Raw genomic sequence first — 288,358 nt, forward strand, 5'->3', positions numbered from 1 at the left:
GTGGAATTTTGTAAGACATAATGTGATATGAGTTTTACAGTTGCCTAGCTAGACATCCACTGGTGGTATAAATGAGATTCTGCAATAAGATATTCATAAATAATCTATGAAATGAAATCTTGAATATTGAAAGATTCTGATGATTTGCATGTGCTTTATAAATATATCAAATATTATGATTCAAGAAATTGGAATGAGGCTTCAGTAATGTGTCTTATTCAGCTTTTGCTCTTCATCCAAATTCCTTATCAAGTCTCTACTGACACCTTTTTAAGCAACACACTGAGGTGCAGGCTTGGGCTTTCTCATTGCCTGAATTACTATTTAGTTGGGCATAAAACTTGATCTTTATACAGTCTGTCTTGACATATCATTATCTTGCAAATGGCCAAGACATCACACCCCTGTCCACTTTGCCAATCATAGATTTTTAAATAGAATCCAAGTGTGAAATCTCATTATTGCTTTGAGTGGCAAGAGAGGAAAGAGTATGTGCAGGGGTGAAAAAAAGTCAGGTGGTTATCACTGATATAGTTTTGATTGGTAATGTAGCTTCAGACAATTTATCCCATGAGCTGTTTTCATAACATGAATAAAAACAAACAAACAAAAATTGGTTGTTTGAAACATCAGTCAATTCCTTCTCTTCCCCCCAGTGCCCCGCCCACAAAAAAAAAACCAGTTTCAGCTTTTGTACTTAGGTTTATCATTGTTGATATATAAAGTAATGGTTCAATTTTTAAAGAAAGAAGAGGTCATAAGTTCTTGCGAGTTTATGTAAGGTCCAAGGATTGGGAGCTCAAAAGGAACCCCAAGTTTCCTTTCTTTGCTTCTGTAGGCAGGCTTGTGAGTGGAAAGAAGTCATTTGTTCCCAGAAATCTAAAACTTTTGGACAACAACAGCAATGTTAGTTAACACATGTCAGATTATTAATACATACCAGATATTACATTGTAAGCTGGTTATATCATTACATTTAATTTTCGAAGCTGTTCTATGATGTTAGTGAGAGTTCCCTCTGCTTTGCAGAAGTTCTGACCCATCATCATCTCATACCACTGACATCAGCAGTGGGACTAAGACTCCAAAGGTGTACTTGTCTGATGAGAGTCAGTGGTCTTAGTGCCATGGGTGCTGCCACAAGTCCATGGGTGCTGCCTTAAGTCACACGCCACCAATTTGCAGAGGTTGTTATCTATCAGGATTTGGGGATAGTGAATCCTCTACAAAATAATTTGGCTATTTTCTTAGATGCTACCAGGATGCAGTTAGTAAAGAGATGCTTGATAAAGTGAGTATAGTGTTTTTTCCTCCATTAGCCTCCCAGGGTCACCATGTCTGCACTTTCTTAGGAAGAATTCCTACTCCTATTTTATTGAAACAACAGTTCCAAGGGTTGACTTTCCTTGTTGGTATGAAAACTACATGTCTCCGGCATGCCTTATAATCAATTGTTTTTTTTTTCAATTCTATAAATAGTCTGATTCTGAGTTCTAACTATAACTAAAACTCTAGTAGTCATTATCAACAGCCTAATGAAGGGTATTGAGTCATCTCTGAGGTGGAAGTATTCCCCTGCAAGAAATCTAACCTCTGAGGGAGCAATGATAGATTCTAAGACAATCTACAAAGTTCTGCTGGCTCAGTATAATTCAGATATTTCAGATTTTTGTTGACAGTTTCCTAATTTGTTCAATTTTGCTTAAATATACATATATAGAGATAGATAGATCAGTAGATAGATAGATAGATGATAGATAGATAGATAGATAGATAGATAGATAGATAGATAGATGATAGACAAACAGATAGACAGTCACCACTTATGACCTGCCTTGGCCTCTTTTAGGTGATGGATTCAAAATCTTAGACTATAGATAAACTCAGGTATTAGTGTGGTAGGAATCTTGTTCAAGATCATGTGGACTTGAAAATGGTGACTTTTCTTATATGCTCTTTCAAATGATTTATCCCTGACTTCTCATGTCAGATACTACACTGAACTACCTAAACCACTCACTTATTGGGAATAATTCTCTACTTTTGCCTGAAAGGAACACTACAAGAAGAACCTCTGTCTATGAGCACTCTTATAGGATTATATCTACTTAAGTAAATAAAATCTTTCAGTCCAGAATCATCCTTCCTTCCAGGCAACCCAAACCTATCTGCTGTCAGATTAATGTTCACTTTTGTTTTTCTCTGCCCTGGGAAGGTACAGTTACAATGAATTCACAGGGCTGTATCACATCATAACTTCTTTCTCTATTCAACCCTACTTCCTATTCTGGCCTCTGCTTCCCAGAATACTCAACCTGTAACACCTATATAGCAGAATTTCTTTAGTCATCTGTGTTCTCTCATATTTTCATGCAAATAGAGTATGAACATTTATGGGGAAGGGACAGGAGTGGCCAGGGACATATATATAGACAGCCTATCAATTAGCAAGTAAACACTGACACTCTTTTGGGTATTACCTTTATAAAAGCCTAAGTGGTCTGGAAAGATGGCTCACTGGTTAAGAGAACTGACTGTTCTTCCAGAGGACACAGATTCATTTCCTAGCAAAAACTGGGTAGCTCACAAACTTGAACTCCAGTCCCAGGGAATCTGACATGATCTTCTGGCCTCCAAGGGCATTGCACACATATGGCATATAGACATGCATTGGGGTAAACATTCATACACACAAATAAAATAAAATAAATTGCATTCACAGATACACCAGCAAAAAGAATTTAACTTATTACTAAACTGCACCTGACATTCTTTGAGCCATACCAGATGAAGCAGCATCTCTAAGTAAAGTCATTGTTTGTGGGAGCAGAGGAGACTGGGAAGGTAAAACATGTTCTTCCTGTTGATGCTGAGTGACTGAAGCCTCCTCCCTCTAAAATTCCCTACCTCCACCCTGAGTCTCAACCTGATTTTTGGTCTCCAGGGATAGGCAGCTAGCAGCTGATTGGCTGGAAAGTGGAGTGTCACTTAGGGCTCCAGCCAAGTAATCTAGAGTCTTCTTATTCTTAATATGTACCTGATTTCTCCTCAGGAGCCAGGTATCAAGCAGTCCTAGGTACCTATCATTCTAAGTAGGTGAACTGAATGTATCATTCCTTTTATGTGGCTCAATTCTCAATCATGGAATGCCCTGTTCCCTGGAATGGTTTAACCATGTTCCCTGCCATCCTGAAACAGCTGGCCTGATAGAAAGGTGGAATGCCCCTTTGAAGACACAGTTACAGCACCAATTAGGTAGCAGTAGCCTGAAGGACTGGGTAGGATTATCCAGAAGGCAGTATATGATTTGAATCAGTGTCCAGTTTCTGGTACAGTTTTTCCCATAGCTGGGATCCATGTATCCAGGAATCAAGGAGTGGAAAGAGAAGTAGTTTCACTCACCATTACCCCTAGTGACTACCTAAGAAAATTTGCTACCTGTTCCCATGATCTTAAGTTCTGTTGGCCTAGAGTTTTTGGTTCCAGATAAGAGAGCACTCCTGCTAGGGGACACAACATACATCCATTGAACTGGAAGCTCAGAATTCCCCCTGGGCACTTTGGGCTTCTGATATCTTTAAGCAAACAGGCTAAGAAAAGAATAATGGTGTTAGGAAGGGTGATTGATTGAGGTTACCAAAGGAAAATTGGATTGCTTCTCCACAATGGAGGTCAGAAAGATTATGTCTGGAGTGAGGGAGATCCTTTAGGGCTCTTGGAGCTACCATCCCCTATGATTAAAGTCAGTGGGAACTATAACAACCTAATCCAGCCAAGATGACAAAGGGCAACAGACTCTTCAGGAATGAACATATGGGTTAGTTCCCCAGGAAAACAACCAAAACCTGTTGAGGTGCTTGCTGAGGGTGGAGGAAATACAGAATGGGTAGTAGAGGAAAGTAGTTATAAATACCAGCTAAATCCACATGGCTAACTACAGAAATAAGAATTATAATTGGAATGAGTTTTTCTATCATATTTTGCTAAAAATGTTTTTGTATCTTTACCAGGTAATATAACATCAATTAAGAGAATATCACTGGTTATCATTTTAAGTTTGAGGTACTAACAGAATGTTTCTCAAGGGACATTGTCACCTACTCTAAATTTATAATATGTTTACAGTTGTATGAGGGATAGTTGCATCATGTTAAGTATAATTATGACCTGTTATTGTTTTCATTTGGAAATTAAGCATGACATAAGGAGAGATCATTGTGTGTCATGTTGACATGGAGTGGACTTGTGATGGCTAATTGTGGTTAAGCAGCTTGGTGAGGGTTATTTTCTTAAATCATTTGAAGTGAAAAGAGCCACTTTTAATCTGGATCTTCTGAGGTGAGAAGATACACCTTTAATCAAGACCTTTGAGGTGGGAAAACCCACTTTTAATCTAATCTGGGCCACACTTTCTGGTGGCAGCCTGTATAAGAGACATGGATGATGGAAGCCCTTGCTCTTTGCCTGCTTGCTCTAACTCTCCCTGGCAAGTCCATTCCTTCACTGGCAGTAGAGCCTACTTCTTCAGTATTCCGGCATGTACTCAAGACCAGCTGAGACATCCAGCCTTGTGGACTGAACAACTACTGGATTCTTGGACCTTCCGTTGGTAGACAGTCATTGTTGAACTAGCTGGACCACAGCCTGAAAGCCATTCTAATAAATTCCCTTTCCATATGTGTACAGATTTATTCTATGAATTCTGCTCCTCTAGAGAACCCTTACAAATACAAGTACATTTGCAAAAACTCTAGTTTCTACTCTTGTTGATGACCTGGGAAAACAGCTTTGCTATTTTATGCAAGTTAACTAGAGGGTTTCATCTCAGTTAAATCTCAATAGTTGCACCATGGTACATAACAGGATCCCGTGAAAGACTGAAGCAGAAATGACAGAGATTCTACACGTTAATTAAGGGAGAAAAGTGTTAATAGCTCTTGGAAACCTTTGGAAAAGAGGGACGATAGAGCTGATTAATATTCAGCAAACAAAAGTCTTGGGCTTTTACAAATCAAGAAGTCAGTATATCTGTCCTAGACTCAACCTTTCTGGGGAGTACTATATTTATTAAATAATTATTAAATAATTCAAGATGTTTCTAAGAAATATAGGAAATGATTTGATTTCCCCAGTTTTATATATGCATATATTATTAGTCAATTAATTTCATTAATTATTTTTTCCAGTCCAATCACAGTTTCCCTTTCCTCCTTTCCTCCCAACCTGACCCTTTAACCCCATGCCCCAATCCACTTCCTCTCCCTTCCCTTCAGAAAAGTACAGGCCTCCCATATGTATCTGCCAGCCATGACATATAGTTACAGCAAGACCCCAGCTTTTTAAGTGTGACTTTGAATAAATTTTCTAAAAATGGGGAAACTCAAGTAAAGCCATTCTCTTATTTCAATCAGGCAAGTTCCATTTGGGTGGAAGAAACTTATTACAGATCTTTGGTTGGTATCGGCCGTTTACTCTACCCAGCAATGGCATCAGACAGCAGAATGCAGAAGAATTACATGTCACTTATCCAGCCACTAGAGTTTGGATTCAGTAGGTCTGGACAAGGATTGAACTCCATGTTTCTCACAAGTCCTATGAGCTACTGATGCTTCTATTTTGAGGACAAAACTGAAAAATCACACCTCTACAGAAGAGAGTCTCTTTTCAGAATAGGTAAAGATAGGGCAGAACACGGGGCAAGGCTAATAGATGATTCATTTTCCGTAAAAATTCCTGACAAGAAATCAAAGAGCTGAGTGGGTGACAAAAGAGCCTATTACCCTCCCCTGGTTAAAATTCCTTCCATGAGATAGCGTTAACCTGACCAGTGAGGCCCGATGCATAGCCTTCCCTCAATAAACAAGACAAGACGGAAAAGCAGCCAGCTACTGTGGGCCCTTCCACAAAGAGGTTTTTGTACGTTTTATTTAGATTGTGTAATAAAAGGAATAATAGGAAAATGTGATTTCTCCCCGAAAAGAAGGTGCGGTGCAGGGGCAGAGACAAACATACAAGGGGAAACAACAAATAAAAGAAGCTGGGTGAGTCAAATAACAGAGAATCAGAGGAAGACTAACCTCTCCCCTCCCTGCTCTCTAGCTACAAATGGAAATGGGGAGAGAGAGCTAACAATAAACGCTAGGGAGTCATTTAGCTGCTTTGCAAAGTTCTTTAAGTTTTAATAACAGGAGCGAGAGCCCTTTTTAAAATATGAATTTCATCTCGCCCATGTGCCTTTAAGGGAACATAACTTATTTATACTTCTCTCTCCCTCTAATTTACCGACTCCTTCCATCTCTAGCACTGTCTTTCAACTAGAACAATGGGGTTTAAAGACGGATGTGTAGAAACAGCCACATCTTCAGTTCTCTCTATGACTCCTCATTATAAGGTTATTTCCTTGTGTTTTGAAATAGAAACGCTACCTTTGAAGCCACCGTTAAAAATTTTTCTTCCTCTCTTCTTTCTAAAGAAAGTGCCCCCTACTTATTACTTTCCCTTGTCACCTTGGCACAATGTGGTAAATAGCATTCTAAATAAATATTTTCTAAGATGCCTTCAAATACAGCTCTCCTTTTTGAGTGCAAATAGGATAATTGGACTGAGAAGAAGAAAGCAGCATTGAGCATACTGTTTTAAGGGGAGAAGAGGGTGAATTTCCCTGTGCTGTCCTCAGTGAAGGGCTCATCAGCAATTTCCAAGAGAGCTTGCTGAATCCATGAGCACCATTTTAGTGAGCGCACTGGCTGCATTTGAATCTCAGCAGGGGCAAAGATTGGAGTCTCTCTTCTGACTGAAAAAAAAAAAAAAGAGAAAGAAATAGAGTTATTCTCTTGGTAAGGAGTATCCTTCCTGGCTGTTTTTGTAGCCTTTTTCACTCCTGACCTTTTCCCATTGGTCTCTTTCATCCGAGGTGGCACTTCTTCAAATTTCAGCTACTCTCTCCCCTTCTGTCTCCCTCCTTCCTCTGTGTGTCCCCTTCCTGGTTAGTCCCTCCATCTCTCGGTTTCCTCTGCCTTTCTCTCTTGGGTTTGCACTGACATATGGATCTGCTCCACTTGCTACAAGGGAGCTGCTTTTGGCCTCCTGACAACACAAGGTGCCACCTTCCTGACAGGCAGAAAAAGGCAGGCAGCCAGCCACGTGCTAATGGAGGGGAGATGGAGGAGTGAGGGAGCTAGCTTGCCAGTTTCAGGCGTAAGTTACCTAATTAAAAGCCAGAGTCTCTTAGCTGTGGTTGTCACTTTCCTACTTTAAGAGCAAAGCTGTCCCTTTGGTGTCCTCACGCCTAAACAGCACCTGTCTGGGTTTCTTTCAGCTCCGTGAAGTGGAGTCTAGTCTTTCCAGCTGACAGGTAACAGACAGAAGAGCAAAAATATGAAAGAGAAAGCAGGAAGCTGGAAATAGTAAAACAACTGTTTGCATATCATCATGGAACCGCCAACCAGAGGCCAAGATATGGACTCCATACCTAGCCTCCAGACAATGACTCAGTGGCTCTCAGCTCTAAGCACTGACCCTTTCACTGAAGCAATAACATGCAGTCTCTGTCCTCACTGTCCTTAGTTGTATTCGAGGAGACAGAAGCATAAACACCCTTGCCCACAAAAGCACACAGCACTAACCTATTCCACTCCCCAATCTGGCTCAAGCCTAACTCACATGGTCCTCAGCTATTACACTATTTACCCTCCCTCAAGCCTAGGTGTGTTTTGTTTTCTCTCCACTTCATCCCCTTCGGGTTCTTTAAATCAAACTTTCTTCCTCTGCACATCTTCCAACACATCCCTGTTTTCTCTGGCTCTTCCTAGTATTACCACAGGGAGTCCTGGATTCTAAAGAAAGACCACTGTTCTGGGTAAGTCAGGATGGTGACTGACCCCAGTCAAACCCCTTTATGATGGTTTTGCTGTTTTTGTTTTTTTTTTAGTGCGTAGCTTTTATTTTAAAGTTCATTTATTGTTAAAATTTATTTTTATTCATTTTAGTTATGGTAGGACAGCATATGTACATATGTGTGAGTGTCCACAGAAGCTGAGGCAATGGATAATGATGAAGTTCGACTTAATGAATGTTTGGAGCCATGTGACATGGGTACCAGGAGCTGAACTCTGGTCCTCTGGAAGACATGCTTTTTATCACTGAGCAATCTCTACAGTTCCTTTAAATTTACTATTATTTACATGAATGCACATTTGCGTGTGTGTGTGTGTGTGTGTGTGTGTGTGTGTGTGTGTGTGTGTGTATGTGTGTGTGTGTGTGTGTGTATGAATATATGCCATGACTGTTCGTGGAAGCCGGAAGAAGCCATTGGATTCCTTGGAGATGGAACTAGAAATGGTTGTGAGCTGCCTATTTTGCATTCTGGGAACCAAACTCTGATTCTCTGGAAGAGCAGCAGGAGCACTTAACAGCCAGGCTATCTCTCTAGCTCCATCAGCACAGCTTTATTACGATTTAATTAACAAAACATAAAATGCATCTTTAGAGCTAGGTCAATAGTTCAGTCAGTAAAGTACTTGCCTTATGAGTGTGAGGAAATGAGTTCTATCCTCAGAACCAAAGAGAAAACCCAAAAGACAAACTGTATTGGTTTAGAAAAATGACAGTTGGAAGTTCTCCTCTTGGGCCTATGATGTCTCCTGCCGTGGTAGATGGTGAGGTTTGCAGCACCAAACATGAATTGCCTCCTGTTGAGTGGGCTTTAATCTAATTAGATAGCTATTGGTTGCCTCCTAGATAAAAGCACCACTATTGTGCAATCATGGATATCTGCCAGTCCAGTCATTGCTGTGCTTCACATGTTTTACAGCTTGGTAGAACTACTGATTGCTTATTTCCCTTGTCAGTTGGAACATTATCTTCTAATACCATGAGAGTCAGCCCTCAGGGAAGTGGTGTCTAGGATAATTCCAGATTTATTCCTTGAAGTCCTATATCCAAAGTATGTAGTATCTTCAGCAACAGGATTTGAATAGTTAGAGCCACAGATAAGTACAGCTCTCCCCCCTTATCAAAGAAGCTTCTTTTTGCAAAAGATGGACATGATTACAGAGGTCCACAGCTAGTCAAAATGATAATAAGTGGTTCTGGAGTGACCAGACCTAAATGGTACATCTCCAAGGCAACCCCAACAGCTACAGCTCAGAGAGAGTTAAGGAAGAGAGGTCAGAAAGCTTGCAAGATCAGAATACCAGGACATCTGTGGTGAGATGGTATCTTCTACATATTTGGGGAAGCTATACCCATGAACTCTCAACAATATGTTGTCCGAACAAGTTCAGCATAATAACGCAAGTTGACATGCCAATGTGGACAAAGAAAATTCCACAAGGTCCCATCTCTAGATAAAGAGCTACAGGTGGTCAAGGCATGCTCAGAAAGAGATAATCAGTCTCTTCTTCCCACAGAGACTGTCCAATTTTAAGTGGTCAGGCCTGGACAAATGTACATATGAACAAAGATAATGGACTCAGTAGGTGATATATGCATGTGTGACTATGCATATACACATGTATATGTAACCATAATTAATAATGAAAAGATCGAGAATTTGCAAGGAGGTACATGGGAGGCTAAGCAGCCTAGCCCACTTGGGAAGCAGGCTAGTGAGATACCCTGTCCTCTTCAAAGTGATGGACAGAGATAAGATCTCATCAACACAAATGTCCACTGAGCTCCATATACTCATTAGTTCTTCCCTTAAACTTCTGAACAACCCATCTAAAGCTTTGTCCTTGTTTTTGTTATTGCTGCATGCTATGTAATGGGAACCTATGGACTGTCTAGTCTTTTCAGATGAACTTTTCAACTGCTAATATTAGAGAGGCTCCTTGATGTATTTAATGTCATGATAAGATTTTTTTTGTTGGGGGCTATGAATAACACACTAGAGTTTTATCATTTGCCTACAGAAGAATGCCATGATTGCGCTAAACTTCAGGAATTATAAAGATAGCTAATGGAGACACTCACATGCAGGATTCTTGGTAGGTGTGCTGTCCTTCCACATCTTAGAGCATTTGATGGTGTTGGCACCTTGGTTTTGACCATTTGAACAAGTGTTTTAGAGTAACTAATTTTAACTTGAATTGTCTTAATGATGCATTATTTTAATCATTTTTGTATAAATTATCTGGTGAAGTATTTATTCAGGTTTTTGATGAAATTTAATACATCTTATTTTGATTTCTTAAATTTTTATTTCTGAGGATTGAACCCAGAACCTCACACATTAGATCAACGACCTACCTCTGAGCAATAGCCCTAACCCTTTTATTTTATTTTTGATTAGCATATCATCATTATACATTTCAATAAGATATATGTGATATGTTAACACTCATATTCAACATATACTAATTGAATTAGGATAATTAGCATTTCTCTCTCCTTATTAATTACTTATGCTGGAGCCTTCAGACTTACCTCCTCTAAATCTTTACAAATATAAAGGTTATTATAAACTATTCTTATCCTGCCATGTTATGAGAATCCCACCATGTTCTTGATAATTATTTTGACAGAAGTGTTGAGGCCCGATTTTATACCCCTTGCCCTTTGCCTTCCAAGCCTCTAGCAATCTCTATTCTACAACCCATTTCCACATGAGAGAGAGAACATGTGGCCTTCATCTTCCTACTTACAGTTTCTTCCACTTGGTGTGATGTCCAGCAGTTGCAGGACCCAAAAACAAACACGTAAAAGCTCAATAGCATTTTATAATCAGTAAATTAATGTGACAATAAATAAGCCATTATGAAATCATTCAAATTCTAAGTAGCTACAAAAAGTTAAATAATAGTCGGTATAAATTCAACCCATCAGTGAAGGACCTCTACAATGTACATGGCAAAACACGGATGGCAGAAATTGGAAGGGATTCAAAAAAAAGACAAGAATGAACAAATGAACCTTCTAACATCATGGGTTGGAAGAATTAATATTGTCAAAATGCCAATAGCAATTTATAGACTCCATGCAGTACCCATCAAAGTCCTAATCACATTCTTCACAGATGAGAGGAATCTTAAAATTCATATGGAGACAAAGCAAAAAGAACAAAACCAGAGCTATCCTAATCCTGGAAATTTGCCTGTTCTTAACAGGTTGTCCAAACTCTTCACATCAAACTTTAAAACTTTTCTGTATATTTTGCGTGACAGTTCTTTGTCAGCTGTGTCTTCCCCACACCTGTCTCCTGCAAACAGTTTCTTCACTCTGTGCCTTTTGATTCTCCTGGTGGTGTCTTAAAAGAGCATAAGTGTTTAGTTTTAATGAAGTTCATCTTATCAATTATTTCTTTTCTGGATCACACCTTTGATGTTATATATATAAAAAGTCATTGCCATACCCAAGGTCAGCCAAATGCTCTCCTATGTTATCTTCTAGGAATTTCATAGCTTTGCATCTTACATTTGGACCTCTGATCCATTTAGTCTATATCAGACATCTAATCAGAAACAGAACAGATAGGAGATTTGATAGATATAAGTACAGATGGTACCGATTACAGTACACTTGATGTTTTACTGTAAGAACTGACCTCTAATCATTGAGGCTGACAAGGTTTATGATCTGTTATCTGCAATGTGCTTAGCAAAGAAGCCAGTGGCCCATTTCAGAGCTCAAGAACCCTAGATTGGTACATGGGATGAAATTATGAAACTTCCAGTTCAAGTTTGAAGTCCTGGGAAGTGAGAATGCCAGGGACAGGGCAGGAGAAGATGGGCAGTCCTTCTCAAACAGAGAGCAAGTTCCCCCTTCCTGCATGCCTTTAGTCTGCCTTGACTCTCAAAAGCTTGGAGGTTCTCTTGAGCATAGGTAAGTAATGTTTACTCCAGCTATTGTTTCAATGCTAATGTATTCTGGAAAGATTCTCAATAGCCACACCCAGAAGCAATGCTTTGCTGTGTCTCTAAACATCACTTAGCTCAGTCATGTCCACACAAAATTCACCTTCACATTGTTAATTTTTATAACAGGAACAAGTTCTGTGTCTAGGATTGTTTTTCATGTGGCTGGGGTTTTTTGATTGTTTGTTTGTTTTGTTTTGTCTTTTTCCCATTGAATTGCCTTTGTAGCTTCATCCAACATCAGTGGCCTCTATTTATGTGGGTTAGTTTCTATGAATTCTATTGATATATTTGTCTATTAACAAAGACATCTTTAAAGTGCCTTGCTAAACCTCTTTCACAACCATGAATCATTGTTAGTTTTCTATATAATGTAATATGTATTTATATTTTGCCTTTCTATAATCTAAAATTGCAATGATCAGATCTATCTACTTTGGGGACCATGATACCCCTGTTCTATGTGTTGTATCTGACACACAGCAGGAACTCAATAATATTTGCTGATGAAATGAATAAATGAAAATTCTCAGGAGAACACAGAAAGTGGAATTGACGAAAGAAATACTAGAAACAGAGCATAGTTAGGACCTACCTGTTTCTGTGATGAAATAAATTTGATAAAAAGAGATTCAGTGGAATTTGCCAAACAATTGAAAATGTCAGCAAAAGGCCTGCAGGACCTCTTCTTTCTAGAATTTTCTTGACTTCTGCAGGTAGCCCTCTGTCACCAACGTTCCACAGAAGCTGCCTTACAGCATCCAAAAGTGGTGACAGTCGCTAATTTACCTAAGTTTGTCAGTTTGCGGTATGACCACCTTTGTTATTTTTCCCCAGGTGCAGGGATCATAAAGGCAATCACACATTATAATCAGCTGAGAAAGGTGTGAATTGAGTAGCAACACTGTAGCTGGGCCAAAACGACTTAGAAGCGTCTAATTTAAGGGGCTAGAGTTGGGAGTTGGTTAATGCTTGGGCATGGACTAACAAAGAAATGCAGGCTCTGGAGGAAACTTCAGGTGGTGTCTGCCCCACAGCAGGTGGCTCCTCAGAGGAAGGTGGACCCAGACTGGGGAGACATGATATCTCATCTTCATTCTAGTTTAAGCGAAATGCACAAATGCATCACACATACACACACACATACACACACACACACACACACACACACACACACACACACACACACACACATTTTGCAACAAGTTAGTGTGGAGAGTAAATATTTTTTTTCCAGGTAGGGTTTCATGTATTATTTCTAAAGATAAAAAAAAGAAAAAAAAAACTATTGTGTGTTAAGCTTTATGAGAAGTCAAAGGATGATTTGTCATGGTATAAATCTTAATGGGCATATGGAGAGGGGAGTGCAGAAATTAACATGTTCATGAATTCTAAAAATACATGTAGGGATCACTTCTTCCACTAGGTCAAATAAAAGCAAGTTCAGATGGTTTCAGAAGCACCTCATCCAACAGTGTTCCTCCAGAAGAGGCAGAGAAAAAGCTAGATGCTTAGTATTTTCCCCACAAACAAGCTCTTTATAATAGCCAAGGGCAATGTTATTAAATACAATTCTGATGCCCTTTGCTTCGGAGTAAGCAGTAGGTGATGCTCAAACCAGGACTGGGTGCTGACATTTTACACCACTCTGTGCTGTTCTTTTAAAAACATGACCATCACTATAGTAATGTTGGTCATATGACAGTGCCAGCCTTGGTTTTACTAGTTTTCTGCACAGAAAGTTTATTGGATTTAAAGGAACTGATTTATTTCTTACTTTCAAACTGTTTTGTGCACTGTTTAGATCTACTTTAATTATATGTGCTTAACTATGACTTACAAGGATATGCTTTTCCACTTGATTTCATCATTTGCCTTTAATTATGTCTAAAGTAGGATGAGGTTATATTTGATGACTCTAACCCAAAGGATGAGAAAATAAAAGGCAGACAGTCTTCACAGCTTCAAGTTAGTACACTAAAGGGTACCAGTAAATACTTTTTTATTCAAATTATTTCTGAAAATGTTTATGATCTGTAAGAAATATATTCCCTTTAAATGAGAGCCCATATCAATATCTCTTTGGAGTGAGACAAATAATAATCTGCTATAGGGTAATTATTAGCTGGTCTCAACTTTGATTTTCAGAGCTTGTTGGGAAGGAGGATGAGTGATATGGTTGCCAAGGGAAACGCTTCTCTGATTGGAAGAGAGGTCACACAGGTTTTTACAAAAGAAGAGGAGGGATGGCTTTATTTCCTAAGATATGCCATCCCCCTCCCCCCATTCTTACATTGTTAGAAAAAAGAAGCAGAAACAAGAATTGCCTCTTTGGCTCCTTATTCAATCTGCACATTCACAAGTCTCTGAGTAATGAGCCTGCAAAGCATTCCACCTCGCAGAACCACTTCCCCTAGCATTGTCCAAATTGTTATTTGAAGGTGGTGTTGTTTACCTCTTTGTTGGTTCTGACCAATTAGAATACAGATTGCTTATCATTAAGGGCTACATTTAATCATTGTTGTGTTACCCAAGTGCCCTATGGTAAAGGACTCGGAGAGCTATTTTCCATTTTATTATATTGTGATGTATTGTAACTTTTAATGTGGAATGAATGAGTTTGGATGGAAATAGAAGATATTCTTACGTCTCTCCATTGGCTGTTTAGAAAGATTAATATGAGTTGAGTCTTTATACTGGTAAATTGTCTCTCCTGGAATGCAGGGTCTCTGAGGGCCGGGTCTGTGCTTGCCTTTTTCACCTGTATCCTCAGCTCTGAAAACTATGTCTGGTATACATAAATAAATTACTGTTTAATGAAGGAACCCCTCTGTTCCAGATTATAACTGGTGAGAGTGCAAATGCATGGTCAGAGAAAATAATAATCTTCTCTCTTTATGCAGCCCTAAAAATAAAAATTAAGTTAAAAAGGGATAAATCCCAAAGCTCTTTTCAAACTTCAAAGCACTGTGGAGGTGACTCAGAAGCAAGCAGAGAGTATTAGGATATCAACCAAAACGTGTATGCAAAATAATGTGCAACTCCGTAGCATCTGGGTATGTAGAATAAGAGGCTAGGAAAGAACCCTGAAAGGAGAAGCCTCATGTTGAGGATTCCATATTTGTAGTCTTTCTTAAAGGCTTGTCTTCAGGTTTCAGGCAAGTGATCCTTTTTCTCTCAACTTACTGCTTTTAGGAGAATCTTGTTGATTTTTTTTTTTTTTTTTTTTTTACTTCCCATATGTTCCTTTCCCTTGAAGATAATGCCTTAGCCAAGGGGACACCTTACTGGAATCCAGCTGTTCGGTTTCCAGGCACAGAATGAGCAGTATGTGGATGAAGTTATTGAAGAGAATTTATCCCAAGTATGGACAATCCAATTGCTCATCCAAGTCCCATCTCGGAGCGCAGCCTGGAATATAAGCAGCCTGGATGGAGGCTAACGGCAGCCGTCATCACTCACTGAAAATGTCCTGGCCTCAGACACTGTGTGAAGTGTTTCCTTTTCCTTCCCTCTTTGCTTCCTTCCTTTGTTTTCTTGTTAGGGAAACCAGAATTGAACCTGGAAAAAGGCACAGGACTTGGAAGTCCACCTCCATTCTTACAGTGAATGGCAGGAACTGGAAGGTTGATGTTCCCAGTGACTCATTTCTCAGGGGAACCCAGGATCTTTAACTCAAGATACCTCTTGTCAATAGCTCATTGATGAGCCCATTAATAGAATGTATTCTTTCTACCTAGGAACACTTGGTGAAGAAAGTGTTTGTAGGGAAATTATGAGGTTGACCGCTGTTATTTTAAGATCAATCACTGCCATGGAGAGATGTGGAAACAAAATATCTAAGATTACATCGGAAATCAGACTTGAGAAACAAGTGCATCCTGACATTTCACATATATATTCTATTTATATCTCCCTAACTAGGACACCAACCATTCTTAAGATTATGATAATGACTGAGTAATTGCAGAGGTCAGGCAGGGTGTACAGATACCCTCTATTCACTGAAGTGAGTTGGTGTTGAGTTTGTTGATTATGTGGGAGGGGTGTTTCCAACATTTATGAAGATTGACTAGGTAACCACATTTTTATTTTTAAACAAGTGGACTTGATACAGCCTGATCCATGCATTATTTCATCAAGACACTTAAGAACTATGTTTACAAAGAAAGAAGGAAGAGAACCTGAGAGAAGTACCTGGTGTCTGCTTAGAGAAGGAGAAGCACACATACCAAAGGTCCATGCTAAAGCTGTTGGAACTGCACAGAGTGCACAAGGCAGCATGACATCAAGAAGAGGAGCTTAAATGGTGGACCAAAGAGAATCAGATGTTTTCCTTCCTTTTGATAAATTGATTGTATTCTTAGCAGGAGAAGAGAATGGTGCTCGTGTTGAAGACTTTCTACATATCTGAAATAATCTCACAGCTTTACATCCATTAACACATTTTATCTTTTTGACAGTCTGCTAAAATGCATGGTCTAGGAGGTCACCGAGCTCTGTTCCATGAACCCAGATGTTATTCTATTATATAATGGTATGTGAGCTAGGAATATGCTTTGGATTTTTAAATATTTACTTAAATAATTATATAACATCTTCCATGTCACCTCTTGGCCTACAAACCCTAAAGTCCTTATGAGGTGGTCATTTAAAACACAGGCTTTCCAATTAGTGACTTCGTTACCCCCTTTCTAATCCCCCCATATTAGAAATGAAAATGCTGAGACAGTTGCTTCTTCTCATCTCTTCATAACTAGGACAAAGATTTGAAACCAGGTCTGTTGTATAATGTGTGTTCTCAATCTACTACTGGAGTATGAAGAAAAGCTGTCCCTGATGGTGGCTATTAGTGAAATGTCAAGTTAGAAATAACATCCAGCACCCAAATGACCCCTTCATAAGGAAATGGAGTTTCAGGTGCCAGCTTAGTTCTAGATAGTGGGAAGAAGCAGAACTTTGAAACAGGGAAGAACTAGTTTGAACTAATAGTCAAATGCACACCCTTATGAAACTAAGAAAAAGAGACTGTGGTGATATATTGTATACCCTAATAAAGTTTGCCTGAAGATCAGAGAACAGAACAAGCCACTAGATTAAACATAGAGGCCAGACAGTGGTGGCACACAGCTTTAATCCTAGCATTCAGGAGGCAAAGATTTGTCTGGATCTCTGAGAGTGCAAAGCCACCCTAGATTACATGAGATTGACTCAATCTAGGAGAGAAAACAGAGCCAAGCAGTGGTGGCACACACCTCTAATCTCAATACTTGGGAGTCACACACCTTTAATTCCAGCACTAGGAAGGAAGTGGTGGCAGGGCAGAGAAAGGTTTATAAGGCATGAGGAGACAGGAACTAAGCCTTTTTCAGCTGAAGTTCTTTTCAGCTGGATCCTTTTTGGCTGAGGACTCAGAGACACTCAGTCAGAAGATACATGGAATTGGTAAGGTGAGATGTGGCAGTGACTTGTTCCTTTGTCTCTCTGATCTTTCAGCATTTACCCTAATATCTGGCTCTGGGGTTTTGTTAAGACCAATTAGAATTCATGCAACATCTGGCGTCCAACTTTTGGGACATGGATTCACGAAAAGCCGCTTGCCTGCCACCCACTGGCACAGGCCGGAGTTTCATGTGGCCGGAATCCAACTTCTTGGGATTTTGTTTTGGACACCAAGCGTGAATTGGCAGTGCCAGCCATGGTGGCCCAGACTAAAGGCAGAAGAGGGCAGGCCCGAAGACCAGGATTGGCCGTCTAGATACCCAACCCACAATGAGTGAGCTTTGCATCATACCATTTAAGCATCTAATCCAACCTCCCAGCTAGATAACCCTAGCGATCCCCCACCTCATCCCCCATCTCTGTCAGTTCAGGTTTGCCTAGCCCCTGGTCCGCCTGCCACAGCCGTGGTGGAAGCCCTAGCATCTATCTCCTTCGATTCTTAGGATTTGAAGATGGCTGCACAGTCAGTGCAGAGAGGTGTGCTAAAATGCACCACCAAGATGTCTCTAAATGAGTGCTTTACTAATATGCTGAAGAACAAACAGCCGATGCCAGTGAATATTTGGGCTTCGATGCGGCAGCAGCAGCAGCAGCTAGCCAGTGCCAGAAACAGAAGCCTGGCCCAGCAGATGGAGAAGAGACCCTCTGTCCAGGCAGCATTAAAACATAAGCAGAGCTTAAAGCAGCACCTGGGCAACAGTAACATCCATGCACGTTTAGGCTGACCCATATGTTCCCTGGCCAGGGGAGCAATTGGAGGAAGAGGCCTACCTATAATCCAGAGAGACTTGCCCTGAGGTGGACTATGTGGGGAATGTGCCACCAGAACCCTGCTTAGGGGCGGGATGTCACTCCAAGGTCAGGGTAGGATAGGTTGGGGAAGAGGGTGTTTTGGAGGCCAAGGCAGAGGTCGTGGCCAAGGGAGAGGTGCCCTCACTCACCCTGTATTGACCAAGGAGCAGCTGGATAACCAATTAGATGCATACTTGTTGAAAACTAAAGGATGCTGAGTTGGATGCCTACATGGCACAGGCACATCCTGAAACCAATGGTTGAAGCCTGCCTGCCTGCCTGCTTATTAGACTATTGTTAAAGTCACCACCACATCTATAAAAAATAAATAAATAAATAAATAAATAAATAAATAACCTTGAGAATACATGAACCGAAACCCGATTGATGTTGGATTGATGTTGGAAGGCCCTATCACAGTAGGCTGTGTTACATATAGTCTGTTCCACCTACTTTTGGATATAGTGTAAGGAGAACATTTTTCCAGCCTCTGCCTCACCTGTCATATATTCTGACATTTTAATGTTTCCTTTGTTCATCTTTATGATCCCAGAAAGGGTTCCCAGGAGGGAACCAGGTTCTCACCAATGTGTGGTCTTTAAGATAGAGTTCTTCTACATCTTCCTTAAAAGCTTCCTGTTAATAGCTAAACCTAAAGGTGTGTCTGCTTATGTTGATGGTGAAGGTAATAAATTGGAAATGTTGGTATTGCTTGATACCAAATTCAGAAGCTAAACAAATAATAATTGAATCTCTTGCTTTTGAAAATGCTAATGTACAATGCAAAAGGATAATTAGGCCATTAAAGGCAAGAACAGCACCATTGGAGGAATGGATCCAAGATATAATCAATATTGTAGCTCATGATCATGATGATGCTTGGATAGGTGAGGTGATTTCCAGAGGTTTGAAGAAAAATCAAAATGTGAAATGTTTCAATTTTGGTAAACAAGGTCACCTAAAAAGGGACTATAAACAGGATATTCTTAGAAACAATGTTTTTTTTCTAAGAATAATCCCAACAGAACACCCCTCCCTTCTGGATTATGCATAAGGTTTGCAAAGGCACACATTGAAATAACGAATATAGATCAATAAGAACAGACAAGGTAATCCTTTGCCACAGGAAATGCTCTGAGGGGCCTCTCGCAGGCCCCCATGTCAAATTTGGTTCATTCATTTCTTGCCATCATAGAAGAAACTCCTTCCCAAGAGCAATTAAAGAACCTAATGTCTATTGTAAAAAGCACACTGCTCTGGATGATAGAAATCTGTAGAAAAGAGAACAAATAATTCAGGAGAAAACAAAAATCCCAAAGTGATAAAGATTAAATTTGGATCCTTCCCAAAGTTAGGGTTGGGGCAGGTTTTTGTTTTTGTCTTTGCAGGGAAATAAAAAACAACCATCTTGAAGACTTTAAAGACCTTTGGACAAATAATCATCCAAAGAAGAAAGGAGAACTACCCTGAAAAAATTACCAAGAAAAGAAATTATCTGAACTAATTCGATCTCTGAAGTCTCCAAAAAGATGATGGAATCCCCAATGATGATTTCACATAGACTATGATAATGCCATTAAGCTGACAAACACCACCCAAAGATCAATTTGGACTACCAACTGCTTAGGATAATTTCAAAATGGCTAGCAGAGATGATCCAGCCTCACAGACTACTCTAGCCAGGACTTGATACAAGCCCTGTACTTTTCCATTACACAGAGACTGATTATGCAGAGACTGGACAACAAATGATACAGCTGCCTCTCCTAGGACTTGACAATTAACCCAAAATTTTTCTTTTCAGGATCCCCTAAACATACCATCACCCCCAGACAGCAGGAAGTAATTTTAAGAACACAATGCCCACATTCCCAAGATGTAGAGTGGGTGGTTTTTGTCTTCCAGTGAGTTATATAGAAATCTGTCATTGTTTTGTGGTTGATTACAAGTTGTTATTGGTAATAATCTGAAAAAAAAAAAGCTAAATATAGGAGATTATATTTAGGGTTCTTATTTGAAAAAAAAGAAAAGAAGAGGATATAGATATAAGATAAAATGTAGATTATTGAATCTACTCTGAAAAGAAAAAAGGGAATTTTTGAATATGATAAGATAAAAAAGGTAGATTATTGAATCTACTTTTAAAAAGCAACTACTAGCTTTAAATATTTTACACTGGATTGGAGTTTTGTATATTATATACAAATTGCATATATTGATACAAAGATGAGATTATTTTCATTGGAACACACTGTACATAGCTTTCTACTCTTGTTCAAGGTCTTGTACCTATACAGCTCATTTAACAATGTAAAGCAAATTGCTAGTCCTTGAAAGTTATTATTACCAACTACTTAAGATAATAAAGAAATATAGATTAGTTGTTAGTCATTCATTACAATGGAACTTGTCAAGTTAAGTATTTTTCAAGATCAAACAGATATATTTTAGATAAACAGGTCATCTTCAAACACTTCAGAGATCTGCAGAATATGGCATTTAAGATGTTTTAATAACATAAATTCTTTTTTTTTATATAACAATGAGACATGTCTGCTCCTGGCAGCACCTTCAGAATACTTCAGAGAATATGATGGATGTCAAAGAAACTCCTTATGGAGTTTACTTTCTTTGTGGCAAAGATTAGTCACTGGGCAAGAAAGTACCCTTACCTCAATTATTGACAGTATGCTGTCCAAATGGGCAAGCAAGACACAAAAGAAAAGCCTGCCGAATCTTGCCAAGACAACATAAGGCCCTTTAGAAAATCCTGCCTCACAGATGAGTCTGTCGATATGCTGAGCCTGTAGAGCAAAGATGGATGCCCCAACATTGCAGAGGAACCTTGGGTGACTGTCCAGGCAGCCAGCTGTTTCTGTCATTTCTCATACTTTTTTGGTAGTCATTTGTCTGCACTTCTGTTTACTTAGGAAATATTATTTTTTTTCTCAGGTCTCTGAAGGAGTTGAAGATCAGATAGTTAAAATTTTCCCTGTTACCAAATTCAGAAAAGAAAATCACTAAAGATGTACAAAGTTTATAAGTTTGAAAGACATCAAAAGATAGTTTGGGGTTGGTAATACAAGGAAGGATAGAAAGTGAATTAGGTACAACATTTTGGACTCACCAAAATAGGATAAATAATGGAGTATTTTCTCTGAATTTGTCAAATGTTTATGGACCGGACATTGTTAATACAATTCTTGACTGTATATATTGTATATACTCATTGTACTTATTATATATAGTTTTTCTTATATTAGTCATAACCTTCTTTTATTATTTTAGACAAAAAGGGGGAAATGCGGTGATATATTGTGTACCCTAATAAAATTTGCCTGAAGGTCAGAGAACAGAACAAGCCACTAGATTAAACATAGAGGCCTGGCCATGGTGGCACACAGCTTTAATCCTAGCATTTGGGAGGCAGAGATTCTTCTGGATCTCTGTGAGTGCAAAGCCACCCTCGGTTACATGAGATTGATTCAGTCTAGGAGAGAAAACAGAGCCAAGCAGTAGTGGCACACACCTTTAATCCCAATACTTGGAAGTCACACGCCTTTAATTCCAGGACTAGGAAGGAAGCAATATTGCTGGGCAAAGAAAGATATAAGGCATGAGGAGACAGGAACTAAACCTTTTTGCTGGATCCCTTTTTGGCTGAAGCTTTTTCCAGCTGAGGACTCAGAGACATTCAGTCAGAGGATTCGTGAAATTGACGAGGTGAGACGTGACAGTGGCTTGTTCCTTTGTCTCTCTGATCTTTCAGCATTTACCCCAATAACTGGCTCTGGGTTTTTTATTAATAAGACCAATTTAGATTTCATGCAACAAGAGACAGGTGACGAGAATGAGAGTTGGATTCCATAGGATGCTCTAGACTAGACTGGGGATTAAGGAGGCAATAGGCAGTTACAGGATGGGCTGGAGTCCCAAAATTCTTAAGGAGATTGAAGAAATATCATTCCTATTTCCAGGATGAGAAAAAAAAGTAGTGAAGATGGCTAGCATGGAAATAGGCCCAAGAAGCATGTGTAAGTTTTCCACCACCCCTCACACCAGTGCCATTGATAGACCAGATCATTTAATACAGCCATAGATTAACTACATTTGACTTTCAGACCAGTTCTAACTCTTGCTTCCTTTTAACCTGTACCCTTGATATGAAAACATCTTTCTCTTCCTGTGTTTTACTTTATTTTTTAGAACTTTTTCTCTTGAAATCGAGTCTCACTTAGTTTCTCAGGTTTACTTTGAACTCGATCTGTAGCCCAGGAAGGTGTGGACCTGTGATCTTCTCGCCTTAGCCCCATGAGCAGCTGTGTCACCAGGCCTGTTACCTGTTTCTCTTAACTTCTTTCGAACATGTTGCTATAATCCTGAAATACCTACTGCCCTTGTGAAATGGAAGAAATTAGTCCCACAATATTTCTAACAGAAAGACAGACCCCATGAAGCTCTACAGTGGTCAAACAGCCACTTTGGGAATAGCAAACAACTGCATCAGGCTGAGGAAAACATCAGAGCAGGGATCTGGGACTCCCTGCCAATGGGGCAGGCCTGCTGGCTCTGCTTCCCGCTAGGGAAACATGGTACCTAGGGTTCCAGGCAGTGTGTCTTGTCTGCCTAGCGCTGAAGCAGGCCTAATGAGCACTTCTGATGTAGAGCAGATACCGAAGCAGAGAAGACAGAAATAGGAAAAGGAGAGAACCATCCATGCTCTCCTTTTGGTTCCTAACTTTTTTTTTGTTTTGGTTTTTCAAGACAGCGTTTCTCTGTGTAGCTTTGTGCCTTTCCTGGACCTCACTCTGTAGCCTAGGCTGGCCGCGAACTCACAGAGATCCGCCTGCCTCTGCCTCCCGAGTGCTGGGATTAAAGGCGTGTGCCACCACCACCCGGCTCCTAACTTTTTTTTGAACTAAAAGTTTAATGTTATAAAGATGCTTTCAATATTCTGAAAACAATTTAAGTGCACATTGTACAGGTGTCATATTCTTACTGCTCAAGTCTGGTATCCTTCCTTTAGCTATTCTGCTTGACTATTGTCTGCCTTCCTTCCCAGAATGTAAACTCCACAGGAAATCCACGTTTTGTTCAAGGATGTGCTGATGTATACAAAGAATCCACAACAGTGTTTTTGAAACAGGGGATCCTCAGTTAAGAATCGTTGAACATTTTCTTTTAAATGTAACAAAAAGTGGTAAAACAACTGTTTCCTTGGCCTAATGAGCATGGTGGTCACCACCTCAAGGTTTTTCTATGTTCATGAAAGATAAACTGTATGTACACTTTTTGTGGGTGTGTGGGCACAGAGCTGAGTGGGCAGTAAGTCCATTACTACAAACTTCCCTGAAAAATTCTGCCCTCAAATATCTTCAAGGATGGTTAGAGGATCCCTATTAATAAGCCATTAATTGTAACCCCATCTCTTCAAGAAGCCCTGGTGTACATTGGAACATTAAATGGTACAGACACTAGGAAAGAGTCCAAGCTGGCATTCCCATCTCTCACTCAGAGTGTTCTGAAGTTAACAAAGTGCTGGCTGGCCTCCTCTGTAATGAAAGCCGGTTTCTTTGGACCAGACAGCCAGGTGCCAGCTTTCACCAACAAGGCAAGGACAGGCTTTGATTCACACTACCACTAACTGCTTGGCAGGAGAGTTTTTGTTTGAACTATACTTTAGAAAGGAAAGAGGCACAGTAAAGAAAAATCACGGCTTTTCCCTTTTAACCTATTTCCTACGTTTTTCTCCTCTTTGGACAAATAAAAATTAAAAAAGAAGAAAGATCAATAAAATGCTGTAAGCACAAAATTATTGATTCCTCTCCAACTCTTCATTTGTCTTCAAAAGAAATTTATGACTGAGAGTTAAAAAATAAAATAATAAAATAGAACAAGAAGAGAAGAAATTCAAAATGCATATGGAGCATTAAATTATGGTTTGTTTTCTTGTTCTTTTTGTTTTGTTTTGTTTTCATAGAAAACCCTCAGATTCTAGATAAAGAAGTTTCCACTTTATTTTTCTTTGGTACACTTGAGCTTGACTCAAAGAACTTAGCACAGTCTGTAGAGGCCTTTGAACCTCTAAAATTTGAGCCTTGACCCTCTGAATCACCTGTTTCCATTGTAACCAAGAAGATTCATCCTGGATCAACACAGAGCATAGCACAGTAACACTGTGTGTGTGATAAACTCTCTAGCAAATTATTTCCTGGATGAAAACGACCTTCAAGGGCCAGTTTTCTGCATGCTTGATCTTTGCTCCTCACTCTCTTAATTAAAGCAATTTGCAACAGAAAAGGAGTATTATGTCAGCATAAAACGCACCAGTTAGTAGTACCAGCATGACTCCAAAAGAAATAAATGGAAACCTCCTTTACATTTTTTTTTCTAAGTGTTTTTTTCCTGGGTGCCAGCACCAAGTTCCATGCTTCCCTTTGGAGTGCTCACAACACCTTTCTGTCTCCCCTTCTCAGAACCTTCTCTGTGACTGTTCCAGAAGTGTGACACACTCACCACAAGAAACTGCCCCTGAAATGCAATTGCCACCTCTTTTATTTTGTTTTGATCCTTCACTCTGTTTTTATCGTGGTTGCCTCAATAATAATTGTTCCTTTTAAGGCCATTTGAGTGGCTTATTTTGCTAATTTCTACAGCAACCCTGAAATGCATTGTCTCAGGGACTGGTAAGAATAGTGGTGGACACATGTGTTCACCCATCCATGTAGAAACTAAAAATGTTGATCTGGTAGAAGTACAAGGTAGAAAAATGGCCACGAGAGGCTGGGCAGGGTGGTAAGGGAGATGGACAGTGGGTAGTTAGTGGGCATATGGGTTCAGTTGGATAGGAATAGGTCAATAATTCCCTGTGTACTTCACAAAATCCAGTATTGGTTTCCAGTTTTCTATCACAAAGAAATGATATTACACCAATTACCCTGACCTAATCTGTCCATGCTATATACACATACTGAAATATTGCCTTTATACCATAAATACATCAATACAAGTCTATTAAAGTTAAAAACAAAGCAAGAGGCAATGAATCCTGGGACTTCTGGCTAAAGAGCAGGAATCCTGCTACATATGTTGTGGAGCAGTTTGCCATATCCTGTCTATCTATCTGTCTATCTGTCTGTCTCTCTGTGTGTGTTTATCTATCTATCTATCTATCTATCTATCTATCTATCTATCTATCTATCATCTGTTTGCACAACAAACAAAAGTAGAAGACTTTTTTTGTTGTTGTTCTAAATCATACATCAGTTTTTCAAAGGAAGAAACTGGAACCTGTAGCTGTCATGTCTCCCCCCTGCTTTTTCCTTTACCATGCACTGCCTTGGACTTTCCCATACAGGGCCCATAGGTTCAACTTTACACATCCATACATGCTTTCTGGGTACAGCATCTTGCCTTCTGTAGACCTAGAAAAGCTGCTCTTTGGTTGTCACAGCAGAGCCCGTTGGCAGATGGCAAATGAGCCTCGGGCTCAGCATCAGCCTTTACTTAAAAAGAGCTCCCCTGGTGCCTCTCCATCGTGCTCTCTGGAGGATGCCTGTCAGGCTAGTCCCATCTGCTGCCGTTTTCCAGGAACTGTATCTGGGTTTCACACCGGCTGCCATGTGCCTGGAAGCATTTCTCCTGCCTACATCACTTCTGCTCACTTCCTTGGCTCTCTTCAGAGCAAACATTTCAGGCTCTCCTTTGCTTAAGTATTGAATAAGAAAGAAGAGAAAGAACAAGTGCTCCTACCACGTGATCCATGAACCTACCTTCCAGCTGCCCCTGGTCTCCACCCTCCTTCCTGTCACAGTGACTCTATGTTCTCTGCTGTCAACAAAAGCCAAATCCCAGGAGGACACTGCACCCTGAAGTGCTTCGGTATTGTTTCTGCAACCATCCACTCTTTCCTCCCTGTCTTCAAGTTCACCATTCTCCTGGGTGCTGGGTGCCTTCCCAGTAGCACACTACTTTACAGGGTGGTGCATTTCATAGGAGAAAACACCCTCTCCAGCTCTTACACCCTTGCTACCTGGAAATCTCAGTCCCCTAAGAGCAAACTCCAAGAGTGGTTCCTATAATCTTGTAGTTCCTAATCTCAAATGTCTCTCTTAACCAATTACACTTTATTTTCCACCATTTTGCTGATATCCCTCGAGGTTAATTTGTCAAAATGACCTGCTGCATCTGGATGACCAAGCTCAATGATATGCTTGCAGTACTTTGCATCTCAGCAGCCCTGGATAACACAAATCTCCCTTCTTAAAATGCAAATTTCACCTCACATAATAATTACTTTTTTATGTTGCTGTGATAAAAGTATGATCAAAAACAACTAATGGAAGAAACAGTATTTTTTGACTTGCAATTCCAAAGGGAAAATCTCTAATGTCAGGGACGTATGACAGCAGAGTGCTGGGGCAGGAAACCAAGAGATCACATCTCAGCTGTGAACAGGAAGCAGAGAATAGAAGAACAGGAAGGGAAGCAGAAGCAGAGAGGGAGAACCCGAACAGGGGCCAGACTACAAACACTCCACCCCCAGTGATACTTTCTCCAGCAATACTGCACCTCTTAAATGTTCCATGGCCTCCCCAAACAGCATCATCATCAACTGGGGACCTAGCCTTTAAAGACATGGCTTCTTGTGGCATTTCTCAGTTAAATCACAAGCCCTGGCTTCTGGACCTTTATGTAAGGGATGGCCTTATAACATTGGTCACTCTTTCTGTGTCTTCCTTTTGGTTTGGTCCCTCTAGAACTGACTTCTGAAGATGCTGACTTTTCTTGATTGTGCCTTAATTCCTTTTTCTCCAGTTAGTTCTCTGAATAATTTCATATGGGTTTGCATCTTTAGTCACTCCCAGATGAGAGTCTCTACCACCAGTTTCTCCCTAGAGCTCTGGATATACGACTACCTCCTCACGTGAGACTTAATTTTTCAGCACGGTCCTCTCTTTAATACTCTCTTTCTTTCTTTCTTTCTTTCTTTCTTTCTTTCTTTCTTTCTTTCTTTCTTTCTTTCTTTTTTTGTGTGTGTTGTGTGTGTGTGTGTGCATATGCATTTAAGAGTGTTGGCATACACATGCCACAGCATGCATGTGATGGCCAGAAGACAGCTTGTAAAAGTCAGTTCTCTCCTTCTACCATGTGGGTTCAGGCTTGGTGATGGGTGTTCCTACTGACTACACCACCTCACCAGCTCTAGAACAATCCTCCAAGTCAGGTCCCATCTCTAGCTTTCCTGTATTTCAGTAAATAGTTTTACCATTCACCTAGTAGCTAGGTTGAAAATCCACAGAATTTTATTCATTCAGGTTTCCCATCCCATTCCCTAAGAAAGTCTTGCTGGTTCCACTTGAAGTTTCTGAAATACGACTGGAATACTCTTTTCTTCTAAGGAAGGTACCCTGCTGTAGTCCATCATTTTCCTCACCTGGATTACAACATGGGTTTCCTCATTTCTATCTTTTCTCCTCCACACAGGCAACAAGACCAGAAGGGGTCCTCATACACTAGAAAACAGCAACAAACCCTTCATATTTTTGCCATATTTAGACTATAAACCAGTTCTCTAAAATGAGTCTCATGTGATATCCTCTTCTTTTGCACATTCCTCTTTGTGTGGTGAGGACTCTTTCCCCTAAGTCTTCCCAGGTCCTGCCCTTCACCTACTGCACTTCTCAAATTGTGACTATTCACAGGGGACTTCAACAGATCCCTATTCAAAACAGTCCTCTTATGCACATTTTAATGCAGTATTTTTCGTTAAACGTGTGCTTCTTAAATTGTATTTTAATGCGTTTATATCAGTAGTTTATTGTTTATTAATTTTTAATGGGAAATATTACCTCAGGAAAGGCACTCTTCTGTCTCTTTATTACCACCAAATCCCAGAGGTCAAAATACTACTTAGCATATAACAGTTCCTTACTAAGAACTCATTGGGATATAAATGAATAAATGGATGAATTCAAACTACTTGCTGTGAGCCATGTGATGGTTTATTTACTGTGAAGTGCATAGGCTGAGTGACTTGTCAATCAAGTTATTGTTATGGATAGGGGAATTGTTGTTGTGAAATTTCATAGAATATGTTCATTCAATAGTCTCCTCCTGAATGAGTGAGCTAAGTAGGTTAATAAACACCATCTTTGCACATTGATCTATGTTAATTTCTTCCAAAATGCAACGTTTTTCATAACTTTTATTTCATGGGGCTTTGTCCATACTATTCAGCATGACAGGCCAAATTCATTTCCAAACAGCCTTTGCTTGCCTGTCTATAGCTGTTTCTCTTCTCTACATGATCCAGCTTTCATAGGAATATTCATCTGCTCCAACTGTGCCCTCTAAGTACCATTCTCAATCCAACCCCTTGAGACTTTGACAACTCATCTCCTCCCTACCCTGGCTCCTAATATTACATCCATACCAAGGGCCACTCTTCCACAGTTGAAGAGTTGATACAGAAACATCCCTGTCCTTGTGAATCATGTAATACTTTCAGTAGAACATATTTCGTAATGTATTCCACTTAAGATATTAACATCCTTAAAACCATATTCTTCATTCTTCTTTAATTTAATTTTTGAGAAGTACAGACATGAGCTTTTTATTGATATCACTGCATCCCACTCCTCCTCTGTCCAACTCCTCCCATTTCCCCACAACTCTCTCTCAAACGCATAACCTATTCTTTAATATTGTGACATATACATGAATATCTAATAATAATGTATGTATGTATGTATGTCTGTATATATAAATACGACCTGTTGGATCCATTTAGTGTTCTCTGTGTACATGTATAAGGTCTTACCCCTCAGGACAGGTAACCTATCAGTGAGCTTGTCCTAAAGAAGATTGATTCTCCTTTCAGCAGCCAATAACTGCCTGTAGCTCTTCATCTCAGGGTAGTTTTCTTTCCTTTCTTCCTTCCTTCCTTCCTTCCTTCCTTCCTTCCTTCCTTCCTTCCTTCATTCCTTTCTTCCTTCTTCCTTCCTCCCTCCCTCCCTCCCTCCCTCCTTTCTTCCTTTCTTTGTTTCTTTCTTTATTTATTCATTTATTTTTCTTTGTTGTGTCTTTACCTGGGTTTTATGGTGATATTTTATTTGTACTGAAATGTGATTTTATTTGTTTGTTAATAAATAAAGTTGCCTGGGGGGGGGGTCAGAACTAATAGCAAGCCATAGCAGAAGACGGGCGTTGGTGGCTCACACCTTTAATCACAATCACATGACAGGCAGACCTCTGTGTGTTCAAGGATACAGATAGCATGGAGACACATGCCTTTAATCTCAATACCAACCATAGAGACCTAGAGGTCTGTATAGACAGGCAGTGACAAGGAGGTCATGTGGTTGGGTTTACAACCAATAAGAAGGCAGAACAGAAAGTCAATAAAAAGACAGACACACAGGAAGTAGGCCTCTTTCTGAGGGGAAGGACAGCAGTGGCAGGAAGGGTAAGTTGGAGATTTTAAGTCTCAGCTCTTAGCTACTACTCTGACCGCTTGGCTTTTAACTCTGCATTTGGCTCTGTGTTTCTTATTTAATAAGACTGTTGCATCTACAGAATTTGGTATTTTGGTAAGATTGGCTTCATAGAAGGGGTTTGGAATTGCTTCTTCTGTTTCCATTTCTTTGAATAATTTAATAAATTTTGGTTGTAGAACTTGTTTGAAAGTCTGGTAGAATTCTGCTGTGAATCCATCTGGGCCTGGGCTTAATTTTAGTCAGAAGACATTTTGTTGCTGGTTTGAGCTCCTTATTTGTTATGAATCTGTTGAAATTGTTTATCTATTCTTTTCTCCACTTTGGTGTTCTGGATAAACCTAGGAATTCTTTTATTTCTTTCAGGTTTTCTAACTTAATGACGTTAAGGTAGAATACTTTTTGAAAGTATTCCTTTATAGAATTTTGAATTTCTTCATTATCTCTTGAAATGTATCCCTGTTCATTTCTGATTCACTTAATTTCACTTCTTTCTTTCTTTTTTCTTTCATTTTCTTTTGGTTTCTTTTATTGAGCAAAGGGTCTATTGATCTTGTTAATTAGTTTTTAATAAACCATCTCTTAGATTTGTTGATTCTTTGTATAGATTTTGTTTGTATATTATTATTACTACTATTATTATTATTTTAGCTTTTCAAGACAGGGTTTCTCTGTGTAGCCCTGGCTCTCCTGGAACTTGCTCTGTAGACCAGGCTGCCCTCAAACTCACAGAGATCCACCTGCCTCTGCCTTCCAAGTGCTGGGATGAAAGGCATGCACCACCACCTGGTTTGTTGGTTTGTTTCTATTTTATTAACTTCTCTGATTTCTAGGTTTTTCTTTTTCATCTAATGGATTTGGAGTTTGATTTGGTCTTGTTTTCCCAAAGTCTTGAGTTATATCTGTAAGTCATTTGCTTGTGTATGTGTGTGTGTTTTGTTGTTGTTATGTTTTTTTTCCTAATTTTTAAATGTAGGTGTTTAGAGCTGTAAAATTCCCTCTTATGATTGGTTTTAATGAGTCCCACCAGTTTTATTGTGATGTGTTTTCATTTTCATTTAATTCCAGGAAGGTTATTATTATTATTATTATTTCTTTGATTTCTTCTTTGAGCTCTTCATTGTGTACCAGTATGTTATTCAATCTCCATGAGTTTGAGTAATTAGAAGAGAGTTATTTCCTTTTGATTTTAAGTTTTACTGGATTGTTTTAAGATCGAATTGTCAGTTATTTCATTTCTTATGAATTTGTTAGAACTTGTTTTATGTTCCAGGATGTATAGTATTCGCTGAACTACAGAGAAGCTCCAAGGACTTTTGAGTAGAATGTATATTCTTTGTGTTTAGGTAGATTATGTAGGTATCTGTTAGCTCTATTTGTTGCATGATATCACACTTAATCTGATTGATATTTCTGTAATTATTTTTTGTTCAGATGCCCTGACTATTGGAAGAGGTAGGGTATGGAAATCACCTGCTGTTACTGAGTTGAAGCTAATCTTTCCTTAATTCTGGTAGTGTATATGCTTTTTATGAAGTTGGGTGCACGACAGTTTGGTGCATGTTTGTTTAAGATTACAATGTCTTCTCGGTTGACTGTTCCCCTGATTGGAATGAGGTGTCCTTGTTTATTGCTCCTGATTAATTTTAGTTCAAAATCTACTTTGAAATTTATTAGGATAGCAACACATGCTTTCTTCCTGGTCCCATCAGCCTAGAATCTTGTTGTATTTTCTTTCACTTTAAGGCAGTATTTATCTTTAAAGGTAAGATTAGTTTCTTGTAGACAACAGAAAGATGAATTTTATTTCTTAACCCAGTCAACGAACCAGTGTCTTTTGACTGGGGAGTTGAGGCTACCAATATTTAAAGTTATTATAGAAAGGTATGTGCATGTTTTTTGATATTTGTGTTCTTACTCCTATTTCATATCACAAGAAGCTTAGTATTGTGGTGGTTTGAATAAGAATCATCCCCTCCAACAGGCCCATGTCTTTGAATATGATTCCCAGTGGCGGGACTGTTTGGGAAGGATTAAGAAGTATGGCCTTATTGGAAGAGATGTGTCAGTGGGTGGTATTTGAGTTTTCCAAGGACTCCCACTATTCTCAGTGTGCTGCTCTCTCTGCCTCCTACTTGTGGATCAGGATGTGAATTCTCACCTATTTCTGCCACCATGCACCACCATCTTGGACTCTAACCCTCTGAAACTATAAGCCCAATTAAATGTTGTTTTTTTTTTTTTTTTTTAATATGTTACCTTGGTTGTGGTGTTTTGTGAAAGCAATGGAAACTCTAGTGAACACAAGCTTCATTTGTTGTATTTCTATAGTCTATTGCCTATCCTTTCTTATCTTGTTAGTCCAAAGTATTGCTTCAGTATGCTCTGTAGGGCTGATTTGGTGGATGTGAATTCTTTTAGCCTGTTTAAATGTCTTTTTCTTCTTCAACTATGGAGAGAGTTTTGCTAGGTGAAGTAGTTTAGATTGGCCATCAGGATCTCTTAGAATTGGAATGTATTGGTTCAGGCTCTTCCTTTGTTTAAAGTTCCCATCGATGAATCAGATGTTACTCTGACAGGTTTTATTTTATTTGTAACTTGTGATTTTTCTCATGCAGCTTCCAGTAACCTCTCATTGTTCTGTGTATTTAGTGTTTTCACTGTAACATGCTTTAGTAACTTCTTCTCTTGTCCTGTCTATGTTCTGTACACTTCTTGTATGTGTCTTTCCATAACTTGGAGAATGTGCTGGCTAGAATTTATGTCAACTTAACACAAGTTAGAGTAATTTTGAAAGGCGAAATTTCAATTGAGACAATGTCCCCACCAGACTGGCCAGTTCATTTCCTTGATTAAGCATTGATATAGGAAATCCCAGCTCACTATGGGCAGTGCCACCCCTGGACTTGTGGTTCTGGTTACTATAATATGAAAGCAAATGGAGCAACTCATAAGGAGCAAGACAGTAAGCAGTACTCCTCAGTGGCCTCTGCATTAGTTCTTGCCTCCAGGTTCCTGTCTTGAGTTTCTACCCTGACTTCCTTCAATCATGGACTGGGATATAGAAGTATAAGAAAAATAAACCCTGCTTCCCCAAGTTGCTTATGGTCATGGTCTTTATCACAGCAACAAATACTATAACTGAGACAGAAATTGATAATACGAGCATGGGATATTGACGGGACTGACCTGACCATGTTTTGTAGAGGGTTGTGGAAGGATTTTGAAACTTGAGACCAGAAGAGCTATTCAGTGTTCGAAGCTTCAGCTGCTCTGTGGTAGCCTGAAAAAGTACAGATGATGAGGCTCAGTTTGTGAAAGTTCAGAAGGAAGTTAAGACTCCATTAGGATCATTTAGGATGTTTTGAACCATCCTATATGTGATTCTGGTCATCTGCAGCTGAGGAATCAGCTATGATTAACAAGAGACCAGAGCCACTAAAGTAAAACCTTTGCTTTGCTAGGACAACCAATGCTGGTCAGCTGGAGCTGAGAACTTAGCAGTGATTAAGACACCAGCTTCAGTGAAGTGAATCTTCTGGAGTATGACCTAAGTAAGGGGCAGCATACAGAAGCTGTGGTTCTGAGAGGGCAGAAGCTGCATGCATCTCATGCTTGCAATGTAACTTGGAATGAAAGAGTCATTGAGGAGAGATTAGTTCTGAAGGCATGAAAGCGTAATGGAGACCAGCTCCAGCTTGGCACTCTGTGGACAGGTTGAAGTCCCTGAAGAGAAGTCAAGAGACGTCATTAGTGAAGGTGCATCCTTACTTGCAGTAGAGACCCCAGCATTTTGGCAATGCCAGCACTATGGGATCACAAAGGACAGCAGCAACTGTAGAGTGGAGCCAGCCTCAGGGTAGGAGAGGAGCTGCATGTGCTACAGATGGCAGAGCTGGAGAATCAGAGACCTTTGGAACCTAGAATATCATGAGTCCCAGATGTTAAGCACTAAATTTTTATACTGTTGAGTTTTGTTTTTTGTTTTGAATTGATTGGGAATGTGTCCTGGTGCCTCCTTCATGGAGTAAGAAAGTATGTAACTTACATTTTATTTTACAGGGGCCTACGGTTATTAGAGTCTTTGAATATTTTAAAAATTGTTTCTTTTATATTTTTGAGATTATAATATAGTTAGATCATTTCCCTCTTCCCTTTTCTCCCTCCAAACCCCCTCCTATACTCACCTCTACCTCTTTCAATGTAATGGACTCATTTTTTTTATTAATCATTGTTATGTACACATATAACTATGCATACAGATATATATATGTATATGTATTCATATACATACATATGAATATATATAAGCCTGTGAACTTGTAAAAGTTGGAATAGTTTATATTATTATATTAATATTAGATCTTGGAGATAAGGAAGAAAGAAAAGGTTATAGTTTAAAAGTAATGCCGGGCGGTGGTGGCGCACACCTTTAATCCCAGCACTCGGGAGGCAGAGGCAGGCAGATCTCTGTGAGTTCGAGGCCAGCCTGGTCTACAGCGTGAGATCCAGGAAAGGTGCAAAGCTACACAGAGAAACCCTGTCTCGAAAAACCAAAAAAAAAAAAAAAAAAAAAGTAATATGTTTGTGTGTCCAGGTGAAAAGGGGTTGCAGTCTGATTGTTCTTTGCTTTATATCTAGAATCCACTTATGAGTGAGTACATGCCGTGTTTGTCCTTCTGGGTTTGGGTTACCTCATATATAGCATGGGGGACCCTAGGATGACTGTGGCTTATAATAAGTTTTGGTTTTACTCAATTACTGAGCAAGCCTCAATGAAACATTTCACTATTAAGATAAGAATTTTTACTGTATCAAGCTGATAATAGAAAAATAAATAAATTAATTAATTTTAAAAAATAAAAATAAAAAATAAAAGAAAAATTTGAACTATTAAAAAAAACCAAACAAACATATTTTGCTAAAGTAAAAAGGGGGAACTAGGGGCTCATCATTCCTCTCCACATTCTATTCTTTCCCTTGTTTTATATATTTTAAATTTTTTATTGGTGGATTCTGCTGGAGTATCCACTGCAGATAATCACTGGAGGGCTCCTGTTACAAATCACCCTCTGAAGCAATGGAAGGATCTTTCTACTGGCACTTGGAAGGGACCCGATCTGGTGTTGGCGCGGGCCTGGGGTTCTGTTTATGTCTTTCCTCAGGACAATGAGGTTCCTCTTTGGGTTCCTGAGTACTGTGTGCACCCTGTGGCTGCTGCTGAAGCCCAACATGGCAGAGACCTATTGGGCCTTCGTGAAAAACTCTCCCCTTCTGATGCCAGTGGGGATTGAGAGCCCAATAAGGCCAGCTTTGGCAAATATTAACATAAGCCTAGGAACTGTAGCCATGCGGTTGGATTCTCCAGAAGTTAATGTATGGTAACTGCTTTTTCAAGTATGTTTGAGAAAGTGTCACCCAGACACCTTGGAGATTAAGGATAACTTTGAAGGTTACTGACCTCCATTTGTTAACAGTAGCATGCCAACTAAGCCTTTTCATTTTCACAATACTCTTCAAGCTGGTATAGTACCTACTTTTCAGAAGTGGCTCTGTGCAACATTTATTGGCCTCCTGAAATTCATTTAGCCCCCTTTGAAGATACCTTAAAATTTGTGAGCCTGAATGTAGTCATTATGAGACCATTAGTTCTGCTCCTTGTGAGCTGCCTGTTTTTTCTTTATGGTTCTTAGTTGTTCTTTTACAGAGCTGCCAGCTTAAGTCATGCTGGGATCAAGAAAAATGGGCTTTGGTGATTAGTGTTCCTGGAGTTGTGTCCATGCTAGTGGATGCTCACATGCTCCAGAAGAGAATTTGACATCACTGGTGCCTTTGTTGCTGTTATAGCAGTGGTGGCCACCACTGCTACTGTTTCTGGGATTTCCATTTCATAATTGGTTACTACAGCTAGCACAGTGGAGACCCTGGCAGCAAAAGTAGATACCACAGTTAGTTAATCTTTCATTCTATTGGGCATGATAAATTTAATTCAATAGTTATATATATTTTGATTGGCTTTGAAAGTTATAAATTTATAAACTCAAGGTCCATTTGCTTTTGGGATACCATCTTACAAGGACTCCAATTTGTAGTAAGTCTTGTTAAGGAAGGGAATGGCTCAGTTACCTTTAGCCTACTGGCTATGGGTGGGTTAAGACTTCTTTGGTCTTTTCTGTGTTGAACACACAGATTGCAAGCCCAGTGCCACTTTGAGATCTTTGGCAGCAGTTAACTCTGTAGCTCACACACAATTGAACCTGTATGATAATGAGTATTCAGAGACGGGTAATATCTGGGAGAAGCTCAACAACCTAAGACAGAGCACCTGTGTGGCCTGGACAGGTGTCTCCATGATGGGTAAGGTGACCTGCTGACGACCCATGCAACCTATATCAGAAGCTCATTTTTTAGTGAAAGGGGGGACCTGTAGGGTCCTGGCCCCCATTTTGGGCAACTGTTGCCTTGCTTGCTGACCTTGACCTTGATATCCTCCCTATGCCAATTCCCTGCTGGGTTTCACCCTCCTGAATGCTTAGGAGAAGTTCCTTGTCTGTGTATCCTGCATATTCGGCATTAACAGCTTAGATGCAAGATTGTAAAACATTGGTAATGGACTTCTGCCCTCTGGGGTTCTCCCATTGTGCTCTAAGCCTGTATTTAAGACCTCCTCCCTCCTTCAATAAACAGCATTCAGCATAAAAAAAAAGCCAAGTTACAATGCAGTAACCAGACTTCATGGGAGAATCCATGACAGCCAGCCAGACCTCCTCCAAGAATATAGAAAGCATTCAACATTATGTAAAACCCTGTAACAATGCAGGATTTCTTTCTTTTGTTCTTTCTCTGTTGTAGAATATTATTTTAAGGTATGTTACTTATGTTTATATTGCATTTGTTTAACTCTGTGAAGCTGTGATACTGTGTCTGTCTAAAACTCCTGATGGTCTAATAAAGCATTTTGATTGGCTTTGAAAGTTATAAATTTATAAACTCAAGGTCCATTTGCTTTTGGGATACCATCTTACAAGGACTCCAATTTGCAGTAAGTCTTGTTAAGGAAGGGAATAGCTCAGTTACCTTTAGCCTACTGGCTACGGGTGGGTTAGGACTTCTGTTGGTCTTTTCTGTGTTGAACACACAGATGGCTCTAATAACTGAATGGCCAATAAAAAAAAAGAAAGAAAAGGGGTCAATTGTATTGGCTAATTTTTATGTCAAATTAACAAAGGCTAGAGTCATTTTGAAAAGGGAACTTCAATGGAGAAAACACCCCCACCAGATGGGTCAGTGGACAAGTCTGTGGTGGATTTTCCTGACTGATGAATGATGTGGAATAGCCTAGGTCACAGTGCCATCCCTGGGCTAGTGGTCCTGGGTGCTGTAAGAAAGCAATCTGAGCAAACCATGAGGTGCAAGTCAGTAAATTGCACTCCATCATGGTCTCTGCTTTTGTTCCCATGCTTGGGTTCCTGTCCTGCATGAATTCTTACCCTGATTTACTCAGTGACAGAGTATGTGAATTGTTATCTGAAATAAATCCTTTCTTCCCCAAGTAGTTTTGGTCATGGTGTTTTATCACAACAATAGAATTCCCAAGACAGACATTTTCTTCTATGATTCCGCTGAAGATCTGGTCTACACTATCTACTGGCCTGGGATTCTTATGTAATTAGTTTTTTTTTTTTTTATTAAAAGTCTACAGTTCCTGTTTATTCTTTTCTGAGTTTTCAGAGCTTTTTTATATTCTTTGCTTGAGTAGTCCAGTTTCTCGGTTATTTAAATTCCTTAAATTCTTGGATGAATTTTATGGTTATTCTTTAAATTCTGTGTCCTGGAGATCACCTTGGTAATTGTCATTGGAGGCTAATTGTCTGTAGGACTAATGGGTTTGGGAGATGGGCATACTTCCTTTGCAATTCATATCATTCATGCTTCTGAAATGTGGCCTGGGCATGTGGATTTCTTTCATTTGTTGTCTGCTGTGAGATTTAGCCTGCCTTAGGCTAGACCCATATAGGATCTGCGTGGTTGGAGCTAGGCCTGGGAATGTAGGGATAGCACTGGTGGGCTTGGTTCTTCACTGCCTCCCAGAGAAAGTTGATACAGGAGCTTTGTTACTGGGGATGGAGCTGGTGACTCAAGTTCTGTGGAGGTCAACAGGCAAAGAAGTTCTTACCAGAGCTGCTTGTCTGGAAGCAGGCCTGGAAGTGTGAAGATGGTGCTGGCAGGCTTGCTTCCTATGTTATTCTTCTTAAAGGCAACATAGAGGGAGGCACATGTACTAGCATTAGGTCTGAGATTCATTAGACATGTGATGCAACATTATTTAGGAATAGATGATGAATCAATAAATAAATTAAAAACATGGAATAAAATTACAATCCACATGAGATGGTAAAAAAGAATAGAAGCCTGAGTTTGCATTAAGTCTGGAGTAGGAGTTTTTAGGTTTGTGGATATGGTGTGATGTAAGACAAATTGCTAAATGGTCTTATTAATAAAAAACCTGGAGCCAGATATTGGGGTGAAAAATGGAGAGATCAGAGGAACAGGACAAGCCACAGCCAACCTCACTTCACCAACTTCTCACCTTCCAAAGAGACCTACTTCCTGTGTATCCATGCCTATATGCTTTTATGTCCCAGCCATCTCACTTACTCTCTCCACTCAGCTATACCACTTCCTCTTTCTGCCCTCTGTCACTTCCTGTCTGTTTGTAGAGACTTCCAGATCTTTATGGTTAACAAGTGTTGGAATTTAAGGCATGTGCCACCATGCCTGGCTCGGTTCCCAGTGTGGCCTTAAACTCACAGAGATCTGGATGGATCTCTGCCTCCTGAATGCTAGGATAAAAGGCATGTGCTACCATTGCCTGACTTCTATGTTTAATATAGTGGCTGATGCTCAGATAAGCTTTATTAGGGTGCATGGTATATTGGGGGACACAATATATCACCACAGTGCTCATCACCAAGCAACTAAGAGTTCACAGACATTTCAATGGTGGCCTCCTCTCCTCAGGAGTGTGTGTGTGTTCATGTCATGACAAAAATGAGGAGTCCTTCACCTAATAATTTTCTTCCTCATTCTTGGTCTGAGAAAGAAATTCTGCAGGTTGTTTCTTGAAAATATCTCTGTTTTCTGGGACATTGATAAGCAATCTGAAAAGACATCTCCTCTATTCATGGCTCTACTCCAGTAAGTTGCTCCATTTATGAATGGAGTGCTGATCAGTCTCCACCATGATTAGCACTAATATCAATGTTATTGTCCTCCTAGAAGAGCTAATCATATGCCCTCTGACCTGCACACCACACACGGGAGAGAAGCTGTGGAGTCTCACGGTCCACACACAATATTATTGTTGGAGGAGCTGTATTGGTTCCAGTGTCTGAACACTTTTCTAAAAACTCAACAAACGAAGTGACACATCTTAAAGAACAAAAGATACAAAACAGTTATCTTCTGTACACTATGGTTTTTAGACAGAGCTCTCACAACTTGGAAACACTCAAAGACCGCCAGCCAAACATGCTCACAACCATGACTGTCACAAAGTACACTGCATAGGGCATCTCATCACTATAGTTTGTTGTGTAAATTTATAACATTTTTCAATTTGACAACTTCAAAGCAATGTTGGCTGCTACAGACAATCACAGTTAGAAATGATATAAATATTTAAAATTTCTATACCCCATAGCTTAATATAGGAAAACAAGTAGATGGACATTTACCAGCAATTTTTTTAAATAATCTCACACACAGTGAAACCTATGGTATTCCTGTTTCACACACTCCCTGTTGAAAGTAGGTGCCAAGAAAAGCTGGTAGGCTCTCACTTTTGCTTGGAAAATGAAGGTGCAAACTCTGAACTGGAAAAGAGGCTCCAATTTACAAGATGAAATGACCCTGAACAGGAGAGTCAGCTAACTAGTCCCTATGGAAATTGTTGTCCTTGAAAAGGGAAGCACTGGGCTGGTCTGAGCTCCAGAGCAGTAGATGAAGGGATCCTCCTGCCCTATCCCTGGGGACCATCACCATTTTCATCATCGCAGCATTTACAAGTGAATGAGAATTAAAAAAAAAAAAAAGCACCACTATTGAACTATGGGCAGCAAAATCCCTACACTTCTTAAGGATTAATAGCAAAGCTTTAACAAAGTGTTTTAGATTCCTATTCATCTGAGAACATAAGTACCATATCCCACATGGCAATCCTCAACATCTACTGCATGATATTTCATTTGTTCATGAACAGACCTTCTTGTGTTGAAAGAAGCAGGCTTTGAAAGCAACTCTTCTTGCCATGGACAAATGAACTACAGATCCTTCTCCCATGGACAGACAGTAGACTGTGTTCTGAGGCATCTGAGTTTCTACCTCTGACTGTAAAGTGATAAGGGACATGTTCCTAGAGTGCTTGTTTTAAACACTCTATTGTTAATAGGAGGGGCTGCTGCAGTGTACCACCCGTCTGAGGAGTTTTGTAATGGGCTTTGCTGAACAGCACTGAAGGCTGTCATTGTTTAATGGGTTTGTGAATGCAAGGCTGACCCAAAAGTGCCTACCAAATGCCCTCAAGCCTAGTGCCTGTCTTCCGAGAAAGTGCATTGCATTGTCGTGTGGTCCCTGGGGCATTGTGTAACTATACAGCTGAGCACTGATGACAGAGAAGGAGGTTTGCAAAAATCCAGGCTGATCTGGAGAAACATGACACTTTCTCTTAAATGTGCTTAGTATTTTGGTGTATGCTTGCATCTCTGGGTATGTTTTATAGATTAAGTCCCTTTTGCTCCACACCTCTCAGAAGCCATTATGAAATCAGTGCTGCTTTTTAGAATTAATTGTGTCTCAAAATCTGGGAAATGTATTATGCTACATTTAGGGATCAACATTTTATGACAGGTATAGCAAAATAAATGCAATGTAAAGAAGATTATATATAAAAAACATTAGTGCAAACTGGTTTGCTAAACCAAAACATTAAAATGGATGTTCATATAACTTTTGAAATTATCCTAAAGTGCCTTGTAAATGCCCCCTCGTGTGTGTGTGTGTGTGTGTGTGTGTGTGTGTGTGTGTGTGTGTGCACGTGCACGCATGCATGTGCATTAGCTACTCTAATTTTCAGTATAGCTACTGCACGGGAGGTTTCTGTCTGGCTTGTTCCTACATTTCAGGGTTGGGTTCTTTCCATTTCCTTGTTTATCTGACCTTCGCCATGTTCATATCTGCCCCAGTATCTCAGGCCTTTGTGCTCACAGTTCCACATGAGGTTTCCCTCTGTGATCTGATGAGAAAAACAGGTCTGTCTCCTGTTTCCTTTCATGGTTAAACCCCAAGGCAGTTCTTTCTCCTCACTGTAGGAGTAGTTTGCTTATATAGCCTTAAGGAAAACTTATTAAGTATTATTGTCTTCAGTATCCTCTCTGTCTCTCTGTCTCTCTGTCTGTCTCTGTCTCTGTCTCTCTGTCTCTGTCTCTCTCTCAGATCTGACCAATCCCTTGGGAAGAGCACTATCGGTACTAGGGGAATATTAGCTCCCATGAAGAAGACAGATTCCAGTGTCTATCACAAATACATTAAACAATTAGACTTTCAAATACAGTAACTTTTCCAGATATTTGAGCTTTTTAAAACTTGATTACAGTGGTGGAAAACAGAATTTCAAAACCTCCCTTCATGATGAAGTGCCTACATCAACAAGCCAAGGAAAATTTGAAAGAATTGATTTTAAAACCACAAATCCATACTTTACATTTGCAAATCCACTCTAGACATAGACTCTACATACCTTTCTGTACAGCAAGTGTGAATTAATAGACAAAAAAATTTAAAACACGTGGTCTTTCCATCCTTCCTGTTAGCACACCCATGTTACCATGTTGAAGGCCAATCAACCCAAACTGGCTGTAACCAGTTACAGACTAACTGCTCCTGTGAGCTATACAGGAGCAAATCTAGTTGACAACTGTCTGTCTTAAAGTTCTGGGAGCTGAAGCGGGGGCAGAGGAAAGGTTACCCCTCCCTCTTAAGCCATATTACTGAATATATTGCTACCTTCTCTGGTACTTTCAGAGCCTGGTGCATGGGGACATCTCCCACAGAAAGAAGTTCAGGAAACCGACTTTTAATAAAATCCTTGGAACATTAGTAAGCACATTAATTTTAGTCACACTACTTTGTTCCAGTTTCTAAACTTCTTTTATGAATGTTTTTCTTTACTGCATCTTTCCATCTTTCACTTGTTCAAAGATTATTCTCTGGCTTAGTTCACCAAAAAATTTACAGGTTGTCACCAAAGGCTTTTCTTCTTTCCTCATTCCTTCTTTTGACTATGGAGGGAGATGTCATTGTCATTTTCAACACAAATGATGTCAGCATGGTGGCTTCAATGTCATAAGCACTGACATATCATAGGCATGATGACCAGGATGCCCAGTGTGCTACCCAGCACCACTCCAGCTAAGCAGGAGTGCATTGAAGGAATCCAGGGATGCTTCGCTGAAGCCAACTTTAAACATGCACATCGGACTTGTATAGTCCTTATTGATTTTATTCTTCAGAACCAGTACATTCATCTTTGGAATGATGTGTCTGTGTATAGATGCACATGATTATGGGGGAATCTTTCCATAGGTACACAGCATTGGAGAAGTGAATACTGATGACAGTCATATTAGGAAAGATTTGTTTTCTAAGCTGTAAACAGCATGTTTGTGTAAGAGCAATGCTAATTACTGTTATTGACACCTACTAGTTATAATTTGCCTAATTGCTATGTAGAGCGATGTTTATGACTATCACAGTTGCACATTGCTTTATTTTCATTATTTTCTTTATTTCTTAAGGGCAAACATGAAAGTCCTCCATATTTCTGCTTCCTCCATACTTAAATATTTTGTGTTTTCAGTAAAGCATTTAATGAATTATTAGTATTTAAGTTTTACTCATGTTACAGTTGAGTCTGTGTGGTGACATGAGTGATCCTGGAAATCATTTAGCCCTGTCACCAGCACAGACATTCCTGTTGGAAGCAGAGGGTAGGAAGAGATCTTTAGAGGCTACTAGGAGGAGGAAAAAGAGAATGAAGAGGAACAGGAATTAGCAGAAGAGAAGGAGGGGGAGCAGAGGAAAGGTGATGTATGCTACATTTCTATAACTACTTAATTGCTTAACTAATTATGACTAATTAACTATTCATTAAGCATATAGTTAGTTGCTCAATTCTACCCCAAGTATGTAGAGTAACCATGGCTTTATATCTCTTCCCAAATTAGAATAGGAGATTGTGTGTGCTTGTTTATCTGTTAAGGCCACATTGATGAAGATTCTTGCTAAATCCCTGCAAATACTAAGCTTTAAACCACTTCAGGTGGGACACTGGATTTGTAAAAGGCATGCCAGAATCCATGCCACCTATCACAAACACCAATGAGCACAGATCGGAGCTGTGCATTTAAGCTGAATTATATTAAGAGAGCAGGCAATCAGTGAAGTCAGAGGACTAATACCATCAAAGACTCTCTTCCCCGTCCCGTCCCCAGCCAGCATTTTTTACAAGGAATCTGAACAAAGGTAGACAGCCATTCCAAAGCTTAGTTTCGTCCATTTGGTGGGATAGTTAGACTTATGTCTGAGATTCATGATGTTGGTATTCCTTCCATGTATGTGTGTGTGTGTGTGTGTGTGTGTGTGTGTGTGTGTGTGTGTGTGTGTTGTGAGTGTGTGTGTGTATGCGTGCATGCACACAGCATAACAGGAGTTCACAAATTCCCGATGACACTGAATTCCACATTTCACCCAGAGCACTATCTATGTCAAAAGTTAACTCAGAACACATGAACCATTAGCAGTGTGTATATATAAACTTTCTATAATGTCTATTGCAGGTTGTTTTTACAATATAAAGTGTAAATTAATGTGCCCTCATAATATAGAATTTTGTCCTATCCATGTTTTCTCCTCCACTGCCAGATGTATCTTTGAGGTGTGTACTCTATTTTTCCTTTCCATTAGTGTTCATAAATTTTAAGGATCAAATATAGAAGAAGAACAATAAGTTTAAACAGAAAGAGGAATGGGAGAAAAGAACCAAATTATCCACAGACAAAGTATACATACATACATACATACACACAGCACACATAAACATGCATGCACACAGGCATGCACACATATACAACAGTGCAAACATGTACACACAAATGCATACAGACATGCATATAAATATACGCAGACACACACACACACACACACACACACACACACACACACACATAAATACACATATACACACATGCCCACCTCAACATACACACATACAAACACACAGTCACACATACATACATACACATACACACACATATACACACATACTTTTCTAACACAAAGATCAAATGAAATTCTTAAAAGCTTGAAAAATTTTTGATCCACCCAAGAAAGGAAGAGGCAGCATTTCAGATCTCTGACTGTGAACTCAGATGTGTACATTTCAGACATTCAAATCATGTTGCCATTAGCTGTCCACTTCACTGTAGATCTGTGGCTATTATTGGAGGTTGTCATTGTCATTTTGTCCTTAATCACAAATGACAACTTCACTGGATATCTTCTTATTGCTGTGACAAAACACCGAGCAAAAGCAACTTGAGGAAATATGTGTTTTGGCTCACGGTTCAAGGATACACCCGTTACGGTGTGTAAGCAATGGCGGCAAGACAATGAGCAGGTGGTCACATAGCATCCACAGATAATAACATAGATAATAAAGAATAGTTGTGATCAGATCACTTTCTCCCTTTTTATCCAGTTCTGGCCCATAGTCCACAGAATGGTGCTGACCACATTTAGTGTGGGTCTACCTCCCTCAATTAATTTAATCCTTCACTAGCATGTCCAAAAATTTGTTTCCATGGTGATTCTAAATCTCATCAAATTGACAATCAAGATTAACATCATACCCACTGACTCCCTAATATACTTTTAATTTTACAGCTGAGAGCCATTGTTTCCACCCCTTCGATCTTTAATTTCAAACAACAATACATTTCTTTATCTTAGCACCTCCCTCGAGGCATGACCCTTGGACTTGTGTTGTCATGAGTAGAGGATCATGTTTATAGATGTATAGACAATAGAAATATTGTCCTTATAGAATAGTTTTTACTGCAATGAATATATAAATAAACAGTAAATGAAATAGAAATCATGGCATTTTCCCAATCAGGGAACATGCACTGCAGTTACCTTACCAACCAACCAGAATGTCAATCTCTCCAAAAGAAATCCCTTTAGATTTCCTATAGAGGATACTTTTATAAATGCATCCATTCCATGCTCTATTTAACTTTTAAATTTTATTAAAAAAAAACAAACCTCCTGTAAGTGTGAATATTTTCTTAAAGACAAATTTGTTTTTTCTTATGAATGTTTCATATTTATTTATAGTGTACATTATAATTCTGAAGTACAATTTTATGCTTACAGACATCAAAAGATCACGGTCTTTACAGAGAACCGAATATGTAGCTTACATTATATTAAAAGATAATTATATATTTGTATGCCTTTAATTAACTAATAGATACAAATACAGATGGTGATATGGATAGATTTAAAAGCAAAGACTGTCTGTATCAGTGATGTAGTGAAGGGTTTAGAATGTAAATTGCCTAAAAGTAAGCAAGTTCTTGACTCAGATATAATCTGTGGAGAAAATTGAATAAAAATGGGATAAGCATTCTATTTAGAAGACACCACAGATAGAAGCACACTCTTGCATGGTTTTGCATGCTGATTTTATATCGATATGAAACAGAATGCTTTGCTATTTTATATTGATTTTATATTGATATTAATTAGAATGCCCAACACTAATACATTATGTCAACAGAATCTTGTCATTATTTTGTCATTTTACTCTCTCGTTCACTTTCATCATTACTAGTACTGTATGAGACATTAAGATGACAGGTTTCTTATTGTTCTGTCTTAGAATAGAGTTGTGAAACAGATTTTCTGGGTTTGCAAATATAATATTTAAAACATTGTCACAATATTGGTACACTGGCACATGAGGACATTGTCCACATTCTTTTCCTGAATATTTTAATAACTTGTTCATCTTTAAAGGCATGTGTTTAAAACATGGAAAACTCACCTACAGCGGATATAGTTATGTATTTGTTTTTTTAACTTAATAGTTAAGAGGATATTTGATTGTAAGGGATCTGCTTTGATGATTATTCAATGTCTACCATTTGAGTTTTAGATATTGTCAATCCTAATTCTGTAATCAAATGCCACATTGGTATAGTATAATTAATTAAAATCAATTATGACAAAGCATGCTCATTTCTAGATAACTGTTTTTATTGTTTTGGTTAGGAATATGTTATCTTATTCACAATTTTGAATTTGTTTTTCAAATTTTATGATTTGCTTATGTGTATGTGTTGTTCTCCTTGGTTTCCCTGTGATTTGCATGTTACACATTCTCAGCACAAGCTCTTCATTGCCTATGTACATTTAAAATGTACTGTAGACTGTGGCTTGGATTTTATTTATTTGTTTAAGGTATCTTTCCTGTATGGGCATTTTAAAGTTTCATATATGTACATTATTCAATATTTTATTAAGAAATGTTTTCTTCATCTTAGGAAATTCTCCCCTACTTTAAAGGAAGAGAGTTATTGGTCTACAATTTCTTCTAGATTGTCTGGATTTTCTTTTCTGATACATAGGTCATTAATCCATCAGAAATATGTTTTCAGGTAGGTACATGACAGAGGTCTAACTGATGTTTTCAGATATATAATTCTTTAGCCCAGCCTTACGTATATTTTATATTCTCCATAATTAATGTTACACCTTTTTCTATCAAGTTTTTGTGAATAAATATGTATGTTTCTACTGTGAATTTCTTCTGTTTGTTGATACCTATTCCAATCAAACACTGCTTTGATTAAAAATTATCCAAAGTATTGCTTTATGATAGGGAAAGACCTAATTTTACTGATTTGCATTGTATCTTGACTAACTTTGGTCTTACCTCTTCTACATATGTTTTTCAATTAATTTTTCAAGACCAATAAAAACAGACCTAAAGGTATTTGAACTGTGCGATGAATCAAATTGATTGGCTCTTATTGGAAAATTGGCATCTAATGCTCTCAGATTATCTTTGCTTCTTGAACATGGTTTGTGTCTCAAGTCGCTTTTCTATAGTTCAAAACTAGTTTGAAATTTTCACCATTAAAAAAAATCATATGCACTCTTTGCTTTGCCCATGTATTTTACTAGACTGTTATTTGTGTTGCTATGATTATGGGATGGTCTTCCTTTAACTTTCATAATTGTTCATCATAAGGATGCAAAGTGGCTGTTGGACCTCCATAACAATCTCATACCTAGCAACCCATTTGTATTTGTGGGACTATATGTAGAGTTCTTTACAACTTTTGTACTTATGCAATGCTTTCTTAAGTATAATTCTTGATTCATTTTATCCTTGGCATTGGCTTTTAATCTCCAGAATTATACTTAAACGTGTATTTTCTTTATTCTTACCTTAAGAAACAATGTTAATATTTAAGATTAACAGATGAGAGTAAAACAGGAGAGGAACAGTGCTTGAAGGAACAGACAAGCAAAATACCCCTGGAAGACCCACTGGACCTGTCCTTGGCCCTGAGGATTCAAACATTAACATTAACAACGTTCTAACTTTCAGCTAATCTGAAATGTTAAATGGAACTTGGGTTAAGTGAGCAGAATAAAACACCCAGGGATAAATCAAAATTCAGAAATAGAATCAGAAGCATGACTCGAATCAGATTGGACAAAGAGAGAAAAAAAATCTCGATTTTGATAAACTATTTGTGTATGAGCAGTTCCAGATTTATAATCATATAAGGTTTTCATCTTTCATTAGATGTTTTCTATAAAACTTTATCATTCACATAAAAGATCTAACTTAGAAACATAGTTCACTATTTGATGGTGTATAGAACTGTGCACTTATGTGCATTATGTGCATTTCACTAGAATGATATTAACTAAAAATAATGAAATATCTATGAGACCAATCAATGCAATAATCATGAGTCTCTTTTATACACAGTTGCCTGATTGATTAAAAATATTATCAATACTTATATTTTTATGAACTCCTCCCTATGCGTGTTTGGGTCATTTGTTGTCATTGTTTTGTAGTTAGTATTTTTTCTCTTTGAAAATATGACCTTCATGCAAAGCCACTACATGGCTTGTGCTTCATAGGCTGTACAAAAACATTTCACCTCACAGCTGATTGTCATTATGATTAGTTTTTTGGTATTTTTGCTAAACAAAAAAATCTTTGACTTTTGTTACAAAATCATTTTTAGCATGTATTTCCTTCCCATCTTTGGAGTGAGCACATTCAAGTTTATGAAATAACGTTTGATGACACATCCCCAAATGCTAGGAAGCATCCTCAGGTGCTTATAAAGTTCTCTCATTCAAACTTACAGCACAAATCAGTTGAATTCTAAGTTGCTGACTGAATTTATAACCATGTTTACTTTATACCTCTATTAAAAATAGAATACATATAACTTTGTATTTAATCTAGTAAATGTATAGAAGAGGTATTCACATTAAAATTTTTTATTAAATAAATATTACTCATTTGAGGGGCTAATTCATTTTTTTAAAAATCCTATAACATCTGAGCATGCTTGCCTACTCCCTTTGCATAAAAAGAGAAGATTTTTGACATATAATCCCCAGATTCTCAGACTCTGTTTTTAAAATCTTTAGAGATTGATAAACATCTTGTTGAATCCTAGCAACAGAATAAGCCTCATGTGTGTTCTGTTTTCTTTAAAATTTTGTTGCATTTTTCCATGTATCATTCTGAATTTTTATTATCAAAACTGTCAGAGACAAGAAAATTCTAAGAAGGAACTCCTTTTTATAAACCTATGACAATTCCTTCCTAATTGAAATGACTTTACTCCTTCATGTTGAGAATTATTTTTCATCCTTCATTATTACTTTTTCCCCCTAATTTGGGGATTGAAAAACTACCTAATCTTCAAATGGCATCTCTTCTCCCTTCCACATTTAGAAACCGACATCCTTGTGTGTCTTTGGCCACTTACTCTACATTTTAGAGGGAATCAGCAGTTTGCCTCTGAGCTCCACGGCACTTGGCATTAAGTACACCCATTCTCGTTTTTCATTTCTTTTTCAGGTTCTTATTTCATCAGTTCCTCTGAACTTCTGATTTCATCTTAGCATATTGTCTGCTATACTTCCCCTTCACATCCCACAAAGGTCAAAATGCATTTTTCAATAGACTTCAAGTGGCCATCTTATCTCTCTATTGATATCATTTCTTTCAGAAACCATTTTTCTAAGACATGCTCTTCTTTTAGATGTTTGGAGTCATGCCCTGTTTTTTTCTTACACTATAATATACTTTTCTAAATCCTCACTATTTCTGCTTTTTCTCTTTTAGTTATATAAAAATGAAATTTCTAACCAAACTTTGCATTTTCCAGAACAGGGAAAGGTGAGGTGAGGGAAATTAGCGTCCTTACTTTCTTTCAAGGGCCCTTAAATTTGAAGCCTTAGCCACCATCAGATCAAGAAGAGGAAGACTCAAACAGTCCATCAATAAGTGTTAATACTTATTCCATTTTATCTGGAGTAAGTTCCTTTACTGGTACGGTCATCTCTTCTAAGTCAGACAACCTGATGCTTGTTGTAATCTTATGACATCACCTGTAAAAGCTCACTGCTTAGCATGCATATCTTAGAGCAGGTTCTCAGCATGGCCTGCTTTGACTCCCTTTAGTGTAAATGACTAAAGGAGTCCAAGATTCAAGTGCACTGCTTCCTCTTATCAAACCACATCTCTTGTCACATTGAACATTGAGAGTTCTAGTCTCAAGACACACAAGACCCTACACTGACTTTCTGCCCGTCTTGGCCACAGTGTGCATCTTATGGCTGCAGTCTGGTGGTAATTTGCCCAACAGTGCAGTCTGTGCATCCAGGCCCACTAGCACAAAGATGGATGAGTTGCATGAGTCTTCCTTCTTCTCGGACTCTCTCTGGGCTGTGTTAGATCAGAACATGATCCAGTTGCATATTGTAGGACAATAGCGCATATATCAATCCTTAACAAAAGATAGCAAATTGAAATTGTCTAAGGGTTGACCCATAATCTGTCTTAACTTTTACTTGCAATTTTGTTGTCATCAAAATAATTCCATGAAGGTTCCTGAAACACTTTCCTAAAATTTTCAAAGCTGTATATTAGGCATAAGTGATATTAACCTGTAAATTTAAAATGCAGGCTATGAACACAAATTCTTAAAATAAATCATTGTGGGGTCAGGAAAGATGGTTCATACAGGGAAGTGCTTGCAGCACAATGACCTGATTTCAGATCCTCAGCACCCAGATAAAAACGTTGTTCATGGTGCCATGTGTCTGTAACCCTGAACACAGATGGGTCCCTGGAGCTCACTGGCCAGCAACCTGACAAAATCAACCAGCTCCAGGTTCAGTGAGATACACTGTCTCAAAAGATAAGATATAAGGCTAGGCAGTGGACTTTCGTCCCAGCACTTGGGAGGCAGAAGCAGACAGATCTCTGTGAATTCGAGGACAGACTAGTCTACAAAAAGCTCAAGTTCCAGGACAGTCAAAGCTACACGGAGAAACTCTGTCTCAAAAAACCAAAAGAAGAAGAAATGAAGAGATCAATGGAGATAACCTACCTATGTACTACACATACACACACACACACACACACACACACACATATATATATATATATATATATATATATATGCACATACACACAACCTTCCATGTGCACAAATCCACATGCACATATACATACCCCATTATTAGTTCATGCAGTATTTTCAAAAATTGAAAATTCTATCGAAAATAAATTGCCAATATGTTTTGTTAGTAACATGTCATTTAACAAAAGCCATTTCAGTATGTGAACTTCAGTAAAGAGTAAACACTATATCCTGAGTCCATTTAAGAAAATATTTTTCTAAGTATGGCCTGGCCATCCCTGGAAGGTTGTGAGTATCATCTAGGAAGAGTTTTGTCCCTGTCTGCAATGATTGTGTGAATTAATGCACGTGTTATTGAAAGCTGCACTGCAGCTCCTATTTATGTTGATGTCACACCTCTTGATGTAATAAAGGAGAACATGTAGGTTAAAGGTTCTTTGAAATTCCAATTTGGAAGTTCCTCATTTTTAAGGAGCATAATGGATAGTATAAACTGTGTATCAATGAGGAACATTTAGAAATGACACTTGTTAGATGCATAAAATTATGCAGTGTGGGCAGGGCGATGGAAATAGCAGTCAGAAGTGTTGAACAGTCAGCTGTTTCTTGTCTTTTCAGCTGTAGCAACACAGAGATTAAATAAGCTTCTCTGTTGTAGCAGAGACATCATCTACTTTATGATAGGCATTCTAAAAGGACTCAGTTCAAGGATAAAGGAAGTCCAGCATGGCAAGATCCAAACGCCTTCGAACTGGCTTCAGAATGACATAAACTGGACCAGAGCCTTATTGGTCAAAGGGAACAAACAATGTGGTCAAAAATAAGGGTGAAGCAATAGCTCCAGACAGTGGAAATGGTATCACCTTATCTAACGTACAAAATACATGTCAATGACTGAGATAGAAAACCTAGAGACATTTCGAAGTCCATTCTTAAGAGGCTGGCTGAATGGTGTTCAGTTTTTTTGTTTGTTTGTCTGTTTGTTTGTTGTTGTTCAACAGACTGCTAGAAACAGGGTGGTGAACAATAACAGCTCAGGCACCAACATGGGTTAGTGAAGCTAGAGGAAGTTGAGTTTAAAATAAAATAGAAGAGCACATCTTTGGCTATCAGCCTCCTTTATGCAGCCCATTTGCAAACGTTCCTTCAGACTACTTTCTGCTTAGCAATAAATATACAGCAAGTACACACTCACAAAGACATGTATAAAAGCAAGTAATAACACTAAATTTTGTGAAAATAGGTATCCCTACAGGAAGAGGGAGAGGATAGAGAGCAGGTATAGGGGGATTTAAAAGATGTTGGTGTTATTTCATATATTTGAGAGCAGCAGTGCCTTGGTATTGCTTCTGTGGTGTGCTTTGCTCTGTGCATAGATATTTAACAATCCTTATGTACATATTGAAAATATAGCAAGCCAAAAAGATCCTTACCATTAATTACTCCATACAAATGAGCTTTACCACTTTAAGGGAAAAAAATAACATATCCATTGTGGGTCCTACCTTGAATTATAATGAATATTTTATTTGATAAAACTTTTTTGAAATATCCAGAAAGTCAGCATGAAGGTTCAAGAGCACTCTTAAAACATTTTCTTTTAAAACTGGAAATAAAGAAGTGAAGTAAAAAACGCTCAGGGGTCAAAGACAGCAAAGGCTGTATGGCCGGGAACACCAAAGCCCTTGATTGTATTGAATGATCGTGCCTTTGGCCATAGAAGAGATTTTGCCCTTCCATCTAATGGACAAAGCAAATGTAAATGTGTTCTCCATCACAGCACATTCAGTATTAAATTTAGTAAGAGAAAATTGTACTAAGAGCTGAATTTTAGGCTTAACTCTCTGATACTCTCTTTTTTTCCCTGGATTCGATCAGCTCAAACTGAGAGCTCATGACTGGGGAAACGACACAGTCTGCTGTTGCCTTGTTTCACATTTTAATGGTGCCAGGGACCACTCTGACACTAATCTCACAGTCACCCACCGTTGTTTCTGATTGTCTGGTAGAAACCAGCATTCTTCTCTTGCTTCCCTGTGAGCAAGGCAGCTGTTCGGCAGAGTCTGTTCAGTATTACTCATCATACATTTCCAGCTAGCCCCATGCATATGAAGTAGACCGTCCTCAGAATGAAGAAAAGTGATTATTTGGGAAAATATGAAAATGTAGAACATTATCATCTTCAGTAGATGCTTTTCCTAATATTATATGTCTTTCTCCCTCTTCCTCTTGCTCCTTCTCCTCTCTCCCCCTCCTCTTTCTCTTTTTCTTCCTCCTCCTCCTCTTTTTCACCATGGAAATAGAATTATAAGGATAACCCTAATGATATTTTTCATGATTCTTACAAAATATTTCAATATCACAGTGAGCTTGAAAGAGTGTATCTGAAATTGTTCCCTGAATAGTCATCAAGTTTGTGATATCTATATATCTATATCTAAATATAGATATATATCTATATATAGATATAGATATATAGATATAGATATATAGATATAGATATAGTTAACTGTGCTCTGATAGACTTAGACTTCTGGTGGCTACAGAAAACAACTATGATAATCTAAGGTGGGAATGATCTCCATCAGGATGCTGATCAGGCAAAGACTCCAGCTCCCCTCCAGGAAGGACAGGAATCGGACATGCATTCAGGATCACCACTTTTAGAGCTGTCTCCCAAAGAACAGACTTTTGCCATTTTGGTCTTAAAGCGCAGATATCTTTCGCAGGCTAGATCTGTGGAGGCTACAGAGAACAAACACGGAAATTTAAACTCAAGACAGCTCTTTTTTCAGCTCCCCACAAAACCAGGGGGTGGGGGTACTATAAAGAAAAACAAAAACAAACAAACAAACAAACAAAAACCCAAGACACATGAACAGCAGCTCCCAGAGGAGAGAAAGTTTGAGTCATAGACATTCTGATTTTTCTAGTGAATGTTTCCAGGACTGGCATCTGTCTCACCTCAGAATAAAGATGGCTCTGGATGTCATGTCATGGTGTTTCCAGGGTCCTCTATTACAAAAGTGATTAGACTATCATAGACTATCAAAAGGCCCACACAACCTTCTGCTAGCTGATGTGTAAGGGTCTCCCACACAATACCAAGTCATGACCGGTGGAAGACACTTTAGTTTTGTTTTCCAAATGAATAACTATCAACACAGAATCAAGATAAAGAAGGAAGGAAACATGATTCAAACAAAGGAGGAAAAAAAAAACACCTCCAGAAATCAATACCCATGACGTGAAAGTGTTTTACTTACCTGCTGAGATTTTTCAAAATACCCTGTATAAAAATACAGAAGAAGCCTAGAGAACCAATGTCTTTCTGCTGTAAGGATTTCATTCAGAGGAAAATCTTAAGAGGAGCCCCAGGAATTTTACTATAGTGACGTATGTGCAGTAAATGGAATAGCTAAAAAGAAGTCTAGTAGAATGCTCTTTCAAAGAGAAGAAACAATCCATTCACTTGGAGACTGGTCATTTGAAATGATCTTGTCAGTTTAGCTGGGAGCAAGAAACAATAAAGGATGATGCTAACTTTGGCATGTGTGGGCACTATCAAGTAGGCCAATGTACACCCCACACACCATGGAAATTCCAGAAAGAAGCAAGAAAAAGAAAGCATGAAACCATTATCCCAATAAATAATAGTGGAAAGCTTCCCCCAAATATGGGGAAGAAAATGGGCATTCAGACAGAGAGAATCCCCCCATCTCCACCCCCAAAACCTTCAAATCAGATGAACCCAAAGCTATCATCATCAAAACGTGGTAAATATCATACACAATAGAATACTAGTCAGCCATAGGAAAGACAGGCATCCCAATCCAGTCATTTATATCATTGTAAATGAAAACAAGATCACTGAGTTCATTCAAATGAGCCAGGCACAGAAAGGCAAGTACAGTATGATCTCATGTGGATGTCTAGAATAGAAGGCACAAACAGCCTGAAGAGCAGTGGGATGGTTGAGCATGCCTCACTGTTCATCTAATGAGTAGGAGTAGGGTCACTGTCACAAAGGAAGCTCTGGAGTAGGATTGCACAGTAGGTGACTAAATTATTCACCCTGTGCTACATATTTCTAAAAACAGGAAGAAAGGATGTTTCTATGTGAATAAATGATTGTTCCTTAAGGCTACATCTGTTTTTAATATGTAAAAAGATTGTTACTAGTGTTTGCCTTGAACACACAAGGCTCTGGGTTCAATTCCCTGTGCTAACAAAACAAAGGTGCTCTGAAGAGTATTTTACCTATCTCCCTCTGACCCACACAGACGCCATGTCTAACTGTAACGCCAGTGTTGGGAAGTTGTAGCATCTTGCGCCTCTTCAGGGTGTCCTTCACAGACTGAAGTAGTCACAGTGCTCCAAATTATTAGACTGAATAGCTGACTTGAACTGGGGCTCTGATGGTTGTAAGCATTAAATGAGAGACGAGCCAAGAGACTATTTGTGTAAATCACATATGCTAAAATGTCTCTTTATCAGAAGTCTCTGCTCCTGGAAATTGACTGATTGGATATTCCTGTTACTTTCCTGTGATACCCTTCAGTTCTTAAGGAACGTTTAACTCTCTCATACATCTGTCAGTGTGTGGGGGAATATGTGTGTGTGTGTGTGTGTGTGTGTGTGTGTGTGTGTGTGTGTGTGTAAGAATTTTTTTTTAATGAGTGCTCACTATTCCTTTTTGAGAAGCTGTTAATCTCCACAGATGTAAGAAGGAGGTTTCCTATAGCTATGTGTAGTTGAGTGGAGCTCATCACTAGATCTCAAGGGTTACTTTAATATTTAACTCCAAGCAACATTTTCAATGCCATTGACAGATTTAGTGTCTAGAATATAAAAGCCTGTGTGGAGAGCTTTGAAATTTATCCTGTTGGTGTATTTGATAAAGATTACATAAAAGAGGATGTAAATTCAGCCTTCACTGCAGACTTGTCTGTAACAATGCACTAAGAGTCTCATGGTACCATGGACTTTTTACAACATGTCCATGCTCACCAGTCACCAGACATTTCAACATCCCCTTGTGACAGAAAAGAAGTTATTTTTCCTCTTAACTAAATGAGAAAGTAGAGGAATGTAGTTATTAATTAACTTATCTTGTACTATCTGTCAAATATTTACCAAGCATATTCTAAGACAAGTCTATCAGTTCAATGTTTTTGGTTAAATAGGATCTCAAGAAATAGTGAGATGAATGGCTTTGAATGTAAACCTCTTGCAAGAGACAAGGTGATCCTCACAAATGCAGTGGCCTCACCAGAACCTTCCTGGGAGAACCTTCAGGAATGTAATACTGATAAATGATGTGGAATCCAATCTTCTTGAAGTTCTGAAGCCTGTCAGTTTTTGTTCTAACCCCTCCTTACCCCTGTTAGTTTACTCATCCCAGCTATGAACTTGCCTATTGGGTTAAGAGCAGTGTGATTCAAAAGGGATGTAGAGTTTCAAACACTTCCAGGGGTTTAAATAAAACACTCAATTCTCTTAATTTTTACTTTGCAGTCTAAAAATAAAAAGTGTAGATACTTTTCCTTCTTGGTATTTTTTAATTAAAGTCATATTGACAGTTTTATGAAATCAAAAAGAAAGAAAGGAAGAAAGAAAGAAAGAAAAGAAAGAGAGAGAGAAAGAAAGAAAGAAAGAAAGAAAGAAAGAAAGAAAGAAAGAAAGAAAGAAAGAAAGAAAAAAAGAAAGAAAGAAAGAAAAGAAACAGTGAGATGAGAGATGTAGAAAATATTATACCAAGTGAGGGAATGCAGACCCAGAAGGACAAACTTCACATGATCACTCACACCCCTTCAAACATCACCTCTTAGTTCTGGGACCCTATCTGGACCAGACTCATGCAGGCCCTGTGCATTTTGACTCAGTATCAGTTGAATTCATATGTATGTCAGACCTGCTCCTACTGTGTTCAGAAGACTGTATTTGCTTTGTGTCCCCCATCCTTGATGACCCTTACAACCATTCTACCTCCTCTTCTTCAGGATCCCCTGACCCCTGAGGGGATGGATTTGATGGAGACATCCCATTTAGGACTGAGTATTCCAAGGTCTCTCACTCTCTGCACATTGTCCAGCTATAGCTCTCGGTATGTGTTCCCATCCACTGCAGGAGGAAGCTTCTCTGATGAAGACACTGATCAATAAGTACAGCAGAAGATTATCAGTAGTCATTTGTTTGCTACATTCCTTTAGCAGAACAGTAGTATTTGATTTTCCCCTAGGTTCATGGCCTATTGAGTCTTAGGTCTCGGCTATCTGAGCAGTGTCTGAGATAGGTTTTATCTCATAGAGTGGGCCATAAATGTAATCAGATACTGGTTGGTCACTCCCCCACACTTTATGCCACCATTGCACTAGTGTATCTTGCATGTAAGTCATCATTGTAGATCAAAGAGTTTATAGCTGGGTTGGTGTTTGCCTTTCTCCTTTGGTAGCATGCTATGCAGAGTACCTTCCAATAGCATAAACACTAGTCAGAAGGGATGAAGGCTCTAGGTAGACATCAGCTCAACTTCTCTGTGGTTAATGAGTTGTATAGGTGTTGTCTTCCATAATAGGGCCTTACCATCAGTTTCTAGAAAGTAACCAATAGCCTTGGCAAAGTCTAGATTGTTTGAGTGGCATGTTTGGCCAACAACTTGGTTAGATAAAACCCATTTCTATAATTGGATGCTTCATTTGGTGATAAAAGTGACCTACCCATTATATGGCAATGTTGTTTAGATTATCTTCATGTATGTATGTATTGTAGGAAGTCTAAACAAGGCCAGCATAATGACAGTAGCAGTTGACAGTCTAACAATAATGGGGGAAAGAAATTTCACAAGGCCTCACCCTGGATGAAGAGCTACATGTGGTCACTGGCTGCTGAGAGCAGAGTACTCAGTTTTCTCAAGTATGAGCCCTACAATAGTTCATCCAATCCCAAGTGATCAGCACTAAACACATGCACATGTGAGCAACACTAAATGGATTCAGTAGGTTGTATAGACATAACAAAGACATTCAAAATTATTGGAGGCCTGAACAAGGATGGCACCAACCGGCATGGAAGAGAGAAAGCCTCAATCCTAAACAAAAACTACAGGCAACTAAGAAGTACTGAGACTGGGGAAATAGTCTTCCCCAAGGAAAAGCTCACCAGTTTGTTACCTAATACCAAATGGTTAGTCCTGAAAAATGAGTGCATACAAGTAATATCATAGGATAAAATAGGTTGTATTTATATTTTAATATGAACATATGTAAACCCACACACACACACATGCATGCATGCACATATGTAACAACAGTTAAAAATAGTTCATACATTTGAAAGAGAGCAGGAAGGGAATGTATAGGAGAGCTTGGAGAGAGAAAGGAGAAGGGAAAAGGATATTATTAAAATAAAATAAAAAAATGAAACTAATTTTAAAAAACTCATTGGAGAGGAGAGTGAAGGGTGGAAATAATTTACAGTATTTGTATATGAAGTTTTCAAAAAATCATTTAAAAATTAAATTAAAAAAATGAGATGTGGCTGAGGAAGGAGATGAATCAATAAGTAAAGAAAACTCTTGCATTGAAAGTGTTAAGAAATGATATGACCCCTGCATGGTAGTCCTCAGTTGTGATCCTAGTGTCCCCACAGTGAGATGAGAGACAGGGGAGTTCCTGTAGTGGGTGAGCCAGAGAGTGTGACATACACAATGGCAAGTACTAAAGAGACCTTGTCTCAAAAAAGATAGATAGAAGGCAAGGACTGAAACCTGTGGTGGTCCTCCATGTGGGTGCCTGCACTCACACACACCACAGACAAGAGCCTACTGTACATCAGAGCTCAACACATCACAGACAAGAACCTATCATACACCAGAGCTCAACACACCACAGACAAGAGCCTACTATACATCAGAGCTCAACACACCACAGACAAGAACCTACTATACATCAGAGCTCAACACACCATAGACAAGAGCCTACTATACATCAGACCATAAGCTTTGGGTTGTAAAACTGCCTTGGGAAGAATTTTTATATCTGAGCCTCAATTTCTCTGTCTGTAAAATGGAACTGCAATGGGATGTCAGTAAGGCAGTCTGCAGAATTTACATGTTTTTGTTTTCACTCTGCCAATCCCACTTGTGGTCTCAATAATCTTGACCTTGTAACTGAACCTTCCTTTGGATTTCTTCCTCAGCAAAAAGGCACAGTGGTGCCATCTCATAGCTATCGAGTGGGTTTTAGTGAAATAAGGCTGCACCATTTTCATTGCCTGCGATACAAGGGAGCATTACTTGCCATCATTATTGTAACTATTAATAGCATATTTGGAAACACAAAAAGAGGTCTGACTGACAAGATGACACTGAGTAGGTTTGAACAGTGAGTTGGATTTTGATTGGCAGAGAGTGAGAACAAGGCACAACTTGAAATGAAAGACACTCTTGAGCAATAAGCTACCACTGCAGGGACTCGGAGGCTGTCAGCAGGGAAACTGAGCAGTATTTAATTGCAATAATATCCAGGACCTTTGAATAGTCGATTAGGAAAATATAGTTAATATGGCAGATATCCAGTAACCTCTGGCACATTCTCACCAACAATTACTGTTGTCAGACTTCTAAAGGTTTGTCAATTTGATTTATGTAAAATTATACTCAGGGTTTTAATTTTTTCTCAATTTCCAATGAAATTAGGAATGTTTTTATATATGTATTGCTAGTATTCCTATAACCCATCATAGTTGTTTGTATATGTTAGGGCCTAGTAAGCATTTACTAATTCAATGAGTAAATAGATATGTCCCTCATCCACAAACATCAAAAGCATTTCTAGTTGTCATGTACAGATATAATGAATGACCATACTGCTTTAAGCCAATGTTCCACTAGCAAATGTTCTGGTTTGTCACAAACATCTACCACAGGGTATAGTAGATAGAGTCTCAGACCTAATGTTATAACAAGGGACTATGGGTGAAACTATGGTCCCAAGAATTCAGGCCTGCATGCCGAAGTCATGATGAGTCATCCAACAGAGTTCCCACTGGAGTTGTAGCAATCAGTCCTCTCTCACGGTGATGTCAAGGGATGCTCACAATGTGGTGATATTTTATTTGTACTGAAATGTGGTGATATTTTATTTGTGTGTTAATAAATAAAGCTTGCCTGGAGATCAGGGGGAAAAGACCAGCCATTTTTAGTAAATAAGAAGTCAGGCAGCACACGTCCTTCATCTCTTAGCAGGCAGGATCTCTGTGTGTTCAAGGCCACACTAGGGAACAGAGCCAAGCATGGTGACACACGCCTTTAATCCCAGTACCAACTATAGAGACCTGGAGGTCTGTACAGACAGATAGAAAGTGACAGAGCTGCATAGGAAGAGGAAGTAAGGTAGCTGGGTTAAGAGAGACAATGAGAGGGCAGAAAAGCAAGACATATAAAGCCTGAGTAGACAGGAACTTGGCACATTTGGAAGCTGCAGGGTTGGTGAGGTAAGGTTGGCTGGTGGTTTCCCTATTTCCCTGATCTCTCTAAGGCTTTCACCCCTATATTTGGCTGTGTTTTTTATTTAATAAGACCATTTTAGAAATTCATCTACATCACACTGATGGAGTTTTGAACCTAGTGACCTAGAGTCTCAGAGGATCCATGACTCAGCATTCTAACCAATTTCATGTTTAGAAAAACCTTAAAACTTGTAGGCAAAACAAAGTTTGGCTAGATGCTGAACAACCATTTTGAGGTGTAAGCTGACATTGGTTAATTGCCAGGGTTTAGGAAAAGGAGGAACATTCCTCCTACCCATCCCAGATGGAATGATCCAAGGCAGGTAACCTGAAGCTCAGCACTCACATAGCACTCTGCCCCAACGGAGAGCTTCAAACAGCCCCACATTCCCATCAAGTACGCATTCAAGATTTCAAATGATATTCAAGACTTAATATACAGCTAATGCTTCTCTAAACATTTTACATAATGATCTACTTGTCTCTCGCCTCTCTCCTTCTACTTCTCCTCTGCTACAAGTTTAATTAACTGACTGGGGAGAGCACAGTGATTTAGAGGAAGCTTTAAGTGATTGGGTGTGTATGGGAATTTTTCTGCCTATATAAAACCTCCCCCAAAGGAAATTTCATAATGTAATGTATTATAATGATTTTTAAATTATTTTGAGGACATTTTCAAAGCTAGTCATTGTATTTTATATTGAATTATTATTTTAAAATTTAAGTTATCTTTATTTATATGTATGTATGTTCATCTGTGCTTATATATACTCTGTGTGTGTGTGTGTGTGTGTGTGTGTGTGTTCCTGCAGAGGCCGGAAGAGGGTTGTGGATCTACTGGAGGTAGAATTAAAGTGAACTGAGCCTTATGTAAATGCTGAGAATCAAGCTCTGGTCCTCTGCAGGAACAGCAAGTGTTCTTAACCACTCAATCATCTATACAACCTCTGCTTTATTTTTTTTTAAGAATTAATTTTATACAACACAAATTTTTCTTGCTCTACATGTGAACATAGGTTAATAAGAGCATGTTATTTCATTCTAATTCACTTTTTGCCATAGCAAAAACAGCATTATTTGGGGGATGACTGCCTATAGTCTAGAGGACCTCAAGCATTTCCATTCTGCATTGCTGTCTCCTGCTCAGCTTCCGAGGGAAAGGATTGTTTCTTAATCACCATTCCTTTGCCTCAAAATTGGCAGTTGGTGTACATTATATATGATTGTCTACTACCTCCACCTATCACTTTAATGGTCTATACTGCCTAGCACAATGTCTGATACAGAGTAGGTGATCAATAAATATTTAATAAATGCCAAATAGCCACAATCTCAATCTCATCTGGAAGATTTAAAGGCCAAAGGAAGGGGTAAGAGTGAGCAAAGTTTAGACATGCAGGATGTAGAAGTCTACTCTATCGGTTACGTCACGGAGTGTCATCACTGCTTGTTCCCTGGCAGTCACACCTCCACACTCCAGACCAGGTGGCCAGAAAGAGATGTAGTGAGGTGGAATGTGGCATGTGGGGTTAATGAGATACTCGACAAGTAAGAATGCTTACTGCACAAGCCTAATGACCTGAGTTCAATCCCTGGAACACACAGTGAAGGAGAGAATTCTTAACTGTTGTCCTCTCTGAATTCCACATGCATTCCATGTCATGCAGGTACCTATACACACACACACACACACACACACACACACACACACACACACACACACACACACAAATAATAATAATAATAATAATAATAATAATAATAATAATAATAATAATAATGAAATAAAAATCATAAGAAAAAAACAAGAGATATGTCTGGATGTTGGAAGTGATTATCAGCATGTTGACGACATGCTGAGAAGACAGACCTCATGTTGGGGAGTACCTAAAATTTTTATGGAGATTCATCTGAAAGGACTACCTTTATGATTTGGGGGGAATTTAATTGAAGAAAATATTAATCTTCTATGAACAGATTGACTTTTTTCTTCATGTTGCCATCATGGAGGCCTGTGTGGAGTAATTTCCTCCTAGCTGAAACATTCCATTAGGAGGGAATTTCATTAAGACACGGAAAGTAAACAACTCAGAAGACACAGGAAGTCCTTGAAACCTACAATATTCACATGACTCCCCCCACTTCCAAGGTTCTATGAGCAGTAAGTATTGCTGAGAAGAGGAAATTCTCCAGCTTGAGGAACTGCCTCTAAGTCATGTAGAGTTCCAGCATTCCAGATTTCATATTCATTGATGGGACTAACTTGAATTTATCCCTCCTCCTATAAGCAACCCCTCGCTTACACACCTGTAAGTAATCTCAATAAACTCATCAGTTGATCAAATTGTCTTTCCTGTTATTATTACTCTGGTTTGTTGTTGTTAGTTCCCTATCTGGAGTGAGTAGACATTGGTTTATACCCCTTCAGGAATATCATCATACAACAAGACCATGGAAATTAGGCCAGCAAGGTCTCACTTAATCCCCAAAAGATCAATCTACACATGAACCAAATTATACAGGAACTACTCCCATCATAGTGCCCTACAATCTCCTCCTAGTTTTCATTCTTTGACACATCATAATCACATGTCATGATTTGAGGGAAATACATTCAGGCAAAATATGATACTTCATTTTGAACTCAGAGTTGTTTATATTCAAATTCTCTAACCTGTCATCCCCAGATGGCTCATAGCATCTGTGACCTTAGAACCATAAATTCTGCTACAGCTGGTATATCTCTTCAGAATATTTCATTTCACTGTTGATATGGTTTGGGCCACCACTAGATAATCAATAATAGAGTACACATATAACACTTATGTATTACCAATAATCAGAAGCTCATGAAGAATGGCATTAACTAAGAAAATATTATTCTGATTTGCTTTTGTTGATTTGATTAAAAATTATTCTTAGATGATACTTTCAAATAATGGCAATAGGCTATTTTTAATTCTATATACCATCTTCGAATTAAGATTTCTGTATTAGACTCTAGGCAATGTCCCAGAGATTCTATAACCAGATGAAATTAAGACAACAAAGATAGTTGAAAGACCCTTGATAGTAAAAGCAAAAAAAGAAAATTCAAGAAAACAAAAACAACTTTCTAAAAGAACAAGAGGCAGTGCGGAGAGGAACCAAACAGAAAGAAGTTGCCAGAGATAGAAAATGGCTGAAGTAGGGAGGGACATGTACCTTGCTGCTCTTTGCAGTGACTTTCCTTCCAGCTCTCTCTGAAGGAGACTGCCACAGCCAGGCCAGCATCCAGTCATTGTCATTGCTTGATGGAGTGAGTGCAGGGTGACAGTGTTGCAAACCAAAAGGACGACAGCCCCTTACTTCCATGTTCAACTCTTAAATAAGCCAGAGCTTTGGAAGTTTTCTTACCTGGAGAGCTACTTGTCATGGCTGATATTCTTACAGACATAGCTGATACATGTGGAGCAGTGCAAAGCTCCACATAACTCTGTTTCTCATCAAACATATTTGCACCTGAATATGCATAAAATGAGCTGGAAGATATAAAAATAAATGCATTACTTCTATACAGGCTATGCCATTTAAACTTACAGACACTATACAAAACAGGTATTTTAATCATTTTATATGAGAGAAGCAGAGTTCCCAGAATGCTGGATGATTTCCAGAACACTGAAGAAGCCATCACTGATGTCAATCACACCCAGGCTGCGTATTCTATTCCATTAAAAGGAAGAAGAGTGGGTAAACTTCATTGAAACACAAAGACATACATTGTCCCCATCAGCCCCACCCCCAAAGCATTGGTTGTGTAGGAAATGATACCCATAAACAGTTGGGGAGCATCCTTATGCCTGAGTGGGTAATAGGCTTATCTTTGTACAGCAAACCATGTCATGGAAATTGTCACCCAAAGACCTGTGTGTTAAATTCTTGGCTCTTGCCTCCTGACTGTTCAGAAATAGTAGAAACTTTAAGAGGCAGGGCTTAGTGGAAGGGAAATTGGTCTTTGTGGGAAAGGCAGAATGCACTCAAAGTAAACTCTGAGACTGGTCTCTTTATACACCTTCGCCTAATCTTCCTGCCTTCCACAGGAAGCATCTTGTTCTAGAATGTGCTCCTCCCAAACCCACAATGTGCTGCCTCACCAAAGGCCCAAAAGCAATAGGACCAAGTGACAAGTGATTCAAACATCTAACACTACAAGCCAAGATGTGCCTTTCCTCTTCGTTAGAGAAAGACGCTCCCATCTTTATGTGTGAAATCAAGTCACTTAACCTCAGTCAGAATTATCAGCAGAAATCACAATGCCCATATAATTAAGTAATGGTGGGACTATTATGTAGAAGGATTCATCCAATCATACAGAATATGGAATACACACAACCTACTACAGTACTTCACACATAGTCATTAATATCTGACTGCTATTCTCTTTATGACTGTTGATATTATGTGAAGGGTGGATCATATACCAGGAACAAGGGGAATGTATGAGGTACTGCAGGATGAAAGGAAAAAAAAATGTCTTTTTAACTTGTAGATTAAATGAAGATGTCATGGGAGAAAGGTGGACACTAATTCTTACTAAGTTCCATGAGGCCACGAAGACAACACACTGTGATTTGTGTGATAAGAATAGACTCCACTCCAGATAGAAAAGTGGTACAGCTTAAAAAATAGAGTCTGCCTTAAAAGAGAGAGAGAGAGAGAGAAAAAGAGTGAGGCAGCGCAGAGGATCTAAGAGACGAGAGAAATTGACACATTTGTGGATGCTCTGTGACACAGCCTGTATTTAGCCCCTCTGCTGCCTTGTGCCAGTTGATTAAGGCTGGGAACATTTTCTCAAGTTGTGTGAGAGAAGTACAGCTGTCGCGTTCAGGAACTTGAGCGAGGAACGTATGCTTCCTGCCAAGCTTTCACTGGGTACAAGCTCAAGGCTTCACAAAAACAGAATGGTTTAAAAAAATGATTGGAAAGATTCATTCTCACTGACAGATGGAAAGTATCAGAGATTAGGAAAGTGTGTCTGTGTATGCATGCACATATGTGTAAATGTGTGTGAGTTCACCCACACTCCCACACATGCATTTGCAAAGGGAGCTGTCAATAAAACTAAATTTTATTAAGCATGTTGAGGTCCTCTGTTACCAATGCTGTGTTTTCTCACAAACAAATTTTCTCTAATGAATAATAATTACGACTATTTCTTTACCATCTTAAATGTTTGAGGACAAGGATTTCCCTCTGTTTTGGCAAACATATAATGTAGAAGTTTGTAAAACCTGTGTCAAATGCTTTTCAGATTTACTTTTATGCGTGTGTGTATGTGTCCCTGTGTGTATACTCGCACACACACACACACACACACACACACACACACACACACACACACGCCACATGTGTATGGATGTCCATGGAGACCAAAAGAGTGATGAATACTTTGTAACAGGAGCTAGAGCTGCCCTACATTGGTACTAGAAACTAAACTCATGCCTTCTGTAAGAGCAACGAGTACTGGTAACTTCTGAGCCAGGTCTTGTTTTTAATATTACACACAGATGCGCACACACACACACACACACACACACACACACATACACTCACATACACACACAGGCATGTATGCACACACGTGCTTGTGCATGCATGCTCACACAAACATACATGCACATATATACATACTCATGCACACGCCAGTTTGCCATACTCCCATTATAAACTCATAAAATGCCACACATTAAAACAAAGAAGGTGGAACTTGTCAGTTTAAAAAGATACTTATGCATTTCCCATTTAAAATGAAATAATTAGCCAGGCATTTGTGGTGCACGCCTTTAATCCCAGCACTCAGGAGGCAGAGCCAGGCAGATCTCTGTGAGTTCAAGGCCAGCCTGGTCTACAGAGAGAGATCCAGGACAGGCACTAAAACTACACAGAGAAATCCTGTCTCGAAAAAAAAAATGAACTAAATAGAGGATTTCCCCCACCCACTCCTTGGTTTGCTATTCTTTGGATATTTTAACCTCACTTCTCATGGTGAGATGATTGGAATAATCAAGGTAGCTATAGCCACAGTCAGAGCTGTATGCTGCCTGAATGCTGACCAGTAGCTGGATATACCACTGCCCCCTTTCCTGTTTGTACTGGAAGAAGCAGTAGATGAAGAATTCACAGGTCTGACATGACTACTATGATTAAGGACCCTTCGGAGGGAGAGTTTTCACTTTATTGAAAATTTAGAACTAAGTCAGAGAGCAGCATATTAGTGCTCCTGAAGTCAGAAACTACAAATACACATGTGATCTCATCATCTGTCATCCTTTGAATAATTTTTCTGGCAACCTGTTAGAGGTCAGAGCATCGGAGACTACATGGCAACGACAAGATGCAGCTCCTATTATCAGTCTCACAGAAGTGCTAAAGGCTGCAATTGGGTGTGTCGATGTTTACAAGAACCATCCTTTTGCATAGGAAGTAATGCATACCACCTCATAAGTGAGGTTAGAACTGTCACTTTGGCTTTTCAAAAGCTAATGAGAGGAAGAGGAAATTTACATGGCCTGTGAAGAAGACATATTTCAGATTCTAAAACTTGGACTTAATCCCACAACCCTAGGGCAAAGATATGGATAGGGAAATCATAGTGATTTATTGCTGTCAATGGTAGGTACATTCCTCTATCTCTCTTACCTCTGCAGCTGAAAGCTCCAGAGATTAGAAACAGCCAAACTCAAGTAGACTGAGAGTTGCCAAAACTCAAGGCAGTCTGTCAGTCTTCCATAGATTAAGATGCAGTAGGCTTCACTTGTGATACCTCAAAAACACAGTTGTTTAAACAGGACCTGAAAAGTACACCACTGATAGGCATGTTAACATAAAGGGGGTAATCTCATGGATCTCCACCCCTAGACACAAAACTATAGTCACCCATGAAAAAAATTATTAACAGCAGTTTAAAAAAAATCCTAAGATGTAAAAAAAAAAAAAAAAAAAACACAATAAATAAATAAATGGCTGAGATAGGGAGAAATGGTCTTACTCAGGAATGAATCCCACAACTGATTTTCCAATACCAAGTGGTCAGCTCTGAAATCATATACCTGTATGTAACTCTAAACAGATTCAGCAGGAAATAGCACCCAAATAAAAACTAGACACAGCTTTCCATGCCTTCAATCCAGTGTTGGGGGCAGAGATGGGCAGATCCCAAGAGCTCACAGAGCAGCTGGCCTAGCTGAAACAGCAAGCTTCCTGTTTAGTGAGAGATCCTGTCTTGAGTCAATAAGGTGGAACAAGATAAAGGACACTTTCATAAAGGACTTACATGGATGAACCACACAACACAAATACCATACATACACACAGCACACACAAAATATACATATTATAGAAGCCAAGATTAAAAGTGAAATTACCAGGTTAAATATGCAGCTCTGTGGTAGAGTACTTGCCTAGCATACACAAGGCTCTGCTTTCAGTCCTTAGCCTCGAACAACAAAACAATACACTGAGATATGAAGATAATGAAAATCAAAAGTTAATAAATGAGATTAAAAAATAGAATGGTCTTATCAGTGACCCAGATGTTATCAGTTAGCAGAAAAGCCATTCTTGTTTCTTTAAATAGTTTAAGAATACAGACAAATAGTGGAATGCATAGATGAATAAAAAAATGGAGCTCATCAAAACATAACAAAAAATTAAAACCTTTGTAAAGACTAAAACTAACAGCAATGCTGTAAGTCAAGAAAGTACTATGCTTATTTTGTTTTGTTTTTGGGTGATAGGGCAAGGAAGGGAGAAGGAAAGACGATGTATCCCACAAACAAGGTGGAGTGCAAACTGTGGAAATCACTGAGATTTACATATATGATAAAATTACAATGAAGAATAACTAGGTATTATGAACTATAGTACAAGTATATAAATAAAGTGACATGGAATAGGTGACATTTGCTAAATGGTTGACAGCCACCACCACTCAGGAAAATCACTGATACCAGTATGATCATTGTTCTCAAGGGATTGTGTGTCTAGAGCATGACTGTGTATAGAAAACTTGCTATTGCTGGATCAGTACATAGAATTTGTCACTGTTATATGATCAGCTGACTCATCTCAACTAGAAAAGTAAAAATCAAAGTACCTTTTCAAGACATCATAGAAGATAGAAAACAAGGAAGAAAATCAAGGATGTTAACATCCTTTCAACATTCCTTGCTCTCTCTCTCAAATTCATGACTTCCTTTTCTTTAATTGTAACACACAAAGATGCACATACACACACGACACACACACACACACACACACACACACACACACACACACACACACACATACACACACACCCATTTCTAAATAGATGAATGCTACCTATTCAGTTCTTATAATGTTATATGATCTCAGGGCTGACCACTTAGTATTAGATAACCAATTGGGGGTCCTTCTGTGGACAAGACCTCCTCCCAATCTCAGCATTTCCCAGTTGCCCATAGTTCTTTGCCTAGGGTTGAGGTCCTCCAAGTTTTTCTGCTCCTGTGTTAGCATGTCCAACACCATCATTGTTCAGGCCTTTCTTAGGCCACTGTGTTCATGAGAATTCATGGAGGTAGCCTTTCTGATATTTCTGGGAGATGCAGTCTCATAGCAAACTTCCTGTTCCTCTGGCTCTTATACTCTTTCTGTTTCTCTTCCGAAAATGATTTCTGAGCCCAGGTGCGGGATTTGTGTTATAGATATTTCAATTGAGAATACACAGCACATGTTATCTGTGTGGCTGCATTTTGATTGGTTGTGGTTTTCTGCAACCATCAGTCTCTTTCTGCTGCAAAGATGAGGGTGGGAACTACATTTCTCTATGGGATAGGGATAAATATTTAGAATGCAGTTAGGAATTATACTGGTTTAGTAAAGTGGTGGTTATAGATTCCACCTCCATTGTGTGTGTAACAAATAGTTAACAAGCTGGACTCCACTGACTAAAGATTTCTGCTTCACAAAATATGCCAAGATAGAAGACAAGTTTTAGACCAGGGGGAACATTTATCCACACCCTACCTCACAGAGGACAGCTTCCAAAGTGTACAGTGAACTTTTAACACTCAACAATAAGACCAAACAACTTAATTTACAAATGGACACAAGATCTGCATAGGAACAGACACAGCATCAGATAATACAATCATATGATAAATAAGCAATTAAAGTTGCTTAACACCATGTCATAAAGAAATTGTAAATGTAAAAAACTGTCATATAGCCATTTCTTTTTTTTTTTTTCCTGTCTCAGTATTTTAATGTTCACCTCTCTGAAAGCAACAAGGTTTTTGGTAAAGATAGATTCATTCTAATTTAACATGATTATTTTGAACAGGAAATTTGGCTGAGCACATCGATCCCCAACATCAACTGTGACTGTAAAGCAACAGAATATCAGATCAGGAAATCTATTGCACTTGGTGAAAAAAAAGGAAATCCCTCCTTTGTCTCCCAGCTCCAGAAGGCAATGTGTCTCACTGGCTGTGCAAGCTCTTCTCACTCAAGCCCAAGTCTCTATGTTCAGACAGTACATCCATCACTGTGTCCTTCCAGGCGTTGGAAGTCTGACGAAACACCATTCCAGTAGCTGCGTCTCCAGGTTTCGAGTCTAGAAATGAATTTAAGGTGTGATCTAATCACAGTCAACAACTTGATCGTACTGACTTCCACACGTCATGAATATGTTCATCACAAAAGAGCAGGATGAGGTCTCTGACCAGCACTAACACTGTGATCAGTCAGGAATTACAGGGATGCACATTCTAGGTGACAGAAGTATACAGACATGATGGAAACGAACACCAATCTTATTGCACATGGTGTCTGGGCGAGCAATAAAAACACTGTGATACAGGATGAAAACTCTTTACGTCTTGCTTCCTCTCAGCCCTTTTTTCTGAAGTCTGATGTAGCAGCGGTATCAGTCGACATACATGGGAGAGCTGGGAGTAGCTGGCATCTGATCCAGGATTTTACAAACATAGCATGCGACCTCGACAGTACGTTCTTCATACATCAAAATAAAGGGATGTTTCAGAAGCTCTTTATACTTTGACCTTTTGGATTCGTCCTTTGTAAGGCACAAGTTGACAAAGTTGATGAAACTGGGGGAGAACTCCCTTTCTTCGGAATTACTTAGTTGTGGAGGGTCTCCTTTTACCACTTGTGTTAGCTGATCAAATACACTATTCCACTTTGGATAGGGAAATCAGCCTGTGGCCAACCCGTACAATGTGATTCCCAAACTCCAGACATCAGAGCGGACATCATATCCTTGTCGTGACGCACTTGGGTCTATTCTTTCAGGTGCCATATATGGCCTACACCCAGCATCTCTTGTCTTGGCAATGGAGTCCACAAGTTGTCCACTGATGCCGAAATCACAGAGCTTAATATTTCCACTTCTGTCCAGAAGAATATTGGAAGGTTTGATATCTCTGTGAATAATTTTCAAGTTTTCTTTTAAGTGGTTTAGTGCTTTCACAGTTGCTAAAGTGATTTTGCCTAAGATCTCTTCCGGAATAACGTCATCTAACACACTATATACATATTTGTAAAACTGAGCTCCATACAGATCCAACAGTCGCCCTCTCTGAAGAGTGCACCATAGAACTGAACAATGTATGGGCAATCACTACTCCGCATTACTACATCCAAATCCATGAGAAGTTGTTTTTGTTCTTTTTCATCCACAGTTGACCGTATTCTTTTAACTGCCATTATCTGCCCACTTGGTTTGTGGACCATTTTGTTGACAGAACCATAAGCTCCTCGTCCAATTTCTCCAAGGTCTTTCAAGTCCTCTGCAGTGAAATCCCAGTGTTGTTCAGGGGAGATCTTCAGTTTTCCTGATGACTCAATGCTGTGTGTTCTCAGTCTCTCTATGTGTGGGTTCTGGACTCCTGTAGTGTCAGGATGGAGAGTAAACCGTGCTGTCGATTTGACAGGTGGATTGGCAAAGTTCAACTTCAATGCTTTGCGTTTACCCTGCATGCTGCTGACGGCCGGGTGGCCGGGGGGCGGGAGGCCCGATGGGGCCCGGGGTGCCGCCACCGCCCCCGGAGCCGCCGCCGCCGCCGCCGCCGCAGCTCGGGGTCGGAGCCGCCATTGTTGGAAGTGAGGAGCCGAGCGGCGCCGCGGCGGCTGCCATATAGCCATTTCTTTAGAACTGAAACATTTCCCCCATAGGAGTGAGAGAGGCTCCTACAATGTACCAGGCCGAGAAAAGTCAGAATGTTGAAAGATTTACATGACTCCTCTTCAATATTACATATGCAGCAACAGTTGAATGGGAGAAAAGGTTCTCCAGCCAGCTGACCAGTCTGTAAGTTGCACATGGAGTTCCAGGATTGCTGCTTCCATGATCCCATAGGAAAGGGTGGGCTTCCAAATGATGTGGCTCCCTGGTTTATCATGCTTCTGCAAGTACAATAAACACACTGGTTCACTAGGCTAGATTTGATAAAATTGTTTCTTTGGTCTGTTATTGATATGCTATTTATTTATGCATCACACAACAGTGAGACAATACTATAAACCTTTTAAAAGAGCCAAATCCCAGACACTAACCATAGCAAGAATGTGAAATAAATTCTATTGCATTACTGTCATGAACACCAAATGATACAGCCACTTTGCAATTTCTCATAAAACTAAACATGTTCTTACTGCATTCTCTAGAATCTATTCAGATGAATTAAGACCATGTCTATACAAAAACCTGTACCTCAATGTTTACAACTATCTTGTTCATGATTGCTGAAACTATGATGCTACTAAAGTGATCTTCTATAAAAGAATAGATAAATAATGTGGGAATCCAGACCGTGGGCTATCATCCAGTGCTATAAAGAAATGAACTGTCAATCATAAAAAAATGGAGGAAACTTGACCTGTCACCTAGCAAAACAAGCCCATCTAAAATGTTCACATACTGTATGTTTTCAACTTTATGGCATTGTACAAAATAGTGGTAGAAAGATGATTGGCTGTCAAATGTTAGCATGGATGGCTGGATGGCTAATTAGGAGGGATGACTAAGGGAAGCACAGAGGATTCTTGGGGCAGTGAAACTATTAGAATTATAGTGGTAGGTTTATGCCATTATTCCATAGGATATGCAGGACCAAGAGTGTTCCTTAACGCAGACTCTAGGCTTTGATGATGTTAGCACTTAGGTGTAGATTAGTTAATTATTACAAATAGACCACTACAACACATGAGGCTGATGATGGGAAAGCCTATGGATGGGAATAATGGAGGAATATGTGGAAATCTCTGTTTTTCTGAACAATTTGTTTCTGAAAATTTGCATTTAAAACAATTAAAGGAGCCTTGCTTAAATATGAGACAAATTCTCTTCAACAAACACATAATAGAAGTGACTGAGATAAAGGAGAGAATGAAAAGCCCAGAAAAACATTTGAGGAAATATTGGTTAAAACTATGGACTTGATGAAAAACATTAACCTACATGTCCAAGAAGATAAAAATTCTCCCACAGGATAACTGCAAAGAGATTCACACCCACTCACACAAAAGGAAGAGAGCCAAGGGTAAAAAGAACATCTTGAAGACTGTAAGAGAAAAATGACTCATTATACACAAGTGACTCCAACAAGATTAACAGCTAACTTCTCATCAAAAAAAAAGAAAGAAAAAAAGAAAAGAAAAACAGAGGCCAGAAGGTACTGAGCTGACATATACAACAATGAAAAGATAAACTTTCAACAAAGAACTTTATATTTGGTAAAACTATCTTCCTTGAAAAGAAAACACAGTTAGTAGAGTCATTGTGGAAAACAGTATGGGAGCTCAAAAATTAAAAATGAAACTAACATATGATTAGCCCCAAATCACCACTAGATACACACCCAAAGGAAGTGCCATCTGTGTGAAGATACATTTGTGTGCCTATGTTTATGGCGGTGGTCTTCACAAGAGCTGAGAAATGGAAACAGCCAATCTATCCACAAGTAGATGACTGGATAGAGAATGGCTGGTATCTGTGTACAAAGGACTACTACACATCTACTAAAACAACAAAGTCCTGTCACTTGAAATACTGTAACTAGGTCAGGAAATCACTTTAATTAATGAACTAAGTCAAGCACAGGAAGGCAACACCATGTGATCGCCTTTTACATGGAACTGAAATAAATGGGTGGTAGAACCATGGTGGTGTGAGATAAGGAGCTGTCCAGATGAGAGAGGCTGGTCAGCACATGATAAGCTATAGACTGAAGAGAGATTACTACTGTTCTTGTGTGGAGTGACTACAGAAAAGGAAGGGTGTGTGTGTGTGTGTGTGTGTGTGTGTGTGTGTGTGTGTGTGTGTGTGTGTGTGTGTGACTGGAAATTGAAATTATATTGAAGTCTTGTGCATCCAAACAAAGTCTCTATGACTGAGCTATGGTGATATTTTGTTTGTGCTCTAACAAATAAAGCTTGCCTGGAGATCAGAGTGCGGAACTAACCACTAGAGGCCAGGCAGTGGTGGCATACACCTTTAATCCCAGCACTTGAGAGCTCATGCCTTTGAACCCAGTACTTGGGAGGAAGAAACAGGATATGGCTGGGCGGAGAGTGTAAATGAGAAGCTGTGATGGAGACAGGAGCTCAGCCCCTTTTCAGTCTGAGGATTCCTAGAGATAAGTCTCTCTGGTGGCTGGCTCCTTTACTTCTCTGATCTTTCAGCATTTACTCCTGTATCTGACTCTGGGTTTTTATTATGAAGATCAATTAGAATTCACTCTCCACTGAGGTATGCCCAGTCAAATGAGGATACTGACTGTTTCTGCCTTAAAGATGTGATGAATGTTTGAGACTGCAGCTCTGTTTGCCCTCACATGAGCATCATGTATATGAATTGAAGCATCATTAAGTACACACATATGTATGATTGTCATGGACTGGTTGAAAGTTTAAAAATAAACACAGTCTCAGATAGACTAAAAGATAAGTCACCGATGAGGGACTATCTTACAAAAAATATGGAAGGAAGCTCTTAAACATCAGAATAAAGTGATGCGTGATTATAATCAAATGCACAGGATAAATCAGCAGGCCTGGTGAGTGTAACTGTGCAGAGAATTAGTAATAACAATAGAACTTCCTATTTTTTTCTTTTAAACCTTGAATGATTTTAGAAATAGTATATTGTATTGTTCTGTGTTGTTTGTCTTCCATAGACATGTGAGGTGCTTAGTAACATATTCTGAAAGAAGCAAGGGAGAGCAAAGTTGTCAAAGGTGTAAATATTTATGGGAGGAAATGAAGACAGTCGGAGAGGATGGAAGGCTCATATCATAAGCTTTATGATGCTGGAGTTGTTCTTTTTTTTTACAGTTGTTTCTTAAAAGACTTATGACATGATAAATTTGACAACAATAGTATAATAAGTGGGAGAGGGCAATATAAAAAAGTATTATTTTTGTATATCACTGGGACTAAATATAAAACTGAAACCAACCATCACCCTTTAAGATGCATTCTGCATACATGGAGGAATCAATAGGAAAAATAACTCTGAAATGTCAGTAGAATGATTAAAGGAGTTAATGTGCTATATAAAAAATACCAGAGGTACTGTATCAGACGAAAGGAGTGAAAAGGATAGAAAGCCGGAAGTACAGAGGCAGATGTAAATCAAGAGCAGAATTCAACAACTGAGTCAAACGATGAAGACTGTCAGAGTGTAGCTTTAAAAACAAGCACCAACACGATGCAGCAGGCATATTGGAACTCAAAGATACAGAGAGAAAATAAAAGGACAGGGAAAGCAAATGTAAACAATAATTAGAGATGAAAGGACTAACAGACGCGGTGGCTAACATCATACAAATTAAATTATAAAATAAAATATTTTCAACATAAAGTAGAAAATTTCAAGATAATAGAGTCAATTCATCAGTATTATTAATATTTACAAAGTTTTAAAAAATCATTTCAAATGAAGGCAACGTAAGGATATCAGTAATAATATATGGAATCAGAAACTACATTAATAATAGAAGAATTAATACCCCAGTTACAATAATGGATAGAGAAACTAGCCACAACATGAATAAATAAAAAGATAAAGTGAACATTATAAAAAAAATCATCCAGACACCTGTGCCCCGTTCCACTTAATAGTAGCAGCACACACTTTGCTTTACAGTGCACATGGAACAGGGTCTGCTTAGACCATATGCTAGGCAAGAAAAAAATCAAGCCTTACTAAATTTAAAAAGCTTGAAATCACAGAAAGCATATTTTCTGATTGCAATTTAATTTAATGGATGAAATTAAAAAGCAGTAGCTCATATCTGTGAAACAATACAAGCGTGTAGAAATTAAATGCCATAACCAATGGACTAAAAAAGATAAAACAAAATTTAAAAATAGCTGGAGATGAAAAGAAAACACATCAACAGATCAAACAAACAAACAAATGTGTGCTCACTTGCTGATGGGGTGGAGTACACTCTTAATCACAGCACCAGAAAAACAGAAGCAAGCAGATCTTTGTGAATTCAAGGTCAATCTAGTCTACATTGTGATTTCTAGGTCAGCCAGGGCTGCACAGTGAAACCTTGACACCCCCACCACCACCACTACACTACCACAAAGAAAAAAAAAGACACCAGAAAATTTGTTTTTATAAAATCCTCTCTTAAGAAAGAAAAGTTGGAGGGCTTGGATATAGCTCAATTGGTATAGAGCATATGCCTAACATGCACAGAGCATGGGTTTAGTACTCAGCATCATATCAAACCTGGCATGAAGACACACACCTGTAGTCCCAGAAATATGCAAGCAAAAGCAGAAGATCAGAAGTTCAAGGTCATCTTCAGCTACGAAATGAGTTTGAAGATACTGTTTAAAAAAAGTATTCAAACATCAATAATCTAACTAGGAAGACCAACAAAAACCCAAAACATAGGCAGGAAAAAATGACTTGGGTGAAAATCAATATAAAAAGACAATGAAATTCAAAGTTTTATTCTCTAAAGGACTAAAAAGCAAATTGATAAACTTCATCCAAAATGATGAAAGAAAAGAGAAACAATGTATTGTGTACATAACTATAATGCATAGAAATACAGTATGGTCAGTAGCCATAGAAGTTGAGTGGAAACAAAGCTACATTAAAGAGGTGAAATAATCACATACAAACCAAAAAAGAAAGTTAGTACTTTCTTTGTATATGTATAAAATTTGTATATGTATAAAATATTTATAAAATTATAAAATGTATAAATTTGAAGTTGTTCTATTTTCTTATAGCTTTCATTTTAAAGTATGTGAGATTTTTTATAAAGTTATTAAATTCAAGAATTAAAGAGAAAATATGACTAACAAATAGAATTATACATACACACACACACACACACACACACACACACGAATACACACACACACACACACACACACACACACACACACAGTGAAAGAGAGCCACAGTTATGCTGTGAATAGAGCAACCAGTCACAAATTGGTTAACACATAAAATGGACCAGTCTGAAAGATAATTCCTAAAACTTATTTTAGTGAATTCAGAAATCTTAATCAACCTATAATATGTAAAAATATCAAATTAATAATTTCAAACTTCCTAGAAAGGAAGAAACAAATGGTTATATGAGTTTAGTTGTAGATGCTAACGTTGTTAAAAAATTACTGAATCTTGAAAACCTGTTCCCAAACAGAACAGTAAGGAACATTTTCAAAATTGTTTAGAGAGGATGTACTAACCTTATATTGCAATTACAGAAAGATTTCACTCCAAATTACAAATGCTAGCCCCCAGAAGCATAGACAATAAAGTATTTTTTAATTAGTAAACATGCTCATCAACATTTAGAAAGGATTATAGATGTTATAAAATTTAAGATACAAAGATAGTATTCTATTTAATTAAAACAGTGTTTTCCAGACATGGGAAGGGCCATTGCACTTATCAACTCACAGTGGCTATGACTGCATGCATATGACCTCCATGAGACCAGGCCAGCATGGACTGGTGCTGGGGTATCTCAAAAAGTCCCACTCTTAGCCAAGAAGCCATAATGGCATTTAATGGCTGCCATCCAAAAGAGAGAATCAATTTTCTTCAGAGGCACAGCCCTTGAGAGGCTACCTATGTCATGCTTCGGTACATGGTCCCTCACCTATAGAGATACTAAGAACACTAAGTGGGCTCAGTGAGTTTTTAAAAAAACAAATGTTGGCACTAGAGAGATGGGTCAGAAATGGATCAAGGGTTAAGAGTAAGTACTGCTCTTGCAGAGGATCTGAGTTCAATTCTTGTAGCTGAAGTTTTCCTGTGTCCCACCTGGTCCGTGGTCAGGACAAATCTCTCTCATCCACCAGTCCTGCAGTCGCTTGGACCCAAGTAAACATACAGAGATTTATATTAATTAAAACTGCTTGGCCATTAGCTCAGACCTACTACTGAGTAGCTCTTACAAATTCTTATCACTCATGTCTGGTAGCTCATAACCACCTATAACCCTACTTCAGGAAGATCCAACACCTCTAGCCTCAATGGTCATCTGCATTCAAGTGCACACATCATATACACAAACAGACACATGATTAAAATAAAATAAAATCACTTCAAAACTAAAAAAAAAAAACACACTGAGTTGGGAGGGAAAAGTAATGGTGGTGGATGAAATAAATGGAGGAAATGGAATTGAAGATAGTTTCTGTTCAAAACACATTTATAGGCATGTATTTAATTTTCAAACAGTAAATCTTAAATAAGTTCTGACCCAGAAAGGCAAGGTTGGTATGACCTTTAAAAAAGTCAGTTAATGCTCTATAATAATGTATTAATGAACAAAAGTTATGTGATCATCTTATTAGGTAACAGATAAAAATGTTTGACTCATGATTAAATTGTTCAACTACTAAGAATGTAAAAGAATATTTTCAGATTGCCTTAGGACATTGGAGAAAAAGAAATGCAAGGAAACTATGATATTTACTGTTAAAAGAATTAATGTGAGGGTTGGGGATTCAGCTCAGTGGTAGAGCGCTTGGCCCTGGGTTTGGTCCTCAGCTCCGGAAAAAGAACAAAAAGAATTAATGTGGTGATTCTTCCCCCACTTTCTACTTCAAAATAGCATATTAATTAGAATAAGTCAGTTACACATAGACAAATTAAAAGTGATTGTCATCTGTATTCAATAACATCCTGGAGGTTGGAGGTTCTAAATGGGCAAATTAGACAAGAAAAATAAATAAACATGATCTGTTATGGAAAGTTAAAAATAAATTATCCATTTCCAACGACATAACTACAAATGGAAATCCTTAGAAAGCCATTGAAAAATCTATTAGAACTAAAAAACTTGCTCTTCATCTTGATTTTATAATCAAAATCAATATAAAAGATCAATGGCATTGCTTTAAACTAGAAATGAAGTCACAAATAAATTTAAGAAAATAATCTATTTAGATATTTTAAAATACCTAAGAATAACAAATGAAGCAAAAGACTTAAACACCAAAACCAAAAAGACATGGTTGATATTTTTAAGGAAGATAGAAATAAATGAAAATATATCTCATGTTCATGGATCATATATAAACATAGACTTAATACTGTTAAAATGACAATAATCCCCAACCTAATCAATAGGTTCTATGTAATCTCCATTGAATTCCATTAAGTTTGGAGTGGAAATTGATAAGCTGAACTTAAGAATTACTTGGAAGTGCAAGAGCCTGCTAATACTCAAAACTATGATGTAAACCAGGGGTGCTGAAAGACTCACATTTATCAGTTCAAGAATTCATCATAAATCTCAGCAATCAGCAGTGTAGCTGATACTTAAGGATAGACATGCAGATCAGCAAAACAGTATTGAGAATCTAACAGTAAAGCATTATACACATGGTTAATGAATTGCCTATGCTGATAAAAGTAGAACTCATTGGGGCAATATTTTCGTCAATAAATAGAGATGGAGAAACTGGACAATCACATGCAAATAATAGGTACAAACCCTATGAACAATATATGCAAAAGTTAATTCAAATTGGAGGAAAGGATTAATTTAAAAGATAAAACTAATCCTTACAACCCTAGTGATGATTTCTTAGATACACTACCAACAGCACAAGCTACAAAAATGCACATAAATTGGGGACCACAGCAATTTAAAAATGTATTCTGCAAATAACATAGTAAATGGACACCCAATCCATAGAATTAAAGTAAATATATGATAAAAGACTTATTACAAGAATATGTAAAGAATTTTTTAAAATTCAACAATATGAAATCCCAATGAACCACCTTTAAAATAAATATGTTTGCATAGATGGTATCCCAATAAGATGAATAAATCATCAAAAAGTATAGGAAATAATGCTCAAATTTTTGTTGTGAGAAAATGCAGATCAAAAGCTCAGTGAGATAACACTTGACCTATTTTAGGATGGCCGTAACTAGGAAGACAGGCCAAAACAAATGACTGGAAGGATGTGGAATGATTAGTCTTCTTATATTTCTGTTCAAGGTATAAGGTGGCACAGTTATATTAGAGTAGATGATGGGTTCCTAGGACTGGGACAAGGTGATGCCACATGTGTATTCAGCACCACTAGCACAAGGGGACTTATTTCAAAGGAGCTGAAAACATATTGTGAATAGATCTCAAGCTCTACTTTGAAAATGTACTAAGACAATACACAATTGAACTAATATACTTTAAAGCAATGAGCTGTACAGTAAGTTACACCTCAATTAAGAACAAGAGAAAGTGGCAATACTTTCTGGCCTAATTATGGAAGTTAATTTCCATCAAGTTTACTTTATTCTATTGGTTGCAAGTAGGTCAGATGATCCCGCCCACATTGAAGGGCAGAAGAATTCACCAAGGCCCGAATGTCCCAAAGCAAAGATCACTGTGACTGTTATTCAAAGTTCACTTCCTACAAAAAAAAAAAAAAACCCTGTTGATCAGGAAAGCATTGATAGTAGTCACTACCACCATTTCTATTGAATATTTTATTGGAGGAATTTCCAATCACAAATATTTTTAATTATTTACAAGAAGATGTGCAAAAAATATTTATTAAGCAGAAACTCATTTTATTTCTACTTAAAGAAGAGTTTTAATATGAAGTTTAAGCACATTTTAAGCAAGTAAAAGTAGTGTAATGTAGTTAAGAATCCACATAGATGAAATTACATGAAAAATACTGTGGACAAAATCTTTATTAAATTTTTATTAAGAAGTTTTGAGGTAGGCCTAAATAAAGGAGCATTCTTTGTGCATATATTAACAACATTTAAAGACTCCAAGTTCCACAGTCTTTGGTCATCAATCCTTTATCTACCCTTTTTCAATATATAGGTCTACCCTTTCCAAAATACAGATTACATAGATAAGTCTATTAGGTATCAAGGTTTATTTTAATGCGATAGTAATTGAGAAAATGTTAGTGCAAAAGTAGACTCCAGAACCAATGCACAGAAAAGAGTGTTAGAAAGTGACCCAGGGGTATAAAGTTAACTATTTACAGCAGAGTGGCTATTTTTAGATCAGTAGGAAAGGGTTCTAATCAATCTTTCTGAAAGAAATGCATAGCCTCAGTGAAGGAGTTAAAGGAGAGAAGAAAGGAAGGGAGAAGGGGATGGAGTGAAGGGCAAAGGAAGAGAAGAAAGGAGGGGAGGGAAGAATTACAAGGATATTAAATAATAAATTTGAAAGAAAATCTCCATGCTTTCAAAACGAGTTAACAGTTTATTGATTTTAAAAGAAACAGTTTCATTAAGAAAATACACTGAAAAAGAAAAGAAATTTTTTTTAAATAAAAAATATAAAAAATAAATAAATAAAAATTACAAAAGAAAATACATTAAATCAAAAGATACAAGAATATGGAAAGGGTGGCTGGATAGATGGCTCAGCAATTAAGAGCATGTACTACTCCTATAGAGAACCTGAGTTTGGTTCTCAATATCTATGTCATGTAGGGTGATTCACAACTGCTTGTTAATCTATAGACAGAACATCCAGCACCCTCTCTTCTGGCTTTGTGGGCAACTACACTTGACTGCACCCCACCCCCCAGACATGCATGTATAAACAGCTAAAAATATCAAAGTCTTCAAAAATGAGAAAGTGTGAAAAACACCAGCAACACACCAAACAGAATTATCTGCAGTCTGTACAGCGGACAAAGCATTCATCAAAACAAGGGGAAAAAGGAGAAAATGCCATGTTCAGAAAATAAAAAGTGTAGTCCAGCATTTCTCAAAAATTGAAAAAAGTGCTCACTCCATTAGTGGTGGGGTGATGCAAATTGAAACCCAAATAAAACCCCATTAAACCACAGGGACATGGCCACCAAAGTGCCACAAATTAGAATATAATTGTTTTCCTGGAGGGTCACAATGGGAAAGGTCCTGGAAATGTTCTGTTTATTGGTTTTTCTGTTTAAGAAATAAACACAGATATTGGTTTTATAATTACATGTTAAGCTATGCATAAGCTTTATTTTTCTGCACTTTTATTATACTAGAAAAGTAAAAGTGCTTAGATGCAAAATTTATCTCTTTGTAGGGAGACTAGTGATCGCAAAGTTATTCCCAACTTAATCAGCTATTAGTTACACATTTGCTCATTTTAATATTCTGTTATGACTTTCATTTGTTAAGTTTTATATATAGAGATTGTTTTATCATTAATCTTTAAAGACCCTAACCTAGAAAAGTCAAGTATACAGCATAATCCGTGGTGGAATACAAGAGTCACCAGGGAAGGTTTAACTGTTATAATGAACTAGATGTTCAAAATGATTTGACTCTGTGAGGAAGGGTCAGCAAATCACAGCTTGAAGGCCAATTCTGGCCAGCCACCTGCTAAGTGAACAGCAGTTTGCTATGAATGGGTTGGGGAAGATCTGGGGGTGTAGCTAAAGGGTGCAGTGTTTGCCTAGCATGAGTGAGCCCTGGGCTCTGAATACCAGCACTAAAATAATTACTTTATTTATTTTCTAATTAAATTTATAAGATAATGTTATGTTATATAAAAGTTACATGGAGTTCAAACTTCAAAGACTACAAAATTTTATTGTAACTCAGACAGAGTTTCACCCATCAGGGCCATTTAGAAGAAAAACAGTTTCAAACTAAGGTGTGAAATAACCCTGAAGAATGCATGGCATTAAATGTTTATTTGTATTAAAATACTTGACAATTAGGACAAAACAGAGCTTATTTCTCGATAAATTTTATTTTATTTGGTAATTAGGCTGCATTGCAGAGCTTCTTGTACACTGCCTGTCTCTGCTATCTAAAGCAGCAAATGACCGTGGTTGGGTGACATCAGAGCACAGCTGCTTGGTCTTTTCCCAGGCTGCCCTCTGCACTGAGAAGCCAGCCTGCTTTGGGCAGCTTGCACAGTGCAGGCCATGGGCCTTCATCATCCCAAAGGAGTGTAATAAATAAGCCCCACAACCATCATTTGTCTGCTCCCTTCCCTTGCAGCAGCAGCAGCAGCAGCAGCAGCAGCAGCAGCAGCAGAGCTTGCAGAGGCCCGGACATCCCTCTGAGAATTCCAGGAGCTTTGATTGGTGTTGATATTAAAAAATGTGGGCCTTGTTGGATTTTGAGAGAGGGGCAGTATGTCTAAGTTTGAATTCTGTTGCTTATCAGCTATTCAGTGGTAGGGATTTATATTGGTTCTTTGTCCACAGAATAGGACTGCTAAAGCCAACTTGGGAGTATTTTATGGAGTATTAGGAATTCTATACATAAAATTTCTGCAAATAATAGTCATTTCACTACAATAATCAGTATTCATAATAATTTATTGCTTTGGGATCAAAGCTAAGGGAATAAATTGTAGATAGCATCTTTAGTATTATTAGACTTCTTATCTAAGTCCATGAGATCTTGGGAATGAAGACATGATACAGAAGCATAATTAATTAATCCAGAAAGACAGAATGGAGAAGTTCTTGATCTGCTCTTCCATTTCTCTAGGGATTTATCAGCCCCCTTGTTCCAGCTCTGCTCTGAATTCAGTTTTATACTACTTAGTTACCTCCTATGTAGATAACTCAACTCACTCCACAATTCCATAAAGTCTAGAACACAAGGTTAAGAGCCGAGGACTCAGCAAATCACCAAGAAAATATAAAGCTATTAAAAAACCTCTGTGCAGGGCTTCCTCGGGCAAGGGTTCACCCATCAGGGAAACTTAAGAAGAAAATCAGTTTCCAACCAAAGTGTGAAAGAATGTCGAAAAGTGAGTTCCTGGCATTAACTGTTTATTCATATGAAAATACTCGATAATTAGGATAAAACATGACTATCTGAGGGTGAGAATGACTGTAATTAAGGTGAAATTGAATTGAGTTAAGCTTTCAATTTAACTAGGTATAAAATTAGACTACTAATGTATTGAAACATGACACAGCAAATTATGCCTGTTGCTGATCCTCGGTACAGCATTTTAGGGATCTTGTTTAAAAAGAGTAGAGAGGTAAGTGAGAAAATTATTTAAACATTATTTTCAACAAAGAAGGGCATCATGCAGAGAAAAATGAAGTCTTTATTCCTGTGGAGGTAATGAGGAAGAAGGAGGGGAGTTGCCCCATCTGGAAGGGCTGTCTGAACTGGGTCATTCCCACAGGGCCAAGGTTCTACTCTGTCCACTAACCCCTGGAGCCTGAGCCTGGGCACGGAGTCTATGGAGATACTTCGAAATCTGCTCTGCCTTGTAGAAGCTAAGAGAGAAATTCAGATACCCGCGTGAACTTCTAATTGACTTAAAGATCAAAGAAGAGTTGGTAACCTGTAAAGAGCTCTCAAAAGTCAAAGACAGTGAAGACAAAGAGAGCATTCAGCAGTTTCTGGAGATTCCTACTGTCTGGGCACAGAATAGTTTTCATTTAAAGCAACACATGGGCTCCTCCTGGTCATCTTTAAGGAAACTGGGACTTAGTGAAATGAAGTGCCCTCAGGTCCCACAATCAGAAAGTGACAGCAAATTTAAAAGTCTGTCTCCAAAGTTCAAGCCCTAGGTCTGTACACCAGTTTGTGTTAGAATAGTCCTCACTCACCTCCCTGGGACACATTCACCCTCTCCCTAAACATGGTAGTTTTGTTACAAAACTGTATTTTCAATGCACAACTGAAAACTTTCAATTCATGTTTTCTTGTTTGTTTGTTTGTTTTTTAATCTTCTTTTGTTTCTCTGAATCTGCATCTGTAAGTGTTCGCTAGCTAGGCTATTGATTTCTGAGTTCCTGGAGAACATGGCTGGTGTTTAAGGAGTTTTCCTTCTGTACTATTTAGCTTAGTGTCACAGGCTGAGAAATAATCAGAGTATGTTCTAGCCAGAAGGGTGTGTCTTTGGTCTACTCAATACTCCACACCACACTGCTAGAAGAAGAGGTGAAGACTAGTGAATTTGCACATTGCCCAAGTGACATCTGATGTCTGCCTCTTCTGTGGATGTCCCACAAGCAAGTAAAATGGCTCTGTTGGGACTTGAAGCTAAAAAAAAGCCTCCAAAGGGTGCTGTGTTAAAGACTTGGGTGGTAGAATGTGGGTTTTAGAGAGGTGATTGGATCATGAGTATCTATCTCATTTGGTGGGGCCTGGCTGGAAGAAGTAGGTCATCAGCTTCTTTGAGCAGGACTCCCTCTCTGCCTCCTGTTTGCCATGCAGTCATCAGCTTTACTCCACCACATCCCTCTGACGTGGTGCTCTGCCTTACCACAGACCCAGGAGCAAAGGGAAAAATGATCACAAAATGAATCCTTCCAGACTACAACCAGATCTTTCCTGCCGCAATTTATTTTCCTGGTGTTTTGTCATGGTGATAAAAAAGCTAGTTGAAATAAGCTTTTACTCCACAATGGAGATCTTCAGTGTCTGTGAAATCCAGCCAAGGTACCAAAATAGACCAAATCTACGTTTGGGTTGGAATTTCACCACTTACTACATATATAACATACTCCACACAGCTGCAGCTTTCTTATTTGGAAAACTGGGTCCCACTGGGGATTTTATGGTTTTGTTTTGTTTTCTTGCTCAGATTCAGTTGGGTCTATTAGACCACTGCTGCTGATCATGACCCCTATCCTCTTGTTACTGAAGCCATTGTTGAGGTTTAGGTCAAACCCCTGTAATGAGGAAGTGATGAGTATGTCCCTTAGCTGGCCTCATAAACTCCACACGAGGCCTCAATGTTCTGCAATCAGCCACCTCTGCTACCCTTAGAGAATATTAGGTTGCATGCCAGGCCACTGTTCAGTCCTGGGAGATACCCAGGAAGGGGCACTCAAGTCTTGTCTCTTGGTAGGCTACATTTCCACACACTCTTGCTGAGCTGATTCTCTGACATGATACAGTGGCCCTCTACAAGACTGTAGACCCATGAGAAGGCTAGAGACTCCTAGAAATAAGAGGACAAACTAAGACACTTAACCATCAATTCCAAGCTCTTACCATCAGAAAAAGAATTCATGGAAAAAAGCAAGGAAAGGAATTGGGAAGGAGTTTCATTGGTGGGTGATATTGTTCTGTATGCTGTGAAAATGTGTTGCTCTGATTGATTGATAAATAAAGCTGTTTGACCAATGGTGAGGTAGAATAAGGTTAGGCAGGACATTCTAACTGGACTGGTAAGAGAGGAGAAAAGAGACCAGAGAGACACTGCTAGCCGCAGCCAGGAGAAGCAAGATGTAAAGGTACTGGTAAGCCACAAGCCATGTGGCAAAGTATAGATTTATAGAAATGGGTTAATTTAAGATATAAGAGCTAGCTAGCAAGAAACCTGCCATGGCCACGGTTTAAAAATAATATAAGCCTTCCCAGGAAAGGCGCAAAGCTACACAGAGAAACCCTGTCTCGAAAAACGAAAAAAAAAAAATAATAATATAAGCCTCTGTGTGTTTATTTGGAGCTGCCGAACCATGGGGCCACGGGAGCCGGGCAGGACCAGAAAAACTTCAGCTACATTACATTATAGATTAAAGGTTCATATTCAAAAGATGAGTTAAGATTGCTTTGTCCAGTCACTTCATCCAGGATTTTGGATAACATCTTGTGAACCAACTTTAATAAAGGGGAGATCATTGAAGAATTAAGGAAATGAAAGATTACAGAAATAGATGAAGATTGTTCAGTAATTAGAATTTCTTTCCCCCCTGTGTATTTATAAGGTTTGCTAATATACTGTGGCATTAAAAGCATGATGGGAGCAGACAATGCTGAAAGTCTAATTCTATGTAGTATTATAATGAAGCTATGTTGTTGGCTATGTTGGTCCCAGACAACTTTGGGTGGTCTGACATTTTTTGTTAGAAGAGTCACAAATATGCTATAATGTAGTTCTATGGTTACATCAGCCTCTAGCCACTGTGAAATTTGCCTCTTTTATTTTTCCTATATCTATCAATGTTACTCCAAATCCTCCCAATTCTATTACCTCAAAGATTTTCTCTACAGTAGGTGGTCTGATGACTGACCCATTATGTCCTATATCCCTGTCCCCACCACCTTTTATAATCTCTCTTGATGCTGGAAAGTCATTCTTCCCCCAGTCCTTGATAGAATGATCTCTGCTAGGCCATGCCTTCTTCATTAATAGGAAGTTCTTTCCTCACTGTTCCCAAGGATCAGTGACAGAGAAAGAGCTGAGAAACAACTAGAAAGGAATGGGGTAATACCAGCAAAACTAAGATTTCCAAAATATCATTCTTACTCTGGACATGTTCTTTTAATGATTATGGCAACCTTGTTTCACAAAGAAACTGAGATTATAAACCCAATACTCTGGAAAATGAGATTGGATGATTTCTCTCTCTCTCTCTCTCTCTCTCTCTCTCTCTCTCTCTCTCTCTCTCTCTCTCTCTCTCTCTCTCTCTCACACACACACACACACACACACACACACACACACACACACACACACACACACGCACACACAGGAGTGGGAGGTGAGGCCCAGGAAGACTAACTCTCTTGTCTGCATCATACAGTGATTGGTCTCTGTTTTTCTAATTGCAGAGGCCTAGCTTCTTCCACTTCACAAATCCATCTTACATAGCTGGAGACGTTGAAGCAGAGAGGCCTTATACACCATCACGCTTCATGTGGTTTTTGCTCCGATGATTAAACCATTAGCTCGGAATTTTAACTCTGTGACATGAGCGCTTTCTGGGCTAAAATTCAATGGCTGTGTATTTCTGCCTGATGTTATGTGTGTTTCAAGATCCCAGTGACTCTTTTTCCTTTCCCATCCTCCCTTCAAAGAGTGTCTGAAAAAGCTGAAATAAGTGAATTGGGCCCCCTTTAAAACTCTCTGAAGGACCCTCCAATTGCATCAGAGTAGCTACATAATAGTCCTGAGAGGAGGTTTTCTCCATAATTCACTCAGTGCGCAGGAGCTGGACAAGAGATACATAATTTATACAGGCAATTATACATCAATTGGTTATTAAAAGTGCCCTCATTGAGATGTACTATATTGAGGACACAGAGATAAATCTGGTTCCCCAGGTAACCAGCTACAGCTCACAGATAGAAGGCAAATTTTCTGATTTTTTAGATTGGCGTTACTTCTCTTGACCCTGCTATTCTTTCTGCCTGCCGTGTGGCACTCTGCCTGTGCGTGGGTAGCTGAAGACAGGGAGCAGTTGTGAGAAAGCCACAGGATGAATGTTAGCTCCATACTTTTCTTGGAGTTCTTCCCTCCTGGGAAAAAATAATTATTTTCCTAATTAATTACACATTCACCCAGGATTTCACTCATTCAGCAGCCCATCCACTTAAATAATAAGAATGGATACTGACAATGTGATGCTGGAGAAGAAATAGGACCTGAAATGATGTCATCTCTCACTTTGACTTGTGACTGTTTAGTGAGGACAAACATGGGCAAACAAATAATTACAAATATTTTGAAGGGTGAAAAAAAATGAAAAGAGATACAACTGAAAATGTGGATCAGATCACTGGCTCTCCCCAGGACAACTTGAAAGGGCCTCACTCAAGAGGTTAAAGATAGCACGGCTGTGGTGGCGTACATCTTTAATCCCAGCACTTGGGAGGCAGAGGCATGCAGATCTCTGTGAGTTCAAGGCCAACCTAGTCTATGGATAGAGTTCCAGGACAGCCAGAACTACACAGATAGACCCTGTCTCGAAAAACAAGCACCAAAAAAGAGGATAAAGATAAGCAGAGACTGATGAAAATAAATAAGGATTCACAGATAGAGGGGAAAGGCATCTACAAAGAGGGACATGGATGTGCAAAGCCACACAGATTTTCCTCTAATTAAGATATCCTTGTGTCTGGAAGAAATAACTATGAGATACTCTGGTCCATGTCTACCTCTAGTTAATAATGGGTGGGGAATAAAGTTATTCTGTTACTAGAGGGCTAGACCAAAATCTCCTGCAGGGAAAGCTTAGCTATTCATATTGTTAGAGTTTTCTCTTACTTTTTAAGTTTTACTTTGTTTTTAATTGTCACAGAATAAATGTACAATTTAGTCAGATAAATCTTTTTTTTTTTAACATGGGAATACATGGCATGATGCATTGCCTCAAACATTTACCATTTCTCTTTGAAACTGTTTTACTTAAATTCAGAAACTTCATGCAGCAAAACTAGAGCTGGACCCAGAAATCAGTCTGTTAAAAGCCCTCTAGGTGAGTCTTTGGAAAATGGGGCTCAGACAACACTCAAGAAAAACTGGGTTAGTGTCTATGCTGTTCTGGGCTCTTGTTCTCTTTTCCTAATGCCTGTGCTGGACCCCTGAGGCCTCCTTTAGTCATCCCAAGCAGTTTGCTGAATGTCCTCTAGTCAGTGTTATCCCCAGAAGAGTCCCTGCTTTTCCAGTTGTGTTTAAAAGTTGGGAAAATGCCCAGATACACTGACAGTCCTTTGGCACCAGCTCCCCGCTCAGTTCCTTAGAAATGTACAGTAGCGGATCCAGAGACCAGGTACTGCAGACGCACAGGAGAACAAGCATTTGTGTCTCCACTATGTGACTGAACCCTGAAACTCTCCTGAGGGTAGAGGGAAGGCCAATGAAGTAAATGGGTAATGGAGTAGGGCTTTGATTTGTAAGGTTTGACAAAAATGGTTCAGGTCACTCATTAAAAACAACTTAGGAGCCAAAAATATCGAACACTCTGATTAACACATAAATGAAGCACTTTGGAAAATACAGGTAGTTTTGATCATCTAGGTGAAAGTGCAGATACTATCTATACATGCAGATAATTTCTATAGTAGGTGCATAATAAAATAATTTCAGTTGGCCCTGATAAAGTAAGTTAATGACCTGAAAAGCATTTATAAGTGACACTGTCACTTGTTTAAGTACTCAGGAAACTATCAAAAATTCACAAAGGAAATAATATTTATTCTCTAGGAGTTATTGCTATGAGAATGCATTTTTTATATCTTGTTCACCACTTGATTTTATTGCTCATCAAAGAAGACAATTAACATTTGATGGTGCTTTCTATGAAATGAACAAGTAAAGTATTTGTTGCCTGTATTATTTCATTTTAGTTTCTCCAAGACCTAAGTGGGGAAGTGTTATCATGATTCATTAGTGATTTAAAAAAAACTTTCAAGGGATATACACACCTTATCCATGGATCCAGTGAGAGATGGAACTACCCATCAACTCTTTCCCTGACATTCTGCCATCTATACTGGTGGCAGATTTGGATAGTATCATCACTATAGTTCAACCTTCCTAATGCTGTGACCCTTTAATACAGTTCCTTGTGTGGTAACCTCCAAGCATAAAATTATTTTCATTGCTCCTTTATAGGAATATAATTTTGCTACTGTTATGAATCATAATGTAAATATTTTTGTCGATAGAGGGCTGGCAAAGGGCTCAAGGCCCATGGGTGGAGCACTGCTGCTATAGTTGATTAGATAAATATGTGGCTTTGAAGATTCTTGGGTCTGTGTATTCATTCTGTGATGAGATAAGGCAGTGGGTAGAGTAGACACCTACCCTAAATTGGTGGCCTAAATTGAACTGCTTTGTGATAAATGCCCATTCACTCACTGCTTTTCAGGGATGTGGGCTACTGGAATGAACGAAATGTTTGCCAATGGTCTGTGCTCATGGCGTTTCTAATCTGAAGTTTGGAGTCTAATAGAGTCCTCACTTTATAAATCCATACTATAATATTTTAGAATAGAAAAATGTCACAGAGAAAGGAACAGCAGTAACACCAACCAAATCACAGCTACTGCCCAGCTTCAGGTGACCAGGTTGGCACTGGGCCAGTTTAATTACAAGGAGCAGGAAAGACACAGACATGTGCACTCACCTGGCACCTTCTTTCCAAAATTAATCATTCCATGTTTTAGTGGTAAAGACTGTTCGTAGACCTTTCTACGAATCCTCGGGTTGAGGATCATTTGCTTATTGGTATTTTTTTTTTCTCTACCTCCCATAATTGTCAAAACTTCAAGAGAACCCTATATAGAAACATGGAAAAACAGCAGCGGGGGTGGGGGAGAGGCAAGAATGTGAAAGGAATGCCAAATGTGTGTCCAAGACAAGCCTGGCTCTTCACTAAACCTTCATTCTACTTCCTTGACCAGGAATATAAAATGACTAAGATGGTATGCTATGTGCAAAGATAGCAGAGGATTCCTCTGTCAAGATACTCGCTATGACAGCGCACTCACTGGGGACAGGAGACACGCAGCTGACTGCCAAAGATGTTTCTTTTCCAGAAAGAGTTACCCCAAAGCCTCTGGAGCAACGAAATCTTCAATCTGGAAAATAGAGTTAGCGCTAGTCACTTGGTTTTCACCCAAGTGCAAGGGCAGACCAAGAAGTCCCCTGCCATAAATTGTGTACTGTGATTCTTTGTAGAGGCTCAAAGAAGCAGATGTGTTCTTGCAGAGAGACATTCAGAAAGAGGATCAAGACAAGAAAATTAATCTGATGAACCCCTGTGTCGAGAGCTTTCCCATAAAGGCAGAAAACACAAGAGTTTTCTTCTCAGTCAGGGGAAGATTGGGTCCCTTCCTCCCCAGCACCTGGAGGACTCTCAGCCTAGTCAGTCCCAGAAACTGATCCTTTCTCCAGAGAATTCCTTTTAGGATACTTAGAAGAATATAGAATAAGATCTCAAAAACTTGACTCAATATGAAAGGAAAGAAATAAAGTGAATTTCTCCCCCTGAAAATCTCCTGTGGCTGTGAAGGGACCCAATTAGCATGAGAAGATAAATCAGAATGATTTAGTCTTCATCCCCTTTCCCTGTGGCCGTCCTCCGAGGACTGTGTCACCTGGCATTTTGGAAGAGCAGGTCCCCCTTGGATTCAGATCACTTTCATCCTTCCCCATGCTAAGCGAGGTATGCTAAACATGATGGGCTGATGACAGACAGGCATCTCATCATGGGACTGGCAAAGGAGGGGCAGGGCCAGATGGCAGCCTCGCAGTGGCCTGTGTCTGCTAACTTCTTTCTTCCTGCCTGGTATCTTCTCACTTCTGTAATGTTAATAGGGCTGAACACAGCCATGTTAAAAATGAAAATAAAAAGAGCTTTTCTTCATCTTGAATGAATAACTACTTTTCTTTCCTCTCCTCAAAGTCTCCTCTGCCCTCCTGACCCTGGCTCTTCTTATGTTACTCTTTAAATCCTCTACCATACTCACTAGGATTTACATTTCTGCATCACACTTTCTGAAAGTTTTTTTTTTCCTCATTTGGGGGTGTTGAGGATTGAACCCAGGCCCTTGCACATGTCATGCTCTATCTGAGCTACTCTCCGGTTTTGTTTTGTTTGTATTTCCATATCAAGGTATTAACCGTGTTTGGCGATGTCTCCATGCTCTCTGGCCTGCTGGTGCAAAGACTTTTTAACAAACAGAAGCACGACCCCATCATTCCAAGACAGTCTTGTGTGGTTTACAGCCACATCTGTTCCTGTACCTGTGCCTGTGCTGAGACACCTGGCCATGCCACAGGGCCCAAGAGGCAGGCCCCAGATCCTCAGCATCCTTTCTGTCCTCTGGAGCTCCACATACCAAACCCCCTTAGCAGCTTGTCCTCCCTCTGTTCTATGAGAACCCATTGAGGTAGGAACAGGACAAAGAAAGAAGTGATGGAAAGTATTCACTGGAGTGAGTTCACCTCCATCCTTTACTGTCAAAGGCTACCCTCTAACTCCAACTACGCTTGGATAAATAAAAGCCATAGGCAGAGGTTTTGCTTTTCTGACCTTCATGGCTGAACACCTACCAGAAAAAACTGCTATTAAATGCTGCCCTTAAATCACTGCAAATGTGGCCTTGTGCTGGAGCCCTTGCCTCGAAGTATAATCATTCCTTGTGTCTCACACATCCCTCTGACCATCACCATCTCCTCTTACTCCTTCCCCCTCGAGAGCTGTGCTTCTTAGAAGAGAAAGAAGCCCCAAATTTGGGGGTATAGCCGTTCTGAATAATATAACATAGATTTACCTCTGGGCTGACAGCACATTAAACAAAACAATAAAACAGCTCCATAAATTTCCAAGGAGACTACATGGAAGATGTTGCTGTGTAAGATCTACTGAGGCTCAGGAAGGCTAATAATTTCACCTTATGTTTTTATAACATTTTATTGTGCATAAGCCCCTTCCCCATTACCTCTGCTTAATTATTATTTCATCTAATACAGTCTCCATAACCATTTACTCCCAGGGAAAGAAAGCAGGCTCTGAGAGGCTGGGCAATATGTTTGAGAGTGCATACCAGCTGATGGGACTGGAGGCATGATTGCAGGGTTTGCCTGCAAGTTGAAAACTCAACTTATGGCTTCTTATTTAAAAAAACAAACAAACAATAACAAAATAAAAGCCAAACAAAGAATTGCAAGATATCAACTGCAGAGCATTACAGCAAATGTGTCTCGAACATGGAACCCGGTGACATTCAGGAAGCAGATACTGCTGTTAACTGCAAGTAAAGCCAGGACTCCCATGAAACCCCTCCAAGTTCAAGTCTATCTTCCCTATTACTCTCCAGCCGGGTCAGAATTCCATTACAAGAACTTCCTCTAATGTTGCCGTGCACTGTTTAATCTGCATATATCGTGGCTTCACTACTGTAAACCATGACAGAACAAACAAGGACTGCCGTCTGCTCCTGGCTCTCCAAAGTGTTATAATCTATTCCTTCCTCTATCCCCGGGTGCTGCCAAACAACTTTGTCTACAATGCTTCTGAAAATAAAGGCATAAAACATCTCATAGATGAATTTCTTTGTATTTTTCATTCATCAGTGTAGGGTCCATTCTTTCAAAATCTTCTCTCACGTATCAAGCTCACCTTCTTGCCCACATATAAGATGGAAAGAAGGGAGAGAGGGAAGGAAAAAAGGAAGGATAAGAAAGAGGGATGGGGAGAGAGCTAGCTACAAAGCTCTGGCTTTGCAGATGGCTACAAGATCTCCTCTTCTGTTCTGTCAGCAGCAGACTTCACTCCAGGGCTGATGCACTCGGCAATTTGTTCAGCAAAGACACATTTGTGAAACCAAACTGGTTATTATCGTGGAGGCTCCTGCCTCAAGCAACCACTGGAAAGTTTTTCTCCCTGAAATCTGAACATATTCATCAAACTGTGCTGTGTTTTTGGACTTGTAATTAATCACAGCTCATTTCAAGCTTTATTAATTAATACTCAGGCCAGAGATCCAGTGGAGGCCCCTTAATTTCATCTGCAGTATTTTTAAATTATTGTTGTCTTCTGGAGGAAGAGACGTTAGAATTAAATGAATTGTGTTTAAATTCCAACAGTGCATTGCTGAGAATTAAAGGAAAGATGAAGATTGCCCCATGAAGGAACCTTGGAAAAGCGTCTTCCTGCTGTGGTGAGGCAACATCTGGCCAGCAGAGGGAGCAGGATGGGAGCAGGATTTTAGGCTAAGAAGACTTACTAACTAAAAGATGGAGAGAGAGGCAACTGGAGCCCATCAGGCCGCTTTACTAGTGACAAAACCAATGTATGAGAGACACAAGATCCCAGGTAGTCAGCTCTGGTGGATCTGAGCTGGGCATTATTTGATGTCTTTATTGCTCACTTTAAGGGTCTTAATGTTAAGAATTCTGCTATGATTTCAATCAGGGAAAGGAGAGAGCATTGACAACACAGTGATTCCCAAGGTGTGAGGGAATCATCCATCCACAGTTACCCTCAGTGGCTAGTGGTTGATGCCACTGGACTGAGATTATTACTGTCTTCCATGCTTTCTTTTCTGAGTTTTGTTCCCTAAACTGGACCAGGCAGGCACATCTCTGTGTCTGGTGAATAATAATAATTATTATTATTACTATTATTGCAACTTTAACACTTACAGCATCATTGCTCAATCATAATTTGTATATGTACTGTCTCCTGCCAGTGCCTCACCTGTTAGATCAACTGTTGGAAACTTTTGAATTGGAAATGAACCACAGGAGGGAAACTGGTCTTGAGTTATTAATAGAACAACATCAAAATATGGAATACTTTGTGCACAAAGCAGTACTTATGATCATAAAAGCATAGAAGGGGTGATTTTCTAAAATATCATTCCCGGCACTTTGAAGTTACAGGCAGGTGGATATCTGTAAGTGTGATGTCATCCTGGTCTACATAGTGAGTTCCAGGTCAGCCAGGGCCACATAAAAAGACTCTATCAAAAACAAGCAAACAAGAAACGCCTAAAAATCTACATATTAAAAGGATAAAATATCAGAGTGTATAAAGCTCTATAAATCCTCTTAATGAGACCAGCAGCCCTCTTTTCTTACACTACGTTCCCCAAATTGACCATCTCCATCACTGCACACCTTCACTTGTGTGCCTCTGAATCTCCACTCGATACACTACTCCAATGGTTCTCAACCTGTGGGTCTCAACCCCTACAGAGGTTGCATATCGGATAGTCAAATCATGATTCATAACAGTAGCAAAATTGCACTTATGAAGTAGCAGTGAAATTAAATAGCTTTATGGTTGGGGTCATCATACCTGAGGAACTGTATTAAAGTAATTAATAAATTAATTATCAAACACATTTGGCACACACCAAGCCATGGATCACTCATTTCCTTGGGTAGACAGCCTCAGACAAATATCTGTTCTCCAGAGTTGCTCAGTCTGCTCTGAGCCACATAGTTACAAGTCAGACAGCATTAGGAAGGTTGAAAACTGCTACACTCCTCTCTTAGAAATCCCATCACGATTCTTTTCTTTCTTCAAGACCCTCACAAGACAGCATTGTTCTGAAGCCTTTTTTGAATCTTAGAAGTGTTCTCATGCAATGATTTATTATATTCTGGCACACATTGACGTATCACAGGGCTTTCTAAATATTGTATATATATTTCGTTATTATATGTGTGTGGCTACTTTATCCTTACATTTCACTAAGCGAATAGAACAAGTTCTGAACTATTAGGCAAATTACCATTGTCTTAACAAAAGAGTGGATTTATGCACACCTAAGTGTTACAGGTGACTCACTTGCTGTCACCTCTTGATGAAATCATGAGGTGACGAAAATACTAGACAGATGTGGCTGCTGACAGTGTAAGGTATTCTGTTTCACAGTAAAATAGTAAGGAATGTATGTTAAAGTGAAGCAAAAAAATAAGGACATATGTTAAAGTAATGATAGAAAAACATAGCACAGTAAACTCAGAAGCCAGAAATCTAGCTATTATTTTTACTGTAAGGATTGTGCACCATGCATAATGACTTGTTGAACTTCTGTTGCACTAGTAGTTCAGAAGACATGTCCACCCCAGCATCACCATGAATATACATGTACACAGTACCTCATGTTGACATTGTATGATGACTACAGAGGTGTCCTTAGGAGACAGAAATGTTTTGGCTCCATTGTGATCTTATGGGAACACTGTTGTATGTAGCTGGAGAGTTTTCTCTCCGAGTCCAGCCAAACCCCAGCTGTGGGACAGGCCACTTATAAAATAAACACACAGAAGCTTATATTATTTAAACTGTTTGGCCTAATGGCTCAGGCTTCTAGCTATCTAGTTCTTACATCTTAAATTAATCTATTTCTATAAATCTATACCTTGCCACATGGCTTGTGGCTTACCGATGTCTTCACATGCTGCTTGTCATGGTGGCAGCTGGCAGTGTCTTCCTCACTCAGCCTTCTACTTCCCAGAATTCTCCTCTCTCCTTGTCCTGCCTACTTCCTGCCTGGCCACTGGCCAATCAGTGTTTTATTTATTGACCAATCAGAGCAATTTGACATACAGACCATCCTACAGCAGTTGTATATACAATTCATCACTGAGCAAAATGCATTACATGCACATGATTGCAAATAAGTGTAATAGATAATAAACAGATAAATGGATACAAACATATAAGGCTCTTCTTCCAGACTTTAAAATGCCCAGGGGCAGTGCCACTGTCTTTTCTGTCATTTCCATACTCAATTCCTAGGGCAGTGTCTGTGACACTCTACGTACTCGATACTTATTACATGAGTGAATCACTTGAATGAATAAGTAGAGGTCATGCTGGGTCGAGTCTTATTTTATAAAAGGAAACTGAAGCACTCACAGAGCAAATTACTTGTCTAAAGTCACACAATTAATTATCAAACACATTTGGCATGGCGCCAAGCCACGGAGCGCTCGTTTCCTTGGGTAGACAGCCTCAGACAAATTTCTGTTCTCCAGAGTTGCTCAGTCTGCACTCAGCCACAGAGTTACGAGTCAGTCAGACAGACAGGACAGCAGTGGAAGGAATAAAGACTCGGCCAGAGGAATAGGCAGAACCTCCAAAGATGCCCAAAGTTGAACACTTTGGAGAGGGGTGCAGCCCACAGTGTGAGAGCTGCTGGGGAACTCACATAAGTGGGAAGTAGCAGATCAGAGGGGTAAGGAGTCTGGCCCTTGCACTCCCACTTCCATTTCTGAGATTTAAGGTGAGCAATTTAGAGATTTCAGTGAAGAAAAAAAATACAAAGTAAGGTATTAAAGAGATGTATTATCAAGGTATTATTTCCACAAACATGACCACAGATATTAGCCTGATGGGGAGATGGGCCAGGGGATTTATCCTATGGCTTTGCACTGTCCAAATCATGAAAGCACCATTTACTGGAGTGGAAGGATGGTGGTGGGGAGAATGGCTCTGAGGACCTAGAAGGGAACATAAAAGAGACGAGCTGGGCAGGAGTGCAGAGTGTAAAGAAGCATGATTCCAATGGTAGTTGGCATCTAGCCTCGCCTCAATGTCAAATATGCATTGAGGACTTAGGGAAGCAGGAGGGCCCAGGAGGGCTGTCAGGTCCCAAGGGAGCATCATGGGATGATGTGATTCGATGTTGTCACATTTTTATATTACACAGAAGAAGCTAAACACTCGGGAATATATGTATCTTCTTTTGCTTATTTAAAAAATAGTCAGTGACTATTACTGTGTATGGACCTAACTCAAGAAGAAATATGACTGCAGGCTGTGACTAACAGAAGTGTGAGCCCTAACTTAAATCCACACATCCTAGTGGATTTCGTGTTGCCACTGGAAGCTGAGGAAGAAAATCATGTGTTCCGGCAATGTTTTCATCAGTAGCAGATGCTTGGGGGATGAGTGGAATATAGGTGTATTTTTTTCTTGAGTAGTTTAAGAATCCATGAATTTCTTCATTTTCTGTTCCCATCATTGATTTCAAGGCAACAGACCAAATCATTAACACCAAGTTTCATTTTTTTAGTAGACTTACTCTCTTTTATTTAAGTCAAGTAATTGACCTTATTTGGGACTCTCAGACATCAGGGCATTGCATGATAGAGGCTTCCCACATGGTGTTCATGGCAAAGGATGGAGCCAAATTTCATATTGGTGGGGTGTGGCTGGGAGAGATGCTAATGACTGGCAAGGGAAGGTTCCCACTGTCCCCCAGAAGGCTAAAAGGCAGCAGTGGCCCTCAGTGGGAGCAGGGCTGAACAGATCTCTCTGCACAGGTTGCTTGTCTGTCAAGGTGTCTTCACATAGTAACTCAATTTCTAGGCAGGCTTTGGGCATTCAATCAATGTGGCCTTCAGCTCAGCACTGATCCGTGGTCTCCCCTGTACTCTCCCATTCTTTATGTTGAGATAGTCTGCCCACCCACTAACCCCAGTACATGAGGGAGATACAGAAGGCACCCATTTGATCTCTTAAAGGGCTCCATGCATTTCCTTCAGAGATACTCAGTCCTGATGGTACTTATGCTTCCCAAACACCAATATAATCTGCTTCATGGTTTGGGCATTTGGAGTCACTGAAATTCACAGGCTTGTTCCCTGTCAAAACCTCCCCCAGGCATGGCCACACTTGATTATCTCTTTGAGGATATATGCTTCCATGGAGCAAGGGGTGGGGGGAGGGGGGGCAGGAAAGGGAAGGAGAATAGTCTGCAGAAAATAAAAGGCTATATCACTGTATTTTCAAAATATCATCCTGTTGCACATCTTAAGAAAAAAAAAGAGATGTTAAACCTCAGTTTCCTACTTGGTATAAAATAGATATATAATAGTGGAGCTTCATCAGCTGGCCCATAGATTCCATACTAACCCTGTAGCTTACCTGTAAATCCCTAGAATTATGTGTGGGCTCCAGGCTGTCTTTTCTCTCAGACACAGACAAACATCACACCCATCACAGAGATAAAGCAGGTCTCCAGGTTTTCAGAATCCACCCTTGCAAGTCTACAAATAAGGTTTGATTGAGTCTGTTTCTGAACAGCCAAGAAGAAGGCTTGTTCACAGCAAGCAGGTAGAGGGAGGTGTGCCGGGAGGGAAGCAGGACAAAGGCTGCTCTGAGCCAGGCCTAGGCAAAGCTGAGGAAGGCCACTGTTTTCTCATCCTAACTGGCTCCCTTCTGATGTAAAGGCCATGGACAGCTCTTACTTTCTTTTCTAAGCCCCTTTGTTCCTGGTGCCTCATGCAGTGTCAGGAAAAAAAGCAACCACTGTGTCAAGAAAGCAAGGGAGCCAGAGGAAAAGGAGGACAGAGCAGCCAGCTTTGAGCACATATTAAAGACTTGAGCAGGCTTGGCATCACCTTTCCAGCCCTTCTCAGCTCTTCCCCTCCCCAACCAAATGAAAGAAGTGAGTCCAGTGAAGCTGCCGAGGGCTCTGAGTGTACATCTCAACCTCGGTGTGACAGATAAATGAGGGCTCCCGCTCACCAGTGAGGACAAGTGTCACAAGGGCTTTGCTCGGGGATGAAGGATGCTTCTTAGTGATCTCTGTTGGAATGAAACATACACCTCTGCAGTACAAGTGCAGTCACCCTGAGGTTCCTCCAGACACCTGTATGTATACTCAATATATGTAATTACAAAATATGTAATACATGTATATATAGACACATATATAATGTTCTAAGATATGAATAACAAATGGGAGACAGACATTGCTTTCCTTCTTCTCCTTCTTCTCCTCCTTCTTCTTCTTCTGGAAATTTAAAATCTTCAACAGCAAGCACATTTTTATAACTTTATGTGTTTGTGTACATACAGAGTGGATATTATACTGTAGGACTTCCTAATATGGTCAAATGAGATCTAGATTTAGAATCAGAAATCTTAAGTGTGAGTTTCAGTTCTGTAACATGTTATTTAATAGCTGTCAAATGCACATCCCTCACTCAGTCTCCCTGAAACTCCTGGAAGAGTCTCTGACAGACAACGGACACTTAATGAATTTTAGTTATTTCTTTGGTTTAGTATTATCACTATTTTAAAATTGAAAATAGATTATTTTCTTTTCTCATACAATATATCCTGCTTGTAATTCCTCCCCTCTCCTCCCAGTTCTTCCCCTCCATCTCTTCCCTCCAGACCCGCTCACTCCCTTTCTGTCTCTCATTAGAAAAGAATAGGCTTCTCAGAGACAACAACCAAATGCAGAAAAAAAATAAGATATAAGATGAAGCAAGAACTTTCCTATTGGACTTGTGCATGGTAAACCAAGAGGAGGAAGATTTGCAAGAGAAGGCGAAAGAGTCAGAGACCCACCTGTTCTCCTAGTCAGGAGTCTCATAAAAATACTAAACTAATAGCTATAATATGTATGCTGAGGACCTGGTGTAGATCCATGCAGGCCCTGTGCTTGCTGTTTCTGTTTCTGAGAGCTCATATGTGCCTTGCTTAGTTGATTCAGAGGGCCTTGTTCTCCTGGTACCCTCTATGCCCTCCAACTCATAAATTTTCCTGCCTCCTCTCCTGAAGGATTCCCTGTGCTATGAGGGGAGGGGTTTGATGGAGACCTGCAATTTAAATTCTCTCTCCATATAATGTCTGACTGTGAGTCTCTGTGTCTATTCCCATCTGCTGCAAGAGGAAGCCTCTCTGATGATGACTGGATCAAGCATCGATCTATGAGTATAGTGGAATATCATTAGGAATTATTTTATTGATTTTTGACCAGTAGTGTTTTATCTTACCCTAGGTCTCTGGGCTGTCTAGTCTCTAGTTCTTGGTTATCCAAGAAGTGATGGGTATGGCTTTCTTCTCATGGAGTGGGCCTTAAATCCAATCAGACATTGGTTGATTACTCCAACAAGTTCTGTGCCCTGTTGCAGACATGACAGATTGTAAGTTAAATTTGCTGTGGCTGGGTTGGTGTCCATGTTTTTCTTTTGGTAGCCTGCAGAGCACCTTTCTTTACTAATGAGACTAGAATGTATGGGTGAAGGATTCATATAGGCACCAGTGCAACTTCTCCATGTTCAACGAGTTGTGTGTATGTTTGCTGAGAACAACTGTTTGTCTTAACATCATGCTGGGTTGTTTGGGGATATCTGTGGGGCCCCTTTGGCTAACAATTTAATTGAATGCAACCCAGTCCCTCCAATGGAAGCCTTGTCTGTCCCTTGTGTTATTAATCTTAGCCATTCTGACAGGTGTAAGATGGAATCTCAAAGTAATTTTGATTTGCATTTCCCTGATGGATAAGGATGTAAATATTTCTTTAAATGTTTCTCAGCCATTTGAGATTCCTCTATTGAGAATTTCCTGCTTAGATCTGTTCCCCATTTTAACCAGATTATTTGGTTTTTGATATCTAGTTTCATGTGTTCTTTATAAATTTTGGATATTAGTCTTCTACCAGATGTAAAGTTGGTAGAAATCTTTTCCTAATCTGTAGGCTGCAGATTATCAGATTGACAATGTCTGTTTTACAGAAGCTTTTCAGTTTCATGAGGTCCCATTTATTGATGGTTATTCTTCGTGTCTACACTGTATTCTGTTCAGAAAGTTTTCTCTTATGCCAATGAGTTCAAGGTTGTTCTCCACTTTCTCTTCTATGAAGTTCAATTCATCTGGTTTTATGTCAAGGTCTTTAATCCATTTAGATTTGAGTTTTGTGCAGGATGATAAATATGAATCTATCTATTTGCATTCTTCTACATGCAAAAATCCAGTTTGACCAGTGCCATTTGTTGAAGATGCTATCTTTTTTCCAGGGTGTATCTCTTGTTTATCAAAACTCATATGTGTTTGAATTTATATCTCCATCTTCATTTCTATTCCATTGATCTATATGTCTTTTTTTCTGTCAATATCACATGGGCTTTTATTACTATAGCTCTACAGTACACCTTGAACTCAGGCATTATGATACCTCCAGCAGTTCTTTAATTATACAGGATTGCTTTAGTTATCCTGGTTTTATTGTTTTTCTATATGAAGTTGAGAATTATCCTTTGAAGGTCTGTAAAGAATTGTGTTGGAATTTTGATGGGGACTGTATTGAATCTGTAGATTAGATTGCTTTTGATAGGATGGATATTTTTGCTATGTTAATCCTACTGATCCATGAGCATGGAAGATATTTCTATCTTCTGATATCTATTTCAGTTTCTTCAGAGACTTGTTTTTAGATATAAGTTTTTTACTTGCCTGATTAGTGTAATCCCAAGATATTTTATATTAATTTAAGCTATTTTGAAAGGTATTGTTTCCCTGATTTCTTTCTCAGTCCCTTTGCCATTTGTGTATAGGAGGGCAATGGGCTACTGATTTTTTTTCTTCATTTGTTTTAGTTAATCTTGCATCCTGTCACTTCGAGGAAAGTGTTGATCAGCTGTAGAGTTTCCTGGCAGAATTTTTAGGGTCACTTATGTATACTATCATTGAAAGAAAATGGCCCCCAAAAGGAGTGATGCTATTAATAGGTACTGCCTTGTTGGAGGAAGTGAATCACGGTTTGGGTGGGCTTTGAGGTCTTTGTGACAAACAATCAACTTCCTGTTGCCTTCTGGTTAAGATGTAGCCAGCACCACACCTGGCTGCAAGCTGCCATGTTCCCCATCATGATGATAATGGCCTGAACCTCTGAAACTGTAAGACATCACCTCAATTTAAATATTTTCTATGTTTTAAAATGTGGAATGTGAAGAAGTGTGTCAATGTGGCTTTATCTACTGAGAATCCCCCTCAGATTCATTCTACAAGGGTAGTTCTGATATAAGGGATGGCTGATAGGAGGTTGGTAATTACAGTGGCTCCTCAGAATGATATTTGTCCTCATGGAAGTATGTATCCTCTAAATGCTGTGGCTATAATGTTAAATAATAGAACGATTCCAATGTTTTATGTTTCTACAAAGGTATATGAGCCATAGTAGATCCCTCATCCTATATGAAGGAATAGGTAGATAAAGAATATGGAGGCTCCATTTGTGTGTATGTAGTGGATTAGTCATCCATAGTTTATGTCTCGGCAGATATGTGTTACTGATGAGAATTCTGTAGATGTGTCTGATGTATAATGTATAGCTAGGAATAAGCCTGTGAGGATTTGAAACACAAAGCAGACACCAAGTAAGGGTTTGAAGTTTCATTGTGATAAAATGTGAGTTGGGGCTGGGAGATCAACAGATGTTTGATAATTTTAAGTAGTGTGTGTTATTTTGAGTGTTTATCATTAAGTGTTTCTTTGTAAGAGTTGCTGTGGTTGATCAGTGACTACCCTGTCATCATAGAGCCTTTCTCTGGTAACTGATGGAAGCAGATTTAAAGATCCATAGGCAAACACCAGACTGAGCTCCAGGTGTTCAGTCCAAAAGAGAGGGATTCTATGAACAATGGCATCAAGATCATGATGGGGAAACCTACAGAGACAACCAAACCAAACTAATGGGAACTCATGAAATTTGAATCAATAGCTGTGGATCCTGCATGGGACTGGACTAGGCCTTCTGCATAGCAAAACAGTTGTGTAGCTTGTTCTGCTTAAGGGGCCCCCTGGCAGTAGGATTAGGATTCATCCATGGTACATGAGCAGGATTTTTGGAGCCCACTACCTATGATGGGACACCTCACACAGCCTTCAGGCAGGGGGAAGGGCTTGGACCTGCCTCTACTAAATGTACCTCCCATGGGAGGTCTTACCTTCTTGTAGGAGGGAATGGGGGGGTTGAAAGGGGGAGGCTAGAGGGGTGAGGGGAAGGAAGAGGGTGATCTTTCATTGGTATGTAAAGTGAATAAAAAAAATTTCTGAACATAAAAAAAGAGTTGCTATGGTCATGGTGTTTCTTCACAGCAATAAAAAACCTAACTAAGACAGTATCATATCATCTGCAAATAATAATACTTTGTATACTTTGACTTCTTCCTTTCCAATTTGTATCCCCTTGATTTCTTTTTGTTGTCTTACTGTTCTAGCTTCAACTTCAGGTACTATACTGAATAGGTATGGAGAGAGTGGACAGCATTGTCTTGTTCCTGATTTTGTGGAACTGCTTTGAGTTTCTCTCCATTTAATTTGATGTTGGCTAAAAGATTTCTATAAATTGCATTTATTATGTTTAGATATGGCCCTTGTATCCTTAATCTCTTCAGGACATTTACCATGAAGAGATGAAGGGATGTTGGATTTTGTCAAAGACCTTTTCTGCATCTAATGAGATAATTGTATTTTTTTCTTTTAGTTTATTTATGTAGTGGATTACCTTTATTGATTTTTCTATATTGAACCATCCCTGTATCTCTGAGATTAAGCCTATTTGATGATGGGTGGATTATTATTTTTTAATTTGTTCTTTGATTCAATTTACAAGTATTTTATTGAATATTTTTACATCTATGTTCATAAGGGAAATTGGTCTGTAATTCTCTTCCTTTTTCAAGTCTTTATGTAGTTTGGATATCAGGGTAACTATGGCCTCATAAAAATGAATTGGGCAGTGTTCTTCTGTTTCTATTTTGTGGAGTAATTTGAGGAGTATTGGTGTTAAATCTTCTTGGAAAGTCTGCTAGAATTCTGTGCTAAAACTTTCTGGTCTTGGTCTTTTTCAGTTGGGAGACTTTTAATGACTTCTTCTATTTCACTAGGGGATATAGGTCTATTTAAATTGTTTTTCTCATCTTGATTTAACTTTGGTAAATGGTACCTATTGAGAAAATTATCCATTTCTTTCAGATTTTCCAATTTGGTAGAGTACATTTTTAAATACATCCTTAAGATTCTCTGGATTTTCTTGGTGTCTGATTTTTATGTCACTTTTTATGTTCCCAATTGACTCTAGTTTGTGTCAAGTTGACAAAACTAACCTGCATACTTATGGGTGGATTCCTCACTGGATTCTATATCTCTGGGCTATTTACTTTCATCTGTTGCAGTATTTCCAAGCTGAAAGCTGCCAACTCACCTCACATTTAAAACATAAATTCTAAGCTTCATGGTGGGCTCTTAACTAAAATGTTGTATAATCTATAAATAGGAATTTTAAAAAGACAGAATCTATGTAAGTTTATGTTTATAGCTTTAAAATTTCGAGTTTTTGTTATTATTAATATGATATTGAGGGAAACAATGGTTAAATGAGCCCAAGACACTTTCATTTATTTGTTTGACATTTTGTATCTGTTTATATTGGTGGGCATATATGTGCCAGTGCACTTGTGTCTCTGTGCATATATGTGTGTGTATGTCCTTGCTTATGTGTGTGTATAGGTGTGGATGTAGATGTATGCATTTGTGTGTGAAGAACAAAGGTCAGCTTCAGGTGGCTTCCTCAATCAATGTGCACCTTAATTTTTTGAGACAGGGTCAGTAACAGAACTTGGAGCTTCCTGATTTGCAAGATCTGTCCAGCAAGCCCCACGGATCCTCCTGCCTCTACCTCCCTAATGCTGGAATTACAGGAATTACATACCTTCGCATCTGACATTTTACATGAGTGTTGAAGACTGAACCCAAGTCATTTTGCTTGCAATGTAAGCACTGTATATATTGAACCATCTCTCAACCCCCTGATGCTGTGTATGCCAGAGATTGAACAAAAGTGACCAGAGATGCCATTTCATGGAACTTACATTCTTCTAGAAAAGACATAAACAAAAATGTGGATAGACAAGACAGTCACGAATGTTCACAAACTCGGAGCTGAGGGCTCTATACCCTTTGGAAGGAAGGCAGTGCCAATGGATCCAGGCATTGATCCAAGTGGACATACGTGGTGAGATGTATTTGTCATGTTTTGCCATGTTTTTTTCTCTCTACAGTGTCAATAACAAGATGCCTAAGCCAGATTTGAGTTCCTGAAATACAGTTGCGTGTGTGTGTGTGTGTGTGTGTGTGTGTGTGTGTGTGTGTGTGTGTGTGTGTGTCTATGGTGATAGAAACACATTTCTGAAAATGGGAACTGTAGCTAAATTGGTCCTGCCTGGGTCCATAAGGCAGAGTCTTATAGAGATAGTGTTTCTCCCAGTTTCTAAACTAGGAAAATCACTCCCCTTTTCCCTTTAAATTCCCCAAAGCGTCTGCCTCCAGTCATAGTTTCTTAAAGCTCTCCTACATTTACCTTAGTCTTTTCAGGCCTCAAAAATGCCTACCCTGATGACAGACTCCCAACAACTCCTCCTATAAGTCAAGTTGCAGGCATGCACTGCACAGGACCTGGGTTCTACACCCAATCCATCACAAAATCATGGTACCTGGTAAAACCCAAGTAGCCTCTTTTGCCTATTTACAAATATCCCCCTGGAGCTTTCCTCCAGCCCCACTGCATAGTCATGAATCTGCATTGTTGAACTGTAATCACTGACTTCTGAGCCTTGGTACCTTCCTGACATCTGACCAGATGAGCAAATGTGAAGATACCTGCATTTTCCTGGACAACATCATCCCTAAGACAGACAGACTTAGTGTTGCCTTTTCTTTCTCTCCATGGACTGAAGGATGCCCATGAGCAAATCAAGCAACAGCAATCAAATTGAGTTAGGTACCAAGGTACCAGCTGGAACCTCAAAGCTGTTTCTTGTCTCACCTGACTGAAATATTTATTTTGCTAGACATACACACAGATTATCGATAATAGTTTCAAAATATCTTGACAAGGTATTAATTGCTCCCACTTTATAGATGCAGCATTGAGGTTTGCATCTATTAATTCTCCCAAAGCATCATGGCTGGCAGTATTGGAAAGACTGGAATTTAAAAAACGTACTGATACGGGGGAATTACCATGCCAGGGCTTTTATTACTGTAGATGGCACCATGAAGTGACAGGTGGCAGGCTCTTCTTCCTACCTAGCTTCCACAGTTGTGCTCAAGGCTTAGATCCCTTCTCCACTCTCCAGTTACATAAACTGTGGGCTCGGGTAGCAGCAGTGAAGGAATCAGTAATAAGTCTAATGGTGAACTGATTACTCTTCTGAGCACTTTGGCAAAATACCTGACAGAAAGCAGCTTAAGGACATAAGGATTTCCTCTGGCTTGCCATTTGATGCAAAGCCCCACACAGTGGGGAAAGCATGGCTTTTGGGGAAAGCATGGCCACAAGAGCATGAGGTGACTGGTCACATACATTGTGTACACAATCAGGAATCAAAATTTAGGCTGGTGCTCAATTCATTTTCTCCTTTTTATTCAGTGTGGGGTCTCAGCCTGTAAAATGGTACTGTTGACACTTGGGATGAGTCTTCCCACCCGAATTAACCTATTCTAGAAACTCACCCAGACATGCCGAAAGGTGTGTCTCCTATGTCATTCTATAGAGACAGCAATGGCTGCTTCAGAGTGGATCATCTGAGATCACAGCAAAGCCAACAGTGCTGACAACATGCTAGGGATTGAACGTGACCTACACTAGGTATTAGTAATATCTTTCTTATGGCTAATTTTCTTTCCAAGTTGCAGACCTATATTTTACACCTACAACTGAATGCTGATCCATGTAAAATTGCTTCTCAGGAAGCACCCTGGGTTTCTGAGGCCCCAGCATGTTTTGCTTTGTAGCAATCCCAGATCTAAACCAGCCATGCAAATCACTTGCTGGACTTTGCATATATCCTCATCTAGTCCAGACTGACCTTTGTCCTAAATGCCTCAGCTTTCTTCAGCATTGCAGTCACAGTTATCTCCCTAGAGCAGATCATACCTCAAAAGTTCCTTCTTCACAAATTAAAAATTCTTCACCGCCCAAATATTTTTAAAAGCATCACAAATTTTCACATCCCGTTATTTGATTTTTCAAAAACTGTTTTAAAACCATCTGATTTCTTAATCTTTTTCTTTACATTTTTAAAATCTCTTTTGTGGGGAAGAAGCACGGCATGGTGCACTTATGGAGGTCAGAGGACAACTTGTGGGAGTCAGTTCTTTGCTTTCCCATGTGGGATCAAACTCAGATTTTCAGGCTTGGCCACAAGCACTTTCTTTCACTGAGTCATCTTGCCCGCTCTCAATTCACCCACTTCTTATCTGACTTTATATGCACATGCCCATGCTAAGCCTCCATCATTGTGCACGTGTTGGGAACTTTTCTCCCATGCAGCCCTTATCTTATTCTAAGCACCCTTACCTCTCTCCTGAATCCAAGTAGGTCCACATCTTAATCCCAAGGTTTCCATATATGTTGATTTTCTTTCCAAAATCTATCTAGTCCTCTTCTCTATAAACCCTATATAGTGGAGATAATGTTAAAAGAACATGTGTAGCGCAGAGGGCTTCAGCTGAGCCTGAGGCAAACATGGGGAGTATATTAATTCCACCAGCGATGTCACTTGTGCTATACAGAGTTGGTAACCAGTACGTACTTACCTTTTTGTTTTCCCACCTCTCCTAGGTTTTTCCAGAGGTGTAAGGTATATAATGAGAGAGACTTATAAAATGCAAAAGTAGAAGGGAGGAACACTTCAGAAGAACATTTGATGAGATGTTCCATCTTATAATAGAAGGATGTACATCAGACAATAATAACCATTTAGATTAAAAGGAAATGTCTCAGACATGCTTCATTCATTGGCAGCTGGTATATCTAGAAAGTTAGTTCTAGTATGTGATTCTGCCCAGCATAATTCTGAAAGCGACATTCATGATGTTGTAACCTAAATTTGTCTCGTACAAAATGTCACTACAATGGTGTTTGTATGTTTTGCAGCACGTGTATAGAGTTCCCCATAATCTTCTTTTATTGCAGGCATTTTTGCCCATGCCTGATAGTTCCTATTTAATTTTAAGCGTCTGGAAGCCAGAACTCATGCCTTACTTATATTTACCAAATATCACAGGAATCACTCAGAAGTACTACACAAATTAGCTATATAGGTCATGAGTTTTTAACAACTGCTGAAAGTTAATGGCTGCATCGTGTACTTCTGAGTCAGCATGTTTTAGACGTGGTTTGACTATTAATTATCCCTGTGGGTAATCATCCGCAGCTAAACAATCCCCCCTGTATAGAACCATTGTGAAGATAAATAGAAGGAGTTGTGAAGAAAAAAAAAACAATTCAGGAGTACACATAATAGGTGGAGCATTATAATAGATGTTTTCTTTTAATTTTTGTAACAGAATAAAATGCTAACATACCACTGACATTCCCCACCAGTACTCTCCAAAGAGAAGCAGAGATGTCACCACCCTCTTAATTTCTTTCTTTCTTTCTTTCTTTCTTTCTTTCTTTCTTTCTTTCTTTCTTTCTTTCTTTCTTTCTTTCTTTTTTTTTAATCTGTATTTTTACTTTGCAATACAATTCAGTTCTACATATCAGCCACGGATTCCCTTGTTCTCCCCCCTCCCGCCCCCCTCACCTTCCCCCCAGCCCACCCCCCATTCCCACCTTTCTACTCTGAATCTTCTGAGTAGAGTTATGCTTTGTCAGAATCATCCTTCGAAATCTTAGTGAGTAGCAGAAGAAAAGGGGAGATGGGGGTAATGTAAACAGCGTCTAATCTGAGATGGGGGACATCTAAATGTAGCCATGGGAATCAATGAAAGCTGATGGAAAGAAAGCACAAATTGGGAATTATTTCTGTGTCCCTAAGTTTGATCACAGGAACATATATTACCTTATAAAGGGCTTCGGTTATTTTAAAGGTAATCTTTGGAGGGCTTATGTCTGGAAACCTGTAGGTCACAAATTTATAAACCTCAATATTATAATCAACTGATGAAGCCTCAATATTATAATCAATCTTCAAGCTCCATAATCTGATCCACAGTGTACTCTTAAAAAAACAAATAAAGCAACACTTACTCTTAGAAATGAACATTTCTCCACAGGCATGCACATCCACAGAATGATGAATGATAGATAGCTCTACCCACTACTGGGGCTGATCTGTGGTCTTGATGTTTGATAGACATTTTAGAAATATCCTTGATATCACAACATGTTGTAAGACTTCTTAGTTGGTCAGATTTCATCTGTGTTTTGGCTTTGATATTTTGGATCTTTAAAAGTGAAGCCTGGAGGATGGAGAGATGGTTCAGTGATTAAGAGTGTATACTTCATTACTATCTCTATAGAATTACCTAGAAGGCAAACCTCTGAGCATGTCTAGGTGGGTTTCTACATTGGGTTAATTGAGTTGGGAAGATTCACCCTGAGTGTCAGTGACACAGTTTTTCAGAGGACCTGAGTTTGATTCCCAATACCCACATAGAGTGTCTCACAACCATCTGTAACTCCCATTCCAGGGGACTCACATTGGACTATTGAGCACCTACACAGTTGTGACATACACTCCATAGACACACAGATGGACATGTAAATAAGAATATAATAAATCTTAAGAAATAGAAGTAAATCCTAAACTCTGACTTCTAAAGTTTTTACTGGGGTCTTTAGAAAAGGCAGGACATTAGAAAGTATACTGAGTATTCTGATAATTTTAGGTGTTTTATTTTCTTATTTTCTTCTTAATTTCCAACATTAATAGTTGTATAGACATTCTGGGAGCCTATAAGATAACTGTGTCTCTGCTCACTGATTCAACAAATATTTAATACAATTTTACTTTTAACAGTTGCTAAACTAATTGCTGTGGGTACCTTGTTACACTGAATTCTCCATTCTCTGGAGCTATAAGGTAGACCACACACATACCATTCTTTTTTTTTTTCTTTCTTTCTTTTTATTAAGAATTTTTTTCATTCATTTTACACACCAATCAAATATCCCCCTCTTCCCTCCTTCCGTCCCCCTCAGCCTTACCTGCCAACCCATCCCCCACTCCCCTACACAAGAAGGCAAGGCACATTCAGTAGAGACAAGTCCAATCCCTTCCCCCTGCCTCAAGACTGCACGAGGTGTCCCAACATAGGTAGTGGGCTCCACAAAGCTAGCTCGTGCACCAGAGATGGATTCTAATCCTACCACCAGGGGGCCTCCCAAGCAGATCAAGCTACACAACTGTCTTGCTATGCAGAGGGCCTAGCCCAGTCTCATGTAGGCTCCACAGCAATTGATCCATCTTTCATGAGTTCCCTCTAATTTGGTTTGGTAGTCCCTACATGTTTCCCCATCATGATCCTGACACACTTGCTCATAGAATCCCTCTTCGCTTTCTTTGACTGGACACCTGAAGCTCTGTCTAATGATTAGCTGTGGATCTCTGCATCTGCTTCCATCAGTCATTGGAAAAAAGTTCTGTGATGATAGTTAAAGCCCAGGACCAGATGGTTTCAATGCAGATTTCTACCAGACTTTTGAAGAAGAGTTGATATCAATACTCTTTAAATTGTTCCACACAATGGAAACAGAAGGAATGTTACCAAACTCCTTTTATGAGGCTACAATTACTCTGATTCCCAAGCCACACAAAGATGCAACAAAGAAAGAGAATTATAGATCAATCTCCCTCATAAAAAATGATGCAAAAATGCTCAATAAAATATTGGCAAACTGACTGCAAGAACACATCAAAAACATTATCCACCATGATCAAGTAGGCTTTATCCCAGAGATGCAAGGATGGTTCAACATACGAAAGTCTGTCAATGTAATACACCATATAACAAACTGAAAACAAACAAACAAACACATGAACATTTCATTAGATGCTGAAAAGGCCTTTGACAAAATGCAACACCCCTTCATGATAAAGGTCTTGGAGAGATCAGGAATACAGAGAACATACCTAAACATAATAAATGCAATTTACAGCAAGCCAACAGCCAACATCAAATTAAATGGAGAGAAACTCAAAGCAATTCCACTAAAATCAGGAATAAGACAAGGCGATCTACTCTCCCCATATTTATTCAATATAGTACTTGAAGTTCTATCTAGAGCAATAAGACACCAAAAGGAGATTAAGGGAATACAAATTGGAAAAAAAGAAGTCAGACTTTCACTATTTGCAGATGATATGATAGTGTATATAAGTGACCCCAAAAATTTTACCAGGGAACTCCTACAGCTGATAAACATCTTCAGTAATGTGACAGGATACAAGGTTAACTCAAAAAAATCAATAGCCCCCTCATACCATTCTTAAGATCAAGAAACTGAAGCTCACAAAGAAGCAAAAACTCACCTAAGTCAACCAACATGTAAGTAATTAGGGAGTATACATGTAGATTGCATGTTGTCTGCCATGCTGTGGTAAGCAGCCCCTTAGTGGGATCACCATGATGTTAGGGAAGATGCATGGGATTCCTTATAGGACTGGATGCTTGATTTGCAAGATCCTGAACCCAATGAAAATGTGAGGACATTCTTCATGAATAATGTATTTAATAATAGAAAGGGTAGAGTGTCAGATAGAGCAGGCTCTACCAAGTGTGAGTACCCTTAAGTGACTATAGTGGTCACTATAGTGGTCACATGTGCAGGAAGCCAATGGAGATTTTCTGATTCAGTCATTCATGAATTAGCCCATGGACTTGACAAACTCAAGGACTACAGTCCTCCCAGAGTTTAGAAAAGTGCCCTACTTCTGATGAAAGAAAGGCCCATGTGGTGAAGTCTCAGGTCCAGCTTGCTGATACTGGGAAGTGGTGAGAACCTGAGGAGCAGACCCATGGTCTTTAATGTCTTCTCTATCCTCTGCTTTTTGCTCATAGCTAGGGCCTGAGTTGTCTGGCTTTAGCACCATGACATGCTTCCTCACTACACCACCAAAAGTGATGGGGAAATTGATCATGGATTAGAGTCTATGAACCAAAATAGACCTTTCTCCTTTCAAAGATGATTGTTCCCGGCATTTGTTATAGTGACAGATGGCTGACTGGCACAACTCCTGGTTATGGAGGAAGAATTCATTGAATATTAAATCTTCTTAATTTGTAGTGGTTTCATTTTCATCCTTGAGTTGGAGAAAGCAGGGTTTACCCAAATATTAAGCAGAAAATTTGGACCTGGACCTATAAAAGAGAGGAAGCTAGGCTCTTGGAGTCAAGCAATTACTTGAGCTATGGTTGCTTAAACAAGCTACCATTTAAGAGCAAAAAAAAAAAAGTATAAAAGAAGAAAAATAAAAACAAAAAAGAAAATGGAAGAAAACTCTTCTCTGAAGAGGAATACTAGCCACTCTAAGCTCTACAAAACGCTGTTGGTTGCCTAGGCTGGCAGGTGTCCTGGACAGCAAACTTGGGTGGCAATCTTGCAGCACACCCTCCCTGCCTCTGACAGCCACTGAGGTTGCTCTGCGTTATCACATGAGCAATATATTTGATGTACAATGGCGTGATGCTCCGAGCTGAGCCATCCAGCTGATAAGAAGATTGTGCCAGTATTACACACTTGTCTCTATTGTGTTTATTCATTTATTTTCCAGGATGCATTTCCTGAGTGCCTCTTGCTATGGCAGCTGGAAGCTCTTACAAAATTTAAAGGACACATATATTATCTATAGCTGCCTGCAACTATTGGCATTAAAACTCTAGTTACTGCCACACTACAGGACATTCTCCTGCTGGGTTATTGGAAGCCAGGTTAGTTATTCAATCATTTCCTCCTGGCCTCTGCTTCTCCAAAGCATTCCAGATGCTGAGAGTCTGGCCAGCCAAGAAGTCCACAGGAGCCCTTAGGGCATAAATCTTAGTCCAGAAAGCATCATGACAATCAATATGATTTGGCAGATCCTGTAATATATCAAAGAATGTAGAAAGCAGGAAAGACGTAGCCGTCACCCTCAGTGACTTTACACCATAGTTCACTCACTTGTCACTCAAGGTAGTCTCCAGTCAGGAAATGTTCTTGCCTCATTCCTAGAGTGACTATATATTATGGGTTTTCCAGAATAGTCTTGATTTCAAATATTCTGTCTTGTTGTCCCCATAAGTGTACTTGGACTTGTCAGAATTGTATCTTGATTTGGGAGTTGGGAAAATGCATTCCTTTTGATTTTTTTTCTCATCGTTGCCATAGTGAAATTGAGCTGTATATCCTTGCATGGAGTGTGAAATCTACTTGGGCCTCAAATTATTTTATGTTGAAAATACGAGAAAGGCAGGAGAGTGGACAACTGAGTCTATTATCTTTTTAGTTTTCCTTTAGCAACAGAGCACATTCTTAGGCTTTAATGTCTTACTTTTAGTATTATTTTTGATTGGAAAGCTGTAATTTTATTCAATGGTATATGATAGATGTAAACAAGAGTCACAATTAAGCTATTAGCTAACCTATCAGTTTTTATATACAGAACCTTAATATTGATCCTCAATATTTTGAAATATGCATTATTATTGACTGTGGTCACACATCTCTGATCTTAAAACCTGTTTCTTCTGTGTATTTTTTTGGTGACTATTTCCCCATTCTCTCCCTTTCTACCTCAATCCTCATTCTCAGCCTCTAGTAACCATCCTTTGACTCTCTATTCCTGTGACTTCAATATTATTAGAATCCATGTACCTATGTCCTTATGTGCTATTTCTCTTCCTATGCAAACTTTATTTCAAGCAGCATAACACCCTCCATATTGACCAGCATTCTCAAAAATGACAATTCTTCTCCCTTTTAGTGGCTGCATTTTTTCCATTGTTCATATGGTATATGACCTATTATCTTGTCACCCTCTGATGACCATTTAGGCTTTTGGTATTTTGCTGTGTGAATTATATTTCAGTGAACATGAGAATAAAGGTGTCTCTTCCATATATTGATTTCAGTTCCTTTGTCTATATTCCCAGAAATAAGTTTCCTGGATCATATGGTAGTTCTATTCTTAGTGTTTTTTTTCTCTTGAGAGATTTACATATCATTTTACATAATGACATTACTCATTACTTTCTAACCAATGATCACCATTTTATCTGCATCTTCTCTTCCTGTCTTTCATCTTTTGATAAAAGATTATTCTAAAACGTTTCAAAATAGTGTGTTATATGTAACCTCAATTTGTAATAGCAATTAAAGTAGGTATGTTCTAGTTAAATTGTGCAACTGCAACTCACCCATGGGAGCACCAGAGATATGGATCTTCGAAAGCCTTACCATTGAAAGCTCATCTCTTAAAGCACTCAGTTTAAAAGTATTTACATTGAAGATTTCTAAATCCCCTTCTAACACTAACCAATGCTGTGAGACTCTGGAAGGGGTGATGAGGGCCTATCAGGGATGGAGTGGCCAGAGGAAAACATGAAGTAAGTCTCAAATGGATCTTGTGTACATCTACTCTTCATGATCCACTTTTCAGTGCACTAAATCACCAGAGAAATGACGTGTAGTTTTCTTGGAAATGAAAGCATCAGTGAGCATTAATGAGAATTTTTTTAAGAAGATCTGAGTTCAAGGCTTGATTATGTACTGACTGTCTTGGCAAGTCATCTAATCTGTCTGGATATCCATTTGAGCTACAGAATTGTTCACCTGTCATACATAATGAGAGGTCTCAATTACCCCCAGCAAGCTGGAGGATTACATATCCAGAGATGGAGACCATTGGGAGTTTATCTCTGTTTCTAAACCTTTGGATTTGGAAGACACACATGCATTTGTTCGTTTGTTTGTTTGCTCATTTTTACCACCCCACAACTTAGCTCTGTTCTATTACTTCCTACATTCTGATTATCTCTGCCTGATCTATACACAGTAGTTTCACAGCGGGAAGAAAAATAGAGTTCCCTCATACTTGGCAGAAACACCATGAAGAAAGAGCACAGTGTACAGAGTCAGATACACCAGGCTCACAAGCACCTGTCATGAAGACTACATCCTAAGAGTATGGATACTCTCCAAGGATCATTGCTCACTTTTAATCATGTTTAAAATGCTCAAATCTAAAGAGAAAGATATGGTGTGATACAAAGGCAGATCCAAGAACATTACACCATTTGCATATCATTTGCAAAGACCTGTGTGTGTGTGTGTGTGTGTGTGTGCGCGTGCGTGTGTGTGTGTGTGTGTGTGTGTGTGTGTGTGTGTGTGTGTGTGACAATGTCAATTGTGCTATAGTCAGTGAAAACAAACTGCATCTTCTGGAGTATCCAAGATCAAATCACAAGCTAGAGCACTACAGTGCAGTGATTTCAGTTTCTGTGCCTTCATTTACCCATTTTCAACCAAGGTATAAAACTACACATGGAAAATTCTCACAATAAGTATTTCATAAAACATTAAATAACCTTTATTACAAGACATTGACATCATGATTTTGTTTTATTAGTAGTTATTATTTATATCTTACTTATAATTAATGTAAATAACCTAATTTATAAAGTAAAACTTTTCGTTGGTGTGAATATGTGTACATCTGTATGTATATGTATAGAAAAAATTTTTATAGCAAAAAATCATATTTACATGTAAGTCTCAGTGCTATCTGTAATTTCAGCCATCCACTTGAAATCTTGGGAATGTATTCGCAGTAGATATTGGGTTTCCTGGCTTTATTTAGACAGAACTCAGCTTCTCCCTCCCTCCTGACCAGCACTAAGTAAACATAACCCGGACAATGTTCTTAAAAAACAGATGCTGATGTTGTCCACACTCATCCCTCAGACAATCTGTGTTTCTACTAATAAATAACTAATAAGTAACTCAGAAATAAATACAAAAGCTCACAACTGAGTATAAACTCGAGGACAATGTGCTCCATAGTCACCTACTAACCGGACATGCTCTAGGTAACTGGTGATATTCCTTACAGCCAAGTGTGGCATTTTATACATAAGAAACAGAGTCTGTGTGTGTACAGAGGTAAAAGGTTTATTCCAACTTTGAAAAGCAGTGTCTTTTAAAATTCAATCTTCTACTCTCTCCTTCCTCACTTCCTCCTGTTTGTCACCTTTCTACCCTTAGACAGTTACACTCGTGTCGAAACAAGGTCCATGAATAAAGTTGTATGAGGAACTTTCTGAGACCTTGTGAGAAAACTCCAAAGAAACAAGACAAGAGTCTTGTAATCTCTATTCCTCCATTACATGGGTTGTTCCTGGAACGTGCTTTCATGCCCCTTCCAGGTATAGCGTATAGGAGTGAGTTTACTTCAGATTATTCATTAGAGCTGGCTATTGTTATTTGTTTATATGCCTCTGGGAAAGCATGTTTTTGCTATGTGCAGCTTGTCCTTGTGATTGTAAACTTTATTCATGTGATTCTTCTTAACCCTCAGAGTACAAATTGTCTGATGCTCTAAATAAAGTTGGATATTGCATGAGACTTTAGTCCACTTCATTTTAGGCCCCGCTCTCCCAGGTTCATGCCACCAACTAGAGCAATAAATGCAGCTGGACTTTCATGTCACATATACATACATAATTTGTTGTGTCTATACAAAATTAAGGAAACACAAATGAGAGAAAAGATAATATGCATCTTTCTGAGACTGGCTAAATTTCTCTAATATTATTACTTCCACTTACATCCATTTTGCTGCAAATGATGTAGCTTCATTCTTCATGGCTGGAAAACAAAACAAAAACCCAACTGTCTCTGTGCACCATGCTTTCTCTACCCACCCCTCTGTTGTTGGACACCTAGGCTGGTTCTGTAAGTTAGCATTTTTTAATAATAATGCTGAGATAAATATTTATGTGCCAGTAACTCTATATCAATTAGAGGTGAAGTCCTTTATGCAAATATCCTAGGTCATGTGGTAGATCTATGTTTTTAGTTTGTTTTTAGAAATATCCATATGGATTTTCAAAGATGGTGACTAGTGTATATTCATAGTAGCAGTATTTTAGCATTCCCTTTTATCTACACACTTGCCAGAATTCATTGTTAGTTGTTTTGTTAATGACTGTAATTCTGACTAGAGTGAGATGGACATCTAGAACATACAAAGAATTTAACAAACTAAACAATAAGAAAGCAAATGATCCAATCAAGACATGAGCTTGATGGGGGTGGTGGTGGCATATGCCTTTAACCCCAGAACTTGGGAGGCAGAGGCAGGCTGATCTCTGTGAGTTCAAGGCCAGCCTGGGCTACAGAGTGAGTCCCAGGAAAGGTGCAAAGCTACACAGAGAAACCCTGTCTCGAAAAACCAAAAAAAAAAAAAAAAAAAAAAAAAAAGAGAGAAAGAAAGAAAAATAAAAGAAATTGAGCTAAGAAACTAATCAATTTTCAAAAAAAGTAAAATACAAATGGCCAACAATGGAATCTGAATGGAGTAACCACGTAATGCAGAGAGAATGCCCCAACTAGATACTGTATGATACCAAGTAAAATCTCCAGTGCCAGAAATGGTTATGTCTTGTTGAATCATTGGCCAGAGGGGTCCCATGGATCCTCCAAACATCACAGGCTATTGCCAAGGCTGCTTGTTGCTCTCCACATCCTGATGGTAAGACCTCATCGCTGAGGACAGAATTATATATGTCATTAAACACAGAGAAGTTGAGCTGGTGCCCAACATAAAAGCTTCACTCCTATTGACTAGTGTTGATGGTACTGAAAGTATTCTGAAAGCTCCTGGACGAGAAAAGCAACCACCAGCACCACTCGACTACAGACCTTGAAAACTACAACAGTGACCTGCATGCAAGATACTGGTGCAATAATGACACAAATAATATTGGAGTAACCAACCATTCCTTCATTGACTTTAAGGCACACTCCATGGGATGAAATTCATACTGGATACTGCTTATGTGGTAAAGAATCTAAGACTAGATGGATCATAGGCCCTAGGGGAAACCACTACTGTTATTCTGCCAAAGGAACATAGCAATAAAATGACTCCTAATGACATATTGCTGTACCAATAGGTCACTACATTGCTCAATGGTCATGAAATGTTACTTTTTTCAGTAGATGAAATTTATAACAGCATTCCACAGCTGGACAATGTACACAGAGTGGGGGACTTTGAAGCACTCAATCTTTTATGTGTGTCATTATCAAATACCCCCTTGCAAGGCTCATGGATCTGAGTATAAGACGACTTGGAAAGATTGTAAGAGCCAGAGACAATGGATAATGACTTCAAAGAAACAGCATCTCCCGGGTACAACAGGACTAATGCATATGTGAATTCAGAGAGACTATGGCAGTACACACTAGACCTGCACAGGTGAAAGCCAGACAGGGTCCTAGCACTGAGTGGGGGAAACGGACATGGATCCTACTCCTCCTAACCAAGAAGCTACTTACAGTTGATACCACTAGCAAAGGGAAAAGTCAGTTTTCTCCAATGGAGTGACTGTATATAACAACCATATTCTAGGGCAGACTCAATGCCTAAGAGCAGTCAACACAAAAAGAACACCCTGATTTTTTTGTGGGGTCTCCGTTAGGTTTTATTTTATTTTGGAATTTTTTGTCCGTTTTGATTTACTTTTGTTGTGGTGGTGGTGGGGATTTTTGAAAGAGAGAGAAAGAAAGAACAAAGTTGTGAGGGTAGGGTGATGGGGAGGATCTGAGAGGAGTTGAGGGAGGGGAAAATAGTAAACAAATAAATAGCATTAAAAATTAAATAGAAATCAATAAAGATGAAGCCAAAAGGGAAAAAAAAGCAAATGGCCAATCAACATATGAAAAAATATTCAACATTGTTAGTCACCAGAGAAACCTAATTAAAGTTCTATTTTTTTAATTTTAATTTTTTTAACTTGTGAATTTTTCCTTACATTTTTAATTTTATAATTCATTTAATTTTACATATCAGCCATGGATTCCCCTGTCCTCCCTCCTCCCAACACCCCCCCCCCCACCCTCTCCCCAACCTACCCCCATTCCCACCTCCTCCAGGGCAAGGACTCCCCTGGGGATTGACTCAGCCTGGTAGATTCAGTGGAGCCAGGTCCAGTCCCCTCCTCCCTTCACCCAGGCTGAGCAAAGTGTCCCAGCATAGGCCCCAGGCTCCAAAAAGCCAGCTCATGCACTAAAGACAGATCCCGGTTCCACTGCCTGGGGCCTCCCAAACAGTTCAAGCTAATGGACTGTCTCACTTATCCAGAAGGCCTGATTCAGTTCCATGAAGGCTCCTCAGTTATTGGTTCATAGTTCATGTGTTTCTACTAGTTTGGCTATTTGTCCCTGTGCTTTTTCCAATCAAGGTCTCAACATGTCTCGCTCATACAATCCCTCCTCTTTCTCACTGATTGGACTCCCAGAGCTCCACCTGGGGCCTGGCTGTGGATCTCTGCATCTGTTTCCATCAGTCATTGGATGAGAGTTCTATCAGAACAGTTAGGGTGTTCGGCCCACCGATCACCACAGTAGGTCAGTTCGGGCTGTCTGTTGACCATTGCCAGTAGCCTATTGTGGAGGTATCTTTGTGGATTTCTGGGGACATCTCTAGCACTTTGCTTCTTCCTATTCCCATGGGGTCTTCATTTATCATGGTATCTCTTTCCTTGTTCTCCCTCTCTGTTCTTGATACAGCTGGGATCTCCCGCTCCCCTAAGCTCTCTTTCTCCCGACCCTTGCTCTTCATTACCCCCCCTCACATCCAGTTTGCTCATGTAGATCTCATCTATTTCTCTGTCATTGGGTGATCCCTGTGTCTTTCTTAGGGTCCTCTTTGCTAGGTAGCCTCCCTGGAGTTGTGAGTAGCAGTCTAGTCATCCTTTGCTTTACATCTAGTATCCACCTATGAGTGAGTACATACCATGTTTGTCTTTCCGAGTCTGGGTTACCTCACTCAGGATGATTTTTTCTAGATCCATCCATTTGCCTGCAAACCACATGATGTCATTGTTTTTCACTGCTGAGTAGTACTCCATTGTGTATATGTACCACATTTTATTTATCCATTCTTCAGTTGAAGGGCATCTAGGTTATTTCCAGGTTCTGACTATTACAAACAATGCTGCTATGAACATAGCTGAGCATGTGCCCATGTGGTATGATTGAGCATTCCTTGGGTATATGCCCAAGAGTGGTATAGCTGGGTCTTAGGGGACATTGATTGTCAATTTTCTAAGAAAGCACCATATTGATTTCCAAAGTGGCTGTACAAGCTTGCATTACCACCAACAGTGGAGGAGAGTTCCCCTTGCTCCACATCCTCTCCAGCAAAAGCTGTCTTCAGTGTTTTTGATCTTAGCCATTCTGACAGGTGTAAGATGGTATCTCAATTTTTTTTTGATTTTTCAAGACAGGGTTTCTCTGTAGTTTTGGTGCCTGTCCTGGATCTCACTCTGTTGAGAATTTTCTGTTTAGCTCTATAGCTCATTTCTTAATTGGACTGTTGGGCATTTTGATGTCTAATTTCTTGAGTTCTTTGTATATTCTGGATATCAGCCCTCTGTCAGATGTGGGGTTGGTGAAGATCTTTTCCCATTCTGTAGGCTGTCATTTTATCTTGTTGACCATGTCCTTTGCTCTACAAAAGCTTCTGAGTTTCATGAGGTCCCATTGATTGTTTCTCTCAGTGTCTGTGCTACTGGTGTTATATTTAGGAAGTGATCTCCTGTGCCAATGCGTTCAAGACTACTTCCTACTTTTTCTTCTATCAGGTTCAGAGTAACTGGATTTATGTTGAGGTCTTTGATCCACTTGGACTTAAGTTTTGTGCACGGTGACAGATATGGACCTATTTGCAGCCCTCTACATGTTGACATCCACTTATGCCAGCACCATTTGTTGAAGATGCTTTCTTTTTTCCATTGTACAGTTTTGTCTTCTTTGTCAAAAATTATATGTTCATAGATGTGCAGATTAATGTCAGGGTATTCAATTTGATTCCATTGGTCCACATGTTGGTTTTTATGACAGTACCAAGCTGCTTTTATTACTGTAGCTCTATAGTAGAGCTTGAAGTCAGAGATCATAATGCCTCCAGAGGTTGTTTTATTGTACAGGATTCTTTTGGCTATCCTGGATTTTTTGTTTTTCCATATGAAGCTGAGTATTGTTCTTTCCAGGTTTGTGAAGAATTGTGTTGGTATATTAATGGGGATTGCATTGAATCTGTAGATTGCTTTTGGTAAGATTGCCATTTTTACTATGTTAATTGGGCCTATCCATGAGCATGGGAGATCTTTCCATTTTCTGACATCTTCTTCAATTTCTTTTTTCAGGGACTTAAAGTTCTTGTCATACAGGTCCTTCATTTGCTTAGTTAGAGTTACCCCAAGGTATTTTATATCATTTGTGGCTATTGTAAAGGGTGATGTATCTCTGATTTCCTTCTCAGCCTGATTGTCAATTGTATATAGGAGGACTACTGAATTTTTTGAGTTAATCTTGTATCCTGCTACATTGCTGAAGGTGTTTATAAGTTGTATGAGTTCCTTGGTTGAATTTTTGGGGTCACTCATATATACTATCACGTCATCTGCAAATAGCAAAAGCTTGACTTCTTCCTTTCAAATTTGTATCCTCTTGATCTCCTTATGTTGTCTTATTGCTCTGGCTAGAACTTCAAGTACTATATTGAATAAGTATGGGGAGAGTAGACTGCCTTGCCTTGTTCCTGATTTTAGTGGAATTGCTTTGAGTTTCTCTCCATTTACTTTGATGTTGGCTGTTGGCTTGCTGTAAATTGCCTTTATTATGTTTAGGTATGTTCCCTGTATTCCTGATCTCTCTAAGACCTTTATCATGAAGGGGTGTTGGATTTTGTCAAATGCCTTTTCAGCATCTAGTGAGATGATCATGTGGTTTTTTTCTTTGAGTTTGTTTATATGGTGTATTCATTGACAGACTTCCGCATGTTGAACCACCATTGCATCCCTGGGATGAAGCCTACTTGATCATGGTGGATAATGTTTTTGATGTGTTCTTGGAGTCTGTTTGCCAGTATTTTATTGAGTATTTTTGCATCATTGTTCATGAGGGAGATTGCTCTGTAATTCTCTTTCTTTGTTGCATCTTTGTTTGGCTTAGGAATCCGGGTAATTATAGCCTCATAGAAGGAGTTTGGTAATGTTCCTTCTGTTTCCATTGTATGGAACAATTTAAAGAGTATTGGTATTAACTCTTCTTTGAAGATCTGGTAGAATTCTGCACTGAAACCATCTGGTCTTGGGATTTTTTTTTTTGGTTGGGAGACTTTTAATGACTGATTCTATTTTCTTAGGGGTTATTGGACCATTTAAATAGTTTTTCTGGTATTGATTTAACTTACGTATGTGGTACCTATCCAGAAAATTATCCATTTCTTTTAGATGTCCAGTTTTGTGGAGTAGAGGTTTTTGAAGTATGACCTGATGATTTTCTGGATTTCCACTGTCACCATTGAACAGATCTGCCAAATCAAAACTTAACAGAGAAATAAAGGACTTAACTCATGTTATGACTCAAATGGACTTAATCGATATCTACAGAACATTCCATCTTAACAAAAAAGAATATACCTTCATCTCAGCACCCCATGGAACCTTCTCTAAAATCGACCACATACTTGGCCAGAAAGCAAAACTCAACTGATACAAAACAATTGGAATAACCTCCTGTGTTCTATTAGACCACCATGGTTTAAAGTTAGATTTTAACAACAACAAAAACTATGGAAAGCCTACAATCTCATGGAAACTGAATAATGCTCAACTGAATCACCAATGGGTTAAGGAAGAAATAATGAAAGAAATTAAAGACTTCCTAGAGATCAATGAAAATGAATATACCATATACCCAAACTTATGGGACACCATGAAAGCAGTGCTAAGAGGGAAATTCTTAGCACTAAATGCCCACATAAAGAAGTTGGAGAAATCTCATTTAAATCTCAGGTGACTTAACAGCACACCTGAAAGCTCTAGAACAAGAAGAAGCAAAGTCACCCAGGAGGAATAGATGCCAGGAAATAATCAGATTGAGAGCTGAAATCAATAAAATAGAAACAAAGAGAACAATACAAAGAATTAATGAAACAAAGAGTTGGTTCTTTGAGAAAATCAACAAGATAGACAAGCCCTTATCCAAACTAACCAAAAGGCAGATAAAGAACATCCAAATTAGCAAAATCAGAAATGAAAAGGGAGACATAACAACTAACACTGAGGAAATCCAGAAAATCATCATGTCATACTTAAAGTTCTTTATAATTTCCTCCAGTCACATTTGAGCCTTCCGACTTCTTTGGGTGACAGTGAGGTTGTGGAAGTAGAGCAGTATCTCTCAAGCATGATGTACATGGTGATCATGTGTGGGACCTGACATAATGATGATCATTGCTTGATAGGTCTGAGGAGCAAATAAGTCACTGCATTTGTGGCAAACTTTGAGGTCTCTGAGTATTAATAGTTATTATTCCAGGAATAGACTATTTTTAAGCCTACACTGAAATAGAGGAAGGTGGTATGAAGGGGTTTGGAAACCATGGTTGAAGAACGCATTCTTATCCATGCTGCTTTATATGAGAAATGATTTAAGCAGCTGGTTGTTAATTGCTTTTCTCAAGTATCCATATCCATAACAGCTGGCATGAATATAAATAAATAAATACAGAGCAGAAAACAGCCAGGCATGTGTGCCTGCCAAAAGCGGATATACCCTAGGTAAAGATTAAACTGTTAATATTGCTGACTGAATAATCTTAAAGTCATATGATACCCATTAACCTGTTAACTGATTGCATTTAACAATTCTCCCTTCTTTGGGTTCCAGTCAGGGTTAGGATTCGAGGTGTAATTTGGTTTCAGGATAAACTGAAAAGCAGACAATTGCATGTGGTTTGTATTCTAGTGACTTAATTTTGTTGTTGTTGTTGTTAGGATCATATGATAAATGCTATCATGATTCCACTACATACTTAATTGCAAAGGACCCCTATGGGGTGAAATCCTAAGCAAACCATCCAAAGGCATCTGAAACACACAGCACCTGGGGAGCAAGAAGGTGGGTGGCAAATCTAAGTTGTCTGTGGGATATCTCAACTGTGGTCAGAATTTCTCCATAAGCAACACATTGTGAATGTGGCTTCCCAGAACAAATATATAATTCATTTCCAGGCAGCAATACCTGGAGGCTAAAGCATAAGTCTTGGAAGCACTAAATCCCTTTACCAATCCTAAACTGATCTAAGACACAGTTACTTTTAAATCATTTCACCTCTCCAGTTCCTTGTGTGCAAGGGAAGGATTAAGGATGCCCATCTCGCCTCAGCAAAGCTATGGTGCGAATTAAATATGGTTTTAAAATGACTGCAAAGGACTATCACCCAGAAATGTATATGACAAAGGAATGTTTACACAACACACATGCCCCAGTTGGAATGTAAGTAAATGCCAGAGAAAATTGATGACAAATATCACAAGGCGAAATATTTACTCAGCAGGGAGGGAGTAGTTGTATCCTGCAGGAAGATGGAGGGAAGTTTGCCACATGGGTAACATAAACTGACTTAAAAGAAATGATGCTCTGTATCCAGGTGCTCGAAGAGGGGGTCCTTGCTAAGGTCTCTCATTTAAATCAGTGGAAGTGCAGACAGTTGCCAAACATTTGCTCATTCATTCAGTTTTTCAGACGACTTTATTGAGAGCCAGCAGTGGTCCACTACTCACTGTTATAGGTCCCAAATGCCAAATCCAACAAGGTATTGATTATCTTCTATGCCAAGAAACTCCCAATCCACAACTGGAGACAAACATGTAAAATAATGATCCCTGTATGACATCAGAACCACCATGGCACAATCATACACAGGGGTGCTGCCCCTGCCACAATGAGACTTGGAGCTGAAAGCAAGATTTCTGGAGATTATGCTTGAATGGAAATCCAAGGATGAATCACAATTTGCCAAGTTCAAAGTCTGGAAAAACAAACAAACAGACACCAACCTCCCATCCACACAAAGTCAGAAACTCAAAAGCTAATGTTCCACTTTCTTATGGATCTTTGCTCTGGTAAGGGAAATTCAGAGAATTCCATGAAGTGTCCCAAGTGGAGCAGGGGAGGAAGTGACAGGGCAAGAACAGGCTCTAGAAGATTTGGTCCTCACAAAGCTCTCCTCAGAGCTTCTCTATGCATCTCTTCTTCCCAAGTTTGAGGGACTCCAATGTGTCCTCTTTTGTGTTCTAGTCATCCTTATAAAAGCTTTATTCAAAAGAATACAATTAGGAAAGGAATAAGTCAAATTATCCATGTTTGCACATGGCACGATCCTATACTAAAATAAAGAAATTAATTAAAATAAAATAATTGTTAAAAGCACCAACAAAGACTCCACTGCAGGCTCTTAGCTCTGACAGACTCCTTCAATAAAATAGCTGCTTGCTGAAACAGTAGCTTTTGTATCCATACATGCCTAAAATGAAATTGCCTTAGAAGAATCCAGGACAAAAATAAAAAAAAGATACCACTTAGTCACAAACTTAACCAAATACGATAAAGCTCTCTATAATGAAAAGCATAAAGCATTGAGGGAAGACCTCATAGAAGACATTGGAAAGGGAGAAGACTGTTCACATTCATAAATTGGCAAAATAAATACTTTTGAAATGACCATATCACAGAAAACAGCATAAACAGTCAATGAAATCCTTAGAACAATTCCGATGATATCCTTTACAAAACTAGAAGAGACAATCCTAAAACTCGTATGGGAACACAAAAGATCACACATAACCAAACCCACCCTGAGATAAAAGTGCAGTCCAGGAGGTATCAATCACAGTATCTGGTTTCAAAATATACAATAGAGCCACACTAACAAAAACAGCATGGTACTGATATGAAAACAGATACAATGACCAACAGAATAGAATAGAAGCAGAAATATATCCAGAAATAATAGACACTAGCAGCTATAGCCATATGTTTCTTGACAAAGATGTTGTATGATGGATAACATCCATTGGAAAAAATAGAGCATCTTCAACAAGTGATGCCGAGGACACTGAGCATTCAACAGTAGAAGAATGAAACTAGATTCAGGTATCATCACACACACAAAAATGAATCACAATGGACCAAAGTTCTCAATGTAGCACATGAAACTTTGAAACTGCAAGAGGGAAGCACATGGGGAAATGCTTCAACATCTAGACATGGCAATGGCTTTCTGAATGGACCCCAGCAGCTCAGGAAATAAAGCCAATCCTTGACAAATGGGACTGCATCCTATTTAAAAGCTTTCCTGAATTAAAAGAAACCACCAGCTTATGGAATCAGAAAAGCTTTTCCAGTTATTCATTTAAGATAGAATGAAAATGGAATCATATAAAGAACTCAAAAATAAAACTATGAAGTCAACAATACAACCAATAAATGGGCAGTGAAATGAGCAGAGAGTTCAAATGAAGAAATATAACAGCCAATGATTATTATTCATTATCGCTAGCCACCAGAGAAATGCACGTCAGAACTACATTGAGTTCATTTCATTTTTGTCAAAATTATGTCATGAAAACACATAATCAAGTTGGACAGGTAAGAGGATCAAACCCAACAAACTATAGAGTTTTCTGCATGCCCAAATTTATGATGGTACTATTCACAAGAGCTAAACTATGAAATCAGTCCATCAATATATGAATGTGTACAAAGAATGTAAGATAGCTTTCTCTCTGTCTTCTCCTCTGTGAGAAAGAGAGGAGAGAGAGAGAGAGAGAGAGAGAGATGGATAAATGGATGGAACTGGGGATCATCATATTAAATGAAATGAGCCATTCCCACAAACCCATAAAGACAAATATTTAATGTTTTCTCTCATATAGGAAGTCAGTGCTTGGGGGCCAGATGTAGAAGCAAAGGTGAGGGCTAGTAGTGATAAAGAAGAGGGAAATATGGAAGATAATAAATGGATGAAGGAACGATTGAGAGCTCAGGTAGACTTCACCCAAATAAAGAAATGGACCACAATTTGGGTGTAAAAGCTGTCCTCAGCTTTGTGGAGACATGTGCTTCCTGCTGCTCCTTGACTATATAAAAGCAGCCACATCCCCTGCTTATAACAAATAAATCTAGTTGAGTCCTCAAAGGTAGAGCTATCTAAGGAGTTTCTACTACCCGAGGCAGAAAATAGTCAAAGTGAGGGAACGTTGTATATTCTAGGCTGCAGCTCTCAGACATCTCAAACTTTGGATATCATTCCTCCCAGAAGCTCATGTGCCATTCAGAGGAGGGTAAGGATGGGGAGGTTGGAGGAGAGAGATATCTATCAGGAAAGCATATCCAAGCAAGAAAGGAACTGACAGCAGAGAAAAGAGACAGGCAGTCATGTTAAGAAGTTGTTTCAGTACTTAGAAATGGAAGGAACAAGATATGCAAGCCTTGCCTATTATACATAATTATACAACACTAATCCCCCCTCTCTCCCTTTGTGTGTGCGTGTGTATGCATGTGTGTGTGTGTGTGTGTGTGTGTGTGTGTGTGTGTGTGTGTGTGTGTGTGTGTGTGTGTTGAGAGGAAGGGAGGGAGAGAGAGAGAGAGAGAGAGAGAGAGAGAGAGAGAGAGAGAGAGAGAATCACTTTTTCTGAAAAGCTCGGGTCAGTTGCAGCTAGGTCACAAGGATATGTGTATCTTCAGAATAAAGTCTTTAATCGCCTGATGGATATGGAAAAATAAATTACTGTGGCAAAATGTAATAAACGTTAAAGGGAAAATGATGAGGGTAATATAACTACATTGATTTAACTAGGATGATAGAGAGGAATTGTCTGCTTTATAGGTTTCTGGATGTCTATTAGTGGCTCTCTATCAAGGAATGGGGCTGTTCTCTTGATATACTTAAGAGCTGTCAGTAATTCCTATTTCACAGTCCACTGCTTCAATTCAGAAAGTGTGTTCCAGCCCTTGGTGACCCCATCCAGGAGGCACCGGAGGGTGACCAGCTGCCAGTGGTGTGCGTTCAGGAAGCTCTCAGGTAAGCAGCTGTATTGTTCAAAATTGGGTTGTATTTAAGGGGATCCAGTGGCTCCAGCCTCCCCCTCCTCACCAGGCCACCTTGCTGGATGACACTGACATTTGTTTTAATGACTCAGTGTTGGGTTCATTACATCCTGATATTTTCTGGAGAGAGTGCCCTCCTTGGTGTATAGAAATTGTAATTAAGGACATTTAGGGAACAGGCACTGTGCCAATCCCTTAGGGCATATGTCCCCAAGAGTTGGGACACCTTCCCATGATAAAGCATAAGAGGAAAGCTTTAGACAGCAGAATGTCATTTTTCTACTGTGGTCATGTCACCAAACTATAAAAAGTGTCCTACAGTTCTCCTACAGCCTGCAGAATTAAGCCAAAGTATGATCAGGAGAAAAAGGAAGAAACTCATTTCTGGTCTTTTTATGAGCCCCCTACACTGTGCTGGCATGTTCTAATGTCAACTCATTAGCACTCACATTAATGCTTCTTAAACAAGGTAGCTTTTTGACTCTTCATATCTGAGCCCCAGCTCTTTAATAATCTGTTCCTTACCCTTCATTTTTCTATGGGAGGGGACACCTGTCTGATTTTCAAGCATTTACATGAGGATAGCACACTAGAAATTTCTACACCTGGCTTCTTAGCATTACACTGTGTGTCTTTGGCCCAGGCACACGACATTTCTGAACTGCAGTGACATTGTCAGCAAAGGTGAAGTTGTTGGACTCAGACAGTGATTCTCAGCCAGGGATGATTTTCACACCTTGGTGTGGGGGTGTTTAGTAATATCTGGTGATATTCAGGGATGTCGTGAAGGGATGTGGAGGGGGGCGGGTGCTAGAAGCGTTCATTGGTTAAGGCAGATTGTGCTATTAACAGTCTTCTACAAAAATGACTGTTCTGCTCAAAATATCTGCAGCGCTGAGCTTGAGAAAACAAGACCAAGGGCATTTCCTGTTCTCTCTCCCAGCATCACCCACCGCATTGACCCTATTGCTCTTTGAGAATTTTCCTTCTCTATTTATTTATCTGGGGATGGCATACACATGGCACAGCATGTATGTGGAGGTCAGAGGAAAGTGTGCTGTGAGTCATTTCTCTCTTTCCACTCTGTAATTTCCACAGACTGAACTCAGGTCATCAGACTTGGCCATAAGTGCCTTTACCCACTTGGTGGCACTGCCTTTTCCTGGAGCATGAATCGCTAATAGGTCTTTTAATAAAAAAAAAAAACCCAGAGTCTGATATTGGGGTGAATGCTGAAAGATCAGAGAGACAAAGGAACAAGCTACCTCTTACCTCTAGGACTCCTCAGCCTGAAAAGCCTTCCTCAGCTGAAAGACTTTAATTCCTGTCTCCTCACACCATATATACTTTTCTCCATCCACCCATATAATTTCTTGCTTCAACTTTCTTAGTGCTGGAATTAAAGGTGTGTGACTCCCAAGTATTGGGATTAAAGGTGTGTGCCACCACTACCTGACTCTGTTTTTCTCCTAGACCGAGTCAATCTCATGTAGTCCAGGGTGGCTTTGAACTCACAGAGATCCAGGAAGATCTCTGCCTCCTGAGTGCTAGGATTAAAGCTGTATGCCACCACTGCCTGGCTTCTATTTTTAATCTAGTGGCTTGTTTTGTTCTCTGATCTTCAGGGAAATTTTATTAGGGTACACAATATATCACCACATTCTCTTCATTTCTCATGCTCATGTTCTAGCCAGTTTGATCTCCTCCCAGTACCATCTCCCCCACACACATAGGATGCTCCCCCCAATCCTAATTCTACTGTTGAGTTGCTAGCCACTCTGGGGACCTGAGGTAAAGTCAATCCTCACCATGCTCTGTAGCTAGAGTTTTCCTGCCTGGCCCACAGTCAGGACAAATCTCTCTCACCTGCCAGTCCCATAGCCTCAGACCCAACCAAGTAAACACAGAGACTTATATTGGTTACAAACTGTATGGCCGTGGCAGGCTTCTTGCTAACTGTTCTTACAGCTTAAATTAATCCATTTCCATTAATCTATACCTTGCCACATGGCTCGTGGCTTACCAGCATCTTCACATGCTGTTTGTCATTGTGGCGGCTGGCAGTGTCTTTCTGCCTCAGCCTTCCACTGCTCAACTTTATTCTCCTCCTTGTCCTGCCTATACTTCCTGCCTGGCCACTGGCTAATCAGTGATTTATTTATTGACCAATCAGCAACACACTTGACATACAGACCATCCCACAGCAACGCTCCCACTCGTGAATCAAGTGTCCATGACCTCTGAATCAAAGCAACTCAAGCAAGAATCTTTATTCTAAAATGAGCTAGCTTTTCAATTGTTATCTGTTGGCCAAGGTCTCCTTTTACTATTAATGAAAGCCATAATTTATTAAATTCCCATTACCCGTATAGCACTGTCATTTCTAAGATGTATTTTTAAAAGTTTAGCACCCAATCTTTACACAATTTCTGCCAAGACAAATAGTATTCCCATTGGAAAACCTAGAAACTGAAACTTGGAGATGATACATCATTAGTACAAGATGACCTTTCCTCCTCCCTTAGATACATAATTTAACCTTTGTTCTTAATAGGGGGGCAATCCTGGGTTCAAAACAGATGCATCTAACTTCCAATCTGTGAGCATATTTCTATGATGGAGCAGAAACTCCTCAACCTCTGTTTCGACAATGATATGTTCAAAATAAGCCAGTAGCCACAGTGATTAAAAGAGACAACTTACTAAAGTTTGTTACGAAAGAAATCTGTTTCCTATGTTCGTCCTTCCAATCGCTTCAGCTTTAGACATGGATTAAGGAGTAAGGAAAAGACCTGTTTGACCCCTTTCCTAAAGGAAAGAGTGATAGAAAAGCCTTCCATGTTTATAAAAAATTTGTCCCTGGGATGAACAAACAACCCATTAGTTGATGATTGAGAACTCACTGTGCCTTGGTCATCTGTTGCTGTAAGATTGTTTCTAAATGTGTGTGTCACGATGTGTGTGCAGCAGAGCCTTGGAAGCATCGCAATGGGAGGTAGCAGTCACCAGGAGTCTGAATGCAGTTACATTGTTTGTTCTCAAGGTGACACCTTCATTCAGCTGGCATTTGAATTCAGAGCTGGAATTGAGTATAGCTGGCTAGAGGCCTCAGTTCTTTACTACTTTGACCCTCAGAGGGTTTCTTGAGTGTCCATATTAAATATATGTTAACATATGTTAACATAGCCAGTTTGCTTCAGAGTGGGTGATTCAAGAACAAGGAAGAAAAATCCTGACTGGTTCCTGTGGTCTCATTGCAGAAATTGCATACTCTTATTTCCACACTTATAAGGGAGGAAGAGACCAACCCTAGATGCCATGGGAAGGGAAGACTCAAAGACAATAATCCCAGGAGGCAAAGATCCCTAGGACACAATGCTGATGAAATTATCTAAATATAGTGCATGGCAAAATTCAGTCACAGAGATTTCCTAGGCTGCTGGATTCACGTGTGTGCTTGACAGTTAGCTTCCGTCTGAGACTTTACCACAGGGCAGTTCAAACAGACAGTATGGGTGTAGCTATGATGCAGAGGTTGCATCCCACTTCCGTTCTGGAATACAGGACCATGGAGCTGGAGAGATGAAGAGTGGAGAAGCCTGGAGCTCTCGAGATGGACAGGTGAATCAACAACAGAGACTTCAAACAGAATCCAGAAAATGAGGAACCCTTGTAGAAGAAGAAAAACACGCTGTTTGTTATATCCCTTCCAGAGACATGGGAGAAGGTTTACTGACATGGAAGCCCCTCACAGGAGTCTTGGAACTAGTCCAATGTTAGCGTGCAAGCTGTAGTTTCCTATGAAACAGAAAGCAAGAAGATGAGAGCCCAAGAGTCTAGGCTAGAACAACCACCAATCCTAGCATAGATCTAAAGGCTTCATTAGCAAAATGAATAAAACAACAATTAATGATACCTTGTAAGACTTAATGTATTCTGTCAAGTCCCATGAATGCTGGCAAACTAAAGCCAACAGTGTGTGGATCATCAGTCTCACTTTTACTGAGAAGAAAGAGTGACTGATGTGATCAAGAACCCAGCCAGTTCTCACAAAGGGGCAATGTAGGACTCAACTTGATTTGTGTCTTTTAGTATTTAGATTGCTTTTGTTGTTTGTTTTATTTGTTTGTTTGTTTTGTATTGTTTTGGTTTTGGTATTTGCTTGTTTGAGACTCAGTCACATGAACCCCAAGATGTTTTTGATTGGTGTGTATCTAAGAATAATCTTGAACTCATGATCTTTCTGTGTGTACCTCCCCAGTGTGGTGAATATAGACTACTTTAAGTTTCAGATGTTCTGGAGATCCTTATTAAGAAGCAATATCAAGGGAAACTTATTGTCATGGAGAAAATACTCCTGAATAAAAATTTACATTTAGTTATTATATATAGTCTAGGGCTAGAATATGGAACAATAGTCATCCTAGAGAGTAAGTCAGGTAGTGGCATGGTGACTTCTTTAATAGTAGGGTTTCTGGAGACTCTTATTACTCACTAGTTATGTAACTTCTTCAAATGACTGTCTATGCTTTCACTTCTTTATTCAAAACATGTAACATTACTGGTATTTGCTTAACCAAGATCTTTTTCTTCTGTTTTTTTATTATTAAGAAATTTTCTATTCATTTAGCATGCCAACCACAGATCCCCCTCTCCTCCCTCCTCTTTCCCCCCAGCCTTCCCCCTCAACCCTACCCCTGTTCCCACCTTCTTCAAGGCAAGGCCTCCCATGGGGAGTCAGCAGAACCTGGTACATTCAGTTGAGGCAGGGCAATGGAGGGTAGGGGGTGGAGAATGAGAACATAAGGGATGGGATGGTCAAGCTGGAACAGCGACAGAGTGGGAGAGCAAGGAAACAGATACCATGATAGAGGGAGACATCATGGGGATAGGGAGAAACCGGGTGCTAGGGAAGTTCCCAGGAATCCACAAGGATGATCCCACCTTAGACTACTAGCAATAGTGGAGAAGGTGCCTGAACTGGCCTACTCCAGTAATCAGATTGGTGAATACCCTAAGTGTCATCATAGAGCCTTCATCTAGTAACTGATGGAAGCAGATGCAGAGATCTATATATAGCCAAGCACCAGGCCGAGCTCCAAGAGTTCAGTCAAAGAGAGAGAACAGGGATTCTATGAGCAAGGGGCATCAAAATCATGGTGGGGAAATGTACAGAGACAACTGAACCGAACTAGTGGGAAATCATCATGAACTGTGAGCCAATAGCTGTGGCGCCTCCATGGGACTGGACTAGGCCCTCTACATAGGCAAGACAGTTGTGTAGCTTGATCTGCTTAAGGGGCCCCCTGGCAGTGAGATCAGGGTCTGTCCCTGGTGCATGAGCAGGTTTTTTGGAGCCCAGTGCCTATGGTGGGACACCTTACATAACCAAAATCTTTATATGAGCTATAACTATGAAGTGTTTTTTCTGGGGTCAATGAAGTATGTGCTATATAATAATGCTGGAGTTAACAATGACCATATATCTGATAGTAATCCTGTGATAAAGGTCTGAAAAATTCTTATCACTTGGCTGTACCATAGCCATGTTCACACAGCTGAATGCATTGTCATATGCTTGTGGTGATGCTGACTAGACAAAACCACCGAACTGTTAGTCACACACAAAACTATGCATTGTGCATAAGACCTAATAATGTTAAAAACAACAACAACAAAAAAAAAAACCACGATGTTTTGGTTTATCTAGCTACTTCACTTGAGAAGCAAACATCATCTGAGAGTATATTCCTTAGTAAATACATAAAACAGTATGTTCTTTTGTACTAGAAGAAGCTTCATTCATCTCTGGTTTGCCGTGTCTTTTGACTGTATCGTATCCCCTTGAGCTTGATTTAATCCCATGTTGTAAAGACCCATATGTGTGTGTGTGTGTGTGTGTGTGTGTGTGTGTGTGTGTGTGTGTGTACCAGAAGCATAAACATGTATGTGCATATATGTGTATGTATTTATTTACATTAAATTAGAGGAGCAATGCTTTGTATTGTGTGATTTCCATATAGCCTGTAGCCTTGATCAACAACAGTCTGCCATGCAGGCTTGTGGTAGTGCCCTCTGCACCACTCACACTAGATGATCACTGCCTGATGCCTTTCTCAGAATGTGTCCCCATCATTAAGTAGCAAATACTGTAACGTACTTTGGATAGCTGTTATTTATCATTAATTAGAGTTGGTTCATGTTTTACAGAATGTTGCCTGTTTTGGCATTTGTTTTCCTTTAGTTCTTCTAACAAGACATCCAAATAACATAAAATGGATGCTTTTTTTTAAATGTTGGAAACATCTCATATATATATACACTCCATGTGCCAGCTAACATGACATACTATCACAGATCACAGCCTGGCTAAATTGCAGCTATCTGGGAGAAGATTCATTTCCTTTGAGTTTGAAACTACAAAACGAAATCATAAGGCAATGTCTGTAAACGAGTGGGCACTGTACAAAGTACATAACTTCATAAGAAATGGAGGAGCCGTGCCTGATGTGGCATGTTCTGGGAGAGTAACAGGCTGATCAAATGTGCTGATTTCCCTGTCCGAGTTTAGATCTATCAGGTTGGGCCCCCTGGAACCCATCACCAGAGCCTCTTTCAAAATTAACTAGGCCCGTGTATCTGTCAGTAACAAGGCATGTGGTGCCACTTTAAAGAATCAAGAGAAGAGCTTTCCTGGTTTCTTTGTGATGTCTTCAGCAGATTGAGTTGCAACTCTGAGAAAACAGGGAGCTGGGATACCTCCCTGAGCAGAGTATGTGCTTCCAGCCAGTCCCCAGCCTCGATATTAATAGATTTTCCACTCTAAGTGTTCTTACTTCAGTGACTGAAAGTTAAAGTGATGAAAAGAAAGTAGCAATTACGACTCTGACATGTTCATGTGGACAGCTGTTGGTCTCCAAAGATGTTTTTTGCAGACTCTTAGTTGTCATTTACCTGTTTCTTGCTGGAGAGAGAAGCAGTGCTGAATAGAGACATTACAGCAAAGGAAAGAGCTCCTGGGGTTAGGGAAATTTCTTCCTCCACTGCCCAAGTAAAATGGAAACTGTGTTCTCCCTTGACTAGCCTCGGGACTGCTTCTAAGCCCTTCACCCTCTCTCCCAACTATGGTAGGTGAAGCATGAAGCTTTGCTTAACATTGTCCAAACACATGGACTTAGTCAGGTTGAGATGTGATTATCTCATAATACATTTGCTTAAATTATGTTTCAGGGCAATGGCTTTTTACCAATATGTAGGTTAAAGCCATATGAGGTTTTATATACTACATATGCCTGAGCCTTTGATTCCTACCCCAAAGATATACTGACTGAGAAGTTCCAGTGTAATGTCTATGAAAACAAATTTCATAATGTATTTCCAGAGGGCTGGGGGGATGGCTTAGCAGTTAAAAACTTTTGTGGCTCGTCCAGAGGACTTAAGATCAGTTCCAGCATCCACTTTGGGTGGCTCACAACCACCTATAACTCAGCTCCAGGGGAAATGACATCTTCTTCTGGTCTCCCATGTACCATCACACATCTGGTGCACACAGTATGCACACATACATGCATTCACATATACATAATAAAATAAAAATAAAATCTTTAAGTGAAAAAAAGTTGTCAGGAATTTCTGATGTTCCCTCCCCCCCAAAAAAAACAAAACCAGGATTACAAAACCCCACATGGCCCAGGGGAAGCTTGTCCCAGAGGTCCACAGCACGGTGGTCCTGCCCATCTGAATCAGTGTCATCAGTGTCATGCTATACAGCTCTTTCCTAGAACAGACATAAAAGCTAAGCCTTCCTCTTATATTTCTTCCTTCAACCTTTTGTTTCTTTTCTTACCAAACCAAATGAAAGACAGACTTAAGACTGGGGAAGAACAGGACATTGGGAAACTGTGCTATAAAATTAGACAGGAATGGAATGAGCAACATGAGAGGCATATGAGAGGTTAGGAACACCCAACTCTACAGCCACAGAGCAGAGAGCAGGGAGCTCTTCTTATCTAATTATTTTCATACAATAAATTTTTATTGTTTTTCCCCTTGCCCACCTATACCCAGGTCCTCCCCTACTCTCAACCTACCCAAGTTCACATTCCTGCTCTTCTTAAAATCCTAGCTTGCAAATTCTCAACCCATGCTGTACTGTAGCAGTAATTCTCAAAGGATAACCAGTAGACTCCTGATAGACCTTCTAAGGAGTCCATACAATCAAAACAGTTCCTTCATGATGACCAAGCTATTTGCCTAAGAAGTGTTATTGACATTGGCAGTCCAACAAGAATGATGCCAAGTACTGAACTGCATTGCAACATGTGGTTATATTTTAATTGTGCTGAAATGCACTTTTATTTGTATGTTAATAAATAAAGTTTGCCTGGAGATCAGAGGTCATTAGCAAGCCAGGAATAGAAGTCAGATGGTGGTAGCCCACACCCTTAATCCGATCATATGGCAGGCAGAGTCTCTGTGTGGTCAACACACAGCCAAGCGTTGTGACCCTTGAGTCTTTAATCCCAGTACCAACCAGAGACCAGGAGGTCTGTATAGACAGGCAGTGACAAGGAAGTCATGTGGCTGGGCTTAGAGCCAATGGGAAGGCAAAACAGGAAAGCAATAAAACACAAGACACACAGGAAGAAGGTCTCTCTCTCTCTCAGGGGAAGGACGACATTAAGTGGTAAGCTAAAGGCAGTCATGGCTCTTGCTCTGATCTCTTAGGCTTTAACTCTGTATTTGGCTCTGTGTTTCTTATTTAATAAGACCGTTTAGAAATTCGTCTATAGCCACACCCTTGCACTGCATTTTTAAAGGGTAATTTCATATAAGATTGATCCTAAGGAAGAAAGGAAACATTATTAATTTTACTAACTCTTGATCCTCAGTTGCATGCCTTTTTAGAATATTATACATGACAAAGTAGGAAATAAATACAGATCACTTATATCACATCCCCCAACTATGAGAATGTTCTGGAAGAAACACTGTATAGTTGTTAGAGCTGTGAACAGAACAAACCATGTCTTTCATAAAACATCTCTTTCTTGAAGGAATGATAGGCAGACAAACTATGGCTGCTCAACCTGAGTATTTGACCTTGGGAAAAAAATGAATGAAGCAAGCCTGTAATTTCAAGAAAAAAGGACTACATTCATCAACAATGATACAACTGCAGCATTCGATGGAAAACAGAATTCTTGCAAAGTTTCACCAGGAGCTTTCCATAACTGTAATAGTGGTGAATTTCACTTTTTTGGTGTTTGATGATAAACTGCAGCAAATTTGGAAGATTAAAATAAATGAGCAGGACAGAGTCTTCTAGACCCCACAGCACAAAATCCTGCACAGGTGTAAGACTTCAAAGTTCAACTCAGACTATGGAGCTTTGAATCTTCTATTGTTCATTGACCAGAAATAACTTCATAGTTATGGGGAATAATGTAATAACCGAATTTAGGCAATTAGCCTAGCCATCACCTCACTATTTCTCATTCCTTTGAGTAAGAACAATCTATCTATTCTATTTAATGTGCTTTATTACTGTCAACTATAGTCACTTGGGTGGATAAAGAAGATGTAGCATATACCACAACAGAATATGATACAGTTATAAAGCTCCTAAAACTAACAGTAAACTATTTAAAATGGATAATGAGGGGCTTCAGAGACCCACCCAACCTCTATAAAAAGGTTTCATTACATGTGTGTTGTAATGCTGACTTCTCTGTATATTAAGGCATTATCAATTTTCTCCAGTGGAGTGTCACTGAGTATTTCAGCCTCATTCCAGGGTGGACCCTATGGCCAGGAATACCTGGCTAACATGAAATAGATTCCATCTTTTTTTCTGTGACTTTCTTTTGGATATTTTTGGTACTTTTGTCCTCTTGGGTTTTTTTTTTTGGGGGGGGGGTTGTTTGGTTTTTGGTTTTTTTTTTTTTTGAGAGAGAGAGAGACAGAGAGACAGAGAGACAGACAGACAGAGAGAGACAGAGAGACAGAGAGACAGAGAGAGAGATGAAGCTTGGTATGTACGGAGATGAAGAAAATCTGGGAGAAGTGGGAGAAGTTAGGGGAGGAGAAAGAATATAATCAAAGTACATCATGTGGAAAGTTTTGATCAAAAACACAAATTACCACTCATTTATTCTACTAAACGAAAGTTTTTATTTTTGCTTAAGAAATAGCTTCTGTATAGTTTTTCTGTGTTGTGATGCTAGTGGCTGCTGGCTGTATATATAATATACAATATGCCTCTTCAATTATGTAAGCCTTCTAAAGATTGACAGGTATTAGATACTTGTAAATTGTACATGGTTACAGAATTTTCATAATATCATTAATCTTGGTGATAGTGTTTTCTAAAAACTTACAGCAAACAAAAAATTATGGAGCCCTATTACTAGTAGCAACAGAAAATAAGTTTAGAAGACATTATGTTAACTAAAATTAACCAGGCTCAGAAATTAATTATCTAGCTCTTTCACTGAGTGGGTCTAGAAAATGTTGTTCTCTTTTTAAAATTACTTCTGTTCTGATGCACTTATTTACTTACAATACTTTCTAAATGAGTGTAATTTCATAATACCTTAAAGTCAATTTTTGTTTGTAGTTTTTAAAGTTTCTTTAGGTTTTCTGAATTCTAAATATTTCCATATACATTTTATAGTCAACTGATAAGTTTATTTTTAAGTAGGTTCTCCGTGTCAAACACTTTCAATCTCAGCACTTGGGAGGCAGAGGCAGGCCAAGTGCTTTGAGTTTGAAGCTAGCCTGCTCTACACAGCAAGTCCCAAGCCAGCCAGATCTACATAATAAGCTGCTGTCTCAAAAAGAAAAGGAAAAATGGGTTGCTGTAAATTCACTGGAAGTGTGTTGAATCTACTCATCAACTTGGGGGAATTGTAATTTTAAAAATCATAGTCTCTTTTGGTCCATGGTGCTTAATTATCTCTGTCCTCCTTAATGCTCTCCACAAGGTTCTGTGTGTAGTTTTCAATGAATAGTTTATACAGCATTTGTCAAATTGATCCCTATGTATGTCAATTTGTAGTGCTGTTGTGGTGGGATTATTTTTTATTTCATTCTCTGATTACCTGTTACTTTATAGAGAATTGTGCAGAACTTATATAAATGCTGATTTCAAATTGAAAAAAAAAAGACTCTCTAGAATTAGAAATGAGAATGCTCATCTGAAACTGGAGAACAGGAGTTGGGGAGAGACAAGGAGAGGTTTGCCAGGAGGTATGGAGTCACAAAGAGCAAGAGTGAGACCAGTGAATTTTAGTGTAGGATTATGAAACATTCATAAATAGTCTCAGATTTTCACTGCAATTAACCTTTAAGAAACTAAGACTTTCTAAAGTTTTGTGTGGCATCAAAGAAGACATCTATAATTATTTATAAGGCTATTAAAAGACACCCCTTTCCAAGTACAGAGTTTGAGACTGAATGCAAAAGCTGACATGAGAATTCTGTTGTCCTCTAGGAAGGCTGTTATTAAAAGATATTTGCAAGAATACAAATGTTTTCTATTCTTTCCATGTGTCCTGTTTACTGATACATCTCTCAATATATGACCATTTAAAGCAATGTGTGCTGTTTCAGAATGATGCAGTCAGCACGGAATGGCATCAGCATCTTCCTGTTACCACAATTTCATTAAGATGGGCAGTTTGGGGAAGATACATCAACTTTTTGTTTATATTGCCCTGTGACATCAGATATCTCTATGTTTCCTGTTTCTGATTTTTTCCACCCAGAGGCTGCCAATAAACCTTATCTCACTCATCAGGCAGAAGTGAGATTGTCTTTTTGTACTTTATTAGGGAACCTTAAGCTTGCATCTATTAAACCTTATCTCATTAGAGTTGACATCAATATCACTAATTTAATCTCTTTGGCTCTCCACTCTATCCACTTAACACATCACCTACCTTTCTGAGATGAAGCAACCACTGACTGACTATTTATCAAGTCACTGATAAAATATCACACAGGCTGAGACTCTGATGTTCTGTTGAAACCTGTCTCCTCCATGAGTTGAGGAGGATCACATAGCATTTTCTGGACTCACTGATGTGATTTTTTTCTTAGTTTTAAAAATGGCAAATATAAGCACATGTTGCATTTTCCAGCACTCCCCCATTCTCCAAGTCACCTTAAAGACTTCTGGTTCTGGTCACTGGAGTTCTGACTCACTCTCTAAAATGGCCCTGCCTACCATCAAAGGCAGCTGTGTGTGTTATCAGTCTCGTCCTCTTCATGGTTCTATTTCCCAATTAAAATTAGCAGGTCCTACATGCTTAATGCACAGATCATTACTTTTAATAAAAGAGGTAATTGAAAAATTAAGAGAACTACGAGGTTTTGCCCCTGTTGGATATGACCATGTTCTGTCATGAAGTCCTTTTTGATCATGAGAGCAAATGGGCCTGTTCCATTTCTACACATTTTGTCTCCAGAGAGATGCCATTGTCCAACTCACAGAAAGCAGATCAGCAGGTAGGGACAGCTGCTTTTTGTGTTTGTCTCTGGCTGTTTACTTTGGTTCCATCACTGGTTCCGGGAGAGCTGTGAACAATGGCGACCACAAGTCCTCTTGTCTTACCTCAACAGAATCTCTTGCACTTTCACCCTGTGTCTCCCCTTGGAAAACTCAGGTCTAGGGAACTCATAAGAACTTCTAGCCCAGAATCAAATTTATCCCTGGGGTTGGAGGGACTGCTCTATCCATATTCACAGCACAGCAGGTAGGAAGGGTTGGCCAGCATAGAGAAGGTACTTTTGTTGATCACTTCATGTGTTTTAGATACTGAGCAGTCCACTGTTTAATGGAAGCAGCCTCCCATCATCATTACAGTGATGTCTGTGTTGCAATAAGGTATTCCTCAACATTTCATTACCATGAATGGGGCCTCTGTGTATGAGAATCACAGGTGAACATCCCCACACAGGAAATGCCTTCTCCAAAATGACCCATCCTTCCAGGCCCACAGAAGGGCACAGCTGGCCTGTTATTACGGCACTCTTATTACCATTGTCATCAGCATCAGCATCTCAAATGGACTAATTAGTCACAATGTGCAAGGCATAAAGTGATGTCCCTGCCTGGACTGGTGATATAATGGCATCAACAGCAGGAATATGCTTTCATGACCAGATTTCCTGGCTAATAGAAACATCTCATGAAGGCATGAGACTAGGCTGTAGATATAAAATAGGCTCCTACTGATTTCTCTCCCAAGAGCCCCCGATAATTTTTGAGGCCCTGGTATTTTTGCAGATTAGCAGCTGTGGCCTTTTCTGAGCTAGTGCCCAGAATGAAGGTTCCCACACATTCAGAGTGCTCTGTGTTGGCCACTTGGATCAACACCATGGATTCCATTACTGTGTGGTGGGCATTCTCATTTCTCCCTCCCTCACTGTGTTGGTTTCCTTCCTGTGCTTCCACTTTCAAACTTCTGCAGACACTGTGCAAGGAACCTATTCAGTGGTCCAGATGTGGAAGGGTTTTTGTAAGCCTCACTCCCCACTCATTGCTATGAGCTTAAGTATCAGAGTGAATGACTCCATAGGTTCACAGCACCAAACCTTTGTATCAGCTTAAGAAGAGACCCAAGTTATGGCAGAAATGTGAGGATCAGCTACAACCAAGAGCTTTGTCACATTTATGGTAACAAGTCCATACAAGCCCACTCTGGTTTATCTACTTCCCTGAAAAATGGGTCCACTTCTGCCACCTTCCTGTCTTTCTTCCTCCTTTATTTCCTCATTTTCTTCCTCCTTCTATTTCTTCTTTCTTCCTCCTTCCTTCCATTATCCCTGTCTCTTTCTCCTTCTTCCCTTCCTCTCTCCCTTTCTCCCTCCCTCCCTCCCTCCCTCCCGTCCTCCTCCTCAGGGAAAGAGGACGTTTTGTACATTTTCTTCCTTTTCTCCTTTCCTCTTTTCATCCCTCCCTCTTCATCACTCCTCTTCTCCTTTCCTTCATTTTTTCTTCTTCTCCCTTTGCTGTGAGGAGGAAGGACAGGGCAGGGGAACACAGACACCTTTGAGCTTCTACTTCAAACAGTGGGACACCTCCACAGAAAAAATCAGCTGTGCTTTTAGAGAGATGTCACAGATAACTTAGACACTCCTATGTCTATTAGGAGATGCCTTAAGGTTTCAATGGACCACAGGTTCTAAGGATGCTTCTGGGGGTCCCTCAGTATCTCAAACTAGGAGGAGCCCTGTCTTTCTACAAATTAAGGAAAACAAGAACAAATACCTGCCATTAAAACTGTTCATTGGTGAACCTGTTGGTGTAGGCCTGCAATCCCAGCTTCTTGGGAGACTGAAGTAGGAGGATCACAAGTTCAAGGCCAGTCTGGGCAAAAAAAAATGAATTCAGAGTCACCTTGGACAACTCTGTCAGAAAATAAGAAAACAAAGTGAGCTAGGTATATAGTTCAGAGGTAAAGCACCTGCTTAGCACATCCAAAGCTCTCAGTTCAATGCATAATATTGAAAAAGCATGCTTATTAAGGTGTAACGCAGATGTAATAAATTGTACTTTGAATATAACCAGCACCATAAATATTAACCAACACTATAGGCTGACAGTCCCTCAAACCTGGAAACTCCCCTGTGCCCTGATGCAGTCAGTCCTCTCTTCTAACACCCCCTCCCCTGACACTGATGGATCTCAGTTTGTCTCTGAAGTTTTGTCTTTTCTGTAATGTCACATAAATTGACCCATACAGTAGGTAGCCTTCTGTGTCTGGCTTAATTCACATCAAATTACAAGGCATAATGCTTTTTTATCTTTTCTGAGGGAAAAGATAAATCAAAGGGAGAGTTACTGTATGAGTTTGTCACCTTAGACAGACATGAAAGGTGATATTTGGAGGACTGTCCCAAAGATTTGTCATCATGTTAATAAAGTAGCTTACAACTTAGAGAAGAATGGTACCCTATGTACATGTGTTATTGTATGTATCAGTAATTCATGCATTTTCACTACTAAGAAGCATTTCATTTTATAGATGTATCATAGGTGTGTTGAATTCTTTAATAAGGCATTTTATGTCTGGGTTGCTTATTATTATTTTAGAGTAACATAGACACAAATAGAAGCAGGAGACTCTTCAAATTTCCCCAGAAGGACTTCTTCACCTCCCACAAGTACATGGCTTTAATTAAACTAACATTTATTAAGGACCTATCCTGTGCTGAATGTCACCATAGCCATTTTCCTACTCAGCCCTATCAGCTTTCTGTGATATAGATAACAATATTCCTATTGTTTCAGAGAACAATGATTAAATGATTCTGAAGGTACAGGCAAGTGGCTCCACCCAAGTTCTCTAACACTCATCCCAATTCCTTCTTGGATGTCCAGAATCCCTCAACCAACTGTGACCATCTCATAGGCTTAGAATAGAGAGTAGACAAGACAAAATCGGGATCCTATAGACTGAGGTGATTAGCCAGCTGCAGCCACAGGGAGTCTCTCATCTGACTTTCCACCTTACCATCACACACACACACACACACACACACACACACACACACACACACACACACACACCTGATCTTCCTGACAGCTGTACCACAGCCCTTCCCAGCTCCATGCTAGGTAAGTCAAGTAATAATAGGGGTCACCTAAAATAAGCTAAAATCAGACATCCCAGAAAGTGCTACAAGGATCTAGACAGAAGTCATTCCCTCTAAATCTAATGGGGAGAATATTCTTGGGCCCTCTCTCAAGTGAAGTGTCCTTGGATGGATTATTCAGCTCATTTAAGTCCACCACAGGACACAGTGGATCCCCACTCTCTATTCTCCCAAACCATGAGAGGTGCTGGGACACTGGCAGGATTATGTCTTTGAAATCAGAAATCTCAGGAGAGAACATTCTCCTTCCCTCTCATTCTTATGGCCTGAAGGTTAACATTCAACAATCCTAGGGTCTAAGAAATTGCCTCCTTTGCCTGAATTAAATGAAATCTAATGAAACAGAAATCCAGGGCACCACAGTTCACCGTCAAACCTTCAGCTTCTGCCTTGCTGGCAGCTCTCCTTGTAATAATTAAACAGAAAATCGTAGGCAGGCAGCAGTGAAATCCATTGCTAATCTTGCCCCTCATCAGCCTATCTTCCTAAATGTTCCTTAATTAAGGTTTCTAAATGCTCTGCATTCCCTCTGCACCCAGAGTACCAAATGAAGCTGACTGCTTCGGGGATGCCCAGCAATGAGAGGTGCAAGGTCTTCGATGGATATTTCTTATCCAGAACACTAAAAGTCAGATATTGCATGTGAGGAATGGACAGGAAGATGGGCATAGAGAGGGTTGGGAGGCAATTTCTTTCTTTTTTTAATTTCTGTAAGATTTCACTTTAAGGATTCTGAAGGCGTATTGCTGGCTTTATCACGGCTTCTCCAACACACCAGGGAGTGAATGAAACAGCTGTCACATTTAAACACACACAGCAGTAATCCTCCACTGAGCACAATACCAGGACAGAACAGAAAATCTATCAACACTTACAATGCATTCTATTTACTTAGCAACTCGACCCCCTTTACTGAAAGTTCCATCTGCGAGGTAGAATCTGGGACCACATGCCACTGGTGGCTTTTTGTGGTTTGGCAACTACTGAGAAAGGGAACATGGGAAGTAGTCAAATTTCACTAAAGGGACACAGATGTTTGAAGATGGTAAAATCACAGAACTTAATTTTAGAATGACCAAAACCCTGCAGCAGTATGGAGCCATAAACCGTGCAGTCAGGGCCCAAATGTCTCCAAGTGTCTTCATGTACATTTGCTTTTCTTCCCCAAATACCCATAGTTAAAAGACCAAGAACATCACTTTCCCCTATGTGGCACCATGTTGGTGGAGGCATGCTCATCATCACAGGCCTGTGATAAGTTTCCTCAAGGGGGCAAAAACACGTGCCTGGGCAGGTGTTGCTTAGGGTGAACCTTTTGGGTATTAAAGCTTTGAAGTGCTTCTACATCTAATAAGACAATGAAAATGTTACTTATAAAAGACCAGGTAAAAAATTTAAAAATCATATGTGTATCCCTGAAAGGAAAACAAACCCCAGAGAAGTTGTGATCTTTCCAAAGACCTCCCCATATTTCCAGGAGGGGATAATTAGAACCAGAGCCAGTGTAGGAGACCCAGGGCCCTGGCTTCTCGGGCCCTGTATGTTGCTCCATGGTCTCTGTATGTGTCTGTGTGGACGCAATCAGAGCAGTGAGACAGCTGTCTAAAAGGGATCTCAAATAGAAAAATGAGGCAGGTAGGGAGAATGGGAAGAAAAGAAAATTGAAAGACACAGGTAATGAAATCTGCCATGATGAGCTTTGGAAAAGCTCTCCATTGGGCACAGCTTTGGGGACACGGAGAGTGTCAGAGAATAAGTGTGGAGTCAGGAGAGACACCCAAGATTATTACAGGGCTGACAAACAGAGCTAGCCGATTAAAATCTACACAGGAGGCTGCTGAAAGACCAGTTAATTAATAGCCTTATAAAAGCATGTTCAACTTAATTCAATTATATACTAAGAAATTTACTTCACATAGCATTTTTTTTTCACCTTGTTCCTGTGGAACTTCATGCCAGCCATAGTGTGGGCACAGTAGTGACAGACACCATGTACTGCCAGCTAATCCCAGTGTGGAGCTGGGACCAGGCTCACAGTAGGCTGTGGGATGTGGAGGTGAGAGCTCTACAGCTGGACTCTGACAGGTCAGACCTAATTCTTGGCTCTGGAACATTCTTGTTCATAACTCCTCGGAAAACCTTTGTTCTCTAGTCTTACACATCATGGTGGCACTGTGAAATCTACAGCAGTCATAGGTAAAAAGGTATATGAGGTTCTGTATGTCAGGGAAGCACAATCAATATTAGCTTCCCTCTCTCCCAAATCAGCATCCTGTAAGGCAGGAAAGGACAACTGTGTTAGAAACAATCCAGAGTTCATTCCAGCAAGCACACAGAGCTCCTGTCTGATGGTGAACTGAAACTTAAGGGCTGTACTCTTCTGGCTAGACTGTGGGGTGGGGACTTGGATGTATAAGTGATAGTAGAGAAGGCTGCCAAACTCGTGCTTTGTCAAGGATGAGGTTAGAGCTGGGTTTGAGGGAGCAGGGAAGCCTCAGCAAAGAGACCATCGCCATGCTCCATCTCAGTGAGAAACTCTTGGGTAACCTCAGCCCATCTCCTCTGCTCTTCCTTTTCTCCTCGGCTTCACACTCACAATCTCCTGATACACTCCTTTGTTTATGTATTCATAAAGTAAGTTGCTTCAGGACAGGAATCTTAGTCTCATTGGCTGGTGTAATCAAAGCTCATGGACTGTGCTTCTAGATGGTAAGCACCGTTTCAGAAATACTCCAGGGACTAAAAGAAGAAAGAGAATGAGACAGTCCTGGGAGTCCGCCCCTGCAGAGCTAGCAGAATGGTGCTCAGGGAGAATGATGGAGGAGAGGCAGAGGAACAACTCAGGACAGCACGCTGACCAGCTTGAGTTTTGTTCCCTGTGGACAAAAGTAAGCTCAAATGCAGTTGTGCCAGGTGGGGGGGGGGGGGTCACAGATTTTCCAGATGGAGCTTGGACAAGCATTTGTGTGTTGCTTTGATAGAATAGAAGGGCCATGCCCACTGCCTTCCTATTGTATAGATGCTTGGATGCCTGATGTGGAGGGGCTTTTGACATGCTGGGGGAAGAGAGAATGACAGCATGGGTGAGCTTCAGTGCCACCCATCCTCCCACGGCTAGGCTCCTCTTTGGAACAGCTCTGCAAAGATGAAGTGTCCCTCCCTGCCCTCCAGTGCTCCATGGTGACAACAACTCAGCCTAGGGCTTTGTTGGCAGGCTTGAGATGCAGGCTTTGTCTGGACCTGCATCTTCGGCTCTTTTCAGCACCACCCCCATCAGCAGCTTTGGAAATGTGGAACGCGCTGTAATCCTTAACTCCACTGTTTTGAAATGTCCCTTCAATGGCTATAATAATCATCTTACAAACAACCTAGAACAAGCTCTAATTGCTTCTAATGTTGTATCACGGCTGGGACGTGGGGAGAGCAGAGGCATGCTAGCTGTCCCAGCCTTCCTCTGATTATATGGTACCTCAGGGAGTATTTGTGTGGAGCAAAAGGGAACATGCTAATGTGGATTTATTTGTTCTTTCTTTTGGGAGAGCCTGAATTTGTGAACCTTTTGGATAGTTAGGCAGTCAGAGGAATAGTGTCTGGAGCCTGCAAGAGAAGCTGACCTTTCAGGTACTTCGTGAGCAGCAGTGTTTGACAGACAGGGATACAGTAATGGAGTCTCACTTCTCTCAATGATTGCTATTGCTGGCGTTTATGGCCCAATGCTTTTTACCACTGAAAAAGTCCGTAACTGTTAATGATTCCTGTATGAAGGCATCGACACAAGACTGGGAGATGTTCTGAATCAGTGAGGGAATAAATGAATAACTAAATGGATCACTGGTGGAGCCAACTCCTCTTGGGGCCCTAAAATGCAGAAGGTTTTCACACAAACCACAGCAGCTGTCCCTTCTTATAACTCCATCAGAGATGCTCGGAAAAATTTAAGTGGACCTGGCTGAAGATCACTAAGAAACATCTTGAGGGTATGAGTCAGGTCCTGAGCACCAATCCCTGGGCTATTTCTGTTATCCCATGTTATCTTCTTCCATTCTCTTGTGGGCATTGGTTCTGATTTGGTCCTTCCTGGCACAGCCATGACACTGTCACTCAGTGCTGCCTCCCAGGTCTTCTCTGACTCCTCAGACCTTAGTGTCACAGTTTGTACTTTTGCTTCTCGGCCTCCCACCTCCTTCAGGGGACATCCTCTCTTTTCTTTAGTATGGTGGCAAGAAGACTTCCATGCCAGCTTTCTCTTGCCTCTCTTCTGTCTCTAGAGCTCTTTACATGATTCCAAAGTCACAGAATCACAGATGACATGAAACATGCGTTTCATCTTCCTTGATGATGGGGACAATACTCTCTCTTAAAGAAACCACAAGAGCTGGAGGGCATCCAACTCCAGTCCAAGACTCATTTTATAGGACTCTTTAAGCAAAGAGATAGAATGCAGCCTCATATAGTCATGGAAAGTCAAAGTGGAGAGAATCCAGGAGAACTAGTCTGTAGCTGGTAGAATTCCTCCATCCCTAGGGTGCTAGCCATAGGCAACTGCTTGTCTCTGAAAAAAAAAAAAAGAAGAAAGAGTCACAGTCCTCAAAGCCATTTGAATATCATCTTTGCAAAAACATCTAAGTCTTTATTCATTTTTGCAGTTACTTCATTGTTGTTAAGTTACAAGAGTTCCATATTTTACATAAAATTACATAATTTGAATATTAACCCCCTGTGGGACATATGTAGTGGGTAGCCATTTAATTTCACCAATAGACATATGTTTTTACAAGAGTTCTTTCCAACTCCATGGGCTGCTTTTCACTTTATTGACCACTGCAATTGCTGGGGAGAAGCTTTTCAGTGTTCTGTGCTCTGTCTTGTTCAGTCTGATATCTGTGCTTGTGGAGTTGGACCCAAAACATTATTGTCAAAACCAATGTTAACAAAATTTGTTTTTCTATCTTATTCTAGAATTTTATCAGTTATGAGTTAGGCTTATCTTTTTATTTAGTATGTAGCGAGGATCCACTCTCATTGTTTTCAGGATGTGGACATTCAATTTTCTCAAACTATTTTTGGAAGAAATATCCTTCCTCAGTGTGTTTTCTTGATATCTTAGATGAGTGTGCTGTCTGTGGGTGTTTGAATGAGCAATGTCCCAAATAGGCTTATATATTTGGAAATTTGATCTTCAGATTGTACTGACATTTGTGGGGGAGGTTATAGAATCTTTAGGGGTATACAGTCTTGCTGGCGAAAGTACATTGATGACTTTGAGGGTGCATAGACTCCCCAGTTTCTGTTTTCTCTCTCAGGTTCCAGCGTGCAAATAAAATGTAACCAGGAAGCTCCCAGCTTGTGCCCTCCCTTCCAGATAGACTCTAGCCTTCTGTAACAGTAAGTTCAAATAAAGCCTTTCTTCCTTAAATTGCTTTTGGCCATGCTATTTTTTTTTTTTTTTTTTTTTTGGTTTTTCGAGACAGGGTTTCTCTGTGTAGCTTTGCGCCCTTCCTGGATCTCGCGCTGTAGACCAGGCTGGCCTCGAACTCACAGAGATCCGCCTGCCTCTGCCTCCCGAGTGCTGGGATTAAAGGCGTGCGCCACCACCGCCCGGCTGGCCATGCTATTTTATCACAGCCCAGAAAAGTATCTATTGCACTGTGTATGTGTGAGTTCCTGATGGGCTCTCCATTTTGCTACATTGATCTATTTCCATGCCAGTGCCACGCCGTTTTTATTACTATAGCTTTGTCTTTTACTTTGAAAAACCAATGCATGATGCCTCTATATGTATATGCAAAAAACTTTTAGTCACCGCTTCACTAAGCTAGCATAACCCCTGACTACTTTCTAACTATTTCTCTTTATATCCACAGATAAGTGTAGTCCTCACCACTCATCAAAGAAACCTCTCTTAGCAAAAGACAGGAAACTAGAACCAAATGCAGTAGAGAGTTATAGAGCCCAGTCCTCATAGTTGCATCTACTAAATACTCCCACATGCAAGGCTCAGGGGATAGTATGGAAGAGGGTTTGGAAAGACTATAAGAGCTTGTGGATCAGTGAGTTTGATGTGAGATGGTGTCTCCTAGGAATGTCATAAACTTCACCATAAAGTCTCATCAACATGACTGCCTACACATGAGCTGAACAATGACAACAGTAGACACAGAACATGGATAGGGAAAAGTATTTGGCCTAAACCCTACACAAAGAACTACAGACAACTAAGAAATGCTGAGAGTCAGAGAAACAGTCTTCTACAGGGAAGGACACCCCAATTTTTTCCAGTACCTAATGATCAGCCCTGAAAACATAAATACAAGTAGCATTATAAAGACTAGGCAGTGTGCATACACACACACACACACACACACACACACCATTTAATTTTAAAAGACGCCAGGAATTTGAAAGAGAACAAGGAAGGGTATATGGAAGGTTTGTAGGAAGAAAGGCAAAGGGTAAAAAGAGGTAATTACATTATAATCTAAAAAATAAAATAAATAATAAAAGATGTCAACACCATTATCTTCAAGAAGATGTAAATTAAGGCCATGATGATATATCATTTTATAAGTGTCTGGATGACAATTATAAATGGTGGTAAGGATGTACTAAAAGTGAGCACCTGTACACTGCTAATTAGAATGTACAATTTTACAGACGTTATGGAAAACAGTATGGAGACGCCTCCAATAATTAAAAAATAACATTACCATAAAAGCCATTGATCCAACCTCTGGCCATATGTCTGAAGGAAATGAAATCAGTATTTTGTTATCTGAATCTCTGTGTTCATTGCAATATTATTCACAAAAGCCAGGATATGAGATCAATCTGACTGTCCACTGATGGATGAATGGGCAAATAAAAGTGGTTATATGTGCACAGTGGGCTGTTTAGTACTCGGCTTTTGAAAATTAGAGAGATTCTGCCATATTTAAGTGGATAAGTCTGGAAGGCATCATGTTAAATGAAATAAGCCAGATGCGGAAACGTAAATACTGTGTGATCTCATCTGCAAAAGTCAAACTGACAAAGACCAAGAGTAGAACATTGGTTTCCAGAGGCTGGGGAGAGGAGAAAGGGCAAGGTGATGGCCAAAGGGTGCAAACTGAAGGCTGTAAACTGAATAAGATCTGCAGATATACCCTGCAGCCCAGTGATTATTGTTTCCTTGGGATTTGCAACAAGCATAGGTTTTAAATGTCCTCACTACACACACACACACACACACACACACACACACACACACACACACCCCTAATTGGGGTGATAAATGTGTTAATTAATTTGATTGCAGTAATCATTTCACAATGTATATCAAATCATCACATCACACACATTGAATATACATTATCTTAATTTGTCAATTACACTTCAATAAAATGGAAAACAAAAAACCAAAATTCTGAAAATAACATTATCCCGTCAGCATCCCGCCTCCTGCTTTCACAGTAGAGTGTGAGAGAGCGGCTTCTCGGTGGGCAGGGAAGAGAACTTAGCTCTCGCAGCTTCTTCCCACCCAGAAAACCTCCACAAGGATCATTTCCCCATAAAAATCTAAGGTCTAAGTCCTCTGGGTTGTATGCCCAGCATGTGTGCCTAGGTGAGGCTCTGTGCCAAGGCTATTGCCAGGGGTTCATGCCTTGACCCCTGCAGACTGCCCTGCAGCCTCCTGCTTTTCCTTGGTCTAGAAGCCATCTCATAAAGGCAAAGAGGTAATTATTTACTCTGTTATTCACACAACATTTGCCATTGCTTCTATTCTGTGAGTACTCTGTAAGCATTAACTCACTGAGACCCTGCTGCTAAACAAGGTGGTAAATGTAGGAGACATTTGTTAGGTCACCCTACACGACCCCGGTTTATAATCTAGTGCAGTGAAGTCAGCAATTTGAAAGTTTGGGGGTAATCATGAAAGGGAATGGAAGATAACTAGTTCTAGACATATTTCATCTATGTAGCCCATAAATATTTATAGTCTGCCTATTACGTGTCAGGAACATTTTTGTCAATGTTTGGCACAGAGATCGACTCCCAGGTAAGATGGACTGTTACAATCTCCGCTTATAATTTGTTATCCCACGACTGGAAACTTTAAATTCACTGTAAAGCCCAGAGAAAGTTTGGAAATACGATGGATAAAACAAACAGAAATGCTTGGAAGAAAGGCTCTGTCTATAGCTGACATGCAAAACCTCAGCCTTGCTGCAAAAACATACAGAAATAAATAAATAAGTATGAGCACAAGCAACAACAAAAAGACTTCAACTCACCCACATGAGTTGACACTTCCCATAGTGCACTGCGAAGTCAATCTGTATAGACATGCACAAAAGGGTTCCTTTCGTTTGCCATGGTAGATCTCAGCAAACTCCGCATTTCATTCATGTTAATTAAGCTAACATGTCAAAACAATTACCTCACATAGACTGGCAACATACTTCTTTCCATTTTTGAGTTTTCTTTGAGTTCAATGATGAGGAAAGCTATTTGCTAATGTGGGGACCTCATTTCAATGAAGCTCTCCTTACAAAAGGCTGCCGCCTGACCCCACACCCGGGACCTCGGTGTCTACGGTCCTACCCCCCTAGATAGCACATGAGGTGGGAACTGGTGTCAGGGATGTGTGTAATGCCGGGTTTATGAGCTACAGGAGAGCAATTTGGCAAACAACCCAGGGCAATGTAGGCAGCAACCATTTTATAAATGAACACATGCTGTTGGTGGCTGGAACAGAAAGGCATCTTTGTGAGAAAGTCATGGAATAAAGAGAGCTGGCAAGTCAGGCTGAGGTGTTGTGACATGGGGGCTGTGAATGCTGTAACAGTCTATTACTGTAGGAAGCATCCTGCACTCTTGCTATTTGTTTGCTATAAATCACTCCACCTCTTTCCCTTTCTCCTGAAGTTAATATATTTTCCTTCAGCAAACATTATTTGCTGCGCAGTGCTAGCTCTGTTCAGCTGTTAGCGTTTGTGTCTATAGTTAGCATTTTTATTCAGCTAATATTTTCATTCAGGAACACTCACCGAGTGTCGGTTCCATTCTCGTCATATTCACTGGAAATATATTCACCTGTTAACGTTTGTTTCCGCCTTTAAGAGGTTTTTTATTTGTTAGGTATTTTTATCTTGTAAAGACTGTCAGCTTCAGCCAGCACTGAGAGAAATTTTGATCATTTTTTGAAAAGTGCTCTGAGTTAGCGGCTGCTTCCCACATGAAACAAGGACCATGTCTCAGTCTTTGGCATCTTTAAAATGGGAGTGTGTGTGTGTGTGTGGGGGGGGGGATTTTGAATCTAGGTGAGCCCAGTGAAGAACTTCTTTGCACTGGCTGAATTAAAGTTTGAGAGCTTAAATTATTTCAGTAAGGGAGGGAGAACCATAAGCCAAGAGAGGAGCCTCTTGGCAAAGTAATTATCGCTAGCTAACTATAAGGAGAATGAACATTACTCCATAGGGTTGCATGAAGAAATTTCTGCCCTCACATGGCATTAGAGAAGACATCCCCAAACTCTCTGAGGAATCTCCAATCCAAAGGCTTTGTTCAGTATACCTAGGGTAGTTGTAATTTTTCATTCTATCAGGCCCTTAAGCAAACTGTAGCCCCAGAGCCATACTTAGGATTATTCATTTGAGGTACATGGTAGATGGAATGGCAGAGAAAGAGGAGTTCTCCCCTCTTTGGCCTCCTCCCCTGCTGGCTTGCATCTTTCCAATGTCTCCATTCTACAAGTGGGATCCCAGACAGTTGACATTAAAGCCTGTGGGCAACTGCTCTGGAGGGCACTGGGCTTCAATGCCAGCCACCAAATCAGAAGTGTAGGTAGGATATGAGTGAGAGGTCTTCAGTAAAATTTATGTAGAACAAATTCTAGATTTTTGCATAGTCTCTGCAATCCCTGTGACATTAAATAATATTTTCAGCAAAATTAGGTCAATAGACAAGGAATAGTGTCTCTTCCGTATCCCTGATTCCTATTTCCCTTCTCAATATTCTCTTTTTAAATGTTTTATTGACTCACAATTCTTGTACATATTTATGAGGGACAGTGTGGTAGCTTGATATATATTCAATGTGCAAGGAAAAATCAGGGTAATTAGCATTTTCATTTCCTTAGATTTCTCATTTATTTGTTTGGAAAATACTAAAATTGTCCCTTCTAGTTCTTTATAAATATTTAACAAATTATTTGTAAACTATCATCACTGGTGCTGATTCCACTTAACCAAGTTTAGTTTGGTATCTGTGATGCAACCCCCTGTCCTTCCTTACCCCAATGCTGTCTTCTGGTGAGTGCTACTCTGTTCTCTACTTCTGTATGGTCAGCCCACAATGTCTTCATCACTTCTGCTGCCCCATACTCCCCAAGCTCTCTGAATCCTGGAGACACCCCTATTCCAGCTGGAAATCATATCGGGAGCTGTATAGAAGAAGAGTTTCTCAGACTGGGTGAGAAAAAACTTCTGAGAACCTTTCCATTTTAAAGATGCTTTGTCTCCATGCCAAGGTGAAAAGTCAGATTATCACGGGGACCCAGGACTGTGACTTAGTCACCCATTCACACATGTGTGGCTGCCGCCATAGTCACATTATATTAAACAGAATCTTCCACTGCGGTCCATTGTGCTTTATAATACTGGAGCTTTTACAATCAGTCTGCATTCTGTACTTCCCACAGTCACTTATTAGAAATTAATCCTGGGACTACTAGAGAGAGAAGTGATTCCCCAAAGCAAAGCTGGGACCCCTCCAAACCTAATTTATGGGAAATAATATGCTACCAGATGGGAGAAGAGAAAAGTGCAGCTTCCCTCCAGACCCAAGGCCTCCTGCTGAATCCAGGGGCCAGACAAAAAGAGAACAGAGCTGGTAGCCAGCTGTCTGTCTGAAGGGTGCACTCTGGGCATCCTGCAAGTACAATTACAGAGCTGACCCTGGGCTTGAGGTGGCATTCGAAAGCTGTTCGCTCCCAATTAGGTTCTGGCAGACTGGGCTTAGATTTAGGTTTGACAGAAGCAAACCTCCCCTTGCTCATTGCTGTCCACCACCTCTGACTCCTCCCTCCACTGGGCCCCAGCCGCAGGCACCAACTGTGATCCTGCAGGGCTGTAGAGAGCCAGCCATCCCGCCGCGAAAGTGGGATCATAGGGTGCTGGATCCTTGTTGGTTTCTTGAGCATCTTTCTGTTGTCCAGAAGAGAATGATGACTGGCCATGTGGGAACGCAGTGAGGATGGCACCAATGCCAGCTCCATGCCTGTCATCCTGAGAGACTTGCTGAGGTTTAGTAAAACCCACAAGAAGCTTCAGGCACAGAATCCCTCGGGTGTTTTCTTTGTGTTCTGTTTTGCATTTCGCAGTTGGTTGACATCACTCAGCTGTCAAAAATCTTCCCGGAGACTGTTAGGAAATCGGGTAGCAAGCCTGTAGGTATGTGAATTCTGTTTATCGGCGAAGAGCACATCTACTAGAGGTTTCTGGAAAGTGTGGTTTCCAGTGACAGCTTGGAAAGAGGGAGGCTGAAAAACATAGTTCTGAAAACAGCAGTACAAGCTGAGAACAATTTGGGTGTGCTCACAGGTCCCCAGCTTTCACAGCCACTGCTGGGGAAATGTGGGGGTGCACCTTTGCATCTGGAATGCGAGATCCCTCCCATTCTCACTCCTGACAGAGCACACCATTTTCATACCTCTCGGAGCATCTGCCCTCTTACTTCAGTTCTGATCCAGGCATTCATCCCAAGGTCACGGGAGAGGCTAGCTTTGTGCATCAATTACTACTTGGTGCTGGTGATGACTGTCAGAGTCAGTTATGTGGTTCTCAGTAAGTCATACAATCTCAGGGCTCTTTCCTCTTCTTGTCTGAAGAGAAGGGCAACCAGGCTAAACACAGCATACTTGTTGAGGATTAAATGAGGTCATGATGGTAAAATGACCGTATGTCTGACAAAACTCACAGGCAGCTGGACTTCTGCCCATTTCCTGCCTCTTAATTTACAGGAGAGGATTTCAATATCTACATAGATATATGTGTATACACACATTCACAAACACACACACACACACACACACACACACACACACACACACACACACACACACACACACACCTCCAATCTCATTATCTCCTTCCCAGGGGAAAAAATGTATGCTTTACGTCTATATATTAGGAATACATTCAGTACAGATAAATGAAACCCTGCTTCAGTGTCTGAAGCACAGTGATACTTGATTTTCTTGTGTAATTATCTGAGTGGAGGTTTGCTGCCGTTGACTCGGAAGCTTTGAGAACCAAAGCTGTAAATCCCACGGTCTTTCCCCTGTGAAACAAAACTGTCATTGAAACTTCAAAGATTGTATTTGAATTCAGACAGAAGTAGAGTCATGGCAGCTGTGCATGTCCCCTTAATTAGTAGAACTGAAAGCCTTCCTGCTACCCCAAGGAGTCTGACTGAGTCTCAAGACAGAGCTATGTCAATGGGCAGTGCCAACTTTAGCTGCAAAGGAGTCAGAAAAACACTGTATTTAATTTCATCTGCCTCTGTATGGGAGAAAAAAAAACCAAAAGGAATATGACAGTAGTTCACCATCTGCCAATAAACAAGACATGCCGCAATGATATGACCAAGAGAAATAAAGGTTATTTATCTTTTTCTGATGCATTTTAGCATACCAGTTGCTCCATGAATTTTCCTGGGGAGATGTTAATCAAATGTATATTCATTCCAGATAAGGTATAGAGCACAAAGTCTAGCTTGGTACATTAAAATGCTGATTGAAGTTAACAGGAGTATGGGTGATTCAGAAGCAAATGTATCACTGAAAGGCCCACCCCAGCATGGATGGGTATGGCTCGTGAAAGTTCCATGTTTGAAGTCATTTGTCCAACTTTCAGTCAATTCTACTGAAGAAACCTCCTCTCCCACCAAGTGCTTGCTGATTACATAAACTTGGCAAGGTGCATCATGAGATTTGTACTCTTCTGAGCTTTGAGGCTGTGCTAGTTAGGTTTACTATTGCTGTGATAAAAAGCCATGACCAAAGAAACCTTGGGAGGAAAGAGTTTATTTTTTTCATTCTTCCATATCACTGTTCATCATTAAAGGAAGTTGAGACAGGAACAAAAAGAGGGCAGAAACCTGGAGGCAGGAGCTGATACGGAGGATATGGTTACATGGTTACATGCTGTTTACTAGTTTGCTCCCTCAAGCTCTCTCAGTCTGCCTTTTTATAGAATACAGGACCACAAGTCATCCACAAAGGGATGGGCCCTCACTCATCAATCACTAATTTAAATAATGTACTACAGGCTTGCCTACAGCCTGATCTCATGGAGGCATTTTTCTTTCCTTTCCTTTTTCTTTTCTCCTTTTGGAAGCATTTTCTTAATTGTGGTTCCCTCCTCTCAGATGTCTTTAGCTTGTATCAAGTTGACATAAAACTATCCAGCACATGGAGTCTTGTTTTGTTAGCTCCCAGAGATTTCTGACGCCCCTTCCAGCAAGTATTGATTCGACTGGGAGGCAATAGTTGCACATTAGATGCTATGGTTTGAATGTGTCCCCTAAAATCATGTGCTGAGAACTGCATTCCCCAATTTGTATAGTCATGTGTTTAGAGGTGAGATCTCTAGGAAGCAATGAGAGTGAGATAAGACCATGCATGCGCCTTCCCTATAAGACAATCAGTGGCTTATAAGAGGAGGAAGAGACTAGAGTGACATGCTTTCTCTCTTTAACTATATGGTTCATTCAGCCATGTCATGATATAGGGAGAAGATACACATCATACTCAACTTTTCAAACAGTAAGATATACATGTATTTTCTTTATTAATTTCCATGTCTGTAGTACTCTGTTAGGGCAACAAATATGGACCAAGATGCCAGTAAAGTTTGTTGTAGCCATTTATTTTATCTCACTCCACAACTATAGTGGACCAGATAGCTTTCTGGACCTCTCTGTAATGATATGGTTATTGGTTATAGAATGATCAGCTATTGCTAAGAATAGAAATTAATAGCACTACACTGCAAATGTTATCTGCTTCACATATCCCCCTTACTGGAATCATTTCACTGACAGTCAAGTGACAGGATGTTGTCCTGTCCTCTGAAAGTTCATATCTTAAGATCTCTGTCCCCAGAGTGATGTAATTAGGAAGTGGAGACTTTGGCAGGCCTCTTAAGTCATGAAAGTAGAACACTCGTGAATGGGAACAGTTTCCCCATGAAACAGAACCCAGAGAGTTCTCTAGCACTCTCTGAGCCTTACAAGAACACAGAATAAAGATGGCTGCCTCAGCCCCAGAAAAGTGTTTAGCTGCATTAACAGATATTCTGACAGTGTCTTAGGTCATCAGACTCTGAATCTGCCAGCTCCTGATCTTGAATTGTCAAAACCAAATGCTTTATGTCTATGCTATTCTACTATAGATACCTTAGTCAATTTTCTCATGCCATAAGAAAATACCCAAAGCCAGGTAAATAATAAAGACAAGAAATTAATTCAGCTCATATTTCTTGAAGTTCATGAAAGTTGTGCTGGCATCTGCTTAGCTTCTGGTATATCACAACATGGCAGAGAAGCAGAAATAGATAACTGCAAGTTAATAGGTGTGAAGAAGGAAGCAGAAAATCAGACCAAGAAAACAAACTTCATTATAGCAAGCCACTCTCAAGATACATAGCCCAATCCTCTGAGGGCAACATTAGTCCCTTGATGAGGGACGGTTGCAGGATTTACAGATGAAACTGACTCAAACAAGTAGCCAACATTTTTTTCATCTTGACTATGCATGTATTATACCTTATATATAAAACTTACTTTCCCACATTAAGCTGTATAGAGCAGGAGGGTGATAGAAAACCTAAATCACATTTTAGAAAGATGGACTTAGAAAATTAATCAAGTATTTAAAAACAGTTATGTGGGCATAATTGTGGTAAAAGGAGTGGAAAGTACATGTTGTATTTGGAATCAGAGGAGCCTGGATTAGAATTAGAATATAAACACTGCAATGTATTTCTATGGAAATGATATCTGCTATATTAGTGATGCAGTAGATAGTATTCTCTCTCTCTCTCTCTCTCTCACTCACTCACTTACACACACACACACACACACACACACACACACACACACACACACACACACACATTTACAAATGAGAAGCCTGGCATAACTCTTTCAATGCCTAATGAGCCTAGATCTATGGCTTATGATACTCAGCCATTATACTACACTGATGATACAAAATTGAGATGCTGCAAAGATGGAATATGCATCATTGGGACACGCAGTGCTTGCTAGTTTGATAATCATGTTTCTGATTATCATCATATTTAATTCTCTTTGAGGGATCTTTGGGTGAATATCTGGAATAAGTATTTCTTAACTAGGGACAGACATTTGTCATTATAACAGTTGGATGGAGGAAGTGGAACATGCTTGTGGCATGTAGTAAGATTTGGCCAGGGATTATAAAATTCTACTGAAATTCTTACAATATCATTAGACAGTCCTGTAGCAAAGAACTTCCTGTCCCTATCTCTCAATAGTGATGAGGCTAAGCAACTGAATGGCAGAGACAATGCAAGAAGACAGTATGGATAATCTAGAAGGGCCTATTACAGGCAGACCAGAGACAGACCACCTTCTTAGTCAACCCTGAGGGTGAAGGTATCTCAAGAAGTTTTAAAATTCTTATCTATCCTTCTGTAAAATTAACACTATGTACTGTGGGTTTATAACTAAATTCATATTTTGATTCCTGGACAGGGCAAACCAGGTAATCAAGACTGTCAGTCGGGCCTGTTTTAGTCCAGCGTTCTCAGGCTCAGCTTTCTACCTGAAACCAATGACTTACCTGCACAGTAAAGAAAAGAAGAGATGACCTTAGAGAGTTTGTTTTGGAGGTAAGTAGCATCAAATGTTTCTTTCTGTCGCTGAGTCCTGAATTCCAGCATCCTATCCAAATTCAATTACAGCTAGCACTATGCCTAGCTGAAACAGCAGTGGACACCCACTCACACAACAGACTCAATTTTTACCTGAGGCAGCTGACCTCCTCAGATTGTGTGCTCACTGCTGTTGTTATTGTCACTTTACATAGAAGACTTGCCCACGATCATATCTGCAATACATGTTAGAACAGTGATGGGGGCTCAGTGAAGACATGGTTCTGAACACAGGACGCAAGTGTTTTGCACTGCACCTGAAACACTTCTACTTGGTTTCAAAACCACTGCATGTTTTGAACTGATGTGTTTTTACTACAGGTTTAAAGTCTCATGCTTTTACAGAATCATAATGCTTAAATTAAAAAAAAAATCAAAACCTTTGCTATTTCTTCCCAGTCATTTTCCACCATGTTAAGGTTCAAATTAGTATATCTTGGCTGTAGAGCATTAGTGTTGGAATGCTTGGTTTTTAAAAACTGAGGTTTGAATTGATGATTTGAGTTTCATTACAATTGTGAAATGGCTTTTGGTTTGATGTTTGGACAGAATTTCTAACAATTTCTGAGATGGCCCTAAATGGACCATTGCCATTTTGTAGCATTCTCAGCACTGACCATCCTAAAATCAAAATATTGATAAGCTCTGAAATATAATGAAGATATTCTGTGTCCTGTTGTACCAAATATTTAGCCAAGATTTCGTTCTTTATGAAAAGCAAAGAAGTGCATCTGTGCAAATTTGCTTTGACCTTCAATAAATGATAAAGTTACATGTGCTCTAACGAATTGTTTTAAAATAAACTTCTTTATCATTTATTGTCAGTATGTATTTGATTTGTATACCTATTTCCACAGCTATACACCCAGTGCCACCTGAAATCTTTTCAGGCCAAAGCAGGATCACAAGTAGAACAAAGTTGATGAAACCTGAGTTGTCTCTGGTTTAGATAGATCATCTAGACAGATGGTCCTGGGCAGAATATAGATATATAGAGTGAGACTGTCCCTCAAAAGACTGGTTCTGCATATGCGTGGGTCCATCAGCAATATATTGTCTATGAAACCTTGGTTGCCTCGTAACAGACCAGAGAACGTAACTTATCATAGGCATGATTTTAACACTTTAACACATTCCATCTTGTTGTAAGAACAAATTCCACAAATTTGCTTCCCACTGTGCACTAAATTTCTTCTGTATTGCTGAATTGCCTCTTCATCGTTTTCAAGGGGTCCCTCATTCCCTTGTTCTTCTACAGTGAAAAGCCATGCCAACAGTTTCAATATACCTATTTTTGTGCCCTTCATGCATAACAAGTTTCTTCTCTTTGTCAATCTTTTCACCTCCTTGATCACTGAAGTGGCCCTTCTCTGATTGTGCTCAGTTCAATTGCAGAAAATGTGTGAAGACCCAGAGGAAATGATGAGTACTCAGTTAGTGAGCATCCCGAACATCACTGCTTCTAGTCAGTCAGATCCACCCTCCTCAGCATATTTTCTCTACCACCTGATACAGAGAAGCTGGAGTCAAAAGTGCTTGGAAGAACTGCATACATCCTTATGTCTATTTCTATGATAATTATATAGAAGAAGAAGTTAGAAGATCGCTGATAAGCAGGCACTTTGCTACTAGCTCTACATACTTGATAATAATTTAATAGTAACAGCTAGGAAAACAGCCAGCATTAAATCTATTTGACAGATAAAGAAAAGGAAATTCTTAAAGATGAGGCAGCTTACTCATGGATGAAGATCGAGTTACAGTTGGTCCAGAACTTAAGCTACTCACTATTGGCTCACCATAGTCATTGAACAAAGAAAGAGGGAAAATGCATTGTTACTTCTATCCTGATTTAGCCAACACCGAGTGTGGTTGGTGGGGACTGAGTTCCATTTGCAGAATCAGAATATGGGATTTACTCAATAGAATCACTTTCCTACACATTTTTTTAAAAAGTCAGAGCAGGTTGTTATCTGAGGACTTCATAAGACAGTGCCGTGAAGCTTTCCTTGATGATGAAGTAAAATGATAAAAAAAAAAAAAATGGGTTGCCTTGAAGAGGAAATAGTTTGCTGCTTGGGAAAATATTGGATTAGGGAATCAATGGTTAATTCACAATGTTTGTTAACTGTCATCCCTGTTCTCATTGAAGCACTATTTAAGACCTGGGCAACTGTGCTTTAGCCCTCTCAGTCTGGAGTCTCTGATGCATTGTACATTAGTCATTTTCTTGTCTCTGTGACAGATACCTGTTCAAAGCAAAGTAAAAGAGGAAGTACCTATCTAGTCTCACTGTTTGAGAGAATGCAAATGCACCACGATAGAGAAGATGTGCTGGTGGGGCCAGCTCATCTGTGGCAGCAGACACATGAAGTTGCTTGCTCATATCACTGCATAACAGGAAGCAGAGAAAAAGGGGACTCAAGCTTTTTGCTTTATTCCTTCTTACACATGAGCCCAACCCAGGGGATATTACTGCCCACATCCAGGGCAGGTCTTCCTTGTCAGTTCATTGTCTCTGGAGCTCTTACAAGCACATCCAAAGATATACCTCATTAATGTCTTGCCAGGAACACCCAGCCTACAGCTCTCTGACTGCATGTGGGCCAAGGACAGCCATATAAGTAGGATCCAACACAAAATTGTAAATTTGATCAAAAGATTATGAGACATTTTGCAATTTATCTCTGTGTATGACTTGGTTGTACACGTTCTGAGAATAAGTCCTGTAGACAACATTTGTAGATAACAACATCCCATCACAATTTGAAAAGGTTGGGGCCACCTTCTATGGATTTCTTAATTGAATCAGCTTTACAGTCACAATTATTAATGTCAAACATTTTTAGTTACCTGCTGGCCATTTATAACTCTCATTCTGAGAAATGTATATTTGGTGTACATGTATCCAAACAAGCCACATCCCATAAATATGTACAATTACTATATGTCAGCCAGCAATAAAATAACACTGAAACCCAGAAAGCTCTTACTCAGTTGTATTTGATAGGTAACACTATGCCTCTGCACACTTTACCTCTATATGCCCGTTTAATCTTCAGACCACTAAAGCATCAAAATACTAAGGTAGCTGCCTGAATCCCCTGGAGAGTTGCCCATTGTCTGAATATCATAGATTCTGTTTGGATTCCTCATTCTCCACCATTCTCTGACCACTATGGACTTCTCCAACAACCATCCTCTAAGTTGGTTCAGCCAGGCCCCCTTAGCCCTATTACTTTTTTTCTTCTTAGTAATTTTCCATCCACTAACTGGCAACCTAGTTTTTTCAGTTACAAATTCCCATTCACCCATGCTACATTCAAAACTGAGCAGATCTCTCTATCAGTGACAACATTCTGTTGCAGTGATCTCTAAACCTGCAATGACAGACCTAAATAAAGTCCTCTTTGCTGTGATTTCATAGCTACTGTGGTTTCCTACATGAAGTTTTTCTTTACCACCACATCTGTAGCTGCTGGAGAGATGGAGGAAGTGGGGCTGAAAATCCACCCTTGACCACTTGGACTTATGAATGCCTTCCTTGGCAGAGCTTCCTCATTACCACATGAGGACACAGCCAGTCCCAAGCCACCTTTGTGAAGGGCTTGTCTCTGTGACTAGATACTGGACTGCTGTGCTCCTAACTTAAGGCACTGCTGTCTGCTGACCCAACCCTCTCCTATAGGAGCAGTCCTAACAAATGGCTCTCAAAACATCTCTAACCACTGTCCTAATTGGACCCATTTCAGTCGTACCTGGGATTAGGAAGAATAAAGGAATAACAATATAAATATTAATATAAAAACAGAGTAGTGGGAGTGATAAGAATTCTTTTAGATGTTTGGAAAAGATCATGGTTCTATTAGGGGTTTCACATATTCAAAATGCCTTTTTTGTTCTGTGTTTTAAGTCTGCCTTTGTGTCTTTTCTTTTTTCAGATCTGTAGCAGAGTGCTTTCATATTTAAAAATACCTTTGTTTTTCAGAATCTGGAAGGCCCAGAGTTGTGCACAGAAGACAAAGAGCGGCGCTTGTGATGTAAAAGTGACCCTAAGCTCAGAGGAGTGATTAATTTTTAGGATGATAATTACTTACTGTAGCTGTTATTGTTGTGTGAATCTTGAGGAAAGGCATAGATTTTCAGCATCTTATTTTATTCCCCAACAATTCTATTCATTTGAAAGCTCACCTTTAATTAGTTGGCATTAACTTCTATATCATTTGTATTCATTGCTCTCAGGCTCACTGGCTCCAATAACACAAAACAAACATATCAGGAAGATCCCCAACATGTCTTCAAGTATTCAGAGATACATTTCTGATAGAGTATTTCAGTTCCTTGCTACATTCTGGTCATTAGTACTGTACATTAAAAATGGATATGGAATGGTGCTCTTCGTCTGATGGGAAAAATGTCCCATTGATTTAAAAAAAAAATTTCTCCCATGCTGAGTACTGACATAAAGAGTCCATCAGAGTGGAAGAAGATTCCTAATGTAGGTAGAGAACTGCTTCAGAGGATATAGGGAAAGACTGGGTTGCTCTTCCCTGGTTGACAAGGTTGAGTCCTTTGCACAATGTAACAACAGGAGTCAGCTTGGCAAACAGCCATGTTGAATGACCAATCATATCAGGAAAGGGACCTGATGGGCACATGCCAAATGGTGGTGTGCCAAGTGAAGGGGGCAGTGAAAGTCAGGGGAAAGACACCCCAATCCCATGTCTGGATCTCTAGTATCTGATAACTTTAACAGAAAGAGACCGGGCAGACTTTGGGTTGATTATAATGACAATGAAAATAACCGAACAAATAAATATAACTGGGCTATTGTGATGAGTTAAGCAGAGGCAAGCTATTTATGTGAAGTTTATAACTTTAAGACTGATGGCACCATAATAATTCGCATTCTATGAGGAAGGAAATGGACACACAGAGATTAGAACTCATCTCTGATTGCCTCACTCCAAAATTCTTAATCTTAACATTAGTGCCGTGTTGGTTTAGTTGGTCTCTAGAATTCAGGGCATGTCTACGACTATAAGAAGGATGAAGTACAGGGTTAGCCAGGCATATTTAAAAGAAAGAAATTGAAAAGAAACTATTCAGAGAAGGCGAGGGACAAGGAGAGACAGACAGACAGACAGACAGACAGAGATAGTGGCCACATAGTGACAAATGCTTGTAATTCCTACACACAGGAAGACAAAGGCAGGAGGTTCACCAGATAGTGCAGGTCAATCAGATCTACATAGTGAGTTCCAGCCAAGTCAGGGACACACAACAAGACCTTGTCTCAAAAAGAAAGAGAGAGAGAGAGAGAGGGGGGAGGAGGGAGGGAGGGAGGGAGGGAGGGAGGGAGGGAGAAAGGAAAAGCTTAGGCAAAGATAAGATAAGGCGTAGCTGCATCTCCATCTGAGATCTACATAGATGGCCAGCACAAAGCCTGTGGTACCTGAGACTTCAGTGTGTGATCTATAAGGAAGCCTGAAGCAGAGACCTAGAAGCCAGGCAGGGTTGTCAATCCCAACAGGCACAACATGCCTCTGATTCAAGGTTGAGATGTCTTGAGTCTATTATTTGCCTCTCTGTTTAGATAATAATTGAGAAGCCCAAACAGAGTGGGTCTGCACCAAAACATACCAGCAAGGGGAGCCACAGGAGCTGTGAAGAGCAAATACAAAGAACTAGAGCTGGGTACTGGCTTTCACTGGAATATAGACATCTCCGGGCCAGAGCACTGTGATCCACTGCCCTCTTATTTTCTTCTGAAAATAACAGAACAGAGCCTGTATTTTGATGCCTCTCTGTGTGTCACTGTTATCCTCTGGGGCATCCAGTTTGGCAGTTTTATCTGGGCATTTTTCACTTCCTTCCACAAATTTCATTTTAAGCTGTTTGGTCGGGTCAGCAACTCTCCTCCCACGTTCCCTATGATATGAACAACGTCTCTTGCCAGAAACTTTTTGTTCTGGGAAGCTGTGGTCCAGGAAAACAAATCCTGCTCTGACACCATCTCTACAGCCAGCTGTTGCCTACTCATGTCTTATTTTCCCTGCCAAACTTACAGTCTCCAACCAGGAGCAAGCTAAAAAGCAACACTCTGTATTCCTGCTCCTTTCTTTGCTGTAAGCCTGTACCTTCAAGCTATTAAAGATGTGTGTAATCAGGTTTGCTGTGATTATATCATTCCATCTGTGATGATGGTCAACAGAAGTATAAGTCTGTAAGTTTGGTGTATTTGGAAAAACATTGTATATCTGTGTCCCATTGGATAGTGTGTGAGGTCTGTCATAGGATACTCACTTCCAGTCATCTGTCTTTCCTGAAAGGAAAATCAAGTGACAATTTCAACTATTTTTTTCATCACCTTCTGCTGCTTGCTGTGCATTATTTCAACTGTCCTATGACCAGTAACTCTTCCCCAGTCATTGTCCTCTTTGGAAGATAATCTTACATACTGGCAAAACAGATGGGCGTTTGGGTAGAGTACCTGCCTAACGTATGTAAGTTTTGGATTTCTTGCCCTGCACCAGGGATAAAAAGAAAGAGATTGTGCTATGATATGCTAAGGTAGTGCTTACTAGGGTTTGAAATAGCCAGCAGATGGAATTTGGTTGGTGTTATGGTTTGAAAATAAAGTATCCCTCATAGACTCACATGTTTGAACACTTACTCCCCAGCTGGGGGCACTGTTTCAGAACTTGTGGGACAGTTGGCACAGGCGGCAGAGAAGAGTTATTTGTGAGTTATAATTAGGCTCCACTTCCTGTCACATTCTTTGGTTCCTGGCTGGCCCCTATGTGAACAGCAACAGCTGCAAACTTCCATCTCAGACTGGGCATGCTCCTCCTTCCCTGCCTTCCCAGCCAAACTGAACCAAAACCACGAGCCCAATAAGTCCCACCTCTCTTTAGTCACTTCTATCAGGTATGAGAAAAATACTAATAGAGATGGACTAAGAGGATAGAGCAGAGTACAATTTTATGATACTATATAAGAGATTCAACATATAAATGGTATATAATTACAGTAGAGTACAATTTTATGATACTATATAAGAGATTCAACATATAAATGGTATATAATTACAGTAACATGTAGTTATATAGGAGAGAGAGAACTAGAATGTTTAAAAAAAAACAACAACAACAAAAACCAATCTAACCTAATTATAAAACTTTTTGTTAAATACTGGTTACCAGTGAGGTTGGCTTTAATGAGTATCCATACATACACATCTGGACTTTACAAATAATTGCAGAATGAATGTTTCACAGTGTAAGAGCAAGCAAGTTGTTTGTTGCAAGCAAAGTTTCTAAAAGACTTTCTTACCTGTAAGAAATAGCTTACACTGGTATCTCATTAAATAAACAATGCTTCTTTCTCATAGCTCTGAACTCTGAGAAGTCCGAGGTTGAGACATCAGAAATTGTGTTGTCTGGCGGAGGTCTACTTTCTCCTGGATGGTTGTCTTTTAACTATAACTTTACATGGTAGAAGGGCATGGTACCCTCTATGTGATCTCATTAATAAGACACTACTGATGGTCATGAAGCTCTTCCCCTAAGAACTAGTATCTTCCTCCACCTCCTAATATTTTCATATTTCAGTATGATCAGAAGGCTTGTGTGTGAGCCCCCCCCCCCACACACACACACATACACAAAGAGGAAGATGTATAAAGTTTCTTCAATGTGACTTTGTATTTAGTGCAGGATCTGGATACACAGTAGATTATCTGGGCTAATCAGATAGTTTGTAACTTCTTTACATATCACCACCATGAAAACAAACTAAGGTTACCAGATGTGCTTCTGTTTTGCCTGGAAGCTCCTCCTATATTTTCTCAATGGTAGAACAAGGGCCTACTGAGAACACCTTTTGTAACCTTAACATAATTGCCCAGTTCATGAAGTTCCCAGTTCCCAATGCTATAGTCAAACAAGCACTTCGAAAGTATTTTATGCCCTGAAGAAAAGATGTGATCATTTTTGGGAGATGGTCTCTGATTTGTTCTCCTCAGATTGCCATGGACATAGCAGCTGAGGAAGGATCTAGGTGTATCCTTCTTTCCCAGCAATGAGGCACCCCACATATATGCATGGATACTGTCTACTACCATATAATGTTTCTGTAAACCATCACATCTGATGGGGATCATTTAGCCCTTACTTGGGGTGTTTTATCCCCAAGAGATGATTCCAAGTACTGGCTTCTCTTTCTGGCTTATTAGTCCATAACACAGCTGAGCTGAACAAATGGACCCAAAGCTTCCAGGGCTTAGTAGGATTTACAAGCAATTACTGGAGTTCTAAAGGCAGCACACGCTATTACTGAGCATTTTTGTGCAGAATGTGAAGTCCTAGGCTCTCCTGGAGAGCCTTCACTCTTTTGCGACAGCTTCAAGGTTGTGAGGAGAGAAACACAAACAACATTCATTTACACTCTCTTCCTCTCACCTTGGACTTTTCTTTTCCTCTGATGCACAGTCTGAAAATCGGACGTTTATTGTGGAAAACTTTTGACACTTCAACTTTTACCAGGAGGTCCTTGAGAAGGAAAAGTGCTTGGGAGTCAGTTCCTTGTCTACAGCACTGAGGGGTGTTTTTTTGTGCTTTCACGAGCTGCCTTGTTTCCAGGTGACAAGCATCTCTTCTTGCCAGGGAGGCAGCACACAGATGCTCACGAGCACAAGCCTCGTGGTCATTTCCATCTAAGTTCTTTCCTCTTTCCTCAGTTCTCTGACTAGAGGATTGAAGTAAGCAAGTGAGTTGCTTATTCTCAAGCTGTGCATCTATAAAGTGAGTTGTCCAGGATTTTGTGAGCATTAGAGGGAAAGATGTTCATAAATCATGCAGCACATTGGAATACAAAATTGTTTTGGATTTACCTACATAAAATTTGTCTGGCAAATTGACCAATGAGACATCTTTCTGTTTCAGGAGCTGCTGCCTTTGAGAAACTTCCATATGAGGAAAATGCAGAAGTTAGTTACCTGAGCCAAAGAGATCAGAAAATAGAAAGTCAGAAGGAATCACTGGTTGTACATGCGTGTGTGTGTGTGTGTGTGTGTGTGTGTGTGTGTGTGTGTGTGTGTGTGGTGTGTGTGTGTGTACACATGGACACAGGTGGAGTACCACAAGAGTTAGGTGGATCCTCAGTTGATTTCCACCATATTGTTTTAAGACACGATCATTCATTGAATCTGGAACTCATTAATGGGCTAGACTGACTGGCCAGTGAGCCCTTAAATCCCCCTGCCTTTGCCTCTCAGAGCTTGAATTACATGAGCACACAGCCATGCCTGATGTTTTATGTAGATACTGGGGATCTAAACTCAAGTCCTCACGCTTACAGAGCAGAGCAAGTCACCAAGTGACTCATTCTAAGGAATGGAAGAGGGAAGTGGGTGACAGAAGTGACACTAGTTGGAGCACATTCTTTACCACAGAGAGGGCATGCCAGGAGGAAGAAAGAGCACTCCCCTGAAGCAGGCATGCAGAATAATCGCTGAATGGTTTTCACTCGGTATCATCCACATTTCCTACTTCTTTGTGTTTTTTTTTTTTTTTTTGCAAACACTATTTCTAATTGACTCAAACAGTCTAACATGTAGATGATTTATTTCACCACTCACCTACCACTGGGCATTTAATTTGTTTCCAGTGTTTGTCACAACAGATAACTCTCTGGTAAATGTCTTTACTTAAAATTATCTATGTGAATTTCTGATAAATTTCCTTAGGATAAATGTCTACAAGTAGAATTAATATTTCGAAAATTATTTTTGGAGGTCTGAAAAGAGGCTCAGCAGTTAAGCTAGCATAGCATTCTTTCAGAGGACCCAAGTTGAGTTAGCAGCACCCACATGAGGTGGCTGAGCACTGCCTGCAAGCCCAGTTCCAGGGATTTAATGGCCTCGCCTGCCCTCTGGGGCACTTCACACATGTCCACAAATGCTTTTGAGATTCTTATTCTATTTTGAGCATACGGAACAAACTGAAGCATGGTAGCATCCTTTACAGCAATGGCTATGTTTCTTAGTCTCACAACCTCCTTCCTGAAATAAAACTCTATTTTTTAAAGCATTAGGATATTATTTGAAATCAGCAGGTATCTCTTACTCCATTAGAGTCTTTATTTGACTCAATAAAATTTATTTTAGGCTTACTAGCTGTTAGCAATTTATTTTCTATGTATATTGGCTCATGCCCTTTGCCCAAATAATTAGGAAACAAGATTTTAGATTTTTCTTTAATACTTTTCAAGAATTTTTAATATATTAACCAAGATTTTGACAAGTGGAGAAATGAGGCTGTGCCTCTGATACCAGGCTTTCCATAATTCCCAACTCTGATAATGGAAATATCACAAAAAGAGATATATGGATGGAAGATCTCAAGTAATGTATGTGTATAGCAGGTAGTTCAGATTGATAACTTTACAAGAGAGAGCATTCTGAGAATTGAAATATTTTTGAAATGTTTGGAACCACGCTATAGGACTTCTAAGATGCTGGGTTACATAATCAGACCCTCATTCGGTGATAGGTAAGAAAATATTACAGTTTCTCATCTGGGCTAAGTCAAAGTCTTTAAACTCTACTTGTATATTGAAATTAAAATTATGAAGGCTTGGGTCCTCCCCTAGGTCAAATAAATCAAAATCTCTAGAGGAGATTTGGCTTAGAAAAACTGAGATTAAGAACAAATACTTTGAAAGATAATGTGCCTGGAATCAAATTTAACTAATGGAAGTGGAAGGGAAGGACGGAGGGAGGAAAGGAAGCAGGGAAGGGAGGGGAAAGGAAGGGAAGGAAATGAAAGGAGAGGGGAGGAGACGGGAGGGGAAGGGAGGAGAGGAGAAGAGAGGGGAGAGGAGGGGAGGGGACAGGAGGAGCTGGAACAAACAGAACTAAAGGTGACAGGCTTAAAGGAAAAGAAGGCATGCCGTGACAACAGGTGTTTTAAGAGGCATATTAGTTACTTTTCAATTGATGTAATAAAAACCCTATGACAAAGGCAACTGAAAAAAAAAAAACATTTAGGCATATAGTACCAAAAAGGTAAGAGCCTGTCCTGACAGGGAATCATAGCGGCAGGTAATCAGCAAGGCAGCAGGAACAGCTGAGAACTCACATCACACAGCAGCAAGAAGAAAGCAGAGAGAGACAGACAGGCAAACAGAGACAGAGGACAGAGACAGAGCTAGAGAGAGACACAGAGAGAGACACAGAAAGAACTCTTTAAATTCTGAAAGCCTGCCTCTAGTGACATACCTCCTTCAACAAGGTCACACCTTTAAGCTTTTCCAAGCAGCACCAAAAACTGGGGTCTAAGAATTCAAATGTCCGAGACTATGGAGGATGCCTCATTCAAACTACCACGGAAAGTAATAGCAAGGCAGGATCTAGGGCGTCAGCCTTGAGAGGCAATGTCAGGATGCATGCAAGCAGTAGTAACACATGCACTGAATCATCCCTAATGAAAGGATGAAGGGAGGGGTAAAGTCTGACATTTGAGGGAACAACAATGTAGTGATGACCAGTTGGAAGGACTTCTGGAGCAGGGAGGAGGTGCCAGTTGTTAGCAAGAAACACATACAAAGATTTCTAGGCAACCACAATTTTTAAAAAAAAATTCTAAAATAAAGAAACGGGAAAAAGAGAAGGATAGATACCACATTGAGCATAATACCTAGCACACAGGAGGTGTTTAAACATTGGTTCATGAATAAATAAAGGACTGGAGGGAACATCATGGCGCCCAGGGTCTTCTTTCAGTGAATAGGAGGGAGGAGTCATAGAACCAGGGGCAGGAAAGTATGATCAGTAGACACAAATCTATTAAGTTTCATGAAGACTGTATAACAAAGAGTATTAGTATAAAAGAAGTAGAGATAATAACACTTTACCAGAATAGTAACTCCACAACAAAGTGAGCCAAAGTTTATAATTGTTGAGGAAATAGTAAGGACATTGCTGAAAGTATAAATCATTCCTGGAAAGATATAGAAGGATAATGTAGAGCAGAAGGTATAATATATATATATATATATATATATATATATATATATATATATATATATATATATATATATGTGTGTGTGTGTGTGTAGATACATATATATATATGTATGTATGTATCTACATTTGTTATTGTCTGGTTTTACATAGAAATTCTTCTTCCTTTTTCTTAGACTATGTGTGATATACTGTGTCAAGTCACTGGAAAAGAGACAAGAAAAAAGTGGAACAAAGGAAAGAGGGTAATAGTTACAACAAAGTCACGAGAAAGCAAGAAGAGGTGTAAGAAGGAGGAGAGGTCAGTAGCCATCATCAGAAAACAGGAAAGCAAGGCAGACCCATCTTCAGATACAGAAGAGAAGTGGGTAGTAGTTAGAGGCAAAGGGCAACATCAAGGACAGAGAAGGGGCTTGGGAATTGGAGTGACTAATACTAAACTCACTTTAGCGAGAAGCTGAGTTATCATCTGGGAATGCTGGCTGGAGACATCATTTTAAAAAGTAAATGGAGACACAGAAAGAAAGTCTTGAAAAAACATTCTCTGCAGGTGACAGTGAAGATTAAATTAAGGTTATAATAGAAGCTTCTGGAGCACCCAGGCAACAAGCTTTAAAATACATACAGCATTTAACACCCTGAGTTTGAGATGAGGAAAACTGAACAGAAAGGATTCCAAGATAGTCTGGATACCTGTTGCTATGTAACACATTGCCCCCAAAGTTGGCTTCTTCAAATGTCATTCCTTCATGGCATGGCTTCACTAGATCTTCAAACTCAGTCTCCTGCAGTCTGCTATCAAAGGGAGCTTTGGATTGCAGTCATTTCAAGACTTGGCCAGAGAATGCTCTGACTCTAAACCTATTTGTTTTTTATTTTATTTTATTTTGTATTTGCAAGACTCGGTTTTTCATAGATGTTAAACAAGATCCCCTGATCTTTGCTGGACAGTGCTCTGTTAGTTATTATGGAGTCTCTCTGGCATAACAACTATTATCATCCAAGTGCACAAGCCAAGGGTACATAGTGATGAGGCAGAAGTCATAGCCTTTTGTTATTTGTCAACTGAATCCACCAAGTTTCCTTGATTCTTGTGGCTACAAAATGTCTCTATGGCAAAAGACCACACAGTGAGAATACCAGGAGACAGAGCTCACTGAGGACTCTCTGTGATGGCCTATTAGGTTGGGATTGTATAAGATATTTATTAATGACTATTCTAAGTAACATCCAAGTTTATTCCTTTAAAAGCCTTTTCTTATCCTGTTTTTCAAACTACATTCTGCCTAGAATCTTTGTGGTAATAAGCTCTCTGGAGATTAATTAAAGCTATGTTGGGAAGTAGATTCATATAGGTACAGATATCAGGAAGGAAAGAATAAGCAGGAGAAGGCAAAAAAGAAGAATGCAAGAAAGCACAGACAAAATTAACTAGTGATATGGAGCTATGGTGAGTGAGGATGAGATTGGAAGTTTAGTGGTGTTGGTTCCTGCAAGATGAAGGGAACATCCAGGAGCTGAGTATGTGCAAGTCCTTGAGTATCATTTTGGTGGTCAGATAGGATGCTACATCATGGACTGTGAGATGGCAAATAAAGACCGACAGTTTGTCTCAAACAATGAGCTCCAAATCTCCTGTATCAGTTATGGCAAGGGTGACTAGGATGGTACTTCCCAACTATGTTACTGGATTGTCACACAATTATCTATAAATACAGCTTGAACATCAACATTCCTCTAGCGCTAGGGCATCATTTCATTTTAAAATGAGGACTTTAAGAGCCTAAAACTTGTCTTACCCAAAATCACAAGCTAGAAAAAGGCAGAGTACCATATCAATATCAATCAGACTTCATCCAAAGTAAATGTATGCTTTGAGTTGCCCACCTTCTCAGCCACAGGTATTGGGATAGGATAGGAAATGTATCAGTAAAGGAGCAAGGGAAAGAATCCAAGAGTCAAAATACAAATGTGAAGAGAGGATGGTGACATGTGAATGAATTTGGAAGAAAAGAGAGGAAGAACTAAGGTGATCTAAAACGCAGTTTAAGAAAAAAAGAGAAAGGGAAGAAAATGGTGAATTGAGAAAAAAAATATAAGCACAGGAGGGGTGGTGATATGTAAGTTCTCACAGAGAAAAAGCAAAACTAAAAACATGAGCTGTGATAAAATAGAGGAGGATCTAGAGTATGGTAACATCCAAGAATACTTGGTAAGGGGTTACCATTGGCCATTCATTCATGGCATGATGAGGTCCTCAAGAGAACTTTGTGCTAGAAGGAGATATGCCCTGGTGAGATTAAAAAGAAAAGAATGATCTCTGTATGTCTGTTCCCTATGATCTAACGTGAGGGATAGCCCTTTAATTTGTTGTCCAGACCTGGGCATTTTTAAAGTGCAAGGAAGTGCCATTAATAACCTGCTGAAGCAGCAGCCATAGACAAAAACTCTTCCTAACAAACTGAAATTTATGCTCAGCTACTAATGGACAATAAATAAGTAAATGAACAAATGCATATACAGTCAACAATAAAAAGTAAATGGACAAATATATATGCAATTACAAATTTATGAGTCCTTTAAATGGAACGAAATTTGTTTGAATAGGATGATCAGTAAAGGATTCAACATTGGTGACATTAAGCTAACATCTAGAGAATCTAAAGGAAAAGTCATGTAAAAGAGAAGAGCAGGGATGCATAGTCAGGCATATACTGCCATGGGAGGCCAAGAACAGAAGGAGTAAACTTTTTCGGGAATACTCCTTCCAATAAACAGTGTTGCATATTTACTTAATAGAAACTGAGGCTGCATGGCATTTTCTTCTGGGTGCAACAGGGGGCCACTTTCACTATTGCAGTGTTCCTGTGAGAGTGCCCAACATGTGTTAAATAAGGGAAGCTGCACGATTGCTAGGTTCAAAATATTTCAGTGAAGACCGAGAGCGATGAACAAAGTATGTGTAAAAATGGAACTGAAATGATGAGAGCCAAAGGCACAGGCTCAGACTAAAGAAATCAAAAATGGCTCCCAGCATTCTCACATGAGGCAAATAGAGGGCAGTGGGAGAATTTCTAAAAAGAAAAACATCTTTCCTGCAGGAAAACATCTAAGCAGGAAAGACGAGATAGTTACTTCCAATTGTAACAACTCCAGTTTGGAACCAGAAACTAAAATGTACCCTATCAGTCAGTATTGGTCAGCGGAAGGTCACAGAACTGACACAGGATGGCTTAGGCAGATGTAGTATGTTGGAAAGCCATTGGGAAATCAGAAACAGGGGATATGGAGATCTGGGCTAAAAATCACTTGAAAGGCAGGACTCACAGTGAATGGCTTGGGCCAACTCCAAGAACAAGTGATAAGAAAACGAATTTTTTGTTTCACATTTATACATGCATCTATGTAATTATTTCAAATTAAATTTATTTTAAAAGATACATGGAACAAAACTATAAATGTTCTTGGAGTTGCCATGTGATTTTTTTTCTGTTTATTAAAAATAATTTTTATTATATATGTCCTGATTGTGGTTTCCCTCCCCATATTCCTCCCAGTTCCCTTCTACTTCACCTCCTATATGAATCTATTCCCTTTCTGTCTTTCATTAGGAAACAAACAGGCTTCTAATGAATAATAATAAAATATAATAAGATAAAACAAAAACTACCACATCATTATTGGACAAAACAGAAGAAAAAAAGCCCAAGAGAAAGCACAAGAATCAGAGACCCACTCATTCATGCACTCATGAATTCTATAAACACTAAATTCACAACCATAATATATATGCAGTGGACCTGGTGCAAACTCTGAGAATTTTGCTTCAGTCTCTGTAAATTTGTATGAGCTTTGTTCAAGTTGATTTAGAGGGAGTAGTTTTCTTGGTGTTTTCCATCCCCTCTGGTTCTTATCATCTTTCTGTCTCCACTTCCTTAAGGTTCCCTGACTCCTGAGGAGAGGGATTTTATGAGACATCTCATTTAGGTATGAGTGTTCCAAGGTCTCTCACTCTGAGCAGAATGTCTGGCTGTTGTTCTCTGTATTTGTTTCCATCTCATGAGGGAGGAAGCTTCTCCAGTGATGGATGAGCAGGGCACTGATCTATGAGCCTAGTAGAGTATCTTAAGAGTCGTTTTATTGCTATGTTTTGTTGTTGTTGTTCTTAGACCAGTATTATTTAGTTTTACTAGTATCATTTATTTAGATTCCTGGGCTATCTAGTCTCTGGTTATTGGTCACCCAAGCAGTGTTGGGTATGGATTCTATCTCATGGGGTGGGCCTAAGACAAATCAGACACATTGGTTGGTTACTGCCAAAAGCTTTATGCCACCATTTCCCTAACATACCATGTAGACAAGATAACATTGTAGATCAAAGGGTTTGCGGCTGGGTTGGTGTTTATATTTCTCTTTTGTTGGCATGCAGAGCACCTTCCTGTCCCCAAAGACACTAGAACATAGGGGTTAAGGCTCTATTTAGGCACCAGCTTGAATTTTCATTTTCAGTAAGTTGTATAGATGTTGTCTTCAACAATGAGGCCTTGCTGTCAGTGTGTGAAGAGTAACCTATAGTCTTGGCAACAACCTGGGTTGTTTGGGAAGTTCCATGGGGCCCCTTTGACCAACAACTCAATTAGATGTAAAGCAAATTCCCAGAACTGGAAGTTTCATTTGGTAGGACAGCAGGGGCTCTGTCTGCCCCATTATTTGGTGATTTTATATAGATCACCTTCCACATGTGGAAACTTCTGCTGTATTACATTTCCATACTACTCCTCAGATGGCCTTTCATTTCAATTGTTTCTTCCCTCAAACTCTCCACTTGATCCTCTAATTCCAGCTCCCCCTTCCATCCATAACTATCTATTCTATTTTCATTTCCTAACCAGATCTGTCCCCCTGGTCCCTGACTCTATACCTAACTGCTGCTTTGGATTCAATACAGCGGCTGCACCTTAAGCAACTGCTGTTCCAACTAGCAATTGCAACTTCACAGCTCTCAGCAGCAGTTAGGCTGCACAGGCCACAGCCAGGCAGGAATTCTGTTCCCTCAGGCACCTGCTCTATCACAGCTGCCAAAGGAAACTTTCTCTAAATCTATATCCTTCTGTAGAACTCAGGATTCAAAGGTTGGGGTGTCCCACTAGTTCAGAAAGGCTGAATAACAGATAGCTAACCTTCTCTCCTTGCTCACATCTCCTAAAAAGGGGACCATCCTTTTGCTCAGCCCCAACTAAAGAACCCTAACTACACTTAGTTCTTCCCTACCACTTCCTGTCAGCTAGTTGCTGACTCAGTCTCCTGAACCCAGGTTAATTTTATTTAATCAAACAAATGTAACATGTCTTTTTATCACTAACAAAAGCAACAGAAACAAATGTAACATTCCTTTACACAATTAAAATAATAGTCCACATTTCCCCTTTTTGTCTAAATAAAAAGAAAGGATTTTAACTTAAATATAGTAAGACTATATACAATAAGAACAATTATCAAATAAAGATTACATTCACAATCTCCAGTCCATTTCTGTCTGGCAAAATTAAGGAAAATACTTCATTATCTATCTTATCTCGGTGAATCCAAAGTTTTATACCTAATTTTCTTTCTGTCATAATAATAAGGAAAACTGCAACTATAACTATCTAGACTTCAACTTCATCAAAGACTACAGAAGGATATAATATTACCTGAGTAAATAGGAAGTGAATTGCAAGCAACTTCCAAAACTCTAGAAATGACAGAGACATCTAGCTGCCTGGACATTCACCCAAGTTCCTCTGCAATGTTGGGGCATTCATCTTCGACCTACCGACCTAGAATATTTGGCAAACTTTTCAATGAATTAGAAAATTTGAAGGACTCTTCTGCTTTGTATTGGCAAAGTTCATCAGTCACTTTCCTCTGTGTCCTGCAGAATATCTGGCAGAATCTTCTGTGAAGCAGGAACCTCTAAGGACTTCCCTGCCTTGTCTTGTCAAAGTTCAACAGTCTTTCCTGTGTCTCCCTTGTCCAGTCTGTACAGTATACTGTCAGCAGTCAATGCAAGAGGAATGTCTTGCTCAAATTGCTAACATTGCCATATTGAAAGCAAACTCCATATGGAGTTTTTTCAATGCCCATCATCCTTTTATGAAGTAGATTGGTGCTACCAGGAGCAAAGCCCTATGTTAACAAAACAAAATGCCATATTCTATAGGTCTTTGAAGTGTTTGAAGACCATCTATCTGTCTAAAATATACCTGTTTAACCTTGCAAATATACGTAATGTGACTACAAGTTTGATTATTGTAGATTAATTACTAACTTCATTTACTAATTATGCATTGCATTTTTAAATGAGCTATGTAAGTACAATACCTCAAACAAAAGTAGAAACATATTTACAGTATAACAAAAATAACTTTAAATTTGTATCAATATACCAAAATTCATACCAATCCAAAACATCTGAGATTAATAGTGGTCTTTTTATCCTATATTCATATATTACCCTAAATGATAACAAACATCCATAATCCACCAAATAACTAACAACCACCCACCCAACCTCTTGGGAATGTGATCCTTGTTTTCTCTAAACTACTCCCTGTGGGTGAAGGCATTTTTTAGGAGTCCCTGAGAAAACTGAAATAATGGCCAAGTCCTGGAAAAATCAGGTGTAACCTGTGGTTTGGAATCTAACAGCTCCCTCAGGGAAGGGGGTGAAAAGATACAGCATCAATGACATAGACACCAGGAGTCCGTTGAAAACAAATAACAAACTCCTTTATTCAATAACAGGGTAGGCCTTATATATCCTCCTCCCAGCACCCATTCTCTGTGGTCATCCCTCATTGGCTAGGCATGATCAGAGACTCTGACAGAGACTGTTGTTAGGTCTCAGGCAGACTCCAGGTTGGCTCTTAAAGAGTACATTATGTGCATGCCTTGGCTACTGGTCTGAGCCAATTTCCTTGACCCTATGCCTGTCCTACTACAGTAACCTTTGTTGGTGTAGATCACCTACCAAGATTCAGGAAGTCTCTTTTGGTCAAATGTGATCCATATTAACCTTGAAGGAATCCAGATCCTCCTGTTTCCTGTGGAAACACAAGCAAAACCTTTTCCCCAGAGTAACATATTTTTGACTTCCTTTTTAAAGTTAAGGAATTCTTAAAATATCTAGGCTAGTTTACTTCAGCAGTCCTTCTTTCAATCCCATGTCTCTTAGGAGCTGTCATTTGCTTATCAGCAATCAAAAAATTCAAGGTCAATACAGCAACATACAGGATACAGACTCCTGTGTGTTTCCCATCTCTACATGGCTTATTGTTAAATTTTTTCTTTCTTTCTATGACTGTCTATTATCCTTTTTCTTTTTTTGAGCCTACACACATTTTTGAGCACACTATAACCTGTTCAGAGGTTTGTTTGTTTGTTTTTGGTTTTTTTTCTCCTGTCTGGATCTGTCTTTATTGCATTTAATCTTTTTTTTTTTTTGTCAGCATGAGCAAAAAAACTGCTAAGCAGCACAGCTAGGTCCTCCAAGCTAGCTTTGGTGGCTGGCTCCACTTGCTTATTTGGTCATCAAAGTTATGATTAAAGCTCTAGGCCTGGTCAGAGGTGCATTTGCCCAGGAACTGCATTTAACCCCCCAGAGCTCTAGAATGCTCTGCAGCTGCTGCAGCAGGAGTTCTTTTTATTTTTATTTTTCTAACCTAACATACTGGCTGCTCAAAGGCTTGTTGTAAGGCAGAAACTCTTAAAGGAGCCATGTCCAGTTTCTTCTTTGTTTGTTTGTTTGTTTTGAGCTTTCTCTAACCCTGTGGAAATTTAAGCCTAACAATGGTATGCTAAAATGTAGTTTGGTTATTTTTTTTCACTCTTTATTCATTAGTCTTTGGGGATCCACCACATTTCTCCCAAAGAAATACAGGGAGACTTATTCTTACTTATGAATTCCTGGCCTTAACTTGGTTTATTTCTGGCCAGCTTTTCTTAAATTAGATTATCCCATCTACCATTTGCCTCCGGGTTTTTTAATCTTTCTCTATTCTATATCTCTTTCTTTACTTCTTGTTCCATTGCTGGCTGTGCGGCCTGGTGGCTGCCTCCTGGCCTCCTTCTCCTTTTTTCTCGCTCCTCCTCCCTCTTTCTCCATTTATTTATTCTCCCTACCTGGCAGCCCTGCCTATCTCTCTCCTGCCTAGCTGTTGGACATTTAGGGTTTTTGTTTGTTTGTTTGTTTGTTTTTACCAATCAGGTATTTTAAGCAGGGAAAGTAACACAGCTTCACAGAGCTAAACAAATGCAACATAAAAAAACGTAACATATCTTTGCATCATTGAACAAATATTTCACAGCATAAATGAATGTAACACATCTTAAAATAATATTCCACAACATCTAACATCTGCGGTTCTATGGACCGTAGCTTGGTTATCATTGCCTTCACAGCTAATATCCACATATAAGCAAATACATGCCATATTTGTCTTTCTGGGTCTGAGTTACTTCACTCAGGATGATTTTTTTTTCTAATTTCATCTATTTACCTGCAAATTTAATGATTTTATTCTTTTTAATGGCTAAGTAATTGTGTAAATGTACATTTTTTTTGTTCGTTCTTCATGGAGGGACATCTAGGTTGTTCCCAGTGTCTGGCTGTTATGAATAGAGCAGCAATGAATACAGTTGAGCAAGTGTCTCTGTGATAGGAGACACTTTTATGCCTGAGTGATAGAGGTAGACATTGAGGTAGATGGATTCCCATCTTTCTGAAGAACTACCACACTGATTTCCATAGTAGCTGTAGGAGTTTACATTCCCACCAGCAATGGATGGGTGTTCCCCTTACTCCACATCCGTGCCAGTATGTGCTTTCATTGTTTTATTGCTCTTAGTCATTCTGACAGGCATAAGTTGAAACCTCAGTGTAGTTTTGATACGCATTTCCCTGATGACTAAGAATGTTGAACATTTCTTTAAGTGTTGCTCAGGCATTTGAGATTTCTCCTTTGAGAATTCTCTGTTTAAATCTGTTCTGTACACCATTTCTTAAATTGTGTTATTTGGGTTTTTTTTTTCAAAAAAAATATTTGAGTTCTTTATATATTATGGGTACTAGCCCTCTATTGAATATGCAGTTGGTAAAACCCCTTTTCCATTCTGCAGGCTTCTGCTTTGTCTGGATGGTGGTGTCACTGGAGTGTACAAGCTTCTCAGTATCATGAGGTACCATTTATTAATTGTTGATCTTGGTGCCTGTGTTAACAGTTCTGTTCAGAAAGTCATTTCCTGTGGCAGTGAGTTCAAGGCTATTTCTCACTTTCTCTTCTATCAGATTCAGTGTATCTGGTTTTATGCTGAGGTCTTTGACTTATTGGGAGATGAACTTTGTGCAGGGTGGTAAGTATGGATCTATTTCGATCTTTGTACATGCAGCAACATTTGTTGAAGATGATGTCTTTTATTTTTTTCAGTGTTTGTTTCTGGCTTTTTTTTTTAATGAAAAAACGGGTGTCCACAGATGTGTGAATTTATGTCTGGGTCTTCATTTCAATTCCATTGATCAACATGTCTGTTTTTGTCCCAATACCATGCTGTTTTTATTATTATAGCTCTGTAGTGCAACTTCAAATTGGAAATAATGATATCTACCCCACCACCACCCACCCATATACTTCTTTTATTATTCAGAATTGTTTTAAAGATTCTTGCTTTTAATGTTTCCATGTGAAGCTGAAAAAATGTTCTTTAAAGATCTGTGAAGAATTATGTTGAAATTTTAATGGAGATTGCTTTGAATCCGTAGATTGATATTGGTATGTCCATTTTTACTATATTAATCCTATCAATCCATGAACATGGGAGAACTTTCTATCTTCTGATATATTTTTCAACTTCTTCCTTCAATGTCTTAAAGTTTTTATCATGAGTCCTTCACTTGCTTAGTTATGATTACCACAAGGTATTTTCTATTATTTGAGTTTTTGTAAAAAATGTTTCCCTTATTTCTCTCTCAGTCTGTTTGTCATTTGCACATAGGAAGGCTACTGATTTTTGTATGTTGATTTTGTATCTAACTACTTTGCTGAAAGTGTTTATTAGCTGTGGGAGTTTCCTGGTAAAATTTTTAGGGCCATTTATGTATGCTATCATAACATCTGCAAATAATGATATTTTGACTTCTTCATTTCCAATTTGTATCCAATTTTTCTCCTTCAAATGTGTTATTGCTCTAAGTGTGGAGATATATTGTGTACCCCAATATATTGTGTGCCCTAATAAACTTATCTGAAAATCAGAGGACAGAGACAACCTCTAGAATAGGCATAGAAGCAAGATAGTAGTGGCACACACCCTTAATCCTATCACTCTGAAAGCAGAGTTCTCTCTGGATCTCTGTGAGTTCAAGGCCTCACTGGAAACAAAGCCAGGCATGGTGGCACATACCTTTAATTCCAGCACTTGAGATCTCATACCTTTGCTACCAAGTATTTGGGAAGCACAGATGCATTTAATCCCAGAACTAGGAAGGAAGTAATATGGCAGGGTACAGAAAGGTATATAAGGCAAGAGTAAACAGGGAGTCTCGCTCTGGAGGCTGAGGAGTTGGTAAGGTGAGGTTGACTGTGGCTTGTTCTATTTCTCTGATCATTCAGCTTTCACCTCAATATCTGGCTCTGGGTTTTCTATTAATAGAACCATTTAGCAATTTGTGTTACATCTAAGACTTATAGAACTATATTGTACAGGCACAGAGAGTATGGACAACCTTGTCTTGTTCCTGATTTAGTGGAACTGCTTTGAGTTTCTCTCCATTTAAGTTAATGTTGACTAGGCATTCTATACACTGACTTTATAATGTTGAGGTTGAGATGTGTCCTTTGTATCTCTAATCTCCCCAAGAATTTTACCATGAAGAGGTGTTGGATTTTGTCAGAGGCCTTTTCAGCATCTAATGGGATGATCATACGTTTTTATCTTTCAGTTTATTTATATGATGAGTTAAATTTATTGATTTTATATGCTGAATTATTCCTGCATCTTTGGAATGAAGTCTACTTGATTATGCTTGATTATCTTTTTTGATGCATTCTTGCATTCAGTTTGCAAGTATTGAGAATGTTTGCATCTATATTCATAAGAGACATTGGCCTGTAGTTTTCTTTGTTGGGTCTTTATGTGGTTTTTGTATCAGGGTAAATGTGACCTCACAAAAATGTTTGGGCAATGTTCCTTATGTTTCTATTTTGCAGAATAATTTTTAGAGTATTGGGTTTAATTATTCTTTGAAAGTCTGGTAGAATTCAGTGATAAAGCCATCTGTCCCTGAGCTTTTTTTTTGGTTGGGAGACTTTTTAATGACTGCTTTTATTTCACAAGGGGTTAAAGGTCTGTTTCATTTGATCATCTGATCTTAGTTTAACTTTGGTAAGCGTAAGCATTGAGAAAATTATCAATTTATTTTATATTTTTCAACTTGGTGGAGTACAGGTTTTTAAAGTATGCCCTTATGATTCTTAGAATTTCCTCAGTGTCTATTTTAATGTCCTTCTTATAACTTCTAAGTTTGATCATTTGGATGTTCTCTCTCTGCCATTTAGCCATTTTGGGTAAGTATTTGTCAACCTTATCGATTCTCTCAAAGAACCAACTCTTAGCCGGGCGGTGGTGGCGCACGCCTTTAATCCCAGCACTCGGGAGGCAGAGCCAGGCAGATCTCTGTAAGTTCGAGGCCAGCCTGGTCTCCAAAGCGAGTTCCAGGAAAGGCGCAAAGCTACACAGAGAAACCCTGTCTCGAAAAACCAAAAAAAAAAAAAACAAAGAACCAACTCTTTGTGTCATTGATTCTCTGCACGCTTCTGTTTTTGTTGTTATTGTCATTTCTATTGTATTGGTTTTACCCCTGAATTTGATTATTTCTTGCCATCTGCTTGTTTTGGGTATTGTTTCTTCTTTTTGTTCTAGAGCTTTCAGGTGTTCTGTTAAGTTACTAATATGGGATCTCTCCCATTTTATTATGTAGGTGCTTATTGCTATGAACTTGTGCTGTGGGATGTCTTCTGTGTGCTCTGAATATGTGTTGCTCCCAATGGCTAATAAATAAATCTGCATTGGCCTATGGCAGGGTTGGATGGAGCCAGGTGGGAAAATTCAAGAGACATAGTGAGAGAAGAAAGGAGAGTGGGAAGAGATGCCAAACCGCCGTCTAAGAAGCAACATGTAAAGGGACACAGATAAAGTCATAGAACACGTGTCAATACATAGATTAACAGTTATGGATTTAGTTAAGTTATAAGAGCTAGCTAGTAAGAAGCCTGAGCCATAGGCTATATAATTTACAATTAATATTAAGCCTCTGAATGATTAGTTTATAAGAGGCTTTGGGACCTCAGAGCCAGGTGGGATCAGAGAAACAACTACAAACTTGCCGTTTAGAACAGCTTTCATGTGTCCCATAGGTTGGTATATGTTGTTTATTCATTTTCATTCAATTCTAGAAAGTCTTTAATTTCTTCCTTAATTTCTGTCTTGACCCATTTTTTTTCATTCAGTAGTGAGTTGTTCAGTTTCTACAAGTTTTTAAGATTTTTTTGTTGTTTCTGTTGTTTGCTGATCTCCAGCCCTAATCAGTAGTAAGAAAGGATGCAGTGTTCTGGTTCCTTTGTTTTATATCTGTTGAGATGCACGTTGTGTCTGAGTATCTAGTCAGTTTTGGAGAGGTGCAAAGAACATATATTCTTTTGTGTTTGGAAGAATTATTCTGTAAAGATCTCTTAGGTCCATTTGGTTTATAACATCAGTTAGCCCCCAGCATTTCTGTTGAGTTTTTGTCTAGAAGATCTGTCTATTGGTAAGAATAGGGTATTGAAAATTTACCCACTATCCTCATGTGAGAAACAATATGTGATTTAAGGTGTAGTAGTGTTAATTTAAGAATTAGTCACCCCGTGTTTGGTCCATAGATATTAAGAATTAGAATGTCCTCTTGGTGAATTTTTTCTTTACACCTTCTGTATTATAATTAGCTTTGGTTTGAAGTCTATTTTGTCAGATATTAAAACAGCTACACCAGTTCGCTTCTGAGGTACAGTTACTTAGAATATCCTTTTCCATCCTTCCACCATGAGGTAATGTCTACCCTTGATGTTAAAGTGTGCTTCTTACACAGCAGAACAATGCATCCTGTTTTCACATCCATTCTGTCAGTCTGTGCCTTTTTATTATGGAATTGAGACCATTGGTGTAGAGAGATATCAATGATCATTGTTTGTTGTTCCTTGTTAGTTGGTTGTGGTTCCTCTGCACACTCCTGTACTTGTTTCCTGTGTTTCCCTCTTTGGATTTGTTGGTCTGTGATTATTTATTCTATGTGTTTTTTTGGAGTATGGTTAACCTCTTTAGGTTGGAGTTTTCCTTCTAGCATATTCTGTAGGGCTGTATTTGTAGGTAGATATTGTTTAAATTTTATTTTATCATAGAATCTCTTATCTTTTTCATCTATTGTAATTGATCATCTTGCTGGGTATAGGGTCTCTTAGAGTCTACAGCATATCTGTCCCAGCCTGTCTGGCCTTTAGAGTCTCCATTGAGAAGTCAGTTGTTATTCTACTAAGTCTTCCTTTATATGTTACTTGTCTTTTTCCCTCGAAGCTTTTTATAGTCTTTCTTTGTTCTGTATGATTAGTGTTTTGATTATGTGGTGAAGGGACTTTCTTTTATGGCCCAATCTATTTGGTGTTCTTTATGCCTCTTGTACCTTTGTAGGCATCTCCACCTTTATGTTAGGAAAATTTTCTTTATGATTTTTTTGAGAATGTTTTCTGTGCCTTTGACCTGGATTTCTTCTTCACCCTCCATTCATATTATTCTTAGATTGGTCTTTTCAATATTTTCTGGATGCTTTGTATAGCATTTTTTTAATTTATCATTTTAATTGTCAGAGGTTTCCATTTTTTCTACCTTGTCTTCAATGCCTGAGATTTTCTATTCCATCTCTTGTGTACTGTTGGTAAGGCTTCCTCTGAGGTTTCCTGTTCAAGTTCCTAAATTTTTCACTTCCAGATTTCCTTCAGTTTGTTTGTTTATTGACTCTAATTACACTTTCAGGTTTTGAACATTTTTTTTTCATTTCTTTCCACTGTTTGTTTGTGTTTTCATCAACTTCTGGTTTGTTTTTCTTCATGGATTTCTATAAGTGATTTATTCATTTACTCTTTAAGGACCTCTACTATATTCACAAAGACTATTTTGAGCCACACTATTTGGCACACACTTTTAATCCCAGGAGGCAGAGGCAGGCGAATCTCCGAGTTTGAGGCTGACCTGGTCTATAAAGTGAGTTCCAGAACTACCAAGCTACACAGAAAAACTCTGTCTCAAAAAAACAAAAAACAAAAAAGAAGAGGATATTTTAGGGTCTTTTTCTTGTGCTTCAACTGTGTTGTAGTACTCAGGGGCAGCTGTGGAATGATTTCGAGGCACTAGTGGATACATACTGCCCTGGATGTTTTGGTTGTATTTTTATACTGGCACCTAGGCATTTGGGCTTGGGAAGATTATAATTCTAGGTGCGGATACCTAGGCTTGTCTTTATTAAGTCAGTATTTTGTTCCTGAGTTCCTGTTTTCTCTCTGCTTCTTAAGAGAGTGTGGTGGTTGTGTGTTGCCTGTGCGGAATTTCCTCTGAGATCCTGATTGGTGTGGACACAGGGGATTCCAGGTAAAATGTGTTTCTAAGTATTGGGACCTGACATTTAGGAATGGGAATGGTCTAGGAAGGGAAGGTGTTCCACCAGGACCTGCTTAGTCCTCTAGGAATGGGGACAGAGGGTGTGGAGAGGCCATTGCAGGAGCTCTGCTACACAGCTGGAGATAAGACCGGTGAGCTGGACTTGGAAGAATGGAAGGACAAGTGAAGACCTGCAGTCAGCCTGCCTGCTCTGCTGTCTAAAGTAGCCTGTGGGTTCCCAGGAAATGATGTTTGATTTGAGTGCTGGAACAAAGCAATGAGTAGGGAAGGGAAGTTTGAAGTTAAGATCTGTGTGATCCACTGGAGAAGGGGGCAGGGAGGAAAGGAAGCCACAGCAGGTTGCTGCAAAGCTAGGGATGAGACTAGGGGATTGGATTTGGAGGCGAGGAAGGATAGGTGAAGACCTTAGTTCGTTCACCTACCTGTTTCCCTGGCCGGAGAGGACTGTTGTCATGTGACATAAAGTGTTGAGATCAGGTTCAATATACCTATCTCTCAAGTATCATGTTTCTATGGTTAAAGCAGTCCAAAGCCTTTCTCCAAGATTTTCTATAGATTGTGTGGTCTCCCTTCAGAAAACAGCTCACCAGCCCTCTTAGTCTGTCACTTGGTACCTAATGAAGTTCTTCCCTATTTTCAGCCCTAAGTGACTACTGAAGAGATTGTGTCCAGTAAAGGAATATCTGGCTTAGTTTGGACTCTGTGTCGATCCATTTCCAGAAGAGAGCCAAGAAGAAAATGTGAAATACAGAAGAACATTGCCAGGTGGCCAAAGCCTCACCCAAGGTGCACTGGGAGCAGAGACTGAAAACTGAAGCCCCCAAAGGCACAGCAGCTGGTGATCACACAGCCACCTGGGAAAGTCTGTGACAGAGAGGTGGAGGTGGGTCTGATCTATCCTGAGCAGTCTTCCAGAGTGGCAAGACCATCTCCTGCTTTCCTGAACATAAAAGGAAGAACCATTTCCCTCAAATCACTCCACTCCATCTGGTTATAAAAATAGCACAAACACTAGCATTTTGATCAGACAAAGTTTATTTCCCTTTCTGTCTGCATTTGGTGATAATTTCAGGGAATTATTGAACCTGGGTCCTCTTCACTGCACTGGGCTGATTTAGCTAATGATCTGTTAATGAGTTGTTAATCACTTATTCAAATTGGGAGGGCTGGGTGACTGAGCAGGTGCTGAACCTGAAGGAGAAATCTGCTTGAATAAAACCTTCCAGTTCCCACTTCTCTGGGAGCAGGTTCTTCCTGGCTTGTGCCTCCCATTTCCATGCTTGGAAGTGGGATCTTGAGCATATTAGGCTCCTGGTGTCTCCTAAAATACTGACAGCCTGGATGTAGTAGTCTCTAATACATGTCTTGTTTGCTGATGTGGAAGAAATTTCTGTACAGCAGCAGTCTGGCTATCCCAACTGGAAAATCACTGAACATTGGAGACATAGCATAGGCCCAGAGACAGCAAATTGTAAAAGTCTATACAACTGTGTACAAGTGTACAATAATATGGAAATATTTTCACTGGAATCCTCTCAGGATCAGATACAGCAACAAGATGATTCTGTGGGTGACATGATGAGGATTATAAAGGCTAAGACACTTCCCCAATGACAATTAACTAGAAAGTAAACAGGAATAGATTTCAATCTAGATGTGATAAAACTCAAATCCAAACACATCTTCCAAGAGTCACATGACTGATTCTAGAAACTAAAGTAAACAGAAAGGGAATTAATGTCATATATTCATGCATGAAATATGTCATTTGCTCCTAAATCAATATTTATTAATCTATGGACAGGAGAAAATCTCCTTTAGGCAAACAGGGATGTTGTCTTAAATAAGTATTTCTAATGGTATTCCCATAAATGTCTGTTGAATTCACTCCCCAAATGTTGTTTACACACACCAAAACTGGGGACTTTGTTCTCTCACTGTTTGTTCAACTGTTACCACTGTCAGCCAATTTAATAGGATTAATGAACCAGTCTTTCTGCCTCGAGAGCATTTGATGCATAACATGATAAACTGAACTGGGAAAGAGAGGACAGGACTCTTAAGCAAGTGCACACGTTGAGAAAAGTGACAGCTGTCAACCCGCTATAGAGAAAGTGAAAGTAACAGCCAAAAGCAGCTCTGGACCTGTATTTACTACAGCAAAATCCAGTAATGGATATTAATTATGCCTGTCGTGACTCATTGTCCTTATTCAATGTGTACAAAGAAAAGCAGAAATATGGAAAAGGTAAAGGAATTTAAACTAAAACTTATTTAGACACTTGTATAAACAAGTTTTTCTTTGATATTTCCTTGAAGTTTCCTTTTCACCATTTTACCATAAGTGTTAAAAATACTGAGGTTCAAATACCACCCCTAATGACAATAATTCTATAAACACTGGCAAGTGCTTCAACATCCGTAGTCTCCAGTGGTCCTCGTCCTGAGGATGAAATGAGACAACCTGAGATCATGATGTGGATGTGAAAGCATCAGCTATTGTGACTTCTGGAAAAAAATCTAGAATGGCAGTTGTGCTGGGCTAATAAGATGCTCTTGTATTCTGTTCACAAGCTAGCATCAGGATGCAGAAGCACATATTAAATAAACAAAAATTGGTTTGCATATTCAGGTTCTCTTTGCTAAAACAAGCAACTTTGTTTCAAAATTCCTTCCTTCACTTACAAAGTGTCTTCTGTTCAGCACAGCACTACCAGGGATCTGTCAGAGTTCTAAAGCATGTCATAAGAATAGTAGAGAAAGACTTGGGGGAAAAACTGAGTTATTTACATTCGTCTAGATGTGAAACACTATTACAGGGCATGGAACACTGTTATCATGTAAGTGGCTGATTATCTGAACAAATGACTTCCATGGAGGACTTTGAGAGGTGGCTGGACTCGACCTAGAAGATGACACACCATATTCTTGTTTATTTGCTTCTTTGTGTTTCTTTTCCTAATTCAGTTATTTGTCAGTCCAATGATTTGCCTGAAAGGAGTCAAAAGAAAGAGAGCTTAAAAAAAAAAAAAGAAAAAAAAACCATGTATTTAAGACTAGCTTTCTCTGGACGCCTAAATTCTGTCATTTATCTAGAGAAAGAGAGATGTTTGAGGTGTACTGACAAGCAAGTTTTTGTTCCATAAAATAAAAATAGGACATTTTTAAAATCGCAGCGATAAATGAGTAAAACGGCAATTGCAGGGACATGTGTTGGTTTGTTCTTTTATTTAACTCCTTGTTGACAAATAGAATTTAAAGGAGCCAGAAACATACATTAAAAAAACCCTTCTAGTTTACAAGCTCTTGTCTGGCATACATCAGCAAGCTTTATTTAGGTCGTTTGAAGACAACAACTGTTCGCATTGTATTTTTTTTTTCCAGAACCAATGTTAAAATAAAAAGTTTCACTCTTTAATCACATCTTCTGGGACTAATCACACAAAGACAGCTTGATAGAAACTTGAATTTTACAAGTGCAAACATTTAATCACAGTCAATGAATTAAAATTGGCTTTGAGACTTCTTTTCTGGATTGCTGGTTCCTGTTAGACATTTAAGAGCCAGGATTCCAAGCAGCTGAAAAAAAAAAGAAAACAAAAAACAAAAAACTTCTCAACAATGACATTTTCAAGTGTGTAAGAGGATTTGTTTCACCTGTATCAGAAAATTCTGCTCATCCCTTCCTTCAAAGATATATGTATTTATTACATTAATCAGAGAAAGGGTTGTGTAATAAAAGAAATTTAGTAAATATATAAAGCTGGGTGGAAATGAAGTTTGTTTTGCCACTACCAAATGCATTTCTGGAGAAAAGCCCTTATCAGTTTCTAGGGGATGGTTTGTCCCATTATGGTGAATGCATACACCATACATGAATGAATACAACTCTCTCTGAGCTGTACAATGACATCAGTCTAAATAAGGGAGAGGGGAAGTCTTTATCACACCTGTCACTGACCAGTTACCAACGTTTTCCAACAAGGGCATTAGAGGCAAAACTCTGAGTGATCAATTTGTATCTCAAGTATGGAAACAAAAGAGAGAAAATGTACTTAAACACAATGTGCTTGTGGCAAGAGCTAGTGTATTAAGTATGCTTCAATTCTGTAAGCCTTTATTAAGCACCATCTATGAGAAATCTTTCCAGGCCTTTGATTGTTCAAGGAGTTCATTGTTTAGTAGAGAAAATGGTCGGGCCTAAATAAATGTATTCAATAAACATTTGTCAAAGCAACTTGAGCACACACACACACAAGATACAAAGGAGAGATTGATTAATTCTTCTTGGGGAAAATATGGAAAGGTTTGAATTAGGTACTTGACCGTGAGAGATAAATGCCTGGTGGAAGATGTGGATGGGGAGCTCTAGGCAGAGAAGGTGCCTGAATAAAGTCTGGGAGGTGTAAAATATCACAGAAGATTCTGAAATGTCTGTTTCTACACTGATGAAGCATAACAATGCTGTGGAAGGACAAAAGAGATTTGAGGGTGGGCGATGCATTATTAAGATGACCAGTGTGTTGGGAAGCCACTCACAGGCAGAGTGAAGGTGCTTATTTGATTATACCTAGCACATAAAGATTAGCTTGTGAACTTTACCAGAAGTGGAAACACAGACAAAGGAGATGTGGAGACAAGGGGGATGAGATGCTCTGGATCAAGTCAAAGGCAAAACTACAGATAAAACAATGGTAGAGGTTTCCTTTTAGAAGATCTAGGTTGTGGTCTTATTATTTATTTATTAAATAGGGCAAGTCAATTGTAGGGTGTGCACCTAATGCGTGTGTGTGTGTGTGTGTGTGTGTGTGTGTGTGTGTGTGTGTATCTGATACGCACACATCCTCTCTTTGAGGGCATTTTAAATAAGAATTCTAAGTCCTGTGCTCTGACTCATTAGCTTCTTACTGATTACCTTATTGAAGTTGAAATGTTTTCTGTGAGGTTCTGTGTGGCCTTTCCACTAGATCATTCTCTAAATATTATATATTGATGTCTATTTATTCTTTTTCCATTTATCAAATTGTTCCATAAGTTTTTCACTATTAAATATTCCATTCTACCTTCTAATCAATGAAAACTCAGTCAGGATTCCAGAATCAAGGCCTATTACCTCACATTCCCTAGCGATGACTGATTGAACACTTATCTTTCTTGACCTCTTCATCTCTAATCCACATAGGTTTACTCTTTAAGCCTGGCTGCGTAGTCCAGGCTTCCACATCCCCAGACTCCTAACTCAAGCATCCACTTCTCTAAGCAAAATGTTTTTATTACTATCTTGTTTGCCAAGTGACTTCTTCAACTTTACAGTCAGATTTTTCCATTATTCCCTTTGTATTTCAAGAATCCAGAATAAAGAGTGTTTCTGTAGAACCTAAGCTTATGTTTGCTACTGATGCAGAATTTCTTCTTTCTTTAAAACCCGAGCACTGAGTGAAGCCCCACAAATGTCCTCTCTGCACTCAACTGGGTAGCTGAACACCGATGGAGAAGAGCACCCAGCCAGACAACCCCCTTCAAACCAAAGTGGGTTTTCTAAATGACACTGCAGGTCTACTGTTTCTCCATTCAGGAATTCCTGCCACTGGCTAATTCTCCAGCATCTTTTCAAGAGAAAACAGAAGGTATCAGATAGGAACTTTTTCACCTTTCCCTTTCCAGACATAAAATTCTTCCTTGTCTCCATCTTCCCCCTCTTGCTATTCTGTGATGCTCTGGGGCTTGTACCAGTTCCCACAACGTGTTCCTTCTGTCTCATACTTTCAGACCACACAAAGAACAGCACGATTTTTAAACCCTCTTTCTGCAATGACAATAGCTCTTCATTTAGATTCTGCCACCACATTTCAATGAAGTAGAATTTATCCTGAACAATGAGCTAGAAACAAACCAAAGCACAATAAACTCTCCCATTACCTCCATGTTTATCTCAGCTACCCTACCACCTGCACTCTCCTCTTTACAAACATGCCAATCCACATGCTCCTTCTACCTGACTGCAATTCCAGCACTCAATCCTCCATTGAAACAGCTTTCGCTCAGACATTCATCTTCCAGGGGCTAAATTCAAAGGAGAGTTCACAGTTTAAAAACCGAAAACCTTTTAGCCTTTGGGCCACTTGTCGTCTCCTACCACTGTGTCTGTGGTTGTTTTCTTCCTTTCTCTTGAGCGCACACAGGCTGTTTTCCGTGGAACAGTGTGTGTTGGAGTGGCCCAAACTCGGTCAACAGCCTACTTTTCCTCTCAGGCTATTTGGTGGCACTAGACAGGGTTTGAGGCAAGTTTTGATGTGTCAGAATATAGAGTGAATACTTTTGGCTTTGTGGGCCATGGGGTCTTGTCACAACTACTCGGCTCTGCTTTTGTAGGATGGAAGCTGCCAGAGGGGAGGCATAAATTAATGGGCATGGCTGTGTTCTAAGTAAAGTGCATTTAAAAATTCAGGCAGCAGGGTCTAAAGATGTCGCTCAGTGGGTAAGAGTGTTTGCTGTCCGAGCACAAGGACCTAAGTTTGGATACATAGCTATGTAAATATTCATAGCCGGGTAAGTAGTTATGTGGCCAGTGATAGAGAAGGACACTAGATATCTTCCTCTGACCTCTGTGCACTTTACCTGCACACATACATGTACATACATCACATGCATATAAATATAGTCACACACAAAGAAAACACGTAAAGCAGATAGCAGACTGAATGTGTCCAAGGGAACTTCCCAGAGCCTGGTCTAGATTTTCTCTTGCAAGCTATGGCTTCGATGTCTATTTGGAGATGAATTAAGAACTGATAGTGATGTGTATCTCTGACTTTTTCTCAACTTTCAAAACTGACTTTATTTTTTTAAATTACATTTTAAGTTAATTTAAAATTGTTTCACAAGATGTATTTTGATGATACTCTTTCTCCTCCCCCAAATCTTCCTAGATCCTCTGCATTTCCCTACCCACACAATTCCTTGTTTTTTTTTCTCTTTCTCAAAAGAACATTTAAAAAGTCAACTCCCCACAAGCAACCACCAAATTATAACAACAGAAACAACAACAAAAGTACACAAAAATATGTTCAGTCTGTTTTGTGTTGGCCAAGTACTTTTTTTGTTTGTTTGTTTGTTTGGGTTTTTTTGTTTTTGTTTTTGTTTTTTCAAGACAGGGTTTCTCTGGTGTTTTGGTGCTGGTCCTGGGTCTCTCTTTGTAGACCAGACTGGCCTTGAACTCACAGAGATCCTCCTGGCTCTGCCTCCCAAGTGCTGGGATTAAAGGTGTGCCCCACCACTGCCCAGCTATGGCCAACTACTTCTAAGCATAGAGCCTGTCCTGGAGTGTGGTTGATATACCAAGTGTCACTAAGAGAAAACTGGTTTTCCCTCTCCAGAACGGTATTAGTTGTACAGTGTTTTGGTTATGGATGGGACTTTGTGTTCACGTTCCCTTCTCAGTGCTGGAATTTTACTGGGTTTGAACTCGTTAAGGTCTTGTGCATGCTCTCACCATCTACGCGAGTTCACACATGCAGAAGTCAGATTGTGCCTGGAAGACAGCATTCCTTTGGAGTCATCCGCTGCCAAGGACTCTTACAAATCTTTGTGCCTCCTTTGCCCACAGATCCATGAGCCTTGAGAAGAGGGATTTAATAAAGACATCTCATTCAGGGCTAAGTGTTTCAAAGTCTCCACATCTGCACATTGTCTAGTTGTGGGGCTCTGTGTTAATTATCACCTCCTATTGTAAGAAGAAGTTTCTCTGATGAGGGTTGAGAAATGATCTCTGTGTATACAAATATGTCATTAGGAGTCATTTTAGCAGAATAATAGTAGTGAGTTTTCCCCTAGAACCCATGACCTATCTAATCTCATGTTGTTGGACTCCTTAACAGTGTCAGATATGGGTTCCGTCTTATAGAGAGAGCCTTTAACAATATTTCTAAAACGTGGTTGATGACCCCAAAGCAGTTATGCCACTGGTACACCAACATATCTTATAGGCAGGTCACTGTTGTAGGTCACAGAGTCTGTAGTTGGGTGAAACTGATCATTACTTTTCTCCTCCTCTAGCACCATGTACAGTATCTGCCAGTATTATGGATGCTAAGTCAGTAGAGGTGAAGGTTTTAATTGGAAACCAGTCAGTTTCTCCATGTGCAGTGATATAAGTAAGTAAGTGGTATCTTCAGCAATAGAGCTCTACTGTCAGGTTTTGAAGGATAATCAATAACATTTGCCAGTATGTTTTCTCTTATGTATGGATGTCTTTTTTTTTAAAGCTTTCCATATAGGTGTTTCATTTAGAATGTCCACAGACGTGAGGACCAGAGGAAAGGAAGGAATCTTCCAGGGAAGGATAAACAGAATAAATGAATAAAGGGGGAGCGAGAATAGGAGGACTAACTGGGGAGAGGGATGCGATAGCACTGGAAAAGTAGAAACAACTAACATTAAAGACCTTTTGAAACATCATATGGAAGCCTATTACTCTAGGAACTCCCTAAAATTTATGAGTCACCACATATAGGGAAGACAATGCCCCAATTAGACATCATGTGCTACTAGTACCAGGAATGGTACTTTTACATTTTGTTTGCCAAAGAGGTCCCATGGACATTGATCCTTAAATAATTCAAACCATTGCCAAAGTTAAGATTTTGCTATTCCTACTGGAACAGATAAAGGAAACCACAAAATCACCAAGTTTCTGTAATGACAACTAAAGTTCTTGTGATGGCACACAGAACGATATATAGCTCTATGTGATAGCTATACCCAATGATTAATGTCAGATGAAATCCTGCTATTCTTTTCCTTGCTGTCTACTCTCTTAACACACACTACTTGCTGTCCACTGGATATTCCTTGTCTTTTCCAAGCATGCTTCGATGTGAGGGCTTTTGTAATGAATGTCTAACACATCCACTTCAAAGCTTGGTTTTAATATGGCTCTGTCTATGGAAATGAATATGACTCCTTGGTTTAAAAGTGTATTCTCCACTTCTTGGTAGCTTCAACCACCCTATCCTTTATTTCTATTTATATGGTTTTCACTTTCCAAGATCTTATACACCTATTTCCATTATCTAGATTTTCATGTGTGGTCAGAATTTAGTCTTAAATGAAATGAATGTTGCTAGCTAGCTTCATTAATTCCAAGGAAGAATAATATACATCAATTTTCACTAGTCAATTTAGAGAGGCTCTTTATTAGATTTTTATTTGCCTATGCAGGAGTGGTACTTGGGAGAGGCCAAGACCATGAAAGGAGATTTTAGAATCATCACTGGATTCAACAAGAGTGGACCGAATGGTAACAATGTTTTCTGGTAAATCCTCTTATTTAGGACTGGCAGGAATGACATACCAGCCCAAAGGACTGGAAATAAATGATTAAAGGAAGAGAAGATATGGTAAAGAATGTTAATAAGGGGACCAAAAAAAGGAAATTGTATTAAGTTTTAGCATATGATTACTATAGTCTAATGCTAGAAGTGATCATTAATAGAGGCTTGAAAGTATTGAAGACAATTTAGTAGAGTGATAAGTGTGCTAACCAGATTTATGAACACTGAAATGGAAGTGGAGGTGGCAGGAAGGACAGTGTATTAAGTATGTAAGCATTGTAAGGAGGTTAACAATGAATGAAAAATGAGAGTTAAGGTGCAGCTCATTAATAGAAGGATGCATTGTATATGTATCTGATCATGGGTATGCACATGTACACACAGCCCCACCACAACCCACACACAAATATCTGAGAGTGGCATAGCAAAATAAGGACAAGTCTAAGGGTAGATAGCTTCAATTCATTTTACTACCTTTCTCAAGAGTATTTACATTTAAATAAATTGTATAAACAGTGACATTTGTTGAAATTTTATCTTCTATCATATACAATGCTAAGCATACTGTCTTTACATTCATGAGACAGGTTTTAATATCCCAGGTTTTCAGAGAGGGTCAATAGGGCACTGAAAGTTTAGGTGTCCTATCTGTATTTCCATTGCTATGATAAAATACTCTGAAAGATGCAACTTAATGAAGGGAGGGCACATCCTGACTCACAGTTCCAAGGTATAGTCCATCATGGTGGGGAAGCGTGTACGGCAGCTGGTCACATTTCATCCTTAGTGAGGAAGTAGAACGAAATTACTTCCGCTGTTTGGCTAGCTTTCTTCTTATGCAGTCTGGGATCTGAGCCCAAGGAATGATGCTGCCCACTTTTAGAGCAGAATTTCCTATTCCAATCAGCGCAATGGAGATAGTCCTTCCTATGATTAGGCCAGACACTAATCTAGTCTACATAATCTCTCACAGACATGCCCTGGGCTTGTCTCCTAGATCATTTCAAAGCCTGTCAAGCTGATAATCAATATCTACCATCCCATTATATTAGGGTCACCCAAATTAACCAGCTGATGCTAGGCTAAACATTCTATCTTAAATCTCTTCAATCTCAGAGCTGTGTCTGCAATGCAAAATAAGATAAAATAAAAGGAAAGGAAACTTGAGGGAAGTAAGATTTATTTTAGCTCGTGATTCCAAAGCTTTCACTCCATCATGGTGGAGAGGGGTTGGCAGGGCAAAACCGCTAACAATATGGCACTCTGAGAAGCAGAGAAGAGTACCCTTGTGCTAGTTGGCTTTCTCCAGATAAAATAAAGACACACTACAAAGTGTTTCAGCTTAATGGATTAATTGTCTGATGAATGTCACATGAGGATATTTTACTTACTATTTTACATGTAGAATTGTAGAAGGTGGTATTTTCCTTTTTCCCCTTGCATCCCACCTGAGCTGACAACCTACAAGACACTCCTGTCTACATTCAGAGCAGATCTTAACTTATTAATCCTTTCTGGAAATACCCTCATGGGTACACTCAGAGTCCAGAGTTGAGCTTTATTGATCTAGGTACTTCTCAATCCAGTCAAGGTGATAAAGAAGCAGAACCAAAAAGATCTCTCAATTATTATGTTCTTTATTATTATTTATTTGATACTTAGCTTGAATTAAATTTATTTTTTCCCACTGTTAACTAGACTCAAAGAGCTTATTATTGAATAAAGAAAAAACACAAATTATACTTATTAAATGCTGATTCAATTAGGTGCACATATGACCAATAAATTTTAAACACATTAAAATTAAGATATATTTTCAAATAATTTATATATTTATAAATTTAAAATGATTATTTAATTACCTAATATAACATAAGTATCATGTGAAACATATATAGATAGAATTATTAACTGAATTAAATGCCAGTTCTAAAACCTGATCTAAAAGTGGTTAGTTTACTTTATCATTATATGTATTTGTTTTTGTACAAAAATAGATTATCATTATAGTCAATGTGGAAACTTCTTAAGTTAAATTTAATTAGATGTTTCCCTAATGGTATAGTAATTTTAACAGGTAAAAAAAGATAAATGATACCATTTCAGAATAGCCACAGTCATAGGATTTGGGTTAATTAGTGGATTATTGGTCAGGCTGTAACAGCTGGTTGATTCTTTTCACGTGTGGCATACCCTTGAGCCACATAGCACCAGGCAGAGCTTGCTTTCTCGATTTAACTTCACTGCTTACATCACGGAGTTTTTGGAATCCATGCCATTCATTCAGCCATAAAGAGTTTGCCACCTGGGATTTGTCCTGCAATATTCTCCTGGTATCTTATTTCTAGCTCTTTGGCCTCCATATTATGTTCATCTAACATTATCTTTCACTGATTATATATTTACTCATTATAGCATCATTAAAAACAAACACTGCCTTACTAGCATCTTACACTAATTAAATGTGCCAATTAAAGATGGTAGTTCACAAAGGATATGGAATCCATTACACTGCTTTCAAGGGCACAGGGTATCTGACACAGTTGTTATCTAGAAACAAATTCAAATTTGTTGGAAAGTGATAATTTGTGCTTATTAACCAAAAGACCCTTTTCTAACTGCCAATCTACTAACAGATATATCATCAATTTTACACTTGAGTTCTTCATTTCTTTGATATAATTCCCTATCTGTCTAGGACTATCTGACTTACTCCAAATTTTGTCTTAATGCAGAGAAATGCAAAAATGTAAATGTACTCCATCTACTTTAACAAATTTAATATTCACATATGACATTTGTACACTAATTAATTCAATAAAGTTAAACTTTTCTATTTTTATCCCTTTAAACGGAACTATACTTGCTTTACAAACTTTTATAATTAACCCTATTATCTACTTTAACATGAAAATGATCATGTTTCTTAGTAGGGGTCCTTTAGCCCAGTATCTTGTCATCATTGTCCTTAATAGTCTTTAAAATGTTCCTGCTTAATGTCAAGAGTAGACCTTTTCAGAGCACTATAGTTTGGATATTTAATGTCCTCTGAGGGCCTATGTGTTAATATTTGTTCCATGGGTAGGGCTATTGGAAGATGGTTGAAATATTGAGAAGTGTGGTCTGAAGAGATGGTTCAATAGGTACAAGCATGAAGCCTTGAATTTGAATACCTAGTACCCATGTAAAAAGACAGATTTGACTGTGTACCTATAACCTAAGCACTGTGGGGAAACAGAGAACAGAACAGCTTTGAACTTTTTTTTGTGCCACTCTAGCTCTGAGTTTAGTAAGAGACACTGTCTCAAGACAATAAGGTGAAGAATGATGTAGCAGGATATCCAGTGTCCTCCTCTGGCCACCTCACATACTCACACACATACACATGCACACACACACACACACACACACACACACACACACACACACATACACACATACACATTCATACTACACTCACACACTGCACAAACACAAAGAAAGGAAGTAGAAGATTATTTCCTCTAAGCCATTTACTATTGGAGTTGTTATGACAATACAATAACACAAATGAACAGTGACAACCAAACAAAACACCGGTCTTAGGAAACAGAGCTGTGCGAGAAGTCACTAGGTCATCAGGGGAGGTGTACCCTCAGAGGGAATTTGGGGATCCTTCTCCTTCAGTCTCTCTCTGTGCTAGTTCAACACATGTTCCCAGAAAAAGCTTTCACTACACCTGTGTTATGCATTTAGATTTGAATGTCCAAAACAGTGAGTTAAATAATGTTTTATTTTCATAGAATTTATTGCCTTCAATATTCTATTGTAATAATGAGAAATTAACTAAAACATGGTTATATTGTTATTTTTTTCTTGTCTCAAACTACTTTTCTGCAAGGTCTAGCTGTTGTGCTACAAATATGAGGGAGCACAGTCTGGGTGCTGGGAGCAGAGGTGAATGTCAGTCATGATCAAAGGCACTACAAGTGTTGTCAGTTCATGTTTAGCATCAAAGCTGGCAACACATTTCCTTTTAGGGGCATGCATTTGCTTTCTTTTTATCTTCAATGGAGCATGTTAAGTTGATGGCCTCCCCTTTTTGAGTACTATGATTTTCACTATACTAAGTGAATTGCATAAATGTATGTTCTAATTTATCTTAACAGGAAGTTTTTACTTATTGATAAGTTTTAAATCCCTGGTTGCTGGGTCCCCACGGCCGCTGATGTAATAAGCCAATCAAACCAAATTAATAAATCCAGGTTTAATGAGCAACGCAATCTTGGGTGACCCTTGGGAAGGCAGGAGAAGAGTCAAGGGGGAAGAGTGACAGAAGGGTCACAGAGGAAGGGTCACATGGCAAATATGGCTATCAGGCCTTAAGTACCGTGGAGGCATGGTCTTGAGCAGCACCAGGGAGGGTCTTGCTTTTGGTGGGCTTTGAGGGGGTAGGGGTCTGGAATGAGAGGGCAGCTCCAGGGACAGGGCTGATGTTTGGTGGGCTTTTAGGGGGCAGGTTTGGGGAGAGATGGGGGGAGTTGAGCTGGACCTTCCACAAGAACATTCCAGACTCTTTGGGTATATGGGTACAAGGGGCTGAGGCAGAACTTCCACCAGAACACTTACTACTACAAATTACCAGTATTATTATTTATCACTACTAATGTAACATCTAAAAGTAAATTACATGATCGAATATTTTATCCTGTAAAACACACAGAGAGAGACACACACATACACAGAGATATGCATGCACATGTGCATTGTGTCACTTGGACCTGACATGTCAAATCCTCTTTCCTGGTCCAGCTCAGTGTGATGGGTACCTTGTTCTATGTCAGTGTGGCCAAGGAGAGAGTGATATCTTATCCACAACTTCTGGTCAAGTGCTACAGTACCTTTCAGGGAGGAGTGAGATACAGGCATTCCTAACTCTCCATAGTATCCTGTTGCAGAGTCTAAATTCCAAATATGTGTGACTAAGAAGTCAGTCAACTCCCTTTTTCTACAAAGCCCCAGTGCATAGAATGGAGGCCGTGGTCATCTGAGATCACTGGAGTCTTGGTTGTCCTTCCTTCAACTTGCATATATGAAAGAGAATCTAAGAAGGAAACAAAGTCAAGATGAGAAGCTACTGCCCACATTTCCAACACCCTGTCTACAAAGTTGTGTATCAAACTTGGGAATAAGAGAGTACTGTTTAATGCTCAGCTCTACTTTTCCCAACAGGTCGAGGAGGACATGAGTAAATCAGTCTAGAACTCTTTTTAATAGAACAAGGGTTTTTGAAAGGTACATGTTAAAACCTTGAGTACAATGGAGATTTTTGTTGGCACAAAAGTAAGGTGGAAGCACCACTGGAGTGTAAGACAAACTATAGTCCAAGTATTTAACCAGAAAAAAAAATCACTCAAGGAAACAACTGAGAGATTGTTCTGAGATCAGAACTAACCTTGAAGATAGGCTTCATAAACCATCCTTGCCCAGGGTCTCAGCAGTCTTGGACTTAATTGGCTAAGGTTGTAAAGCAAGTTTGGCCCTTCAGTGTTGCAAAACAAACAAACAATGCAGCAATCATCCACTATCTAGGGGAGTAATGCTGGCTGCATCAACAACAGAGGGAGATGGTTTAACATGAGGCAGATTGAAGGGGCTAACTCCACGGTCCTTGGAGGGCAGTTGTGTACAAGATCAAGTCTGTGAGCTCCGAAGAGTGAACACAGAGGCTTCACATTAGGGAAACAGAGTTCAACAACACAGTTCACCCAATTTGCTAGGAAAATGAACAAGTGAAAACAGAAAAAGCTCTGGATGGACTCAGCTGATGAATTGTCTACAATGTCCAGTATGAACACAATAACTATGAGATGAGACACAGCAAGTAGCCATGGGGCTTGGATGACCCGAGGGTTGAGACATAAAAACAAACATGAAAGTGTGGTTTGAAATTAATTTTTTAAAATAGTGAGCAACAGAAACTGCCTCTGATGACTCTTAATGGACTCAGATGTTGAACTTTACACAGACTCAAAAGCTGTGTGTGTGTGTGTGTGTGTGTGTGTGTGTGTGTGTGTGTGCTCAAAGTGCAGAAGGATATGAAGCTTTAAGAAGAAAAGGCAGACATGGTGACAATGTACAATCAAATACATCGTATAGATATAAAGTAATAGAAATTATTTAAAGAAAACCAAATAAATTCCAGATTTGAAAATACAAAAACTGAAATGAAAAATTCACTAGAGAGAACCAACCTACTATTTGATCTGGCAACAAAATCAGTAAACCTGAAAATAAATATATAACACACAGCTCAACACTAGAGAGCTAAAACAAATGAAGAAAAAAAACAGCACCTCAGCTAATTACGCAATACCACCAAATGTGCTAAGATCTTACAATGGGATTAGCAGAAGAATACAATAGAAAAAGGTAGAAAAAATATATTGTAAAAATGTTCAAAAATAATGACTAATACCATCCAACATGAAACCTACATATCCACTAAGTTTAAAGACAATTTCCAGGTAGATCAAATATAACAAAATCAATATCCAAATGCACAATAGTGAAAATACTGTAATCAGAAACATGGAGGCCAGAAGGCAGTTGATGGTGTATTCAAAATAAATAAAAACAAAGAGGGCAAGAGAGAAAAGGGAGAGGTAGGGGAAAAATGAACTGCCAATCAATAGTCAGGCTTATATCCACAAAAAGAATCCTTCAAAAACAAAAGCAAAGGGAAGACATTGTCCAGATAAACAAAATTTGAAAGAATGCATTGCTACTAAAACATTCACTTATAACAATAACTGAAGAAAGTTTTTCTGGCTAAAAGCTAAATGCTTTCATTAAGGATCAACTCCAGAAAGTGGTTTGAACCTACAGTGAAAACAAACAAACAAACGAACAAACAAATGTCAGAGTCCAAGCAAAGTTAAGTATGTAATTATAAAGAACAATAAAGATACAATTTTCTTCTATATTTACTCTCAATTCATAGGTGTAGATACTTCTATTAACTAGGAATTTAAATCTCAAGGAAAATCTAATTCTCCATATTAAGACACCAACAGGAGAAGAACAAACAATACCTTAACATGGTGAATGAAATCAGAGGTAAGTTACATAAAATGAAATAAAGAAAACCAATACAAAGAGTCAGCAAAATTGCTAAATTTAAATAGCCTGATGAAGAAAAACAAAAAGGGAGACTCAAATTAATACAATCATGTTGTAGAATATTGTTTGAAGATGTGTTACATTTGTTTATGCTGTGGAACATTTGTTTAATGATACAAAGGTGTATTCCATTCTTTCACGTTGCATTTGTTTAACTCTGTAAAGCTGTGTCAATTAAAACACCTAATTGATCTAATAAAGAGCTGAATGGCCAATAGCAAGTCAGGAGCATGATATAGGTGGGTCTGGCAGGCAGAGGGAACAAACAGAGGAGAAATCTGGGAGGAGAGAGATCAAGGAATGAGCAAAGGAGGGCCCAGCCACCCAGCTACACAGCAAGCCACAGAGTAAGAGGTAATGAAAGATATACAGAAACAGAGAAGATAAAAACCCAGAGGCAAAAGAGATAGATGGAATAATTTAAGAAAAGCTGGCTAGAAATAAGCCAAGCTAAGACTAGGCATTCATAAGAACTAATAAGACTCCCATATGTGTGATTTATTTGAGAGCTGGGTGGCAGCCCCCTAAAAGAGTAAAGAGTAAAAAAAAAAAAAAAAAACCAACTACAAAATGTGTTTTGTTTTTTTTTTTTTTTTTTTTTTTGGTTTTTCGAGACAGGGTTTCTCTGTGTAGCTTTGCGCCTCTCCTGGAACTCACTTGGTAGCCCAGGCTGGCCTGGAACTCACAGAGATCTGCCTGGCTCTGCCTCCCAAGTGCTGGGATTAAAGGCGTGCGCCACCACCACCCGGCTACAAAATGTTTTTAAAGAAAGTGTATGAAAATATTGTCAGCAACTTACATAACCAAGATAGCCAAGAGTATATAGCCACGATGAAGTAGGCAAGTTCTTAATCATAAACTACCACAGCTGAGTGAAAGGGAGAGAAACTCTAAGACTAAGCTAAGTGGTCCTACACCAAGATCCTTTAGAGAAGTCAATGGTGTGGCTTGAGAAATTGCTCTAATTTACTGATTTAGAGATTACTTTTGAGTTGATCCAATAAGCAAAATTCAAATAATATCTGCCATATGAAGAGGAAAACAGGGGATGGCAATTTACCTTAGTTTCTTTACCTGCTGCTGTGATAAAACCCCCTGCAACTTATTTTTTTAAAAATGGTTTATTCTGTCTCACAGTTCCAATTTACAGTCCATCATTGTGGAGAAGTCACAGAACCTTGATCTATCTAGTAACATCCACACTGAAGAGCATAAAGAAATTGAATGAATGCATGCTTGCACTCAGTTCACTTTCTATACTTTTGCTTTTATTTTTTAATTACATGCATATATGTATATGTGTATGGGTATGTGCACATGAATGCAAATAACCATAGAGACTGTAAAACGTCATCAGATGCCCCGAAGCTGGAGTTAAAGGTGCTTGCAAGTTTCCTGGTGTGAGTGCTGGAAACCAAATTTGGGTCCTCTATAAGAGCAATAGGCACCCTTAATCACTGACCCATCTCTGAAACCCCTATTCTCTCCACTATTACACAGCTCAGGATCTCCTTTTTAGGGAATGGAGGTACCCATAGTGGGCATGTCTCTCTCCCTAACTCAATTAATGTAAACAAGATTATCCCCTAAAGACATGCCCACAGGCCTAAAAGCTAACTTAATCTAGACAATTCCTCACTGAGACTTACTTCTCATGTAATTCCAAAGTAGGCAAAGTTGACAAGTAAAATAAAGCATCAAAACATCTAAATAGATACTGGAACAACAATGGAAAAAATGTAATATTCATGACAAAAATCCAAACTAGGCTTGTAAGAAAACTGTCTCAAATGGATACGAGCTAATCAAAAACATAATTAACATTATGCATGTTGGTGAAGAGACACAATGTTAACATTGTATGTTGAAAAAAGGTGAGATGTCTGTCTTAAGACTCATTTTCAACTGTGTTGGAGATACAAGACAACTTGGTAAGAAAAGAGAGAAAAGGCATCCAAGTTGTAAAGGAAGAAATAAAACTATGTTCATTTATAGATGACATTTTTTTTTATATTGGAAGTCCTAAAGAGTCCTAGGAAGAAACTAAGGAACAAAAAAAAAAAAAAAAAAAAAAAAAAAAAAAAAAAAAAAAAAAAAACTCCACCAAGGATGATTGCAGAAGCATCATTCACGAGAGCTGTATAGTAAAAAGAACCCACAGCACCAACCACTGATGAGGAGGTGAAGAAAATGGCTCATCTATTCAGTGTGGGTGTTTTATTTGTATCACTGTGACCATAATACTTGTGTTGGTTATTTCAGATTCAAAGCACACAGGATAATATTTAGTAACAAAAAGGAAATAAAAATGGTATATGCTACATCATGGCTGAACCTTGAAAACCTCATGTTCAGCAAAGGAAGTCAGTCACAAAAGACCATGTAGCATACAATTTTGTTTATAGGAAATATCTAAAATAGTCAAACACATTGGGAAAAGAGATAGAATAGCATGCAGTTACTTGGATTTCAGGAATTTCTTGGGAAATGAGAAGTGACCCTTAATTGTTAGGGGAATTCTTAGGATGCTAGTAAAAATACCAGAAAAGTGACTGTGAAAATAGTTTCCTAAATCTGTAGTAATACTGAAAATCAATGAATCATTCCATCTAAATGGGTGGATTATATGGTATAAAATGTATCTCAATAAAGCAATTAAAACATAATCACAGAACTGAGAAGACAGCTGGCTGAGTGAGTAAAGTACTTCCTGCACAAGCATGAAGATGTGAGTTCCGGTCTCCAGAACCCACATCAAAACCTAGGCATGGTAGTGTGCCCCTGTAGCTCCAGCACTAGAATGGGGTAGAAGGAGACAGGTGGATCCCTGAAGCTCATTGACCAGCCAGCCTAGAAAAATCAATGTATTCTGAATTCAAACTTTGGGGGGGGGGATCTCAAAAACAAAAGTAGAGAGCAATTGAAGAACAGCATCTGACTTCTACCTCTGGGCTCCACATTTATGCAAACATGCACTAATTACCATACCTTCACAACACACACACACCAAAAACAGCATGAGCAAAATGATTTCTGTGATCATATGGTTTTATTTTATAAAATTGTGTTTATTTTTTTGTTTGTGTTTGTCTGTGTGAGTATATGCACATGGAAGACAGAAGAAGGCATCAGATCCCTCAGCACTGGAGTTATAGTATATGTGGGTGCACCATGTCTAGATTGTTACAGTGGTTACTGGGATCATAATTCTGATCCTCATGGTTCTGCAGCAAGTGCTCTTAACTGCAGAGCTATCTCTATAGCTCACGAATGCAGTCTTCAGATGTCTCTACACAGCCTGAAAATTTGGGGACATGGTGAAATCTCCTATCAGGCAACAACTCTTGAATTTTCCAAGTGTGGAAGAGAGGAGAGGAAAAGAAAGTAAAATTGAGATAGTGAAACTGTGCTGTGGTGAACATTGTACACATGAACTCAAAGTGGCTGTGAATGCATGCGTTACATGGCAGTATGAAACCAAATGAAATATGGAACAAGTGAAAGTCATAATACAGAGTAATTTTGTTTATTTTTTATTGTTTGAGAATTTCATATATTCTTATAATGTGGTTTGATCAAATCTATCCTCTTTTCTCTGCCCTCATCTCTTCCCCTAATCTCTATCACTTTTCATCCCCCAATTCATGAGCTCCTTTTTAAAACCCACTATTACACTTACTGCAGCAATTATGTGCATGGGTGTAGAGCCACTAGCTGGAACATGGGCAACCTATCAAGAGTTGTATCCCTTAAGTAAACTGACTCTCCATCTTCCAGTAACCAACCATTGCCAATAGCTCCTATAGGAGTGAGACTTGCAGAACCATTTCCTCATCCATGCTGATATTTTGGCTGCCTTGATCACAGGCAGGCCATGCGCATGCATTCACAGCCACTTTGAGTTCATGTGTACAATGACCCATCATGTCTTGGAAACCTCTAGGATCTAAATTTATTCCTATTGGTGTAATTTTGGTAAATACATGATATAAGCAAATTATCTCTTCTTAGTTGCAGTGTTTGGGGTGGGGGGAAATAGAGAGGGAGAAATAGTACCTAAGGCTCTGCAACCAGTTACAACATAATCCCAATAATGCAGGTAAGATGAGGGAACAGGAGGAATTAGACTAAGGATGATGTAGATGAGCAATGGGGAAGGAGGGACAGAGTCAAGAAATGTCAGGTTACTTGCTAAGGACAAGTGTTGGGGGTGTATGTGGCATATCTGTGACATTGTACAGTGTGAGAAGAAAGAGTTCGAAAGATCAAGCAGAGTCTCCCAGCAGAATGAATGTGTAGTATCTGAAGCAACAGCAAAAGGAGGAAGACAGGGTTTAGGGAAACATGGAAAGGATTTGCTTCTGAAGCATTTTCCATCTAGTATTTCCAAAATGTGGCATACTGGAAATCAAACAACCGAGTGGACAAATGCCCAAAGTACTAAATTCTCAAATCCAGCACCCAGAGAGTTCAACTTCCTGCTGAGCCAATTCTCCAAAAACCATGAAAAAAAAAAAATACCTCGTGTTTGAAAATGTGAGAACTAGGAGCCAAATAGTCTACGGCTTTCAAAACCTGCCAGGTGTTTCATATAGCAAGCTACTTACAAAAGTTCATGGTGGCAAAAGTGTGGAGAAGGATGCTATCAGAGTGGAAAAACAGGAATGCTTTGCAGAATTTTGATTTAGAGCCTCCGCCGTAAATGCCAGTTGTTCCACTGGCTTCATTTTGCTAATGCTAGAACAGCTTCTGCAGTAATAACATATTTCAGCGTGAATGTCTTTTTAATAATCCTTAATTTGAGTTCTAATTCCCTTGATAGCCACTTTGAAGAGACAACTGCATTCCTAAAGTAACAGTTCAGAAGCACATCTGAGTACAGACCAATAGCATCTGTGCATGCACACATACATGCAAGCAGGAGGAAGGGGTTCATATATTATAACACATTATCATATTTCTTAATTTCAATGTCATTAAAAGAATGCCCTAAAACCCTTTAACAAGCAATTGCTCCAAATTCCATAGACATCAGCAATTACTGGCGTGCTCTTTAGCAGAATCTGGGTGAAAAGGTGGAGGTGGAAGATATAGATGCTGAGATGAGAAGAGCAATAACAGGAAAGATAAGAGATGACTAGAGACAAAGAACAACTCACAGCACTGCTGCAGAAGCCAAGACAAGCCCCTGTTTTAAGCCGGGATTCATGGTAATTTAGCATCTTATTCTTTTGACCCAACCAATAAGTTATGTTGGGATCAATGAGTTGACATTGATGGGCCCAAAGTAACAATGCTGCCACAGGAAACATAAAACTCCAACAAAGAGATGTGTGTGTGTGTGTGTGTGTGTGTGTGTGTGTGTGTGTGTGTGTGTGTGCCCTTTACTTACCTCTCCTGAGTGATGGATAGAGAATTGCTCACACCAGCATCACATTCTCCTGATCTATCCCCAATTGTCTCCCAATCTTCTCACCAGAAGTAACTCTTAAGACCAGCCTTGAAATTTGAGTCAGGAGTCTCAGAGGAACTCAGACACCATGAAAGAAACATCAGCAATCTCACGTACTTAAAGAACAGACTTCACCTGGCTTCTACGAGGGAGGAAGGTCGGCCTATGAGTTAACAAGAGATAATGTTTGTGTACTTCTCTGTGAGTGAGTTACTCTTCCACCTCTTACCCTTCATGTGGGTCAAATATCTCAGTTGCTAAGGATTTTTGTTTACTTATTTACAACCATGCATTTCTCCTTTATTAGACTTACCAAGATAGTTACTAATAGCTTTACAGATCAATTATAGAAAACTGGGACTGTGGCTGTCTTATTCACTGAGCTGTTCTCACCATCTCATTGTCACTCAGAAAATACATGCTTAGTTGCTAAGTTATTAAATTGGAAAAAGAACAAAGTCACAAAGTCTCCCAAGGTAGGGAACTGGGAGTAGACCTCAGAGGAGTTGAGGGGAGATGTTGTGGTAAATGAAATCAAAATACATTGTATGAAATGTTCAAGGAACTAATACATATTTATTTATATGAAATATGTGTATTTTTAGGGACTGGAGAGATGGCCCAACAGTTAACAGCACTTACTGCTCTTACAATCAATCTGACTTTGGTTCCCAGCACTCTAATCAGGGAGCTCACAACTTCCTGTCACTCCAGCTCCACGGAATCTGACACCCTAGTCTGTCCTCCTTGGGCAACTACACTCCTGTACACACACATACACACACACACACACACACACACACACACACACACACACACACACACACGCAAAATTTAAACTAAGAAAAAAATCTTTAAAATGAATGTGTGCTTGGGGCAGAGGGATGAAATTAGAGATAAAAGAAATGAGGAAAGATTAAGAGGAAGAGGAACCAGGAAGGGAAGGAAAAAGAAGGGAATGAGGGAGGGAGGGAGGACTTGTTATTGTGACTATCCAGTTAAGACACTTCTCAGGTACTTCAGTTCTATGCATTGTGCAAGCATTTGACCATGCAGCCCCATCAGAGTTTTTGCTCATGTATAAAATACACCGAAGTTTATTCTCTAGACCCCACTTGCTCCAGTATCTATGTCTACCCTGTCCTAATAACTGCATTCATTACAGTGGACAAGAGAATGGAAAACCCATTCTGTGCTCTGAGGGAACTCAGAATCAAGGACCAGCAATGCCAACATTTTAAGCAAAAGAAAAGCCCATAAGATAGTGGTCTGAAAAAGCAATAGCACAGAGTAATCATAAGTATATTCAGTCACATTTCTCTATCCCATGCATCAGATATTTTGATGATTCATTCACCAAAAAAGATAGCTCCATTCACAAGACAATTATCTCAAACATCATGAAAATCTTTTTATTACAAACAGTAAAACTTATATTCATTTCCTGTGATGTTGTAAATGTCAAAAACGTTAGAGTGACCTCCTTAAGGGATCTTTTGTTTCAAACTGTCCCAAGTACATAGTTTCTGCGGTGCTGATGGCTAGAACTCTCTGAGGACATGAAAACGTGAACGTAGGAGCACCGTCTCCAGGGTGGCAGAGGCTGACCATGTGGAACTGGGGAGGGTTTGAGATAAGACTGAAGCCACTGAACGTATTTTTCACTTTGTTTACTTTTATTCATTTTCGTTTCTATTTACATAAGCACATTTGGTTAATGGTTACTATGTTGGGCAGCTCACCATACCACCCAAAACAAAATGGCTAATGAGAAAAGGTGACCTCTGATTCATATTTTTGGTTTCCTAATTCATAAATAGGGAGATTGTGTCCTTCTAACAATACCTGACCACAATTTCGTTGATAATCCAGTACTGTGGATTTGTTAAAAATACAAATAAAATTTAATACTTTTTTCCCAGAAGATGGATTAACAAATAACACCTCCGTAGTCAGATCTTTGATTTAACAAAATAAAAACTGAGGACATTTTTCTCTAATATCTTAGGCTTCTGTGGAAGGAGACATACCCTGGTGAGTCATTGTAGGCAGGATGGATCAGTGAGGATTCAGGAGGTTCAGTTGATAGACATCTGGTGCTCAGTACACAAGACTCCTAGCAATAGTGGATATGTATCCTGAACTGGTCATTTCCTGTGACCAGGCAAGATTTCATGTGGAGAGTGGGAAAACAACCCAGGCACATAACCTTCAACCCACAGTCTGTCCTGCCTATGGGATGTGCTGGGGAAAGGGTGGCCTAGAGATTGAGGGAGTGAGTGACCCACCAATGACCAGTCTCGCTTAAAATCCATGCCAGGAGAGTGAGCCCATCCCTGACACTGCCTGAAGCACCAGTACTCACAGGCTGGATGACCCAGCAACCTAGGATAGAACCAAACATGCCTGGAGGAAATGAAATGTCAATGTAATGATGCCTAATGATACTCTGCTATACTCACAGATTGGTGCCTGGCCCAACTGTCATCAGGGAGGCTTCATCTCTCAATTGATGGAAACGGATGCAGAGACCCACAATCAAACATTAGTTAGAGCTAGGAGACAGAGGGGTCAAGAACATCACAAGAAAACTCACAGAATTCAACTAAACTGAGCTCATAAGGGCTCACAGAGACTGAACTGAAAACCAGGGAGCCTGCATGGGACTGATCTAGGCACTCTGCATATATGCTACAGTTGTATAGCTTGGTCTTCTTATGGGACTCCTCACAGTGGGAGCAGGGGCTGTCTCTGACTCTTTTACTGGCTTTTGGGACCCTACTCCTTATACAGGGTCGCCTCGTCGAGCCTTAATACACAGAGAGGTGCTTAGTCTTATGGCTGCTTGATATGTCTTGCTTTGTTGATATCCATGGGAGACCTGCCCTTTCCTGAACAGAAACAGAAGAGGAGTGGATTGAGGAGGTGGGAACAGAGGGGAGATGGGAGGAAATCGGGAGGAGAAGAGGAAGGAAAAACTGTAACTGCTGCCAGAATATTAAATAAGTTAATTAATTTTAAAATATGGAAGCCAGGCGGTGGTGGCGCACGCCTTTAATCCCAGCACTCGGGAGGCAGAGCCAGGCGGATCTCTGTGAGTTCAAGGCCAGCCTGGGCTACCAAATAAGTTCCAGGAAAAGGCACAAAGCTACACAGAGAAACCCTGTCTCGAAAAACAAAAAAACAAAAACAAAACAAAAAAACAAATAAAATATGGAGTAGACACCACACACACACACACACACACACACACACACACACACACACACACACACACACACATCTTAGCACACAGTGGAACTTGGTATGAATGCTGCCACCAACACTGAATGCTGTCTAGGTTTTTGGGCATATAGGAGTAAATTTATAACATATATCTCCTTACAGGATTAAAAGTATGGGTGGAGACACAGTCCAGTGACAAAACATTTGCTTAGCATGTACAATTCCCTGGGTTTCATCTCCCATAGTGCCAAAAATAAGGGTAAGAACAGATCATAGAAATTTACTGGAAGGTGTTAGCTATGGAGATGGCCTCTTGTCCACTATATTTCATTTCATAACTGCTAGGTCTTGATGGTATTCCAGACCATATAGAGCCTGGCACCTACAAAATTCCTAAGTCTTACTCCTAAAAAAGACACATTATGAAAAGAAAGCCAAAAAATAAATAGTATTATGCCATCTTATAAGAATCATTCCAAAACTAAAAAATCATGTACTTTTGTTACATGAAAATGGAATAAACAACCTATATTGGTACATAGTTACAGGGCCAGTTAATACTACCACCAAGCCTATTACTCATTCAGTACACACACACACACACACACACACACACACACACACACACACACACACACTACCACATGCATATCCATTTATGAACAATAGCTTTTTCATACAATAGTGAAAAAAACAAGGGACAAACATTGAAGACTTGCTTTTTTTCTTTTGTTTCATATTTATAAGGAATTTTACCTATGATAATTTTCCTACTGTCTTAACATAGCATACCACCATACAACTTTCTAAGACTTTGTTATTAGTTTATTTTGGCTTTACTTTGCTAAAGATCCTAAGTACTAGTATATAGGAAGAAATGAGAGTGGGGTAAAGACATTCATGCTGGCATCCAGGCTGGTGGACTCTTCAGTCACACAGTTGACAAAAGCTCAAGCTTGGGCATTGCTATCTCACTTTTGATGATAATTTGGAAAGCAGGATATGGCCCTGACTCACCTCTATTCCACAGAGGCCTGTTGATTTTATAATTGAGTTCAGATTAAAATATGAAACAGATTGGCTATACTGGCAAACTCAGGGAACAGGTGGGTTTATCCTTCATCAAACAATAGTACTCCCATTCAAAGCCCCAGAACCCCAGATGGATCCCCTGTGTCTCGCCACATGACCTCTTCACCTGACTCACAGATGGAAATCACTTAACTCATCCCTCATTCCTGCTTCTCCACTCTTAGGCTTACCAGGTTACTCTTAATAAAGCTGAATTACTTCTCAAGGACAGAAGCTGCCTTTCAAATTATCTTTAAAAGGGCACACAAGTTTTTCATAATCTGAGACCTGATGTGGATAAATAGTTCCTTCCAGTCATGAAGTACCACTTATTTGTTATTTTTTTTTCACTTCATTAGAAGTATAGTGTACAGTTTGGCTGGCCTTGATCTTGACCACATTCTCCTTTCCCTGTGTCCTGTAATATCAATCAGCTTTTCATTAGCTCTAACCAAATGTGTGACAGAAACAGGGGAAGAAAAATTCATTTGAACTCATATTACAGAGAGTTCATTCGGTGGCTGCCTGGCCCCCATCTCCTGGGTCAGAACATGGTGGTGGCAAGGCCTGGTGACAGGACCAAGTGACAAAGCCTATTTTTTATTGTTTGGTGAATGCAAAGAAGAGAAACAAAGATCAAGGGCCAGGTATGATCTTCAAAATCTTTTTTTCTTACAGTTAAAATATGCAAGATCTTTATTAGGAATCCATACCACTGAATATCAATTCAGTATTCATTCAGTATTATGAACATAATTTGCTGAGTATGTGAACATCGGCCATCAGGTTCTTGATATCGATCTGCTTGTGTATTTACGAATGCATCTGCTTTGTTTGTAGGGCAGAGACTTCAGCTGTCGAAATTAAAGACTGTCAAGGACAACCAGCAGACTACACCATGGCATTGCCTCTTCTCAGAAGAGAATTTCTCTGGATTTTCATTTTGCTAAAATATTTTAAATGCCAAATAACACACAAATACATGCTTCTTGTGAAAATTGGAACTATAAAAATACAAAAATTAAATTGCCCTTTTCATTTCTCCTTCGCTTCCTTCCCCAGAAATATCTTGACTTAACAATAATCCTCAAAATCATAACCCATGACCTACTTTCTCCAGTAGGTCCCATAAGTCCAGAAATAGCATCATTTGGGACTAGAGAGATGGCGCTGCAGTTAAGAGCACTTACTGCTCTTTCAGAGGTCCTAGGCTCAGAGCCTAGCACTCATACTGGGTAGCTCACAACTACTTATAGCTCCAATTCTAAGGGGGATCTGACTCCCTCTCCTGGCCTCTCTGCACATGTACACATAAATGCACTCAGGCACACACACAATCACATAAAATTCTATATATAATTTTTATATTTATTTTTGATGTATAATATTTAATATATAGTAGATAGACAGATGGACAGACAGAAGGATGGACAGACAGATAGTTGGATGGATGGATGCATGGATGGGTGGCTGAATGGGTGGATGGATGGATGGATGGACACACAGATGGTTGGATGGATGGATGTACAGACAGTCAGACAGACAGACAGACAATTTTACACACACACACACACACACACACACACACACACACGTAATAGTGTAATAGTGCTATTATCTGGGACCAGGTGTTTAAACATGATCCTGTAGGAGACATATCTGAATCAGATTCAAATCAGAACACATCATCCAAGTCCTCACTAACACATTCTACTTTGCTAAATTGCCCCACATTGAATTAAACAACCAGAGCCCAATATTGTATCAGCATTTTATCACTCAATCCTCTACCATTTCCCTTAGGGGTCAGCGAAGAACATGACAAAGGGCTGTTGTTTCGAAGAGCCTGTGATAATAAGGGCAGATACATGAATAACTAATAACTCATAGTACTGGGTGTAATAAAACCAAAGGAAGGCCAGTTATTCAATTTGGAGGATCAAGAAATGCCACAGACAAGATCCTCCTTTGTGGGGCTTAACGGACAGATATACAGCCCCAATTGTGTACAAAATTGGACACAGACTGCTCAAGATAGAAGGGTGTGGAACACTCACAACTCTAGGCAGGTACAGGAAATGTTATTATTTGATAGGCATTTTACTGCCAGTTCCCATCTGTTGTTTTACTTATTCCTGTTGCAATGCAATGCAGAAGGTAATGCAGTTCTATTTTTACCATGTCTTACGCAGCAATAAGAAGGGTCAGAACTTCAAATGATGTCGGAAGTCTTTCTAACCTTCCCACTATCTTCCCTGGCTGGACATTTGGTAGGCTTTTCTCGCTGATCCAGACAGTGGGAAGCTGAATTTGTATGCAAACATTTTTCCCTTGCTCTCCAGTTTTGGCTACACACTATACTTCTTTCAGATCACAGAGCACAAAAAACGACTTCTAGGAAGGGTCTCCTTTATGCACTCCCTTCTGATGGCATGCCATCTACTCAGCAAATGCCCCCCCCCCCCCGACGACGACGACTATTCTATTTTATCTTGTTTTGTTTTATTTTTATGGTTGTTTTGCCTGCATATGTGTCTATGAACTATGCATGTGCTCACAGAAGCCAAAAGAGGGTGTCAGATACTCTGCAACTAGAATCATGGATGATTGTAAGCCCAGTGTGGAGGCAGGGAATCAAACCCAGGCCCTCTGGAGAAGCAGCCAGTGCCCTGAACCACCAACTCTCAGATCTCTTGTTCACTATTCTTAACTCTTAGGGAACTGCAAGTAGAGTTTCTGCAAGAATGCTGAGGACAAAGTTGAACTTTGCCTGACTTTCTTTGCTCTAGGTTCTGGAAGTCAGTCCAAAGTCAAGAAAGCCAGGGATGTCTTTCCTAGCCATTAGGTTTATCAACTCCTCTCCGTGTACAATGCACGCTCCATTAAAGGAGCTGTGTGACATCTACATGAGAAACAGAATCACACTCAGGATGACAGTTGTGGTGCTCTGGAAATTATGAAGCTTTTTCCTTGGGGGAGAATAATGCAAAAGCCTTAAAAGTGAAGTCACTTTCTCATTAATTCCTTTACTCATTATTCACACAAAGCACACTTTGCAAAGGAAACACAAGACAGGCTTTTACTGGAGTAAATATATATTAATTTGATATATAATGCCAATTACCTGACTTCTTTAATTTTTTTTTGAAAGTTCTTTGAAGTTGGGTCTTCTCATTTGGAGAATCATGGTGGGGGGGGGGTTAATGTCTCCTTGATATGAAGGATAGTGGCTTTGTCATTAGTATGCTGGAAGAGTATGGTCAGGCTGGTAGATATGATGTTAGTGATGTGTAGTCAATCACACACCATGACTTTCCATTCTATGACCATGATAAGAGACCTGTAACTGAGAAGGCATTTCTGGTTTAATAATGGAAAGACAGCAAAGAAATAAAGTAACAAAGATGGAGTGTCATCAATGAACAAGAAAACCAAGTGTCCTGGTGGCAGCCCAAGGGCAGATCCAGTGGCCTTTGGTGCTGGTGGAAAGCAGAAACATCTCTGAGAATAAGTTTACTGTACAGTGAAGAAACTGGACGCAGCACCAGCCTCCTGGTAGCTCTGAGTGCACACACGCATGCAGAGATGCATGTTACTTAAAATGATGTCCTTCCATGAGACAAAACAGCAACAACAAATGAAAAAAAAAAACATATGGTAGAGCTATAACTGTCCCATAACCCCTTGGAGTTAGAGCCAGGAATACTAACCAGAACGAGCTACAGCCCCAGGTATGTGTGTCACAGCATCCTGAGTGACAAGACACACAAGAGTGTGCTGGGGAAATGGCTCAACACTTATGAGCACTTGCTACTCTTTCAGGGGTCCTGAGTTCTTTTCCCAGGGCCCAGTTTGGGAGGCTCAGAACTGCCTGTATCTCCAGTGTAAGGGGATCAAATGTACTCTTCTGGCCTCTGAGGGCACTTTCACACCCCTGTCATGCACCCATGCAGACACACACACATAGACATGAAAATAAAATAAATCTTTTAAAAAGAGTGAAATAAAAATCCCAAAGTGAACTATGACCTATGACAGCAGCTTTTTTTCCAATGTGCTGCTAAGGTTAGTGCACAGCAGTGTGGGCCCCCAGCCTGGCTAGGGGGACCATGGCTGTGGAGAGCTGTATCACCCACAGCTGTAATACACAAAAATGTCAGTGTGCCAATGTCTGTGAGATGAGACAGTGTGAGTGGATCAATTCAAATCGACCACTCCTGGAAAAAACAAAACTAAAACTCTCTCACACACACTCCTGTTGTATATCATATTAGCATTAGACACACAATACTATAGAGTATTATAGCATTAATCTTACTGTACTGCCCTAGCCAAATTAGCCTGCCAAATTTATACTTGAAATGAATGTATTCTTCATACTTAACAAGAAAGAACAGAGTCATGAGGTAGGTTCTGCCTAATCCAGGAGTAAGGGCACAAATGATGCTGAGTGGGTGGCCCATAGGTCAAGGATAGTGATCCACTCCTTAGCATCTGGCTGATCTCTACAGATGGGCAGGTAGAAGACCCTAGAATCTGGACCCAGTCTTGCCTCTGCTATTCAAAAGCTGTATGACCCAGTGTAAGCTCACTGGCCATCCCCCTGTCACTGCTCTTCACAGAAACTGAATCAGCAAGCACAGGGCCTGCAAGGGTCTGCCCTAGGTTCTCTGCATACGTGTTATGGCTGTTGGCTTGGTGTTTTTGTGGGACTCCTAACAGCGGGAGTGGTGTCTCTCTGACTCTTTTACTTGCTGTTGGGACTCTTCCTCCTATTGGGTTGCCTTGTCCAGCCTTGATGTGAGGGCTTTTGCTTTATCTCACTGTGTCTCGTTTTGTCCTGTTTCGCTATCATTCTTGGAGGGCTGCTCTTTTCTGAAGAGGAAAAGGAAGGGGAATGGATTTCAGGCAAAGCAGATGTTGGACGGGGGGAATCAGGGATGAGTGGAGGGAGGGGAAACTCTGGTTGGGATGTATTGTATGAGAGAAGAATCTATTTTAAATAAAAAGAAGATTAAAAAATATATTTCAAAAAATTAATAATTCTGTATCTAGGATGGTTATGAGGGTCAGATAAAGTGGGTATAAAGCATCCAAAAAAACCACATAAAAGTAAAAGCTTGCCAATGATCATCAGATCTCTTGAGGACCCATCTCAACATTTGACACAGGATGGCATTAAAGATTTGTGCTGCTCTGCTCCCTGCAACCCTCAGAAACATAGGCCAATAGAGCACAGCAGGGCGGGATGGGTGTTACAGGGACAGGTCTCATTGCAAATTAAATACAAGCCACCTGCTGCTGGAGCCTTGTTGGTAAGCCCTACATGTTTAACTTTGCCATTTAGCAAGCCTGAGTACTGTAATTATTACCTGAAGCAAATAACATTGTTAGCATTTTATAAGAAATGCAAACTCCTCATCTTTTTTTTTATTCTCAGAGCAACACCATTAATTATGATAAATTCTTCTGATATTTGTGTCACTGTGGAAGGTAATGTCTTAGGTATTCTTCAGCGATTTGACATCAATCATTGTCCACTTAGCATAAATTAAGGCCAAGCTTTCATGGCTGACTCTCACCACTTGCTATGCTTCATTCTGTGAGCCTAATTCCTTCCTAAAATATGTATTAAGTAGGCTTGGGGTGTACTTTTTTAAAGTCATGGGCATGTCCAGAAGCCAGGTATGTTTTCAGACTTCAATCCCATCACTCCCAAAGCACTGAACTTTTGAAGAGATTGTTGTCCATTTGTCTTTCTGCTCTATGAGAAGGATAAACTACAGGAGATGCTCAGAACTCCTATATAATGCTTCATTAACACAGCCTACCATTGTATCTAATTACCTATGGCTTTGTCCTGATTCACAACTTATGGATTGAATAAGTCTGGCAAGCTTATTCTCATGCAGTTTTATTCCCTTATATTATTTTTCACTCAAGAATTTTCAGTAACAAAACAGTGAACTCTGGTCCAAATACTGTTAAATGAAAATTTCCAACAATAAACAATTTTTGATTGTTACTGTTGTCAACTTGACAGAATCTAGAATCACCCGGGATAAAGTCCTCTGGTCATGTCTGTGGGAGATTATTTTGACTGTGCAAACTGAAAAGGGAAAAGCTGTCCATTGTGGGTGGTGCTATTCCCTTGTGGAGACCATACACTCTATAAATGGAGAAAGCTGAGCAGCACATGCATTTCTGACTCTGGGTGTAATGTGACCTGTTGCTGCTTTGACTTCCCTGGGATGATGGAATGTACCCTCAAACTCACTCTCTTAAGTTGCTTTTGTTAGGGTGTTTTATCACAGCAGCAGGAAAAGAAAGAGACAGGATTTACCCATGTTCAATTGAGCAGCATTGTCAGTAGAGTGATGAAATCTCACACCGTTCTGCTCAGGACACACAGGATTATTTCTTGGTCTGGCACCTTTTACTGATGCTGTAGAAGCCACTTGTGGGTTAGACACTCACTGGTCTTCTCAGTTATCAGATTATCTATTGGGGATCTGCAAGGCTTGTGTTCAAATAAGATCACTACTGCCTGATACCCTGGTACAGCCTGGTACCACATCACAAAGTAGCCTACCTTTGCTTCCTGTTGTGGTCATGAAATGTTCCTGTCCTTAACAAAGTAATATGAGGGGGAGGTTTACTCAGCTCACAGTCCCTCCCTGCAGGAAAGCCAGGGTGGCAAAAGCTTGAAGAAACTGGTCACAGCCAGGTAGACCAAGGAAGAGCAAGTTAATGTATGTTCCCTAGTTCTCAGTTTGTCTCCTTTTCATTCAGGCCAGGACCCAGCCCATTAAGTAACTCTGACCACATTCAGGGTAGATCTTCCCACCTCAACCACTGTGATCAAGACAATCCACCACAGACATTCTCAGAGACTCTTCTCCCAGGAGTTTGACAAGTCAAACTAACCATTCCATGTGGCCTTTCATTCTCAGGCTTCAGCTCATTGGGTTGATGCTAGGTCTTCTCATACCATCACAAGAAGAAAGTAAGAAGAGCAAAGCCTTTTGAGTGTGGGTATATCCACATATACTTAATTATAACACATTGCCATAATTTTTCTATCACATAGTAGATTGTTATTAATCTCTTGCTGTGCCTAATTTATAGATTAAACATTATCCTGAGTATATTACAGGAAAAACAATAAACAATGTATAAGCTTTGGCTCTACAGTTTCAGATATTCACTCTAGATCTTTGAACATATTACCTGTGGATAAAGGGAGCTCCTGTATTGAAAATCTATGGAGATGCTTTTTGGTGGAGTTAAGTTTTCAGAGCCCACACATTCCATAAAGGAGGCATGGGGCAGTGGCACCATAGGACAGAGGCCACGTGAAGCCACCAGGAAGAGCTTCCTGAGGAAGGGCATCAGAATCCTCTTTCCCTTGTCAGAAATTAAAACAAGTCAAAGTTTCCAAGAAGAGTGGCTGATAGCTCTTGACAGCCACATGGCCATAGAAAAAATTCTCTCTGCTTATCTGAATTTTCTCTTAAGGTAAAGAAACATATCTATTATGCTACTTACACATCAGTAAGCATTTATCCTACCCAATTAAGCTCCAAAACTGAACAGAGCATTGCAACATCAAGCAACTGTCAAGTAGCCTGCGCCGAGGAGTCAACAGAATTCTAAAACCTGTGCTTCTGCAACCGAAAACACAAATGGCAATGCCCACAGGCCAGCTGTCCGCAATTGCAGGTAGCTTCTCCACTCGATCAGAGAGAGAAAATATCATGGGTCTGGAGAAATAAGCGAGGATTTATAGAGAAGATGAATTCTGGGCTGCAGCCCAGGGAATCCTTATTGGGGCAGGTGCAGGTGAGTAACCCAGGAATTGGTTGCTAAGCAATGAGAAGGTCGCCACCCCAGGACAGATGCCTGTATGAGGCTCTGGGGCAGCTTTGCTGAAACTTGGCCTATGATGTTCAGACTCTTCAAATTTAAGACCTGCAAACAGCAGAAATGCTACAATATAAAGACGATTGGCTCTCTGATTATTAGGCAAGGGTGCTAGTCAAATAACAGCTCCACAGAAATACGTTTCAACTAGAAAAAAGACAAACAAACAACAAACAAAACAAACAAAAACAATGAACCTTGACTAAAGGAAAGGGAAAGAACATTTGAGTGCCAGAGTCTAAAATCCAAACCTTCAGTTTGTAGAAGAATGACGCCTCTGCCCTCCACTAACTCTCAGTTCTTAGCCTGTTACGGACTGAGAAGAGTGGCTACCTAATCCTTAGCTCAAGGCTCTTCGTCCTTTGCTCTCCTTCCACCCTGTACTCTCCAAATCATTCTTTCCCTTTAGAGGAAGGCCTTCCTAAACACCATTTTCCAAGCCTGCCTCTCCACCTACAACTCCTTCCTCCATCTCATATAGCCATCTGGTTATAATCTAAGGCCTGCCTCCAGTTTGACCTCCTTTCAAATGCTTCTCTGATTCTGAGAACCAGTCAGTACATGCCCCGCACTGCCGCCGCCCCCCCCTCCACACACACACACTGTACTTACAGAACCACTGCTTTTCCCTCTGGTTTTTGGTGCCCTAGTCAAGTGCTGGGCTCCTTCACTTTCATGCGTTATCTCAACACCTAGATTATAAATATCTGCAAGCAAAGAACCTTATTCTTTCCATGCTGTGTTCCCCAATGAGAAAATTAAAATCAGTTCCCTCAGTGTCTTCAAATAACAGGAACCCTTAACCCCTAATGAGTTCGTTGAAAGATTGTACCAAATGCACCAGCATATACAAAGTCCACTCTGCCTGAACCACAAGTGAAATGGGAAAGTGCAAACAAACTATGGCTGAGGTTGATGCCTCTGAAATGCAGTCTAGAGCATTTTCTAGGAGAGGTAGCCTAAAGCATAATGATAAGGGCCATCGCCATTGTTGTTGTCTACACTGCGTTCCTCATCAGAACACTGCAAATGTAGGCATTCTTCCTAGAAAGCAGCTTTCAGATAGCCTCCCCCCTCTAAACTTTTCTGTAAAATCGTGGCAGGTCTGATAGATTTGCCAAGCTAAACTGGCTTTGGTGAGAATGAAACAATTTGTCAAACTCCAAGGGGTTGTGAGCATGAACGTGTTGAGGAGAGGAAGTTTAATGCCCCCTGGAATGTGATTCCAGGACTTTTAGCCAAAACCAGACACACCAGAAAGGAAAGAGCCCAAGGACAACACCGAAGTGGGCAACACAAATCCCTGTGTGATTGGCTCTGGTTAAAGGTCGACAGCAGGGAAGATTGACACTCCTGATTTATAAGCAGGGAGAGTGCCAGGTTCCCATAGCAATGGGCCCTGGCCTCAAATTAAAAGTTATTTATAAGGAGGAAAGGAGAACTGAATCCCCAAACCCCCACTGTAGCCCCTGGCCTCTCTCCTGAAGTTTCAAGAGTTTGGGGGAATTGTTTGCTGAGTCAACAAGTACAGTGAGCCAGAGAATTGCAAGTAACAGCAGCATACCTGCTGCTGAACCCACATGTTTCTGGGGTCACGGTCCTCAAGGCAGCTGTCATCGGCAACAGGGCCGAGAGCAGGAACGGAAAAATAAAATCTGAGCGAGTGTGACCATTCACCAGGAGAGGAGGGCAAATTAAAATAGGCCTATGTCGCCGTGGATGGAGAAAGGTTTTCAGGTCCACACAGGCTGGGCATAGAGGGAGGGACACAATGGCTGCAACTGCCACAAGCCACATGCCACTGCCAGCACCCAGTATAGCTTGTGTTATCCAGCGTTGTGATGCTACTTCATCAGAATCTCTACGACATCCTTTTTGGGTCATTACTGTGTTTAGAAATATCAGCGTGGCTTATTAATTAGCGTGATTTTGTTGGACTCTATAAGCAAAAGCAATAACAATAGATAATATTTACCAGTATTTACTCTTTAATGAGCACTGCTCTAAACTTTTCACACATTAGTTTGCTTAATCCACATGCACATGACAGAGTAGAAAACACTATTATATCCCATTTCACTAATGAGAAACAGAGAGATCAGAGAACCTGAGTGAGGCCACACAGCTGGCAAGTGAGGGAGATGAGATCCTAACCCAGTTAGTCTATTCCAGATGTATCTTCTTAAACTACACAGCAAGATCTGGGACTAAGGCCAAGGTTAACTATAGTTCCCAAGGAAGATGTATCCATAGCTGGCTCTTCTTTCACAGAAACTGAAGTGCTATTCCTTGGAGATCTAATTCACAGTAACAATTGGCACTTCAGTCTTCATATACCTACCAGATTCCTTTCCTCCAACTCTCCATGGCAGGTGACCATTTGTGAAGTCAGGTAACCCACTGCTCTGCAATCTTTCTAATATCTCCCACTCACTTCTGTACCTCCTGACTCTGTCAAGGACCAGGTGGCAAATAGAAAATAAGGAACAGTCACCTTGCAAGAGAAGTTCTCATCACACTGAGTGGCAGGTGGTTTCATTGATTGAGTAGTCTGTGGCTATTGTCTTGGGTTCAGGGAGTCTTTCCTGCTGGGACCTTCCATGCATTTCCCATGGAGTGAACCATGCAATTCCACAATGTGAACCCTGCAATTCTGATGGTGTGAACCATATATTTCCAAAGACATAAACCATCCATTTCCCATGGTGTGAACTATATAATTCCAACCATGTGAACCATGCAATGCTCACTACATAAACCATGAAATTTCCATGATGTGAACCATACAATTCCAAAAATATAAGCTGGATATTTTCTATGGTGTGAACTACCATGATGTGAACAGGCAATCCCCATGATGTGAATATGCAATTCCTGTGGTATGAACTGTGCACTTATCATGGTGTGAACCATGGTGTGCATTCTATTCCTCTGTACCCTAGATGTATTCATTTGTCTACTACTTCACACAAACTTTTTCTACGTGGGTTGGAACTCTTTCAGAATGCTCCAGGGACAAATACCTAGTGACCTCAGGCTTACTCACTATCTGTGGGACCTAAAAACTGGTTCATGATCCTAACACAGTGACAGCCGCACTCCTTCAGTCACAGTAGCTCACAACACTTCTCTTCCTTTTTAATTTTCTAAGTGTCAAGCAGGTTATGTCCTGCTGTTTCCCATAGCTGCCAAAGACGTTCTGGAGCCTTCTCAAGGAGACACATAGATATAAGCTGAAAAGTATGTGTATTTCAAGAATTCCATTCATGAAAATCTCCCCAATATTTCATTCCTGGCTTTATGTTCAAGTAGAATTCAAGATTTATATATGACTAGTGTTTCAATTTTTGTGCCGATTTTATCTTAATGCTTCATTCAGAAGTTCTAATTCAATATCTAATATTTATTGAGTATATGTTATTGGCCCAAAACTATTATAAATTACTGGATACATATGCTCTAAAGTAAGCGTCTAAGTAATTCCAAGGCAAGTAGCACTGATATTCATATTTCAAAGTTGAGGAGCTGAGATCTACATTCAAAATCCGATTCACAAAACAAAATTGAGCTCTCAGCTCTTGAAGCAAAAGCCTTGGACATCTACACAAGTTATCTGCTAACATATACACTATACTATGTTGTATACTATATTCTACTCTGACATCCTTTCTTTCTTGCCTTAATGCCTCCCAATTCCACCAAAGCAATATCAGGGGAAAATCACCAAACCATCACCTTTCACCCACGTCACCTGCTTGAGCCAGTGTCCTCTCCAGCATGCCACAACCTGCATTTTGCTCCCCACTTCCCTGACTGCAGTTTCCATTTATACCTTTGCTACTTCTTCAAGATGTCTTTGAATATAAGGTTATGGAACTCAGTCCTAGTCCTTTTACTTTCCATTCTTCCCCAAGGCACACAGTACCTTCCCTATGCTGATGATCCCTCTGTCTAAACATTCCTTGTTGAGCTGTTTAGCAAACTCATTTAGAGATCTTAACAGACACATCAAAGACTCTCTGATACAGAATATCTGGCACTATACCTCTATGCAAATATCTCCTTTCTGTGCTTGTCTTTTGATATTGTTCTATTTTTTTTTGTAAAGGAATGGCCTCCTACCACATCAAGGCAAATACCACTTGGGTATCATCTGTAAGTGTACCATACCCTCATGCTCTATGTCCTTTCTACCATCAAATCTCATTTGTTTTGCTTTCAACTTCATGTTCATCACTCTCATCCAAGCCACCACTATCTTTCTCTCTTCTACTGTGACTGACTCTAAGTAATCAGTAATCACTCTGCTCTGCTTTAGCTACTACATCTATTCACAAGAAGCCTAAGTGACCTGTTTGAATTGTGAATTAGACTGTATTGCTGCCACATTCAAAACTCCCCCATGCCATCTCACACACAGAATGAGACACATGCTTGGTTCCATAGCCATGTTCCTTCTCATCCAAACTTTCTCCTTTTCACCAGCTTTACTTGCCCTTTGTCTGCATGTGGCAGGGTCTTGTGCTGTTCCCTTTGTGTGAGGGGGGGAGTAGGCACAGAGTCAATGACACAGACTCTGGGAGGATGTTGAAACAACAAGCTCAGTTTATTCAAGAAGAGGCAAGCCTTATATAACCTCTACCTCACCCATGGGGAAGGTCTGATGAATATGCATCTGCCAGTGTGACATGGCTGCTTCTTATTGGTCCAGGTCATGTCTCTGCTGCTATTGCTAAGGCCCTTAGGCAGACTCAGGTTGGCTCTCAAGAAGTATCTTATTACTGATTTGGGCCAGCTGGCCCTTAGGCCTGTTAGAGATGAGTCATCCCAACATCTGTGTACCACTAGAAATGTATATTTGTTGTATACTGGACTTGAAACACTCTTTCTCTAGCTTATGTTGTCTGCTAACCTTTTCAAATATCAATTCATATAGCAACCTTTCCAAAGTTCATTACTTCTCATTGTATTTGAAGTAGCTCTATCCAGTTATACTCTAGATCATCTATCTCTTTATGAACTCCCTAATGTTATCCTGATACCTTTCTCTCCCCTCTCTTATTTTTTTTTTTTTTTTTGGTTTTTCGAGACAGGGTTGCTCTGTGTAGCTTTGCGCCTTTCCTGGAACTCACTTGGTAGCCCAGGCTGGCCTCAAACTCACAGAGATCCGCCTGGCTCTGCCTCCCAAGTGCTGGGATTAAAGGCGTGCGCCACCACTGCCCGGCCCTCCCCTCTCTTATTTACAGTACAAACCAAATATATATTATATTTATGTGTTTGTATTTATGTTGTATGTATATAATTTTTTATATGTAGCTTAGACATTTTGTTTAATTTATGGTATCCATATTAGTCAACAAGCTTTAGTTGAAAAGGCATCTCACTTCCTATAATTTCTCATACAATAAATAATAGCTTTGATTGAAGTACTGACTAGTTAGATGAGACATACTACAAAGCAAAAAACATATCAAATCCCTGAATAGAGTCTGCCAAAAATATAAATATAGCAAAAAAATTATATGAAAAGGCTGACCTTGGTTTGCACTGACCTTCCATGTTTCTACAAATGGCTACTGAAACCACAACACTCTTTCTAGCTGGAGTTGAAGGAGAAGCACAGATAAGGAGCCCAGAGTATCTTCTGAGTGTGAGGCAGCTTGGAAAGAAGCAAAGTCTCCAGGAAGTTTCCAGGACCCTGAGCAATCACAGCACCAAAGGCAGTGCTTGGATGATTTTAATCTGAGAAAAATGGTTTTAATACAGAGCTTGCTATGGGGATATTTGTTTTGGCACAGATTGAGCTTAAGTCAAATAATTCTGCATTTACAATTCAAGTGATTAATAAACAGGCACAAAATTTTGCTCCTTCTCCACAATACACTCAAGAAAATGGATGGATTTTATTATTCTACTTATTATTTTTTATCAGCAAAAGTTTTAAAAATGTAATTCCTTCCATCCCTTCCAAGCTGTAAAAATGAGAGAGGCTGTGTGATTATATATTGCTGGAAAGAGATGTAATTGTAGAGAATTATAAATCACATTATTTTGTTTGGTTGGCATTCTTTTGTTTATTTGTTTCTAATGCAAAGAGCAGGAGATTTGCCATCATTTGTGTTCTATAACCTGTGGTACATGTGACAGAAGGGGGAAAATCTATTAACAAAAAAAACGTGTTTTCCCTTTCTGGGCCAAAAGCAAAATAGCACCAGGTTGAAGCATTCATCTGTTTCTCCTACCAGAGTTTATTTCTTTTAGTGAGAGTTGTCCACCTTTAAAAAAACAAACAGACAAACAACTCTTAAGGATTTTCCCAAAAAGGATATTAGTCAAAACACAAAGATTTATCTCCTGGTTTACTCTCTGCATATCACTAATAAATTTGGGGATATTCTTTAAGAGAAAACAGATTATTTCTCTAGGCTTTTACTTTGTAAAACAAGTATGTAGAGATGAGTGGATTTATACAGATTTTGAGAGTGGGAAAGATTACCCGAAACATTCCTGTGTCTTTTTGCACCCTAGTCAGTGAAAGAAAGAATTGTGCTAGTGAGTTCGCCTATGCTCTGCATTCTGAAAACATGCCCTGGCAGAATCAAGCAGGAGAAGGAATAATGCATGAGTGGCCGAGTGGGTTTTGTGATCATTTCCTCTGTATCTGTTCACAGCAAGTCAAAAAGATATATATTTAAATTCTTGTACAAACCCTTTAACTCAGACAATTGCAAAATATTCCAGACTTTAAGGATTATATGATATGAAAATCTGTCCCTAAGGGCACCTTGATATTATAATCTATTACAAAGAATTTTAGTTTCTCATTATATATCTGATAGCATGTTCTGAGGGAGATACAAAGCACACCATATTGTGTGTATGTGTGTGTGTGTGTGTGTGTGTGTGTGTGTGTGTGTGTGTGTGTGTGTGTGTATGTGTGTGATATTTGTACATTGATAATACACAAAGAGGCACTGTGATAATGCCATATACAAGTGATTAAAATACTCCTAATCCAAGGATAGTTAAAAGAAAATGCACACAGTTGAGATTTTTATGACAAAACTAATCCCAACTTAACAGTATATAAAAACTCGGTGGGATGAAAGTCAGGAGGAGATGGGGTGAAGAAGTCATTGCCAAGCAAGATACCCAAGTAAGATCTAAGGTCAAAGGTATAACATGGGAAGAAAAGAGGTGGGTGTTAGCAGAGGGAGTCAAGTTCAAAGAATTCTGTAGAAAGAGGTATAAGTCAGCTTAGGAGATCTCTTGATCCAAACATACTCAGAGTGTGTAGCAAAGGAAGATCTAGAAGAAGACGCAGAGAAGTTGGAACATTTGACAATTGTTTAGTGCAGTCTAGTTGGAATCTGCCCACATTGGTTTATCTGGCCTGGAGACATGCTCAAGTTGGCTGAAGTTCCACAACAGTTATCAGGCATTACCAATCCTGAAAATAATGCTTAAGAATAAATTCAGTTCAGGATGCTATAAATTTGATTAAATCAAGAGGAAACTCATGTGTTAGTGAAGACATGAAACACACACACACACACACACACACACACACACACACACACACACACATACCCCGCAGGACTCCCAAACAATTTGTTCTAATAACTGTATTACTACTTTAATGCTATGGTTATTTTTGTTGATTAACAAATTAAACACTTAAATTTTTATGAGCCCAAAGACTCTCTCCACAATGAATTTGGGCAGGGGATAACAGGAATAGCTTCTTCTGGCCTGACTTGGGCTGCAGTTGTGTGGAAATGCCTTCATTCCTTGAATCACACATCTGGCACTTGATACTGGCTGCTTGCTGGGACCTCAACTGAACTGTCAGGCAGTGCATGAACATGTGGCCTCTGATGTGATCTCACACATGAGATGGAATAGGTTTGTTCTCACAGTCTGGAGAATGAGTTCCAAGTTCATAGCAAACAAGAGAAAGGTGCATAGTATTCATTTGATTAGTTTCAGAAATAATAGAGTCCCTTCTGACACATTTCATTGGTTGTGATAGGCCAAAAGATCTGCCCAGACTCAAAGAGGGAAAAAAAAGCAGTTGCTACCCTTTAATGGGACCAATGTCAAGGTCCAACAAGAAAAAAACCCTGTGTGATACAAGATGTGTGCCATCTAGGAAAATAAACACTGCCTTGTCAGCTAAAAGTCAGGAGAAGAAAGTAAGTTGTGTAAGGCTAGAGTACAAGAGGACCCTGGCTTTTAAAACATGGTCAAGAACAGAGTAGCTCATGCCTACAATTCCAGCCCTTGGGAAGCTAAGTCAGGATGATTGCCACTAACTTAAGGACAATCTAGGCTACATAGTAAATTCCAGGCAAACTTGGGCTACAGAGTCTCAAGAAGTCAACACAAAAGTAAAACAATGCGTTGGAGGGGGAAAGTATTGTAGTTAGTGCATTAATACAGGTTTAAAATCCCCTACTCAGCAGAATATCACATATGCAGACACACACACACACACACACACACACACACACACACACACACACACACACTCATCTCTCTAAATCAGCATGACCACCCCCGCCCAGTTCCATAGTATGGAAAGTTATGTCTTCATACTTGGATGGACCATTGTTAAGAGCTCATTATCTAACATGGGTTGGCATTAAAACAGGTTGGTTAAAAAGGCTAATAAACTACTATGTATACTCTGGAGACAGGAAAGCAAGAGACCTGGATTGCAGCATTCAAAGATCCCTGGAGATAGGGTAAAGGAAGGAGGAAGGAGATTAGATAACTGAATCCCTCAAAGAAAACCTAGGTCGATGCAGTCAGATGCAATGATATACTCATCACCCCTCACTGCTACTGAATGCTCAAACATCTTGCTGACTGTATTCATATCCACACTGAACAAGGCTATTGTCCTGAGAGATGGTGACATCATATTTACCATCTCTTCGAGGACAAGAGGACTGATAGTCTCTCAACTGCTTCATCCCCGGTGATGTTTTCTGTTACCCTAAGGCCTGGCAACCTCATGGCTTCATTCCGCATGAGTCATCCCTGCTTCACTCCAGAACTCCCTATGCCTCTCTTATTTCACACACTCTAAAACTTAAGAAGATCTCATCTCTTTTCACCCTGTCCATCATCTTTGTCTTTCTTTTACTTTTTGTGCATCATGGCTTACTCCCTTATTAACTCTCTCAAATCACATGGTTCATCTTCTTGTTTTCTTAATGAAATTCTTACCAGTAACTGTAAACTCCATTTTCCCTACTTGAACCATTCATCATGACCCACACCTTTGTTTCTACCATGTATTGTGGGTGTTTTTTTTTTTTTTTTTTTGAGACAGTGCTCTAGTGGAGTGAGAGACAAGAACTATCTAGCATGGAAAAACAAACTGGCTAATATTTTAAGTCAAACCTGGATGCATGAATTGCTTCAAGCAATAGTTGAAAAACTAAGTTTGCTCATTATGACAAAGCAGGTCAGGGCACTTCAGTAGCAGTGACTCTAACACTTCCTCTTCAGGAGCACAGAGAACAGGCTGAAGGCTCCAGTGGGGATGGTGATGATGTTCATCCCTCTTCTTGACATTTATCCTTCTAGCTGGGAAGTCTGACCCTCATCACCAAGCACATGCAGATGGCTCCACCTTTATGGCTCCTTTACAAATCCCTCAGCATTCTGCCATCTGCGGCTTAATCTCCTTTCAAGGGCTTCCCTAGATACATTTTTTAAAACTTTTTTCTATTTTAATATGAAAAAGAATAACAAGGGTTTGACCACTTGTATGGATAGGAGAAAGAGGAGGGATGGAGGAAGGGAGGAAGGAAGAAGGGAAGGAAAGAAACAGACAGGGGGCACATTTCTTCAAGACCACCTCCCTTTAGGATAGATGCAGCTCTTGGCTCTGCATTCACACCCTTGCATTACCCACCTCTGCAGTCACAGAAACACCTACAACATGGGCAGTAATGCTAAACAAACCTGATATGCATCCTCTGTTAAGCATTGAGAAAGAAAATGAATTCCTAAGCGGGAATGGCCTGCCTCTGGAATTTCATAAGACAATCATTGTCCTTCAATATGAAGGAAGAAATGACAACACATCCTAAATGATCATTAAGGATCAGCAGTGACTCTCGAGTCCTGACTTCAGATCTATTTGTCCTTTTCTGCTGGATGACCTGATTCATGTTCACTTGCTAAGCATCACCTACAGAGCCTGTCCCTTACCAACACTGGTACACACTGAGACCTTTCCCCTCCTCTGAACACTTAAGGAAAACTATATCCTTCTCCTTTTCTGTCATATTGGCCATTTACCTCTACATACTAAATCTGTTGTTCTCCAGGTTCTGGGAGAAGCAAGATAAGTCTAACTTCCCATCACTGCCTATAGTCTGTAGTTTGCCAATCTGGGTCCATGGTGGCTGGGCCCTTCTAACTGCATTAGACATCATAGCATTTGTGGCAGCACCACTGTTCCTCCCAGGCAAATGTGAGACAGAGCAGTTGGCTCATTAACATTGCAGCTGTACAGCAGATTAGATGCATTGTGCCTCGCTGCCTCGTTGACGCACTTCTGGAATTAGGGTCTGGCATCACTGGAACACACTTGTACTGTGTTTACAGTCATTCCCAACACAGACAACACTGTCTTGCTTTTCTGTGTCTGTCTGTATAGACTGACTGGCTGAAAATATCTCCCACTAAGTTGGGAGATATTTAGATATCCTATATAACTCTAGAACACACCACACACACAAATCCTAATTGTAGAGTGTCTCCATTCAAATATAAAAATAAAATCACAGTCTTCAATGACTTTTCCAAGAAAAGAAACTGATAACTTCCTCAAATCAACTGTGGTTTCATAAATACAGAGTTTGGGATTGATTACAGTGGATCCCCAAATCCTTCAGAGAACAAGAACTTTATATATATACAGTCTTCAACATCATAACAGGAGCCTAATATGCTTGTTTGATTTTGATTAATCCTGAGAAATACATTCTCTCTTTATACAAATAGCTCATAGATGGCTACATATATGTATTTTAAAGATTTTTAGGATAAGCACAGAAGCTACTTCTGTTTTGACCACACTTCTTAAACATGCAAATGAAATTCTCTTGACAGAAAGTCTGAGCATGTTTCTAAGGCTACTCTGGGCCTGGAGTCTTTGGTCCTCAGAGGGATGAGCAAGATGTGACACAGAGAATCTTGGAATGCACAACTAACTGATAGCAGGTAGAAGAGTCCAGCTGAAGATGGCGAGTGCCTTACCTTGTAGTTGATGCTGAAATTAATCATACTTACCACATTTCTAAGTCTGGAACAAAATGAGATATAACAGAGGAGTCATCGAGATGGAAAGTCAGATGTATTACTGGTAAAACACATTTAAGAGAGCTTCTCCAACATGTCACTACAACTAGGTTTGCTAATACCCTCTCCAAGTGATGTACTCACCCATCTTGTCATGAAACATCACAGACAGCCTCAGGCTACTTCCACAGGAAAGGGCAGAGGCGTCCTTTGTCCTGTAAATGGCTTAGCTAGCTAGTCCTTTGTGACTTCTGGCTACATATTAGAGCCAGGTATGGAGTCCTGAAGGCAATCAGTGCCCAGAACTCCCACCACCCTAATGAACTAAGGCATCCTCTCTGGGGATGGGTTCTGGACCTGAGCATCTTTTAAAAGTTCCTTATCAACAGCATGGGTTTAGAACTGACATCCGCAGATACATCCACAGCCAACAGACTAAAGGGAGCTGAGGGCCCAGTCCTTGATTCCCTCTCTGGAGTTCACCAATCACATGACTAGTTTTCTTCTCAAAGACATATGTAAGGAATAGACTGGCCACTTCGTAGGCCTAGGCTTCTAGACAATCATAGCAGAAATACACCTGGGCAGGTGATGGGCCATCTTTCTTTTTCAGACACTTTTGGGATCCAGAAGGGACAACTCAGACAGTGGCAGTAGCTGGACATTCAGACTTGTGTCTCAGGATTAGCATAATCCTCTCAATCCTTTACCTCATACTATCTCAGTGGGGCAGCAGATTGTTCTATCTTGTCTCCACTCAGGCATTTATGCACTATGGAAAGCTGAGATTTAATTCTTCATCTCCTCTGTCAGCTGGATCTCATTTCTGGGCAGCCAGTCAACACATCAGGAATCCACTAAAGCAAATGACGTTGCCTCTCCACAGCAGACTGGCCAGTAACCACCTAGAATTCATTACTGTTCTTGTTTGCTTACGCACACTAGGAACAGACAGTGTTGTGAGTTATTTGGACATCCTTCTTTTTCTATAAATTAGTTTCAAACTATGCTTCCAGTCAATAGGCCGGCTTCAAACGGTTCAATTTCCTTCCCCTCCTTTCTTTGGGCAGTAAATAAGCTAGTCCTTTTATAAAGCGTATGTTGTCAGAAGCAAGATGTCGCAGATAACAGTTTGATTTAGGCAAATCTAGTCCCACCTGGCAATACTTGCCTTCACTTATAGAGGCATTTTAGCTTCCTTTTAGCTTGATTGCTAATTAACAGTGTCGCTGTTCCCTTCGTCCCTTTCTAATCAGAAGACACCAGATGATCTTTGAAGAAATGTCTAAAGTTTAAATGAAACTTTTTAAAGTAAAGTCACATCTCAGGTAACAATGTTGAGAATCGCTTTATTTTGTCTCATACATAGAGAAGAGGTCTCACCTACTAGGGTAAATGTGGTAAAGACTTTGAGCAACAAAGCAAGAGTAATGCCTCCCCTGGGGCTTCTAACTTAAATCCCAACTAATCTTAGCAGGTCAACACAAGAGGCAAGAGGAAGGAACTGAAAATTAAGAACTCTGAGCATTGCACCTTGTCCATCTAAGGGAAACTTCCAAAACAGCAGGAGTTACAAGCCACTTTATTTCTGTACCTTCTTAGTAGAAGCGATAAAGAAAAATAAAAAATCTAGCTGTTTTAAAGACCATATAAATGTCAAGGAACTCTAACAAACTGAAAGTTTGATGAGTTGATGCAAAATGACTGTATTCTCAGGCAGATGATGGAAACAGAGAAGGAATGAGCACAGTATGCTGAATGCCGACCCTGCCACATGACCCACTGCAGAAGCCAGAGGTGGGAAGGCCTCGTCTACAGAGATGAAAGAGTCACTTTCTCTTCTGGCTCATGAAGTTTTAATTCTAACTCTGTTCATATGATTCTCTAATTTTAATTGGAATCACATTAATATCACCACTTTACCTCTAGACCTTGAAAATATACCAAATTCAAAAAGGGACTCTTTAGAATGCCTGATTTGCCCACCATACTTTCTTTGAACCCCTCGATGTGACTAGAACCACAGGGCTCTGTGGTAATAAGCTAGATGTCACATTCCAGAATGTCTTTCTCCTTTAATGTGAGATGAAAGTAAATTCTTGATGTAAATACCTTAAACTTCAAGTGTACAGTTGTGAGGCTTCAGGACATTGGACTCAATGCCACTGGATAGTTATCAGAAATCTGGAGAAGACTTTGGGTTTGTCAGGGTTCTGAAGAAAGATAGCTCTAATAGGATCTAGAGAGAGATGGATGTAAGTAAACATGATAAATGACAGATGATAGACAGATGGACAGATAGACAGGTAGATTGATTTGTTATAGGAATGAGTTTCTGTGATTGTAGAAATGAGAAGTCCCATCATCTTCTGCTTGTAGTTCAGCAGGTAAGCTGTTCACACCAGTTAGATGGGCCTTCCTTACCCAATCAACTAATGTCTATGACTTGCAGAAACACTCTCAGTGGACAACAAGAAGTAATGACTTTTCAGATATGTGGATGTCTCTCAGTCCAGTCAAGCTTACACTTAAAATTAACCATTATAAGTTTTCCATCTATCTCTGCAAAGAAAAAAAAGTTAAGCAATGAAATACTTGATTTTGAAATGGGAGTCACTGAATAACAGAAAAAGAAGACAGAAGCTAGAAACTGGATACTTTTGTTGTTCAACTAAGTTACCACATGTCAGTGATGATGCTAGCATTCAAAGATTCAAATGGAGGCTAGAGAAATGTCTCCATGGTTAGGAGCATGCGCTGTTCTTACAGAGGTCCCAAGTTCGGTTCCCAGCACTCACACCAATGACTCACAACTGGCTCCAGTTCCAGGAGATTCTACACCCTCTTCTAGACTCTAGAGACATCCACCCACATTTGGCAGATATTCACACAGATACAGACACACACATAATTAAAAAATAAAGAAAAGGTTAAAGATATAAAAAATCAAGTGTTACCCTGCCTTGAAGAAGTTCACAGTCAGATATAGACCTCGTGAGTGAGCATTCTCAGCCATGTAGTGCAGAGACTCTCAAGGGAGACAGTTATCAGTATGTCTTCATCAATTTCTTTAAAGGAAGCAATTTTTCAAGTTCTGTCTTCGCTTATATGATTTTGGGGGTGGAAAGAGGGGAATTTAATAAGCATTCTATCCCCAGATGCAGCACAACTATTAACAAAGGTAAAAACTGAAGTCTAAATTGAAGAACAGTATCAATATTTAATCACAGCAGGCTAAGGGTTGCTGAAACTGAAGATATTAAATGTAATTGAAACAAAGCAGCCAGATTCCCAGTATGGTGTGTGTGTGTGTGGGGGGGGGGGCGGTGGCTAGGAAAGAACCATTCTCTAGCTGTCACCATCTCACAGTTGCTTGAATACTCCCTAAGCAGATTGTGCCCATTACAGATACACCAGGGCAACATGCTAGGAAGGTTTCATGTGTGAAGGATGAAAAGATACTCCCGGCAATTTCACCTCATGTAGCAAATCAGACTGTTAGTCATACAACACAAAAGCATTTTCTTTCTAAAAAAAAATGGATAGAACAGATGAATAATCTAGCCAGCATACTAATAAAGGGAAATAAAGGTGATTAGGAAAACTCTGAAACTTTCAACAGGCTAGTTTGGGAATTCTAGGTGTCACATACCAGAAAGTCAATGTGATAATGTTATTAAACATCTCTAATACATGAGCCATATTACATGGAGTATAAACTCTTAGTTTTGTAATTGTTACTTATCTCAGACCTTGTATTCATGATCTTAAAAGACATTTCCAGAAGTTAATATTCTCAGTATATCCCAGAGAGTGTTGTGTGAGGGTTCTGCTTCTTATAAAAGTAACACCTTCCTGGCAGCCCCTCCCCACACTCCAGCTTCATAACCAGGCTCTTTCTGCACACTGTTATTAAGCTGGGGCTTATGATCCCCTTTCCTAGACATCAAATTAGAAATTTCCTAGACATGAAGTTCCTGCTGTGAACTGAGTAAATGGTATCTACATTCTTTATTTTTTCCTTGTGTAGATTCCAACCTTGTTTGCTGTCTAAATATGGCTGTCTGTGCATGTGGATCCAACAAATGATGGATGGATGGATGGATGGATGGATGGATAGATGGATATGATAGTCTCAGACTTATAACTACTAGTTTTGTATACCCTGCGTTTAAGGTCAATGGCCATATTCTTGACACATAGTCAGAAGCTGGCCTTTACAGGTACAAATCACTTACATCTGCATGCTTTAGTTACTCCTTTACTCTTCTGGTGGCACAAGACATAGAACTAATAAAGAGCTACCTTTCAGATAAGACTTCTCAACATAGGACCAGCATCTTGGATGATGACTCCCTCATTACACCTCCATACTATTAGACATGAATGATGACACCCTAGGCAATCACAGGATCCTATGACATGAAGCTCAAGCAGTATGAAATGAATCAGAAGCAAAGTTTGTTCCTCTCATACTTTTCCTTTTTCCAGAATTGTACTGTGATGTGATACTCAAATTATGAAGCCAAAAACACGTTTTGCAATCTGCTGGACCAAAGTTATTTAAGGATTGTTTTTCCCAAGCAAGAGAAAAATTACAAGGAAAAGATACGTACATGCTAACTTAGTTCACTTCAATACATTGAAATGTTCTCATTTCTCTCAGCAAATGTTGAAACATTTGGCAAGAGACAAAACTTTTTTGTTTCACTATTTCCCCATCTGTAAAGATGCAAGGAAAAGGTGATCTATGTATCATACACATTATATATACTGGTATATATACTGGCAAACAAGCTGAATATTGAGCTGAGAATATATGTCACACTTTAAAGGTATTTTTAAACTAAAATTGGTAAACATTTAGAAAAATTAAATTATAAAATCCCCTTCTTTTAGTTTTGTAAGAGAACCAAATTCTGCTCTAATATTTTTATTAGGATCTAAGTTCATGGGGCTGGGGAGATGGCTTTGCAGCTAATAGCACTTGTTACTCTTATAGAAGATCCAGGTTGAGTTTCCAGCAACCACATGGTAGTTCACACCGTTTAAAACCTCAGTTCTGGGAATACAGGAGGTATAACACTCTCTTTTGATCTCTTAAGCACCAGGAACACTCACATGATGTACATACCTGCATACATTTAGTCAAACATTCAAACACCATGAAAATAGATAGATAGATAGATAGATAGATAGATAGATAGATAGATAGATAGATAAATCTAAAATGTATTTTTGAAAAGAGACCAATGCACAAAGTGTTCATTTGGACGCTACAAGGGTCTAACAGTTGAGAGAGTGTGTGTGACTTGAAGTGATAACCAACAGTTTCCTTTATGGTGCGGGGCGGGGGCGGTTGCTGACGACTCCACAGAGCTATGCTATCTTTCCTGCCTATACACTGTGGGGTGAGATGTTTCAGGGTGTCAGGCAACACACACTCTGTCTTCCCCACCAGTAAATGACCCATCAGGCTTCAGAAATGTGTGAGGCCTAACTCTGCACAGACTGAGAGGAGAGAAAAAACACTCTGAGGTTGTCAGATAAGAGAGGAGTAATGCCTTTGAAAGGCAAAGTGGGGCAAGAATCTATAATTTGGAATTGAGTTTAGAGTGAAACTTTCCAGAGAACAACAAAGCATTGCTTGACAAATAATTCAATCATCTGGTTTTATAGAGACCTTAGGCATGATGTAATACAATCCCATATTGTTACAGATTAGGTTACAAAGGCTCAGGCAAGTTAACTCACCTGCCAAGTCACATTGCTAATAAATGAAAAAGGAAGAAATAATATTTTGAGCTGGCTCCAAGTCCTGTACCTTTCCTCACCATAATAAGCAGCCTGCTTCTGATCCAGAATTATCTGACACTTTCAAAATTCCCTCCAGCCAGAGAAGTCCTAGCTGAGTTGGCTCCAGCCCCGAAGTATTGATCCCCAGCTTCCCTTGATCAGTTACCTGCACACTAATTGCACATCTCCATTTAATGTTTCTTTCTGTTGGGAAATTGAAGCTAATTCAAGACTGACATGGTAATAAGACTGACAGGCTATAGGGAACAACCAACTATAAAGTAAAATGACCATGTTCTACTGTGGAATACCATCTAAATGTCCTTATCATGAAGTGGTCAGTAGGCAAAGAGTGGACCATTTCACACAGGCAGTGGGATGATTAAGGTAGAGTCGTCACATCGCTATTGAAAATTATCTCAACAGATGAAGCCATAAGGAAAAGAGAGACGTCTCTGAACTTCCACCAAGTATATCAGCAGGCCTAGTTTGACAAAATCACTGGCAGAGGAGACCAGGAGAGAGCAAGCAGAGGAATGTGAGGACACTACAGTTTCTCAGGAGGCACCTGAAATAGGGAAAGTAATGGTGATTGGGTTAAAGCCTGTTGACAGCTAAAAAATTCCAGTGACTTGTAAAGTATGGAGGATGTTGGCTATATTAGTCTGATAGGTGGAGTGGACAGTATGGCAACTGAACTGGAGGCCAGTATCCACTATGCAGAAGAACAGATGGAGAAAATATTTTTAAATAAATACATTTGGATTGGAAAGAGATGTGGGGAATTACATGAGCTTTAAGCCATAACCCTACCATCCATAGAAATCATGGAACATTTTATTTCAAAACAATTAAGAATGTGTAACAGGACTAGAAATTGAGAAAGAGATTCATGAATGGAGCTTAGATGAGTGAAGAATCTCTCAAAGTGGAATGCAGATGGGATCATCCTGAACTAGATTCTACATCCACCCCATTCAGGACAGGGCTAGAATGCAAGATGAAGTGGTCTTGAGTGGCTTGCTCCAGGATAGAAGATGTGCAAAGAAAAATTGAAGAGACCTAGAGGGTATCTCGTTATACACTTGTCCTCCCCACCTCCTTTAATTGATGCTGCACTCAGGTACCACTGGAGGACTTTGTCTGGTTACTCAAAAAGGAAAATAAATCACGTTGCTACACAGTAGCTATCATACATGTCCACAGACGCAAGACCTCCCCCATCATCACTGAAGAGCAACATCTTAAGGTAATCAAGAAAGAAGTATGTCATGAAATAGTGACATCAGAGCAGAAGGGTACCCTGAGAAAGACAGACATTTCAACAAAAATTGACATATAGAAATGTGCTTAAAATAGTTAAGACAGGATCCAAGCATGAGGCAGTACCAATTAAAGCACTTAAATCAAAATGTTAAGTAACTGTGCAGAGTGGACAACATGTAGAGCTAAAGCATGAGACAGAAGATGTAGTTGAGGAATTATCTACAAAATGCAAGACTGGGACACATGGAGAACAGACTCAGGAAGGTTAGTATATATTTAACAGCAAATGAAGGAAAAAAGCTGAGAAATTACAAGACACCAAAGAATAGAGTCATAAGACCTTACAATGATTTCTTTTTTTTTTTTTAATTTATTTTAATTTATTTTGCAATACAATTCAGTTCTACATATCGGTCACGGATTCCCTTGTTCTCCCCCCTCCCGTCCCCCTCACCTTCCCCCCAACGCCCCCCCCCCATTCCCATCTCCTCCAGGGCAAAGCCTTCCCCACAGACTGAGGTCAACCTGGTAGACTCAGTCCAGGTAGGTCTAGTCCCCTCCTCCCAGGCCAAGCCAAACAATCCTGCATAGGCCCCAGGTTTCAAACAGCCAACTCATGCAATGAGCACAAGATCTGGTCCCACTGCCTGGATGCCTCCCAAACAGATCAAGCCAACAACTGTCTCACCTATTCGGAGGGCCTGATCCAGTGGGGACCCCTCAGCCATTGGTTCATAGTTCATGTGTTTCCATTCATTTGGCTATTTGTCCCTGTGCTTTATCTAACCTTGGTCTCAACAATTCTCGCTCATATAAACCCTCCTCTTTCTCTCTAACTGGACTCCCAGAGATCCACCCAGGGCCTAGTCATGGATCTCTGCATCCAGATCCCTCAGTAGTTGGATGAGGTTTCTAGCACAACAATTAGGGTGTTTGGCCATCCCATCACCAGAGTAGGTCAGTTCGGGCTGTCTCTCGACCAAACATGTGGTACATATACACAATGGAATACTACTCAGCAGAAAAAAACAATGGCATCATGAGGTTTGCAGACAAATGGATGGATCTAGAAAAAATCATCCTGAGTGAGGTAACCCAGACTCAGAAAGACAAACATGGTATGTACTCACTCATAGCAGGATACTAGACATGAAACAAGGATGAATTGTCTGCTACTCACATCACCAGGGAGGCTACCCGGAAAACAGGACCCCAAGAAAGACACAGGGATCGCCCAATGACAGAGAAATGGAATGAGATCTACATGAACAGCCTGGACATGAGTGGGGGTAATGAAAGGCGAGGGTCGAGGGAAAGAGAGCTTGGGGGAGCGGGAGATCCCAGCTGGATCAACAACAGAGAGGGAGAACAAGGAATAGGAGACCATGGTAAATGAAGACCACATGAGAACAGGAAGAAGCAAAGTGCTAGAGAGGCCCACAGAAATCCACAAAGATACCCACACAACAATGATTTCTTTAAAGATGATCCACAAGGAAATGAGAAGATAAGATTCATCACTACTCCCATTTATTTCAAGAAAACAATGGAGATTATTTCTAAAGCAATAAGAAAGAGTCGCTTTGGAACAACAAGCGACTTTTCTAACCATGCTAATGTTTCAAGTCTGAGAACTAAAAAGAGATAGCTTTGGAAATAAAGTCTCTAAAATTTCACTGCTCTATGTATGCATTATTAATTCAGATGAATAAAAACTAAAGGGGGTTGCCTAAAGATGGCCAATTGGTCCCCTGAAGCTGCTTCTTTTTTGTCTTAACGTCTTGACCACAGAAGGTGAGAGAGGGGTAACTGATATCTGAACAGTCTGCAGTGTAAATCAAATGGACAATGGGGAAAACAATTTTGAGGCTTGAAAAAACTGAACGCCAAGCAATCAGGAGGAAATCCAACAGCAAACACGATTTATACCAGCACCTCCAAAAGACTCAATAATTGGTGACATCAAGCATGCTAGAAGCAGGGTAGACGAGAAAGAGCTAAATTAATGAAGATTGGTTGAAAACCTATTTAAGACGTTGTCAAATCCTCTCACTGGCTCAGGTTAACTCGCTGATAGGCTTTCCATCACCCTGACAAAGGCCTGGAGGTTTGTATTTTAGGAGAATAGAACAGCAGCAGTCTGCACTTGTGGCTGCTGGTTCAGCTAGCACAGGAGTCAATGTGCTGAAAGCATCACCTTTAAGGGCATTCATGCGTACTGGGTACCGACAACTCTAGGTTCTTTGCCTTTTTATATAATTACCATTTTCTGTAAGCATGCGAAGCGATGGGTTTTGATAAGGCATTTTCATACATGAGGCACTATATCTTGTTCTTGTTCATTCCCCTCCACCCACTGCTTTCCCTCATCCCACTGTCCCCCTGCAACTGGTCTTCTCTAGTTTTAATTGTGTCCTAATTGACATATCAGATATGGTAAGAAGGTTTGATTCATGTATCACTGTATAATGACCAAAGAATCTATTTAACATTGCCATATTCTTAAATATTGGAACAAATTTTGATCAACACATAATACTTAAACATGTTTAGGGGGTATAGTTATAAGTAAGTATACTCATATACATACATATTATATACATACTAAGTGAATTAGAGTAATTGTTCTATCTTCGTATCATTATTTTGTGCCTGGATTCTTTGGACTCCCTTTCTTCTAGTTTGCATTGTTTTTGCTTAGCTTTGGTTTAGTTTGACTGATTTGTGGCCTTGCTCTGTAGCCCAGGCTTGCCACAATTCATTTGTAGCCAAGCTGGTTTGTGACTCATGGAACTCTTGCCTCTGTCCTCTAAGTGCTGGATTATAGAACTGAATTATCATACTTAGCTCCCAGCCATCTGGTCATTTGGTGCACTAGAACTTGTTACTTCTTGATGTTTGAGTACCTATCATCTAACTTCCCACTATGGTACTCCCAGCAAGATCCAACTCCCTCCTCTGTCAACCCTGGTCTGGAACCTACAATGAGCTCCAACATTTGTACTACTTGGGAAAGGTCCATGGGAATAAAATACAGAAGAAAACAAGTAGGAAAGGTGAAGGTAAGAAATTAGTCATTCTTGCTATTGTGACCAAAATCTGTGTAGCAAGGTGATGCTTTTCTTTCCTTTTTGGGTAACCAGACAAAGTCCTCCAGTGGTACCTCAGTGTGTGGTGAGATAGAGGAAGTGGGAGGATGAGTGTACAACCAGATACCCTCTAGGTCTCTTGATTCGTCTTTATGCATCTTCCATCCTAGACCAGGCCACTCAAGGCCACTTCATCTTGCATTTTAACCCTCTCCTGAACAGGATGGGTGTGGAACTTAACATTAACAACTTAAGGGAAGAAGGCTTCATTTTTGGCTCAGAGTTTCAGAGATTTCAGGCCATAATCCTTAGTGTTATTAACTCTGAGTCTATGATGAGGCAGAATCTCATGGCAGTATGACATTTCCCTGGGGCATCATGAACAAACATCTAACCAGATAAAGAATCAATAACACACTAAAGCAAAAATATCATCAGTGCTATGTGGTGAACATAGAATTTATTTGGATTACTTATAGGAGTGTAGATGAATGAAAGGCAGCCTCGTCATCAAAGGTGCATCCCATCATAGGTGACAATTCTCAAAGGCTGAAGTTCTGGAGTGTTAAGCATCAGCTCCAGGTATCTCAACAGGTCAGAGAATCTCATCTCCCCTACAGTCCTTACTGCTAATATAACCCTGGGAAAGGAAAGGGTCTTGTGAATCTGGAAAACCAGAAATGCATTGAGACTTATGAGTTGTTTTTTCTCTTAGTCTTAAGAGGTCTCCTTAGGTGTGTTTCAACTGAGAGGAAATTGCTACATAATACTCAATCCCTTATACCAGCTCTTACGTTCACTCTGTTGCCTCTTCTTCAGTGCTCCCTGAGCCTTGGAGGTGGTAATAGAAATACCTGTCTAAAGCTAAGCACTGTGACATTGTGCTCTAATAACAGCCACTTTTTCTCAGGAACTTCATCAATACTTATTAGTCTCTGTGGACACTATCATTTGCAAATGGGAATTTTCTTTCATAATCTATGCAACTAACAACAGTGATCAATGGGCTTATGCAAACATGTTTAGAAGCCAGCTTGACAGACACATCACATTAATTTAACAAAACAATAACAGTTATTTGCCCACTGGTGCTGATCAATGATTGCCCTAACCAATGGCTTTTGTCCTGACTTACATACCAGACTTACATAAAATTCCCTCTGTTGAGTGGCTTTTAAATCCAAACGGAAAGTATTTGGTCGCACCCTGAACTGTCCATGCCACTATTGCACCTGCAATCATATCTTGCTTGGAATTTTGATATTGCAGCATGCAGGACCCACAGTCATGTAGAAATGTTAGTGACAATCCTCTAGCAGCCAGCATGGCACTTTCTATTGTCACTATGAAAGTGCTTTCAGTTCAGTTCTAGCTTTATTTCTCCTTCTATCGCAGTCAAAGCTCATGGAGTCTTCAGCAACAAGGACTTACATCTAACTCTGACATATAACCAACAACAGTACTGCTATGTCATCATATTTATCATCTGATATTTATTACCTCTGATACTCCTGGGAATGCCAGGATCCAAGGCAAAGCTGGTTCCAGCATTGACTACATTAATAAAAGATGAATAAATCCCCAATTCAGTGTGGAGCTTCCAGTTACTCTGCATGGTCCTCACTGCAGGCACCCTGTCCACCTATTAAGGGAAGCAGCCAGAGAGGCTCCCATCTCCCATACCTGTACACTTCTTTCCTCGACATTGGGGAGTGGAATGGGGTATTACCTGCACTTTTCTGTTTTCTGGGTTTTTTGTTTGTTTGTTTTTTGTTCCTGTGATGAACTACTTAAGGGACTTAAGGCCATCCAGAGGCTCATCAGTTACACCTTTGATCTTTTAGTATATTTTTTTCCTTATGGACTCTGACTTCATGCAATTTAGCCACATTTATCACTGCATGATGCAGAAGAGCCCCAAAAGGGAACAGAGGGCCTTACACGCCAGTCTATGTTTAGACAGCAATATGGCTGACACTTGACATCCAGTGGGCCATGAGTCAGCTAACAATGGCTGACACTGGATACCCAGGGAACCTGGGGAAGCAGTGATGGAATCTGTTTTGTAGCTGTTTCTGGCAGAATGCCATGTTGGTGTGGTTTTTTGTATAAACATGGCCTTGGGTCAGAAGTGTGTACTTTCTCTTTTGCTCTTTACCTCTTGCCATTGTCATCCAGCTTGTGTAGGGCTGTGTATGCCTACCTGACACCTAGGTAACAGTCTGTGTATGAGTGCCCATGCATACCTGTGTATTGCCTGTATGTGTTAGCATGTGACTGAGTATTTGCCGGTGAATAGAGTATGATTTATCTCTTACATTCTAGTACATCTTATATTCTCTTCAGCTTTCTAGTGACCCATGATGTTCCTTGATTCCTGGCACTAGAACTTGAGCCTCATAGTCCTTTTGTTTGGCCGTCCTTCTTTATATATAGCACCTTATGAGCCTGATGCTACTCTACATGGTTTAAGCCCACTTAACCCACTTGATGTCCTAAAGACCATGTCCCACCATAGGGCTGAACAATACAGCCAGAGCTCTATACCCATCTCTTCTAGTGAATTATTTTTCTCAATTCTCTGGTGAACATAGGCTTATTTGGCCCTGTAAACTCAACACCAAACATTCCCTCTCATATGCCCAATTCTCTTCATAATGCTTGCCCCTCCTCTATGGTCCTCCAGTCTCTGGGATCTGTGTTGGTAAGAACAAGTATCTACATCAGCTCCTCTAAATCAGTCCTTCAGGAACTGATTCCCATTCAGCTTCTTTGGCTGATATCCCCTTTGCCTCAAGGAGTTGTGCATGGCCGTAGTACTATATTTCTCTGCCTCAGTATCACTTAAACTTAACTTGTCTTTTTCATATCCCACAGCCACATTAGCCAGGTGGCAAGAGACTATTGTAATGCTTATTCAAAAGGTCCCAATCCAAGCAGTTCAGGCGCCAAGGATTTTCTGGTCATCATATGTTGTAGAATATTATTTTAAGATATGTCACATTTGTTTATGCTGTGGAACAGTTGTTTTAATGATGCAAAGATGTGTTGCATTCTTTTATGTTACATTTGTTTAACTCTGTGAAGCTGTATTACTTTGCCTGTCTAAATCACCTGATTGGTCTAATAAAAGGTTCAATGCCCAATAGCAAAACAGGAGAGAGAAACAGGCAGGACTGGCTGACAGAGAGAATAAATAAGAGAAATCTGAGAAGGGAGGATCAAGATCGAGGAGCAGGAAAAGGAGGCAGTCATCATGGGCCAGCCACCAGCTATGCAGCAAGCCATGGAGTAAGAAGTAAAGAAAGGTATATAAAATAGAGAAAGCAAAAAGACCAGAGGTAAAAGGTACTGTGGGATAATACTTTTGTACACTGGTTTCATAAGACAACGATTGGCCAGTAGCAAGGCAGGAAGTATAGGCAAGATAAGCAGACAAGGAGAATTCTGGGGAGAGGAAGGCTGAGTCAGGAGATGCCAGCCCTCCATCCAGGGAGCAGCATGTAATGGCACACAGGTAAAGACACAGAAAACATGGCAATGTATAGATTAACAGAGATGGGCTGAGTTTAAGTGCAAGAGCTAGTCAGTAGTAAGCCTGAGCTAATGGCCAAGCAGTTTTAATTAATATAAGCCTCTGTGTGTTTACTTGGGTTTGAGTGACTGCAGACTGGGTGGGACACAGGAAAACTTCCAACTACAAATGGCTCCCAACATGGGGCTCTAACCATGACCCTGAGATTAAGAGTCTCATGCTCTACTGACTGAGCTAGCTGGGAGGGACACAGGAAAACTTCCAACTACAAGGATAATTTAAGGTTAAGAAAAGCTAGCTAGAAGCAAGTCAAGCTAAAGCCAGCCATTTATAAGTAAGAATTAAGTCTCTGTGTGTAATTATTTGGGAGATGGGTGGCAGACCCCCAAAAGAGGCAAAAAATAAAAAATAGTAAATAAACACCAACAACAATCATAGTTTTTTATATTGGGCCATTGTCAAGGTCCTTTTGTGCATACTGAATTAGATTTTCCCTTCTTCTCCATTAAAAATCAAGCCTGAAGGCTGTCTTCTATTGTGGTGCTATATTATGTACCCTAATAAACTTACCTGAGGATCAGAGAAAAGAACCAGCCACTAGATTAGACACAGAGGTCAGGCAGTGGTGGCACACACCTTTAATCCTGTCACTTGGGAGGCAGAGAGCTATCTGGATCTCTGTGAGTTCAAGGCCACACTAGGCTATATGAAAGAAACAAGTCAGGCAGTGGTGACACACACCTTTAATCTCAGTACTGGGAAGCACACACACCTTTAATCCCAGGGAGTGATGTCTGGGCAGAGAAAGGTATATAAGGCATGAGGAAACAGGAACTCACTCTCTTGAGGCTGAGGATTTTGTAGAGGTAAGAATGTGGCTGGCTTGTTCTGTTTCTTTGATCTTTCAGTTTCTACCCCAATATCTGGCTCTGTTTTTTTTTTTTAATTAATAAGACCTTTTAAGATTCATGTTATATTCTATCATTTCCACCATGGTTCCTTCCTCATTGTCTGTTGTTAAGCCCCTGTCTGTGTGTTGAATCATGACCTTTTCCTTCTTCTCTGGTAGATTGAACTTGAATGGTATCTTCAATGATGTTCTCTTCCTCCTCATTCTGTTTCTAACTATGGTTCCAAGTTTTTGAATTCCAGACAGGGCTCTTTAGCACAGGTATCATTTGTACTTTCTTTTCTTCCTCCACCCCCAACCATAAGAAATGACAAGCCATCTCCTCCATGCCATTATCTCTTTTATCTAATTTACCTAACAAATCAGAGGACAGCACCTCTTCCCCCTGTAATCCCTCCCTTACGTAAGTAAGTTTCCACCAATAACTGTCTCAGCTCACGTTGAATATGTTGTTATCCTTAACAGTGTAACCTCCATGTAAGCCTGCTGACATGCTCATTGTTTTACTCTCAGTGACTGGAAAATTTGCCCTAAACCTCCAACCATTCTCAGTGAATCTCTATACTCACATAGGAAACCACACACACCATGCAGCCATGCCATTCAATACTACACAGAGGAAGACCTTTAGTTTGGATTATACACCACAAACACTTCACTTTCCAATGGCTCAGCAAGTTAAACATCTCACTACACATAGAAAAGCCCATGCAACCTGTGCCATAGGGAGAAAACAGGTGGCTGTAATCAGGACTCCCCCCATAAACGCTCCACTTTCACACTGTTCATCCTCTCCTCAGTTGCATGTCTTGCTACACAGCCAACACCATGCAATCACTCCTCTCAAACTCATCTTCATTTCTGTTACTTCTTGTTCAGATGCCAGTCTGTGTCATGTGACACTCCTGGTGGGGAAAGGAACAAAGCTATTCACCCTAAATCCCTCCCCAAAGTCCAACTTAATGAACCAGTAAGTTTATGAGGGTTACTTACAGGAGTATGGGTAAGAAATTACAAGCACATGGACAACTCAAAGGCACCCCCAAAAGTCCACCCTAGCACGAATGTCAACTCATGGAAGCTGGAACCCTGGAGCTCTCCGCACAGCATGCAGGAAGCTCAACACATCAGTGAGTCTTCTCCCCAGCAAGCCTTACTGCTTGTATAATCTTAGGTAAGGATGAGGCCTTGTGAATCTGGAAAGTTTCAGGGATTTCCTGGGATGTCTGAGTTTACTTCCTGAAACTTAAGCACCTTCCCTTCAAATCATCTACATCTTAAAGAGCTTCCCTCCAGGTGGAATGTTTCAATTGGGAGGGCTACACATCACAGTGTGGATATGCTGATGAGGAGGTTCTTTACCTCCTGGTAAAGGAAGCAAAGAGGAAAGGTCCAGAGACAAGGTCCAAGGACAAAGGACACACCCTCAATGACCTTCTCCAGTGGGCACAATTGCCTACAGTGTTCATCACCTAACAAAATGGGACCACCAGTTAGGACCAAGAGTTTATGCATGAGCTCCTGAGAAACGTTTCCTACCTGAACCACAGCATAGGGCATCTGCAAACACAGCTCTACCATCTCTTGGAAACTTGGGAGCTACAGAGATAACATGGGGTAATCTGATTTCTACAAAATGCCTGGCATATGGTAAAACATAAAATAAAGAGAAGTCTTGATGGTTGATGGTTCTTTATATTGAATTATTGATTCACCTACCATCTGTAACCACAAAATGAAAGGCAGGACCACAAGGAGATGGAAGTGGGGGATCTGAGCCACACCAAGTCGCTATGTCAGGATCCTTACCTTTCCTCCCATCCCCCCACCCCCGCCCTACCCCATCTAATTTTTACAATAATTTGGTGCTGCATCACTTCACCCCTAATTCCACAGATGATAAAAATGAAACTTCTGGGAAAAAGAAACTTCACAAAGCTAGTAAGTGGTTGGACCAAGACTAGACCAGTTCTGTCTACTGGCCCACCCAAGGTAAGCGGTTTCCAGTTCATGCAGTCTCATTTTTATGACATTTGCTTCTCGCACTAATGGAACCTTCCAGAACAAGCTGCACACCGCACAGTCCAAAATGAAACAAGCTGACTGCTCTCAGAAGCTGAGCAGCAAAGGTATTCCACAGGCATTTATTCTCCAGCCGCCTCCTGCTAAGGGACTATCAGATTACAGAATTTGGCCTGGAGGCATTCAGTCCCCTCCCCTTTTCCATTTCTCCCTAAATTAGTTTTCATTTCATAACAGTCATTAGGGGAGCTCTGGGAATGGAGTGTAAAAATCTCCCCTCACCTCCGAGGCCTGGCTGGCTGCAGCTCCTTGCCACTCCCGCAATCAGCGCTCCATTTAAGCATCAAAACCTCATCAATTAGGCCTCAATGTACAGGGATCACGTGGCCTACTGGTCACGCTGAGCCGGCTGCAGAGGAGTACCAGAGGCCTCATTACCAGCCTTAAGCTTTTGTAAAATTCCTGAATAAGCAGCCCATGGAGTGTCTGCAGAAGGGCCATTTTTTTTTTTCAAAAAAAAAAAAAAAATTTCCCTGGCTTTAACAACCGCTTTTATGGACAATTTAACACAGTAGGTTGCCAGCTGTGTTAATGCCTGACCCCCTCCTTCATGGTGTCATGCCTTGTGAAATAGCCGGCAGATGTAGAGTCCAGGCCCCTTTCCCAAGAAAACTATGCCTTTCTTAACATTCTGGGCCCGGTGTGCCTTTCTTGACATCTTAGTCTTGTGGCTCAAGGCCAAGGACAAAGATATTTTGTCCTAGTTGCTATGAACCCAAGCACCCTGGCTGCTACTACCTGCTAATTCTGGGGTTTCGTCAGGTAAGTAAGTGAGATCTGTGTCCTAATAATAAGAACTGGTTAGAAATAAGAGTAGGAAGTGACAGGGTTTAATGCCCAGTGTCCCCTACCTTGTGATGGTGGAGGAAATAAAACAGGAAGAGAAGAGAGGTTTGGTCTGTGCGACCTGAGATCACTTCACTGAAGAGATGCCCACGGGTGCTGTGTAGTCTGCCTACCCAGCCAAACCCTTGAGGACCTGCTTCTATAGGTTGTAGACCGAGGACTGAATCTTCTGCTTGCTCAATGTCTGCTGAGGGTCTAGGGGCATTGATACATTGATCAAGTTCTTCTTAAACTGAGCGATCAACCAGACTGCCCATATGGTATTTTATAGTGAAAAATAGGCATTATGTGTGTCCCACAGTCTGTCCATTTTTCTCCTTCATTCTCTCCTCTTTGCTTTACTATTACTAAATTCAAGTGAAACAGTCAGTAAAATAAAAATAGAGGATTGAAATCTACTTCAAAGTCATTAGAAAACTGAACCTGCAATTCTCCCTACAAAAATTAGACTAAGGACATCATTAGGACTTTTTTTAATTTAATTTTTTTTATCCAATCTATATACCAACCACAGATCTCCCCCCCCTTATGCCAACCTCCTACTCTCCCCCAGCCTCTCCACCCACACCCCCCATCCCCTCCTCCAAAAGGGTAAGGCCTTCCATGGGGAATCAGCAAAGCCTGGTGCATTCAGTTGAGGAAGGACCAAGCCGCTCCCTTCTGCTTCAAGCTGACCAAGGTGTCCCACCATAGGTAATGGGGTCCAAAAAGCCATCTCAGGCACCAGGGATGGACCCTGATCCCACTGCCAAGGGCCCTTCACCAAGCTACACAACTGTCTCTGGTATGTAGAAAGCCTAGTCCAATCCCATGCAGGTTCCACAGTTGTTAGTCTAAAGTTTGTGAGTTCCTAGCAGCTTGGTTCAGTTGTCTCTGTAGGTTTCCCCTTTGTGATCTTGACCCCTCTTAAGTATTTATGCATAGGAACTGTTCATATTGAAATATAGTATTTGGGAGGAAAAAGACTTAAACACTCATAAATAGAAAATGTCTTATTTAAATTCCAATTTAGCTGTGTATGCACATATTAAACTAAGATCTATGCTGTAGAAATATAGTATGGCCCTCCAAAGAACCAATAGGCAAAGACTTCATTTTCCTGAAATACGTTGGAAAAAAATAATAGAAACAATCCTTTTGCAGAAAATCTAGGTACATTAAGTACTTCAAGGAGGTTTATTGGAAATGGACAATCAAATAAAATGAGAATTTATATTGCTTAGGTTGTAGTTTCAAACTTAAAAACTTATCTGATTCTCTGTGTGGGGCAAGGGATGTGCAAGTTGAACCTAAGACTTCAGAGGTCTTGGAAAAGTTTGGGAGACACCTTGATGGGGTCCTTGAAGGTCAAGATAGGGTCATTTGGGGTTCAGGAAGAAGGCTATTTTAAATGAACATAAGTTTATCAAAATACTTAAAAGTATTCTTTACTATACACATGTACTACTTAAGTGTTTGTGGTGTGTGTGTGTGTGTGTGTGTGTGTGTGTGTGTGTGTGCGCGCGTGTGCGCGCGCGTGTGTGTTTAATCACCTATAGGTGAAATAAGGAAACAACTGATTACACTAAATAGTGTATATATAAGGTTAAGGTTAGGGTTAAACAAATCAAATCTGAACTTTCACTAGATAGTCTGTTAACTGATGAAGAGAAATCTATCTTTATAAAAGTATTCCGTCTTAAATGCAACCGGAAGGATAAAATTCTGCCATCTGTAAGGGCTGGATCAATGCATGGAACATCAACACATGCTAGAATTGTGTAATGATAGAGGATCACACATTGTGTGACCGTGGGGGGAGGAGGGACAGGATGACATTTACCACCTGCAAGATTGCCAAGGGGCAGAGCTGAAACCTAAGGCACTGCTGGGCCAGTCTAAATACTTGCAGGGCATACAGAGGACAAAAGATAGTATTGGCCATCACCAGGAATAGGCAGTCAGTAAATTCTACTATGGGAATTATTTCGTTTTGTTTTTCCTAATAGATAAATGTAAGGAAAAGACAGCTGTATTGTAATGCTTCTGCATGTGCCCTTAGGTAGTTAACTATGTAAAAGTCTAAGGATGTGCTTCCTGAAGGTCAGGGTAATGCCTCTTCAGAAGGAAGGGGGTTTGTGGCTTGTGCAGAGGAGCTGTGTGGGACTACAGTCCTATGAGTTTTCTTAACTGTTTGTGGAAGGACATCCCTGCAGTAAGGTATATATATATTGCATGGTTCTCTGTGTCTTTTTAAACTTTACAACAAAAGGTTAAAATACACTGAACTCATCATTGAGTTGGAAAAAAAAAAAAAGAAAGAAAATACTCAAAGTCCAAAACTGGAATAAAAAGGAGACTTCAGAATGCCAAGTGAGGATTGAAGCCAGCTTCCTGCCACAGGGCAAATGCAGAATCTTGATGTATTTAAGGTGTCTGTTGTGCAGGCAGCATGGGGTGCCAGGTTGGTAGTAACCCAGGGTCTCCATCAAAAGCAGGTTAAAATCCTACCTGAAAGAGAACAGCTTTAACCTAGCCATCCAAAGCTTCCCACAGACAGAGTTCCAGGGAGCATGAGGTCATAAGAAATGTGTCCAACTCCTGAGAAAACAAAGAACCCTGAGCAGGAGGCAGCAGAAGTGGGTAGCAGCAGAAACAGGCCTGCAAAGAGTCCAAACCCTGGATCTCAAAGCAATTCATAGACAGTAAGTGTGCTTAGTGTGTCTATAAATACAGTACTGGATGCCTGACAAGTGAGTTTTTGAAAGCATCTAATAAAATTTTAGTAATGAGAAATAAATAAAAGCACAATTTTACGACTTGGGTAGAGGGGCGTCCAACTCATTTCAAGCGTGATGAAACGGCCGGCGGCAGAACAATGCCCACGCCAAGAGGTGAGACACTGGAGGGAATTTACACAAACATCTGTGTGAAGGAATCTCGGGAACTAACCAGCTCCCCCTCCGTGGAGAGGAAGAGTTTTTGGTAGGAGCAAATCTCAGAAAGAACCGCACCATTAATATCAAGCAGCTGATTTTTCCTCTGTTTTATTTGTTAAGCTTGCTGTCCTAGCAGGGAAATGCTACCTCTAGACATAGGGTGTACCTTGATGCAGAGGGTGGGGGTGGGGGTCTTGGACCTGCCCCAACTGAATGTACCAGGCTTTGCTGACTCCCCATGGAAGGCCTTACCTTTTTGGAGAAGGGAATGGGGGTGGGTTGGGGGAGGGGAAGGCGAGGGTGGGATGGGGAGTGGGAGGAGGGAAGAGATGGGGATCTGTGGTTGGTATGTAAAAATGAATAAAAAAAATTCTTAATAAAGAAACAAAAAGGAAATGGAGGGCAAAAAAAGGAAAACAGTGGTAAAGAGAATATGAAGGATCTGACTTGAGGTTCCTGATCCATAAAGAAGGAGGAATGGGTGAAGATGTGGCCACTTTCTCTTCAACACACAAAAAATTTCGTAGCTGCTGAAGGCAGGACTGGAAGCACTCAGCCCCTACGAAAGATGAGTCAATGTAGGCAAGGTCCTAGTGGATATCCAGGCTGTTCTGTGAAAAGCCCGCAGCAGGAATCTACCAGAGGCAGATCCAACAGCACCAAGTGACAAACACTGTGGAAGACACGGTGGAAAAAGTGTGAGAGCCTGAGGATCAGGGAGCTTGCTGTGGGACTTCTGTCTCCTAGGAACATCAGAAGCTATACTCATGAAGTTTGACCAATATGGCTGTCCACATGAGAACTGAGCAAGGACGACACCAATGACCACGCCAAACTGAATGGAGAAAAGCCAACGAGGCCTCAAGCTACACAGAGGTGACTAAGGAAAGCAGAGAGCAGAAGAGGTTAGTCTTCCCCCAGGAACAGCACACCAATGGGTTGTCAAATGCCAAATGGTCAGCCCTGAAAGGATACATGCAGGTAGCATTATACAGACAGAAAGGTCATGTTTAGAATATACTTGCATATATATCAGTATAAACATGCAATAAAAATTAGTAACAGCAACAAGAGGCCATGATTTTGAAGAAGACCAGGAGAAGTATATGGGAGGATCCGAAGGGAGAAAAGGGAAGGCAGAAATACAACTAAATTATAGTCTCAAAAATCTCACTATGTTTGGCTAGTGGTCTCTGTACTTTTTCCAATCATGGTCTCGATATCTCTTGCTCAAAGAATTCCTCTTCTTTCTCATCAATTGGACTCCTGGAGCTCCACCTGAGACCTGGCCGTGGATATCTACATCTGCTTCCATCAGTCACTGGATGGTACTGGACTAGGCCCTCTGGATAAGCGAGATAATTGTTTAGCTTGAACTGTTTAGGGGGCCCCCAGGCAGTGGGACTGCGACCTGTCCCTAGTGCATGAGCTGGCAGTTTGGAACCTAGGGCCTATGGTGAGACACTTTTCACAGCCTTGGTGCAGGAGGAGGGGCTTGGACCTGCCTCAACTGAATGTATCAGGCTCTGCTGACTCCCCACGGGAGACTTGGCCTTGGAGGAGGTGGGGATGGGGGGTTAATTGGGGGGGAAGGCTGGGGAGTGGGAGGAGGGAGGACACTGGAATCTGTGGTTGATATGTAAAATGAATAGAAAAATCTCTTAATAAAAAAAATCAAAAAAATCTCAATATGTAACAGAAGCTAGCCTCAAACTTTTAGACAGTTCTCCTGTGTCTGCCTCTGAGCACTGAGATTACCAGTATGATCTACCTTCTCCCCAACAAAACCATTTTGAATAGTTTAAAACTGTACACAGAATTAAAATACAAAATACTGATAACATTGAAAATATAGAAGAGGTTTAATGGAACTAAGGTACTACATGATTTATACACTGTCAAACTGTCAAATGATTTTCTCTTTAAATTCTATTAAATTTCTGGGAATCATGTTGCCATCTCTGAGGTTACCAAGGAAAATAAAATGAACTCTATGTATAACCAAGCAGAGAAAAATCATAGAGCACACACAAATAAATATCTTATTAACTGAAAAGCATGGAAAATGAGAAAAAAGAAACATAGTACCAAAATAAAATAAGTAACAAAATGGCCAATGTTCACTTAGCTACATTAGCAATTTCATTAAATGTAAATTAGACTAAATTCAATTAAAAGACCAAGTTTCATTTAGAATATGCTTTCTTTTCAAGAACATGTAGAAACTGGTCAAATTCTGGTTTATAACTCTCTCAATAAATTTTAAACTGTTTATCATGCAAAACATAAGACTTTATCCCTCCCAGTTTCCCTCATCTACCTTGCCCTCCCCCCACCACAATTCATTCCTTCCAGTCCCATAATTCCCTTTTCATCCTTTATACTAGCGCATTATACCTTCCCTACCTTGGAAACTCACACTCATGACCCAATAAATTTCCTGACCTCTATGGCTATTCCAAATGGACATACATATCTAAAGATTTAAAGCTAACATCACAAAGGAGAGAAAACATGAAACATTTATCTTTCTGCCTCCAGAGTACCTCGTTCAGAATGATCGTTTCTAGTTCTGCCCATTTACCTGCAAATATTTTTTTTATTATTGGCTGTAATATTTATTGTGCGAATGTACCACATTTTCATTATCCATGCATCAGATGATGGACATCTAGGCTCTTTCCATTTCCTATTATAAATAGAGCAAAAATAAACAGTAATGAGCAAGCATCTCTGCAATAGGATATAGAGTCTTTGGGGTAAGCATTCAAAAGCAGCAAAGCTAGAATAACACATGCTTGAGCCATAGAATGTGAAGAAATCTACCTGGCACTCAAATGAAAGATTTATTTCTTTTAGACAGCTGGCTAGAAAGAACTATGCATGCTACCAAAAGAGAAAAATAATTGTGATTTTTGCTCAGCTGTGAGTACTGTGGGCTACCATAATGACTGACCTGTAGTATGGCCAACTTAACAGGTGTTATACTCTTAGAAAAATGACACTCCTCCCATACTAGTTCCACTAGGGGTGGAACTTTATGCCCAGCTCTCCTCTCCATGCTGGATTTCATCTGGCTTGGGTTTCTTTGGAAGTTAAGAATGCTGTCACAATCACTGGGAGTTCATATGTGCAGCTGCCTTGCTGTGTCCAGAAGACACACTTTGTGTGGTCATTAACCCCCTCTGGATCTCACACTCTTCCTGCCCCTCTTCTATGACGATCCTTGAACAATTGGAGATGAGGATGTCGTATATATGTTCCAATCAGGACTGATCATTCTGCAGTCTCTTATGCTCTGTGTCAGTTGTGGGTATCTATGTTAATCACAATTTACTGCAAATAGATGTTTCTCTGGCAAGGGCTGAGCAATGTCTTAATCTATAGGTATAATGAAAAGCCATTTGGAGTTAGTCTAATACAATGGCCATTTAGCAACATAATAATAGTAGGTTTTCACCCGGGGTCTGTGACCTGTCTACAGATAACGGTGACATGTATGCATTTCATATTGTGACATTGTCCTTGAATCCAATTAGAAAGTGATTGGTTACTTGCACAAAATTCATGCCACTCCTGCACCATTGGTCATGTCTTTTCAGGACAGCCTCTACATGTTTATTCCCAGAGAAGAGGGATGTAACAAGTATAAAATGATTATTTAAATGTAGATTTCCTTAGGACTAGTGACTTTATGAGTTACTTCTAGATTATTTAAGAAAGAAATATCACCAGCATGGCAAAAATTCTTCCAGAGAATAGAAAACAAGACACTAATTCATAATTCATTTTTTTTTTTTTTTGGTTTTTCGAGACAGGGTTTCTCTGTGTAGCTTTGCGCCTCTCCTGGAACTCACTTGGTAGCCCAGGCTGGCCTCGAACTCACAGAGATCCACCTGGCTCTGCCTCCCGAGTGCTGGGATTAAAGGCGTGCACCACCACCGCCCGGCCATAATTCATTTTTTAAAGCAACAGATTTTTGGATTACACATCATGACAAAAACAATATGAGGGAAATTAATGCTGAACTCTTTCATGAAGATGGTTGAAAAAATAAATATTAAAATGTTAGCAAATAGATTCCAGCAATACCTGCTGTATCGTGGATCAAATAGACTTAAATCTAGGTTTGCAAGATTGATTGAATTTCAAAATCAAGTATTATCACTCAATGTATGGAAGGAAACTTAGTCATTTTATAGAGGTAGAAAGGGACTTGAGAAAATTCAGTCCCCATTAATTATTAAAAGAACACTTTAATTTAATAGTCGAAGGAAATGTCCTTTTCCGATAAATGATACATTTTAAAGATGCTAAAAGCAAATATCATTTCCTTTGTGGAATGTTGGAATGCTCCCTCACCGGAATTTGAAAGAAACAATAGTTCATTGTCCTAGTTACTCAGCACTGATCTGTTGGTCCTAGCAAATGCAATGATAAGGAAGGGAAAGAAAACAGAAAAAAACTGGAAAAATAAAACTGTGGAGATCCAGATATGGTATGATGGTGTTTTTAAAAGGACCTATATGTAAACCACCAGAATTAATAATAAATTATTAATTACTGAATAAGGATATCTGAATAAGATAAACAAAAAATCTATTTTATTTTTAGTGCAGTTATTAATCAAAGTAAATGAAAATTTTAAATAGATGAAATCATTTATGACAGCATAAAACTCAAATAAGCTTAATGAAAGATGTTCCAGACTCTACCACAATGTATAAAATACTAACTGATTGAGAGTAAGAAAGACTTACATAAATGAAGAATTAAAACATGTTCAAAGATGTCATTGTTTTTCTCTGCTGAGTAGTATTCCATTGTGTATATGTACCACATTTTATTTATCCATTCTTCAGTTGAAGGGCATCTAGGTTGTCTCCATGTTCTGGCTATTACAAACAATGTTGATATGAACATAGCTGAGCAAGTGCTCTTGTGGTATGATTGGGCATTCCTTGGGTATATGTCCAAGAGTGGTATAGCTGGATCTTGGGGGAGATTGATTCCCAATTTTCTAAGAAAGCGCCATATTGATTTACAAAGTGGTTGTACAAGCTTGCATTCCCACCAGCAGTGGAAGAGAGTTCCCCTAGCTCCAGCATAAGGTGTCTTCAGTGTTTTTGATCTTAGCCATTCTGACAGGCGTAAGGTGGTATCTCAGAGTTGTTTTGATTTGCATTTCCCTGATGATTAGGGATGTTGAGCAATTCCTTAAATGTCTTTCAGCCATTTGAGTTTCCTCTGTTGAGAATTCTCTGTTTAGTTCTATAGCCCATTTCTTAATTGGACTGTTGGGCATTTCGATGTCTAATTTCTTGAGTTCCTTATATATTCTGGATATCAGTCCTCTGTCAGATGTGGGGTTGGTGAAAACCTTTTCCCATTCTGTAGGCTGTCGCTTTGCCTTGTTGACCGTGACATCATGAGGTTTGCAGGCAAATGGATGGATCTAGAAAAAAATCATCCTGAGTAAGGTAACCCAGACTCAGAAAGACAAGCATGGTATGTACTCACTCATAGAAGGATACTAGATGTGGAACAAGGATGACTGGACTGCTACTCACATCACCAGGGAGGCTACCTGGAAAACATGACCCCAAGAAAGACACGGGAATCACTCAATGATGGAGAAATGGATGAGATCTACATTAACAATCTGGGAATGAGTGGGGGTAATGAAGGGTGAGGGTCGAGGGAAAAAGAGCTTGGGGAAGTGGAAGATCCCAGCTGGATCAAGAACAAAGAGGGAGAACAAGGAATAGGAGACCATGGTAAATGAAGACCACATGAGAATAGGAAGAAGCAAAGTGCTAGAAAGGCCCACAGAAATCCACAAAGACACCACAATAGACTGCTGGCAATGGTCGAGAGACAGCCCAAACTGACATACTCTGGTGATTGGATGGCCAAACACCCTAATTGTCATGCTAGAAACCCCATCCAACTACTGAGGGATCTGGATGCAGAGATCCACGGCTAGGCCTCGGGTGGAGCGCTGCAAGTCCAACTAGCGAGAAAGAGGAGGGTTTATATGAGCAAGAATTGTTGAGACCAAGGTTGGATAAAGCACAGGGACAAATAGCCAAATGAATGGAAACACATGAACTATGAACCAATGGCTGAGGGGCCCCCAACTGTATCAGGCCCTCTAAATGGGTGAGACAGTTGATTGGCTTGATCTGTTTGGGAGGCATCCAGGCAGTGGGACCGGGTCCTGTGCTCATTGCATGAGTTGGCTGTTTGAAACCTGGGGCTTATACAGGGTCACTTGGCTCAGCCTGGGAGGAGGGGACTGGACCTGCCTGGACTGAGTCTACCAGGTTGATCTCAGTCCTCGGGGGAGGCTTTGCCCTGGAGGAGGTTGGAATAGGGGGTAGGCTGGGGGGAAGGGGAGAGGGGCAGGAGGGGGGAGAATAAAGGAATCCGTGGCTGATATGTAGAACTGAATTATTTTGTAAAATAAAATTTTAAAAAAAAGATGGAAATTCCAATTCTCACAATATATGTCAAACTCATGAAGTGAAAAAAAAAAAACATGTTCAAAGAGATGCAAAAAATATTTCCATATAAGTGGTTAGAGCAGTAAGAGAGTCATATGAGTAAATGAATCTTCAACTCAGTCTCTCACTGTGTACTGTATCATACTACAAGGACTTAAAAAAAACAGTAGAGCTTCAAGAAAAAGCATAAGATGTCTTCAAGAAACTGTGATAGGCAAAGACCTCTCTAATGACTCCTGTAGTTACCAACCACAGGGAATATAATTGCTGTATTATGTCATATTAAAACTAGGAGATTTAGCTAAGAATGATGTCACTCAACTCCAATCCCAGCTCTGAGGAGTTGGAAGCCAATCTGGAATACACATTGCCTCAGAAAATAAATAGTTAAGGCTGAAGAGATAGCTCAGCAGCCCAAAGTGTGTACTGCTTTTGCAGAGGACCTTAGCTAATTCCCAGAACCCGTATTGGTCAGCTCACCACTGCCTGCAACTCCAGCTCCAAGGGATCTGTCACATTTTTCTGCCCTCCAGAGGTACCTGTACTCACACTCACACACTAACATATAGGTTTTACATAACGCACACTAATTAAGATTTTAAAATCTTAATAAAGAGCATAAACATGTATTTATTTCATTAAAAATAAGTAATGTTTTTAAACTAGAAAATGTTATTCACAAAAATGCACTGCTGAGGCCATGGGTTTAATCTTCAGCAACACTTACCCTTTTGTTCTCTCTCTCTCTCTCTCTCTCTCTCTCTCTCTCTCTCTCTCTCTCTCTCTCTCATACACGCTCTATATACACACACTCTCACACACATACACAATGTGACCGAACAAGCTATACAATGTCTTAAAAAAAGTCAATGATTCCAAATTCAAGGGTGTGGACCAATTATATCTTCTATACCTAGTGATGGAAGAAATCATTGGTTTAAAAACTTGGGAAATGTCGGGATTACATACTAGAACTGAATATACAAATAAATATAAAGAAGTAATGAAGCACATATATTAATCACAAGATACATACAAGAAATTTCATAGTGGTATCTTTGCAATAGACAGATATAGAACTATCTATTGATAGTCAAGTAGAAAAAGTAATGAAATGTTCTGTATCCATGAAAATGAGCAAACTACATTCATTGAAAACAATATGACAAATCTCACAAATGAAATTTTTGAACTAAAAAAACCCCTGGCATTAAAACTTCAGTACCATAGAATTATATTGTGGAGATTCACACATGTCAAAGCTAGTCTATGATATTAGAATGGAGGACAATTGTTAATTTTAGTCTGTTAATTAAGATGAGGTATATGAAGAGACACTCGAGACTACTGTCATGTAATAATTCCTTAATTTATATTACACAAATATATTCATTACTTATATTTTATTCACATTGTACAGTTCTGATTCTTCCATTTTATGCAGATATAGTACATTTATAATAAAATTTAAAGCAACTTTGAAATAAAAATATTTTGAGGTAAGTCAAACTGAGAGCATATAAGAAAACATAGAGATATTCTTAAGGGTTTTGATTTAAAATGATTTTACATTTGCCCAGATAGAGGATTTGAAGTGAAAGAGACAATACTTAGCAAAGAAAGTTTGATTAATGGGCTAATATTGCTTAGAGTTCATAAATAGGAGACTTTAAAATGTGTTGACAGAATACATAACTGGAATAAGTACCAGTTAAAAGAAAAATGACCAGAGATTACTTTAAAATTCTTGTGTTGACCTGAGAGTTATAAATTTTGTGATTTTAATTATGTGTGATACAATTTATCAGGTAAATAGTAAGAGTATCTATAATTTATATAGTTTCTAAACTGGTTATTGAGCTTAAAATAAGTTAAAATGAGATATATTTTAATACATATATAAACACACTCTTTCTCACACATATACACACACAAATATATAAAGATCTTTATCAGTTATCTATAATTAATACTCCCAAAAATACCAAGCTATAAACAACAAATATTTAGTAGTTTACACTGTGTCATGAGTTCAGAAGGAGCCTTCTTGTGTGTTTCTGGCTCATGGTATCATGTGAGGCAACAATTTAGAAATCTGAGTTATAGTCATCTGAAGGCTTGGGCTTAGGTATCCATTTCTAGGAAATGTCTGGTTGCTTCAAAGCTTTACTGGAGTTCGATTTGGAGAGTTAGTTACCTGTCCAGAAGACAACTCACAACGTGACAGTGGCCATCACAGAATGGAAGTGTTAAAAATGAATCACACATCTCAATTAAAAGGTTAGAAAAGGAAAGCACATCAAATGTAAGTGGGCCTGGAGAGATGTAGTAAATGGCTTGCTATGCAAGCACGAGAACCTGAGTTCAGATCCATAGCACCCATGGAGCATGGAGGCATGTGACTAGAATCTGAGTGCAGGAGAGATGGAAGATCCCTGGAGCTCAGTGGTCAACCAGTCTAGCCAATTGGTGAGCTCCAGGGTCAGTGATGGAATAATGTGTGTGTATGCGTATGTGTGTGTGTGTGTGTAAGACACTAACATCTACCGCTGCACATACACACACACACACACACACACACACACACACACACACACACACATACACACACACCACATTCATAGGTAAAGGAAGAACAGAAGAAATTGATAACTAGAGGTAGAAAAGATATGAAAGCCAAAAGCAACCTTATTTACACGGTTGGAAAAGTCACCAATCACTAACTCACCACAAAATAGGAGAGAAGGCACAAAGATATTAGGGAAAAAAAGAACACACAGTGGCTAGTAAACTACATAATCATAATCTTTATGTAAATTAATTTAGAAATTTAAATAAAATGAACAGCCACCTTATAAAAGAAATGCATAATTCACCCCATAAGAAAATAATGACCATGAATAATTCTAAAAGAATTTGTATAATTGAAATGGTAGTTAAAAATATTCCCCTCCAAAATACCATAGCCAGAATTTTACAAGTAGGTCTGTCAAAATATTAGAAGGTAATAATTTCAATTTTATTCCATTTCTGCTAGAAAAGGAAAAAAGTAGTTCATCAAATATTTTGTGATACTGTCTTTAACATGATACTTAAAACAGGACAGGATAATATGAGAAAAGAAAACTATATGACAATTTCACTGGCAAATATAGAATAGAAACTCCAAGAAAATAAATTAACAAGCTAATAAAGTGGTGAGTTTAGTAAATGACACAGCTTCAATGGCTTTCCATGTGAATCCTAGGATAGTCTATAATTAGAAAAAAAGCTAATGCCATTTATAATATTAACAGACTAACAGAAAACTCATATGATCCCAGCAACAGAAGAAAGTACTTCAATAGAATAACCTGTATGGCCAGGTGGCAGTACACACCTTTAATCCCAGCACTCAGGAGGCAGAGGCAGGTAGATCTCTGTGAGATTGAGGCCAGTCTGGTCTACAGAGCAAGATCCAGGACAGGCATCAAAACTATACAGAGAAGCCCTGTTTTGAAAAAAAAAAAACAAGCAAACAAAAAAATGGAATAACCAGCATCTTATTCTAAAATGCCTATATGAATTCCAGTTAGAATGATCAATGGTAAATTATACGAAGTATTGACGTTTAAAACTATGACTATAAAAGAAATTCCTATTTTCATTGCTCCTTGGCATTGAGGATCCAAGAGAAAGAGAAGGGGTGTTGCAGAATATTTGTTTAACTATTTAAAGATGTGTTGCTGTTTTACCTTGCCTGCCTAAGGTACCTGATTGCTCTAATAAAGAGCTGAATGGCCAACAGCAAGGGAGGAGGTATAGGCAGAACTTCCAGGTAGGGAGAGAAAGTAGGAGAAGAAATTTAGGGCTCTGAGAAAAAAAGAAAAAGGAAGACACCAGGGGCCAGACAGACAGACATGGAGGAAGCAGGAAAGTGGGACACAAAGAATGAAAGAAAGGTTAAAAAGCCCTGAGACAAAATTAGATGAATAGAAACTGGTTCAATTAAGTTAAAGGAGCTACTTGGACAAGCCTAAGCTAAGGCCAAGCACTCGTATTTAATAACGTCTCTGTATCTTTATTTGGGAGCTGGTTGGCAGTCCAAAGAAAATTCCAACTACAAAGAAGAAAGGAGGGGAGGGGAGGGGGAGGAGGGAGAAAGGAGGGGAGGGAGAGGAATAGGGAAGGAAAGGGCAGGGGAGAGGAGGAGAAAAGAGGGAGATAAAAGAAGAAGAGGGGAGGGGAAGGGAGGGGAGGGGAAAAGGAAGGGAGAAGATATGGAAAAGCAGAATAAACTACCACCAGTGAATAATATTATTACATGGAAAATCCAAAATAATGTTGAAAGACCAATAACATTTTAAAGAGTAACAAATTTCCCACGTTTTGTGCATCTAGTACACAAACCATTTCTTTTTGTCATTTACATTTTTATTGAAAATGGATTCTTCTCTCATACAACACATCCCAACCACAGTTTACTCCCCTTCCTCCCAGCTCTCCCCAACATGCCCTCTCCCCCAGATCCACTCCCACTCCTTTTCCTCAAGGACAGCCAAACCCGACAAAACAAGACAAGGCAAAAGCCCTCATACTGAGGCTGGACAAGGCAAGCAAACAAGAGGAAAAGAGCCCCAAGAGCAGGCAAGAAGTCAGAGACATACCCACTCCCCCATTAGGAGTCCCATAAAATCTTACTTCTTAAAACCATAGGTTATGCTATTTTTAAAAAGGTATGATACTGAGGCAGGCAAAAATACTCCTGGTACTAATCTTTCTTTGGGCTGAGGTCAAGTGCAAAAAAAAATATTCCTGATGTAAAACCAACTAAATATGTGGATATATTCATGAAAAATGCCATAGATATTGACTTAAAGACATTAAAGAAAGCATACATAAATGCAAAGACTTTCTATTTTTGTACTACAGCTGATTTAGCATTGCAAGAGTGTTAGTTCCCCTACACTTGAACTCAGATCAAAATCTCATTAAGTTGTTTTTGTTTTTAACTAAATGTGCTTCTGAAGATTATGGCTAAGCAAAGGTCTGAAAACAGACAAGAAACTTCTGAATTAATCAAATAATTTAAGAGGACTTTTCCTAGTAGATATCAAGATGTAAAAATGGTGATACATCAATAGATAAATAGAATCGAATGAGAGCCCAGAGAGGGATCCACTTACATGTAAATGGAAGTTGACGTACACCAGAACTGGTACAGCCAATTGCTGAAGGATGGACATCTAAATCAATGACTTTAGAAAGTTAATTTTTCATTTAAAAGAAACTAGGTAGATTCCCCAAGTCTCGTCATGCACAAAGTTTTATTTTTGTTGGACAGGGCATGCTCTTTTAAAAACATGCTATAATTTGTAAAGGGAATGAAGAAACAAGCTGGATACAGGCAGCTGATCTTTTCAGGTGTTTGCAATGTTGGATGTAAGATTAGTACAGGAAACATGTAAAGAATTACAGAATTTCAGAAAAGGACAATCAAATTAAAGTTGTCAAAGGGATTGGATAGCATTTCAAAAGAAATGAAAAATAGCCATTAACATGAGAAATTATGTTCAACATTGTCAATAAGAAGGGACATGCCAGTTAAAAGCACTTGGGAACAGCTTTGTACAGTCACCAAATGGTCAAAAATTGGAAAATCTCAATTTACGTGTGAAGAGAGTAAGAAATAACAATATACTGGACATTACAATATATAATCTGGAATTGTCTAGGATTCCCAAGAATTCCCAAATATTCTGTCATGTGGGCACCAAAAGACTTATACAAAATGAGAGGGGTGTGATACACCAGAGTGCTATGGCATTGGCCAGCATGAGTAAGGCCTGGGGTTTGATCTCCAATGCCACCAAAGCAGAAGTAAACAGCTAGAGAGACCTGAGGAAACACAAAAATGAGCTATATATATTCCTAGAGTAGAGTTCAAATAAACATAAAACTGAGTGAATTCCAACTACGTGGCCAGTCTCAGAAATTCAAGGCAAAATTCATTTTTTTAAAGCAAAGGGCATCAAGATTATGATGGGGAATGAATCCTACTTGATCATGGTGGATAATTGTTTTGATGTGTTCTTGGAGTCTGTTTGCCAGTATTTTATTGAGTATTTTTGCATCAATGTTCATGAGGGAGATCGGTCTGTAGCTCTCTTTCTTTGTTGTATCCTTGTTTGGTTTAGGAATTAGGGTAATTGTAGCCTCGTAGAAGGAGTTTGGTAATGTTCCTTCTGTTTCTATTGTGTGGAACAATTTAGAGAGTATTGGTATTAACTCTTCTTTGAAGATCTGGTAGAATTCTGCGCTGAAACCATCTGGTCCTGGGCTTTTTTTGGTTGGGAGACTTTTAATGACTGTTTCTATTTCGTTAGGGGTTATTGGACTATTTAAATAGTTTATCTGGTCTTGATTTAACTTAGGTATGTGGTACCTATCCAGAAAGTTATCCATTTCTTTTAGGTTTTCCAGTTTTGTCGAATAGAGGTTTTTGAAGTATGACCTGATGATTCTCTGGATTTCCTCAATGTCTGTTGTTATGTCCCCCTTTTCATTTCTGATTTTGTTGATTTGGATGCTCTCTCTCTGTCTTTTGGTTAGTTTGGATAAGGGCTTTTCTATCTTGTTGATTTTCTCAAAGAACCAACTCTTTGTTTCATTAATTTTTTGTATTGTTCTCTTTGTTTCTATTTTATTGATTTCAGCTCTCACTTTGATAATTTCCTGGCGTCTATTTTTCCTGGGAGACTGAGATCTACATGAACAGCCTGGACATGAGTGGGGGTAATGAAAGGCGAGGGTCGAGGGAAAGAGAGCTTGGGGGAGCAGGAGATCCCAGCTGGATCAACAACAGAGAGGGAGAACAAGGAATAGGAGACCATGGTAAATGAAGACCACATGAGAACAGGAAGAAGCAAAGTGCTAGAGAGGCCCACAGAAATCCACAAAGATACCCACACAACAGACTGCCGGCAACGGTCGAGAGACAGCCCGAACTGACCTACTCTGGTGATGGGATGGCCAAACACCCTAATTGTTGTGCTAGAAACCTCATCCAACTACTGAGGGATCTGGATACAGAGATCCATGACTAGGCCCTGGGTGGATCTCTGGGAGTCCAATTAATGAGAATGAGGAGGGTTTATATGAGCGAGAATTGTTGAGACCAAGGTTGGATAAAGCACAGGGACAAATAGCCAAAGGAATGGAAACACATGAACTATGAACCAATGGCTGAGGGGTCCCCACTGGATCAGGCCCTCCGAATGGGTGAGACAGTTGATTGGCTTGATCTGTTTGGGAGGCATCCAGGCAGTGGGACCAGATCTTGTGCTCATTGCATGAGTTGGCTGTTTGAAACCTGGGGCCTATGCAGGATTGTTTGGCTCCGCCTGGGAGGAGGGGACTAGACCTACCTGGACTGAGTCTACCAGGTTGACCTCAGTCTGTGGGGAAGGCTTTGCCCTGGAGGAGATGGGAATGGGGGGGGGGCGTTGGGGGGAAGGTGAGGGGGACGGGAGGGGGGAGAACAAGGGAATCCGTGACCGATATGTAGAACTGAATTGTATTGCAAAATAAATTAAAATAAATTAAAAAAAAAAAAAAAAAAGATTATGATGGGGAAACCTACAGAGACAACCAAACCAAACTAGTGGGAACTCATGAACTTTAGACCAACAGCTGTGAGCCTCCATGGGACTGTACTAGGCCCTCTGCATAAGTGAGACAACTGTATAGCTTGATCTGCTTAAAGGGGCCCCGGAAATGGGGGATGGGTTGGGAAGAAGGTAGGGAGGGGGCAGGCAGAAGGCAGGAAGAGAGGAGGATCTGTGATTGTTATGTAAAATGAATAAAAAATGTCTTATAAAAATAAAATAAAAGCAAGATAGAAATGCATTCAGCATAACAATATTTTTTAAATTTCAGAAACAGTACATGTGGTAAACTATAAACAAAATTATTAAAAAATGTAAAATAAATTGAAGGATTATAATCAATTATTTAGTGAATCAAGAAGCCCATTCAGGTCTTTGAAGTACTAGTGACTTCATTTTTATGTGTGGATAGTAATTTTATTGTTTTATTGCTTATTTAGACCTGTATATTTATTTGACTATCTTTGTACAAATTAATATTTTAGAATGTTTGGTTATCTGGGCATGGTGGCACACACCTTTGATTCCAGCAATCAGGAGGCAGAGTCAGGCAGATCTCTGTGAGCTTCAGGCTAGCCTGGTCTACATAGTGAGTTCCAAAACAACCAGAATTTCATAGTGAGGCTTTGCCTTAAAGAACAAAAACCAAACAGAACATTTGGTTAATACTGGATTTAGAAAGCACAAAATGAACATACAAAACACAAAGAAAGAAAGGAGAGAGAAAAAACAGGAATGGAGGGAAGAAATATCTTAAACTAATTACAAAATTCTCAAAAACAGAAGCATTGAACATAGTTTAGAAATCATTCTTTAGTGATTAGCATGCAACAGATAAAATGACTTACAATTAGGTAATGAGTATTCATTTAACATACTTATCAAACTTGAGGCTCAGAAAAGATAACCCACAGGTTACCTCATTTCTAAGTGGCAAGCCAGTATTTTAAACCATTGTTTTGATTTTGCCTTGTTATTAGCCTGCCACAGTTTGAATGCTCCTAAAGTCTTTAATAATAATCAATACCTTCATATCAAAAGTAGGCTTTTAAAATCGTTATGAAGTTGTTATGTGCATTAGAAAACAAATGTTTATAGATTAACATAGTACAGTGTTTTCTTGAACAGCAAAATCTCTTCTAAAAATGGTTTTAAACATAGAAATTGTAATTTAAATAATGGTTATAGACTAATTTTAATTTTATTTCTTTATAAAAAAAAGTATCACAAATATATTTAAATTTCCAAGTGGAAATTTGAAATAAATGAAACTGCTTATAGCAAACAAAAGTCTTGTATTCCAAACTTTACCTCTTTGGGATAATAAAAGACAGAAAGAAATCCATTAGTTGGTAAATAAAAAACAAGAACAAAAGATAATGAGCACCAAGTAGTAGATGCTGAAGATCCTGATGTATTGGTCAATCTAAGAAAAGTAAAGCTCTGTGCGTGTGTGTGTGTGTGTGTGTGTGTGTGTGTGTGTGTGTGTGTGTGTTGGGGGTGTTTATTTTACCTTATTTGGGGGGTTTTATTGTTTTTTGTTTATTTTCAAATCTAGTGTCTTTACAAAGATTGAACTGACTTTTCCAGAATCAGTTCAATTTAGCTACAAGATTCAAAGTTAAAGGGAGAAAGAGAAAGAAAGAAGGTTGTAAGGAGCGGGGGAAGAGTAAACACCCTTTGAGTAAGAAATATGCTTATAGCACTGTTTTCTCAAAAATGAATAAGGGTTCTGTTGTAAAATACTATTTTAAGATGTGTTACATTTGTTTATGCTGTGAAACATTTGTTTAATGATGCAAAGATGTGTTACATTCTTTCATGTTGCAAACTCTGTGAAGCTGTGTTACTGTACCTGTCTAAAACACCTGATTGGTCTAATAAAGAGCTGAATGGTCAATAGCAAGGGAGGGGAAAGGGTAGGTGGGAATGGTAGGCAGAGAGAATAAGAAAGAGGAGAAATCTGGGGAGAAAAAGATCGAGGACGAAGCAAGAAAAGGAGGGGGACATCAAGGGCCAGCCACCTTGCTACACAGCAAGCCACAGAATAGGAAGTAAAGAAAGGTATACAGAAATAGAGGAAGATAAAAGCCCAGAGGCAAAAGATAGATGGGGCAATTTAAGAAAATCTGGCTAGAAATAAGCCAAGCTAAGGCCAGGCATTAATAAGAAAGAATAAGCCTCCATGTGTGTATTTATTTGTGAGCTGGGTGGCAGGCCCCCCAAAAGGAAAGAGTGAAAAAACCAACAACAGGGTTTCTTTTCCAAGGTTTTGTTTTGGGAATATCACAGCTTTATTTACAATAATTAGAGTTTGAGGGTCGCATACATCAGCAGGGTTCGCTTAACAAATTATAAGGTTGTATTGGTGGAATACTATAGACACATTTAAAACATGACATCAATTATTTTAACTCAGAAAATATAGATGGAAAAAACATTATGTGTCATATCATTTAACCACAGATGATGACATTTTAAAGTATTTCTATTTTTTTCTCCACAAACACCTATATTTTATTGAGCTTGGGTTCTTGTGTTTGCCAAGACAGAATTTGCTGACTGAGCTTTCTCTCCAGTCCTATAATTTGCTTTTTTTAAATTCTTGAAAATAAGACAGAAAATAAATTGCCCAACATCAATGCATATTATTAGGAAAATAGTTTTTCAGCCTTACCATTGTAGCTATAATTCATTGGTTTTCTGTTACTCTTCACAACCCTTATGAAAAGCACAACTTGAAAAATTAAATGGTGTGTGCAAATCTAAAACCCAGCTTCCTAAACTGTAGGTTTCAGCCCCATATGGGGTGATGTAACTTAGTGTGGGGACTATGAAAGATTTGGCTATAAAAAGTTTCTGAACAGACAACGAGCAAAAATTAATTCAAAACCAAATGTATAATGAACCCCTGGTATTTCAAACATTGCTCTCCTGTGTTGATCACACAGTTTCCTTGTAGCCTTGGTTTGAACATACTAGATGCACACTTTGCCCTATGTATGCCATCCTTCCATCATGCCACACAAGGACACTGAATGCTGCCTAACGAACCCTCTCCCATGCCCAAGACCATTGTATGTCATGAATGTGTTTTTACTGTACATACACAGTTTTCTGCTCTTACAGAAACAGAATGGTTTGGTTGCAGAACACAAGGATTTTAATATTTTTTACCATCATTCTCCAGCTTGTAAGTATCAAATTTGCATTGCTTTGTATTGTATTTTTTTAGAATGTTTGATTTTAAAATTTGATGCATTACTGACTTGAATTACACACACACACACACACACACACACACACACACACACACACACACGATCACTAAATGTATTTTGTTTGGAATTAGAAGAGAATTTCTGAAATTTTCTGAAATGGTCTAAAAATCAGCACTGATGACTAAAAAATAAAAACATTGATCAACTCTAAAAATGCTCTTTATTATATTTTATCAAATATTCAGATAAAGTTTAATTCTTTAAAAATAGATAAGTGCATGTATCTCATTAGAATGCAAATTTGCTTTAATTTTTAACAAAAGGTAAATTAAATGTATATCAAGTAATTATTTCAAAATAAATTTTATTTTATTTTATTTTATGTTTTTGGTTTGGTTTGTTTTTTTGAGGCAGGGTTTCTTTGGCTGTCCTGGAACTCACTCTGTAGACCAGCTGGTCCTTGAACTCACAGAGATCGGCCTGCCTCTGCATTCCAAGTGCTGGGATTAAAGGCCTGAGCCACCACTGCCTGGCTCAAAATAAATTTTTTAATGATTTCTTATCATAAGCGTTTGATCTGTGTACCCATATATATACCTGGGTGTTGCAAAATTCCTTTGATGAAAGGAGTTGCTTATGGAAACTGTAAAAGACCAAGGAGAGGTTCTGGAAGCATTTTGAACTTGGATTCCTCTGAACCCACTCTCTCATGCTGTTGCAAAACAGGAGCTTCTGCCTTGAATTACACATCAGGCAGCCATGGGTAGTTTTCAGAGTTTTCTGTGGTCCTCATGGGGTTAACTGTACATCTGTGTTACCAGGATGGACCTAAGTGGATGACACTGAATGCCAACAACTCTTCCCCTTTGTTCCTGTGTAACTCTCTGGAAACCCACCGGTATCCTGTAGTGAAACTTCACACTGGCTGCCTCGGGTTAGTGTGGATCCTACAAGTGGATGGGCACAGTTCCTAATGAGACTGTCATTTGTGTGGGTGGCAGCCATTCATGAGTGGTTCAGAGGCCACCAGCACTTCTGAACAACCAGTCAGAAAGTCCAGACTTCCCAGGATGCCTCTGCCTTGATAGGCACTAGAATAACTCAGAGAGCTTAGGAGGGTATCATGTTTACTATTACATTTTCATTATTTAAAAAAAAAAATGCACCTCAGAAAGTAACTCAGGAAGACATATAGGGCAAAGCCTGGTAGAACCCCAAATGCACAGCTCCATGTTCTCTTCTTGCAGACTCCATCTTTTGACATCACCATGTCCACACCTCCCAACAATATCAGCCTGAGCAGCAAAGGCAAGATCCCTTGAGACATATTCCAGATCCAAAACACTGAAGATGTCTCTTCACAGATAAACAAAACTGCCAGCATTCTGTACAGCAGCTGATAACAAATGTAGGCCTCTTACATGTTTTTCCTCCATGAAACAAAGGGGAGACAACAGTTTCAGGTCAAAATTCAAGTAACTTGATGCTACTGGAAGATGTTAGAAACATTACGAGATGGAGATAATGGTGTCTGGTTAGGAGTGATTTTCATTGGGGGCCTGTTCTCTCAAGTAGGGAGTGCGACCCCAGTCGCAGCCCCTGCTCTTTCTCTTTCTCTCATTTACCTCCTGATCCTGCGGTCAGCAGCCTTGCTTATTAAGCATGCAATCCCAGTCATGATGTGCCGCCTCTCACCACTGGCCTAGATGCAATGAGTCTCTCTGGAGGCTCATGAAGTGGAACCTTCAAACTGAGCTAAAATAAACCTTTGTCTTATTAAGTTGACTTACCTTATGTACTTTGACAGTGATGGAAAGTGACTAAAACAGTTTTATTAATGAATCCTTTACTACTTCAAGGGAGATAAAACATTTGAATGATTCATGTGTAGGAAGACCAAACCATAAAAAAAGAAAAATGCTGGGGTCAACATAAAATAGTAACTATGAATTAAGAGAATTAAAAATGTTTTGTTTTTTTTTCCTGAGCCAGGTATAAGGGACTATGGATACAAGGTAATTTGTATTCAAATCACTCTGAATGGCACATTCCACCACAGAAAAGGTTACACCCACTGCTATAGTGGCAAGAAATCAGTGTGTTCACAAAACACATCCTTGGAGAAATTAAGCCAGTAGGCAGGATTCAGCGAGGTAGGGACATCTATAGGACTCAGATGTTGTCACTGTCACCTTCTACCCTTAGGGTTGGTGGAGGCTAGGAGTGTCAAGCTTGAGGCTACAGTCCAAGAATTTTATCAAGCCAATATTTATTCATGGTGATATTAGGTCAGATAAAGGCCAAAATAACTTTGGCCTTTAACCTGCATGATTCCCTTCCTGAACAATCTTGATGCACTAGTCAGCCAAGGTACAATAATCTGAAGGATCTTTAATATAGATGCAGCTACTTCAGAGAACTTTACTGTACACCTTTTGTTAAATTTCTCTTTCTTTTTAACTCTTTACGGTTGAAATCGTGTTTGTTACAGTTAGAAAACGTGCCCATCACCTGAGGACTTTGTTAACATGTGGAACTTTATAATGCTTCCTTTCTTGCAGAACCTGAGAGCGTACAAGGCAGAGGGAGGGACTGAAGACATGGCTCATCGGCCATTACGATTGTATATTGCTCTTTCAGAGGACTCAAATTTGGTCCTAGAACACATGCTGAATGTTCAAACCAATGGTAACTCCAATTCCAGGGCATCTGACACATTGCCACTTTTTTGGACCCCTGTACTCATGCATTTACCCCCCGTCACACACACACACACACACACACACACACACACAATTAAAAGTAAAATTACATTTTTTTTTAAGAAGAAAAGAGTCAGCAAAATAGCAAGCACATCATTTGTTAGGGTCCAGTAGGAAACAAAAATTTAGAGACCTTTTCTCAAAAGTTAAGAATTTCAAGAGGGCAAATAAGGAGACCCACAGTCAGACATACACAGAGAGTAGGAGGCCTTGAAGTACTCAAGACTAAGTGGGATTTGTCCATCAAATCCCTCCCCTCAGGGCTGGGGAACACTGTAGAAGAGGAGGTAGAAAGAGTGTAAAAGCCAGAGGGGCTGGAGGACACTGAGGAAACATGGCCCTCTAAATCAGCATGAGCAAAGCTCATATGAACTCACAGAGATGGGAGCAGCATGCACAGTGCCTGCACCACACTGTAGCAGGTCCTCAGCATATAAATTGTGGCCTCCAGTTTGGTGTGTTGATGGATTTCTGAGTGTTCGAACAAGTCTCCAACTCTTGTGCCTTCTGTTGGGCTCTTTTCCCTCTGTTTGTTGTTTGTCTTGCCAACTCCAACACGATAGTTTTTGTTAATCTTATTATAATTTATTTTGTTATATGCTATTATTATCCCTTAGGAACCTGATCTTTCCTAATGAGAGACAGAAAGGGAATCAATCTGGATGAGAGGGGAGATAAGGAGGAACTAGGAGAACTAGAGATCAGAACCGTAATCAGAATGTATTATATGAAAAAAGAATCTGTTTTCAATAAAAGGGAGAAAAAGAATTTCAAGATGGCAGCAACTCTGTGTTCAACAAAGCAGAGACCTTCTGAGATCAGGTACCTAGGAGATGGCAGGCCACATACTGTGAACTTTGACAATGAATTTTCGAAAGTATCCAGGTGAAATTGGTGTTAATGACTGGCATAGACAGGCAGAGCAGGGGTCCAAAAATGTCTTGAATTGCCTGCCCTCCATTTTGGATCCATATTTGTGTTTTCTCATTGACTTGATTTTTTTTTCCCCTACATAAGATGCTTACTTCAGAAATTAACCAAGAGGCTTGGGTGCTAGAATTATTATGAAGACTGACATTTGTTTGAGTTGTTGCTATAGAAAATTCAATAAATACTTGTTAAGTTAATGAGTACATGAATATACAATTGGTTTTTAATTCTCTTCCTTCTCTCTTCCTTCCCATAACAGCCATCTCTTCCTGCAAGCTGTGCTTTGAAGCATCTGCAGGAAAATTATACACTCCAGTCTTCTCATTCTGTGCACATCATTTCTTCCAGGAAGTTCTTGGGTCATTTTCACCTGCAGGATTATGTATAACAGTGGCTCTTCAGCAGATATGCTCTAATACAAGAAATAGGAAAGTGGTATGACCAGTTTCTACAGATCATCAAGTTTCATTTTTAAGTATCGTTAATATTTTCAGCCTTTAGTGAAGCGGTACTAAAACGTATGTGTATTTGCTGCATTTAAAGCACATGATGAAAACCATGACATGAATTCTGGGCTTCGGCTAATAGTCCATGGAGTATCGTGAATCAGTGGCACCTTAGAGCTTTGGTGATGTGGGAAGCAGAAGCAGGCAAAGTTGCTCATACCTGTCATCTAAGCACACAGGAGGCTGAGGCAGAGGGATTGTTCTAAGTATGATGATCATCCTGGGCTACAGGATGGGACACTGCTTCATAATAATAAAATCAAATAATAGAAATAATCCAAATAAAAATGAACCCAGCCATCAAAAGACTGACTTCCCTACCTCATTTCTTGTATAATTTGGAAATTCTCCGTAAATTACTATCTATAACTTCCCAGTGCTGGCAGTTTGTTTGCCTGAAATAGAATTTCCACTGTCAACTCTGTATTTCTAATATGTTTTTGAAAATCAGATAGGCACACTTAGTAAGGGAATTCTTCAGCAAACTGACAGCCATTTACTTAGACTCTCTATATAAGGAATTAACTAAGAGTAAAAAATTAAACTTTAAGTTTTGTCACATAAGGTCTGTGACACCAGTCTTCCAGACATAGAACTTATTTTTTTCTCTGCCTTCTGGACACCAGGTGAAGCTGCTATCAGTGATCCAGATAATTACAGCCTTCCTGGGTCTGAGTCTGCCTGACAATAAAGTCCCCGATTCTAATTCACACTTGGATTCCAGCTGATTATTTCATCTCTCGGTATTTCTGAGCAGACTAGTTTGTGATTTCCAAGTTTCTTGGATCTTTTCCTTTTTTTTTTTTAAATGAAGTGGGTTAAGTGTCTGTGTTTAAATGCCTCTAAATTCACAGGCAGTAAATCATTTTCATATTCAACTCTTCAGAATGTGGTCATTTGGCAGATGGATAGCTTATCAGCAGTCCACACCCACTGCATCTCTCCTGCTGCCCTAGAATCAGTCTCACTTCATTGCTCAGAGGGAAGTTCCTGCTGTGTTAATTCCTAAAATGATATACTAATGTTTCAGTGCCCTGCATAACTGACTTTTTTTTTTTTTTGACGACTATCAAGTATAGTGGGAACCTGGAGCCAATGCCCACTAGCAGTACACATCATAAAGGGAAAGAGTGAGGCAGGCATGCTGGAGCTTTTACCACCGAGTCCTCATAGCCTGTAATGAGCTTCTGCTGACAAAGCTCTAGGAGAAGGAGACACAACTTCAGCAACTGCTGGGGAGGGAGAGGGAGTTTTCTTTAGGGGTGTGGTCCCTAGCACGTTGGCCATGCTGCAGTGGGTGGCCTCACACTCATGAATATATGGGCAGCGCAATTTGACTCAGCATGTTGTAAAAAAATGAAGAAGAAAGAGGAGGAGGAAGACATAAAGTTAGGAGGAGGTAATATGTGGGAGGTATCTGGAACGAGCTAAATAGGGGGAGTGTGGTAAATGTGAAATGCATGCATGTATGAAATTATCAAAGAATAAGTAAAAGCACTACCTATAAAAGTACTTCAGTGGGCAGTCCAGTCCCTCCTGAAAGTCAAACAAATGTTGCCCCTTACACATCAAGGAATTTGAACTTAATAGAGAATGTATCACATTAAGGAGACACAAGGGAGGGATTCTTAAGGCTAGCAACAAGGGGAAGAGAAACAAAATGCCAACAGAAGCGGATGAAATACAGCCGAGTCCCCGCACCTTATCAGCACTATGTCCCATTAGGATGGCGGAAGCGGCTAGTTGACATTTTCAACTAGAATACTAAAAATTTCAGACAACACGAAAGCTCTCTAGATTTGTTTAGAAGGGGAAAAATCTGTAACTTGAAAAAATACAAAGCATTTTGTGGGTTAAGCATGAGAAAGGACTCCAGAAGAAGACCAGGCAGAAAGGAGTTTTTCAGAGGAGTCACTCCCTTTCAGTGACCCTCTGTTTTGGTATACTGTCCAGTTGCTGAGCCAGATCATCCTAACGAAGGAAACCCAATGGAGGCAGGGCTGCTTTGGGCTTACAGTTCCAGAGGAGCTACAGTCCCTCACCACAGGGGAGACATGGCTCTCTGACCGTGAGAATAGCCAATCACACTGCATCAGGCAGTTCTAAAGGAGAGAGAGAACAGGAAGCAGTGCCAGGCTAGAAAGCCTCAAAGCCCACCTTCAGTGACATACTTCCTCTATCAAGGTATTCCCTCCTAAAGGTCCTATAACCTCTCTAAACAGTACCACAAGCTGGGGAATGAGTGTTAAAAAAACATGAGCCTATGGGGGACATTTCACATTTAAACCACAACACCCCAAAACACAGAAGCATAAAACTAAAGGGACCCTAGGCTGAGTATGTTGCCTGGGCTAAGGAAACTGAAAATGTAAACAATCACCCCAGCAGAGAAGGAAATTACATGCATCTCAGTGCCTCTTTTTCTGTGTAAGTTGAAATTTCTTATCAGAAATCCTGTTGCTTTCCAAATCCCTGCATTTATCCTTCACCTCAGATCCCTGGGGCATGGGCATCCAGAAAGAGAGAAATGGCTTGGGCAGAGGCTAAAAATGCTGCACAGGTGTGTCCGAAGTTCATTACAAGACAATTGAAATTAGCCAAAGAAAGAAATGGCTTGAGAGAAGAAAGAAAGAAAAGCGACGAGGGAGAGGTCTTATTTCTTTTTCATATTCCAAACCCTGAATGTAGCTGAGGAGCCACCAGATGGCAATGTTGCAGACTAGCTCTCATAGCCTCTGGACATCGTGGCAAAGGGGAAGGGACACTGAAGAGAACCTGGCCAGCCCTTGTCTGTGTCCCTGGGGGAAGGCAGCACAGTGAACTGCAGCCTCCCAAGGGTGGGGCTGACTTTCCTTCCAAGGCTTTCAGGGAGGGAAGGAAGATACAGACCTGGGCTTCTGAACTTTTCAGTTTAGCCTCACAAGCTGGCTCAGCAGAGCTAGAACAGATATTTCCGGAGAACTACAGTTTCTGGAGTGCTCCAGAGCAGTAGACAAAAGCCAGCAAGACCAGGAAAAGCTTGCAGGAGGCCTCTTCCCTAGATTCTTTTTCCCTGACTGACTTTCTATGCTGCGCTCCATGTAGGTCCTCACCCTTCCACCAGCACCTGCCCACACAGCCATTTCTACATGCAGGTGGTGCAGAATTACCAATGACCACGCCGGCCAACCAAAGAAAGCTCCCATTGATTTCCTGTGTTGTAAATTGATCCAAATAATTTCTGTGGTTTCAGGGGTTCATTAACTCACTAATTTGAAATAATCTGAACATAAGCCGAGTTAAAGTTTCCTCTTGCCCTGTGTCTAGACTCATTTAGCTCAATTTCTTAGATCACAATGCTCAGGAAGACAGAGTTCAATGTGCTATCTACACTGGAGCGTGCTCTCTCTCTCTCTCTCTCTCTCTCTCTCTCTCTCTCTCTCTCTCTCTCTCTCTTTCTCTCTCCACATATATATCTCCTTCCCTCCTTCTCTCTGCCCCAGGACAGACTCCTAGCTCACATCTCTGGCTGACTTTTGGGAATGAGAACAGAAAAGGAACCTGAGTGAGGGGAATGGAAAAGAAGGAATGATGGGGAAATATGTATATATCCTAATCCAGTCTCTGGTTTGGGTCTGAAGCAAAATGAGTAAGCAAAATCCCCATTGTCCCCTGCATTGAATGAAGCTATGAAACCTGTGCAGACTGCAGGAGAATTTCTTTGAAAACTCTAGTGAAACAGCACCTAAAAGCCAGGTTGAGCCGGGTAGTGGTGGCACACTCCTTTAATCCCAGCACTCAGGAGGCAGAGCCAGGCGGATCTCTGTCAGTTCAAGGCCAGCCTGGTCTACAGAGCGAGATTCAGGACAGGCACCAAAACCACACAGAGAAACCCTGTCTAGAAAAACCAAGAAAAAAAAAAGCCAGGTTGAGGAAGATGACAGAATTCAAAATATCAGTCAAGTGACAAGACAAGGTGTTGCATGCATTTCCTCTCTCCTGCCCCATTGTAGATACAACTATGGCATAAAATAAGGAAATGGTCTTTGACCTTGAATAGAGGGCATTTCAAGAGACAGGAGAAAGACACAAAAGCATCTCCATTCTCAGATGATGTAATCTGCTGAGGATAAAAATCCCAAGAGAGTCACAAAAGTATTCCTAGAAATGATAAACAAGTTTATCAGTGTCAACCAACAAATAAGAGATTGTTTACCCATATAGTGTCAATGGACAATTTGAAACAAATAACAAATTCACTGTCTAAAAAATAGCTTTAAGAAACACAAAATGCCTAGTGATAAACCCAATATAATCCACTGTGTTGCATCTCCATGCTGAAGAATGCTAGTACCAGAAATCCACAAGGGGTCAAATACATGGAAGACAAGCAGAACTTATGGATCGGAAGACTTAATAAGACATAATTGTTGATTCTCAAATCAATCTGCCGGTAACACAATTTCAGTAGTAAAATGCAATGGAATTTAAAAATCAGTGAAAGCAATTCGAACAGACATTCCATCTAAGAGGAGGGTCATATAGGAAAAGTAAATAAATAAACTAGCAGCTTCACTAACCATTAGCAGAGTGCAAACTGAGGCCACAAGGGCATCTCTTCAAACCTAGTAGAACACTCTGATAAGAGAAGGCATGCTGTCAATGCCAAGGTCTGGCAGGACAAAGGGTGGCTCACATCCCCATTCGTTGCAAGTGGGGACATGAAGTGGTATAGCCATGGCATTTGTCACCTTTTATAAAGCGAAACATGTATTCACTGTTTATATGAATCAGAAATCCTACTCCTGGAAATTTTACCTGAGAGATAGGAAATTGTTTATTCACACAAAACTGATGCATCTAGTATTTGCAGCATAGAGTGAGTTTCCAGATCTGCAGGCAATCCAAGTGACTTTCCATGGGTAGACAGTGACACCTTCTTACAACAGGATGCCTTTCAGCAACTAAAAGGAACCATCTACTGATAGGCGGCTCTTACAAACATCAAAGGTGTTACATAGAGCTAAAGAAACCCATTCAAAAAGTTAGTGCACAATTTATTTATATGGCACACTTAAAAAGTCGGTCACAGTGATGGAGACAGTACGAGTGTTTGCCAAGAAGTAGGAGAGCTGGGAGGGTGAAGGAGTACTGCAGGAAGTATTGGGGTACATGCCCCTTGTATGCACCCTATGCTTATACTAATCTGTTGATGTGGCAATTTCATAGAACTATGCACCCCCAAAGATTCGGTTCCATACCACATGTTAATGTGAGAACAAAACTGTGAAACCCATTTGCTGCTGACAAATGATTGATATTTGCTTGACCTGTCTGAAGGAGAACACATTCTTTTTCTGTGAAGGGAATTGTTCAACCCTAATAGGACAGCTGTTATCTTATTTAATCTATACAGTTCTCCACTGTGTTGAGTTCTGCTAGTGTCTGCTTAACAATGAGAGATGGGCATTTAGAACACCTACATAGATCAGAGAGCTTGAAACGAGGACTCGACCTTCTCAGAGAGGTGTGTATGCTCGTAGAGAATCTGTGGCCATCTACTAATCAATAGGTCCCCAACACTGACCTGAAGCAGATATGATCCTAGTACTTTCAAAGCAAGCTTTCTACTCACTATACAGCTGCCCTTATATCATTAGACTCAGCCCAGTAAGATCTGTACAAGGAAGTGCTTATTAGCAATGCCTCAGGTTTTGTGTATAGTTCCTAATAAGTCCTTCCTGGAACCCTACAGTGTGGTGTCTCAGACTCTGTTTGGCTCACCTTGACTGGATACCCAAGGGTAAAGCTTCACCTCATGATAAGCCTTTCACAGATGAAAAGCTCTATTTCTAAGCTTGTTCTGTCTCGAAGCTAAAGCCTTGCTCAGGCTCTAATTAAATAGGGCACTGCTATTTAAACTCTGCAATTTTCGAACAAGATGGAAAGTGGCTCAACCCTTTAAACATTGCTTGGTATGCGGTTAGAAGAGTGGTGGTCATCTGCATCTAAGTGTGGGACCCATAGAGCCATCACCGAAAGGACTGTCATCATTCTCTCCTCCACAGCAAAATAACAGCACACGCCAAATTCCTTCTGTCATCCTGTCAGGCAGCATGTGACATCCCCACAGATGAAAATCCTGAAGAACTGAAGAACCTAAAATAAGTGCTCCAGCAGCAGTGTCTACAACGGACCTGCTTAGCTTTGCCATCCAGCACACTCTGCCAGCCCAGCCCTGAGCTTCTCATGTTCAGAACTGGATGTGTCTAAAGAAAAGCAGGCATCAAGTTTCTGGCATAGGAGTCCCATGCACGCCAAAGGTTGGGCACAGTTCTAACTTGTCTATAAGATGCAAAGGGCATAAACAAGCATGAGATAGTGTTGACACCACTCTGACAGAGGTGTCTAGGTCAGCCAGTGAAAAAACTGGGAATTGTTCCACACTTATTTATAATCCAAGTAGAAAGGCCCAAGGATATGTGGAGAGGAAACCCACACAGAACTAAGCATATAACAATGGCCTTCTCCTTGCAGCTCTCCCTGTATATAAACATGTGTGAACCAAGGATACTATCACAAATGTCCCCTCTGAGTCCAAAGTCCAGATCCAAGATCTAAAGCCAAGCAACTCCTTCCCCCACCCCCTACTTCTCATGGACACACAGTGAAGGGAAGACATGTTTTGTCTAACTTACCTGCTCCTTCTACACCTTCTCTGGTCCAAGGGATTGACCTTGACCATTCTAGCCTGAACAATGTTGTCAGTATTATAAATGGGTCTTCACAGTTCTGTTCTTCCTCACAACCCATATGCTAGGGATGTACTCCTAAACTCAGCTCCACTTACCTCACATTACCACTTGGGATTTTCAGTGAAACAGAGGCCAGTGAACATCCAGGACTCCAGAGAATCAAAGTTCAACCTGCCTTCCCAGCATTACCCCCTCCATCAATTTCCTGCACATGCTATAACATAAAACACTTCTTGGCTATCCTCCGAACAAACTCTTTCATACATTATTTCTTCCACCAAAAAGGGGCACTTCTTCATTGCACCACTGATTGAAGACTGCTTGATCCTCAAGGCCACCTTATATACAGTCATGTGTCCCTTAATAATGTGAATAGCTCTTAATTTCTTTTGTCATTGTGCAGGACTAGATGGTGTAGATCAATTGCCAAATGTGGCCTTTGTTGTGATCAAGGGACACAGTGAACATGAGCTGTCTGAGGTTGCTGCTAGGATAAAATGGAACTTTGCTTTGCAGAAAGCATGGTTTTATACATGATAGAAGTACACTCTAAAATAAGGTATGGTAACATGGAACAGTAAATGCTAAAGTATTAACATCCATTTCTTGTCATTGTCAAGTTCTTAACTTCATGGGCTATGCTCTGCTGCAGGAGGCAGAGCAGGAGATTTGCCTTCAACAGCATCCACAGTGAGTAATGCTTACATCGTGTTGTCCTATAACATACAATGGCTCTGACATCACTAGATCCAGGATTTTCTTTTTCTTTTCCTTTTGACTTCATGAAAGGTATACTGGATCATCTTCATAGATGAGGTCTATTTATCACTTACTAAGATGTTACTATGCAGCACATAACTGTATTATTTCCCCCATAGTCTACTGTTTGAAAGAATTAAGTGACATAAAAAGGTCATGTGGTATCAACATGTGTAATCAGTATGTGTAATCAGGTGCTCAATATATATTGTTCTTAGTCTAGCTTCCTCTTGATTTTGAATCATGGTATCCTCCTTTTCTCTCATAGATTTCATTCTATGAGATGTATTTCTGCTGCTACAAGATGTTTTGAGAGCTTAAATTAACCATCACTTATATTTCCAATATAATTTTAGCACACTGCCAAAATAAATATTACCTGGTCTTGTCTGTGAGCTATTTGTGTGGATCAGACACCCTGCCCAGAAAAATTCCACTGTTTCGTAATTTTACTCATACACAACATTAATGATAACATTCATATTTAGTGATACCCATAATATTAATATTATACTAGTACTAATTGTGAGACAATGAAACATGGCGGTGGAGGGGAGGTGGCTTAGCAACCTGGTATACACTTGGTTTGGGCTGTATACATATCTCTCTTCTAATAATGTACTTGCCAAATTCTGAAGCTATGTGTGTATATTCACACACACACACACACACACACACACACACACACACACACACACACACCTCAAAACAATGCACAAGGTAGCCTATTAGCAATCTAGGACTCCTACCTGCATTGAACTGCATAGATACTTGCTTTTAACAATAGAAATCAGTCACTTCTTTTCTCAACTCCTTGATAAGACCCCACTTCTATTCAAACACATGCTGGAAAACTTCAAGAAACTGGCTTTGGGTCCATGTCCAAAAAGGCAAACTGTGTCTTCTAAGTGAATTTTTAGGCAGAATCTCATATTTGCTATCTTATGCCTACACATAATTAAATGTGCCTATGGTTAAAACCAGATGCATCATGGGAGGGGACATGTACAATGGGCAAAAGTTTATATAATCCAACCCTGCCAATCAAACATAGGATTTCCACGCTACACTCTTGGGCAACCAAATGCCCTTTCTCCTGAACACCATAGAAACAGACCCAGAGAATGATTAGGACCCTTGAATACTTTACCACTCATGTGGCCTACCGTTTTTGCTCTTGGTAGCATACTCTTCTCATATGTAATATTATTTTGATTTGAATAAAGTTTCCCCATTATTTTAAAATCTGTCTGAGCCTTTATTTTAATTATTTAAATAAAAGGCCAAGAGCCTACAAAAACCAAACTCAGACACAATTATACACCTATGAAACACAGGCACTGAGCTATATCTTTCCCACAAGTTATATGGGAGAGCAGGGAACCCAGACACACTTCGTGCTTATGTGGATGAGGCCAACTTGCCTTTTGCTAAAGAGGAAAAATCTACCAGTGATACAGTTCAATATTCAAGACAGTCAATATCCAGTAGAGGATGGATGATCAGTATCTTTAGAGAGTGGAATATTAGGCTCCAATTTGTCATTGAATGGGATGGATGACTAACTCCCAAGTTTGGGGTCATGATTTCCAAAAATATAAAATAAGAGGTATTCCCACATTTTAATTTGCCTGGACATCATTTAGGGTTCTATGTTAAAGGTCTGATGGGATTCTCCAGGTATGAGTAGAGTTTGTATTACTCACCAGCTTCCCAGTGAGGGAAATGGCCTGTTCACGGGGTTACATTTTCAGGATCCAGAAAGATCTAGAATGTGGTACTTAGTACTGAGTTCCTAAAGTAAGCTAGAGGCCAACACAGAGGCCCCTGGATTGCAAGTGTCATAAATACTCACCACAAGAGCTGAGAAAGAAGGGACAGCTTTCCTCCAGGACCCAAAGAGCTTTGAATAGAAAACAAAGATCTGCCTTGAGGAGAACTAGGAGCAAAATGAGTGTCACCAAACCTGTGAACCTTCCAGTGACACATTCCCTGCGGTGAGAACCTGCAACCCATTTCAAAAGCCTCATGGAATTCTAAAGCCTCCTTCTCCTCCCTGCCTCCCACCTGCACTGTCACACAAGCTGATTTCTTGAAAGATTTCCTTTGGCAAAAAGCTGGAGCTCCGAGAAGGGGTGGGGTGGGGTCTGCCAAGATGGAAAGGGCTCAGAGAAGAGGTGGGGGTGGGATCTGCCAAGATGGAAGGGGCTCAGAGAGGGGTGGGGTGGGGCCTGCCAAGATGGAAAGGGCTCAGCTCAGATTCTTTCTACCCTTCAAATCTTTGCCTGCTCTAACACTGTATAGACTATAAAGCTCATTAAGAAGGGAAGAAGAAAGTCTACCCTTTTAAATCCCAAAGCACAGGCTTTCCACAAAGCATCCCTCCAAGACACAAGGCAATGCCAGCTTCACAGGGAAGTAGGGGCCTCAGTGTAAAAACAGCCACTGAACTGGTTTAAAGAATGTTCTTGAATCATAAAAACAGCCCTGCTAGCTTATTATACATCCTAGGAATTAATTGGAACCAGCTGATCTCTAATTTACAAAAATAATACAACATATCTTGTTTTCTTACGTTTGAGCTCTGAGTGACATTTCATTTGTTCAAGAGGATTTTGTCTGCTCTTTCCTGTCAAGAGACCTTGGCAAAGCTGAGTGCAATCAACATTTTCATTCTGTCTGGCAAGGACTATTAGATGCTCAGACAGGAGATGCATAGAGCCCCACACATGGATTTGGATGCATGGGGGGCTGATATGCAGCGATCAGATAGAAAGTTTTAATGAGACACAGTGCCCAGATGTGACCTATTAGAATCCCATCCCCAAATGCTTGTTCCTCCAGCTCCCTGTGCTGGCATTCTCCAGATAAAGGGAACAATGCAAACTGTGGGTGTGCAAATGGCATTCACACTTATGCTACTTCCTAGCCTCACTTTGGGGCACAGGCATGGAAATAACCCACCCCAATTAGTCAGTATTTAGGACACTTGATTAGTCCCTCGGGCCAGAGCAAGGGGGTTTAGAATGGAAAGTTCTCAGTGCTGGGGCCCTTACTTTCCCTGCTCTGAGGGAGATAACTTGAGTGCTCCAGAGCAGCTGCCAATGACAAAGTGACTTTCCCTCCCATCCATGCGAGTGGATGGAAAATGAGGAGCGATGGGAGGGAGTTAAAAATGAGTTATGGTTCTGCAGGGCTCCCAGGAGAATGTAAAATGGAAAATGGGCCAAACAAAATAATGTATATTTTTAACTCATAAATAGGCCAACAAAATTATATTCAGTCTTTGTAAAGTGCTCTGGTACACATCCGGCCACTAATAGCCTCCTCTGCCTGGCCGCCCCTCCATTTCTTAATGCTTTTGAGTTTACTATGTGAGAAGCATGTTAGAAGGCTTTGTGGGCTATGACTCCACACTCTCAGGAATTAAATGTACAGAAGAAACCACTCTGATTGTTTATTGCAGCCATCAAATGCTAGTCACAGGAGCATTTCAGGATGTATTTTATGGGCCACCTCACCCTCTGCCCAGACCCCTCTTTTATCTGGGTTAATATTCCTATTCTGATAAGCACTGTGTTGTGTGGATTTTCTACTTGGAAAATAAGTATAGAATCTGTCTATCTAGCATCTAGATTCTACGAAGTTGAATTATAAACAACAACCTTTGATATTAGAAATTTATAAATCAAAATGTATTCATTTACTCATTTTTTGTTTTGTTTTTGTTTTCAAGTGGGAAGGCTAAATCACGCAGTGGGGCTGCAGTAATGGCTCAGCCATTAAGAGCACTTCTTGCCCTTGCAGAAGACCCAGGTTTAGTTACCAGAACACACATCGAGGCTCACAAGCACCTATAATTACAGGTCTAGGGAATCTGATAATCTCTTCAGACCTCCATGGGCTCACGTACATACACACACACACACACACACACACACACACACACACACACACACACACACACATACACACACTAATATATATAAATGTATTTTTTAAAAATTAAAAACCCCACAAGGCCTGAACCCTGTACAAAAAAACTATACGCATATAAGCAACTAAGGAAATCTGGGAGTAGAAGAGGTGGTCTTCTATGGAGAAGAGCACACAAATTGGTTGACCAGTGCCACGTGGTCAGCCCTGAAAACATATATACAAGAAGCATTATAGAAGCTGAACATATGTATGCTCAATATATATGCACATGCAATAACAGTTACTAGAAAAAGAAAGGCCTTGAGTTTGAAGGAGAGCAGGGAGGAGTCTATGAAAGGGTTTGGGGGGAAGGAGGGAAAAGAAAGAAATGTAATTATATTATAATTATAAAAAAAACACAAATTAATGCTAGTAAGCAACTGTTATTAGTATCATTTCTATGCTCTCTTGAGACTGGGGCTCTTACTACATTTTGTAAAAGCAAGTGTTACACTCAGAACTGAAGAGTCAACCAGGTTAAACTTGTAGAGGGAGGATTCTAAGGCACAGAGTAGAGAAAGGCCCTGTGGTGAGAGAGATTACCATATAAGTAGGGAGGGAGGGAGAAAAGAGAGAAAGACTAGAGCTGAGAGCATGAGAGCATGCAGCACTAAGTGTAGAAACAAACATTACACAGCATCTGAGAAGGAAGTGAGCCTGAAGAAGTTGTGCGTCAACACTGTGGAACTGGAGCTACCCTTAACCGTAGAGACGCATACAGACATGAGGAAGTAGTTAAAACAGACCACTCCGTAGTTCAGGCAACTGACACAGCGAAACAAAGGCAGGAGAGGACAAAACATGCCATTTTATTGCTTCTCCTACAGTTTATGAATGCATGGACTTCATCTAAAAAAAAAAAAAACAAAGCGATACGCTGCCATATATTTTAAATAAACACTGGAATGAACAGCACTTCTCATATAAACATTCATTTGAATGCATTAGAGATGTAAATGCTATAGGTAAAGACATAACATTTTATAAAAATCAAATGCAGAAGAGCATCTTCAGGATGTTGGATTCAACAATGAATTCTTAATCTCGACACCCAAAGTACCATTTGTCAAAGGAAAAGCTGATCAAGTGCACCTCATCTAAATTAAAACTTCAAAAGCTCATTCAATAGGAAGACAAAGTGGATATTATTGGAAAATATCTGCAATACAAATATCCTACAGAGGAATGGGGTGTCTAGAATATATAAAGAAATATCAAAACTCAATTCTCTCTCTCTCTTTCCCCAGCTCCCTCCCTCATCTCTTTCAATACACAATCAGACACACACACACACACACACACACACACACACACACACACACACACACACACACGCACTTAGCAGAAGGCAAAAAGACAGATGTGGGTGAAGAGGACCTAGACATGCCAACTAAGCCCATGGAATGATCTCTCTTTTCACCATCAGGAAGACAATTTAAAATCATGATGAGATATTACTACACACCTACCAGAATGGACAACATAAAAAAGAAATGAGATCCAATGCTGGCAAAATTGGAGAGGAACAGGATCATTCTTGCATTGCTGGTGAGAAGATGGAATGGTCCAGATACTCTAGAAAGAAACTGGACAGTTTCTCAGGAAGTCAAATAAACAGTTATTGTACAGCCAGCCAATAGCTCATTTAAATCAACTTCATCGGATTGAAACCACCTAGAAGGCTAGCAAGGCACAAGTGGGGTCTGTCTATAATGGCATTTTTGAGGAATCAACTGAAGAGGTAAGGCACACACTGAATGTGCTTGGTACCATCCTGTGGGCTCAGGGCCTGAACTGAATAAATAGTGAAAGAAGAGGAATGCTCCTGTGCTCCAGCGTTCATCTCTCTTTGCTTCCTGACTGAAGGTGCTGTGTGACCAGCTGCCTCCCTCTTCCACCACAGTGCTTTCCCCTCATCATGAACTATACCTCTTTCTAAATCATGAGCTGAGGCACACCCTCCCTTCCTCTGCTTGCTCTTTTCAGGCAATGAGAGATGGAAACCAGTAAAATAACTCAGCAATTGCCTTCTATATCCCAGAGAAATACAAACACTCTACATAAAAAAATAGCTTACATGATTATTTATAATAATCCTATTCATAATAGGCAAAAGCAGCCCAGATGTCCCTCAGTTGGGGGTAGCGGCATATGCCACAATGGAACGTTGCTTCATGAACTGCCAACTAAACCACTACTAATGTACACAACAGTGTAGAGAGCTTTCTAGTGAATTATATACCAAAGAAGTCTGTCTCCCAAGATCACCTGCTGTATTATTTCATTCATGTGCTATTTTTTATAATAAAGTTAGATAAGGAAAATAAATTAGTGGGATATGAATGTTAGGGATATGAATGGAGGGCACGAAAGGGCGATCGGCAGGGTCTTTTCATTGATAGAATTTTGTAGCTTGTCTGTTGTTATTGACTTCAGTTTTTGTTGTTGTTTTGGTTTGGTTTGTCCATCTACAGTTCATATGTTAAAACCTTAATCCCTCCTGAGGTGTGTGAGGTAAAGCCTCTAAGACAGTGGTCCTCAACCTCCCTAATGCTGTGACCCTTTAATAGTAAAGGTCCTCAAGTT

At 39.7% G+C, this 288,358-nt stretch overlaps 2 pseudogenes; one reads left to right on the forward strand and one right to left on the reverse strand.

Moving 5' to 3' along the window:
• The first annotated feature begins 17,809 nt into the window (after positions 1-17,809).
• Positions 17,810-18,413, forward strand: LOC128102505 (chromatin target of PRMT1 protein-like; annotated as a pseudogene).
• Positions 18,414-69,234: 50,821 nt separating this feature from the next.
• Positions 69,235-71,104, reverse strand: LOC128103283 (dual specificity mitogen-activated protein kinase kinase 4-like; annotated as a pseudogene).
• Between the last annotated feature and the right edge of the window lie 217,254 nt (positions 71,105-288,358).

The sequence above is a fragment of the Peromyscus californicus genome, unplaced genomic scaffold (genome assembly GCF_007827085.1).
Source record: "Peromyscus californicus insignis strain IS unplaced genomic scaffold, ASM782708v3 Scaffold_11__1_contigs__length_118956290, whole genome shotgun sequence".
Taxonomy (NCBI): domain Eukaryota; kingdom Metazoa; phylum Chordata; class Mammalia; order Rodentia; family Cricetidae; genus Peromyscus; species Peromyscus californicus.